Source organism: Nyctereutes procyonoides, unplaced genomic scaffold, assembly GCF_905146905.1.
Source record: "Nyctereutes procyonoides isolate TBG_1078 unplaced genomic scaffold, NYPRO_anot_genome, whole genome shotgun sequence".
Taxonomy (NCBI): Eukaryota; Metazoa; Chordata; class Mammalia; order Carnivora; family Canidae; genus Nyctereutes; species Nyctereutes procyonoides.
In genome coordinates this window covers 2,444,944-2,733,301 of record NW_026575132.1, presented here as the reverse complement: position 1 = coordinate 2,733,301, position 288,358 = coordinate 2,444,944, and the positions used below count along the sequence as shown (strand labels likewise).

At 37.3% G+C, this 288,358-nt stretch overlaps 1 protein-coding gene and 1 pseudogene across 1 annotated transcript; one reads left to right on the top strand and one right to left on the bottom strand.

Moving 5' to 3' along the window:
- The first annotated feature begins 63,196 nt into the window (after positions 1-63,196).
- Positions 63,197-283,902, top strand: TMEFF2 (transmembrane protein with EGF like and two follistatin like domains 2). Its single transcript, XM_055345631.1, has 10 exons — positions 63,197-63,674; positions 66,786-66,895; positions 74,325-74,454; positions 79,282-79,308; positions 191,157-191,253; positions 239,338-239,486; positions 240,207-240,266; positions 278,011-278,134; positions 280,039-280,197; positions 283,573-283,902. The coding sequence occupies exons 1-10, from the start codon at positions 63,503-63,505 to the stop codon at positions 283,667-283,669; spliced, it is 1,125 nt and encodes a 374-aa protein (XP_055201606.1). The 5' UTR covers positions 63,197-63,502; the 3' UTR covers positions 283,670-283,902.
- LOC129523071 (U2 spliceosomal RNA) lies at positions 93,257-93,375 on the bottom strand (annotated as a pseudogene).
- Positions 283,903-288,358: the final 4,456 nt, after the last annotated feature.

Genomic DNA, 288,358 nt, shown 5'->3' with positions numbered 1-288,358 from the left:
TGTCAACTGTAATTGGAGAGCTAACAAAATTGTGCCTAAACACCTGACTTCACTCATAAACTAGAAAGCTATATTTTTGTCTTCCTAGTGAACATCTTCACATGGATATTCAACTGATGACTCAGATCAGCACAAAATTAAAAAAAAAAAAGGTTTCCATCTCCACTCTCTTAAGCTCATCTTTAAAAAATTTTTTTAATGTATTTCACATATTTGTACTGGGCTAAATATTAAAAAGTAGATCATTTATTCAGCAAATATTTATCGAGGGCCAATAATAGAAAAGAAACTGTGCTGGAGGTGGGAACATACCAGTGACAAAACAGAAAAACCACCCTAGCCCAACTGAGTTTATATTCTACTTGATTGTGATAGAAAATAAACAAGTCAAACATATACTATGTCATAATGTAATAAAGTTATGGGGAAAATTAAGCAAATGAAAAGGCTCGGAGGTGAGCAAATGTTTGATATGTTTTACAAATAGCAAAGAAGCCTAATGGGACTGAAGCAGAATGAACCAGGAAAAGAAATTAGTTCAAAGATGTAGTGAGACCAGATCATGAGTTACAGTTGTTCTCAATCCAGGCTGTTTGTTAATATCTAAGAAAATATTTTTTCTAATACTACTTAAGGGGCACCTGGGTGGCTCAGTGGTTGAGTGTGTGCCTTTGGCTCAGGGCTGATGCCGGGGTCCTGGGATTGAGTTCCACATTGGGCTCCCTGCAGGGAGCCTGCTTCTGCCTCTGTCTGTATGTCTGCCTCTGTGTGTGTGTGTCTCATGAATAAACAAATAAAATCTTTTATAAATAAGTAAGTAAATAAATAAAAACTAATTAAGACTTGTTAATTTAGGATCTCTGACTATGAGGCCCAGATACTGGTCTTTTAGAATCTTCCAAAGTGATTTGAATATATAGTCTGTGTCAAGAACCACTGAACTATGGGCTTGCTGGCTATTGTAATGGCTTAATCTACTTGGGGTAAGAGAATGTTTTTATCAGAGAAGTGGCATTATCCTACTTACATTTTAAATTATGTCATATTTGTGGAAAATAAATTGTGGATAGCAGTGCTAAGGTCATAAGTAAGGAGACCATTTGTGGGCTTTGACAATAATTCAAGTGAGAGAAGATGGTGGCATGGACTAGAGGGGGAGTAGTGGAGATGAGAAGTGGTCATTTTCTGACTCTATATTCAGAAAAGAGAGTCAACAGGACTTGCTAGTGCATCAAATGTCTGTGACAGAAGAAGAGAATCAACAATAACTTCAAAATTTGAGTCTGGGAAGGTTGAAGTTGCCATAATGGAAATTGAGAAGGATGGGGAAGGAAGCTTAGAAAGGAATATTGTGAGATGCTTGTCAAATTGCTAAGTCTCTTATGTCTCTAAGAATAGCCAAGCATAGCGCTAAGTAAAAATATCCAGACTGTGAAGTAGGTAATCAGGTCTAGAACCCAGATTCTCTGGAGACATCTAAGCTGGAGACATACATCTGTAAGTCACCAAGAAATAAATGATTTTAAAACCAAGAGACTGTATGAGAGCACCTAAAGAGTGAGCACAATGAAAAAAAACGATGTGTGAGATCTGGCTGCCACTGAAATAGAAGGGATATGAGTGACCAATGAGGGAAGAAGGGAACTGGCTGGTAGAGTAATGGGAAAAAGGTCAAAGAAATATTTCCCAAAAAAATCTGCTTTTTCCAACACTGCTGCTAAGTCAAGTAAGATAAGGACTCAGTATTGGCTATTGGATTTAGCAATATGTATATATCATATTACTAAATATGATATTTATATTAATATATATATGCCATTGGTCGACTTGATAGGAGTAGTTTTGGGATTGTGTGGGCAAAAAAGAAAAACTAGGGTGAGATCAAGGAAGAAGTCAGAGTCAAACTGGAAACAAAATTGTTAATAAATTTTATAATAAAAGGGGCAGAGAAGCGTGCTGGCAGCAGAAGAGGAAATGGGGCTTAACAGAGTGTGTAAGACAGGGTAGTAAAAAGGGAGGTCATAGCACGCTTTGCTATAATACAAGAGTCAGCTAGAATAATTGCTGGAGATATGTCTTTGAGTAGAAGCAAGGGAATGAGATCTGATGCATAAGAGAAGGGTCTGAACATTACTAAGATCAACAGTTTTCCCAAAAAATATACTGGAAGACAGGGGTAAGGAAGGACGGTGGGATTACGTGGAATATTTTTCTGATTGTGTACCACTAAATTTTGGAACATTACTAAGTTCTCTTCTTTCATGATGGAGAAAAGTCTTGCCTTACAAAATGGCTTTCCAGTTCTTCTAGGTTCGGTGGATATACTTTTTAATATTGTGACATCTTGTTCTTTTAGTGCCAAAGTAACTTGTCTCTCCTTCCACTTGCTAAGTCATCCATATATCTCATAATTTGGCAATTTGCTACACAATTACCTTTCAAAAATAGATGATACATTATGAGAAGTAACATCCTGTGTGAGTTTACTATGAGAAAATCATGAGTCAGATGTAATGAGTTTTTCCTCAGGCCTAGGAGTCCTCACAACCACTCTGTCCCTCAGCTCCCCAGCTCCCAATTTCTCAAAAGAGCTTTATCATCTGATTCCAACACACTTCAAATCAAACTGAAGTAAATCTAAAACAATAAAAGAATCATGTCTCCTGCTTTAACACGTTAGACTAATCATATAATTTCCAAAGGATCTATTAATAATATCCAGATGGGACTGTCCCTCATGTAGAACATTTTATATTAGTTCATAGAAGGTGGAATTTATTAAACTTCTAAACTAAAACTAAATATTATTTATTAAATATATAAATATATATATCAGTCCACAGAATACTGATATTTGCAATTATGGAAACTTTCTCCCCTGTAATGACTAAAAATAATACTTACCTACTTTTTATACCATAAAACAACCTTTAGAAAATACTACAATGAAGATTTTGCTTATCATTTTATTTTGAAGGAAATTTTTTGAATGCTTACATCGGATCTTGTTATTCTTTTACTGTGTCTGGTGTTACGGGATCATATTGAGAAAGCCATGATAGAGATCTAGCTTTCACATTCCAGCAAGCATACAGAAGTGGAATACAAGAAGTGGACAAAAATCTAATGAGGTGAATGTAATTGAAATAGTCATTGATAAAAGTCAATCAATAAGAAATTTATCAATTGATAAAATGGCAAAAGCAAGATTTTATCTGATAAAATTTGGTAAAATATAAACCCCATGCGGGCAAGAGCTTTGAATTTTTTTTAGTGATTGTATTCTCGATCCCTAAGCAATACCTGGCCCATGGTTCAATATATATAGTTAAGTGCGTGCTGAATAGTGAACATGTGGGTAATCTTTCCTGCTTCCCTGCATTACTCTGTGGTTACTTTAGTTATGACATATATGCCAAAGGCTGAAAATTTTTTTATGCTAATTGGGAAAGCCATGCTTCCTTATCCCTCTCCTCTTTATTTAGTTTGGAATGATCGCTGGCTGCTTGTCTTCCAAGCCCACTTCTCTAGACCTCCGAGGGACTCTCTGAGCTGCCCAGTTCTTAAATTTGTCAGAGACACTTTTTGTTGTTGAAAAGTAAGAATTCCGACGGAAGATCCCTGTGCTCCTTGAAGCCCAGAGGAGGTTTCATCCCAGGGACGCAGCCAGACTTACCAGCTGGGACCCCTAACTGTTCTTTATTGGAACTTTCTTCTCTTAGGGCAGACAAAAGGATTTGGGAAGAGAATTGGAATAAATTGTGAATCTGATGCTAATAATAATTTGTACTTTCCTTGCAACTTTTGTTCCCCACAGAGCTGAAAATGTTTTACAAACCCAGCATTTTGTTCTGTGGCTATTATTCCCAAGGATATTACACTTGAGGAGAATACGTATTTCTAGAAAAATTGCCAATGAATTGTTACATGTGAATAGAAATGAAGAGATTCTTGCTTCTGACCCACAGCTAAAAGAACATTCTTTTGCTCACTTGATGATATTAATAATCATAAGGGTGATATTTTAATGCTACATGTATGTATTATAGAAGAAAAAGCTCTAGAATCAGACCTTTTGTTATTTCAACTACTTGGATCCTTATCTGAAGAGCCAGGGCAGGCCTATTTTTGCTATATGCTCTATTGTTTTGACATTGTGGACTGTTACTCGTCATTATTTCAGTTTTTCTGTCTTTGAGAGCATGCAGTCTCGTAATACACAGTGAAAATGGCCAGCTATTTTACGCCTCTGTATGCTTTTTAAAAAATAAGCATTTTTTTAAACAAAATAGAAGAAAAATCACATAAATGTAAGCTATAAGATTTGATCCATTTAGACAACTAAGTTAGAAAATTCACTTTGGCCTCCCCCTCCTGCCATCATGGTTTCCAAGTCTCCTAATTGTGTGATAAATCAGAGTGTTCATAAGTAACTAACAAATTATTCATTGAGTGATTTCAACGGTAGACAGCCTCCAAGAAGGTCCCCAGTGACTCCCTTCTCCTGTTACTCACATTCTTATGTCGATGCGCCCATGTGTAGGCTCACGCTCTAGTGTGGGCCCACTGTCTCCCGTACTGTGCTAGGCATAGCTTGTGTGATCAGTACAGTGTTATAATACACAGTATAAGTATTCTACTCCTCGGATTAGGCTATAAAGGACTGCCACTTCCTTTTCGGATATTCTACTCCCCCACCTTCATGTTGTAAAAAGTCTATGTGGCAAGGGCCTGACACTTCTGACCAACAAGCAGCACAGACCTGAGAAACTGAGGCATGCCAACAACAACATGAGTATTTTGAGCTTTGAGCTGACTGCAATTCTAGTTAACTGTTTGACCACAACCTTGTAGGCCAGAACCACCCAACTAAGCCAGGCTTGGGTTCCTGGTCCTCAGAAACCACGTGAGACAATATGCATTTGTTGTTTTCAGTTGCTAAGTTTTGCAATAACTTGTCACAAACAACAGAAAGCTAGTACCATTTCCATGGTGCTAATCTGATAGAAAGATTTTGTTGTGAAAATTAAAATTGTCCACATATACATTTGGTTTGCGTGCAGGGCATCAGAAAGGAGATGCTTAGTCACTATTATCAATGATCAGTACCTCTATCTTGAATTTCATCTATAATTCATGTTTAGCTATTGGTGATAATAACTAAAATCAAGGAGGATTAAGCAATTTTGAACATTTCTTAAACAAAGTCCTCCATGCATTTAGATAGATAGATAGATAGATAGATAGATAGATAGATAGATATAATTTATATGTTAAGGTATATATATATATATGTATATATATCACTGCTAAATATATATATTATATATAAATATATGTTAAGGTATATATATTTAAATACACACACACACACACACACACACACACACACACCTTAATAATATCTTTTGGTTTTAAAGTACAATCAAAATTATTTTGGTTTTCTATTGAAGTCTACGCTTATAAGCAAAGATATTGAGCATAATGGGGATATCTCAGGGAAATCTAAAAGATGTTCTATCAAAATCATCAGAGTCCTTTAATTCTTGAGATTCTTTATGGGACAAATTAGGTGTCTACCAAGAGGCAGATACTGTTCTAGGCAAAGAGAGTAAGACAGCAATAAACAAAACAAAACAAAGCCAATCCTGCCCTCAAGACGTTTACATTCTGGTAAATTCTACAAAGTATTCATGACAGATGGGTAACAGACTCTTTAGCCAATGTCAGGGTTATTACCCCATGTAAGTCATGTTTCTTCATAGGACAAAATATTTGTTTTTATTATGCAGATGTCTGCCTTCCTATGAGTGACATTTCTTAGTTTTAACTGTTTCCTCTAAATGACACACGGCGTGCCTGCACCCTCTTTGTTGGATTCAGCTGCCCTTCAAATATCTGAAAGATGGCTCTTACATTCTCTCACAGTATCTCACCTACTCCCCCATGTTTTTAACCAGGTTAAAACTTTAGTAACTTTAGATATGCTTTTGATAATCCAAATATCTGTAATTTAAAATACAGCAGTTGCTTCAGGCTAAGTGGATTTCTATGTCTGTGCATTTTTGCTCTATGATAAACTCTAAAATATCCTAACATCTCATGTGAAGGTGTTTCCCTTGTACATGTTAATATGGCATGAGCTATAAAGACAGTATCTACTTTTAAATGTTTCATTGTCGGAAAATGGAATTTTCAAGTTACATCCCTTTTAAAGATGCAGATAAGATGTCCTATTTTATCCTTGGTACACTCAAAGTTCAAGTGCGGTTCTCATGAACTTGTGAAGAGGTTGTTCCAAAATCTGGCACGGATGACCCAATGTAGTGAGAAGGACCCATTCCCTGTGCCATGAATACGTAGAATCAACAAAGAGCGCCCATCTGAATGCCTTGTCAGAGGTGATGGACTGTGCTTTGAGGATAGAAAAAGATGTTCAGCATATACAGTAAAAAATGGTTCGCAGTGAGAGATGAACAGGACAGAAAGAAAAAGGATGGCTTGTATTTAAAACATATTTATCACTGTGAATGGGATACCTGTTCTTGATGGCTGCATTCTTTGACAAGGAAGTAAAACCTTGACTATTTGGATGCTGTCGTCAGCGGAAAAAAGAGAGAGAGAGAGAGACTGATCACTATTCTTCAAAATGCAAAGTAGCTCTGAGTGCCTCATCTCGGAGCTTTCCATTGTCTGTGAGTGACTCATACTATATCCAACTGCAGCTTTGCATTTTCTCCAAATTGGAGAAGACGGTATATGACTCATTGACAGACAATAGCAAATTCTTCGCAAGATAGCAGGGGGGATGAGAAACAAACATCTGGGAGCTAAGTTGTAAAGAACTAATTCAAGAGTCAAGACGCTGCTGTCCACCTCCATCTGTACATTTCTTTTCCTGCAACATGATTATTTGTTCTTCTTTAAGTAGAGAGAGTAGATACCTAGTGCCACAATGGAAATAATAGCTTTAGAATGCTAGCACCGCTTCCTCAAGGACCTATCACTGGATTCACACATCTCCCTATTACAGGCAAAGTTGAAATACACCGATTTGTCATTATTGCTGTTTTTAAGTCATATATTTATATTATACATCTTTTTAAAGTTAGGGATAAAGTAGAACACTGGCAGAGAACTAAAATATAGTAGACATTAGGCCATATTAAAATACTGCTCTGTAACAAAACCAAATTTTGAATTTTATCTAAATCTTAAATATGTAGCCTTCTACTTCTTTTATGCAATTCTCTTTATGCTTATATGTTAGTGTTTATCTTAATATATGTTGCTTTCATTTGATCACAGTTGAAATCAAATATTAATATAGTCTGTTTCCCCTTAGGGCGTATTTTATACGTTTCTGAAAGTTCTTTTTTTCTCATCTAGTTGTTATTCGGGAGATAAAATGTGTGTGTGTGTGTGTGTGTGTGTATACACACATTATATATATACACATTACATATTGTGTAAATGTATATATTGTGTATTGTATATATTATATATATACACATACACATTACATATATATACACATTACATTATAATACACTATATATATATATATACACATTATCATATTGATAAATGCAATTAAGAAGTCCTAATTAGCTTAGTTCTTTTTAGAGAATATGAAGATAATCAGTATACATAATATTTCTTAGTTCTAAATAAATTATTTATTAAATGGTTAAAATATATTAAAAGTTTCATTTTAACTTAAAGTGACCTAGTTTATGTGTGTGTGTATGTGTGTGTGTACACACACATATTGCTCTCCACAAGTCTTTTACAGAAACACATTTTTTTCTTAGGCAGTACATAATTAGAATTTATTTCTATTTTGTAATGTATATTGATAGAGTAAAAAAAATATATCATTCATTGGTAAAGAAGTTGTTTCAATTCTTGAGACTTTCTGTTTTACCATACCAGTGAGTCAAGAGTGTCTAATGAAGAGTATTATCCATATCACACGATGCTTATCTTCTCTTTCAATGACTTTTCTCCACACACTAGGCAAAAAGCAGTTGTCTCCAGTGCAGATGACTTCATGAAAGTTGTTGATCCTAATGACACTCTATGGAAAGACCTTGTTGCTGGTGCTGTAATCGTGCATGTATGTTTATGTGTGTGTTTTGGGTATGATTTTCTGAAATTACTCTGAAAACATAAAATCTTCATGCTTTGCTGGTGTTCTCGGGAGATTCAACATCCAGACTCATGTAGATGAAGCTAATTCCTCTAAGATCCCTGAAAACCAACAACTACTTCTGGACAAACACTTCTATTTTTCATTAAAAAAAAAAATGTGGCATCAGCTATGCTCTAGGCATTGTCCTCTTGCCAGAATTATCAACACGAATACTGTGTGTGTTGGTTCCCAGAGAGCTTCCTTTTTCCTTGGAGAAATAAACCAGTAAGTGAATAACTAGATAATAGTTAATGGAATCAAATCAACGGAAGGAATCAAAATGGAGTCAAATCAATAGAAGGAAAAGGAAGACAATCTCTTCTTTGGAAAGTCAGAAAAGATTTTATAGAAGAAATAATATTTGGGATAGATTCTAAACAATTTTTGCCAAGTGATAGAAAAATAAAGGAGAGAATGTAGTCCACATAAGCACAGAAGTAGTAAATGTTTAGAAGTATGAACATGCATGACAATCCAAATAAATCAAGTTTCCAGAACTTAAATATTTTATTTATTTATTCATGAGAGACACACACACACAGAGAGAGAGAGAGAGAGAGAGAGAGAGGCAGAGACACAGGCAGAGAGAGAAGCAGGCTCCATGCAGGGAGCCCAATGCAGGACTCGATCCTGGGACTCCAGGATCACGCCCTGAGCTGAAGGCAGATGCTTAACCACTGAGGCACCTGGGCATCCCAAGTTCCCAGAACTTATATGCAGGATGCATGAAGTAATTGGCAGGATAAAAGAAGACATCTGAATTGTATTTCTCTCTGGATTGTTAAGGGTCTCAATGTATTTCAGGGTTTGAATGTTATCCTCTAAGAAAAGAAAACCATTGAAAATTTCCGAAGGGAAAGACATGTTCATATTTCTATTTCAGAAAATTCTTTTGACAGCAGAGTAAAAGATGAACATTCAAGTTGGCAAACATGAGGCATGGATATCAGCATCTGGGCATGGGGTGGCACAGTAGGTTGACCTACTGACTCTTGATTTTGGCTCAGATCTTGATCTCAGGGACCTGATCTCAATGTTGAGAAATGGAGCCCCAGGTAGGGCTTCATGCTCAGCAGGGAGTCTACCTGACATTCTCTCCCTCTCTCTCTGCCCCTCCCCTACTTGTACATGTGCTCTCAATCTCTCTCTGTCTCTCTAAAAAATAAATAAATCTATATTTTAAAAACAGAATAGACCAAGTGAGAAATAAATAGGGTCTGTCTTAAACCTGGAGTGAGGATGGAGGGAGGAGTGGGCAGTAGAAAGAGACATAAACAAATCAAAGAAGTAAAAGCAACTATTAAAACATCATATTTTATGAAGAGTCAAAATTGCTTCACTATATATTTAGTTATTCTGTGGTAGCTGTGATTTCTGCCCCGGGATTCTTACATAAAAATTACATACATATATATATATATATATATATATATATATATATATATATATTTGAAATATATATATCAATATGATTTTTTCTTTTAAATCTATAATTTTCCAGGCCAGATATATTTATTCTCTTTAATTATTTATCATATGTCATCATTTTTCCCTTATCATCTTGATGGCTGTCCTCCAGATATGGTCAATTTTTCAAGGTTCTTAAAATCTTATACTCAATTTTTTATAATTTTACTGATTCATGCATCCTATTTATAGTGATTTTTAAAATAATTTTTGATTCATGCATCCTATTTATAGTGATAATTTGATAATTTTATGATATGTATTTCAATATTCCATTGTAAGAAAATAATACCCCCTTTGCCTGTTTCTAACATACACATAATGGTAACTTGTCTATTTTTCTCTCTTCATCTTCCTCAGATTGTAAACCAGAGAATTAATATTACAAAAGCAATTATGAAAAGAGTAGTTGTAGCAAATGAAATAGTTATCTAAATGAAAGTTAACAGACCTCATCATATTGATAAAATGCAATTAAAGAGCCATAATTAATAATATTTTTTAAATCCATAATTAGTTCTTTTAGAGAATATGAAGATAACATGCACAATATTTCTGTAATTCTAAATAAATTATTTTGATTTTAGTAATTAAGTTTCTTAACCTATTCAGTTATACAGAGGCAGAAAATAGCTTGGAATTTAATGATTCAATGCTTTCAATTAATACTTTTAAAAGAAAAAAGTGAAGCTAATATATTAAATGTTTTTTTTTTAACTTAAAGCAACCCAGTTAAACTATCACAAAGTAGCATTTTTGCAGAGAACTGACTATGCGGCAATCGGATAAATTTTTAAAAATGAATTTTAACTAAATTCTCCTCTGTATTTACATTTTATCACCCTTCTTCCTAGGCCAAGACTATTCTACTTCGCATGTCTTTTTGCTGGTCAATGACTGAAGCTGTGTTTATTATATCTCCTCCTGACTTTTAAAAATTGATTCTTAGTTGGGAATATTGGCATGACTACTGATGAAATAATTAGCCAAGAGCACTGTTTCCTCTATATATGCATCTGTAGTCCCTCAGAAAGTGAGAAAATGTAGCTGTAACTTTCAGAGTTTCACTTAATATGGGCAGCTGACACTTTCCGGGAGAAAATATAATTGCTATCCTCATACATACTCATCATTAAACTAATAATACTGTTATCTCTCAATCTTTGTTGATAAAGATGACCCTACTAACATAGATGTGTAGTGTTTTGTCTTTGATTATGGCTGCGAGAAAGGCACAGAAGTTTTCATTTCAAGGGAGCAATTAGAGAAGTGCATGGAATCTTAATTTCTCAGTGTGCTCAATAGCAAAGGAGGACATCTGGCTGTAAGCAGACCAACATGCAATCAAATTAACATTATAAGAATACCACTGGTGATTCCTATTTTCTTCCCAACATAAACTATTTTTGAATTCTTTGTAGTTTAAAATATGATCATTTTATATAGATTCTCAGCCAAGAATGCATTTCCAAAGAGCAGTAAAGTCATAATGGTTTTGAAAAGTGACTATCTTTCTCTCTCTCAACAGGCAGAGGGCTTTGGCCTAATGAAGTGAAGTTATCCTGATGAGGCTGACACAGCACTCTCTGGTCCTGTTTTCTCCAGAGGGACCACAGCTTGCTTGTCATCAGGGTGGTAAAGAGCAAGTTTAGTCTTTCAGAAGGAGTGAGGCCTTTCACCTCCAATGAGTTAATGATGCTCTACAATATTTCTGGTATGTACTATCTTTGCGTGGGATTGAACAGCTGAATTTGAGGCTAGTCTCTGATGAGAGAAGATAATAGCCAATCAGAAATACAATCAACATTGGAAACAAATCTATACAATCACACTTCAAAGAGATTAGTAGATCTTTCTAAATAATGATCATTGATATCCATTATTCAGAATTTTGAGTAAATATTTTATATACACACACTATACATATGAAATCATATAACAATTTTCTAGCATATATTTGAACGATAAGTACAAATAAGTAAATATTTGAACAATAAGTGTGTGTGTGTGTGTGCACAATGTAAATACATCCTGGAGAATACAGTTTACTCATCAAACAAATATGTTTATGGCTATCTTGGTAGTTCTGTTATTGTTTAAGATGCAAATTTGTATTTTTCATGTCATGTGCTATTCAGTGATCTTTATCATTTATTACTCAAAAATAAAAACCAATTGCTTGCTTTATTATAGCCAAACCATTTAAATGAAACAATGAGGGGGATGCAATAATAAATCTCTGAGTCTAGACTCCAAGTCCCCTTCTCAAGAGAATAACATTCTTAATAGTTTATTGTTTATTCTTCCAGAAATATTCTATGCAGTTATAATTAGACATGGTATAGTATTTTTCTGTTTTCTAATTTTAATTATTAATAATGCATCTAACATTTTAAAGATATTTTACTTTTATTGTTAATATGATGAAAAAGTAGATTATTCCTATGGAAAATGATTACAATTATATTAGCCACATTTTGTTTTCACAAAGCATTGTTGGATACAGTACCAAGATATACAATGAGCATTAGGATTTCAAGGAAAAGGGGAGAATAAAATTAGATTAATTTAATCCTGATGACATGTTCTTGATATATAAAAATTCAAGTCTTATTTTAGAAAATTTTGTATTAGGAAACTCAAAATCAAAGTGAATGTTCCATCTTAAGGGTACATTTCCTACATGTAAAGAAATGCTAACAAAAATCAAGGGGAAAATCAATCTTTATATAAGTTTATCATTTCCCAAAGGGAAAAAAAATGAACTGTACCAAAAATATGTCAGAAATTTGGTGGTTACTACAAAGAACTGAATTTTAAGGGGTGCCTGGGTGGTTCAATCGGTTAAGCATCTGCCTTTGGCTCAGGTCATGACCTCAGAATCCTGGGACTGAGCCCTGTGTCAGGCTCACTGCTGAGGTGGGGGGTGGGGTTTACTTCTTCCTCCCCCCCTCCCCACTTCCTTTCATCTCTTTCTCTCTCTGGTGAATAAGTAAAATCTTTAAAAAAAGAACTGAATTTTAAGTATAAATGTTGTCACGTATAGAAACAGTCTTTTTGTTGGACAGGGGTAACTTTATAATCATTTGTGCCCAGATATTTTTTCAAACATTTATATTAATTACTTCTTAGAGAGTAAAAAGAGGTAGGTTCAGAGTTAAAAATATGAGATACTAAAAATGAAAGAGTGAGAGGTACAGAGGAAAGGTAAGAATAATAAAGTGCCTTTCTTCCATTGTCATACTCAAATAAAATTAGAAAATAAGTAAGGTCTCTTCACTGTTCACCTAAGGTCCAAAGGATGACAACCTTGTACCTTGACATTCTCACCCAGCCACTCTCGATCCTCTACTACCCTGAAAAGCCAACAATTATTCTCCATTATAACATTTTATCCACCCCACTCAATATAATAATAATAAACTGCACCAACAAAATGTAAATGATTTATATTCTAGCCTGTTACGGCTCTTGCATTAGACTGAAAATGTTCTTTAAAAGACTGATAGGACATTTGATAACAATTTCATGTTAACATGGTTTCATAATTGATTAACAGTTAAAATTACAGGTGTAGGGGCAAGACGGGGGAGGAGTAGGGTCCCCAGGTCACCTGTCCCCACCAAATTACCTAGATAACCTTCAAATCATCCTGAAAATCTATGAATTCGGCCTGAGATTTAAAGAGAGACCAGCTGGAACGCTACAGTGAGAAGAGTCCGCGCTTCTATCAAGGTAGGAAGACGGGGAAAAAGAAATAAAGAAACAAAAGGCCTCCGAGGGGGAGGGGCCCTGCGAGGAGCCGGGCTGAGGCCGGGGCGAGTGTCCCCAGGACAGGAGAGCCCCGTCCCGGAGAAGCAGGAGCTGCACCAACCTTCCCGGGCGGAAAGGGGCTCGCAGGGAGTTACAGCAGGACCCAGGAGGGCGGGGATGCCCTCGGGCTCCCTGGGACACTAACAGACACCTGCGCCCCGGGAGAGTGCGCCGAGCTCCCTAAGGGCTGCAGCACGCACGACGGGACCCGGAGCAGCTCAGAGGGACTCGGGCGGCGGCTCCGCGGAGGGGGCTGCGGGGCAGGAGCGCGAATCCAACAGTGCAGACCCCGGGGCACAGGGCGCCGGGACACAACCCAGGATCCGGCCTCCCCCGGGACAGGCAGAGGCCGGGAGGGCCCAGGACAGCAAGGACGCTCCTGTCCCAGCTGAGCAGATCAGCGGCCCGCCCCGGAGCCTCCAGGCCCTGCAGATGGAGAGCTCTGGAGCTACTGCGGGAGCTGACTCCAGGGCTGCAGAGCTGGCCCCGCCACTGCGGTTGTTCCTCCTGGGGCCTCACGGGGTAAACAACCCCCACTGAGCCCTGCACCAGGCAGGGGCAGAGCAGCTCCCCCAAGTGCTAACACCTGAAAATCAGCACAACAGGCCCCTCCCCCAGAAGACCAGCTAGACGGACCAGTTCCAGGGGGAGTCAAGGGACTTCCAGTATACAGAATCAGAGGATACTACCCTGTGTTTTGTTTTGTTGTTGTTGTTTTCTTGCTTTTTGATTTGTTTGCTTCCCCCACCTTTTTTTTCCTTTCTTTCTTTTTCTTTCTCTTTTTCTTCTCTTTTTTTTTCTTCCTTTTTTCTTTTTTCTTTTTCTCTTTTCTTTCCTTCTTTCTCTCCTCTCTTTTTCTCCTTTTCCCAGTACAACTTGTTTTTGGCCACTCTGCACTGAGCAAAATGACTAGAAGGGAAGCCTCACCTCAAAAGAAAGAATCAGAAACAGTCCTCTCTCCCACAGAGTTACAAAATCTGGATTACAATCCAATGTCAGAAAGCCAATTCAGAAGCACTATTATACAGCTACTGGTGGCTCTAGAAAAAAGCATAAAGGACTCAAGAGACTTCATGACTGCATAATTTAGATCTAATCAGGCAGAAATTAAAAATCAATTGAATGAGATGCAATCCAAACTAGAAGTCCTAACGATGAGGGTTAACGAGGTGGAAGAACGAGTGAGTGACATAGAAGACAAGTTGATGGCAAAGAGGGAAACTGAGGAAAAAAGAGACAAACAACTAAAAGACCATGAGGATAGATTAAGGGAAATAAACGACAGCCTGAGGAAGAAAAACCTACGTTTAACTGGGGTTCCCGAGGGCACCAAAAGGGCCAGAGGGCCAGAATATGTATTTGAACAAATCTTAGCTAAAAACTTTCCTAATCTGGGAAGGGAAACAGGCATTCAGATCCAGGAAATAGAGAGATCTCCCCCCCTAAAATCAATAAAAACCGTTCAACACCTCGACATCTAATAGTGAAGCTTGCAAATTCCAAAGATAAAGAGAAGATCCTTAAAGCAGCAAGAGACAAGAAGTCCCTGACTTTTATGGGGAGGAGTATTAGGGTAACAGCAGACCTCTCCACAGAGACGTGGCAGTCCAGAAAGGGCTGGCAGGATGTATTCAGGGTCCTAAATGAGAAGAACATGCAACCAAGAATACTTTATCCAGCAAGGCTCTCATTCAAAATGGAAGGAGAGATAAAGAGCTTCCAAGACAGGCAGGAACTGAAAGAATATGTGACCTCCAAACCAGCTCTGCAAGAAATTTTAAGGGGGACTCTTAAAATTCCCCTTTAAGAAGAAGTTCAGTGGAACAATCCACAAAAACAATGACTGAATAGATATCATGGTGACACTAAACTCATACCTTTCAATAGTAACTCTGAACGTGAACGGGCTTAATGACCCCATCAAAAGGCGCAGGGTTTCAGACTGGATAAAAAAGCAGGACCCATCTATTTGCTGTCTACAAGAGACTCATTTTAGATGGAAGGACACCTACAGCCTGAAAATAAAAGGTTGGAGAACCATTTACCATTCAAATGGTCCTGAAAAGAAAGCAGGGGTAGCCATCCTTATATCAGATAAACTAAAATTTACCCCGAAGACTGTAGTGAGAGATGAAGAGGGACACTATCTCATACTTAAAGGATCTATCCAACAAGAGGACTTAACAATCCTCAATATATATGCCCCGAATGTGGGAGTTACCAAATTTATCAATTAATAAACAAAGTGAAGAAATACTTAGATAATAATACACTTATACTTGGTGACTTCAATCTAGCACTTTCTACCCTCGATAGGTCTTCTAAGCACAACATCTCCAAAGAAACGAGAGCTTTAAATGATACACTGGACCAGATGGATTTCACAGATATCTATAGAACTTTACATCCAAACTCAACTGAATACACATTCTTCTCAAGTGCACATGGAACTTTCTCCAGAATAGACCACATACTGGGTCACAAATCGGGTCTGAACCGATACCAAAAGATTGGGATCGTCCCCTGCATATTCTCAGACCATAATGCCTTGAAATTAGAACTAAATCACAACAAGAAGTTTGGAAGGACCTCAAACACGTGGAGGTTAAGGACCATCCTGCTTAAAGATGAAAGGGTCAACCAGGAAATTAAGGAAGAATTAAAAAGATTCATGGAAACTAATGAGAATGAAGATACAACCATTCAAAATCTTTGGGTTACAGCAAAAGCAGTCCTGAGGGGGAAATACATCGCAATACAAGCATCCATTCAAAAACTGGAAAGAACTCAAATACAAAAGCTAACCTTACAAATAAAGGAGCTAGAGAAGAAGCAGCAAATCGACCCGATGCCCAGGAGAAGAAGAGAGTTAATAAAGATTCGAGCAGAACTCAATGAAATCGAGACCAGAAGAGCTGTGGAACAGGTCAACAGAACCAGGAGTTGGTTCTTTAAAAGAATTAATAAGATAGATAAACCGTTAGCCAGCCTTATTAAAAAGAAGAGAGAGAAGACTCAAATTAATAAAAACATGAATGAGAAAGGAGAGATCACTACCAACACCAAGGAAATACAAACGATTTTAAAAACATATTATGAACAGCTATATGCCAATAAATTAGGCAATCTAGAAGAAATGGACGCATTCCTGGAAAGCCACAAACTACCAAAACTGGAACAGGAAGCAATAGAAAACCTGAACAGGCCAATAACCAGGGAGGAAATTGAAGAAGTCATCAAAAACCTCCCAAGACACAAGAGTCCAGGGCCAGATGGCTTCCCAGGGGAATTCTATCAAACGTTTAAAGAAGAAACCATACCTATTCTACTAGAGCTGTTTGGAAAGACAGAAAGAAATGGAGTACTTCCGAATTTGTTCTATGAGGCCGGCATCACCTTAATTACAAAACCAGACAAAGACCCCACCAAAAAGGAGAATTATAGACCAATATCCCTGATGAACATGGATGTAAAAATTCTCAGCAAGATACTAGCCAATAGGATCCAACAGTACATTAAGAAAATTATTCACCATGACCAAGTAGGATTTATCCCCGGGACACAAGGCTGGTTCAATATTCGTAAAACAATCAGTGTGATTCATCATATCAGCAAGAGAAAAATCAAGAACCATATGATCCTCTCATTAGATGCAGAGAAAGCATTTGACAAAATACAGCATCCATTCCTGATCAAAACTCTTCAGAGTGTAGGGATAGAGGGAACTTTCCTCAACATCTTAAAAGCCATCTACAAAAAGCCCACAGCAAATATCATTCTCAATGGGGAAGCACTGGGAGCCTTTCCCCTAAGATCAGGAACAAGACAGGGATGTCCACTCTCCACACTGCTATTCAACATAGTACTGGAAGTCCTAGCCTCAGCAATTAGACATCAAAAAGACATTAAAGGCATTCAAACTGGCAAAGAAGAAGTCAAACTCTCCCTCTTCGCTGATGACATTATACTCTACGTAGAAAACCCAAAAGCCTCCACCCCAAGATTGCTAGAACTCATACAGCAATTTGGCAGTGTGGCAGGATACAAAATCAATGCCCAGAAGTCAGTGGCATTTCTATACACTAACAATGAGACTTAAGAAAGAGAAATTAAGGAGTCAATCCCATTTACAATTGCACCCAAAAGCATAAGATACCTCGGAATAAACCTAACCAAAGAGGTAAAGGATCTATACCCTAAAAACTATAGAACCCATCTGAAAGAAATTGAGGAAGACACAAAGAGATGGAAAAATATTCCATGCTCATGGATTGGCAGAATTAATATTGTGAAAATGTCAATGTTACCCAGGGCAATTTACACATTTAATGCAATCCCTATCAAAATACCATGGACTTTCTTCAGAGAGTTAGAACAAATTATTTGAAGATTTGTGTGGAATCAGAAAAGACCCCAAATAGCCAGGGGAATTTTAAAAAAGAAAACCATAGCTGGGGGCATCACAATGCCAGATTTCAGGTTGTACTACAAAGCTGTGGTCATCAAGACAGTGTGGTACTGGCACAAAAACAGACACATAGATCAATGGAACAGAATAGAGAACCCAGAAGTGGACCCTGAACTTTATGGCCAACTAATATTCGATAAAGGAGGAAAGACTATCCATTGGAAGAAAGACAGTCTCTTCAATAAATGGTGCTAGGAAAATTGGACATCCACATGCAGAAGAATGAAACTAGACCACTCTCTTGCACCATACACAAAGATAAACTCAAAATGGATGAAAGATCTAAATGTGAGACAAGATTCCATCAAAATCCTAGAGGAGAACACAGGCAACACCCTTTTGAACTTGGCCACAGTAACTTCTTGCAAGATACATCCACTAAGGCAAAAGAAACAAAAGCAAAAAGGAACTATTGGGACTTCATCAAGATAAGAAACTTTTGCACAGCAAAGGATACAGTCAACAAAACTAAAAGACAACCTACAGAATGGGAGAAGATATTTGCACATGACGTATCAGATAAAGGGCTACTTTCCAAGATCTATAAAGAACTTATTAAACTCAACACCAAAGAAACAAACAATCCAATCATGAAATGGACAAAAGGCATGAAGAGAAATCTCACAGAGGAAGACATAGACATGGCCAACACACACATTAGGAAATGCTCTGCATCACTTGCCATCAGGGAAATACAAATCAAAACCACAATGAGATCCCACCTCACACCAGTGAGAATGGGGAAAATTAACAAGGCAGGAAACTACAAATGTTGGAGAGGATGCGGAGAAAAGGGAACCCACTGCACTGTCGGTGGGAATGTGAACTGGTGCAGCCACTCTGGAAAACTGTGTGGAGGTTCCTCAAAGAGTTAAAAATAGACCTGCCCTACGACCCAGCAATTGCACTGTTGAGGATTTACCCCAAAGATACAGATGCAATGAAACGTCGGGACACCTGCACCCGATGTTTATAGCAACAATGTCCACAATAGCCAAACTGTGGAAGGAGCCTCGGTGTCCATCGAAAGATGAATGGATAAAGAAGATGTGGTTTATGTATACGATGGAATATTCCTCAGCCATTAGAAACGACAAATACCCACCATTTGCTTCAACCTGGATGGAACTGGAGGGTATTTTTTTTTTTTTTTTGGAACTGGAGGGTATTATGCTGAGATAATTATATATATATATATATATATATATATATATATAATTACTGTTCCACTGTAAGTCCATTGGAGAAGGACAAACATTATATGTTCTCATTCATTTGGGGAATATAAATAATAGTGAAAGGGAATATAAGGGAAGGGAGAAGAAATGTGTGGGAAATATCAGAAAGGGAGACAGAACATGAAGACTCCTAACTCTGGGAAACGAACTAGGGGTGGTGGAAGGGGAGGATGGCGGGGGGTGGGGGTGACTGGGTGACAGGCACTGAGGGGGGCACTTGACAGGATGAGCACTCGTGTTATTCTGTATGTTGGTAAATTGAACACTAATAAAAAATATTATTAAAAAATAAAAAACAAAAAAAAGAAATAAACATGTGACAAACAACAGGAAAAAAAAATGTTTCGTCTCACCTTAGCTGAGAAATCAGAAAGTCACCTGATTAAATAAAAGATTTCAAGTACTGTGGGAAAGAAAAAAGTTAAAATTACAGCCACTGAATTAGCCAGGAAAGGGAAGCATCCTTATAATATTTCACATATAATACCTGTTCAATTCTTAATCCATTAGGCATGTCAGGGCATAGGAATCCTGAAATGTCAAGCAGCATTCATTCATATTTGCAAGGGAGCGAAAGTATAAGAAAAATGTTGACAATTAAGGAGTTGTTAATAATAACAATGTGAAACTATAACTATAAAATGTTAAATATTTAAGGAATTAAAGCATAATTAAAATATCGAGTAATGTGTTTTATTTATTTACAGAGTATCTGTAAAGGGAAAAAGGAGTAGGTTCTCTGCTTGCAACTGAGGAAAAATCACGTTATATTCCATTTAGCATTGCCTTTTCCTTGTTCAAACTATTAGAATAAATATTTCAGATGATGGAAATAAACACACTCTTATACAGGACCGAGTGTCAAGGAAAATCAAGAGCCAATTTGAACAATAAAACACCAAAGAGTGAAATGAAAGAAAAAGAAGAAAGTTCCTTGTTAGGTTGGGAAGATTTTAAATTACAAAAAAACACTGAAAGCCAGATTGGTAAAAAGAAAGAGCCAAGGAAAATGAAATAACAGGATATAATGAGATAAGAAAGTGTTATGAGGAAGAGAAAGCATGACATTCTACCAAAAAAAAAAATCATAATATAACAAAAATTCACAGACAGATTTGCAATTTTACTCCTAAAAAATTGGAAGTATCTGCAAAGCTTAAGCAATCAATCAGTGTATGTCAATAATATCCAAACTTTTAAATGTCAACGGAAATAATGTGTTTTCATGTTTGCCCATTCTTGGCTAACGAGGTAATTGCATAAAGCTTGTATTTGGAATGAATTGAATACATGAAAATGCATTTCAATTAGAGTCTACTTCAACTGGTACCAATGTTACTGATTTAGAAGAAGCAATTTTAGCACATCTATTGTCACACTTTTCCCTGTTCATTTAAATGATGGTTGACTTGATAGATTTCAGTCTGAATATATTTGCTGTTTAGCAATAAAGCTTTTAAACTAAACAATCAAGAAAGTTCTTTTAGTGTTTCGTGCCCTCACAAAACATATGGGATATGTAATTAGGATTTACAAAATACCAAAGAAGTATAAAAACTAAAACAACTTGATTTTGATACTGTGTGTCATTTGCTAATTTTTTTTCTGAATTCCATATTTAAGGCACTGTGTTAAAGGTCAATAGTAATAGAAAAAGGTTAATTTAGAAGTGGCTCCTTCGGACAACTGCAATAAACATTTATTGAGTCCTTTGGCTTCAAGCAGAATGGCTGTTAAATTGCTTATGACACTGGTAGTTCTTAGTTGAAATAAATAAAGAAAAATCCACATCTGTTCATGCTTAAACTAAAAATAATGAGTGCATTGTTTAGTGATAGGGCCTCTGGAAGATGCTCAGCAATCTTCATTTTTTCTTTTCTTTTTTTCTAAAGCAAAATGTTAAATAGTCTCCTATATAAAGAATTTGACGAATTCACGAATCCTTTAGAGGATTGAAAAGAAAGAAGTAAAATGTATATGTTTAATGAAAAATCTTCATGTTTTAAAAAAATACTTTCAACTGGAGAGATCCCAGTTGATTTGCTGAAAAATGGAGCTCTAAGTACATAGGCACATTTTTGACTGCTGTTGACTATGAACAACAGCAAATTTTAAAATATGGAATAGGCCCATGAGATTCCGGTAATTCCTGAGGGGTCCAGTCTGGCAGTCAATGAATTCTTATTAGTATAGGGGATCCCTGGGTGGCTCAACGGTTTAGTGCCTGCCTTCAGCCCAGGGTGTGATCCTGAAGACCTGGGATCAAGTCCCGCATCGGGCTCCCTGCATGGAGCCTGCTTCTCCCTCTGCCTGTGTCTCTGCCTCTCTCTCTCTCTCTCTCTCTCTCTCTCTGTGTGTGTCTCTCATGAATAAATAAATACAATCTTTTTTAAAAAAAGAATTCTTATTAATATAAATGTGCACAATCTTTTTTTTTTCAAATGAAAATATAGTTATGGCTAAGTTTGATGCTTGGGAAAGCATACTTAGGTTGGGCCTACCACATGAAATAGCTGGACTTCAAGTTAGTAATTTTTTCATCTCTGTTGTAAACAAAACTACAATATTAAACATTGCTTAAGCAGGGTAAAAATACTTTAAGCAATGTTAGGGAGTTTGCAAACAGGTGAGTTATGGAAAAGTGAAATTTAGAGCCTCTCATGGCTTCACTGATCTTCATATCATTTCTGGATCATGACAAGCAGCTTTGGATCTGAGAATGTTCAGCCTTTTTTTTTTCCCCCTGATAGAAAGACTCTGAATCTTGACCAGGCTAATGCCTCCTCTTGTTGCCTCAGATCCCAATGCAAAAACTACTTCATTGGGTGGGGAAGAAAGAAATGCTACATGAACAAATCACTCTGTAGCATTTCTTCATGATCACACAATTATTAAGTGGCATTGCATGTATTTTGATCAAAAACCCCTCCTTCTTTTGCCATACACGTTGACTAAGGTTCTGCTAGCTTCATGACTATATAATAAATATATTCATAAGGTAAACAAGCCCCGGTTTTTGGTCCAGCATTTTGTTGTACATCACCTCATATTTACTTTATGGGTAATGTCAATTTTGCTAAACATAAACCTTCACCACTTTTAGAACTGCAGAAATGCCTCTTTATTTTTTAAGAATCGGTTTTAGGGGCACCTGGGTGGCTCAGGAACTAGGCCTCTGACTCTTGATTTCAGCTCAGGTCATGATCTCAGGGTACAGTGATCGAGCCCCGCAAAGGGCCCCATGTTGGGCCCCACATTGGGCATGAAGCACGCTTAAGATTCTCTCTCTCTGCTCCTCCCACCCTTCTCTCTATCCCTCTCTTAAAAAAAAAAATCAATTTTAGTGTCTGGTTGAATAATGCATTTATAGTAGTCCCGTGGAAAAACTAGCAATGGAAATTTACCTATCTGAACTACGTGTAAAACATTATTGCTATTTTATTAGGTTAATTCTTATCCCGATAGCATCTGCTGTTATCCTTAGTAATCTAATATTAGCCATTAATGATTGCCACTGTAAAGGGGTGTGGTTGTTGATAAGGACATTAACTAAAATGAAAGTGATTACCCATCTCATTTTTTTTATGATAAAGTATTTTTTTCTGAAGTAAATTTTTGTACTTAGCATTTTCAATTGCAATCCAGAACTCTTTTGGTTAGGAAATGACGATCTACATTCTCAAAAATGCATAAATTTTGTTTCATTAGAAGACATTGTGTTGATTCTAAGAAAACCAGTAAGCTTAAATTTAACTCTGAATATAACGGATCTCCTAACAAGAATAATGAATTATAACAATTGTACTAAAATAGGTGAAAATTGTCAGCATTCCAGAGCTTGGAGTGAAAATTACTCAAGAAATTGTGAAATTAAAAGACCTTGTGGAAGACATGCCTTGACAACACATAGTATGTTGCACATATCTACTCGTTTTTTAAAGCTGAATTCTTCAGTGTGCTTGTAGGGTCATCAAGCATAAGCTATTGACCACATCACAAAGGAATATATAATCTGAAAAAGTTAAGAAAACTATCCGGCGATATCAGTCATTCCCTAGAAAAAATACAAATTAAGTGAGAATTTGTAACTTATTACACCATATTCATAAGAGGGAAGAGAGAAGCACAAATACAAAGTAATGACTCTTTCTTCCAGAGCTTGTAGCCAGTCCTCCACATTCAATAATTTTTTCCAGACTAGACAAAATAGTTACCTGAGTCCAGTTACTACCCATTCTATATTTAAAAGCTCCAGGGTATTCATGATTTCACTACCTTTTTGTACAACTATCAGGAAGTAAAAGAAATTTGCTTCTGAAAAGCTAGAGAAGCAGTAGGATAACTGATGAAATAATAATTTTAAGAAAAATAGAGCCATAAACCTCGGAGGTAAGCATACAGGCACGAAAGGTGTGCATTCCTACACCATGTCAAGTCATTTTCTCAGGGCTTGAAAAAGAAAATAGCAATAAGTAAGGAAAATGCAGGAAATTGGGTATTCTAATCTATTTGCTAGGGTTTTCAAAGAACAACACAGGGGGAGACTTTAAAACATAGCAACCGAGTTATATACATAAACAGCCAGATCTCAGCAATTTACCCTGTAAGAGGGCAAAAAAGAAAAGGGGAAAAATTAAGGGAGAAAGGCAAATACTGGAAAGACTGCTTTTACCTACAGGTCTCTACAAATATCACTGAAATGGAGTCAGATGCGTGGCATCTCTGCTCATACTTGACTCCTCTCCAGTCCAGGACCTTTGGAGGACCCTGAACCCCGGGCAGGTGTGTGTGGCAGCCAGGCCTCCTCGTGGAGTGCTGTGCCCCTGCCCTGGGCCCACAGAGTCACCATCTATGAAAATGACTGCGAGGCTCATCAACCTAAAAGGAAGGCAAAGAACTGAGACAGAGTTCAGGGTAGAATGACAACAATAATGGAGACCTCTAAGGAAACATTAAATAGAGTCATTAGCCTGGAGAAATCTGAGAAGCTGCATATTTATCGATCTGTAAACAAATTATGGCTTATCCCTCAAAGGAAAGTAGTCTATACTTCTTACTCCATTGAGTATCACAAAAAGGAAATGAATTTAAATTGCACCATGAGATATTTAAGTTAGACGTAAAGAGATTTCCAGGTAGAGAGAGAGAGAGTGGTTTAAAAAATTAACTTTCTCTGGAGGTCATTAAATGTCTGCCATCATAATTGGGTTAAGCCTAATGCTGCCTCTGTAATTTTCTATCACGTTTCCTTCAGTGCTGTTAAATTGCTGCCCCTGTTATTTTGGCAATCTAACAAATTATATTTTTATTATGATGGCATCTATTCCTTTGACTGAATGACTTTCACTCTGTTTTTAATATGTGCAAAAGATACAAGGAATAAAATCAAAATGGCTTGTGCCAGCCCAGTGCCTTTCTCTTTGTTCTTTTCTGTAGAGATATTTTAGGGAATATTCTTATCTCCACATGGATTTCACTTTTAGAAAAGGTTAGGACAGCTTGTCTGCTTCTAGGAAGACTGAAATCTGGAAGAAAATAAAAATTATTCCAAGTATTCATTAAGCTAGTGCTATGTAGAGTTTCCAACTCTTCTTCTAGCTCCTGGTGGGTGGTATTGAGGGCAGTTGTGGAGAAGACACTGCACTGCGCCCTCCCATGACCAGTATGCCTGGGGTTTCTTTCCCTTAGGAGGGAGGCTACTTCTAGCAAGTCAGGACACCAAAGAAGCAGATATCTTTATTTATTTTTATTTATTTTATTTTATTTTTAGCAGGTATCTTTTTTTTTTAATTTATTTATGATAGTCACACACACACACAGAGAGAGAGGCAGAGACACAGGCAGAGGGAAAAGCAGGCTCCATGCACTGGGAGCCCGACGTGGGATTCAAACCCGGGTCTCCAGGATCATGCCCCCAGGGATCCCTTAGCAGGTATCTTTAGACTTAAGGAAGACTTTTGGGGGGGAGTAAAAAAGATTTTTTTTTTAAGTTTAAGAATTTTAAACTCCATTTTCAGGAACCTTTGTCCTGGTCTTGCTAGTACTGAGTCTAATCAGAGAATTCAGGGAGAAAATAGAAAGCCTTAGACCATTCAAACAATTCAATGAACTCTGTCCCCCGAAACGCTTCTAGTTCCAATGTTCTAAATCAAACTCATCCTTCATTTATTGAATCCTCAAGCAAGATTCTAGAAGGGAAATATAAAATGTGGGTCAAACTGTTGTTCCTACATGATTTCAGTCTTTAAAAGTGACTCATTTGTAGTTGGCTGTTATTTTAAAAATTAGTTTGGCAAATTATCAATGAATTTCTATAGACACACTAATATGAAAGCCAGTTGCCATACGTGGCTTAAATGAATTAATTAATTAAATTTAAATGAATTAATTAAAATTAGGTCAATTACATTTAAATTAAATTTAAAATCTAGTTACTGGGACGCCTGGGTGGCTCAGCAGTTGAGCATCTGCCCTCGGCCCAGGGCGTAATCCTAGGGTCCTGGGATCAAGTCCTACATCGGGCTCCCTGCGAGGAGCCTGCTTCTCTCTCTGCCTATGTTTCTGCCTCTCTCTCTGTGTCTTTCATGAATAAATAAATAAAATATTTTTTAAAAACATAAAATCTAGTTACTTAGTCACACTAGTCACATTTCAAGTGCTCCATAACTTCATGCGGCTGGTAGCTACCATACTATTGACGAGTACAGATACAGAACATTTTCATCACATAAATTTCTATTGGACAGTACTCACCTAGATAAATGAAGGCATAAAGGCATATTATATGAATATTTATGACATATGAAGTATTCTAACTTTAGCATCTCAGAAGTAAATCCTGAAGCAGTCTTTTATGACCTCCTTGAGATGGAGACATTAGCTTGCCTTGATAACAAACAGTGGTCAACTGTTACACCATCTTTTTTGTTTCCTCTCTCCACTCCTTGCCTCAGTTTCTCATCTTCTTTGTCTCTTTATCCTGCACTCCTGCATCCCTGGGATTGCACTCCCAAATTATAACATAACACATAAAGCTTTGTCTTAGGCTTTGCTGGGTGAGAAACCCAGGGAAAGTTCCAAGTGAAAGAGCCTGCAGGCAGGGGGAGGTTTTCAAGTCCTTGGGTTGGGAGCATGCCTGCATTGCTGAGCTATGGCTAGGTTCTTGAGTCTTGGCCTTCTTGTTTTTAAAATGTGCTGGTTGGGCAATTTATCACTATTTATAAAAATCTGAGACTCATATATGTTATTTGCACATATGAATCCTGTGTATTTATAAGATTACACCTAATGTTTATTGTCTTTTTCATTTATGCCAAGTTTCTTCTGCTTTTACAATTTTTTTAATGAGGGCATCTTATGGAGTTTCAGTGGAGTTTTTACGTAAAATGGTTGTAGTAAGTCTAGCTGGTTTACAGCTCTTATACAACTACTTTTGAAATTCAAGTGAGATTTTTTTTTCCTCTCTCTCTGATCTAATAGGCCAGAATTTTTGAAGTCTTTGTGAGCATCTACCTCCCCTGGAAACTCTCTTAAATGCCTATATTTTGCCCCCATCCAAGATATTGTTTCGATTGTTCTGAAGAGCAGCCCCACAATCTGTACTTTTCACCAGTATGAGAAGGTCCTCCCAATGACTACACTTTTGACATTGCATTTTGACATTGTATCAACTGCAAATGATAAGCCTCACAAAATTGGGGCACTTTGGTGGTTTAGAAAACTTGGTTAGAAGCCATCTCTTTCCATATGGGTGTGCAGTTCTGTGGCACAGGCAGGTATAATATGAATAGCTATAAACTTTCCATTTAGTACATTATTTATCCATAGAAACAATTCACACAATTTATAGAAAAGCAAACTTTAATTGACGTGTCAAGAATGAAAGCATTTTAGCCATTAATTGCATAGAGCTGCCTCTACTAAAGTTATTCTGAGTACTAGTATTCAACAATTTTTCATCATGGTAAATCATAAATCCATTAAAATAATGATTTTAAAAGATGGATGATGGCAAACCAAAACAGTAGAATCATTATTCTAGTAAAGTTTGGCATTCACTATACTCAAGAGATGCAAATTTTCTTATATGAAGATGGAGGCATTAAATGTTAGCAGAGGTTGTGATGTCTGAAAAATTATTGCTGAAAAATCTATAGTTATTATTAAATATTCAAGATACATGGGGTATATGGCATATTATATTTACCATATCACTTTCTTTTTCCAAAATCCTTCAAGAATTCTTTCCTATATTTGCGGAAATAAGTCCATTCTCCACAGCTTTTCCTCGTAAGCATTCTGTAATGTGCTGCTGATTTGGTATTTTGATTTTAACTCTTAAAAAATGTCCTAACAATCCCACTCATACGCTCTATGCTTGTTTCCAATAAGGTAGTGTTGCCCACAGGATTCCCTAAAAGCACTAATTTGAGGGGACTAACAGGTGTTGCATTTTAATTTTTAAAAAGTCTCCAAAAATGCATTTGGGCAGTTAATCAATTTTCTTTTCTATAATTTTCAGACTCTTTAGGATCCTAGAACCTAGAATTAAGAATGGTCAGGGATTGCATGTAGAGTGAAATATTTCCTAAATGCATTTTTTCAAAAAATATCTTTTTTATCAAGTACCTGTTGAGAACTGCATTGAAGGACATAGTTGAGGAAAAAAGCAGATGTTGAGAAGAGCACACAGTTTGAAATCTGATAGCCTTGGAGTCAAATCCTAACCCCAGTTCTCACCAATGATTTGACTATGGACAAGTAAAACTTTAGATTTGTGTTTCTTGCCAGAAAAATAGGGAGAATTGTGTTTAACTTAGACATCATTATAGTAATTAATAAGGAAACGTATATTAAACACCTAAAACTGATCTTTGTCATATATTATATGGTCAGTAAATATTAGTTTTGTTGTTTTTCTTCAATTTCTAGCCAAACTAAACTCTTCAGAGTTTCCTTGAATGCATGTAATTCTGATTCTGTAGGTGAAAGAACTCTTTGAGAATCGATTATTTCCATGCATTCCATCCTTTTAAAAAATTAATAATAAGTTAACACATATACTTGTTTCTTCATGTGATTTTTGGGCCTCTCTTCCTAACTGTTGTTATTCCCCTTTCCCTCAAATTTTTCTTCTGTGTGAAGCCTTTTCTTCAATCTTCACATTAAAATTAGAATCTCCCCTGTTTGCATTCTTATGGAAATTTTTCTTGCACCACCATTTTATACATCCTTAATTTTGTGGGAAATAGAATAATAAACTACTAAATTATAAGTTCTGTGTGTTTAGACATCAATTATTATTTGCCTAGCATAAAATATTTTAATTGAGATGAATGTATAATGTATAAATGATAGATAATATGTTTATTTCTTTTATTTCTAGAAAAATCACAAACAGTAAGACTGTCTCCTTACCTCATACAGAGATGAAGTTTAATGAGTGATTTCTGATATCAACAAGCTGCCTGTTGATGCCTGACTCAGATTTTTTAAAATTAATTTTTAAATTTTCTATTTCTTTCAGTGTTCATTGGATGATGAAAAACACAGTTTATGTATGCCTCTTAATAACATTTCATCACTGTTGGCTCAATAGTCTCCTGTAAAATTTTGGTAAAATGTTGAACATATTTTAGATATAATTATATTACATAAATGTAGTTTTAGGGTGCCTGGGTGACTCAGTGGTTGGGTATCTGCTTTTGGCTCAAGTCGTGATCCCGGGGTCCTGGGATCAAGTCCCACACTGGGCTCCCCACAGGGAGCCTGTTTCTCCCTCTGCCTGTGTCTCTGCCTTTCTCTGTGTATCTCTCATGAATAAATAAATTAAATCTTAGGAAAAAATGTAGTTTTATTAAAGTTTATAAAAACTTGTCTTGTTAATAAAATTTAATTTCGGTTCTCCAAAATACGTGTGATGCTATTTTAATATTCTTTACTTGCTTCAATATTTATCAACAAATAGGAAATTTGATGATTCCACAGATAGATTGAGAATGGCTGGGAGTCCAGGGTGTTCCTTCGTCTTCATCCTAGATATCACCCCCCCCAGACTCTCTTTAACAACCTTCTCACTAAATAGTAATTATGCACTAATTTACATTTCTCTGGAAATAGTCTTTGTTTACTCTTACTCTTGTTTCGGTAGAAAGTCCCAATGAATTGCACAGAAACCAAGAAAGAATAAATTCCACATCTGAAAGAGAAAGAAAGTTATGAGGACATAAGAAACGGTTAGGATGTAATTTGATGTGTGGCCTGATGTGATATTTCAACATATCAAGACACAGGGAGGCTGATGTAGCAAATGTGAATATTAGTGAACCTCAGATTTACCATAAGGACAGAGCCTGAGTCTAAAGTTACATAACCAGGCCTATTGGAAAACCGCACTGATTTCACACTACCCTTCCCATTCCAATTCTCTCAGCTGTAGTAGTGATTGCTTGTAAATTTTGATAAACTCATTCTTGATATTGGTTCTCTTTTGTTCTCTAAGTCACAAAAGAACCTGCAATTCCTGCCAATAAAAACAAATCTCTGGTTTTGATAGGCATTTCATTGGTCTTCAATTGGAAGGGAATTAATCAAGGAAAAGAGGGAAGCATAATAGTTAATACTTCAGAGGAAGAACGATGAAAGTGCTAGATAATCAAAGGATTATTCCTAAAAGACTAGAAAGACATATTTATTCTGGATTGAAAGAATAATTTTGATCGCAAAAGATAGTTTCTTATTGAAGATAATCAATTTGGGGCTATATTTCTGTTGCTGTTCTGCTCCTATCTCTGAGTAATGTGCTTTTATTTTACATAAAAGAAGTCAATGTTCTTAGAAAATATGAAATGAGGTCAAAAATAAAATAAAATAATCATCACAATGACTTGGCTTAAAATGTATATTTTAAACTAACCCAAACATGCAAATTTTCCCCTGACATTTAGGTTCCCTGGGTATCTAGTAGAGAAAGATGATTATTCCTATGTAAATAATTTTCCCCAGTGGAGAGTAAATGTTGTATTTATTCTATCAAGTCTAAGTTCTTTGTGTTTCACTAGAATTACCAGCAGACCACTGCTCTCTGCCTGATGCCTATAATAATCTTAAGCCTTCTTCTCTTCTGGCTCAGATCCTCTAAGTCGAGTACTCTTTTTCTTCTTACAAGCACCCCAAGCCTTTCTTATTAGATCAATTCTGTCTTCGCAGGTTATACTAATCCTGGTATCTTCTGAAAACAAGGATACGTGTTTCTTCGCAGGCATCATATCATTTATCACAAAGGAAAAGAGCAACCACACAGAAAGCTCTAAAGATAGAGAAATTGGCAATGTGCTCTGAAGTGGAAACATGAAGAGGGAATAAAATAATAGCGTTTCCAGAGGAACTGACCCTGCTTGATTGGATTTGTGCAGGGTTCCCACCAAACTAACCCACTCACCGTCCCCAGGCACATTTTCACCTGCTCTCCTCCATGCTGGTGCTCTTGGTCTTCTCCCAGTTTTGTGCTGTCGCCCAGCTGGATGGCATCCAGTCTTTAGCCATTGGATAATGCTCTGCTTGTTTGGGAACTGGAGCTGATCGTTTTATTCTCTGAATAAGCTTATTATCTATTTTTATTGGTAGCTATTTTTCAGTTTCCCAGGACAGTACTTCTTCTCTTCTAGTGCAAGCTCCTTCCTTGCTTGCTTCCTGCTGAACCTTGCTGTTCAACCTGGACCTGGCCTCTTTTCACAGCTCCCACTGTCATTTGGCCAATGTGGAGCAACCAGTGTCAGTCCCTGACCAACACCAGGCCAATCGTGTTATTACATTCCCGTACCTGGCCAGTTTGCTTCCTTCTTGGTGTTAGTTGGTGTGTTTCTTTTGTTTTTTAACTTGGGACAAGAAATATTATTGAATCCATCTATTATACTTAGTATAAGAAATGTGATCTTGGGACCCATCTTCTAGTACTTGTGTAGAAGCAGCTAATACCAGAGAATAAAACTGACACGCCATGAAGAGGGTGTGCACACAGGAAAAAGAGACAGAGAGACAGAGATTGAGAGTTTTGGAGTACAGTGATTATAATCTCAATTTTAATCATGGGTGAAGTCTGGCTATACCCTTGCACCCTTATGAGTTTTTCAAAGTAGATTTCTATACTAGAAATTAAAAGGTAGCAAATTAATATGATGATATCATTCTTTAAAATTATAGGATATCACACTTTTATCAGTCTCTCTATATATGGGGGATTTCAAATTTCTTGGGAGTAGCAACTATATTTTATGTGTTTTTTGCAACAAAAAGAATTCAATCATCACTTGTTGGTTATCTGAAAGGACACATTCTAGGGTTGCTTCCGATCTTTTGAAGTCATATCTTGTCATTCTAATCAGATTCTGGCACTAATATTAACAAGCTAAGGGGGAAAACATCATAAACTACCTCATATTAATTAAAAGCCATGTATTTGGTATTTGGAGAGAACAGTAACTTTTATACAAAGAGATCATAAAGGCCAACTCTCCCATCTTCCAAATATGGAATCTGAGACCCAAGAATATTAAGTAATTTGCTCAGGTACATGCAGAGATGATTGGAATAAGGATTAAAAAGCCAGGTCACCCAAACTAGGATTCCTCTGAATCACATCTTTATATTTCTTGTAATAGTTAAATGAGCCATTAAAATGAACTACTTGAAAGTTCTATCAAATGGATTTTTAGATAACTGTCTTCACCACTGACATATATTTAGGTGGGTCAAATATAGTGCCATAAATCAGATAACATAAGCAAGTGGATTTTTGTAACTTTTTACTTCCTACACAAAAAATTACTTTGGTGTCTAATGTATCTAAACGCTTACTTATTTTATTTCTTACAGGCCTTATAGAAAGCTTTATCTTCCTACCAGTAAAATAAAATAGAAAATGAGATATCAAATGAGACAAAGAGAACACTGATGATAGTAATAGACCTAGAAGCATAAAAATTAGTGACAACACAAATCCATTTGTTTAGATTTTTCTTATTGTGATTTCTTTGGAATGGAATCATATAGTCAAGTTCACTTTTATCAAGTTAAAATACTAAGTCATATTGATTACTATTACTAGGATAGAAAGCTTATCTCTGATTGCACACCTGGTCTTCTACAAAGTGTTATGACATTTCAGAATATATGAAGTATACACAAAATTGGCTGTTTGATATTCTAATTTGCATATCAAAATCATTGCTTTTCATTTGCTTCTTGATGGCAATTGTGTAGTCTGAGATCGGGAATAAAATTTTTGAGTTTGGGAGTGATTTTTATGATCTAAATTATTTTTTTTTTGCAAAGATAACAAAAAGTTGGAAAGCACTAGAAATTAAAAACTTTTATTGTCAGGTTTAAAATAAGAAAATCAACAAAACACTTAAGCTACTAGGTAGATAAGTGTCTGTTCTGTTATGTATTTCACCATCAGGAGGTCAATTACCCTTGGCTGTGTTTCCTCACAGGTGATTTTCAGATTTCTCCAGGAAATCTTTCTTTATTTGAATTTCACTCTTTCTTCTCAATATCCTATTCTGACCTACTTAAGATTTACGAATACTTAATAATCACTTGTTCGTTTCTTTGAAATCGAGTTTGAAATCATCACTGAAGCTCCAATTGACTTACCTATATATATGTGAACTTGTCACTTTCATGAGCATGACTAGCACTTCTTGAAAGTATATGTGAGGGGCGCCTGGGTGGCTTAGTTACTTAAGTCTGCCTTTGGCTCAGGTCATAATTTCAGGGTGGGATTGAGCCCCAGGGTCAGGCTCCCTACTCAGAGGGGAGTCTCCTCCTCTCTCTCGCTCTGCCCCTCCCTTGCCACTTGTGCACTCACTCTCTCTTTCAAATGAATAAATAAAATCTTTAAAAGAAAAAAAAAGTATGCATGAAATTTCATTAGATATGTTATTATTTTAATACTTCAGAATAATTCATGTATGTATAAACTTATATACATGTATATCTCTCCATTATTTTCTATCTTATGGTTGCATCAAACCCAGTCCTGTCATTCTTAACAGAATCCTAAAATAATGATTTCACTCCTAACAAAACCAATAGACAAAATCTACATGATAGATTCAATATATAAGTAAATAATTAGAAAAAAGAACACAACTAACCAGGCCAGATTAGCATTAGTATAATCTAATAGGACTGGATTTAGAAACAAAGTAATAAAGGAAACTGAGAAGAATCAGCTGGTGATATAGAGGAAAAACCAGGCACATTATAAATAACCAATGTCAGTTTTTCTTTTCTTCATAAATAATTGCTTTACAATATTTACCATTCATGTAGGATATAATAATCCCAAAGTAATGCTGTCAATCATTTCTCTTTGTAATTTTATAAATCCCTTTTGATATTGCAATGAGACATCTAAAATATATATAATATAGTATTAACTTTTCTACTATGATCCTTTGAGATTTGATTTTAAGTTTTTTAGGAACAATCTTTTAGAGTGGAAGGTATCACCATCAAGTTATAGAGACATATGTTTACGAGACAACCTATTATACCATTATTGTCTGGAATATTTATTCAGTGGAATATCCTGAAACTTTTAACAATTATACACCTACTTGGCATAACGGACTGGGATAAAAAATAAAGTATATTGGGGACAGTATTGAAGTCCTAGTTATTACAATTCAAGTATTGTTACATTTTTGAGACTGCCTGGCCCAAAGTATAAATTTAGCAAATAATAGTAGTGACCACACAGCTTTTTGTGAATGATTTTACTATTTATTGAGAGAAAGCTCTTCATTATATTATATTGCTTGCTTTTATCTGAAAAGTGTTCACAACATGTGGTATTTATATAAACTCTAGTGACAGTAAAATTATAGCTATTAATTTAATGATTGAATTCCCATTTTTTTTGAACTTTATTTATCTAAATAATCTCTACACCCAATGTGGGACTCAAACTCACAACCCAAAGGTCAAAAGTCACATACTCTGTCAAGTGAACCAGACAGGCACCCCTGAATTCCCACTTTTGACCTATTGATATTGAAGAAGCTTAAAACTTACATTTGGATTTGGTTTGCATTTTTCTGTTTCTTTGTTATCTAGTAATTTTTTATTATAGACATTATGTATTTATGTTGAGTGTTGTGTTTTTTTGGTATTCTTTTAAGTGATTAATTTTTTGGGGCAGGCACTAAAATTACTTGCAGTGTCCCATGACCTTTGGATCCTTTCTTTTATAATATTTTAGGGTAGATCTAGAGTGGCCTTTATTCTAGGGTTGAATAAACCTTGTGTGTAAGACCTGATCCTTCTAGGATAGCTACTGAATGTCCACATATTTAACAAGGTGAAAGGTAAAACAATACCCAACCCTGTGTGAGTTCTGACAATTTTCTAGCTTAAGTCCCAGCATAATTGTTGTTTCATCAGAAGTTGTGCTTAACTGGCCTCATGGAGTCTCTCCCTCTGCATGTAGATTGCTGTTCAGCGAAAGACTCAGGGAAACTTCTTTGTAGATTTCTATAACTGTCTTTCTCTTCTTTCCTTTTAGGTATTTCCCACTGCAAATTTGAGCTATTTTCACCTCCACAAACTCCAATCTCTGGCTTTTCAACTTTTAAGTACCACCAGATTCACACATGAGATTTCATTCTTTTAATTCATGAAGAGATTGAAATAGCAGATAACTAAATTATAAACATTAACTTAAAAAAAAACATTTACTTATTTTGATATCAATATTTTATTCATTATTAAGATTTCTTTATTTATTTGAGAGAGAGAGACAGTATGCACATGTGCATGTAATGGGGGTAGGGACAGAGGGAGAGAATCTTTAAGTAGACTCCCCACTGAGCACAGAGCCCCACACATGGCTTGATCTCATGACCTATGAGATCATGACCTGAGGCCAAATCATGAGTCCAATGCTCAACCAACTGAGCCACTCAGGTGTCCTATTTTAATCTCAATATTTTAAAATAAATACAATTTAATACATTAAAATTTTTAAAATAATACTTATGTAAAATATTTTTCTTAATATTAGGAGTAAACATTTCAAAGATATTAGAATAATTTTTAGCATGTTATTCCAGGAACAAAAAAGAACAGAATTTTTTTTTCAGGAAAACTGTGTTTCTGATGGTACTTAGAGATTAATAATTTTATCTTATTTATGATTTATAAAATAAGAGACTGTAAATGTGGTCAGTGACCAATAGTAAAATAAGATGTTTCTAAACTGGTAAGTAATATTTAAACCATTACTATACAAAAAAAATGCAAAATTATTTGCAATTTTGGAAGTCTGATAATTACAAACCTTTACATTATGTGATCTGGGTTTTATGGCACTGCTTATCATCCATACATATTTTTTCCTCCTATTTGAAGTTCCTGAAGCTTCTATTTAGTTATACAAGTACTACAATATTGATTTATTAAGTAATTTGTATTATTCATTATTTTAGTATCAGCAAAAATGTTAAGTGTCTGTTTTATTCCAGGCAATATGATGAATAGAAATATGATTGGGGTCCATCACTGAAGAGATCACAGATCAGATGAAATTTCAGAAAAGTAAGTAGACAATTATAATTGAGCATCTTGCTGGCAGGATACAGCAAAGAGAACAATTAAGTTGGCTTTGGAGAGGGGGCTGGACAATATTCTTCTTAAAAATAACATGTAGGTGGGGTTGCCTTGGTGGCTCAGTTGGTTAAGCATCTGCCCTCAGCTCAATTCATGATTCCAGAGTCCTGGGATTGAGCCCATCAGGCTCTCTGCTCAGCGGGGAGCCTCATTCTCCCTCTCCTCTCCCTTCTTGTGCTCTCTTTCACTCTCTCCCACACGTGCAAATAAATAAATAAAATATTTTTAAAAAAAGCATGCAGGTGGGATTTTGAAGCATGAATAGAGGTGACATACATTTGTATATGTGTTATATATACATATGTATATATTTGTATGCATTCATATGTATTTCTATATGTATAAATTATGTATGCATTTATACAAATATATGTATATCATGCATATTTGTGTGTATTTGTATACAAATACAGAGATGTATGTTATATATACACTATATATAATTCTATACTATATTATATACTATATATAATATATATAATAAATATCAGAGAGGAAGAGAGATCTATATGGACAGATATCTAGTTCTATGTAGATATGTGATAATATTTGCTGAACACACCTTGATAAAGTGGCAATACAAACATATTAGAATCCAGTGTTTCACCTTAAGTATCCCAGACTTCAAAATCCATTTACCACCTAGTATGCTGGTTCTACCCATTGCAACACTTTCATAGTGACAATAAAGAATGTATTATTTTCATAGAACTGAGACTTAAAAATTAAACTCTTTTTACCAAAACGTTTGGGTCAGTAACAACTTTGGAAGTAGCTTCCAGAATTAATAAATCTCATTAAGGTTAATTCACGTTTGTTTTACCTGTCATGTAAAGGAAATACAGAACTACATCAAAAAGTCTAGATAAGTGATTAAAACTATAAAGAACTAAGGACGACCTGGCAGTAAATAAAAACAATAACAAAACCTATTGACATCAAGTATTTTCAAGAATTTCATGGTATTTTCAAGAATCTTATAATTTTGGAGAAGCATTCTTTCTTGGTTTGAGAGGTACATGTGAGCCCTTAGCTCACAGGATCTGAAAGTTTTAATGTCTTTATTCATGAAACATAATAAAATTCATTGTCCAAAGTGTGCTTCAACCTTGGCATGTATGAATGGCTTTATTCTGCTTTCTTGCAATGGATGAATTGTAGTTTATATAATTAACATAACTAGAGTGTCAAACAATGAATAACAGTATATTACGGTGGAAAGCAACAACAAGGGATCACACCCACTGAAAACATTCATGAGATACCACAAAAACAGATTATACTGGCACCCAGAAACCTCACTTGGGCTTTGTCCCTGGGCCAGTATGTGACCTGCTGTCTATCACTTAACTTACCTGAAAAAGTGCTGCCTCTCTGAAAACCAAAGGGGTAGATCTACATCATCTCTATGTTTCCTTTGGGTTCTAAAATTCTGTGATGCAGCCATTTTTATTGCCTGATGAGCGAATATATGATCACCGTTCAGAAAAGTACTGTGTGAAGTAACACGGGCCATTTTTTAAATCTCTAATTAACACCCTAACTATCTTGAGATATACTCTGAAAGACTCTCAAAGTGTAAGAATATAAAATACATTTTTGGTAAATGAGAACCCAAGAGATTCTAAGTTATATCACACCTAATAGAAGAGACATTCTGAGACTTAATTATAATGATTTACCCAGTAAGGAAGGAAATAACAGAAATCTTTTACAACCCACTGGTCAACTGCAAGATAGAAGTTTACAAATAGTTGCCAATAAATATAATCATAAATTTAACAACACGTAATCTTTTTTTTTCTCCCTTCTTAGGGAAGTAAGAGATAACTGAGAATTAATTCAAGTTTAATTGCAAAATAGTTCATTGAAGTATGCCTGTTATTACTGATGCCAGCTTTCAGCAAATTCAGTTTTTTTTTTGTGTGTGTGGAAAGAGCATACGCAAATAAAAAGGGGGAAAAGCCCTAAACCGAAAAAGAGTGCCTATTAATTGCTTCCTAAAAAATACAACAAAGCCCAAGTTACTGAATCTACAGCTGCAGTTAACACTCCATCGTTGAGCTGTGATGGACAATACTGGCACTGTACAGATTCAGGCTACATTAATGCTGTGCATTTTGTTTCTGAATACAAAAAAAAAAGAAAGAAAAAAAGAAAGAAAAGAAAGAAAAGAAAAGAAAAGAAAAGAAAAAGTGTATGAAACAACTTCAGTTCTCACTAAGCCGAATCTGCGATCCCATCTGTTCAGATTTCATGCTTTCAGAAGAAAAAAGAAATCAACCTCAAAAACAAACCTCCTTCATCCTAATACTATTAAGATATTCAGCAGAATGACTAGATAAAATCCTTGGGTTTTTATTCAACTTGGGCAATTGTAAATAGTGAAGCTGCCATGGAATATCCAGGCCAACTTGCTCTTCTAAGGAAGCCTGTGGATGAAGCAGGGAGCTGGACCCGTAAAAAGCAACGTCACCTCCTCTCCCTGGCACAATCTGAGCAGTGAACTATACATTTTAAGGGTGATAGCTAAGAATTCCTGCGAAGTTCTTCCATTTTACTAAAGGCAGAGAGGTGATCTCTTTGAAACCATAAAATAGAAGCATTACATTAATTTTTTCCTTTTAATTTTTAAGTAAGCATTGAAAAGGATAAATAAATGCCCATCAAAAAATTTTAGTGTTTGTCCTTTGTTTCCTAGTAAGAAAGAAATTTGATACAAACACAAAATGCTATTGCCTAGCACAAATGAAATGCTTGCTAGAGAATAACTAATTGGCTAAAAATAGCTTAATTGTAGTCTTGATTAATTTTTTTGTTGTTGTTGTTAACATTTGTATTGGCTCCTGGGTGCAAATCAGTATTGCATTTCTTTAGGATTTATGATATTTGTGAATAATCTGCTCCATAATTTAAAACAGTCAATGACACATGGTTCAACTTTAGGAAAAAAGCTTTAGATTCTATAATTTCTCAGAATTAATGTCATTATTGATTATGATAATTTTACATGTTCCAGTAAAGTTTCAAAACAGATGATATATTGATGACTTTGCACTTTATTAAATACAGTTAATTTTATGATACTCTTTTTGTATTAAGCTGGGTATATGAACTTATATCTTAATGTTCCTCTTACCATGACTTAGATATATTTTCCTTTGCAAATAAAAATATGAAAAGAGACTGAAGGCCTGAAAGCTCTGTATTGGATACCAGGAATTGGGTAAAGGAGGAATGTGAAAACACCTGTCATGGATTAAGACAACCTATACAGACTCATTAAAAAATGTGCTAAGTACATTCATTTTCCACTCTTCATGCTAGTTAATAGAACAATTATGCCATTCTGTGATATGAATGAAATTAGAGAATTTCTTTTTTAAGATGTTCCTAAGTCTTTACCCTTTAGTATTTTCTTTATAATTAAGAATAGTAGATAACATTTAGTGAATATTTACTATGTGCCAGATACTGGGCAAAATTTTTTAGTGTCATGTATTATGTTATTCCGTGTGATTTTCTGTATAGTCTTCATTTTACCCCCATTTTTCATATGTGAGAAAATGAAAAATAGAGGGGTGAAGTAATCTGCACAGTCATACAGCTGCTAAGTGGTGAAACTTGAAATTCAAACCCAGTCTATATAGAATTTGATATCTATCCAAGGATAGTAAAGTGGTTAAAGATTTTTTTTTCAAAAGATTTTTCATTAAAGAGAGAGAAAAAATCAGAACACTTAAGTACATTGTATGTTATTTGTTCTTCAATTTACTGTTTAACTGATATTCAGATCATGTAGAGATTGGAGTCAATGCTCTTGATAATTCTCCAATTTAAAAAATCTGTATTTCAACAATTATGTTTGGGTAAGTTTCCTTGACTATAAAGGATCAATGAAAAATTGAAAACTAGCATTTGAAGACAGCTACTACAGAAGCCTTCTGTTTGGGGAAAAGCTCAATAAATTTGTTACTCATTAAATATTTATTTTTTTTCTCTAAGGCAATTTAATATGTAATAAATGTAAGCAGAGAAAAAGTTATGTACTTATGTTATGCATTATAATCCTTAAAATAGAACATGGGGTTGTTTGTAAAAGAGCAAAAATAAATAATTCAGGAAACAAAGCAAAAAGAAGAAACCAAATTTACCTATTGCCATAGATATTACCTATAGCAATAGTTTAACTTGGAATATTTGCAATTTCGCTGCCTCACCTTGGCAGCATTCTATGTGGGTTCAATAAGCTCAATGATAAGATATAAAAAGAATGATACAATATATAAAATATGTTTCAGCCTTTCTTCAGAATTTAGAGGCCTCTGCTGCATTGATGATCTCACTTGAGAAGATGAAATAATGACCATGCTCTCTTCTTTATCAGGCAAATGGGGTACCAGGTGGAGTTTCTCAGTACAGACCCTGGAGAAATCCTTTACTATAAAGTCTTTTTCAATCCCTTCCTGATGGTAGGGTCATGATAGGATTTATTTTTATGAAAGGTTAATAAGATGATACCACAAAAGACACAGTAGAAGAGTCACATTAGAAGAACACTTAGGAGAAAAATTGGAGACAATGACAGGGAATATTTTAAACATATTGAGATTGATAATTGTACACCCTCATCAGAATCCAAAATATTGTTAAAAATGCAAATTAGTATTTGAAAATGATAAAAATGATGCCATCTATGTAGATATAAGAATCATTCATTTGGTAGGAAGAATTTAATCTTGAAACTAGAAGAAAATAATAGCCTAGAGTACAGAATCAGAAGGAGACAGGAGAGTTAGAGGACAGGTCAAGGATTAAACCTTAAAGTTCAGGCATTATCTACCTTATACTTGTTATGTTTCCCAAATGCAACAGGTTATTTTACTTCTGTATTTCTAAGATTTACCTACTATACAGTACTATTTGCCAGGAAATAAAACCTTGACAAGCCAAACCAGAAGATGGTACCTTGCCTCATATCTGTGTGCCTTTTACAGATTTAGCTTCATCCCATTAAAAGAGTCCTTCTAATGGATAATTTTTATAACATCTCCTCATATGGAATTTCACTTCTTTTGTATCTCTAGTTCAAGGGTCCCTGTACTGAGGTCTTTAGTTTTAAATCTTAACCTTGTTATTTCCTTACTTTGTTACAACCTCAAAATTACACATTAGTACATTGAAATAGCTTGTATTATGGGAAACAAACTTATGATGGTGGAAAATTGGTATGTAAAGGAGTGGGCATTATTCTGCAACACATTTGGTATAATAAAAGCTACTCTCTACCATTCCCTTGGATAGATGAATATTTTGACCAAGACATACAGGCAACTTGGCGTTAGGGGCAAAGATATATTTATGGAGAGAGCTTAGGAGCCTAGATGTGTTCTCTTGAAATATAAAAGGCGCACTAAGAAGGACCACTATCCCAACAGATAGAACACTGAATTAAGAGAAGTACCTAAATCTTTGCCCAGACCCTGCTGCTATCAATATGGCAAGTAACTTGACCTCTTTGAGCTTAAATGTCTTCATCTTTTATGTTAAAAAATTAGATTAGATTACCTTTGTGGAAAATTCCATTTACTGCTAATAAGCTCTAACTGTTGTACATAGAGGCTAGAGTGTTAATTTTATTACAGGATAAAAAAATATAGTCTATGTAAATAGCCATCACCAAAATTCAGCTTAGGTAGAGAACTGTATTGTTTGGAAAAATATATTGATAAGCGTTTGATTATAGAAGATAAGAAACTAAGAGTTATTATTATGAGTGAAATGATTCTAAATAAGACATGAGAAAACAATGCGTATGGCTCCTTGAAAGACGAAAGATGAGAAAATGAGATTAAACAAGGAAGATGCCAAAGGGAACTTATTTTGAGATGAATCTCTTTGCAGTAACCTCTGAGAGCCATGGGAAAGCCCACTAGAGCCAGGAAATACTTACTTTGGAAATTACTTATGGAATCGATTCAGGGGTTGACTTGTAAATCCCTGCACTGGGAAGAGCAGATACAATCCACAAGCAGCCCAGAGCACAGAATCAGAGAGAAGCATAAAATAGTAAGCTTTTGAAATTCGCAGAAACCGTGGGGAAGGATCTGAATTCCATCACAGATGGAGGAATTGGAACTCAGGCCAAGCCAAACAAAATCTTCAAGAGCAAGAAACCATGATATGATATCTGGCTTACAATTTAAATTGTGAGTTGCATCTTTGCTCTGCTTGAAGCCTCTTTATTTACCCATTTTCCTGAAAATAACACCCACAGTCGTTGACATGAATTATAAGACTCCTTCATCTAGCCCTCGTCCATCAAAACATCATCATTGTTCACACCCTTCTAACGATTAAATTCCTTTTAGTAAGTCAGACTCTCTATTAATCCTGGACCCAATATTTCACCTTTTCTTTACCAAAAAGCTACCCCTACCGATTTCCATTTGACCCTTAACGACAGAGTCTCGGCTTAAAGTTTTTTCTCCAGTTGGGCTTTCCTGACCCTGTAGACTAGGTTTAGTCTCCATGTTTTATTCTGTCCCAAAACATCTTCTGGTTCTAACTCTTTCATACTGCTCCTCATACTTCGTTTTATTTTTTTAAAAATTTTTTAATTTTATTTATTTACTTATGAAAGAGAGAGACAGAGACAGAGAGAGAAGTAGGCTCCCTGTGGGGAGCCCGATGCAGGGTTCAATCCCAGACCCCAGGATCACGACCTGAGCTGAAACCAGACACTTTATCAACTGAGCCACTCAGGTGCCCCTCACACTTGATTTTAATTTCATCTTTGTCCTTCCTTCTAAACCATGGAGACCATGTCTCTCATTCTCTCTCTCTCTCTCTCTTTTTTTTTTTTTTTTTTTACTATTTTATCCACAATACTTAAAATACTGCTTAGAATATGGTAGGAGCTAAATAAATCAGTACAGAATTACTGATTTATGGAAATAGTGAATGATTTCACATTCTAGGACAAGTTTGGAACAGTCCTTGCAAGTTCAGAGTTATACTGTGGCAGTGCCATTCCTCACAGAGTGGTCATATTTGCTAAATGATAAAAGCATCAGGAATTATCCCCCCTGTAAATATTAGTAATCCAAAAAGTAGAGATTCCACATTCTATCCTTTTTTTGCATGATAATATCATTAATCTGGTCACTAGCCAAAACAGATTCAAACATACCACTTTCTAACCATCCTTTCTCAGGCCATTTGCCATAGATTTTGCATAGATGGCTTGATCTATCACTCCAGATTCTCTTTTTTCAAGATTCTTATAAACTGGCCTGCCTACTGCCATAAAATCCATTTTACACCAAGGAGCCTCATGGATCATTTTAGAACATAAATCCAGTCCGGCTAGGCTCTGAATTAAACCCTTGAAAGCATTATACTCTGAAATCAGCAAGCCAAAATCCTTAACATGATTTTCAAGACCATGTGTAATCTATACAATTTGACTCACACTTTAGCTCCATAACTTTGACAAATATTTATGACAACAGTATATGCTAGATATTGTTTTAGTTAGTTCTGTGGATGCAGATTTCCTGCCCTCACAGAGTTTGCTTTGCTGGTCGGATGAAGCTAAATCACACTCTTTATACCACCTCCCAACCCACCATCTCCTCTCTGGATTCCATCCCATTAATACTGTGCTTAATTAGTCACAATGAACATCACAATGAAAAATCAAGTGGGATATTTTTAACCCTCATCTTACTTAGCATCTCCCAAACCTATGGTAAAATTTCCCCTATAAACATTCTTGTGTCCTGGGTTTTTCCCTACCCAAACAGTGACACATTCTCCAGCTCCTGGACCAATTCACCCAAGGCAGAAGATGAGAAAAGTTTGGAGAGAGAATGAAGCCCCCAGAAGCTTTACTATTTAAATGAGTAGATTAAGAAAAGAATGAATCACTGCCTGAGCCCCCAGATCAGATCAATTGACTATTGTACACGTAGCCTACATACTCCTGTGCAGTAGGAGCCTGCACTAGTCCTCCATGGAAATTTTCAGTTTCTTATCTGTGTAATTACTTATTTCATCTTTATCTTCCCCACTAACCCTATTTCCCCATTAAACCCCCTAAAGTTGTCAATCTTGTTCCCTGTTGCATCCTCAGACGTAGCTTAAGATTTGATTCATAGCAAATGTTTAATATTGGGGAATAAATGAATGTACATCCTACCATGTTTGTACACTCATCTGCATACTTTTCAGTACATAGCTGTATGGCTGTGTGTGTGTGTGTGATACCCAGGGGGTAAAACAGGTAGCTTCATGGGGCACCTGGGTGGCTCAGCAGTTGGGCATCTGCCTTTGGTTCAGGGTGTGACCCCAGAGTCCCGGGATCGAGTCCCACGTCGGGCTCCCGGCAGAGAGCCTGCTTTTCCCTCTGCTTGTGTCTCTGCCTCTCTTTCTCTCTCTGTGTGTATCTCTAATTATAAATAAATAAAATTTTTATTTAAAAGAAAGGTAGCTTCATGCCCTTAAATTACTAACAATAAATCAATATCCTGACATTGGAAGAGGTCACTGAGAGGATGGTTGACCCTTGAGCTGGATCTGGGCAGTTAGAGGCTCCTCCTCCTTCCCCTGTCTTTGGAATATATGTTTTGCCCACTGCTCCTGAGGAACTGGTTTCAAGGATGCAGCCTTGAGAACGCTATGGGTTGTTGAGGCCACCTCAGTGTGACTGAACCCCATTAAAAGGACTCTCGATAAACTTTTAAGATTCTGGCATGTTGGGGTGGAGATTTTGGGTTTGCAGCTGCCCAAGACAAGCATCATATGTAAGTTTCCAGGCCAAAAGCTGCCACCCACCAATCTGGGGTGATTTGCCTATGTTAACTAGGCCTAACCTTGTCCTCCACATATGGGGTCCATTTTGGGGACCAACAATTGGTGAGCCAGCATGGAGACCAAAGAAGTAGACCTTAGGAAAGAAGCAACTGCAAGGGAGATCCTGAGTTGACCAATATCCTCCGTGTGAGGAGGGGCGGCCCAAGCTTTTGATGCTTGTAGGCCACCATACATACAGGGATGCCCCAAAAAGCTGGCTGGTTTGATGTGCATCGCCTCTACTGATCTGAGGGAAAGGGGCAGGTCTCAGGAATGGGTACGGGCTGTGGAAGAGGCTTAAGACAGAGAGTGAACTTAAGAAGTCAAAGGTTCCCCCAATCAGCTGTCAAGTGTCCAGTAAAAGTAACTTAGACATAGATGTGGTTTGACCTCATGGCTGCCAGGCCCCCGTTTCAAAAGATAAACTGGCGACTTGACACTGTGCTGGTCAGCCTGTGGAGAGCCTTACAACTTGAACATCAGTTCACATCTACCCTACCTGCCTCTACCATCCCCACTGCCCTGCTCCAGAAGAGGCCTCAGGGGCATTGTCCGATTCAGGGGCATTGTCCGATTCAGGGTAGGATGTCGGCCAAGATTGCCTCCAGATGAGCCCTGGAAGTCATCATAAGTCTCATGTTGACTTTAGTGTTCACTGGTCCCCAGAAATAAACACAAAGTGGTGGCTCTGGTTGATACTAGAGCAAATAGACTCTAACACGTGGTAACCTCAAAAGTTTTCTGGCCTCCTCAGTGCCTTCAATGGTTACAGAGGACAAATTGTTATGGCCAGGAGAGTCCCTCTGATGCTAAATTGAGAATATGAAGTTTTTATCCATGCAGTGCTGGAGGACATATTAGGTGCTGATACCCTACAAGGTCAAACTCTGCAAACATCTTTTTTTTTTTTTTAATTTAAATTTCAGTTAGCTAACATGCAGTGTAATGTTAGTTTCAGGTGTACAATAGTGATTTAACACTTCCATAGGACACCTGGTACTCATCACAACAAGTGCCCTCCTTAATCTCCATCATCTATTTTACCCATCCCCCCACTTCCCTTCTGGTAACCACCAGTTTGTTCTCTATAGTTAAGAGTCTGTTTCTTTTTTTTTTTTTTAAGATTTTATTTATTTATTCATGAGAGACAGAGAGAAAGAGTGAGAGAGAGAGGCAGAGACACAGGCAGAGGGAGAAGCAGGCTCCACACAGGGAGCCCAATGTAGGACTTGATCCTAGGACTCCAGGATCACGCCCTGGGCTGAAGGCAGATGCTCAACCACTGAGCCACCCAGGGATCCCCTAAGAGTCTGTTTCTTAGTTTGCCTCCCTTTCTCTCTTTTTCTTAAATTAAAAAAAAAAAAAAGATTTATTTATTTATTTGAGAAAGAGAGAGAGAGCTCACAAGTGGGGAGAAGAGCAGAGGGAAAGAGAGAGGGGAAGCAGACTCCTCCTGAACAAGGAGCCCAATCTGCAGCTCGGGACCCTGAGATCATGACCTGAGCTAATACCAAGAATCGGATGTTTAACTGACTGAGTGCCTCTCCCTCTCTATTTTCCCTATTTGTTCATTTGTTTCTTAAATTCTACATATGAGTGAAATCATATGGTATTTGTTTTTCTCTGAGTGACTTATTTTGGTTCGTTAGCATAATACTTACTCTCTACCTCCATCCATGTTGTTACAAATGCCAAGATTTCATTCTTTTTTGTGGATGCATAATATTCCATTGTATTTATATACCACATCTTCTTTATCCTTTCATCAGTCTATGGACACAGGCTGTTTCCATAATTTGGCTATTGTAGATAATGTTGCTATAAATATTAATATTAATATTAATATGCTATTAATATATTAGGGTGTGGGGCTGCCAGGTGGCTCAATGGTGGAGCATCTGCCTTTAGCTCAGGTCGTGATCCCGAGGTCCTGGGATCGAGTCCTGCATTAGGCTCCCTGCTTTTACCTCTTCCTATGTCTCTGCCTCTCTCTCTGTGTCTCTCATGAATAAATAAAATCTTTTAAAAAATCAGGGTGCATGTATCTCTTTGAATTAGCGTTTTTGCATTCTTTGTGTAAATACCTAGTAGTACAATTGCTAGATCATAGAGCAGCTCTATTTTTAACTTTTTGAGGAAACTCCATACTGTTTTCCAGAGTAGATATGCCAGTTTCCATTCCCACCAACAGTGCAAGAGGGTTCTATCAGTGAATTCTATCTCTGAGTTAGAGTAACCAAACCAGTGCTGAAAGGAACACCAACGGGGAACAAGTAAGTCTACTGGCCGCTCAAAGAGCTATAACCATCAAATAATACAAACTTCCTGGGAGCATGAAGAGAGGAGAAACTATCCAAGAATTGCACTGAGTGGGTATTATACACCCTGCACATAGTGCTTTCAACATCTCAGTATGGCCAGTAAAAAAGCCAGATGACTCACGGCAAATCACCATGGACTACTGAGGATTGAATAAAGAGGTATCCTCTCAACTATGCAGCCATGTCCAAAATTGTCACCATCTTAGATACTTTGCCCATGATCCGGGGAGTTGACTCTGCTGTATTGAACTGACCAATTTTTTTTTCTTTTTTCTTTTTTTTCAAGTATACCTCTGAGTATGGCCTCTGCGTCACAGGATCAATATGCCCTCACATGAGAAAGGCAAAAAATGGGTCTTTCGAATACTCCCCCAAAGCTACCTGCACAGGCCCACAATATGTCACGGGATGGTAGCCCAAGACCTGTTCCCGTTCCCTTTCTCCACATCAGTAAAATGGGCCCAGGGTTGATGCATAATGTTTACAGGTGAAGACTTGCCTCCATTGCAGAACATTCTGCAGACTTTACTGAACCATCTATGAGGAAGAAGATGAACAGTCAAGCACAGAAAATTTAAGGCCCAAGCAAGCACTGCTGCAAAGGTTTTAGGAGTTGTTTACTTGTGTGAAATAGCTGCAAGCTAGAAGTGTTGAAATGCACTACCTGAAATGGAACATGCACCATTGAAAGAAAGGAGAAGCTGAGGGTCCTAAGGATCAGAGCACATTTGTAATTTTCATGAAAAGGGGAATACTTCTCATACATGTTTCTATTAAATACCTGTCACTATGCTTTACAGATTTTTTAAGATTTTATTTATTTATTTATTTATTTATTTATTTATTTATTTATTTACTTGAGAGAGAGAGAGAGTACAAGCAGAGGGAGAGGGACAAGCAGACTCCTCACTGAGCAGGGAGCCTGACGTGAGACTTGATTCCAGGACCCTGGGAACATGACTCGAGCCAAAGGTAGATGCCCAGACAACTGAGCCACCCAGGCGCCCTTAGACCTTAAGCTTTTGTTGCATCTTATAGTACATATGGAGGCTCTTACTAAATTTACCCAGCAAGACTTAAATGATAGCAAATAAAATCTATGTTTAGCTAATACTGAAATACCTCTAATGAGAAAAGCTATCCTCCAAAATAGAACGGCCTTGAACATTAATATTCCCTTGCAGGAAGGTACCTGTGCTATTTTCCAAACAGAATGAGACTGCTGAGAGACTGCTAATTTATTATATTTATTAAATCACATGAAGGCACAGGTGAATGCCTTGTTTGACTTGGCCCTCAGCCTAGGGGGCTTAATAAATCAGCATTTCAGATCATAGGGTTCTTGATTAAAAAAAAATGTTACTTATTTTGGGAATCATTATCTTAATCTGTGTTTTCTCTTGCATGTGTTTTCTTCTGCATCTGCCTCCAGCACAGCCAAATAGCAACCAAACAACCCACCTCCATGCTAAACAAACAAACAAACAAACAAACCCTTGCAGGGCACATCATAGAAAAAGGGAGCATAGGATTGTAAGAGCCAGTCATGAGGAGCGAAGTGATGGAGGGGGTCATCAAGAGAATGCGACCACTGGTTGACCTTTTAGCGGGGCCCAAGCAGGCGGAGGGTCCTCACCTCCTTGCTAGTCCACAGGAAGTATGCTTTGCCCACTGTTCCCGAGGGGGATCTGGTCTCAAGGATTCAGTCTTGAGAGAGAGCAATATGTTATTGAGACCATGTGGATGGTGAAGGCCTCTACATAAACTTTTAAGTTAGTGATGGGCCACTGTGAAGATTCATTCTGAGGCCACCCAAGACAAACCAAAACAAGCCTTGTACGTAGGTTCCCTTGTCTTTTACCTCGAGTGGCCTGTTGCCTATTTTTCTGGTCTTCTGTCATTGTTTTCCATACAAAGGGCCAGTTTCAGATTTCACCCGGGGAACTCCCAAGGTGGGCACCCAACAAATGAAAATAAAAAGTATTTATAAGTTATGGTTACTCTGGCAGCAAAATAGTCTTTACTAATTTTACCCAAGATAATTGATAAGGGATTTAAGTATTTCTGTTATTTTACTGTTCTAATAATCTTTCCTAATTAAATCTTAACTTAGAAAGTAAAAACAGATAGTGATTAAACTATTGCAGATGAGAGTATATAAGAGAAACGAGGCCAAAAGCTGAGAATATTAAATACAAGACCCTGATAAGAGATCCAAAGTGCATTCTCACCTCCCTCTCGTTATAGGAGGTGTCTCTTTGTTTTGCTTATTTTGTCCTATCATAAATTCACTGGATGTTCTTATACAAGTAATGTGAATCAAGACAAAACATGCAGAATCATACACTAAACAACAATAAGAGCAAACTTTCGTGTGTGTACTTGTTAGTAATAACTATCTAATTCAAGATTCTAAGACGTAATTTATTCAAAGATACAGAGATATTTTTCAAAGTCATCTTAATTTTAAACATGGTCTACAAATCCTTTTGGTAATACTGATTTTTTGTTTTTATTAGAAATTTTACTTCAAAAGAAGGCACTGGATAGTGATAGAAGTGGGACGATGCTATCAATATATGTACTTTATAAGCTATACCAGTGTACATATATTTGAAATGTATTTGTCCTCTTACTTAAGTCTAGATTGACATATATACAAATATTGAAACAATCACAGACATATATACCAGTATGTTCTTTGGTATTAAGATATGCATTCAACATAGTATTTCCTCATATTTTATTTCACCTCCTATATTCCCCAATTTGAAATCTTATACAATTTAATATAATTGTCATACATACAATAGCTACATATTATATAATAATAAAATAATAATGATATCATGTAATGCTAACTAGTTCGTTAATCATATGCAATCAACTTCCTCAGTTGAACTTCTTAAAAGGGCTACTTTTTTTTTTAAATCAAAGAACAGTTCTATATCATAGAAATAGAAAGTGAACCAAGTAATATGGGAATGAACTATTATGTTTCCATACCAAATTGCCTTTTTTTGAAATGAAAATGAAAATGGTTTACATAATTTTGTGATGCTATTTTCCCCATAAGTAATAAAAAAATGACTAATATAAAATAGAATGTTTATCCTAAGGGTCATGAATGGATTTTGGAAGAGGTTTTGATTTCCTGAAACCACACTAAAAAATATTGTGGTATAAGTTCATGAGTATTTTTCTGGAAGACGGACCTTATTTTCTAAGCACTTTTCAGTTATGTGATTGTCTAAAATATAAGTACCAATAATATATAGAAAAAGATCTACAAGTCCACAGTGAAACAGTTAGTGAAATTAATGAGATTTCAGAAGACCTTTTATACACAGTTATCATCATAATAGTAAAATGGGAAAAACAATAAATTTAAGATTTATTTCATCTGTGAATTAACATTATTTAGACTTTCATGTGTTTAAAATTCATGATAAACGATTTTAAGGCCAGGAATCTATGACTGAAATAACTTTAGGTGTGTCTATAGAAGTCATATTTTAAAATGGTTGAAATGATTGATTGCTACCTCATGTGCACAATTTCAGAGATATCAAAATGACAAATCAACTGGCTTAAATTGTCTTAAATCTTCTTTGACAGAAAGTGGAGTAAAAATAAATAACATTTAAAAATTGGATTGAAATCTTAGATGTTATATGGAGATGACCTAGGTCTCCAGATAACTTAATGTTTCTTAAATGTGCATTTTCATGAAATGTAACTTTCTACAAAACGGATAATGCTCTTAACATGTTTACATGTAATACAAATATATACTGTATGCCCAGATGAGGGCATTTTGTTGCAAGTCAATAAGAGCAGCATCATCTAACCCTGTACCTTTCAATCAGATGACACTGGCAAGACAATATTTTATTAGAGAATAGAACTTGTTAGAGAAATAGGTTATTGTTATGGAATGTTAGTCTATTAATGCAGTAAATTTATCTTCACATATGTCATGTAAGATGCATTAGCACCCATTAGATGCAGGTATAAGCTAAACATTAATGGAGCTATTGTTGAATCTTTTTACCACAATATCCTCCCGGTCATGTGTGCACTGCCTCTGAACAGAGCTTTCTTCTAAATGGTAGACCATTCTAAGTGATATGCAATTAAGAAATGTGCTATTCTACTGCATTAAAGCACAAGCCAAATGCAAGTTATTAGCATCCATTTCCAGTACAGCTTGGCAAGTGAGAGAATGTGTGCAAGAAGGAAGTGATCACTTACCTCATAATAATAACAGTTTAAAAAACTGATACTTGCGACCCATGTAAGCTGGCTAGAGACGCTTTCTGCAAGTCCTTGGTAGGTATCCTGACAACCCAAAAAAGTAAGTTCAATATTAAAGAACATTGAATCTTAGGTTAGAAAACATTGGATTAAATCTTTTAGTATTAATTTCCAGTCCTCTAACATAGAAATAAAAAAAAATACCTATGTTGTAAGGATGGTGGGAATTATTTAAACACTATTGTAAGAAGCAAATGCTGTGTGGATATTGTTAACATTAGAACTAATATATAATTAAACAGTTGACCTACAAAAAATATATTTGATCATAAAATTGACATTGGCTTTCCCCACATTCTCTGATGACACTGTTTCTCTCCTCATCTCTTCATGGCATCCTATATCACAGATGTATTAGGGATGGAAAAGTCATATACGAAACTCTTACAAAGGTGTTTTTAAAAAACCTGTAAGTAATTAAGTTTCATTTATTTAAGGAAAAATCACAGATCAAACTTTCAAAACAATGAGGAATTTATGACAAAAACCCATCATTTTCTGCTTTAGACAAAATGACTTACTTGTGTTTAAAGCACATAAGTCTTATTTTATAAAATTTCTTAGTTTCCTGGAATTAATGGATTTAGTTCACATATAAAACTGGAAAATCTCATTTAAAAGATGATTTGCCACATACTCAAGCAACAGTTCCCAATATTTACATTCCATTCTATCTACCCTGCTCTTCAATTAGGAGTAATTTCTCAATGCAGAGTGCTAGGGGCTGAGATGTCAACAGTCATTGTCATGGTTTCTGACTCAGACTTCAGCAGCAAAGACCAAATCACATAAACTGCCTCTGTTTTATACACACTTCAGCAAATAATACCTGTCCTATTACAGAGAACCTTGCAGATTACAGATCTCATTTAATCCTTATATTGTAACTGTCAAGTTACATATATAAAAAGGGCATAAAGAGGATCAGTGAGATGAGGCTTCACATTGACTTTGAGGGTCAGAGCCAGAATTTGAAATCAGATTCCAACTTAAATTCAGAGTCCTACCCATCACCCTAAAGAGGTTTGTGTCATTGCTAATCCCTAGACAATTGTCTGTGCAAGAGGGAAAGGTGCCATTTTTAAAGATTCTGTAACCAGACAAAGATTTTGCTTTAGGAGAGGAAAGAGCTAATTCACTGTCTACCCTGGTGTATCATGTTAAACACTGTTCTTTGTATGTATAACAGATGCAACTATCTTTGTATGATATAATTAAACTTCCTTGGAAGGAGTTCAAGACCAACTTACATTACATTGAATTTCATAATATGGCAACTGATATTACATTAGATTTCAGCAGTGTCATTATGTACTACGACAGCAAAAGAAAGAAAATCAGCTTGTAAGAAATTACGTTCTAGCTGTAACATTTGTGTGCAAGAATATCAGAGTTAAATCAGAAAAATATTTCTAATATTTCCAATACTATACTCAGGCTACATACATTTCTTACTGCAAGTAGTTAAGAACCAAAATGGGAGGCTTTGTTTTTGTTAGCTACCTCAGTATTTCTCTCTAAAAACAGAGTTGTGCTGTTTTTCCTCTCTTCATTGGAAGAGTGGGGTAGATACCCTTATTGAAAAGACAGTGCAACATATAATACTGCTGCATTAATTTTTATTTGAGAGTAAAATAAGTTAAATGTCCATAATTAAGGCCCTGAATAAATTTTGAGACATTCATCATGCATTGCTACCAAGCTTCGTGGAGTAGAACTTCCTGTGTTTATTAAGTGAATAAAAGCAAGATAGAGAACAATGTGTATATATCCATTTGTAAATCAAAAAGATACATATTTATCTGTATTTTTATGTGTGTGTATCCCTTTGATTCCTCTCTTTCATGTATCTCTATGTCTATCCAGTTCTCTACCTATTCATGGCAGATCCATGTGCTCAGCACATTTTTAATTATGTCTCTCTATATTTTATCTATGGAAGATAGAGAAAATATGCCTGGACAAATCTAGAAGATTCTAAAAAGCTAGTGGCAGCAGTCAACTTTATATAATGAGAAGACCTGGAAGCTATAATGCTGGGACGGCTCTGTATAATTTGTTTATGATTTGAATTGTTTATCATGTGTAGAGGTGTGCACGCACACAAACATTCATACATATATGTTAATATGATAAACACGTAGGTATATATATACATATATATACACATGTACATATATATGGTATCTGTGTGAGAGAGAGGCCCCCAAAATACTACCTGTTGCCTACCATCTTCCTTTATTCATATCACTCAAATTTCACAACAAAATAATTATTATTTTTTTCACAGTCTGATGAACTGAGTGGTTGATCTCCTGACTTGAACAATGGGAAATTCAAAGCTGGTAAAAAATAAAAGCACAATTATAGGCTGGAATCAGAATAAAGTACTGCCCACTGGAGGCGCTGAGACCACATAGGGACTTAGTAGGCAACACTTGGGTGAAAGAAGGAGAAGAAGTTCAACACCACTGAGGTGCTCCTTGATGAGCTTTAAACATCACCTTCTCAGTACCGGCTTCTTACTCCAAAGTAAGTCTTGTCTTTTAAATGCAGGTTTTACTGAGAACTTCCAGGTTATTCCAAAGGGATTTTACTATCTTTCCTGGTAAAAGTGTAAATAGGTTCATTCTTTATGGAATGTGTTGATTTCTGTGCTCAGCTTTAGCATTTTAACTTAATTTAGTATCAGCTGTTGATTGCCAGCTATGTTTAAAGCATTTGGCCACATCCTTAGAAGAGACAAAAAATGATGTCCCTAAGCTGAAATTAAAGATCTTTGAAATTCAATATTATTTGACTAATAATTGTGCATGGAAAGTAAATCTTATATATGAAAGTCAGGATTTATAAAAAGTAAATAGGGAAGGTCGCTGTCTCACACCAGCGCCACCCCTAGCTCACCAAAGTCCAGCCTAAGGAGAAGGGGGCTAAGCAAGGAGGTCTCTAACATGGCTCCTACAAAGCCAAAACTGATGGTCAATCCACCTGTGGTACAGCACCCAGGAAGTGGGTTTCAAAACCCGTTCCCAAGAGTGGGTCCTCTCCTGGAGGCGTGGTACCGGCATGGGACTGTGGCTCGCTGTGAAGCCAGACCTTCTCCAAAGTTGACTGGGCTTCTGATTCGCTAGCTTCCTTTCTAGAGTTTGGTGTGAAAAATTGCCCAGGACTTCAAACAGATCTGCACTTCTGGGATGCAGCTGTTGATGCTTTGCAGGAGGCAACTGAGGCCTAATCGGTGGGCCTTTTTTGAAGACACCAACCTGTGTGCTAAATGTGTAACAATTATGCCAAAGACACCCAGAGAGCATGCTGCCTAGGTGGAGAATATGCTTACAAAACCACTATGATGGAAAACATTTCATTCTTTTTTTTATATATTTTAGGTATTTATTCATGAAAGATACAGAGAGAGACAGAGACATAGGCAGAGGAGGAAGCAGGCTACCTGTGGGGACCCCAATGTGGGACTCGATCCCAGGACTCCGGGGTCACGACCTGAGCCAAAGGCAGGCGCTCAACCACTGAGCCACCCAGGCATCCCAACATTTCATTCTCTAAACAAAATTTATTTTCTTACTGTTATTGGTAGTTCTGAACGTTAGATTTTTTTTTTTCTCTATGGGATCAAAAAGCACCTAAGTACATGATTGTAAGTGGAAAAATAGGGAACAGAAATCAGGTCTTGGCAGCTTTTCCATTTTCATTTGTGTGTGAATTTTTAATACAAAAGTGGGGACATAAAGTATTATTTAAAGTCAAAATGTTTCAGGGAACAAGTCTCAGCAGTTCAACTTTATAACAATTATAAACCCGTTAAATTTTCCTGGGCAATGTCAGCATTTGGATTTTTTTTAAAACAAGTAAATTTCTTATTTACAAAAACTAAGAAAGAAAGAAAGAAAATAAATAGGAGAATTTATATAAACTAAAAAATAAACTAGTTTTATAGTCATTAAATAAAGAAAATAGGAGAATTTATATAAACTAAAAAAATAAACTAGTCTTATTGTTATTAAATAAAGAAAATGAATTTATATAAACTAAAAAATAAACTAGTTTTATAGTTATTGAATAATTTAAATAATTTGCCAAGGAAACATCTTTACTTCGTTATCAGATGTACTAAAATTTCAAATATATACAATTTCACGATGATACGTGTCTAACGTTCAGCAGACATCTAATACAGTTAAATGCAATCTATAAACACATCTGAGATGGGGATGTTGGGATTGCAGAGAAAACTATAAGGAAAAAGAGCAATGGAAATAGCTAACAAAGTTAAAAAAAAAAAAAGGAAAAGAAAAAGAAAGAAAGATGCTGCTGCCCCAGAAAGATAAAATGAATGTCCACCTTAACTCTCTGGATGGCTTTCTATTTATAGACTTCAGTCTTTCCTGTAACTTGCCTTCCTCCTCCTCTGGAGCCCCCGATTCTCCATTCTATTACACCAGGCTAACTTTCTTGTTACTTAAGTAATAAAAATAACCCTGGACAAGAGAAAACTGAGACTCAAAGAAACTAATAACGTGTCCATGGATACCCGGCTTGGAAGTGTCAGGGCGAGGATGCCAAGCCACGCCTGTCCAGGCCCCCTGGCCTAGAGCTTTGCCTCCCTCGCCAAGATATAAGAAGCTCTAAAATGCTGTCCAGATTTATGCTGCAAAGAGGTAAGTATAGAAGTGTAAAGAAGTCAATCAAACTCTTTTCAAAATCTTGCAGAATTTTCTATTTGAACACTTGTAGCATGTTCACCAACGTAATACACCGCTTTTCAGAAAGCAGTGTTATTAGACACCATCTGTATCTGATCCTATGTTACAATCACTGGTATGTGAGATAAAATTGAGGAAAAAAATCGAAAGGTTGTAAATGTTTATACCGACAGGGAAAGTTGTATCAGAAGAGAGGGACTGAGGAACATTTACCCTACTGTGTACTGGCTCTACTACTGTTTCTGTGAAACAGAAGTCCGAGGAAATGACCAGCCTTATCTAACGTGCAGACAATATTTTTTTTTAGCGCCTCATTCCTTTAAACTATTGTTACTAATGGTGTAATAAATGAAAATCCATTGCCATAGTTTATTGCGGTGTTCTCTTGCTAAAAGAGATTCCATGATCAAATAATATTGTAAAACCTGAGTTCAATAAAGCTAAATAGGTGTTGAGTTTTATTTGATGTTTTGGTTTGATTTTACAGCAGGGCTCCTCAGAGCCTTTAATATGCAAATGTGCATTGTGAAGCTAAGTAGTCTGTCTTAAGTGTTTCCCAAATTTCTGTTAGGACAGAAGCCTCTCCACTTCCATTTTTCTTTCTCTTCTTGGAGGAGTAGGGGAGATGAGGAAGAAACACTTGGATAGCAGAGCATCAAAATAGCTCAGAAGGTTAGTTCCTAAGAGACTCTGCCAACTGACAAGCAAGATGGGCTAAAAACAAACAAAACAAAACGAAAACGAAAAACAAACCCTAAAAACTCCCACTCAACTGAAAAAGAGAGATATGAAGTTTCATTCCAAATTGATTCAAACTTCTGGTTCTAACAGCAAAAAATAAATAAAATAAAATAAATAAAATAAAATAATAAAATAAAAAATAAAATAAAAATTTCATAATGATTTGAAGAAAAGTCTTGAGCTCTAAGAAAGGCTATGATTAAATTAATGATTGAAAACTGAATTTGGGGATCCCTGGGTGGCGCAGTGGTTTGGCGCCTGCCTTTGGCCCAGGGCGCGATCCCGGAGATCCGGGATCCAATCCCACGTCGGGCTCCTGGTGCATGGAGCCTGCTTCTCCCTCTGCCTGTGTCTCTGCTTCTCTCTCTCTCTCTCTGTGACTATCATAAATAAAAAAAAAAAAAAAAAAGAAAACTGAATTTGTAAATAAAAAGACACTAAACTGTATTGAGATGCCTACTGCTTTTATTAGGTAGATTTTAGAAAATAACAGTGGGTCTTTTTTTTTCAAACTATTGCCAAGCTAGTGGCAAACATTAACTGCTGCATATTGCTTTGGTTAAAAATCAGACAACATCTTTTGCGAGATGTTTATTTTAAAGTTTTAAGGGAAAAACAATCACCCTTTTACTTGCTGAAACTTGGATGTTTGGGTAATGAGGAAACACCCACTCCTTTACGTTCCCCAGGGCAGTGGCTATCAACCAAGGCTATGCATTAGAGTCATCTTGAAACTTAAGAATCCAATGCCCCCACCTCACCTCCAGAGATTTAAGGCTTTGAAGTAAGACTCTGCATTTATTATTTTTAATCCCCCAGATGATTACAATGTACAGTCATGACTGGGGCCCACTACCATGGGAGGAAATATACTATTTCTCTAGCACTGAAATGATAAATCTACACGTAAACTATCAAAAAAACCTAAAGGTACAGGTTTCAATAAGGCATGGGAAAACTTACATTATAAGATAATTTCTTTAAATCATGGCTTGTTATTTATGCATCATTAAATAATTACAACGAAGGATGGAAAATTAGCAAATTTACCCTCAGTTAAAAAAAAAAAAATCAACCCGAAATGAAGATGACTTCTTGGAAACATTATCAATAGCATTTGAGCTATAAATTAAACACCTGATATACCAATATATTTGTTACTGATAATATAATATGTACTTTTTATATTGTTATAAATGAAAGCTAATGAAATAATGATTTGTGTCTACATATCTTAGGTAGGCTAGAAATTAAGAGATAAAATGTTAAGGTTTTGGGTTAGATATGAAAATGATACTATATCTCATTATTAACAATCAACATATACACTTTAATGCCACACATATATAACTTGCATAACCTTAATTATTTTTGATTATATATTTATATATGATTATATATATAAATACATAGCTGACTACATACATACGTATTTAGGTATTCATTCGTTCATTTATATAAGGATTCATCCCATATGTATATAAATATATATAATGAATGAACATATATATATATAATGAATATATATATATTCATCCCATTATCATTATATCACATGTTATATCTCCCTTAATCTTCAGAAAAACACTTGGAGGTAGGTTTTATTACCTCTATTTTACAAATGAGGCAACTGTCCATGGTCACAAAACTACTAAGTCAGACATAATAGATGCTTATTACATATTTGGTAAATATATGCATAAGGAAATTCAATAATTATAGCTATAGAGACAGATGTGTATAACAGCTCATCTACACACTGAGTATAAGACTTTATCTTTAACAAATTTTTTTTTTAAGTAATCTGTATGCCCAACATGGGGCTCAAACTCAAGACCTGGAGATCAAGAGTCTCATGCTCTACTGGACTGAGCCAGCCAGGCATCCTTCCCATCTTATTATTATTATTTTTTTTTTAGAATAAACCCTTGTCTTAGAAACTTCTCTACCAAAAGTTCTGTGAAAACTGGGCAAGAATCTAGATATCCTTTCATTTGTCATATAGGTGTAGAACTATATGTAGACCTCTGTTCTCAAACAAGGATGAGTATTAAAATATAGTTTCCATGGTCCAACTCCAAACTTTCTGAATTAACATCCCTGCTAGTGAGACCTGGAATTTGTCTATCTTTTAAAAGGCTTCATAAATAATTCGCATGAATTAATTCATAAGATTTGCAAGTATGGAAACCACTACATCTGATTGCTCAGGGTTGAGATTTAATGTTTGGGTCTTACTGGTACTCTGTAGACAGAGACTGCATGGACAGAATTAATACATTCCTGGTTGGTTCCCTTTTTCAGAGGCTGAAAGGTAATCGTGGTGCAGCAGACAATGGTGATACAGGTTTTGAGCTCTGACCTCAGACAAAACTGTGCTGAGTCCTAGCTGTGCCACTGGCCAGGTTTGTTACATTGGCCAAGTCCCCTGATGCTTTGAAAGCTATGTGTCTTTTCTATAAAATGGAGATAAGGAATTCCTTGTCTCATAGGGGTTTTGTGGGGATGAAAAACGTGTTCCCCCCTGCACGACACTTAAGAAGCACACTATGTGTCTTACCGTTATTGAAACATCCAAAAGTAGTAGAGATCAGAAAGGAGATAGAGAGGTCTGATCGGCAGGGTCTTATTTTTTCAGGTTCATTTATTTATCTTAAATTATTTTGGTTCTAGAAACACTTCCCCCCCTTCTCTCAACTGCACCCCCATTAACGCTCTGAGTAACCTCACGGTTCTTATCAATGACCTTTCCACAGAGGGGGGAAATCTTTTTGAAAAAGTTCCATGGAAAAAAATCTCTGGGCTACTTCTACTTAAAAATACGGGCGGAAAAAAAAAAAAAAATACGGGCGGCCCAGTGGCTCAGCGGTTGAGCACCGCCTTCAGCCCAGGGTGTGACCCCAGTGACCCGGGATCAAGTCCCATGTTGGGCTCCCTGCATGGAGCCTGCTTCTCCCTCTGCCTGTGTCTCTGCCTCTCTCTCTCTCTCTCTCTCTCTCTCTCTCTCCCCCTCTTTCTGTGTCTCTCATGAATAAATAAATAAAATCTTAAAAAAAAAAATATGACGACTTGACTCTACCCCCTCCAAGACGATTCTAGAGTGTGTATGTCTCAAACAAAACAAAACAAAACCAAACAAAAAAACCCAAAACTGTTCTAAGCTAAGAGATATTGAAAGCAAATATTCTGTACACTTTTAAAATGAGAAATTTTGCAAATGCATGAGCCGACTGGACTGTATGGCTGGTATTCATATAATGCACGGTGCAAAGTGCAATTTGTAGACCTAGTTTTTTGGGGTTGTTTTTTGTTTTTGTTTTGTAGACCTAGTTTTTAATTCAGTTCTAATGAGTAAACTGGTTGGACTCTGTCAGGGGCGGGGTGGGGGGAGTTGAAACCCTCATCCCATCACTAATCTGATCCTCACTGCCCCCAAAACACAACTCCTGTCTGTTTCTGTGGGGCTGATAATGAGGCTGAATAACGTATGTATTTCCACGACACTCTGCTGGTGAGTGATGTTCTTCTGCCACTTGGTGGTGCTTGCCAGCCTCGGAATGTGCTTCTGGGTGGCTCTCCAACACCGGAGCACAAAGCCAGCTGAACCGGGATCACAGCATTCCTGCCGGGAAAGGCTTCTGCTGGCAACTGTGTAATGATCTCAAGAACCTCTGTGGAGGTAACTGCATGTGTTAACCAGTCACAACCAGTCATTAACTTTCCTTTGGGGTTTTAAGTCACTTTGGGCAACATGTCTTCGGAAGAATACATAGTATTAGAAAGTAGGCCAGAGTTTCGTTAGCAGGGGCTTGAGGAGCACTCCCACCGCGCTAGGAGGGTCGGTGAGGGTTCCACTCGTGGGCCCAGCGCCCAATCCTATAGCAGGTCCCCTCGCAGGACCCTAATCGCTGCCTCAACACTAGAGCTCCTCCAACACGCCTCCCGTTTCCTTGGAGAATTCACCTGCGCCGTCTCCAAGCCGGTTTTCCGATGCTTCTTCCAGCGTCTGGTCTAATTGATCTGTCTTAATGGGGTCCTTGTCGGTGTGGGGGAGAGATGCCACGGACCACAACTGGGACCTGCTGCTTCATCGCAGGGAGGGAGACACGCGGGATCCGAAATAATCAGGAGCGGTTGGGGGGCGGGGGGGGCGGGGGGTGCAACCTAGGGGCGGAGGTGGAGATGCAAGATAAGGGATGGGTCTCACCTGGGGTGGGGGGGGCGGGAATGAGGTTTGTTTGAGGCTCTGAGGTGCTGCACATGGCATCTCTCAAAGGAGAAGTTAGAAAGCAAGGGAGTGGGAGGAGGTTGGAGGTTAAAGTACTTAAAAGGAGAGCTGGGGCGCAAGTCGTGCTTCTGGCGGGGCCTGCGGAAGACGGAGGGTCCCCACCGACCAAGGGCCCTCGGGGCCTCCTGGAAGTGACCCGGGGTGGACGCCGGTTGCCCGCGGGGGTCCATCAAGCATGCCCCCCCAAGTCCGGGGGACCCCAAGGAGGGAGGGGAAGACGAGGGGTGCAAAGGGCGAGACGGAGATGAGGCCTCCAGAAATAGAGAAAGAGAAGAAAAGAAAAGAAGAAGGAAGGATGGAGAGGGAGGAAGGATGGAGAGGGAGGAAGGATGGAAAGGGGTGGGGGAGTTAGGAGAAGGGAGGGAAGGAGGAGGAAGGAGGGAGCGAGGAAGGCAGGCTAGGAGGAAGGAAGGGGTGGGAGGGAAGAGGGAGGGACGGGGTGACTTACAAGGAGGGTGCCGGGGAAGGAAGGGAGAGAAAGAAGCCTTGAATCACTGAGCAATCGCCCCGGGAGGAGCTTTCTTCCCGTAGGTCAGCCCCACACCGCGGCCGCACCGGGGCGCCGGGTCCCCGGGGGATGCTGCTCCGCATCCGAGTCCCGGGAAGCTCCCGGGCGGGGCTGCGACTCCGCGGGGCGCTCCGGGGGCTGTGGCCGCGGCAGGAGGCGGCGTCCCCGAGCGCAGAGCCCGCGCCGGGGACATTCCGGCCCGCGGCCGCGCGCCTCTGCGGGCCGCCCCCCCCCCCGCCCGGGGCCCTAGGGCGCTGCCGAGCCCCAACGCCTCCTCGGAGCCGCTTCCCCAGGCTGCACCTGCCGCCGCCGCCGCCTCCCCCGCGGGGCCCGGCCCGGTCCCACCCCGATCCCACCCCGCGGCCCCGCCCGCAGGGTCCCCGCTGCACCGGGACCCGCCTGCCCGGGCACCAGACCTCGGCTCCCCCCGGGGCGGGGGTCGAGGCTACTCCAGGGAGGGAGGAGGAGGGAGGGGGAAGAGAAGGGGGGGGAGGGAGGGAGGGAGGGAGGGAGGGGGAGAGGGAGGGAGGGAGAGAAGGAGAGAGGGAGAGAGAGACAGGGACAGAGATAGAGGGAGGGAGAGAGGGGAGAGGGGGAGGGAGGGGAGGGAGAAGGAGGGAGGAGGAGAGGGGGAGGGAGGGAGGGGAAAGGGGAGGAAGGGAGGGAGGGAGAGCAGGAGAGAAGAAGGAGAGAGGGAGGGAGAGGAAGAGAGATAGAGGGAGAGAGAAGGAGAGAGACAGGGAGAGGGAGGGAGAGGGGGAGAGAAGGAGGGAGAGGGAGAAAGGTAGAGGGAGGGAGGGAGAGGGAGAGGGGGAGGGAGGGGGAGGGAGAGGGAGGGAGAGGGAGGGAGAGGGAGAGAGGGAAGGAGGGAGAGACAGGGAGAGTGAGGGAGAGAGAGAGAGAGAGGGGTAGAAGGAAGGAGGGAGGGAGAGGGAGAGAGGGAAGGAGGGAGATAAGGAGAGAGGGGGAGAGGGAGAGAGGGAGGGACAGGGAGAGGGAGGGACGGGGAGAGGGGGGAGAGGGGGAGAGAGGAAGAGGGGGGAGAGAGAGACAGTGAGACAGAGGGGGGAGAGGGGGGAAGCAGGGAGGGAGAGGAGAGCCCGGCGGGCGGCTGGGTCAGCGGGGCGGGCGGTCCAGGGTCGCGGGCTCCGGCGGTAAGTGCCGCCGCCTCCAGGCCGCCCGCCGCCCTCCCCCCGGCCACGGGGCCCGGTCCCCGCTCCCGCTGCGTCCGCCCGGCGCGAGCCCGGGTGCGCTCCGCCCCCCTCCCCCCCCCGGCCACGGCTCCAGCACAGGCGGCCCGGGGTCGCGCGCGGGAGCAGGGCAGGCGGCGGGGCGTGGGGTCCGCCCGACAGCCGCTCCCCCAGCCCCCCGCAGCTCCCCCCCGCCCCCCCGCCGCCCTCTGCGCCGCCGCCGCCGCCGCGCCCCGCCCCCGGCCCCGCCCCCCGGGCCGCATCCCGCTCGGCCAATCGGCGGCCGCCCGCCCCCGCCCACGTGACCCCGGGCGGGCTGAGGACCTGCTGCTTCCCGAGCGCCCGGGGATGCGGGCGGCAGAGCGCGAGCGGCGGCGGCGGGCCCGAGCGGCGCCCTGACGGTGCTCCCGGCCCGCGTCCCGGCTCGTCCGCGCCCGCGCCCCGCCCCGCGCCCCCCATGGCCGCAGCGCCCCGAGCCCCCGGCGCAGCCCGCCGGCCGACGACGCTCCCGCTGCCGGGCCAGGGCCGGGGCGCTGCATGTTTCTGAAACTCCGGCGGAGCCGCGCGGGTCCGGCCGCCGCGTCCCCGCCCGGTGCGCCCCCTCCCCCGCCGCCGCCGCCCGCGGGATGCCCAGGAGCCCGCCGCCCGGCCCCCGCGATCGCGCGTTGCCCGGAAGCCGCTGGCCGCTGCGGAGCCGCGCCGAGTAGCCATGGTGCTGGCGGAGCCCCCGCGGCCGGGCGGCGGCTGGACCCTGTGCGAGGGCTTCTGCTGGCTGCTGCTGCTGCCCGGCGCGCTGCTGCTCGTCGCCCGCCCCGCCAGGCTCGCGGCTTTCCCTACCTCCCTGAGCGACTGCCAGACGCCCACCGGCTGGAACTGCTCCGGTGAGTCCGGGCGCCCCAGCGCCGCCCCGCCCCGGCCCGCGGAGGAGCCGCGTCTGCAGCCCGGGCGCCTGCCAACGTGCGTCCGCTCGGGCCTCGGCATCCCTGAGCCGACCCCCGTCCACCCCGGGGAGCCCCGTTTGCAGCCGGGGCACCTGCCTCCGCGCGTCTGCTCGGCCCCCCGCATTCCTGAGCCGACCCCCGTCCACCCCGGGGAGCCCCGTTTGCAGCCGGGGCACCTGCCACCGTGCCTCTGCTCGGCCCCCCGCATCCCTGAGCCGACCCCCGTCCACCCCGGGGAGCCCCGTTTGCAGCCGGGGCACCTGCCTCCGTGCGTCTGCTCGGCCCCCCGCATTCCTTAGTCGACCCCCGTCCACCCCGAGGAGCCCCGTTTGCAGCCCGAGCACCTGCCTCGGCGCATCTGTTCGGCCCCCCGCATTCCTGAGCTGACCCCCGTCCACCCGGGGGAGCCCCATTTGCAGCCTCGAGCACCTGCCTCCGTGCATCTGCTCGGCCCCCACTGCCCCCCCCCATTCCTGAGCCGACCCCCGTCCACTACTTGGAGCCGCGTCTGCAGCCCGGGCACCTGCCTCCGTGCGTCTGCTCGGCTCCCCCATTCCTGAGTCGACCCCCGTCCACCCGGAGGAGCCCAGTTTGCAGCCCCCCCCACCTGCCTCCGTGCGTCTGCTCGGGGCCCCCCCACTGCCTCCCCCATTCCTGACCCGACCCCCGTCCACCCCTTGGAGCCGCGTCTGCAGCCCCGGGCACCTGCCTCCGTGCGTCTGCTCGGGGGCCCCCCATTCCTTAGCCGACCCCCGTGCACTCCGAGGAGCTCCGGGAGCCGTTGCAGGCCGCTACGGTGGGTGGGGGGGGTGGGCGGGGCTGGGAGGCCCGAAAGTGCAGGTGGACGGACCTTTGCATCCTTGCACTTAGGACTGCGGATGCTTTTTTTTTTTTTTTTCCTTTAAGAAAGAGTAAACGGGATGGTTCTGTGGATCCCCCCAAAAGAGCACTCGACCGACCTTTGTGGGAAAGCCTAAAAGCAGACCCTTTTCCTGTTATTAAAGAAAAAAGAAAGAAGGAAAAAAAAAAGTCTAGCTAGAAGGAGCGAGAAATAACTTTATGAGAGAGAACCAGCGAGAAAGCGATCAATCAAATAGGGCCCCTGCAGGGGATGCGCGGATCCCGGGTGCCAGCGAGGCGCCCTGCTCTGGCCCTCGAGCCCAGGTCACACGGATCCTGGAGCTTAGGTTTCGGGAGATTCCCATCCCTCCTCCCCCCTTGCTCCCTCTCTCACATCCTCCTCCTCCTCCTCCTCCTCCTCCTCCTCCTCCTCCTCCTCTCCTCCTCCTCCTCCTCCTCCTCCACTTGGCTGCAAACGACGTCGCGTCTGCAGCCCAGAGATGCTTCTCCCCGGCGTCCCCGAGCTGCTCCGGGGCGGAGGGAAGTTGAGGAAAGAGGCGGTTCGCGGGTCTCCCAGGCCCGGGGCGGGGGCGGGGGTGCGCACAGCCGGGCCTCACCCGGGGGCGCGGGGTGACTCGGCTCCAGGGACCAGGCGCCCTGCAGGCCCGCCCGGGCCCCTTCGGAGCTGGGAGCTGGGAGCTGGGCGGGCTCCGCGCCCCGAAGCCTCGGAGGGAAGCCGGGCCGGGGGGTTTGGGGCCGCTGCACCCCAAGTGGCCTTGGCCGTCCTTCCTGGAGCCGGCCCAGCGCGCAACCCCCGGCCGGGGTCGTGGTGCCATTTCTCTGGCTTTGCAAACGGCGTCAACCTGCCCGGGGCATTGTCCCCCAGGTCTGCTGTCTGCTTGTGCTCGCGAGTGTGCATGGAATTTTCTCATCTTCTGTAGATGGGATCCTGCTGTAGTTAAATCTGACTCTGAATAAAGTGGTTCCCAGGGATGCATGCGAGCTCAAGTGGCTGGAACTTCGGGGAGGTGGGAACGGCCAACTGTAACTCACAGAATGAAAAAACACGCAGTCCAAGGCTGCTAAGGGCTGTAAATTCCACCAGGAAAATGATTAGGCATCATCATAGTTGGTGCTTTCTAAAGACAGGTTGAGCTCTGCAGCCCTGTTAAATTTGGGTCAAAGAGATGGCCTTTGTTCTGTTTTTGGCAATTTCTAAATTTGGTTATTCTCTGTAAAATTGAACAGGTTTTCTTTAACTCCTTCCTGGTTCGTAGGTGCAAATATATATATACACACGTAGGTTCGTATATATATATTTGTGAGAAGCTAAGTTCCACTCTGCAGGTGTTGAATCCCTTCTCTGGTGCTTTATCATAGGCATGTTCAACAACCTGCAAAATCACTTGTTTGAAACGGTCACAGCTTTGTGGTCCAACGCGTACTTGGTCTGCTACCTCCCAAGCCGAGTATTGTTTTAGGAAATAACTAACCTAAGTGTGAAATTGAGTTTGACAATTAAGAAATGTATTATTGTGAGCCAGCTATCTTAAAGAGATCTGTAGAAACTAAAGAGAACAAACTTGTTTTCCTGGCCGATTTTTGAGAACCTGGCACACCTCTCCACCCCTGTTAACTTAGAGGTGATCAATCTTCATTTGAGCCAGACAGACCATCACGGCAAACACTGTGCCTGTTTATCTTTATTATTGGGGCTTTGTTTCCTCTTTGTCTGGAGAAATTCCATATAAGGGGCTGTTCCAGACCTTAAAGTAAAAGAATGATTAACAATGGAGAATTGGTAAAATGACATTCAGAGACCATCACCCGCTCATTTCTAAAATGTGGAGTGTGGGGGTCATAAACTACCGTCTACTTAATGAGAAAAAAATAATGAAGCTAGGAAGCAAGTGTGAAACCTTCATTTACTGCTGCCAGCATTAACCCTGGCTAAAATAAAATAGCAATATCAAAAAACAATATTAAAGGAGAATTGGCTAGAAAAGAACTGTGAAAAGAAAGAAATGAATATTGATCACTTAACTAGATTTTGGAGGTTATCAGTAGAGAATGACCTTGCAGTATAGCTGTGGTTATTGGAATTAAAATTTAGAGCAATCCTTTTAAAGCTTCAGGATAGTGCTTTTTCTTTTTTCCCCCCTAAGGTCTATAACATTTTTTAATGACTGGAGTATTCTCTTTAAATTTGAGGTTATGATGACAGAGAAAATGATCTCTTCCTCTGTGACACCAACACCTGTAAATTTGATGGGGAATGTTTAAGAATTGGAGACACTGTGACTTGCGTCTGTCAGTTCAAGGTAAGAAGTCTGATTTTGGCATCTTCGTATTCATTAACGAGACTACAAAGGAGGGATCTCCCTTTACAACCCATCACCTGGCAATTTATAGCTATGCAAGCTAAGAGGAAAGCTGGCACCAAGCAAGAGTACTGTACTGCAAAGAGAGCCAACGGATGTCAGAAAAGACAGAGCTTTTTGGAGAAATGTGTATGCCAGAGTTATGAATGCCACTGGCGGTAGAAAGCTTCAGGTTGTTCTTTTGATGTGTCAGAGCAAATTATGCTTATGCGTCCCGTCTAGCATGCATTTTATAAATCAGCTGCTGGGGCTAATAGCCAAAATAATCAATGGAAAAGAAGTGTGGATTTGTACTTTTGTTCTTTTTTCATTGGGGCTATCATTTTTTGATCCTGTTGCTCTGCCTAAATGGCTTTAGGTTTTATTATCCTGGCAAGCCGGTTAAGTATTTAAATAAACTCCTTTATTAATGTGACTTCAACACCACTGTGCTAGTTTTTGAAATCGTGGAACTTATTAATATATATCAACTTCTCATGGACCACATTCAATTTTAGCTGAATCTCCCAGGAATCCAAAAGAGTACAAATAGCTGCAAGTCATTTCATAAATGTTAGAAAAATGTACTTTGCCTCATGTTAAAAAAATAAATAAAAAATATTAAAAAAAAAGAGAGGAAGATTGCAGCACTGGTATCATCAAAACTGGGTTATGAGTATCTATAGAAGAGAGAGCTCTTCAGTCATCATTTAACAAATGCTTTACCCCATGTAAATTATAAACCTTCTTTTCTCTCAAAATGTGTATACAAGCATATATACCTTCAACTATCATAGGCGTACTAATGTCTTCTATTCACCTTTGAGTGTTGCTGAATTACTTTTTTAAACGCACATGAATTCTAACACAAGGTTCAACCAGGAAATATGCGAATAAACAAAACTACATAAGTGGGATCAGGGAAAACTTTTCCAAGATTGTAGGCAAAAGTAAAATTTAAAAAGGAAGAAAAGAAAAGAAGAATCGATACAGAATAAATGAAATGAAAATATTAAACCCAAATTCGGTCTAAACAATTGATACAGCATGTAGTATTTAGAATTGTTGATGAAATTAAATATTTTAAGTTGCATTCAACCTCCCGGCGAGAGAGATAAGGGAATTCATATTTAAATATAGTTTGAATGGTTTGTAGATAAGCTAAAAGCTGCTTGGACTTTATTTTCTTCTTTCTAAGAAAAGCAATAAAATGATATTTGCAAAGTGCACCACCTCCTGGTGGGTCAGTATTGTTGTGACCATACTACAGTCTTTCAGACCATACTAGAGTGTTAGAAACATATTTGTGCATATTTAATATGCATGTAACACCAACCTCTAAGGTCTCCAGCCACACTGAACAATGTAATTATGTTCTTTCAATGAACTACATGAGAGAGATGGAGCATGAAAACTCTCCAATTCGTACTTTCCCTAAATGCTAACTAAGGAGAAAATACAGGTGGATAAATCATTAATTAAAGACTCAAAGTATTTTGTGGATTTTCCCCCCATTTGGTTTGTGATTCCCATAAATTTGTCTTACTTTCATAACCAAGGGTAGAAATAAGAAGTGAATTCCTAAACGGTATAAAATGAACCAAAAAGAATGTTCTTCAAATGGAAAGCCATAATTCTAATACGATTTCAACAAGAGAAAAATAACAGAGTTCACAACATTCTAAATGGATGCATGCTACTAAAAGGGACGCATGGTTTTCTTATTAAAGAAATTATGTTCGGTTTTCAGGTTCTACAAAGGGTTTTGGTAAAACTTTTAACGACAAAAATCTTTATGTTTTTCGTGCTTTGGTCAGCCCGTTACGTTCATCACTAATTTAAATACCTTTTGAGTGGAGTGGATTTGGGAGTGGGCAATGAATGCAAGTTTGAATAAGAACCTACAATGTATTTTTTTTTCCTAATGCCTGTAACATTTAAATTTACTACGAGATTACTACTGCTATTAGCTTGTGCTTTGTGATGGTTGTCAGTCTGTCCAGAGAAAATAAACATTTCCTTCTGGAAAATTTAGACTCTACACATAGTAAGAATATAGAATGGCTGGATTAAGTTGAAGATCAAAGAAAATGCACAAATTGTGCAAAGGATAATAGGATATTTTAGGTTAAGAGTATCTTGATTCAGTCCTTTTCCGGTACATTCCACTGAGTTTGAGGTTGTTGTTATTTGTTTGTTTGTTTGTTTTTTTCCCCTTTATGATGAAAAGGGAGATGTCCTGATAATTTATTTTCCTAAATACTAAACTAGCTTAGATTGTCTACTCTCTGTTTATTCTGTTTACAGAAATTCTTTCATTCAAATAGGATGGAAATCCTGGTCATTCTGGCTGGAGAGAGAAATTTCAAAGTGTGTGTGTGTGTGTGTGTGTGTGTGTGTGTGCGTGTGATCTACAGTTTTCCAACTTGGAACATTAAAGTGAACATATATTTGCCTTAACTTCTCTTAGATGATTGAAAATAAACATATTCCCCCCTTTATTTGTCAGAACTGAGTGAGTGGTAATTATTTCCTCCTCCTTTTACAGATGAGGAAATTAAGGCCCAGAATATAAATAACCATCATTAAGTGGTGATCTTAAAGTAAGAACCTAAGTCCTTTGACACCAAATCTAATTTTTTCCCCAAATATTATTATACGTGCAAGTGAAAATATCAGCAACAGCAATACCAAGTTATCGTAGATCATTCAGTACCCAAGGTAGTACAGCTGTTTTTTAGGTGATGATGTGAGTTCCAGATACGGCCTGGAGCCATGTTCCTATCAGAATACCAGATGGCATGCTGGTCAATATGATATATCAATTGTGGAGAGGAAAATTTAGAGATAATTAGAGGGATGGATGGATAGATGAATGAAAGGAAGAAGGAAGGAAGAAAGGACGAAAGGAAGAAGCATAGTGGTTATCCATAGATAGCATAGGTCATACAATGACCAATTATCATTTATTTATTTATTTATTTATTTATTTATTTATTTATTTATTTATTTATTTAATCAGTTTGTAATTTAAAAATATGATGAAGCCTTCTGTCTTTCAGATATCCTTTATTTCAAGTATTCATTATTTGTATTTAATAAGCATGCTTTAGATCTATAATTGTTCCACTTACTAGAACTGCATAACAAATTGCCCAGAATTTAGTGGCCCCAAAATAATGAACAGTTCTTCTGCTCATGAATCTACAATAGGACAGGGCTTAAGGGAAACATCTCATCTCTGCTTCCCTTGGCATTAGCTGAGGGAGAGAGAGAATTCAAAGGCTTGGTTCTGCACTCTTCTCAGGGCTCCTACTCATATGTCTGTCAGCTGGACACCCTGGTCCTTAATGTGGATCTCTCTCTGTATGTGCTAGTTTGAGTTTCCTCAGACCACAATGGCTTGGTGTCAGGGGCAAGTGTCCAGAAAGAGAGAAAGAGCCAGATAGAAGCTGTATCCTTTAATGACCTAGCTTGAGAAGTCACACAGAGTCACTTTCACCATAGCCACAGGCTTGCCCACTCTTAAAGTCATATTTTCTTTCATTTAAAGAAATGTGGTTACAGAGAAGAAAAAGTTACTTATGGAACGATCAAAGGATTGGGACATGTGCAGGTTTTTTATCTTTTTCTTTTTTGGAAGAGAAACCTACCATATCCTAAGCCATTATTCTTAAGCCTTTGACAACTGGGAATATAACAAGAATTCACTTAACATCTGTGGAGTACCTTCTACATGCCAGACTCTATGGAGGGTGCCGACAATCTATAAAATATAAGTTCTACATAGCTTCTAGATGCTGAAATCTCAGCTAAAAGAAATCCTTATTAACCAAACAAGCAATAAATCATAGGAAAAAACTTCTCACATACATTTTTGTTCATTTGTAGTAAAATGAATCCCATATATTCTAGAGTGTCAAGTCATTGAATACACTAGTGTGATATGTAGCTACTTTCTTAAGCAATGTGGACACTTTGGAGCAAAATCATTCCACTGGAAAACACATATTTGGAAAATAAACTTAAGATTTTTATAACATCTTAAGAAAAATAGAATCACTCCTCCCCTGAGAGGGAGTTTGTACAACACATACATTTATGGGTCTAGCCATCTGGGCCTGAGTGTTGTTTTTTCTCTTACCAGCCAACTCTGTGGCCTTTAGCAAGTCACTTAACATCTGAATCCGTCCTTTCATCTGAAACTGAGCAGTATCATGATTGCCACTAAAAACTACTTCCAATAATTTGGCATATTTTAACAGCATACTTAGATTATTTTTATGTGTGGGGGTTATTCTGTTTTCCTTTATTTCTATAATTTTAGACGTGTGTTTAGTGTCAGTTTTAGATGGTGTGTCAACTATACTCAAACAACAAAAAAATGTTTAGCGTGAGACACAAATAATTTACATATCTTTTTATAAATGAGTATTCCAAAGTATTTTAAAGACATGACTCTGTTAATCCTCCCAAATGCCTTAGGTAACCATTTCAAATGGGAAAACTGAGCTACAAGCTTGTTAAATATTTAATAGTTGTGAGATACACACAAGGCCCTCCACCAGAGCAGTGAGAGAAATTGAGGAAACTAGGACCAGACTTCCACTCCTGAGCCGTAATGATTGAGAGTGTGCTTCCTCCTTGTATTTTTCATATTAATGAGTGCAAGGCATGGTATTAAAGGCCAAAAAAATTGCGCTGATAATCTACAGTTAAGCTCTTTTCAGCTCCATACAAATCTCCCTCTTGGCTTGTGCATGGAACTTGGCAGCTCTGTTTTTAGCACTGTTCACATTTGGCTTACTGCATCCCTCAGAAGTGGCATATGAGCACTTTATCAGTTTGTTCTGTCTTTTAAGATGCACATCAGCATTGTGTGTTAGCACTTGACAGAGATGGTAAATACCTACCTCCCCTTAGCCCCTGTCCACTCACTATATCTAAATACTTGGCAGAAGTAGATGAGAAAGATAAATAGAGAGGTTCCAGGGATTGGAGAGAAGAAAATGTGGGCCCAAATAATCTACACATTGTTGTAGGCAGGTCTGAAGATGGAGATTAAAAGGTAGCCAAAGACTAGAATTCTAGGACCTGAACAGGAGAAGCTAATAGTCCAGCCATCACACTAATTTTAACTATTTTCTGCCTACTGCAAGTGTCACCAGGTCCATTGACTGTGATAGGTTACAGTTGTTCCCTGCTTTCTGATCTCTCCTCCGTGTGCTCAGGTAATCACTGTGGTGTTAGTGGGTCTTCATAAATCCTCCCTGGTCCTGAACACGGCACATTTATCAAGCACCTGTCCATCCACCTGCCTCCCAGGCTATGGTTCTGACCATGGAGCAGAAGCCCCATGTAGTTGGTGTTCCCTCCGTACTGCTCACTGGAGAATTCGACTCCTTACTGACGTTTGGCCATTGCCTTTCTTCTTCACTAATGATAATGTTTTGGGTCCTGTGGTAGGGCAATTCTCAGATGTAAGCTAAAAAATACATATGTATTTAGAAAGCTTGTGGAAGGCAGCCCTTACACACATATTACCTGATCAGAAGTGAATGCCTATTGACTTAAAGATCCTCATTAGTGAAAGGTTCTAATCAAAACAGTTTTTATATTTATTTATTTATTTATTTATTTATTTATTTATTTATTTATCAAAACAGTTTTTAAATATAGTAACACAGGTAGACTGAGTTTGGGAGCCAAGAATGTAACTGTGGAAAGGAATTACTGCAGAGAGGGCTTCCAGAATATCTAAATTAGGAATAATAGAGAAGATTTCTAAAACATGTCATATTTAAAATATTTAAATCATTTTAATCACATGGAAGTGATTTCTAAGTAGTTATGATTTAATATCTAAATCATCATGTTAGCAGTTAATGGAGATCATAATATGAGTATCATACAATTTGGATTTACTATCACAAGAAAAAGTATATCGCTATTACTAAGCTATGTTTCAGTTTTTTAATAACAGATACAAAGACTCATAAAATAAGACTTTCATTGCAGACAACATTGGCTTATCCTATTTCATATATAAATTACTCGGATGATTAAGCCATTGTTACATAAAGGCAAAGAGCAAGAGTTAAATGATTGATAAAGAAGGAGAAAGTCCAGATATTCTAAGGAAATAGAGTAAAAAAATAAATACCAGGTTTTTATGATAAGTTTATACTTTTATTGGTAATTTGTACTTTTTTTGGTATAAATCTTTGAGTTGAATTTACCTTATGATAGAGTTTTAGGTTTATTATCGTATATGTTAAAAGTTTCCTAGCCATCTCACTAGATCATGGGTTTATTTTGTATGTGTTATAAATTTACAGCCATGAAAAATACAAGTATTTTAATAAGAACTAGAAAATAGGAAAGTGTTTTCACATGCATGTGTACGTATGATTTGCTTTACTTAGTTTCTGGCATATGTGTGTATTCATAAATAATCATCTTAGTTATTGCATTTGTTACAATTAAGCAATGAAACACATCAGTAGTAGTAATCATGAGATAATCACATCTCTAGTGTAATTAGCAGGTATAGGACACAGCCAAGGATCGCTAATGCCTTAGAGTGTGATTATATTATGATGAGTATACCCTGTAGGTTGCCTAATTTCCATTGTGAAATGTGTACTTTTTTTGTAATGAGGCTGTTTTAAAAATGAACTCTTCTCTTTATGAAATATATATTAATAGTCATGCTTTTCAATAATCAATACCACTTACATAGATTTCAACAGTTGTTGTTTTTTTCCTGTGTTCCATATTCTTTTGGTTTTTCTTGCAGTATATCTGTCAATATCTAAAGATATGTGACAGATTAATTAGTAACCCAAATGTCTTATCCAACTTATAGAAGTTTGTAAAGATTAAACTTCAACAGAGAAAAAAACCATACTAAAGAGTAACTGATTTCATTGGCATTTTGGCGATATACATCTGCTCTAAACACAGATAGGCATTACCTATTTTTAATAACTTGAATATTGTAGCATGTTTTGATTTTTTTCCCCCCGCCAAGCCAGATGGGTGTATATCTGAAAACCAGTATTAAAAAATGTTGATAACATTTGTTGCTATACCTTTTTAGTATTGCTAAAAGTATTTAGTATTTTAGTATTGCTTGCCAATCACTTTGTTGGAATCACCTGACCAATTTAAAAGCTCCCGCCCCTCAACAGAATCAAATGACTGATTGGCTGACTTAACATTACTTCTGTGTATCTTTGAATGATGCTCTTACAAGGTTAAAGACTTTAGTGGATACAATGGGATTGCTGAAAATGAAAACAAATGCCTTCTTTGGTAAATGATTATTTCTGTTCAAGGTGTCAGGGCCTCCAGTACTAACCTACGCTTCTCTCTGTGTGTCCCTCAGTGCAACAGTGACTACGTGCCTGTGTGTGGCTCCAATGGGGAGAGCTACCAGAATGAGTGCTACTTGCGGCAGGCTGCATGCAAACAGCAGAGCGAGATTCTTGTGGTGTCTGAAGGGTCATGCGCCACAGGTACGTGTGTGATCCCAAGGACTCCCTGAAACCTTGGGAAACTGTGTCTTGCTTTTTCTATTATCTCCAGATAAATAATTCAGACTATATACTGGCTGGATAAGCCTCATTCTTTTGTACAAAGCATACATTATCCTTATTTTGTCTTTTTTTTTACATTTCAAATCACTTCTGGAAGAAAAAGAAAATCTGCCATAAGGATGTTGATTTTAATGCATATGTTATTTAATGAAATGCAGACAGTTGAATAATATAATTAGAAGTCTAGATTTATTGCCCAAGTCCCAAATATAGAGAAACCTATCTACTCACAAAAAAGGTTGGTCGGTTTGTTTTGAACAACAGCATCGTCTGCTGGAGGGCAGTTTTGCAGATCTGGGTTTGAAAATAAAAATGTGGGTGACCTCCGCAGCACTATAAAATATTATTCTTAACCATTTAGATGATTATATTGAAGAATGTATTTGTGAGGGACATCTATCCTTTCTAACACAGTCAGCCTGGGATTCCACAAAGCTCTTTTAAGTTGTCTTTACCAAGAGTGCTCTGAAGGGAGTGAGGAAGAAGAGTGAGTTTCTCAGGTTTTCCTTTCGTGTGCAGTGATTGTTAGAGCTGAACAGTATTACAGGAAGAACAATAAACAAGGGCAACAAAGCCCAGCTTGAGAGAGTAATGCTTTAAAATAACAGCTGAGTTTACAGATTAGGCTTGACACATTAAAATCACATATATTACAGACTTTAGTGTCCGTGATAGCTGTCTTTAATGGCACACAAGCATCTTTCTAGAAAGTCATAATTTCCGAAGAATTGGATGGCATAAGCATGTCAGGGAAAATTATAATAACCCAAAGTAGGAACTTCCTTCAAAAGTGAAAAGACAAAATAGTGCCAAGAAAAAAAAATCTAATTTATTGGAAAGATAACAAGTGTTAGATAACACATATTTTTCGGATAACAGGTATTAGTGTTCCAGGGAACCATGTTAATAGTCACATGTAGATGAGGCGGGTTGGAAGACAAGCAAAGAGGAAGGCTTGTATTCTTTAAAGATTATCTTAAGCCTATTGATTATTAGTAATCGATAGTGTTCCAGATGTTACCAGTGATTAATTAAGTTCCTAAGAACTCGCAGAAAAGAATGGTATTATTATTCACAGATGATGATGTAGGCCTTTGTTTTGGTTTTGATTTTTAAGTAGTCTTTTATATGATTCTTTGCCTCGTGAACTAAATGTCCTTGCTGGTGCCCCACTTGCTTCTGATTTGCTAACGCAAAGGGATCACTGCCACTCCATTTGTCTGAAAAATAATGAATGAAAATGACAGTAACAGGGGAGAGTCAGTGGACTTGCTTCCCCGGTGGGGAGGGAGGAGGACCAGCATTCTGCTCTCAAAGTAAAAATGGGGGAAACAGAAAGAGAAGGAGCAAACTAGTTATAAAAAATCAATCTGCCATACCCTTGGAGAAGAACACTTAAAGTGAGATGTAAAGACAAATTGCATAGGGAAAAATAATGGAAACACTCTAAGAAACCAAGAATGATGGAGGCCAACTCCAGGGAGTACTGAGGAAAGGTTCGCCTATTCCAAGATCACATAGGATACCAGCCTGTCACTGACGTAGCCAAATTCTCCGCTGGCAGTTGTCATAATAAAGAGTTATGAAGTTATGGTAAGGCTAATAGTATTTGGTACCAAAATCTCTCTTTCTTACTTGCCAACTTCCAGGTTCTTGTAGGCTCAGGCACTCACATTCTCCTGATTTATTCAAGACTTTACATTCTAGTCCCTAATGTGTTATTTGCACTATGAAAATACATACATAGCCAACTAGAACATTGAACCACAATTGAGTGATCCATACCTAGCTGATTCACATACTTAGATTTCTGTAGGATTGATTTAGTAAAAGCCAGTTTTACTGAATGTGTGTCCTATTGACTTGTAAATCTAAAAGGATTTTGAGCTGAATAATGATAGAGGAACCAAAGTAATTTTGATTAGCTGGGTCCGACTGTAAATAAATTAGAGTTCTGACGTTTGAACCAAAAGAAATTCTCATTCTTTTCTTTGCAGATTTTTCCATTTATCTTTTAATGCTATTTGACACTGAATAAAGATGGCAAATTGTGATCTCTAGGAATAAAAGACAGTAGAAAATATAACTTTGTTATATTTCATTGAATTTACAAATCTTTTTTTTTTTGTTCCCAAATGGTTTCCGATTGGGCAGTCTGCTCAACAGCCTCAATGTCAACTTCACTTTTTTGTGTTATAAGAAATGCATTAACGAGGCGTTCAGACTCTTAGATTCAAAAGCATGACTTCTTTAGGTGTCTCACCAGTAAGACTTCAGTAGGCTACGTATTTATCTTATACTAAAGAAACCATTAAAGCTTCCCATCACTATCTCATAATGATGTGTTGGACTTGTGATTATTTTTTTTCACTATCACTTCTTTCTTTCCTACTTACTTAATTTGGGTCACATCAAACAAAATTGTCTTAAGAGCTATGCCCTTTGACTTTTTAGAAAGATACACGAGAAAGACAAGCCAGTATACTACTACCATTTTTTTTTTCTTTTCCCAAGCCATTATGTACTTATTAGAATATCCATAGATGAATAGGCTAAATGTTTATTCAGAATCTTAATTTTTATGTTCTAGACACAGTGATAAGCATTTAAAATATGCTATTGTGCTGTAAGCCTCAAAATAACCCAATGAGATAGACATCACTATATTCATTGAATAGAGGACAGATAAGCTTAGGAAGCTTATGTAACATTCCTTATGTTGTCAAATGAGTAACTTTCGGAGGTTTGAATCTGTAAGGTTTTATGTATTTCCTCTTACATGCATATAAGTATAAAAAGCTGAACAAGACATGGTTCTTGATTTACAGTCTTAGAAAGAAAAGAGAAACTATACACATTCAACTAAACCTTGTGGAATGTATTAGTGTTATCATAGTACGACCTGCTAGCCTCTGATGATTGTAAGTGATACTAAATTAAGCTTTCAAATTAATCAAAATAAATTTAGTTAAAATTTTAGCAGTGAAATTATACAAATATTGACCATTAATGCATTGTCCTGTCCAAAAGTGATGGTTCCATGAGTTAGGGTTACCAGTTCAGTTAACAGGACCATTCTTTTTTTTTTTTTTTAAAGATTTTATTTATTTTATTCATAGAGACAGAGAGAGAGAGAGAGAGAGAGAGAGAGAGAGAGAGAGAGGCAGAGACACAGGCAGAGGGAGAAGCAGGCATTATACAGAGAGCCCGATGTGGGACTCAATCCAGGGCCTCCAGGATCACGCCCTGGGCTGCAGGTGGTGCTAAACCGCTGCGCCACCGGGGCTGCCCTAACAGGACCATTCTATTAGGGTGACAAATGCTTCAGCTTCAGCCTTTCTTGATCTGTTATCATTAAACGGTGAAGGCATATGATCAACATCCTTCTTTGATTATACATTTACTAAGTAGGGTTTTTATTTTAACTTGTTTTACCAATTAGATTGCCTTAAGAAAAGAATCTGCTGGCCTGATCTGTTAGACCCTGTGAATTTAGTTAATATGAGTCTCCACGAAGACATATTATTTAAATTACTGCTCCGTCTTGACACTGCTAATGCCTAGCATGATGGCAAGCATGACTGTTGGGGAGGCAACCACTCTTCTATATGTCAGCCTTCTATGGATTTTCATATGCCCTATCATTTTTTATGCCATGCCTCTCATAAACTGTCATGGAGGCAAACAAGTAGAAGTAATGGGTTTTTGCTTTATTTTGTTTTTTAAATTGGACTAAAGCATCAAACACAAATTCATTGTGGTGGCATTTGGTATAGTTCTTGAATCCTGGTTGAGATTTTAGTGTGAGATGAGAGCATTTCAGACAGAAAATATCAATATTAGTCTGATTCCCCAATATTAACATTAAAAATACAGAACAAAATGTATTTAGAATGAAAAGAAGTGGAGAGGCAGAAAGAAGATGATGTCTACACTTAATAGGTGGAACCAGTTGGAAACTCAACGGTCTTGACTCCCAACTAGAAAACTGGGTGTCTCTGGGAACTAAGTTGTCTGAAACAGACAACTTTGACCGACTGCAATTACGTAGGAAGGAGGGGAGAGAAGAAATGAAGTAAGAGAATGCAGGAGGGTACTGGCTTTTTCTGCCAACATCACTTAGAGTTTATCCAATTTTAAGCACAAAAACAAAAATTAATCTCACTCTTCTATTGATTTCAAAAATGAAGTATGTTGGTGGTGGCAGATAAACTCCTCCACAATTGTGGTATTTGGAAAACATATTAGCAATCATATAAAAAGATAATCATCTATGAATTGTTTTTCTTTTTGTGTGTATGTGATTTACAATAATATAGGCCTTAATTATGAGTTTATTTGCCACATGTCTAAGCCTGTTTAATTTCTGAATCTCACTGTTATAAGCATTTCATTTTCAATTTTTTTTTTTTGTCAATGGCACAAAATTCATCCTGGTTAAAGTAAAAATATGAGAGATTTTACATAATCAATTTTAGAATATAATAATCAAAATAGGATATAATATCAGTTAGATAATAGTTTTTTTACAAAGTTTAAGAATGAAAATAATAATTTATTTTATAAGTTATATTATACAAATTAAATAAAATCGATGTGAATATGTATTTTCAGAATAAATAGTAATCATTTTCTCCATTATATTACTGTCTTAATAAAGGAAGTAAACATGAACTAAATAAAGTCATAAATAGTTTTTGAATATGTTTTTCAAACAAAACCAAAGTATTTCTTTTCTCCCCCTAGATGCAGGATCAGGATCTGGAGATGGAGGTAAGGTTTGCCTTTTTATATATTTGAAGAATTATTTGTGGATGTTATTTATGTATATTTACTTATGTATTTACCATTATAGATTTCTGAGACAAATTCATATTTTGCATTTTAGAAAAGAGGCAAATGAAAAAGTAGCATTCTACTTATTAAGTAAATGTATATACCATGAAAAGTAAAATATTTATGAATCTTACTTAAGAACTTTGTCATCTAATATTTTTTATTAGTTTATTTATTGTTTGTGCCCTACTTTTCTTTGAGATAGATATGCATGTCAAACTTCTTAACAGAAGCTTCCAAGATCATTTGGCAGAGCAGAAAGAATTCTTGAAGAAATCACTTAAATACAGAGATTTAAAGCATATAGCAGCGCCCTAAATTGCCAGGTACTGGTATTAACACATATCATGTAAACAAGGTCTTAATTACCAAATCAATAATTTGAAATGGAAAGCTTTCTTTTCATAAAAGAAAATAAGAATGATAAACAGAATTTAAGACAATGAAATTAATTCACTATATTACTTCTTTGATTAATTTATATTTATTTTTACTAAAGCAAAACATATTTTTAACATTAAATTGTGTGTTTAGGGAGACATAGAAGATAAAAGAGGCAGAAACTTTTAAAATTTGGTCTGAGGTACTGCCAAATAAGACTTTATTTATGAATTGAATCTTAATTGTAAATCCCAAAATGCTTTTTCAAATGAAATTCAAAGTTCCACCTTTATGCACAGCAAGAAAACAAAATTAGATAAAATTTCAACAAAAGTAATAAAAAGAATGAACGAAGACCTACATTCTTAAGGCCTTGCTTAAGTTGTATAAAATGATCAAATGTATGATTCTAAGTAAATTTTAGTTTTTAAAAGCAGAATTTTATAAAAGATAAAGAAAAGAAGGCCTTGGGTTCAGGAAAGATCTGACTTATCACACTTTATTATCTAGTTTGGACAATATTCCAAAGATTTACCAAGTTGCTTTATGTAATGAAAGGCTTAACTAGCTTAAATAAGCAATACCCAGAGAACACAATTACAGCAAAATATTGGAGCACAGTTTTTCCCATAAAGACTGAGACTGAACAGGAGTCAAGATTTAGTACCATGAGAGCATGAAATTTATTTCAATGTCACATGTCATGGGACAGTCATTTGATGTTAGGACAGTCATTCACACGTCTAAGAAACTGTTTTCCTGCCAACCCTCTGGCTGATTAATATAGTATTCTTAAGAAAGCTTCTCTAGCTGTTTGAAAAGAAGAGCTTAATAGAACAAATTAAATCTTAAAGAGAAAAAGAAAGGAAAAAAGAGAGTTGCTTGAGTAGCTGTTTCACCATTGGAATATTAAAGAATTCATCAATTTTAAAAGAGTTGCTTTTGGGGCGCCTGGTTAAGCATCTGTCTGCCTTCAGCTCTGTTCCCGATCCCAGGGTTCCCTGCTCAGCGGGGAGTCAGCTTCTCCCTCTCCCTCTGCCTACCACTCCCCCTGCTTGTGTGCCCGCGCTTGCTTGCACACACTCTATCTCTCTCTCTCTGTGAAATAAATAAATAAAATCTTTTTTTAAAAAAATGCTGATTTTGGAAGGAAGTAGTTACTATGCAAAACCCTGTTTATTTCCCAGATACATTTAATCTTTATATATAGATTACCTAATTTTGCATATATTATGTTGAGTTTCAACGTTTCACTATTCATGCAACAAGTCTTGTTAATTTTTTAGCATCTTCAAAAACAAAACAAGCTAGACGAGATCGGGTGGGTTCAGGGTGGTATGGCCGTAGACCAAAACAAGCTAGAACACAGAAAATCTTCATTGCTCTTTCTATTAAAATGTAATGATATACTGTTTTATGTTTGAGTCCCCTATCATATCATATATAATCTCTTCATTTTAATTTATTTTTTAAGAAGACATAGTTTATATCTCAGACACTGGCTTCCAGCTTTCATTCATTATAATTAGCTCATGCAAGTGAAAATGAAGTCAACTTCACTCTTCCTTGTTGCATTCTGTATTGAAATTTGGGGTTTATTAAGTTATCCAGGGATCTAAATAAGGTAATATTTTAGGAGATAATTTTGATGTCAAGGATATGTTTATAACTTGAACTTTATACGTAAGTTGGAAACCACTTTCCTTTTCTTATTCTCTTCTCCTGTTTGCTTTTTACCCTTCCTTTCAACTATAGGTACTTTATAGTAACTTCGAGGAAAAACAAAGCAACTTCTTAAAAATCATTGCTTTAGAAAAAGAGAAGAACATATAACCCACTTAATTTTGAGTTGTACTCTTTAAATAGTAGTTGTTCTGAAAGTTGTGATAATGAATATTTATTCCTACTACATAAACTATTTTTTTTAATCAGAGACAAAACAATTTTTTAACTAAATTCCTTTTTTTCTAGTCTTTGTCTTACATTGCTCTGAAATACTAACGATTTTAATTTTCGTTAATTTTTTAGTCTATTATCATAAGGTGCCAAAAAAGCTGAATAACTATAACCTAAAAACCTAGTTTAACCTGAAGAATTACAATTCACATATCCAGTGGATTGTACATAACCTATATTTGACTTACCACCTCTGTTGTACAGAGGATGAACTTGCCTCTGTATTTTGATAGTGCCTATTACCAAGGTATCAGAGGAGCCAGAATCAGTTTCCTTTGAATTAACCAGAAGTGATTAAATTACCTGTGATTGTTTGGTTAATCCATCAATCCTAGCTAGTGATTGTTCTAACTGGTCTCTGTAGGATATATTCTCAATAATGTGTATTTAGTTAATAATTGGGGCATCTTTGTAAGTACTTTGGGTGGTTAATTATTATTTTTCTAATTTCTTTTAACAAAAGTTAACATAATTCCCAAATGGAATGCATTGATCTGAATAGTGAAGTGAACAAATTTATTTACAAAACACATTGTATGTATGGCTATTGTAAATGATATCATTAAACCTCCAAATCTAAAATCACTTCAAAATACATTAATTTATTACTTTTTAAAAAACTGTCCAGTATTTTTCAAATTAATGAATTTTATATTAGCAATGAAGATTAGACCTGATTACTTTAAAATAAGTTTATCCCATTTGCACAAGGGCATATCCGTCATTTACTGCATTTGAGAGAACATTTTTACTACAATATGAAAGAGATTTAAAGGTTTCATGACGTTGGTTAGTTCACATTTTATAAGGAGTTTTAAAATTTTTATCTATTGATCTAAATAATTCAAGGGGCTAATGTAATTTAGATAAAATGCATTTAATGATCTACAAATGTATGTTCACTTATAAGGGTAGTCTGTAGTGTAGTAAGAAATATTGCATGCAAATCCTAAAGGTTGGCTTTTCCCATGTCAATGACTGTAACCTCTTCGTGTTTAAGGAAACTCTTTAATATAAAAAAATAATTTTGTATTATTAGTTTTGAACATCAGACTTGTTGTTTTCATACAAAAAGTTGGAAGGGCATCTACTTCAAAGACCCTTTCCTGATAGACTCGCACTTGAAAAAAAAAATCAGGATAAACTATACTTAACTATAAATGTGTCCTATAGGAAGGTAATGTGTGGTAACATGGGGACCAAATTCCAAAGAATTTCAGAACATAGTTGAAAGGAAAGAGTTGGTGTTTTAAGTACTTTTATATATGGAGATTTAATGTTGTAAATAAGAAAACGGGTCTGTGTAGGAGGGATAATAACATCTTATCCACCCACAGACTTCCTTAAGCAACAAATACTGCAGCAAGTAAGAAAGTATTAAAGAAACCTCCTCTCAAAATCCAGAGATGTGTGGGTGGTTAAAGGATAATTTTTAACCCCTGCTTTCCTCTCAAGGTCTTTTAATCATATTATGAAGACAACACTATGAATATTTTCCATTATTCTCTTTTTAAAATATTTCTGGACTGATTAGACTTTTGATAGGCTCCCAAAAACAAAAAATAAGTCCAGTAAAATGAAAATTATATTTTAATTATTAAAATAATTATGAATGTATTATCTTGCTATGGGTCTAAGAAAATCCACAATTAAATTTTAATAACATCTTATGGGAAGTTGTATGATAACATCTATAAAAATGAAATGTCTCTAAGGCATACAGCATAGGTACAATGGGTATATTTTCATCTCATGAGGTAAAAGGAAGCACTGGGCCTTATACAACTTATATAATCACATAGTTTTAAGAGAATTATTTAATAGATGAATATTAGATATGTACAGTGAGAAATCAAATTTATATCCATTATTAGTATAAAAACTGATTTTTTAATACCCAGGTAATTGTTGTGTTAACTTCACTATGTGAAACCAGTTATGATATATTTTTATTTAATGTAGAATTGCCCTATGGTATTACTCAGATGTCCATAATTAGGACACACACTTTATATACATTTTGGGTAGAGCAAGAGATGTTTACATTGCAATGAATTTTAGACCCTAGGATGCTGTTTCTGATTATGTGGATTGCTAAAAACTAGCAAACAGTATTGTAAGAAGTTTGAGAACTAAGAAATTATTTTTTAAAAATCCTTATGTTTCTTATCTGAACTTGATGATATTCAGGAATTTGGTTGAATTGAACAAGCCTAATAAAACATACGTATTGTATTGTGGTAAGGTTTCTGCAGCTGTAACAAGGACTACGACACATTTTTTTTTTTTTTTTTTTTTTTTTTTTTTTTTTTTACTCTCAAGAGGATTACATGTAAATTCTCTTCTCAGCACACAATGGGAAGAATTATGATTCTAATTATCAAAAGAAAAATAATCCCCTGCAGAAATAAAATGTTGAATATACTGTAAATAACAAAGAGCTGAATATTTATTTCATAAAACATTCTTATATAAGGCTAAGTAAATTTTCTCTTACTCATTGCTGTACACATTCCCTTTCCTGACCTCAGTTTGTACCTTCTCTACCTTACTGTCGTGGTAAAGTTCTAGCAAACGCGATATGCCTCACCATGCATTTTCTCCATGACAGCCAAAGCCTGACAGGCATCAGTTGTAAGCAGGTTCAGCTAAAATACTGACTCAATGAAGAAATTTTACCATGTAAAGTCTGAGAGTCTTCCAGGGCAATACATATGGGGAGAAAGTGGAAACTATCCTTGCTTTTGCAGTCCTACACCTGAGAGCTGCTCTTTTGCCTGGAAATGGGCGTATAGCCATCTGAACTGCACCTGAAACCTCATCCCAGCTTTTCCTGGGATTTTTACTTTGTCTTTACCTCAAAGAGATGCAATATTGCAATGGAGTAATGAAATAGAGGTTGAATGAATGAGGAACCATGTAATGGTGAATGAAATTGAAAAGAATACAAAAAGCAAACAGAAGAGGGGAGGGGAAACAGTGAGAAAAGGGAGGAGAAAGGAACCTTCATTACCAACCTGTCCGTACTTTGTTTTCACACATGACTACCATCTTGAAAATAAAAATAACTCCCTCCCTCTCCCGTAGAATAGTAATAGTTGTGTGAATTTCTAGAGAAGATTGCTTGAGAATGTCAAATGGATGATACAAACTTTTGTCTGAATCATCTATTTATGTTCTTTTTAAACCATATCTGGGGAAAGAAATGCAATCGTTGTGTGCAGTGTGATAGAAATGGCTTTGGATTATGAGTCAGAAGATATGTATTCTGAATTTTTAATTGGCTTAAAGGATGCCTATTTGATCTTTACTCTCAGTCTCCTTGGAGAGTCATTTATCTTATCAGTAAAACAGAATGATATCTACTTATAGGCAAGATGATTATAACAAACTAATGCAAGGAACTTTGAACTCCAAAAAATTAAAAATGAAATTAAAATAATTTATATTACCTTTGCTCTTTATTCCCATTTATCCTAAGAATATAATTTCTCTGAAGAGTTTAATTAGAAGTTCGAATCTTTTAATCAGTTATTTTTAAATCCGTCGTTTAAAGTATTGATGCTGAGATAATAAGAACTCTACAAATCCAATCATAGTTTTCACTATTTAGAGGAGACAGCTTACTCTGCATCTCTCAGGGAAGTGTAATCGGTGTTGATATCAGAGGAATTGCAGTTACACAAGATAGGCAAGAAATAAGGAATAATGTTTAAAATTTCAGAACAGTAAATAATTACTCTTGGAACTACAATGGCAGACATATTGCCTCCACATAAAACTAGAAAAGAAGAAATGGGATGCATTCACGGTATGAGGGGTTCAGTACACTTTTACAAGGAAGAAGTTCCATTAGGATTCTAAGCATTGCAAAGTTGCTTTTTTTGTTTTGTTTTTCTTTTTCTAAGGAGACTTGAGACTCTTAGAAATTCTTTGAAAATAGATGGAAAGATTTTATTATAGTCCCACTTGATGTCAGAGCATTAGGTAAATCTATTAGGATGCTATACTCATTTATAACTATTTGTAAAATATTCTGATTTATAAAAAGCACTATCATAACATTTATTTATACACAACCATAGCCTTTGAATGTGTGAATGATCACCATGAAGGATGAACAGTTTACCCACAAACCCAACAACAGGGAATATGATGACTAAATCAGTCCTTGAACTTCAAAAATGAAGGAAACTATAAGGCACAAGGTTACTTACTCTACCTTTTGCGGTAGCTGTTTGCACCAAGTCCACCAGACCCTATATTCTGTTTTTTATATAAATCATAAATCCTATCAACAATCATGAGATTTCATTGTTCCATCTCCTTGCCCTTTTCCCACTTTCTTTCTTTTTCTTTTTTTTTTTTTTGTATTTCTGAAATCATCTGGTCTATTCAACATAGTACTCAAACCACTCTTCAGTCCATGGCGCATAATGTTTGCCATTTATTCTCTTCTATTAATTTCCCCCTTCATCCTCTATCCCTAATCCCAATCCTAAATATTCACTCTTAGGTATTCAATATACTTTAAATTATTGATGGTGGGAGGGGGAAGTACAGTTGTGTGTGTAGCAGCAGGAAGTAATGACTAAAAACACAAGCTCTGTAGCTAGAATCTGTAGGTTCAATCCTGGCTCCACCACAGGCATGTTACTTTTACTTAGACTCTGTTTTTGGTTCCTTCATCTGTGATCCTGTGTCAGGGTTTCCTAGGAAGTAGACTTGGAGGTTGAAATTTGTGCAAAGTTTACTGAGTAGTGGTCTCAAGATAAGTGTCTGTGGAAGGATAGAAAGTAGGACTGGGCAGAGGGAGAAGCTGAACTGGTGCAATTAAAAAAGAAAAAGCCATGGCAGGGTGGGTGTAGTGCTCTCAAGATGGGAGGGCCCCTATTAGTTGTGTTGAATCAGAACAATGGGACTGGCCTTCACATCCCACCATTGATCACCACTGACGTGGGCAATCCTGAAAAGCGAGTGTTACCTTGGACCAGGTGGTTCTCTTCAGTTGCACACTAGCCCTCAAGAGAGATTCAGCTATGAGCTGTCTATATACAACACTCCTGGTAGCGGAGAAGAGGAAAATGTGAACATTGCACCATGACATCCTTTATAATCTGCAAAATTGAAAACAAGAAAAAAAAAGCAGACAGCATTTCTTCGTAGAGCTTATTTCTTGTGAAGAGACCGATACAGTAAACAAATAAGCAAGGGGAAATATAGATTGTCATATGATAATGACTTCTGTGTAGGAGGGAAAACGTGGGATAAGGAAAGGTTGTGTGTGGGGAGAGTGGGGGCAGGCTGCTAATTAGTTTGTGATGATCAAGAAGGCTTGGACAAAGATAAGGAGGAAATGAAGGAGCAAAACTTGCAGATAAGCTAAGAGAGGGCATTCCAGGATAATTGCAAATGCAAAAGCTTACCTGGGTGATCCAAGAAGATCCAAGAAGATCAAGATCTAAGGTTAGTTAGACTGAAGTGAGGGAGAGGGTGTTTGGACATGAAAAAGAGGTGGGGCTGACCCTGTAGACCTTCATGCAGGCTTTGGCTTTTCCTGTGAGTGAACTGGAAGCGTTCGAGGGCCTGGAGCAGAAGAGGATAATGTGATCTGACTGGTGATTTTACGAGATCTACGTTGAGAATGCGTTGTGTTGAAATAAGGGAGGAAGAGAGGAAGAAAAGAGAGTTTCTTTTGTCTGGTGGTTGTTGATTTTCCGGAGTTTGTGGTATATTCTTATCATAGATATATCAGCCTGCTAACCCTCTGAGGGACGTTGTGGTCCTTTATTGAACAGATATTTTAGATTCTGCCATAGTCTAATCCATTTTTTTCTCTTAAGGTACTTTTTATTTGAGGTTTTATTTAAAATGTCCTTCTGCTTTGATATTTTTAAGCAAGCAGAAAATTTCACTTGTTACCAATACATAGGAATTCCTCTGTAGGCTGCAGTGCATGCCAAATTGCGCTGAATTGGTTTCAAATTTGGATTTGAAAATATAGCTTTTTTTTTACTGTACTAAATGTACAATACATATTGTAGCATTTGATTTTCAATGTATACTTAACAAAGAGCAATTTCATTTTCTCTGCTAAATTACACAGTTGTTATGGCTTTAGAATTAAAAAAAAAATCCAGGGATAAATAGAAAACAACATTTAAATAATGTTAGCATCCTGGCTCAATGAGTCAAACCAAAAGAATTACTCCAGAGCCTATCGGTTAGTAAACTGGTTTTGAAACATCTTTCCGTTTTGTATTCCTTACTGATCTCTTTGAGGAGAATAAAAGGGGAACTAACTGGGTTTTAAATAACATCTGATGTTTACAAGAACTGTTCCTTAGATGAATCATTTAAACTGACTTTATTTCTAATTAAATATTTCTTATAATCTTAATCTTTCCTCCCATTTTCTCATTTTCCAGATGCTTTTCTGACTTCTTAATCTCATAATTTGGCTGAATAGGTGGCTGTTTTGTTATTACCTTTCTTTTTTGGGGGTGGGGGTAAAAGCCATAAATAGATCATTATTATGAAATCAGTTAAATAGGAATCCCATCTTTATGATGGTTTCTGTGTACAATAGATGTGCTCTACACGTACTTGTTCCTGGCAAAACTGAGAAATTTCTCATGATCGTCTAAGCACTAAATTAGGACCACAGTCATCCCAGATACACTGACCATCCTCTCCAGAGACCATAGCACTAACAGAAATACATGACATTTGGCAAGTAGAATTTCTGATGCATTGATTTAAAGGGTATTGGTTGGTGAAGACCTGTTGAACTAGAGAGCATCATCTTTCCTCAGCCTTTCAAGCTTCATGATGCTTTTTGAGATTTTAAGAGTTGGAGAGTGTACAATGTTGAGGACTTTATTCAGTTACTCAAAAGACAACCATAATAGCAGCTTGAATGTGGTTGTCTTTGAAAGTAGGTGTTATTTTTAAATATAATTAAAGAGAAACACAGCTGGCAGTTTAGAAAAAGAAGGGAATTAGTAGTAGAGTTATTATACTGCATCTTAAATGGTGAGATGACATGAAATGGTTGTACCCTGGAAGCTCACACTCTCACTGCTTTTGAGGTCCATGCTGTCCAATGTTCAGGCGTCGATTCAGGAAACTCCCTTGGCCTTTTCACTAAGAGAGAGCTCCCGTACGCCGCGCTGTGCTTTGAAATAGGATGTGGCAGAGAATAAAGCCAGGCCAATCCTGTAAATCAGCACGCTCTGGATTTTTCCATTGTGGATAGTTCTCAAATCTGTATCTCCAGACCATCCACCAATCCTCTATTTCAGTCCCTAGTCATCCCTCATCTGTAACATTGAAAAAAAAAAAAAAAGCCTCCTAACAGGTCTCCCTGCTTTCAGTCTCGTCATCCTAAAATTTTTCTTACTCACACAGAATGATTTATATAAAACACTTACCTGAGCATATCATTGCCCTGCTTACAATCCAACAATGCCTGTCCATCATCCTTGGAACTAAAGTCAGTTTTCCAGGAGGAGAAACAAAGACCTCTAGAATTAGTCCAGTACTTGCCTCTCCATCCTTATCATTATTCTTTTTCACCTCAGACTCCGCACTCCAGCATACTTTATCATTGACAGTAGTTCATTGGGATACAATGCAATTGATCTCATGCCTCTTTGCTTTGTTAATGCTCTTCCTTCTTCCTGAACACTTCCTGTGCTTTTGCTTAATTATTATTCATCTTCCAAGACTAAACCAGGGATCAATTCTACAGGATGGTTTCCTTCCATCTCCTCATTGTTCTAAATACCTCTTGTCAATTCCACTTTGTATCATCAACCTGATTCACTGAAATAACCTGTGTGTATATTTGCCTGGAGATAACTGTTAGCAATAACCCTATGCACAGGCCTGGTGCTTAGTAGGATCTCATTAAATATTTGCTCAGCTGAACTAAGACTGTGACACTAACAGCAAAAAAAGTGTGTTTGAATTTCAAAATGTTTCCATTCATGATTACAAATTGCAGCTTAAATTATTTGAAATCTGAAATAAAAGTTGAATGTGAAGGGCTTTGTGCACTAAAATAACTGTAAAATTATTTTTACAAGAGGACTGAAAAACAACAAACCAAAAAAATTACAGCATGACCCATCCCACCAAGAATAGGCAAGAAGATGATACTCAAAAATTTAAACCAGCTTCAAAAATAAGCACCCACTTATATATCCAAGACCCAAGGAAAATCAAGATAATCAAAGAGGAGTCTAGCAAAAATGGGCTGCAAGCTTACTTTGAAAGGCTTTTTCCTTTGTATTTTCATTATTTTTGAAGAGCATGATCTGATACTAGTATATCAACTTGTTCACTTGTGATTTACTTCATTCTCCTAAAAGTGATATTCAGAGAGAAAAAAATTGAAGTTATTTTAAGATTCTAGTTAGTTTGTAGGTAATTTAGGTAATTTTGCCCTATGTGAATACTTTACATCCAAATTACTTATTAAAATACCAAATTACTTTGGCCAGAGAATAGAATCATTTGGAAATCCATTTGATGCCTTCATTTATTTGACATTGAACCAGTGAAAAAAGCCTGTCTTTTCTGAGTTTTCAAGGAATTACAATGATTACCCCACATAAATTGTACTTTAGCATCAAAGAATATTACTTGCAAAATAAAACACTGGATATTAGTTCCTTCCATCTAGAAATTTTCTTAATCTAATGAAATAAGGGAGAACTCTGAACTTCAGCTGTTATGAAATATTCAACAACATGAAGAAGAGGAAGATGGACCCTACATGTGATGCCATGGGGATTCTAGGGCGGTGATTTTAGAGTATATCTATCACTTCACTGTTCAAGAAAAGATGCAACCAGCAGATTTCATAGAGCTGTGCCTCACAAGTAGTAGGTGCTTGATAAATATTGGATGAAATATAGGGCAGATAAATGTACTGACAGGGCAATGATATCAGCTCCCACAATAACAATTAATTGATATATGCATGAATATGGAGTCCAGGCTTCTACTTCTCAGTCACTGCTAACTATGCCCCTCAACTTACTTAGAGCAGTCATGAAAATACCGGAAGAGACATCATTCCTTAAGAAATGGGAGAGAGTGATTCTATTTCTTTTACCAACTCAGAGTCACAGCTCTCACCCATCCTTTTCTATCCCATCCATTTCCCTCATCAATGAAATTGGAGCAATGTGGTAATGCTTTGCTCAGATAGAAAAGAAGATATTTGTAGGAGATAAAAAAGAGGGTTTGGAGAAACAAGATAGAACAACCTGATGAGAGACAAAAGGATGTTTCCATGAAAAATGTCAGAAGAAGAAAGGAGAAAACAGTGGTATTTAATATTTTTCTAGAAATAGAATTTTAGTGTCCAAGTAAGAAACAAAACAGGTGGAATTGTAAGTAGCTTCGGCTTGGGTAGACTGTATTTTTGTGTGTGTTCCAACTCCTCACCTTTCTTCCCATGATGAGCCCATATAATATTTATTCACTTAGTGCACTTGCTCTCTCAATTGTTTCTATACCCCTAACGTGTTTGTTTTAAGAAAATCGAGAAAAATTGTGTCCCAGATGTAGATTTTCTTCCTAACTCTAGTACACACAGATTTTCCCCACTGTCTAAAATAGCATTTAATGCTGCCAGAACATATTTCATTAGGAAAAAATCGGTTTCATTCTTGCCAGACAAGACAAAGATTGAAATCAATGTTTAATACTGCTGAGTAAGGGAGCTGACAACCTTCCCCTCCCCTGGCACTTTTGAAAATGTGTTCTGTGGAACTTGAATGCTTCAGGATGCTATCCTGTCAGAGGGCACCCAGGTAAATGAGACTGGGAAATGCAGGATATTTTCACTCCTTTTGAAGAGTCACATATAGGATGAGCAACTTGTTTCCATTTGCCCAAGTCTTTTCCATTTTAGCATATTAAATTCAGCAAACTTCTCAGTTCGGCTGAAACTGAGGCCATGGGTCAGCTTAGTCACATGCAAAAGACTGAAAAATCTTTCAGTAAGAAGCATGTTGCATTTTTGTTTAAACTGTTTTCCAAGAATATCTGACCACGAAACATTTCTCTTAAACAAAGATACTAAAAATCAGGGGAGCCCGGGGGACTCAGTCAGTTAAGCGCCCAACTCTATTTTGGCTCAGATCATGATCTCAGGGTTGTGGGATCCAGCCCCCCGAGGGGTCTGTGCTGAGGGTGGAGCCTGCTTAAGATTCTCTCTCTCTCCCTCTGTTCCTCCCTGCTCCCAACCTTGCTCATGCACAATGAATGAATGAATGAATGAGTAACAAAAAGATATTAAAGATCAAAGGAGAGGCACCTGGGTGGCACAGTGCGCTAAGTGTCTTGATTTCGGTTCAGGTCATGATCTTGGGTCCTGGCATTGAGGCTCCCTGCTCAGCGGGGAGTCTGCTTATCCCACTCCCTCTCCCTCTGCCTCTCCCCCTGGCCATGCTTTCTCTTTCTCTCTCATAGATTAAAAAAAAAAAAAAACTTTTAAAAAACCAAAGGAGTTCACAATCTATGATGCATACTTTAAACTCCAAATGATTGGCTAAATGTGAATTTATGAAAGGAACTCTGTTATATTTAATGATGTATTTGATTCAACAAAGACTTCATTTTTTCTGAATTCAGAGATATTTTTCTCACTTTTTCTAGTAGTTTTCAGCTCTACATATCTGAGAATTAAAAAGTACTATTACTGACATTTCCAGGACACAGTATTTACTGATAATGCTGAGGGAGCATTTCTTTTGACAGAGTTTCTAATTTTTGTATGTCTGGGACAAGGCCAAACAGAAGAGAAATGCAATAGTTGCATACTACTCCCTGAGCTTACTGGGAATGATACAGAATAGATGGAAAAGGGCTTCAAGTAGAGTGTTACTTTGAGGTATGCTGCTTTCTAATTGAGTAATTACAGAAACACTGATAAAGACACATCACTGCTAATTTACAAATATATGTGTATATATAATTACATGAGCCACTAACATTCATATAACTAATCTTCTCTAGTAATTGATAAGCCCAGTGTAACACTCCAAAGACTAATTCATACTTCTATTCAGAGACTTGTAATGAATGCCTACTATGTGTCAGGTATTTTGTAGCCATACAGTAAATATTTACTATAACTCTTCAAGACCTATCACCTCTATTTTCCAATGAAGAGACATAAAGATTGAGTTCCTTGTCAAAGGACCATGTAGTTAGTGGCACAGCCAGAGTTTAGGCTCAAGACCCTATGGGTCCAATTTTTCCTGTTTATTTATTGTTTCATGTGCAGTCTGCCATAGTTTTAAAGTCGGGGATTTAAGCTTAAAAATTGCAATATTTTGGGATCCCTGGGTGGCTCAGTGGTTTGGTGCCTGCGTTTGGCCCAGGGTGTGATCCTGGAGTTCTGGGATCGAGTCCCATGTCAGGCTCCTTGCATGGAGCCTACTTCTCCCTCTGCCTGTGTCTCTGCCTCTCTCTCTCTCTCTCTCTCTCTGTGTGTGTGTGTGTATCATAAAAAATAAATAAATCTTTAAAAAATTGCAATATTTTATGTGAAAATATAATAAACTCATTTATGAATTTGAGTGAAAGTTGCTGTTAAGTAGGAATTTTGTACTACACTTGATCTTAGCCAAAAGGCCGAGAAGCGATGGAATTTTGTACTAATAAGAGAAAAATCTATGCTGTTTGTTTCGTGTGATTTGACCTTGGCTTATTAGTCCCCCACACACATAGATTTTTTTTATTTGAAGTATATATTTCATGTGTTTTCTTATAATATTCCTATGTTATACGGTATATTCTTTTGGTATTGATAATACAGCATAATCTATTATACTCTGTGCCAGCTGTGCTTTTAGATGCTTGAGATACAAAAAAAGTCCCTGTTAACATGAAGCGTAATGCTAAAGGGAAGAAACAGACATAAAGTAAGCATATAAACAGATAAGAATATTTCATCGAGTGATCATTTCTTTTAATAGAGTGAAATAAGGGGATGTAATACAAAGTGACTGGGTTTTGTGGGAAGAGAGAGCTTTACACTGAACTCCTGAATTATAGAAAAGAAAGGTGCTCTATGATCCAGAGGTAGGGCTTTTGGAGCAAAGAAAGAGCAAATGTCAATGCTCTAAGGGAGATCTTAGTCCAATCCAGAAACAGAAAGAAACGAAGTATAGTTTGAGCACAGTGATTAAGCAGGAAAATGGTAGAAGCAGAGAGTGGAGAAGTGATAAGAGACTGGATTTTACTCATACTGCCGGGAGGCCTTAGAAGGGGAGGGTTATAATCTGGCTTATATTTTTAAAAGACTACTCCCTTCTGTGTGGAAAATGAGTTGTAGATGAAATAAGGGAGGAAGCAAAGAAACCAATAAGAAGGACTATGGTGGTAGGACAAGTAAAGGTGACCTTGACCTGGCCCCATCTACTCAAGTCACTTTCCATTCCTTCCCATACTGACACTGGTATGAGCAAAAATGTTATATGCCATGTAAAGGAGGCTCTGGAAAGGAGAAGGAAAAAAAAAAAAAAGATAATCCCATCACCTCATTATGTAGTCCTCAATTTCTCCATTCACATTCAACATGAATGAATATAGAGCTTTGCTTTTAGGACAGGAAAATGTCTATCATTAAAAAATTAAAAAAAAAAAAAGCCCATGCATTGGGCCTATTATACTCATTTAAGGCCATTTTCTCAGACTTCAAGAGGGAAGCAGTTTGATGTCCTTTTGGGACTTCAACCAATGGCTTTTCTATAAAGCCTTCATATATTAATATTTCTGTTTTTCATTTACCGTTTTTAATTTATACCACTTAAGCATCACTACTGGTATGGCAGTAAAAGGTAAAATATAAAAATAGACAGCTCTATAATTTGGCCTTTAAATGGCTTTATGTATTTATATTCTATGTAGGATATGTAACAGATTGTGATAACAGAATCCAATATAATCAAATTGCAGCCTTACGAATATAGCAAATATCATGAAACAGCTCCCTTCTGCTGACTCAAAGAGTGGGAGTTCCACTTCTTTCATTATATATATATATTTTTTCTGTAACAGCTTATCACTAGCAACACCTTTGTAGCAGTTCTCCTGCCTGTCAGCGCGAATGTCCCCACAATAGCACTTTTACCTGTATTTGCCATGATTCTCACGTTGAATTTTTTTTCTCTGGAGACAGCTAATTTGAGTGGCTTGAAATATAAAACTTACACCTTCCACGTTTAGTTTCCCAGTGCAAAAAACCCAAGGCTCTCAGATAGACTTTGTTGAGCCTTCCTGGTGCTACCCTATTTTTCTCTAAAGCCCGTAGCCTCTCATACGTGCTGCTGGAGGGATCTATCAACACCATGGCAGGTAAACCTTGCTTGCTGATATTTTGGAAAGCAAATAAGGACACTAGAGCATCCTGAGAGTGACAGTCCTTTTAATTCACTCTCCATCCTCTCTCCAGTCTTGGGTGGAGACTCAGAAGGTGCTGTCAAGTATTTGTTAAGCTGCCTATTGCGTATTTCTTTCACAGAGATCTTTTTTTAGAATGAGCATAATTGTTTTCCTGTTTCGTTTTGTTTGGGGTTGTTATGTGGTTTTTAAAAACTCACTTAGCTCTTCCTCCTTTTTAACATCAGATGGCGATTCTCTTTTACCCTGGAACTCACAGGTGTGATCCCTGAACTGGGTTCATGAAGTGGGAATAGTATTGTACCAGCAGGGGGAGCTCATACCATGCCTATTTTGTGGGTTGTAGAAAAGTTAACTTTTGTAGGTTTGTTCACTTAGGGTGGAGCTATTTTGATTCTAAAGCCCACAGAGATTATGGATTGCAATAAAAGTTATTTCCTCCAGTTGAGAAGTTAAGATTTGCTAAAGCCGTAAATCTTATTTAACTACAGTAAAAGTTTAGGTGGCTTTGGTTGATGGAACTGCATGCTGTGGTTGAATTTTTTCAGATATCTGAAAAATGTGGCTTTAAAGCATGTTAAAACATTTCTTCCCTGGTGTGTATTATCAAACTACTTTCCTCCATAAATAACAGACGCAGCACCTGACTTAAAGTGCTTCTTAAAGGGCTTCTTTTTTGTTTGTTTGTTTATGACTGTAGGTCGATGTAAACATGGCAGGTCACGGATGAAGTGGCAATGGATGTAGGGTTGAACGGATAACTGCTTAAACTTACACTTGTTTTTCTCATAAATGTGTCTTAAATAAGTTTACTTTTGGGTTATTTGCCTTTCTTACTAAATTGGAGTCCAATATCATCTGACAGCCGCTGGGATCATTATTAGCTAAGTTTTACCCAAATCCGTAAGGACTCAGGGCCTAAAGTACCCTTCTCCCATTTTTTTTTTCTTCTTCCAAGTTGTCATGTTCTTCGAGTTGTCAGCATCCTTGAAAGTACTCTCTGCCATTCTACAATCTCTAATATGGTGGCCGTTGAGCATCTTGTGCTGAATGTAGTTTTTTCTTCTCTCCTGTGTGTGTTCTCTTAATGTGTTCACAGGAAATGCTCATTTCTTACACTTTACTGAGCACCCATTTAGTGCCAGGCACTGAACGAGACCCAAGATTAAAAAATAAAAATGAACAAGACTAGTTTCTTCCCATAGCAAGCTCGTGATCTAGGCAATTCACCACCCAGTGTGCTGGGGAAAGAATGGCTCCAAAGTAAAGTTCTCTTCATCAGAAGAAAAGGGCACAGCTGTCTCCACACTAGTCTGAATGTTTGATTTTCAAATCATTTCTCGCTCAAGCCACTTGACTAATTGCTTACACTGTGTATAACAAATTGAAAGTCTTTGAATTTGAAAGTGTACAACACCTGCATTTGTAAGGACTTCACCTACGCGATCACTTCCATCACAGAATTTTCATCCACAGGAATGGGCTATTTCTTAGGTAGAATCTGTGTGGAAATGCTGGTATGGAAGTGGCAAGACAGGAGAAAGAAGAGAGAAGAATGTGAGGTGAAATGGGAAGAAAGGACTGGAAGGTGGAAAACTGCCTAGGCATTGGCTCTTGTTTCCTCGGGGTGAGCTCTGCAGTTGTCCAGCAATTTTCTAGCGATAAAATAGCTGTCCTGTGGTTGATAAGCCTTTGGCATGACAGGGTGATGGCCCTACTCTGGATTCTCAGATTTAAATAGCTCTGTGGTTCTCAAAAAGCAAAGCTCTTTTCTCCTATCTCCCCTCAAAGCAGACTTTCTTCTGCTGTCAGCCTTACTGTGTATTGTTCCCCCTTCAGTGCTTAATGACATCATTGCTGCTACGATGCCTCTTTCTCTCTTTGTCCACAATTCTTTCTCCATGTATCTTACTTTTCCTGACTTGAATTTCCCTGGAAAAGCTGTTCTATAAATGCTCTCAGTCCCGCATGAGCAGAGTGACCATGGCAATGTGCAGAGGCTGTTACATCATGGAATGGATGCAGCTTCACCTTCTGGGCCCCTTCCAGGCCTCCATACATAACTGAGCATTTGTAGTATTGTTTGTTTTCTAAAGAAGTTCCATTAAATGGTATATGCTCAGGCTCTACAGAAACTTGGATCCGTCTCTGCCCATGAATGTTAATATTCAGATCTTTGGCTCACTTGTCAATTGCTTTGTTGTGGTGGTGGTGGTTGTTTTGTGGCTCCATAGGTAGCTTGCGGTAGTGCTGGCTCTTTTCTTAATGAATGTATTTAATTCATTTATTTTTCTTCCAAGCAGCTCCTTGGTCAAAAGTTGTGTCAGAAGCTGGGTTTTCTAATGAAATTCCATGGATTTTTCAACTATTCTTCTAAAATGTGGTATTTAAATTTCCAACAGATATTATAATATAGATTTTATATGAATGTGTTCAATAAAGTGCATAAGAGTTGAGCTAAGCCAAATGGTGACATACAACATTAATATGATTCCCTGGAGACTGAAATTTCAGGCTCTACGGTGACTTTGACACCAGACTCCTTGTGAAACCTACTGGATGTCCCCTCAGTTCCATCCACTTCTCCTTCTTCCCCCAAAACATACACACACACACGTTTCCACTACAGAGGTCAGAGGCTCTCAGAATTTCAGAAAACAGTCCCAACAGGTGCCCCCTTCCTAGACAGTAATATTACAGTGAGAAGTTTCTTCACAATGCTAAGCTTCTGGCGACCGTGAAGTCTGTCTAAGTCATTGCTAAAGCAAATGGTGACTCAGTAATTCTCACTGCCCCTGTTACTTTTTCATCATTAGCTCTGGTCTCCAATAAAACTGAAGTTCAAGTCCTTGGTTTAGACTTTCAGGTCTAGAACTGCTATGGCAAATGGTTTTATTCATCAATTCAACATTTTATGTATCAAGCACTTGTTCTGGGGATACAGATGTGGAAAACAGAGTAATCGTGTTAACACGGCAGCAATGTTTAGTGAAGCAGGGCAATGAGGTGGGAGATATTGAAGGATGGGGAATGACTTTTTAATTATCTAGAGCATTTCCTTGAGGCAGATCTACAAACTTTCAATACCAAGCAGTTAGAGTAGGCCATTGCTCAAAGGGACTGCTATGACAGTGCTTTGAATTACCAGGTTTTATTACATGTTGGGTCCATACAGAGGTTGAGCTATATAATGGCAGTAAACTGAATATCAAGTCATTAAAAATTAAGTTTTATGTTATTCTTTTGTGTGTCATGAGAGTAGCAGAATTAGCGCATTCAGTTCCCAGAATCACAGCTTCATCGTAAAGATGAGTCATGGTGAAAAAGGGACCATATTTTAATGAACCAATCTGGTTACTGTAGCTCATCTGTGCTCAGCAGCAGACTGCCTAGGGAACAGGAGACAATCTATTTTTCAAATGATGAATTAGTCCCCGATGCTATTCCTCTTTCTTGACTCCTCTCTCAAGACTATCTGCTCTGTTCCTCTTTGAACACACTCTTGCCTTGGGGGTTTTCCTTAACGACAAATAATAGTAGTACACAACGATCTCAATTATTGTGGTTGCAATTCCCCATTTGGCATTTGTTAACAAATAGGAACCACCAAATATTTATTATGTATTTACTGTGTTTGCAGCACAGTGGGGTTAGGAAGGAATCTTCATAAATAAACTCTTCTCCTTGAGGAGGAGCTCATAGTCCTTTAGGAGAGTGAAAACATACATATGTGAAATAATCAGACCAAAGGCGTGTTATGTAGTCATTTAGAAAGGAATGATTGATCAAATGGTAGGGAGAACCTCAGAAGGCAGGTAGGACATGAGTGAAACTTTGAAAAGGAGTTTAGGTTTTGAATAACTTGACTTTTTTTGGTCATTTTCCAATTTGCTTTTTTTTTTTTTTTAATTCACAAACTAATCATTTCTTATTGACAAATGGGTAGTGAAAAATTACTTTTATTCCTGGTTTCATCAGATCATTTTATGAATAGTTTAATTTTTTTTCCTTTTTTTAAAAAAATATTTCATTTATTTATTTTAGAGAGAGAGAGCGCAAATGGGGGCAGGGTCAGGGGCAGAGGGGGAGGAAGACGGAGACAATCTCAAGCATACTCCACACTAAGCAAGGAACCCAGCCTGAGGCTTGATCTCACAACCCTGACGTCATGACCTGAGCCAAAACGAAGAGTCGGATGCTTAACTGACTGAGCCACCCAGGTGCCCCAGTTTTAGTTATTTTTCTAACTCTAAGGGAAAATTCATACTAGAGGTAATAAACTCTAGTGTCAGGGAACCTTACTGGAGATAAAAAGAGAGGTAAACATTAATAATTTCCAGTCTCAACCATAGGTAACCATAGATAATTTTTATGACTTGTGATATTCTGATATAGATATTTTAAGGTAGACTTTGAATGTATTATCTTCCACTGAGTATCATGTAGTATCATTTTGAAACTATATTAATAGTGCCAACTATATGCCATGTTATATACTTTACTGATGGTTAAAATGCTTGGCTAGTTTCAGATCTGTCTAGTTTTCATGTTAAAAGTAGATTTAAAACTTATTGACATACAATATATTAGAAGTATGATCATCAAAACATATATGCAAATAAAGATTGTCCTTCGCGAAAATATAATTGCAGTTGAACAATAATAATTCCATCAGTCAACGGATTTCCTGTCTGTGTTTCTTTCTTTTGTAGAGATCCCATTTTACAACTCCACAAATAAATTCACTTATGTTATTAAGAAATCTAAACAAAAATGATATTGCCCTACTTGATCATTTTCCTCATTCATTCTTATGACATTTGCATGATCCTCATACCCTTTCTGTTGCAGACAATGTGCCAGAAAGGCATGGATGCTGCCTTTTAGGAGCTTTGTTTAGTACAAGAGGACAGGCAGGAGTTTGGCAAATGAACAAGAAGAAAAGGGCCACTTAAGAGAAAGGAGATGGTGTGTAAATATATGGAAGTATGGAACAGCATGGCATTTTCAGGGAACAACAGATGGCTTGGCATGACAAGAATGTAAAATGCAAGGAGGGGAAGGGTACATGTGATGTTAAAAACATTATTTTAAGCCAGACAATGAAATATTTTTTAAGCTTAGAAAGAGTTTGTATTATCAAAGATTTTATCTGTCCTCTTTGCCATAGTCTAGATGAAAGTTCTAGTAAGCTGCTCAGGGATACATTTAATACAATTTGAGAGATTTAGGACAGGAAGGACCAATGGTATAGGTAAGCCTAGAAGTGCAACATGTGGCATCAAAGTGATGTCTACTTTTTGTGAGCTAATTATTTCCCTTTTTTAACCACAGAAGGTACTGAAACGCGATTTCTGTGTGGTTTTTTGTTTTAGTGCTTAAAACTCATTGTCCTATTTAACTAATACAGCAACCTAAGTAATAGATATTCATCTCTCCATTTTACAGATGGGAAAATCAAGGCTCAGGAAAAATTGCCCAAGATTTCCAGGTTACTAAGGGACAAAATCGAGTTTCAAGCATAGTTCTGTTTGACACCAAATTTAGTAGTTCATACTGGGATGCCAATTTCCCTTGCTCAGGCCTCATCTATATTATTATATCTGAGTGTGAATGTTCTCTATTCTGAAGAAAACTTAAATCCTTCATTAAACAGTCCCAAGAGTCAGGAAATGTTGGCATTGACTTCCCTAAATCATAATATTCATATTAAACATTCTGGAAGTTGCCAGAGAGAGAATTTCATAGCTAGCTTATCTTCAGCTTTCTATGCAGACTTGTCCATTAATTCTCAAACTTGCTGATGGGGCCCCTGGGTGGCTCAGTGGTTGAGCACCTGCTTTTGGCTCAGGGCATGACCCCGGGGTCCTGGGATTGAGTCCTGCATCGGGGTTCCCGCAGGGAGCCTGCTTCTCCCTCTGCCTATGTCTCTGCCTCTCTCTGTGTGACTCTCATGAATAAATAAATAAAATATTTTAAAAAATAATAATAATTCTCAAATTTGTTTAAAGAAGAAGCGGGAAGTCTCCAAGTGAGATGAAGCTCTCATCTTAAGAAAACCTCTTCTGACCTGTTTCCCATCTCTGAAATGCAAGGTCTGGACTAACAATCCTAATGGATTGGCCTCAGGATTTGGCCTCAGGATTCTGCACATACTCCGAAATAAATGTCATTAATTCTATAGATACAATAAAAGCTGACTTAGAGGTGAGATAACACTTGAAGTGTAATTATTTATAAATGCCAAATTCAGACTCCGATTTGAGAACTGTGATTTTGTGTTTATTTTTAAGTACTCTTGTGGCCTGCATATATTTCTGGCATATGTAGGATTTGTTACTGGTGATATATGCAGTTTATAAACAGAAAATTATTCTTTAAAAACAAGGTCCCAGTGTGTTTAATATTTAAATCAATAGAAACAAAATAATCAGGAATACCTACTAATACCATTGCAGACCCTTTGTCATCATGAGAGGCAGTGGGATTGGAGAGGTTGAGGATGCGGGTTCATTCTGTGACCAGACTATGGCTCTAAATCTTGGTGCCACTTCCTAACTGTGGGATTTTAAGCAAGTAAATTCCATGCTCTGTGTCTTTCCTTCTCTGTAAAATAGTTTCTGCCTTGTAGGGTTGCTGTGAGGATTAAATGTGCCCATGTATGTACAGAACCTAGAACGGCGCCTGGCCCATATGAACATTCATGAAATGTTACCTGTTGCTAACATTTTGGATGAGATATCATTTATTTGAATTTTAAAAAATTGTAGAATTAGTGTATAAAATAAAAACACTGAAGATAAGGTCCAAGAGGACAGGGATCTATCTTTCTTTCTTTCTTTCTTTCTTTCTTTCTTTCTTTCTTTCTTTCTTTCTTTCTTTCTTTCTTTTCCTTTCCTTTTCTTTCTTTCTTTCTTTCTTTTTTCTTTCTTTCTTTCTCTCTCTCTCTTTCTTTCTTCTTTCTTTCTTTCTTTCTTTCTTTCTTTCTTTCTTTCTTTCTTTCTTTCTTTCTTTCTTTCTTTTTCTTCTTTCTTTTCTTTCTTTCTTCTTTCGTGTATCCTCAGTGCCAACCTAAGTGCCTGGCCCAGATTAGGTGTTCAGTAGTTATTTGTTGAAAGAAAGAATAGGTCAAGAGTAAATAGTGTTGAAGATTCTTTTTTTTAAGATTTTATTTATTTATTCATGAGAGACAGGGAGAGGCAAAGACACAGGCAGAGGGGGAAGCAGGTTCCCACCGGGGAGCCTGATGTGGGACTTGATCCCAGGACCCCGGGGTCACGCCCTGAGCTGAAGGCAGGTGCTCAACCACGGAGCCACCCAGGCATCCCCATTTTAATGTTTCTTATATTCAAATGCATTATCCTGTATATTATAAATCATATAACATAATGAGTGCTAATAGCTTTGGTCTCTAACTTAATGTCTGTTCTGGTTTCTTTGTGATATTGCAACTAGAGATATCTGAAAATCTCAGATATCATAGAAATAATTACTAGTCTTCATCTTTAAAACACACACACACACACACACACACACACATACAATCATCCTCTACTTATTTAGTCATTTCATGGGTCGTGGGCATCCTCTGTGTTACAACAGTAGCTTCTATGGTTCCAGCTGTTGCAGTTGCTACTTGGGCAGCTGCTGGGCAGCATGGCCAACTACCTCGAATGGCTTAAAACTGATATCAGAGAGAAAAATAACCTAGGAACTCCAGAAATCCTGATAAGCCTCCTCTCCCTTGTTCAGTTAGAAGCTATGACCGAGAATCATAGATTCCAAATTTAAGACTCCTGCCCTTCTGGAAACAAATCCATGCCTATTTTGAATCCTCTAAGTTTGATAAAAATCTTACACACAATCTCAGATTAGTAACAATATTTTAGAATTACAGTTATGGACCCAAGTGTTCATAGGATTTTCAAAACGTTTATATTATTTTATTTAACATGCTGTCAGGGCACCTGGGTGGCTTAGTCAGCTGAGCATCCGATTCTTGATCTCGGCACAGGTCATGATCTCAGGGTTGTGAGTTCAAGCCCTACATTGGGTTCCACACTGGGAGTGGAGCCTACTTTAAAAAAAAAAAAATGCTTTCTCCTCTTATTCTTTCCTACACAGACATTGTTCCCAAGTCACCGTTGATCTCCAGAGTGACAAGGGCGGCCACTTTAGTTAAGGAAACTAAATTACTTCTCCCAATAGGCTCAAAGTCACAAACATGCCGATATTTAAGGTGCCTTCCAGCTTTATACTATTTTAATATATTATTGTTGTCTAAATGATTTTATTGAAAACAAAGAGTTAATGTATAATACCAAAATCTAATGGTTGTCCTCCAGTGGGGTACATCGGCCAATGAGGAAACTTCACTTTTTGTTAACAGGAAGAGCTGTAGATACCCAATTTATTGTTTCTGGGAAGGCTATGGAAGATTTTGCATAAAGATCTCATGGGCTTTCTGGGAGGATAAAGAAAAAACAAACAAAAAAAACCCTCCAAAGTCATTCTTCTAATATGCAATATTAGAGAATCCTGTCAGATTGGAGGAGGATGCTTTCCAAAGATGAGGGTGTCAAGAGCGGGAGAGCCTTTGAAGCCAGCTGCATGCAGATGGTGGCTGCATGGTCCTCAGCCTTATGGGGACATCCCATGTTTCACGGGACTGTGGAGGTGGGATCCAAGCAGAGCCAACCCTCCAGAGGCTGCCTGAACAGTCTCCAGACGAAATATTGAAGGGAACATAACTGCTATTAGCACTATGGAGGCACATATAATTTAGACAGATTATTCAAGTATTAGCATCTATTTGAATTCATATAGTCATTGCTACAGAACAGTGAAGTACACAAAGAAACTAAAATGATGAAATTTATTAAAGTTGGTACAAAAGCTCTGTCTGCAGTTCTCATAGACATAGGCCTCCCAGTAGTTTCTAAGTAGAAACCCTCCACTCATCTTGATCTGTGGAATTTGAGGAGGGCCTATTAGTCGTATCCAAGCCGGCAATTTAAATTAGCGTGTTTATTGTGCTAACATGTGAAGTGTGCGCATTGCCATCATGCCCTCTTTTGCACAAAGCTCTGACCTCCCTGCCCTACCCATTAGAGAGAGCTGACACAGTGTCCTGTATTCTTTGGCTCTCGTTCACTCCCGCCCACACACACTACCGCTTCTCTGGGAGACAAGTCACTGAAGTGTGACACTGCCAAAGCCAGATCTCTGTCCCTTCTGGTGTTGTTAGACTTTTCTAATAAAAGGAACCCAGAAGAGCCCCTGGAAGTACCCAGAAAAATCTGCCCCATTTTCAAAAGCAACCATGTTTCTAACCAAAAACCAGCTAATGGAATTAGCATCGCCTTTCATCTCCTCTGCCTTCAAATTTAAGATACAAGCACTGTTTTTGTATTCACCCCCTCCCTCCGCCACCACGAAGGAATATAAGCTGGTTTTGATAAAATTGTATCTAAAAATGAAAAAGCTGTTTTGTGTTTATTTACTGATTGAACCAGTGCCAGCAGTTCTGGTGCATTCCCAAGTAGGCACCAGCCACCTCCCGCATAGCTGAGCAGCATCAGCACTTTTACCTCCAGTCGAGTGTACAGTATTTCAAGTATCACAATGTACATCGGTGTCTGTGGCAGATCAGCATCTTTCAAAACGGAAAACAAACCCTGTAGACAGTCCATAGTATGCATTTCTCAGATCACAGGTGTCGGTTTCTCCCCGAGGAAATAGAAGAAAGGTGAATCAACACATACTAGCCCTCAGGAGTATGAGCCGTCTCCTGAATGTCAACTTTAAATAGTCTAATTAGAACGTCATATGGTTGGCAGAATGCAAAGTACAGCCAGCCCGCTCAGTGGATGTCGGTCTGTCATGGGCAGGCCAGGAGTGGCCACTAGGGCCCGTCCCTGGCCCTTGTCAGTGGGTACACGCGAGTGGTGATGCATCAGCCTGTGACGCTTGGAGACACTGGCGGTGCATCCGTATGACGGCAGATCCGAAGTGAGTATCTGTCGGGGAAAAGTGTAGTGGAACAGTGGATGCAGAGCCATCTGAGAAAATTCTTTTTTTTTTTTTTTTAATTTTTAAATTTTTTTTTATTTTTATTTTTATTTTTATTTTTTTCTCTGAGAAAATTCTTAATTTTACTAAAACTTACCATGATCCAGGAATATCATGCTGTATACAATGCTTTCACATTACTTGTAAGTGTTAGCGTTAGTCGTACGAACACAGGAGCACCCGGGTGGCTCAGCTGGTTAAGCATCCGACTTTGGGTTCGGCTCAGGTCATGATGTCAGGGTCCTGAGGGTGGGCTCCACTTGAGATTCTTTCCCCCTCCCTATCTCCCCCCTGCTCCTCCCACCCCCTGCCCCACTCACACTCTCTCTGTTTCTGCAATAAATACTCCTTAAAAAATAAATATGAATACATAATTTGGTTTAGTCTCTATTTTTTCATATATGATATGAAAAAAGATATGATATCATATCTTTTATAAAGGCCTACTGTATCTCTTCTCTTGAACAAATAAACTAATTCTTAGACTTATTATAAAGAGTAATAATTTAAATATTTAAATGTAGGGTCTCTACTGAGTATTGAAGAATTTTCTTTAAAATAACCTAGTATATAGTTTAAATGAGACACTGGATTAATATTCATGAATAAGATTCTAAATTATAGGGTTCTAATGGGGACTGGCATATGACCAGTTCATTCTTACTGTGCATGTTAATTAATTCACTGAAATAAGATTTTGGATAACAGTATTCTAAGGATAGTTGTCTCTGCTTATAATAACAATTAGACAACAGTTTTCTGTACTTCTCAACTTTTTTTTAAAAAAGGTTTTATTTATTTACTTGACAGAGAGAAAGAACACAAACAGGGGCAGTGGCAGGCGGGGGGAGAGGGAGAAGCAGGCTCCTAATACAGGGCTCAATCCCAGGACCCCAAGATCATGACCTGAGCCAAAACCAGACACTTAACCCAACTCAGCCACCCTGGAGCCCTATGCATTTCTCAATTTTTAATATTAGTAGCTTGTAGGTTATTCTGACATAGTACTTTTGTGCATATCAGACAAATGCAATTGTTAAACTAATCAGGTATCATTAGTAGATCAAAAAATTCTAAGTTTCTTAAAATTTTTCTCTTTAATTTACACTTATTTCTAATAAGATATTTACTGTCTACTACGTGCAAGCACTATACTAGCTACCTTTACATATGTTCTATTTTGCAGTCTTTGTAACAACCCTCAAGTAAGAAATTTTGCAGTTGATAAGTGTGACTGTTCCCTGAGGGCATTCATTACTTTTATAGCAGCATCAAATCTTTTTTTGCATGACTCCTGTGTTATATGATGTCTTGGTCTCTTTCTTGCTTAACTACCTTCCAGAAGGTTAGAAATAATTCTAGCAGCAATGGCACCAAATAATTTAGTGCCTATACAACAGAATCAAAGGAGAACTCTGATTCTAGTGCCTACTTTAGTCCTTTAAAAATGGTACAGATATGGAAGGGAAGAGACCCTATGACCAAGTATCTTACTGCAAGCCTTGCATTAGTATTTAACAATACAAAAGGCAGCTCTTCACAGTCACTCATGGCCACCTCAGTGCCGTCCTGAGCTGGACAGTATGGATTACTGAGCCATGTATGAGACAAAAATTGGCAGACGTCCTAGCGCACTCAGTTCTTGATTATGCATGAATGCATTCATTATTCTTTTGCGGGTAACACATGTTTCTTTGGATTACCACCCCCCTAATTGCTATTATGGGACCTCCGGCCCTCTTCCTCCCTGAACAAATCTTTCCCAGCTACTCTAGTGTCCCCTAAGGACATGACTCACAAGATTCCTGAACAATTACCTTCACCCAATGTGGAAAATCTACCAGTTTTCATCTTCTTGTGCCCAACTCTCATTGGTCCTATTGCTCAGGGCACCAGCTGCAGGCCTGCTGGGAGTACAGCTTCAACCCACTAGTGTTGTCACTTGTTCATGCTACCCCAAGGTCAGACTTTGTAAAAAAACACATTACTAAAGTCCTTCTGCAGGAGTGGGGACAATAAGGAGGCCATGACATGATGGTCCCTAACAAGTGGCACTTCGAGCGTGAAAGTTTGTGTGAAAACAATTTACTCTAGTTTCTGCATATACCTCTAGCATAGAGGACTGATCTTTGAAATTAACCTCTAAACTCCAATCATCTCTTCCTTGATTTTCACTAAAACAGAAACTCATGTTTCACAGTTTTCCCCTACAGTTCCTTAATCAGTGTGTTTGCTTCTAGACTAGGGTTTCAGACATCCCACAATTAGCATGCAAACATAGAATGCTTGTTTTCTCTAAACAGTTCTCCATACTAGAGCCATTGTGATCATCTTAAAACACCACTTGGGTCAGTGGTTCTTAAATTTTACTGGACATTGGAATCACCTGTAGCACCTTTAAAAAATACTGATGCCGGTGTTCTTAACCCAGGTAATAAGACATTTTTAGAGAAGAAAAACTCAAAGGACATAATGAATGACCCACCCCATCTAGGACTTTCTAAAGAGAATTAAAATGTAAACTCAAAGGGTGAGCGGTGGGTGTTCTATATAAGTGATGAATCACTAAACCCTACACGTGGAACTAATAGTGCACTGTGGGTTAACTGACCAGAATTTAAATAAAAACTTGGAAGAAAAAAAAATTGAACTTATTAAATTCAGCATTTTCTCCAAGGCTGTGGGATAGTAACGAGGACCTGTACCTGAAGACGAAGGAGAGGCTGTTGAGGAGGGGCATGCTGAGTGGGAGTTATTTCCCTCAGCTCTACTTGTTCCCTAGGAAGTTATAATAGGAATGAATGTAAAAGGAAATTATGATGTATCTGCTGCTTGGACCATAGAATACGTGCCTAGGGATTACTCTCGATGGCTTGAGTGTGATACACATTTGGGGAAGTGACCCAAGTCAGAAGATCATGAGAATGGCACAAAGAACTTAGGATGCAACGTAAGGGTGGAATATACCCTTTGGGCATTTCTCTGGGGAATAATCTTGCATTGTAGGATATACCGGAATCACCCTGCAAATGATCACTTCGGTTTCTGTTACTTAGATTTGTTTCTTAAGCATTGCAAAGAGCCTTCACCTGGACAGTGTTGGGCTGAGCAAGTGAGAGTTTTTCCAAGATGCTGAATCAAACCTTAATTAAGATAAATGAAACTTCCCACAGTGGCCCTTACTCTCACGGGCATGGCTGACACCTGGCTACTCCTTCTATCCTTTGGTCAGTGTGGGTCTACATCTCATTGTCAATAACAACAATTCCTATGTGTCATTGCCCTTGTTTATTTATTATTTTTTTTTAGAGATACATTTTGGTAGCTGAATTTCCATTGAGCAAAAGACATAAATTTATAAAAATCAAAAAGTGTAGTTTGTTCATTTGCTCACTAATTTTTTTAAAGGTTTTATTTATTTATTTTAGAGAGAGAGAGAGTGCGTGAGGAGGGGTAGGGGCAGAGGGAGAGGGAGAGAATCCTAAGGAGACTCCACACTGAGTGCAGAGCATGATGAAGGGTTCTATCCCAGGACCCTGAGATCATGACCTGAGTCAAAATCAAGAGTTCCATGCTCAACTGACTGACCCACGCAGGTGCCCTACTAATTAATTTTTTTAAATGAATTTTGTGGCTATAGATAGATGAACAAGTTATGTCTCAAAATTCACACATGGAACTTACTAATATCAGCTATAAATACTGAATGGCAACAATATATTGGTTTCCAGAGCTTTATTGGGGGGGGCTTTTTAAGTTTTTATTTTAATTCCAGTTAGTTATCATACAATCTTATATTACTTTCAGATGTACAATATAGTGATTCAGTAATTTGGTTACTAGAGCTTTAAATGGGATTGTTCCCTAATGGGTCTTCTGGAGCAGCCAATATTAGGTAGAGGTTGTACTTTATAAAGGCAGCAAAATACTAGCCGTGTAGTTGTAGTTGAATGCTAGCCGTGAGGTTATATAATATTTTGTTTTCATTGGATTTTGTATTTAGTCATTTCCTTCACCAAAAAAATTGTATAAAAGCACATGATGATAAAATATACTTACTTTCTCTTTGGAATGTGTGATCACGACCCAATTCACTACAGGTTACTTACCAGGGTAAGAAGTACTTACTTCAGGGTATAGTAGTGTAACCACTACTATCATTACTGTTAAGCATTAATTTTGAGTCCAATTACATGGTACAAGTATAGAAAGAACTTTACCAACTAAGCTCTTACTCTGAAATTCATATCTGGACAGTTTTTCACCCATCAAAACAAATGAAATCTTGCCATTTGCGATGACATGGATGGAGCTAGAAGGTATTATGCAATGGGAAATAAGCCAGAGAACAACAAATACCATGTGATTTCACTGATATGTGGAATTTAAAAAACAAAACAGATGGACATCGAGGAGGGGGGAGAGAGAGAGAGAATAAAGCAAACCATAAAAGACCCTTAACTCTAAAAACCAAACTGAGGGTTGGTGGAGGGGTGCTGGGTGGGGGATGGGCTAATTGGGTGATTAGCATTAAGAAGGGCATTTGTGATGAGCGCTGGGTGATATATATAAGTGGATGAATCACTAAATTCTATTCTTGAAACCAATATAACCCTATATGTTAACTAATTAGAATTTATATAAAAACTTGAAACAAAAAAATAAAGAGAAATATGTAAAGAAAAAAAATAGATTTAATGTGCCTCGAATATTTCCTTCCCATCTTTTCAGTTCAAAGCTCCATTTCTTCAAATATTAAAAACTCCCAGGAGAGTCTTTAATAAGCACTGCTTTCTAATAAAGAAAAAGCCCAAATGAAGCTTGAAAGATGGAACAAGCATAATTTAAGCTTTTTCTTCAATTCCTCCTTCCTCTCCCTTCACTATGCTTGTCTCTCCCGCTCTTGTGTACACACCCACTCATACATATTTTTGGAGGCAGAAGATCACTGCTTGCTTTTTGTGCAAATTAAATTTCAAAAAGAAAAAAAAATGTTGATGTGAAGCTGAAATTCACTCATCAGACTAACAAGTATTTCTGGAAATGCTTTCACTGAATGCCAACCTGAGGAACGCAGCTCCCTTCCCCTCGAGTCCCTACATATGAGCCACAGGACCTCCCGATCCCCCCAAACCTGTTAGACAATAAATAGGACTTGAAGGCAAAATTAAAGGCCTGGAAATTGTAGTCACAACGCGATTGGTAGATTGTGATTGTGGGGAAATGGGAGGAAAAAATAAGCTATTCTTCTGTTCCTTGTCTCTTGTCTTTGTGGTTTTCTTGTCATTCTAAAAAAGCTGGAAATGCTGTGGGACTTAGGGACCTCCTGGACATAGAAGATAGTCTAAAAATACATTTGTTTAAAATAAAAAAAAAAGTCTGCTCTAGAATTTGTCTTCTTTTGAGGTAATCTGTTACAAAAGGCTGCCATAATTTGGCTCTCAACAGTAACGACTAGTTATGCCAAAAACGGATCATAAATAAAGTCTAGACAAATGCAGTGTTTTTATTCCAGAGGCAGCCAGCAGATGCTTTGTGTACCCTGCACTCTCTTGCCGATGAGATTAATTTTGCACCATGCTTTTACTCTGTAAAGCCTTGGAACAAAACAAATTTAAAATGTGTCCTTTGGCCATTTGGACTTACTCAGATCACTCACTGTAGCATTCTTCAATAATAATGAAAAGTAAACTGTCTTTTTAAAGGCTCCTCTGATAGTCAGTGACTTACTACACGGCTCCACGTAGGCGAGGAGATCACAGGCAGAGTAATCAGCACTCTGGAGATGTTCTTCAATTGTCAAAATTCTGTAACGTGTCAAGTTTGGGAAGAAGGACAAGGCAAGGAAACAGAAACCTAGGGGAACAGAAATCTCAAGTTTATCCATGGACTGTCTATCAAGTCTATGATTATAATTTCTGATAACCTCAGCCTCCCCTTCTATGACATTCATATTATAGTGGAAACTGAAACCTCTCAGATCTAGCACCTTCCCCTCAAAATACATGTTATATTTGGCCAAATAACGTGGCTGCTTTTTCCAGATGGACTAGTAACAGGATCTTAAAAATCAGGCTTTTTTTTGTTTTTATTTTTGACTGAACCAAAGTAATACTACTGATGAAAGCAACAAAAAGGTCGGTGGAACTTGTCCTTGAAATAAGCCCAGATTGATAACTCTGTGCATTGTAAGCATTAGCTGCAGTGATTTTGGGGAACATGATGGAGCTTTCCACTCATTACAAGCAATTCTCCTAAGCTCGATAGACAGACTTTCCTTAATTGAGGAACAGGCATTACCAATGAATTTTTATGAGTTTATTCATTCTGGAATTTTTTTTTCATAATGCAGTCAGTTTATTATATTAAAAATGTATATCACAACTGAAGCAGTTTCGTGAAACAGCATTAATACAGTACTGTATCTATTTATTCGCACCTTGGGGATGTAAGGCAAAAAAGGCAAACTGCTTACTGCTAGAAAAACATAGCCATTCAATAACTAATGGCTGTGGTGCTGGAAGTCTAAAAAAAAATGCTTCCATTGGACCTCAGTCAAGTGGTTGGAATTGGTTATAATGAGATAGAAGGATTAGTTGAAATGGAATCAAGATGTAAGCACAATTGGATATTAATTCTCTTTAATGTCTGTTGAAAACATGAAAGAAGAGAAATGCACTATTTGTCGTTATAAGCCTTCTAAACTACTGTATGCCACTTCTAGCCCACAGTGCACACCTGAACGTAGGTATACCCACTGTGGGTTAGTCTGTCCCATTCTCTTAGGTATCAGTGCATATTTTTAATACACATACAAGAGTTCCTACTTGTTTCTGTGACTATTGATATCAATGATACTAGAAAGAGAAATCTTAAAGCTATTTTAAAGATGAAGGGTGTTCCCCAAAAGCAGTAGTCTGAAGTGGAATCCAATAGTGATTTTAATATACCCATAGTATCTTAATAATGTCCCTTAATATATTACTCCGGTTAAAAATAAAACCTGCATGTTAGATCTTGAAAATTAAAATGGAAATGCTTATGTTTTCTTTATTGTGATTAAAGTTCTTACTTTGACCTTTCCAGACAAAAAAAAAAATTCCCACGCAGCCTCATAAAACATCAGCACTGCTTAGCTTTCACTAGCCCGTAAATAGGGACAGAGTAGTTCAAGGGTAATCATCGAACCATTAATAAGGCATTGGGTGCTCTTACACAAGTTTCTCTAGCCAGTATTACCCAACACTTTGTTGGAAGATTTTTTTGTTTGTTTGAAAGAGATGCTAGAAAATGTGCAATTGGAAAATAATTTACACAGACACACACAAAAATTACAGGCTGTCGCCATGGGGCTCTGTAAAGCTTACAAATTCAGAAAATAGGATATTCACATTCTCTTAATGAATCAGAAATGTAACAGTCCACATGACTAAGCAGACACTTGGGAGAAGAACTTGCAAATCAGGCTATAGGGAGAATGCTGTCATCAGACTCTAAAAATCTAACATAATTATCACTTAAGGAAAGTCAATGTGGAAAATTAATTAAAATATTTTTAGGTCATTAATTTTTCTAGTTCTCATCCTCATTCCCCCTTCCACACCTGCCCCCTGTGGTGTTGTAATCTAACCCAATACTATATATATATATATATATATATATAATCTCAAATGTCAGACTCTAAAAAACTGAAGATAAAGTTTCTGTTATTTTTTTTCTTCACAGTATTTTTATTGGCCAGTAGCCTACCTTCCGAGAATAGTCTAGTTTCTCCTGACAATAAAGATTTTTAAATCTTCTATAGTTGCTCTAAGGATGGCACCTTGTAAGACAGCAGGGTTTCAGTTATTTTGTCTGGTGTGATATTTACATTTTTACAAAGATCCTTTATGGTTATTTTTATATTTGCCTTAATGATCTCATTCTTCTGGATGTCTCAGGAGAGTAAACACAGAAGTAAACATACTTTATTTCACTCAATTGCTACCATTAGATGTGAGGCCTTTTCACTTCATCAGTTCACTTAAGCGACTGAGTCACTTTTCGGGTTTTTGCTTCTTCAAAAGAACTCCTATTTTTAGAAGTGCCGTATTGACATAATAGAACACATTTATATGATACTTGCTATATCCAGCTCTCTAAGTTCTTTAGCTAAAATCAAACATTTCATCATGGCAGCAACCCTAAAGCATGTAGATGAGAACTGAGGCACAGAGAAGTTTTCCAAGATCACATGTCTGGTAATTGGCCAAGTCAGGGTGTAAACTTAAGCAAGTTGTATTCAGAATCTAACTTTAGCTATTATGGTTCTTCCTCGTATAAAAAGTTACTTATGGCTCTTCATTTATATGGAAGGGATATCCCCAAAAAGGTTGCATAAGATGAGTAGATATACTACAAAAATATTCAGTTATTATTAATTGGAATTGTTCTGATTCCTAGCATAATATAAACTTCAAAAAATGCTACATATCAAGTTGATATAAAAAGAAATATCTTATGTTAAATAAAAATTATCTTAAAAGCTGGGACTATGGATTATCACATCCTCTATTGCTTCTCTTTTCAGCTAAATATTTTATAGTAAAAAATGCATATGTATTTAAAGGTTCATATGTACAATGATAATAGAAAAACATTCTTCAGGTATTTTATAGAATACAGAAGCAGAAACATAGATACATAATCACACATTTTCTACTAAAAATTGTAGGTTAAATTAAAATACAATGATAACTGGCAGAAAAATGCAAAATCAAATTCCTTGTATTAAATGATTTAATGTTAAATAATAATGTTAAATATTGTCAAATAATTTAATGCTCTATGTACTGTAGCTAGCGCTATATAACACGTACTTTTATATCCTTGGGAAATGGGTTTTGTTCTGTTAAAAATGTTTTTCCAGGGGTTTGTAGGTGGCACAGTTGGTTAAGCAATCAACTCTTGGTTTAGGCTCAGGTTGTGATTTCAGGTCCTGAGATAGAGCCCTGGGGGTTGGGCTCCAGGCTCAGCTTGGAGTAGGCTTAAGGTTCTTTCTCCCTTGCCCTCTGCCCTCCTCTACCAAACCCATCAAATAAATAAATAAATATTTTTAAAAAAGTTTTCAGGGCACTTAGGTGGCTCAGTTGGTTTAATATCTGCCGTCAGCTCAAGTCATGATCCCAGGGTCCTGGGATCGAGCCCCGTGTGGGACTCCTTGCTCAGTGCAGAGCTTGCTTCTCCCTCTCCCTCTGTCTCCCCTTCCCCTGCAACTAGTGCTCTAACAAATAAAATCTTTATAAAAAAAAGTTTTCCAATTTTCTTTAGAGAAAGGAAACTATCCTAGCGAATAATATCCATTTGTTTCTAGTATGTCAACTCATAATGATTACTTATGTATGTTATTGTTTTAACTCATTAAAATTTGTATTTTTTGAAACTTCCAGGAAACTTCCAAATCTTAAATTAGTCACTAGTTGGCCTTTAATTACTTTAATCTTTACACCAGGAGAGTTGACATTCACAAAATCAAGTTGGAAATACTCCACAAGTGTATATGATACTTAATAGAGAAACTATAGGTTAAACCACCTACTTTCATCATGTACAACAGCACCATTTTCTCTTTGAATAAGGTAACAAAAACTGAATGAAAGCAAAACAATTCTGCCTTTGACCCTACTACATTTAAATAAGCTGTTTAACCTCTTGTCATTCACTTTCTCTTACTCTGGAATGAAACTCAAAGTATTAAATCAACCTTGAAATACACACACACACACACACACACACACACACATTTATTTAGCCATCTAATGGTTGTTTACAAAACAAAGGTCGGAATCAAAATAAAGGAAATAATGGAAAACAGTTCAGTAAAAATATTGCTGGCCAAGGGATGGGTAAACTGAAGAGCTGAGAGTAGCCTTTGTCTTTGTCCCACTGATACTGAACTAAGAGAGCGGGATATGCAGAGAAAACAAAATGGAGTGGGAATAGAAAGATGGAAATGTGTAGGGTCAGTTTTTTAAAATTAATCTGCTTACTTATTCTCCGTTACATAAATATCATTATCTTATTATCATTCACCCTTGGCAATTAGGAAAAAATTAATTTTTTATACTAATCTTTCTTAAAATATTAAAAAAAAAAGGAGGAATGGGCTCCTGGATGGCTCAGTCAGTTAAACATCTGACTCTTGATTCGTCTCAGCTCATGATCTCAGGGTTGTGAGATCAAGTTAAGCTTCTTGCTCTCCTTCTGGCCCTCCCCTGCCATGTGTGTGTGTGTGAGTTAATATATAGAGAGTAAATATATATATGAGTAAATATACATGTGAATAAGTATATATATATATATATATGTAAATCTTTCTAAAAAATATAGAAAATAAAAATAAAATAAAATATAGAAAAAGGAGGGGAAGTTTTCCCAAATGATATTTAACAAATGAAATCAGACAGTGAGGAGAGTGATGATGACAATTACAATATGGGAAGGAATGCAAGCTTTGAATGTGTTTTCTTTGTTCACCTGTATACTTGAACAGAAGTTTAAAGCAAATAGGAATTCTATATTTTTCATACCAAATAACTCAAGATTTATGATTTTATAAGTGTTTTTATATCAGCTAAGGTTTTAAAATAACCCAGTAATCCAGGCAGTGTTATTTTTTTTTTTAATGTAACTGCTTTATAAACACGTACCTAACATTTCAATGGAATTCAGACTGGCTCAACTAAGAACAGGATATTATGAAGTAAAACTCAAAAGAAATAAACGGTTGTAATGCACATAATGATCATTCATTCTAGATTAAGGGTGACTATTAAAGAAATATCACTAAGAAGAGACTATAGATCTTATGTCTTTCAAGGAAACCACTTGATAAATGCAGAAAATACTATAGGAATATGCATCTACTACTCAGAAATTAGCAAAAAATTGTCATTGTCATGGAGATACTTAAATTGCAAAAAGAAATAAATCAGGAAATGATGAATGTAATTAATTTTTCTTGAAGTTCAACTGATGCAAGGTAAAAGCATATTTATTATGTGAATGTCTAGCCACCCGTGATATTAAAAAAATGAATAAATACCATATTTGCAATATATGTAAATTAGGCAAATTTTGTCATTGAAATTCACAGCAAATATAATAAAGTGTAGCTACTCACTTATGACTTTAATTTTCTCATGTGAGTTTGAATAAATAAATATATAAATGAACTTATAAAAACAAAAGTCTGAATTTTTGTTAGTTTTTGAACTTTTTAATGGGAACAAAATAAATCAAAGTGAATGTTAATAGCCACGTAGAACAGAAGTCATCTGATGTGTAAAAAAATTGCTATAATGCTGAGCTCTAGACCACCCCTTTAGATGGCATTCAAGCAGCTTTTAAATGCCCAATTTTGCTGCTCATGTAAGATAGAAAAACAACAGATCTGGATTAGATTAGAGAAGTAGATTAGGCAAGTCAGTAACTACTATGAGTGTTTTTAAGAAAAGCAAAGAAGCAATAGGGATTGGTGAAGCCCACAGTCAACTAAAGAGTTCATGCCATGTCTAAATGAGCAAGTTAGTTTCTCCAATTGTTGTTCTGTAGGAATTTGTACCCATACATGCTCGCTCTGATTTTTCATGGGAGTCTGGACACAGAGACCTGGGTTTTGTGCAAAACCTATTTTTTGATTTTTCATGGGAGTCTGGACACAGAGACCTGGGTTTTGTGCAAAACCTATTTTTTAAGTGTGGGCAAGTAACATAAAAAACATTGAAATCGGGATCCCTGGGTGGCGCAGCGGTTTGGCGCCTGCCTTTGGCCCAGAGCGTGATCCTGGAGACCTGGGATCGAATCCCACGTCAGGCTCCCGGTGCATGGAGCCTGCTTCTCCCTCTGCTTGTGTCTCTGCCTCTCTCTCTCTCTCTCTCTCTCTCTCTCTCTCTCTATCATAAATAAATTAAAAAAATTAAAAAAAAAAACATTGAAATCATCTAATGGGTCAAAAAAGAACAGCTGCCAGTAACTAGCTTGGCCCTTCTGAGAGGTCTTCATGGACAGTTGTCCTAAAAATAGGTTAAAATCACAGAATTTGTTGGTTGGAATCTGGAATCTTGTTGTATTTTTTTAGCCACAGGTTTATGAATATGAAATTGCCCACTGCATTTTATCAGTGGGGGCTTTTAATAAGTGATAAGTGTTTCAGTCTGTAGGTGTTAAGTCTGCATTTCATGAGGCCACTGGATCTCAGGTGCACACCCGATAAATCCTGTCTATTAGTTCTTGCATTCCAAACCATGGTTATTATTATTTTTTTTTTTAGTTATCGATCATTTGTGGTTCACAAAAGAAGTTTAAAAATGTTCCAGTCAAAGAATTTTTGCTAATTGCTACTTTTATTATTTGTCAATCTTCTGGCAGAATTTTTGCCTTCCTGACGGCAAGGAACCACTCTCTTTGTGATACAAATTAATGTAAACTCATTCATTCATGGCTTTAGAATAAAAAATAAATAAAGGTGCTATCTTCAATCAATGTTGTAAAGTATGTGTGATTTTAGACCTACCGTATTTGTTTAGTACCGTATTTGTTTAGTACCGTATTTGGCCCCCTGGGAAGTGACTCATTCCCTGGTGATCTCTACATGCCCAGTTAAGTTCATTGTTTGTAGGAGAGCCCGAGTTTCCCACCTACATGCAACAAACACGTGGTACCTAACATTTAGGTCTGTTTAAAACTTGAATGTGTAAACTTCCTTTCTCATATAAGATCCTAAATATAATATTTTGATCCTAGATACAATGAAAAAAACACATTATACCCTTCTGTTTCCCCTTTGGCTTCCCAGCCTGCGGCTGTTTATGGTTCATATTATCATCACACTGTGATAACATACACTTGATTCCATACCCATTTTTTTTCAGTTATAGTTCCTCATATAAGCTTTTGAGGATTAAGAGAGATGTTTTTTATGTAAAGGATCTTACTTAGTGACCCAACATATAGATAATATTTGATAAACACGAATATCTTTAGTTGCCTCTATTTTGGCCACCTTTTTTCCTAACGCACCCACTGTATCCAACTTATCCACAAATGCCAATTCCTAAAATAAAATTCCAATCATTCCAATGATTCCATAGTGCAACCTGTTAAGGAGTTGTTCTTCCCTCTAGAAGACGGACACAGCTTCCAAGGCCCTCCCCGAGCTTGTCTTTCATTCCTTCCCTTTTACCATCATATCTTTCCAAACGAAACAACTTACTCTTTAGCTTCTCTCTCCGGTTGATATCTTTACTAGAATTTTGCATCTACTTGAAATTATTTTATTACCTCTTTCTCTCACCAATTATAGCCTGTGAGAACCTTACACATCCTTGGGGCCCTGTTCAGTGGAATATCTCTACACCACTTCCCCTTCTCTACTTCCAGAGCACCGTGTGGTTTTAAAAATCACTTATCTCTAAGTATTTACACCCTTAAAATTAATGAAGTACACACCTCCGCTCTAGTACAAGATCACAGGTACGTTTAGGATAAAGTCTTTTTCCCATTCATTTTTGTATACTTCCAAAACGGGGAGGTTGCCTTCCACATAATAAATGTTCAATAAATATTTGTTGAATTGATTTGGTAGAAACCATGGGAGCCATGAAAACCAGCTTCCTAAACCAATTTAGAAATCCCTTCTACAATCTCCCCACTGCCCAGCCTTGGGCAGAAACACGTGGAATCTCAATACTTCATTACATAGTATTTTTCCTTGTTGGAAAATTGAAATCATTAGATAGTATTTCTTGTTTTGAACTGAAATATTTTTCTCTTTTCACTTTGTTTTCAGCTCTTCTTAGGAATTTAAATACTGAAAATTTCCCTCTTCCACTTGGCAACCCTTTAAATATTAATATTGTGCTTACCCTAGTCATCCTCTTCTGTTAAAGCTCACCCACAAAAAAAAAAAAAAAAAAAAACTCACCCACATCTTACCCCCCACATTTCTGCTTTCCTAATAGGATTATCGTTTCAGCCACCCTTTCTAAAATGTTACTTATTTTATCAGTTTGCTTCTTTTAATGAGGAGCTCAGAACTGGGCAAAATACTCTGTGAATGATTTGGCCAGTTCAGGATGCCACAGAAATATTATCTTCCTCAATGTGAACACCTCACTCTTGCAATTGAGCTGACAACTTCAGCAGCCAAATCGTGTCGTTGCCTTGTAGTGAGATTCAATGACAACAAAAAACCCCCGACAATTTAGTGAGTGCCTGCTATGTGCCAGGCATCATAAAGTCCTTCCACATATGTTGTCTCAGTAAATTTGTAGTTGATTAAACCTCTGAACTCATTGTTAGACGAATTACTGTTAAGATCTTCTGTCTTCAGCACGTTTGATTGCTATCCCAGCACAAATTGTCACACATTCCCTGCATAGTTACAGGGACATCATGAAATTTCTTTACGTGTCTTAATTAGACTGTGAAAGAAATCCATGAAATATGAAATTGGCTTGGTGTGCCTTAGTTTGAATGCACTCTTGCTGTTGTTTACTTACTTATTTATTCATTTGTTTATCCATTTGCATGTTCACCACCCATTAGAGGTTCTGAACTAATAGTTTGACAATATTTTGTGATTTTTTTTTTTTTTTAGTTTTAGTAATTCTCTGACAACTCTGAATTCCATACTTTGACTTCTATCCATTTTTGAAAATTGGATTATTTGCTCATCTCTAATCTTCTGGGATTTCCTCTATTTACCATCATTTCCTAGTGATTATGCAGAATGATTTGTTTCACAACCTTTCAAATGAAATTCATCGGTGTCTGGACTTGAACATTCATTTAAAGAGGCTAAATGCCCTCATAATCTTTGCTTTTATTTTGTGCTTCAATTACCTCTTTATGATGCTATCATTCCTAATGTGAAGATAATTCTCCCAGTGGAGGGAAATTGAAGCAAACCACCATTTTATCACATTTAACAGTATATCATTTTTCCTAAGTAGTGATTGCATCCATCATTTATAAAATATTTTTAGTTTGATACTGTATTTATCTCATATATACACATATTTTATGCACATTTAAGAGAAAACTTGTTAGTGTGCTTAGCATAGGTAAGAAAGATCAGATATTTTAGCGTCTTGGTTCTCTTCTTAAAGATTGTTTCTTCTCTTTTGTTTTCATCTTTGGTTATATGTTCTTCCCTTCATATTTTACACACGTCTCATTTAAATTGGAGCTCATCAGAAGAGAGCCCTAAGCAACCACACTGGTTTCCTTGGATACTGATTCTTTATTTTCCTCATCAGTATCATTTGTGATTGCATTATCAGATTTTCAATTTTTATTCTCTACCTCCTTTAAATTTTCTGGCCATGGAACCCCCAGGGGGACTATAATAGCTATTTCTTCTTAAATTGTTTTTTGATATAATTTCCTAAAAATTAGGATATGCTTTAGTAGCCTTTTCTCAACTACTAAAATATCATATATGCTTTCTCTAAAAGTTTCCATTATTTTAGATTCAGGACTAAGCTCTTTGTTGCTGGTAAAAATTGAATCAGGAATAGAAGCTATCTTCATTGTTTTGTTTTCAACCTGAGGAATGTTGTTTCAGCAAGGCAGCAAATTTTCTGATGTTCTTTATTAGGAGAAAGGGCTTTCTAGTAAATGTCCAGATGTTTTAATTTCCCATAGATGGCCTCTTTTAACACTTGTATGACCTTTCTAATGAAACATCAGCATCATTATTAGAAATATTATTAAAAATTATTACTGTGAATTCTGATCTTCAGCCTGTATCAGAAACCCTGAAATCCTTAGCAGTTTGCATTTCAACAAGCTCTTGGGCCCGCTAAAATTGTTAGGCAGCATCCATATTTTCTGACTAAGGAGCAATGCAGGGTACTATCCCTTAGCCACTTACACTGGCTCAGGTATTGTCTATTAACCTCACAGGTTTTAAGCAGAGGTACTTCTTATTACCACATAGTAGAATGTTCCTGCCTTTCCTATCGACCTACTTCTTTTGAACTAGGAGTCTTCTATATCACAGATATAATTGCATCACCCAAAATATTGTGATACTTGTAAGATTATTCAACTTTCTAATGTTAAATTGCCGTGTTTCCGAAATATGTCACCCATCAGACCTAGCGTACAAGCATGTAACTGAGGCCTTTCATTTAGTCTGACTCATTCAGGATTATTCCTTCTGAGAATTTCTTGGTCCCGTCTGCCCTCTTGGTCTTCCTCAGACTAGAACAGCCACTGTATAACTACTCTCTCTACTCCCAGACTCCCTTCCCTCTGATCTGTTCTTCTACGAATTGACCCAAAAGCACAGTCCTAATTATGTCATTTCCTTGCTGGAAATTCTGTTGATTTTGTACTCCTCAAACTGGCTTTTGAGGCTGTCTATAACATGACTTAAACCACTTTCTCCAGAATTTCATTTCATGAACCCCTTCTTTATAGCCAACACCCCAATTCAATGGGACTAGGTATTGTTCCCGGGACTTTCCTGCCCACAGGCCTTTGCTTATACTTGTCCTTCCTCTTGGCGTACCATTGCCATCACTCTCTTGTTTCATATCCCCTTGGGGACCCCAACCTCATGAATCCTTTGCTACTTAACTTGATCAGATGTCAACTTTTCTCTCCCTCTGGTGAACACCAATAGAACACAAAACGTCACAGTATATGTTCCTGATGAACATATAGTACAATACATGATTGGGGACTTACATACTTCTATTAAGAAGAGACTTCTGATGTATGCTTTCTCCTTAACTGTATTTATGGAATTGCAATAAATATCATGCTGTAGCAATACATTGTATCATTTTTTTCTATGCACCTTATTCTTTCCTTTGTATTCTCCTTCTAAAATTCTCTCAAGTGATAGAGTTAATTTCAAAGTACCTAAATGGGAAATCCAGGGATTTACTTCTAAATTATTTTAACTTAGTGATTCAAAACAATCATGTATTATCTTTTTGATGAAACAATAATGAGCACAGTGTTCTTTTGATAAGTCTAAAGTTAATTGTTCACCTTTAAATAACTTGCCTCTAATGGAAATAGGTGAAAAACATTAACTTTAAAAACTTCGTGTTAAGGGATCCCTGGGTGGCGCAGCGGTTTGGCGCCTGCCTTTGGCCCAGGGCGCGATCCTGGAGACCCGGGATCGAATCCCACGTCGGGCTCCCGGTGCCTGGAGCCTGCTTCTCCCTCTGCCTATGTCTCTGCGCCTCTCTCTCTGTGACTATCATAAATAAATAAAAAAAAAATTTAAAAAAAAAAAAAAAAACTTCGTGTTAAAAAAAATGACATAATAAATGTATATGTGGGGGGGTGGGGGAGAAGTAAGTGGAGGAGGAAGAAAGGAAGGGAGAGGAGAAGAGAGAGAAGAAAAAAGAAATAATTCACAAAGAATGAATTTGCCACAAAGGTCTTCAGTCTTTCTTTCCCCTCCTGTCAGTAGTATAACTATTACACACTTAACGTAAGTAGAAATTTAACCTATTGACCAGAACTATTTTATTACACATTTACATACAGGTAAGTGGTAGTTATATTGTCAGTTATAAAGTATAAAAAATTATTTGTTGAAAATACCATGCATTTGGACAGTATGTTATACTAGAGTTTAAAATTTAAAGATTTTATGAACCATAAGAAAAGCACAGATAAGAAAGTTGGCTTCATGAAAATAGAGAAAAAGGCTTAGCAATTAACCTTAGGATGAAGAATCTTTCCTTTCTTGCCATGATCAACTTACATTTAAGTCTTTAAATGGAAAATGACTTGTATTTAACCTTTTATGATTCAGAGAGCCATTTAATTGTAATTATAGCTAATCCAATTAAAGATGGATTATAATAACTGCTGAATTAATAGGTCATGAAATACTGAGCTTAATTAGTAGATTCCCATGTATTTTGAAAGAATGAAAAAATACTTTTTGAAACTTTAAAATTTTGGTATAAACTTAAAATTGTGGAGGTCGTATTATTTAAAAACAAAGAAATGGAGGAAGTCCACGAAAGAATGGCATAACATGAAATATGGGGAAAAATCTAAGTTCCTAATTTTATACTTATTGAATTTAAATTATTATTTTTCCCTCAATCTTGAAAGAAAAATACAGTAGTAATTTTTAATTTTTTCTTTCCTTGGATAAATTAAGATTATTACAATAAAAATTGAAAATAACAATAACAGCACCAGTAAATGTCTTTACTTTTAAGATTACAAATTACAATGCAACATAATCTTAGTTAAGTATAGACATTTTGTATGTTTGTTGCATATTTACCAAAAATCATGCAGTTCAGTTAAATTAGGCCAAGTGACCTATATTAGCATCTGATGTAATACCTTATTTAATGCTAATGCATTTTTTAGAAGGGTTGTGGGAACATATGAATAAAGAGATGTTTAAAAAAATTAATGACTCTTGGTATGGCAAATAATTATGCAACTAAAATTAAATGACTATTTTATTATGCACATAATGTATATTATACAGTGTGATGTGCCTTAATCTTTCCAGCTACTTCTACAAGCATACCAAAAAGGACTACCTTCCCATAGATGCCCCATTAAGGTCAAGTCCTGAGATAGTGCTGTTATGGAGCAATACAGGCAAATCCTTAATCATAAAATCATATTTCCTTTTTTATATTTTAACTTTTAAAATCAGGATGCATCTTAAAATTGAAATGTAAAAAATAAATATGAGGTCTTCCAACTTTTATTCCACCACACATGGGGGATGTTTCAGCGTAACATGAGCTAAAGTATTAAAATGTTTCTCTCTAAAACTGTCCTTTTTCCTTGAATAGCCCAAGGACTTCCTACTTCATGGCCAGAAAGCCCTGCTCTGAGGATAATACTATTTATGTGTTATATTTATTTATATATATAATATATATTTATATAATATGTATTATATATGTAATATATATTATAATAACAAGCTGGTAAAAAGTATCAAGATATTTCACTTTTTCCCCTTATAAATCTACCACTGCATTATATTTTCAAGATGACTAGAGGTATCCAAATGAGAGAATTAGTAGACTTAAAAAAAAACAAAATCCAGAATATACAATTGGTGAATTCTCAAAGAGTTGATTCTCGGCCTGCAGGAAGACTGCAGGAGTCCTGGTAGTTCGTTCACCCTTGCCCACCTAGACACGGAAACATAAACTGGCCCCAGTGTTAAGATGCCTAATTTAGGAGCCCCAGGCCAGAACAGGTTAAGGTTACTCTGTGCTTGACACACTTAAGGGGTGCCCAGGAATGTCCCAGAGGAAATATGTGGCTATTGAAAGATATAAAATGGCAAAATATGTCAGACACACAAGTTACCCGGAATGCACAGTCAGGGCCACACACTGGAGTCCCCTGCCCCCCCGGGGTTGCCAGTGTGCTGCTGCAGCACTTCAGTGAAGACACATTTTCTGTGAGCAGCAACCCTATGAAGAAACTGTCTTCTCCTTTAGCGTTTGGAAGCTACCAAGAAACCCATAATCAAGGTTTTTTTTTGGTTTTTTTGTTTTTGTTTTTTAAGGTTTTCTTAATGTTGTTTTAAACAGACCCATTATCAAAGCTACATCTCTCTGAAAGCTTCAGACTTCATTACACTCTTAGAAAAAATTTGACGTATTGTATCTGATAAGCTTTTGTCATATTCAAAATCCTGCAGCCTTGCTAATGCTGACTAACCCAGCACTTTCTTATTGTTAAGTGAGTTTCACAAGAGCTATAATATATGCTATCTACTTTTTTTCTTGAGATAAGGCAGCAACAGTTATTCTGAAGTTAATTTTCTACTTGTAAATTCAAATCTTCATCTTTAGCATATTCTTTCTTCTGTCAGAATATATCTGTGCAAGAATTTTAAAGGAAACTAATGTGGGCATATTTATAATAGGTGATATTAAAAGTAAATGTGAAGGTTAAAGTGATTTCGAATATTTGTCAGTTATCTAAATAAAGACTATCATCGTAGTATGCTTCACAATGGGTTGCGACTTCATAGGTCAGTTCTTAAATATTTTTTAAAATGGAGAGATTTGGGAAAAATGAAAAATATATGCATAGACATTGAGTAAAATAACATTTTTAGCTTTTTGAAAATAAGCTTTTTCAGAAATGCAAAATTTAAAAAAAATGTGATGGATGCAATATATTTGGACTTAAGTTTAATCAGTGAAAAGCTAACCTTATATAAAAGGTTAAAAATGGCAGCAATCTGCAGTCTAAAGTGGCAATGGCAAATCAAGGTTCCAAATAGGAATTGCATCACCATTCTGCACAGTAGGATTGTGCAATTTTGCACTAAGAAACTACAAAGTAGTCCAGACCTACATATCTCAAAACTTTAAAGTAATGCCTTATTAAAGATTGTATATGTGTGATATCATCATTAAAATTAAGTTTTAGTGGATGTAGAAGTGTAAGCTGTGCTGGGAAACTTTCCTTATACTTTGAAGGATTTTTGCCAAGTTTCTTTAGGAGAAAGAATAATATACAAATATAAAGAGATTATTACTTAAAATGCCCCAGATCTCAGACTAGCATATTTCAGATTTTTGAAGGATTGAGCTTTTCAATGACTGTAAAATAAAATTAAAATTATGAAGTTGAACTGCTGCCCCCCCTTTTTTATTTTACACATAGCTCTGTTCTTGTCACGCCTTAGCACCTGCTTCAACTTTTGCCCCAAATAACTGTTCCATGCCAGTAAGTCACCGATTTCTCCAAAACAAATAGAAGGACTTCTAATCTAGTTTAAAGCGAACAAACACTGCCTTTGATTTATCCAAAGTTCCCCCAAATGACTAATTTTTACATTTTGGATATAGGAAAGAAAGAGGTAGGAGAGAGAAGGCAAGAGGGGCAGCACTTAAAGACAGAACAGAAACTATTCTAACACCATCAAGAATTCACAGAGATAACAGCTGTGAATTAGGTGGCTCGTGATGTTTAATGAACCCTGTGTAATTTGCTCTATTGTGAGTCAATATGTGGCTTTCTGTAAGCATTTACAAAATTATTCCTTGATGAACAATAAGGTCTGGTAAATTTTTCTTTCTCCTTGCTGCTAGAGAAGCATTTAGAAATGATCGGAGGCCATCGGGATGCCCTTATGCACTGGATGCTCTCAGCACTGGGGGAGGAGCTGCAGGTTCATTGGCGGAGAGCCTGGTGGAGGGAAGAGTTGCTTGGAGATAATAACCTCATTCACATACTTGGCCTTATAGCTGTCAGAGGAAGGACGCTTTCCTGACATAATGTACGACTAAATACAGCAGTTCTAAATTATTTAGTGAAACAACAAAATTTAAAAACCCAAAGCAAGAATTACTCCTTATAAAAATGAATCCATAAATACTGTAGAAAAAAAAATGAATGAATGAGTTGCCTAAGTGATAAGAGGCATTCTTTTAAAGCAGCCCAAGCGTTTCTGTGTAATTGGGAGATAGCCCCACATAGTGAAAGAGGACAGATTTTAGGTCTAACCGACACGGGTTTTACTACCCTGTTGAGTTTACACAGCTTTCTGAGCCTCCGTTTCCGTGATATGACTAGGAGGAGAAGATACCAAGGTGCTAAGTGTAAAATACTAAATAATTAACTAAGTGTTCATTAGTTTCCCTTCCTTCTCGTTGCAAGTGTGCCTTTCCTTTATCTCAAATGCATTTTTAGCACAGCAGTATCTTGAGTGCATCAAGCTGTGACATGAGACCTGAAAGATGTAGTCAGTATCTTCAGTTCCCAACTGGCAGTTTTAGTTGTCACCTTTTGTCCTTATACAAATCCTGGTGACTTTTTTTCCTGAAATATATCAGATAGTATAATCATACAAATAATTGAATGTATTTGAGATACTTGAATAATTTATAGGATTTTCTCTGTTACCCAACCTGTCATATAGACTTGGCAAATGTATTCACAATGAGAATATTTCCATAGAAAAGAAACGATAAATTTATTCAGACTGTACTTTTTCTCCATCACCTAATTAATTAGCACAGCATATTAAGGACTTATTTTATGCATAAAGCAGTATCCAACTAGATGTAATGAATGAAGATAAAATGTTTCAGAAAGTGCTTTACAAATACTTCACCTTTTTTTGTTTGCTTCTTTCTCGAATATCTGAATAATAGACTTAATTTTTTAAATTTCCATCTGGATTTTTGGTAAGGATGCCTACATTTATTGGTATTTACTAAAACAAAAATTTTATTAAAATTTCTTTAAAATATTTTACTTTTGTCTGAACTTAAGTGAAATTAACAGCACACAGTAAGCCTATTCTTGGTGAGCTTAAAAATTAATCCTTTAGAATGATGTCTAAATGAAACATTCAGTAGAATATAATATTGATTATAACACGAGAACATTTATATTTCTATAGCATTTTTTAAGAAGTGCAAGGTATCTTTTAAATCAAATCTTTTAATTTTTTTAAAATATTTTTATTATTTGAGATAGAATGCCAAGAACACCAGTACAAGCTGGGGGGAGAGGCGGGGGGGGCAGGCTCTGCGCCACGCAGAGCTCCAGGACCCTGGGATCATGACCTGCTGAAGGCAGATGCTTAACCAACTGAGGCACCTCCAAGGTATACTTTTAAAATTGAATCTGTGGTGAATGATTTTTCTTCTTACAACCTAAGTGAACCTTCCTTATGTAATTGCTAGGGAATAATTTTATCTGTTTCACTTATTTGCTTATCTTCTCTCTGATGCATATATTTTAAGATCTGACTTCTATTTTAAGATGATATTCAGCTGGAGCTAAGTCAGGGAAGGTACTTTCACAAACCTTAGAGACATACTGGTTTCCAAATGTATTCCCTTCCAAATGAGAAAACTTAAAAAAATCTATATATGTATTTCTGTAGTGTATAATGTCATACAAGTGATGTTGTTTGGGACAATAAACGGTGATGGCTCTTTCATGGTATGCTTTTCCAAATAATTAATGCCTCTTCTGTGAGAAGTTTGGTAATAACAGCTTTTGAGAGACTATCAGGCCCCACGAGCTATTGGGAAAAAGTTAATTCTGGGTATATTATAAATTTTAAAAAATTGAGAGGTCACTATGCAAGAAGCAAAATAGTTCTAGAGTGACTGATATCTAGTCTTCAAAAGGGATGTGCTTGATGGGCAATGAGGATGGGTTATGGGAAATAAGCAGGCACCCATGACTCGTGACAAAACCTAAAATACTGGAAGAATATATTTGTGTTTCCTCTTAGTTTTACAATCAATATGAATTGCTCTCCTGTCCTTATATGTTTAAACTTCATTTGCCAGGTGTCAGCCAAGAAACCCATTTTCTACCTGCTTATTCATGTTTTCTGTCATCTGGAAAGTTTTATGTATTCAGTCTGGTTCTCTGAGGTTGGCTACATAAATTTGAAATACTCGCTGATCTTATCCATTCAGAAGATCATGACATTTCACAGTTGTGTGGGGGATCCAGATATTATTCTCAGGAGTCCTAATCTGACCCAGAGAAGGTGGAAAGCATCCAGATCCACAGCATCCATCATTTCTGCCAGCCTTTGTCAGGTGACCCACAGAGCCCCATTAGAATGTCTTCAATAGAGGAAAAAGTTGACTGCATTCTCGGGTTAAGGGAAGGGGATGCAGTTTATAACCGCTGAAACAAGGGAGATGAGAAAGAGGTAGATAAATCAGTGCAAATGAAGCCACAAAGAGCACGAGTATGAGTGCTTGCCCCTGTGCTGCTGTACCCCACAACCCTTCCAATTTGCAGACTAGACATTCATTTTCATAATGATTGTATTCATGCATGTTTCTCTTAAAGTGGTGGAAGTCAGGTGACTCCATTAATGCTGCTGGATGAGATTCATTACCCAGCAGTGCTGTGTGCTCAGACTGCTTCAGTTAGGAAAGAGTGAAAGGTGCACTTAGAGGAGCAGCTGATCCGATCTTGGCAGGCAGGGTACCGCTGAAGCAACAATTTGCAGTAGTTTTACACTCCTGTCAGTGCCAGTTGGCAAACTAATGGAGATGATGGAATGAAAGAACAAAATGTCACAACAGAGAGGAGTGAGTTGAAAATTCAAACATTTTCTTACTTCTCATAATCCTCCTGAATCAACATTAAATCAGTCTACAAATGAACCCACTCAATATTGAATAAAAGGCAGCTATCTGCACAGTTTTTTTCCAAGTAGGAAAATCGATCAACATTCTTGTGACCATTAGCTTGTTCAAAACATCATCATGATTTGTAATAACTCACAGAACTAGTTTATAAACAAGAATATTGATTTTAAGAGAATACGACTTAGTTGGGAATAGCAGTTGATACAGATTTTGAAACCTTACATTAAGGATTCCCATGTAGTAGTGTAGTAGAAAATCAGTGCCACAGGAGAAAGGTCAATTTTAAACTATTGTTTTCTTACAGCAGATATAATATGTCTCCTAGTTGTCATCCTAATAATGAGCATTGTGGATTTACCATATATTTGCCTGTCACTACAGACTACATGGGGAAAACCAATTCTGTATGCACACTTTGGTCCTGTTTCTAGACTTCAAAGATTTAATAAGCACTGTTGACTTCCCATGATTCACTCAATTTTAAGTGTCTTTGTAACCCAGAGAAATGACCTCAGTTTTTGACTCTAAGAAAAAAAAAAAACTGTACATTTACTTATCAAAAAAAGTAAGAGAAAATCAAATTAGTGCATCGTATCACAAGTTCAGCACAGGATAACTAAATGTGAAATAAAAAGCTGCCAAATATCAAGAATATTGCCTCAGTAAATACACTAAAGGACAAATCTTTACTTCAGAAGAACTACAAAATAGCAGCCATTAGCACATCAAGAATGAGCTACACGTAACTTGCCAAAGGTTGAAAAGTAATTTTCTCCCTGAATATAATTTTATAGTGAAGCTATATGGTAGCTTATTCACTTTCCTCCCATTTGGTATAAAAGAGAAATTGTTTTAACATTCACATGGAAAAATAGACAACTAGCTTTATCTGTTGCATGGCTGCTATAAAGCCCAGAGCCCAATCTGTGTGCTTTGTTATTATACATATATCTTAAAATAATAGGCATTCCTTAATTTCATTTCTGGATTCCAATCTGATTCTTATACCCTCCCTTTATATTTTTGCCATCCTGGTATGTTTTTCTGTATTTGTTAAATTGTTATTAAATCACATTGAATAAGGCAAGCATATAGTTCTACCTATTTATTAATACCTGATAGTATTCTTTTAAAAGGCCTATAAAATAAAGTGATTTTTTTTTATGTAGTGTTTACATGCATATTCATTCTGTAAGGGTAATCTTCTGATCTCATTATTCTTCACTAAATTAGTCTTTGGATCAAGCAAACGTATACAGTTAGTTTCATAAACAAACTTGATTTCATTGCCTATTGATCACTACAGAAGCCATACAGTGAAAGTACCAGGCAGTATGTTTAAAAGGACAGGGAAAATCACACAGTTCTTTGGCAGAACTAAGCCACTTCAAAAGGAGAAATGCCTGTCCCATTCTTAAGAAAATCCGCATAATTTACCATCTGAATTTTTTTCTGAAACCTTAAAATAAAGCTCCTACTTTGGCAGCGTCTAAGTTCTCTGACATCACTTTTAGCAGAGTGGAGGTTAGCTATTATATGCCAAAATATTTTTCTTGTATATATCCTGTTGGAATGAGTCCTGTTACTAAGTATTTTTTTTTAGCCCTGAGGAAACCAAATCCTGTTTTTGCTTTTTCACTGCAGAATAGAGGGGTTGGGATGGAGCGAGGCCAGACTTTATTATGGCTGCCTGATGAATATTTTTCAGGGAACACTGCTATTGCTACTTCACTATTTTTATCAAGCCATTCCACATAATTTGCATATTTACCTGTTGAATGTTTGTACAATTTGTATCATCATTATCACATTTTGCCGTGGGCTCCCAGAGTTTCTCTCCTGAACAAGTTTCTCTCAGCAGCTCTCTCCTATCCTCATTCTTTTCCAACATGTAGTCCATACTCCTTATAGCTACAGCTTTATCTTTGAAATTCCAGAGTTTGATTGTGTTACTTCCCTGCTTAAAATATCCACAGCATTGGATTCACTATCAGAAGAGGGAGGAGAGCTCAAACCTTAGTGTTGATAGAGTCTTGCTGTTCAAGTGTGGTGTGGTCCTCCAGCCAGCAGCATTCCCACTACCTGGGATCTTGTTGAGTGGAGGCCCCACCAACTGGATCAGAAATTACATTTTATCCAGGTTGTCCAGGTGATTTGTTTGCACATCAAAGCTTGTGAAGCCCTGGTTCCACAGGCCACCTCAGTGACCTCTCTTGCCTCTCCAGCTGCGTCTTTCCCCGACTCTCTTCCTTTCCTTCTACTTGACTTCCACTGGCTCTCATTTTTCTGACATCGTTTCATGCCTCCAGCCCTCTTTATACAAAGTGATCCCTTTGTCCAAAGTTCCCCTTCCTGACTTCTCAACTTAAGAAATCATTACAATTACCTTATGACTAAGACCTGATATCTTCTCATTTGGCATCTGATTTAAAATACAGTCTGATAAATCTGAATGATCACAATTAATTGGTTCTCTCCTCTTTGCTCCTACAGTGCATTTGCATATTTCTTTTTAACACTTACTATATTTTATGGGAATGCCTGCTGACATGTCTCCAACACTAGACTGTGTTTTTAATTCCCTGACACCTAGTAGACTTCAAATAACATGGTAGGCCCTTACCAAATGATTGTTCAAGAAATTCATGAAAGAATGGCCCTATAAGAGTTCTCTACATCTTGCTCAAGGCAAATAACAAACAATAATATTTATAGTACAACAATGAAAACCATTGCTGTTGGGTCTGAAACCTACAACCCAAGGCCAAGTATAGCCTTCCACCACTGTGATTTATGCCACGTTGGCTTTAGAAATTAGTGTTTGATGCAGATTTGATAAAGTTTCTTAATAAATTCATTCTAAAATTACAAAGCAAACAGTGTCTACATATGACACTTACATTGCAATAAAGTAATTTTGAGAACACTGATGTTATCTGAATCTCAAGTAATGTCAAGCTGCTTTAGCCACACTTGCTACAAAGTTAAATCAAGAAGTGAGATCTCCATTTCCACACAAATCTGTAGCACATATATTTTCTCAGCTCAAACTATAGTCCCACAGCACTTTTCAAGCCTCTGTGCAAGGGCAAGAGAAATTTGCATTTTTCAAAATGCTTTTTGCTGTGCAATTGAGGAGCTTCCACCTAACCTTCAACTGGAAGTCATTAATCTACAATTTAAAGACCAGCTAAAAGGCAAATATCAAGATGATCTAATAGAATTCTATAAATTCCTTCCAAGAGATAAATATACTCAATTAAAGCCGTGTGTTCATGCGTTTATATCAGCATTTGGCATTACCTATCTGAGTGAAAAAATATATTCAAAGAATTAATATATAAAGTCACATTGCAGAAGAACATTTACAATCAATTTTGATGATAGGGAACACTAACTTTGGGCCACAATTAAGCAAAATGTTATCTTCTTCCAAAAGAATTACGTTTTCTCAAGAGTAGATCTGTATTATGCAAAAGTGTACTCCATCTTTATTACATTTTTGAATTTAATCAATAAAAAATCACGGAACCTTAATTTCTGTCTTTTCATATAAGTACCTATGTAATGTCCTTGATTTTGCCTTGTGGTCCATGATTTTAAAGTATTTTTTTTTTTGGCACCTTACAGAAAAAAAATTACTGACTTCTGCTCTAGAACCAAAAACAAAGAGATTAGAAATTTAAAAGTGGGTAACATATTTAATAAGTCTGGGAATAGCATGTAGACATTCTCAGCAATTTAGAAGTTATATGATCATATATTCCCTAAATAATCTTGGTAAAGTATATAATGATAAAAATGATATGGTTTTGAAGATGTATTTGAATTCTTTTCTGGGAACAGTCATCAGCAGAAAGGGTCATAAAAACTGTATGGGAGGCAAAAATGGAAATAAACACAAAGAATCTCCATTACTGAATTGATCCAGGTCTAGATCAGACTGATTTCATAAACATTTTAAATCTGCTGTACAAGGAAAACTGTCTTCAGAGAATTTACCTTTTTCAGGCATAAATTGTTATAATTTTTTAAAAGCAGAAAACAGCCTTCATATTTAGGTGTGCTGAATAAGCTCTCAGTTCCTGAAACAACTTATATAATTAGACTCCGCGAGTATCTCCTCACTGTTTACTGAGCATCTCCTCATACAGAGGCTTCAGGGAACACACGCTGAGGGCTCTTCAGAGCTGGAGAAGGAGGAAAGGTGTTCGTTTCACTATAACTCGCGTGCGTCCCTTAAACACGAAGCAACTCTCTGTGTTGAAACTTTGGTTCTCTTAGAGCCATCGTAGTGGAGTAGTTATGTCGTTCCTGAAATTTCCCCCACAAAGTGGTTGCCCGTTAGACACGGGATTCTCAGAGAACTTGCTCAAAAGCCAGCAGTCACTCGAGGTAGTCAACTGAGGGGAGTCCAAGGCATCTGATGGCACATACTTCTGTTAAGAAGTGAGCTCTAGTCTAAAATTCTCGGTACACGCCCTCCATTTTGGTTAGAACATGGTCGAGTTTATAGAGTTGAGACTGAAAAGGTTCATCGTCTTTCACATGTAAATCACAAAGGCATAAAAGCAGACTCTTCTCTAGTAGATTAGATTTATTCCCATTCTGCCAATTTTTTCAGTAGAAACCAAGAGCCTTCCATTTACTTAAACACATTTAACCCATTTTTTCTTTCCGAATATTTTATTTGGATCTCTAGCTTTCTTAAAAAAAATTTCCATTCCTCTCCACTTCAAAAATCTAGCATTTCTACTTAGTAATTAACCTACTACCGCTGTTTTTTTCTTATGACAAGTTTCTCTGAGTATATGCCAATTTGATGTTAGATCATTTTCAAGTCTGCTTACCATTGAGTTTATTGTAGTTCTCAGAAATACATTGCATAACACCCATAGGTCATGAAAAATATTTTTAAATGTAGCTTTTCATAACTTTGAAAGAGTACCACACTTATATAAGATTTCTGAAACAAGTAATCTTTTTATCATTTTAGATTACAGCTATTCTCTGATAGCCCCCATCTATTGGTAATTATATTTTAAAGTTTTGTTTGTTATAAAAAAATAGTTGGTTAAAAAAGTCACAAATACCAGAGCTAAAAAAAGAATGACTGTTTTTAGCCAGAAGCCATCTATTGGGAAAATATATATATAATATATATATATATATGATATATATATATATTATATATATATATACACACATATCAGCACTTAGTAAAATGGAGCTGTTAGCGATGAAAGTAAGAAAAAATACGTATTCCTTCAATAAAAATAACTACATAAATAAAATGTTATTGTTCTGAATGATTATTGAGCTATATAAATGTTTGATCTTTGCTTAAAAGTCTTACAAATTTCTATCAGCAGTCGTAAATAACATGCTGCACTGAGATCTAACATCCTTCAGGATTCTGATCTTCAGGTGAGAACTGCTTCTTTCATTTCTAATGTCACAGTACTGGCAGTAATGTTAACTCATATCAAAATATTCCTGAAAGATGAGTCTCCCGCAGACGCAGATCACCTCTCAAGAAAAACTTTCTTAGACATAAGTTGTTCCATTTTGAATAAAATCATGCGTCTTTCTTGTCAATCTGTTCAGTCTGTTGACATCAACAACAAAAATCACAAAATTATTTCCTTTATGGCTATACCCAATGACTGATAATATCAACAAATAATATTCTTTTGGTAAAATATAGTAACTTCACTGTATGTGCATTGAATTGATTCACTCATTTACCTTCATTTTGCTTACTGAATAACAGTCAGACTTCTATCAGGCAAGTCTTGTGATTACCTTTATTAAACATATTTATTGAATTAGCTTATATGTATCATATTTTTAACTTTCATCTTACTCCAAATATATTTTCAGAATTCAGGGTTAAATATTACTCAATAATTTAAAATTGTCTTCTACAAAAATAGGTAATTGTATGTGAGTTTTATTTTCACATAACTCTTTTGGAATAAGGACGATGTTCATGTTCTCCAAATCTGAGCTCTTAGTTTGATACTTGCTTTTGTGTTTTTTGTTCTTTGATGAAAAACACCCTCAAACTTAGTATTGATTGCAAGGATTACATAACACACATACACACTCTCTAAGCTTGATCCTATATTGTTCTTGGGGAAAAGAGTTAATTTCAAGAAGAGGCTCTGTTGTATCAGTTTTGGTTGTGAATGTTACCAAAAGAGCCATGCTTTGAAGTCAGATCCAAGTCCAAATGCCTGCTCTACTGCTGACCAGTGACGTCCCCATCTCCAGGCTTCAGCTGCTGTCCATGTGGGGATAAGAATACTTACCTCATTAGGAAATTGTAGATAAACAATGAGATAAAGTATCTAGTGAAAACGAAGTACTCAGTAACTGTTAGCTACTATTAATGTCACTGACTTTTGGGAAACTGCCCATATTAAAATCACTATTTTATAACTTAGGGTTTTTTTATACGTTCGGTATTGTTGAAAAATGCCTCTCATTTTATTCTACGATTCTTAGAGATGCTAAATATATTTGCTATCATATATATTCAAAACAATCTAAAACCGCTTATTAGAATTAGGGTTTGTTTTGTTTTGTTTTAAAGATTTTTTTTGTTTATTCATGAGTGACACAGAGAGAGAGAGAGAGAGAGAGCAGAGACACAGGCAGAGAGAGAGAGAGAGAGAGAGAGAGAGAGGCAGAGACACAGGCAGAGGGAGAAGCAGGCTCCATGCACGGAGCCCGACGTGGGACTGGATCCCGGGTCTCCAGGATCACGTCCTGGGCTGAAGGTGGCGCTAAACCAGGCTGCCCTAGAATTAGTTTAATGTGGCTAAATGCGATATTTATTTTAATCATTTCTATTAAGAAAAAGAATGTTCTTAATGAAGAAATATTGAAAACAAAAATATGTTCTATGACCTGTGCATCCATTTACTTTCCATAATCATAAGACGTATTAATTCACGTATATTAGTTTTCTTGTTTCATGTTAACATATGATATATAATAATGAAGATATTCAAAAATATATGAAAACAGTTATATTTTCTATAGAACATTGTAATTTACTGAAAAATAGCAAGAGGAAGACTTCTTTGTCTATTCAAACTACCTAATGATTAATCTTTCATTATTAGCAATCACTGGTAGAAAAAAGAATACAACTTAAATAATCTAACTACTGCCATGCTGATATTTTTTCAATAATACATAAGCCTAAACATTTTAAAATTTAAAAATACCTTTAATAAATGGTAATATGAATTTTAAGTGCTTTTGTACAACTTTTAGCATTGGTGAAAACAAATGAAAACACATGACATTGTGAAATATATATTTAGAGTTATTATCCAAGAAAAGCCATTTGTATACAGAATAATAGATAAGGCATCTTTAAAAAAATTGATTCAGCTATGTTTGAAAGAAAAGGAGTAAGTTCTCAATGAATGAAAAAGTAATTCAAAGGGACGTACAAGAATTGCAACAAATCTTTTTTTTTTAATAATAAATTAGCGTGTAGTAAATACTTAATAAATGCTGTTTGTCCTGGGGAAGGTAGAAGGGTTGGGCAAGGGTTTAGTCTTGAAAGGGAGGAGAGATGTTGTTTAGACAGAAAAGAAGATATAAGTATAGTTTGATTTGGGGGGCACCTGAGTGGCTCAGTCCAGTAAACTGCCAACTCTTGACTTCAGGTCATGATCTTGGGGAATCTAGAGCTCTGAACTCTGCAACAGGCACCATGCCCAGCAGGGAGTCTGCTTAAGATGATCTCTCCTCTCCCTCTTCCCTCCCCCCTCCTTGCTCGCTCTCTCTCTCTCTCTCTCTCTCTCTCAAATAAATAAATAAATCTTTAAAAAAAAAAGTACAGTTAGATTTTTATTCTAAAGATGAAGGACACAAGCTAAAAACAACCACCAAGATCTCCTTCCACTTGTAGGTACCAACCCCCTCTTCTCTCCTTGTTGAGAAGTGCGCATACTCTCTAACTCAATTACTCCACTTCCTACTTACCGTTCCACCCACTTGAACTTAGTTTTCCACTCATCTTGCCGCATAATCAGCTCTCTATAACACCGCAGTGTTGTATGGGTTGTGAAATGCAAAGGAGGTTTTTCAGCCCTCAATTTGAGTGCTTACAAGGAGCGGACTCCACTGACCTCTTGTCTTGAAAACCCTCTGTTTCTTCAGTTTCCCTGGCTTGCCTGGCCAAGTTTCCTCTTATAGCTCCAATAGGACTTCTCTGTCTCTTATGCTGGCTCATCCTCATCATCCAGGCATTAAATATTAAAGTTCCTCAATGGAAGGTTGAAGATTGTCTACTGTTCTTTCCACTCTTTTTTTGTTTCATCTCCACATCTTGTTCTAAAATTTCCCCCTAAGCCATATCACCTATACCTATGACTTTAATTGTGATCTGTATGCTAATGTCTTCTTAATTTATGTCCATAATACAAAATTCTTTCAGTTTCAGACTTGTACATGTAACTGCTTACACAACATGGCCGTTAGGTATATCTCAAAATTTCTTTAAAAACACCTGCAACATATCCAAATTATCTTCCCACACACCATACATGCAAGCATTTTACACATATCAAAATCTGGTTCTCCAAAATTTCCTATATCAATTCAATTCTGTAAGCCAGAAACCAAGCAGTCATTATAATATCTGTCCTTCCGTCATACCTCCACACCATATACATTGTAACATTGCATAATATGGACCTGGCACTCAAAGTCTATCTTGAAGCTGTCTACTTTTTCCCTTCATCATCTATAATAGAAATAATAATATAAGGAGAAAAAATAATAACAATATAAGGAGAGTGTTCATTAAGTCCAGAGGCATCTTCAATAATTAGCCATTTATTATTGGTTAACAATTTAACATGACCTGTTCAAATAAAAGTGGTTAGAATTAAATGCAATGAGGATCAATGCACTAGAGAAAAAAAAATACTTTGAGGGGATAGAAAATTGGTAAAGAAGTGGCAACCAAAAAAAAAAAAAAGTGGCAACCAGCGATGTGTCAATATAGCAGAAAGAGATTTGCAGAGATTTAGCCTGCAGTAGATTATATATGAACCAACTATATGGCTCTATTGATTTTTTAAAAGTGCACTCTAGGATCCATAAATAAAAATATAGTGCATGGACTCATATTAATTGTTACACATAGCTTTCATTGATGCATTTATATAAAATGTAAACTATATGTAACATAAAATTTGCCAATTTAACCACTTTTAGGTGTACAATCAGTGGCATTAATTACATTCACAAAACTGTGCAGCCACCACCACTTTCTATTTCAAAAGCATTCCCATCACCCTAAACTCTAGAAACTCTATCCATTAACAATAATAACTCCCCACTGATTAACTATAATCTGCTTTGTGCTCTATGAGTTTGCCTAGATACTCTAGTTTTTCACAGAATTAGAATCTGATAACATTTAATCTTTTATATCTGGTTTATTTCACTTGGTATGTTTTCAGAGGTTCATCTATGCTTCGTTGCTTTTGTATAGTTGAATAATATTCTATCTGTGTATATATGCCACATTGTGTTTATCTGGTCATCAGTTGATGAATAATTGTATTGTTTACATCTTTTGACCTTTGAGGCTAATTTTGCAATGAACATGATATACAGGTGTCTGTTTGAGTCCCTATTTTCAGTTATTTCAGGGGTATACCAAGAAGTTGAAGTACTGGGACGTTTGATAATTAGGCTTAATTTTCTGAGAAAATGCCTATTTTTCACAGTAGCTGCACCATTTTACATTTGTACGTGTATTGTACAGTATCCTTCTCAGTGATGCTTTTTCAAGAATAGTAGTAGTCTAACGCTTAACAATTTAGGTTTGCCTTAGAGAATTTGTTGCAATGGATTAACAAAGATTATTAAAGAATTTAAAGATGAAAGTTATCAGGCATAGAATCATGACCTGGAAAAAGCTTTTAGTCTAGAGAAGGCTATGGAATTATCTAACATTCCTTTTTATTACATAAAGATTTATGTTTAAATAAAGTCCTGTCCTTCCTAGAAGTAGATTATACTAACGATCTTTAGGAGTATGGTATATAATTCAGATTGTTGCTAGGGTTATCAAAAAAATCGTTTTGTTTCAGCCACTTGTTTTATTTGTTGTATCCAAACTCTCTTTAACCAAAAGTACCCATTTTGAGTTTGCTGGCTAGATTAGTAACTTGTTTGTGGAAATGAGCAGTTAATCACCTGCCAGGAAAATCAATTTAAAAGGTTGACCTGCTTGAACTAACTAAGATAATGGATCACTTTTATTAGAAGACTGGCTAACGATTTGCATTTACTCACTCAATTCCAGAACAACAAAGTGAACTTATTTTATAACACATGGTCAGTATAACATTAGTTAACAGAAATTGTTTTATTTTCTTAAAATAGAGGTCACATGGTTTCTTTGGTAGAGAATCCAAGAAAGATATTGATAAGGCAAACAGGAGATGAGAAAGATGATCTGTTAATTTCCACTGTTGCCTTGTGATTCCTTGATTATCCAACGCTACTCATATATTGAGGAAATTCTTGAGATACAGATATATTTACTGTGGCATATGCACTCATAATGACAGATGTGGAGAAGTCACTTGACTTATTTTATTTGGGAAATTAACAGAGGTCTCAGTGTCTTATAAACATAGAATAAATATCCTGTGAATGCATGAACTTTTTCCAGGTCCACAAAAAAAACTTTGACCCTTGTTTTGATAGACTGTTTTATTAGCCCATAATATCATATCCTTTGAGCAGTGCTGCTGTAGAAAAGCCATTTTTTTCCTAATTATGATTCCTAATTATCCACAAATGATTGTAGCTAGCACGAGTATTTGCACTCATATTCATAGTAAAATTTAGAATATTGTTGTAGTCAATTTAAGAATCTTAAAAACAGTCTCTAGTAAGAGGACAGATTATTTTCTACATACTCTAATTTAAATAAAGAAATTCTGAAGTTTCTTCTCTTTTACTTTTGTATTGATCAAAAAAAATATCAAGATTCTTTATTTCATGTAATGCTGAAGCACTCAGAATCTATGGCTCAGTTGTTCTGTACATGATTTAATAGTCCCTTGACCTAAGTATATTTAACCTTAATATTATTTATACTTAACATAGATAATGCCATTTCTTTATTCAAAAAATTTTGATAGCTCCCTAATCAATAGATAATAAAGTCCAAACACCTTAGCCTTATTTTCCAGAATATTTAGAACTTATTTTAACCCCTCCCCCCAACAGTCTTATGTTTCACTTTTACTTATCAAATACTTGCTATACAAAACAAACCATGCTGTTTACCCTGATTCCTCCAAAGGGTTTCTCATGTAACTCCCACCCTCTGGAAATGCTGACTTCCTCCATAAAAGTCCAATCCTTTCCCCAGGTCCTTCATCTCCATTAAACTTCTCTTGGTTCAATGATTGGAAAATATTTTCCATCTCTCTGCTACTGTAAGACTTTTAATCACTATTGACATACTTCTTATGTTTTGTCTGAAATTATACTTAGGTTTTATGTGTTTTATTTCTTCTTCTATCTGTGAGCTCCATAGGGGCTGGGGCCATATACACTTCTGGAATCTCTCAAAGCACTAAAAAATTGTCATGTAGACAGGAAGTACTTAAAATAAAGTTTACTATTTTGAATGAATGGATTTCACATTTTCAAGTATAGATGATTTTTAAAAAGTCATTTTAAAAAATTTATTTTTCATTGAGTAGAATAACAAAGAAATGAGTAAATCATGGACCTCCTTTGAAAATGATGTACACTGAGCAGTGGCAATGTTTCAGGAAATGAAGATGCATGAAATGGTGGCATTCTTAAAATAGCTATTTGGTTTTATTGTCATTATCTGTATATTGTATAAAATAATGAGAAACAAAAAATCCACAATAATAAAATTACTTTCACCTTCATTACCAAGGATAACCCCCAAACATAACAAGATATTTAAATCCCCAAAGAGGAACATCGCTTATATATTTTTCCATAGTTTGTGGTTTCCTAATAATGATTTGTTGTAACCTTATTTCTGTATCAGTAAATATTATTCTTAAACATTGTATTTAGTGAATGCCTGGCATTCCTTTATTGTTTATATAACCTCTGTTCTTAGACATTTCAGATCCTAGTTTTCCACTGTATCTAAGTCACATTACCCTTCATACATGGGATTTATTTATTTATTTTTAATAATAAATTTATTTTTTATTGGTGTTCAATTTGCCAACATACAGAATAACACCCAGTGCTCATCCCGTCAAGTGCCCCCCTCAGTGCCCGCCACCCAGTCACCTCCACCTCCCTCCACCTCCCTCCTCCCCTTCCACCACCCCTAGTTCGTTTCCCAGAGTTAGGAGTCTTCCATGTTCCATACATGGGATTTAATCTTTATGCTCATCTTCATTACTTGGGATAAATTCCAAGAAATAGAATTGTTCTACTCAGGATATACACATAATGTTAAAGCTATTCATATGCATTAATAGCTTGCCCTTCAAGCTTTTTTTTTTCTTGTTTGCCAGTTTCTATCCTAAGCAAGAATATTTTAGAATGCCCATTAGTGACTTTCTTCAACTTCCTTTTTCTGACTCAAACTGCATTTTCTAAAATATTCCTCAAAATTGGGACAGTTTATAATTCCTATCTGCTTGGAAGACATTAGTTGAAGTCCTTAATGAAGAAAAAGCAATGGGATTAAGAATGTAATAATGCAGATTATCTTTTATATTTCCTACATATCTGAAAATACATGTTTTGTAGTTGCATCATGACACAGTACTGGCAGATAGTATATGGTGACTCGATATTGCAAGTTCAGAAATGCCAACTGAATTAAAGGAGCATGCCATTGTATTTGGTATTTAGTATTCCAGTTCTGGAGTTATACTGCCTAAACTGCTACCTACCACTTACCATTGTGTGATGTTGGGCTGCACACCTAATAGCCCTTAGCTCCCATTTCTGTATTCACAAGATGGAAATAACAAAGGCACCTTCTTTGAAGGGTACTGTGAAATCTGGGTGGGATAGTGATAGAAAGTACATTTCCCAGTGCCTGCTACCTAGAAAATCTCTGTAAAATACTGGCTGTTATTATTTTTATCTACAATATTTGGAAAATAACTGCCTAAAATACAGGTCCAGTACTGCATAGATATGTTCAATAAATGATCATATTTATTATGTTTATTGTAAAATGGATTATACTACTTAAGGAAGAGAGGGATGTGCAAAAACAATATTAAACTTTAGGTTTACTTTTGTAACACTTCATGAAATACATATATAATCAACTTCTATCTCATGAACATTGAAATAATTTGGTAAAAAAAATTGTGTCATTTTGAAATAGGTCAAATGAAAAGAGCGTGTGTTGCTCGACATTACAACATCAATTAGACTTCTTATGAATATTTAAAGCATTCTGGTAATAATTCATGTGGTAAAATCCAAAGGCAGCCTTTTCTTTTCTTTTCTTTTTTTTTTTTTTTGACAGCCTTTTCAATAAATGGAAAGTTTGCAGGTCAAATCTCTTCATGATATTTATACATATTTTCTTGTCTTGAGTTAACATAAGTTAACAGTCAGGGTTACGATTTCACCTATAACTAACTTAAAGAAATAAAGAAATAAGACAGGTAAAAAGAAAAAAACTGCCTTTCATAACACAAATATAGAATTAAACTGTCAAGACTTGAAATGTTCGATAAACTACATGTAGAATAAGGTTTTTTAATTCAAATAATTTTCTTTGAATATGATAGGAAATGAATGTATTGGCCAGAAAATTGTGACAATTAATTGTAGAATGGCTGAATTTTAATGAAAGGCTCTAAGAAAAAAAATGATAAAATGAATGTGCTGTTTGCTTTTAAATCATTTACAGTTGAATAATTTATGTTATCTTTAATTCATCCAGTTAAATTATCCAAGATGAATACAATATGAATAGAAGAAGTTTAAAATTGTCAGATTTTTGCATTAAAGTGTTTGCCAATAACCACTTTCTGCTTTTGATTACTATTTTAATGGCTTCATATATTGCAATAAGAATTAGAAGTACACAACGTAATGAATTGGCGGGATTACAAATATTTGACCTGTATCTTCAGACATTAAAATAAAATCTCATATAAGTAGGTTTATGTTCCCTCAAAGAAAAATAACTTAGCTGGAAATTGTGCTGATAATCTCCCCCAAATCTGACCTACCTTATTCTCCCAATTTCTGTGCCTTAGGGCATTCTCCAGTTGTTCGTACTAAAAAGTTTCAGCATTTTGCCCAAAACTCTCAACTTCTTTTGTTCTCTCAAAATCCACATCTTGTCTATCGGGAAATCCTATCAGAATATATACAGGATTCTCACAAATGCCTACAGCTACCAGCCTCGCTAAGCCACCATGTCTGTCTGACCACCCCCGACTCAGCCTTGCTCTTTCTGTCTCTGCATCAGACTCTTTCTGAAAGCAATCTTGTAACATTTCTTCCTGTTTTGATGGTAACTTTCCTAGAGCCTCTTTCCAATGGACCAGTCAGAATAAAAAATACATTTTATAAATAAATATGATAAATGTAAAAATAAAAATTTACAAATAAAAGTCAGAATAGGTCACTCCTCTGCTCAAAACTTCCCATGGCTTTCCATCTCCTACGGAGTAAAATCCAAAAGTCATGTAGTGAACTTCACAACAATATAATGATCTAGACTCTGCTACATCTCTGGTATTATCTACTGCTCCTTTTTGTCTTTCTTCAGCTCTTCAAACATACCAAGAATGCCTCATCTCAAAGTTACAGCAGCTCTGCACATAAAGCATAGGCATACAATTTCATTTTCATTCTCCGTCTACTAATGACCTCACCATTGATTTGATTTTCACCATGAGAACCTTGGAATCCAACTCTAACTGCTGACAGACTGACTGACTGCCTGACTCAATATGCATAATAATATATGATTTATATAACACTCTGCAAGATGTTTTATTTGCAGAATTGAAAGCAAGGCTACCTTCTTAAAAGCTTCTATTAAGAATTAGATACTGAGTCACCATTAGGGCTTTGTTAATATATAGTTGGAAAAAGAACCAGACGAGATACAAAGGTTAGATCTGACTCCTCATGAAACTAAAAAATTGCTACAGTTCTGAAACGGAAGCAAAATAAAGACCAATTGTTCTAAGGACAAATACACAAATACATGACACGTGTGAAGATGAACCCCCAAACCAAAAGGTCCATATATTGGCCAAGATCCAAGCATAGGTGTGATAGGATATGGGAGGAAATCTAATAATTGTGTCATTGATCAGTTGACACTAGCAAATGTACATAAGGAAACGAAATGCAGACAGCAACTGTACCCAGTTTGGTATACTGTTCAAGAAAAGGATATCCTAGGGAATCAGGAATAACAGAATTTTAGGAAAAGATAATATCCAGAAAGACTATATTCAATGAGAAATTGAGTCATAGGGCAACAACCGTGGTTCGCAGAATAATAAAATTCAGTTTCTGAGTTTCCAGGCAACCAGCTGTAATTCTAAATTAGTAGACTATCACTATTCCCATTACTTAGGTCCCACAGTGATCCTAGAGTTTTGGGGAAAACTCAAGGAGACCCAGCTTTAGTATTTCACACCACAGAATGCTCATGGAGGAAAAAAAAATGATCTTCAATTTAGGAATACACTAAAGATTGCAATTTCCCATGGGATGATTAGAAGAGCCTTACTGAAAAGTAACATTAAAATGAAAACTTAAAGATGTGAGGAAGAATGAGCCATGGAGATCTCTGGGGGGCAGAGCTTCTGGGTCCTGTCTGAAGAATTATAAGACTGGTGTAGCTAGAGGAGAGTGAAGAAGGAGACAAACGTGGAAAATGAGGTTGGGGTTGGGGCACATTATGGGAGCCTTATACACCATTATTGTGTGGACTTTGTTATTTATTGTGAGTGAGATAGAATGCCATTAAGTGGCTTTTAACGGAAGAATACATAATCTATACAATAATGGTAGGCTCAAAGCATGACTTCATTCTTGGACTAACCATTGCAAAATGACTAACTAAAAGCTAAAGGAGAAGCAAATGACTTTGATTTTGTTTGCTCTTATTTTTAATGTGATAATAGTGTCTTATTATATAAACTTCAGTAATTCGTGTGTGCTGTGTTTTATACACATCTCCCTGACATGCTTTACTACTTAACATTTCAGTTCCTTCTGAGTTTTTAGATCAGTTGATCTAAAGCTAAAATAAATTATATTTATTGAGTCTTTGTATGTACCAGGTACTGTGCTATATGACTTACATGCAGAATCTGATTTATTCCTCCAACAATTTGGAACAATCATTATCTCCATTATGTTGATAAGGAAACTGTAATGCAAAAACTTTGGAATTTCATAGCATGTGCTTTGCCTAAAGTTGGCATAATACCTGTATTTAGACTGACTAATATTTAATTAGGAGAAAATGCATTTACCACGTTGTACTAGATTTCTAAGCAAGAAGACAGAACCTGCTTCCTCAGAAGCTTGTTACAGCCTGAGGTACTGTCTAGGATGCAGTATAGTGTAGTGATTCAGCACATGTGCATTTGAATTAGAACATAGGAGTTCCTCTTCCCACCCCTCCGTTTACCAGCTGCATGATTTCCCTGTGTTTTATTTTGATTCTTCTGTAAAATGATCATACTTAAAATAGGCTGAAGTATAATTGACATAGAATATTATATTAGTTTCAGGTGTACTGATAGTGATTCAATATTTTTATACATTATCAAATTGTCCTCAACAAAATATTAGTAAACCAAATTCAAATTCAACTTAATACATTAAAAGGATCATACACCAAAATAAAAAATAAAAATAAATTTAAGAATTAAAATAAAACAAATAAAATATAAATAAATAAATAAGTAGACAGATAGATAGATTGATTAATAGTATACTATGACCAAGTGGTATTCATTCCAGGGATGCAAGGATGGTTTAATATCGACAAATCAATCAATGTGATATGCCGCATTAACAACATGAAGGATAAAGATCATATGATCATCTTGATAGATGCAGAAAAAGAATTTAACAAAATTTAACATCTCTTTATGATTAAAACTCCCAAAAAATGTATATAGGAGGCACATACCTCAACATAATAAGGGCCATATATGAGGAACCCACAGCTAACATCATATTCAATGCTGAATAGCTGAAAGCTTTTCTCTAGGATCAGGTACAAAATAAGGATATACACTCTTGCAACTTTTTTTTTGAAAGATTTTATTCATTTATTAATGAGAGACACAGAAAGAGAGGCAGAGACACAGGCAGAGAGAGACACAGGCTCCATGCAGGGAGCCCGACACGGGACTCAATCCCAGGACCCTGGGGGTCACGCCCTGGGCCAAAGGCAGGCGCCAAACGGCTGAGCCACCCAGGGATCCCCGGCTCTTGCAAATTTTATTCAATATGGTATTGGAGGTTCTAGCCAGAGCAATTAATAGGAAAAATAAATAAATAAAAGGCATACACATTGGAAAGAAAGAAATAAAACTGTCACTATTTGTAGATGACATGGTACTATATATAGAAACCCTATAATCTCTGCCAAAAAAAACTGTTAAAATTAATAAATTAATTCAGTAAAGTTGCAGAATATAAAGTTAATATACAGATATCTGTTCACTATCAGAAAGAGAAATTAAGAGAACAATCCCATTTACAATCACATCAAAAAAGAATACTTAGAATAAATTTAACCAGGAAGATGAAAGACCCGTATTCTGAAAACTATAAGACATTGATAAAAGAAATTGAAATGGAAAGATACACTGTACTCATGGGTTGGAAGAATTAATATTGTTAAAATTTCCATACTACCCAAAGCAATTTACGGATTTAGTGCAATCCCTATGAAGCCCATAAGATTTTGAGCTCACTTTTTAAAGGAAAGCATACAAAATTAGGTATAAAAGTGAATATTTTGGGGGGCACCTGGGTGGCTCAGTCATTTAAGAATCTGCCTTTGGCTCGGATCATGATCTCAGGGTCCTGGGATTGAGCCCTGCATTGGGCTCTCTGCTCAGCAGGGAGTCTGTTGTCCCTCTGCCCCCTGACCCCCACTTATTTCATCTCTATCTCTCTGAAACATAGAAAGAAATAATCTTTTTTAAAAAAAATGGATATTTATTTAGACAGATAAAAGAAAACACAGCAAAATGTAAATTTAAAATACCATAAACATTATAAACTCCAGAAGAAATAAGCCTATGTCTTATGCCTTTTAGTCAAAGTGACAACTAAGGATTGTTAGAAAATAACTGGAGTCAGACGCTCCTAGAAGCCCAGGGTCTTTCTGGACAAAGGTTTCCAGTAGGCCACTATTCCAAAAGAACGTCATGAACAAGATCAGTTCTTTAGCCTCCAAACCAGTCGAGAAATACCTTGAAGTGTGCATGGCATACATTTTAAGTAAAACTTGTCTGCTATAGGCATTTCCTCTCTATCGATTGAGTTAAACTTGAATTAAGTTGGGTAAGACAGGTTCCTTGGTATAAAATATGCAGAAGCTTGTTGAATTTAAAACTTTTGCAGAGGGGTGCATGGCTGGCTTAGTTGGTTAAGCCTCCAACTCTTGATTTTGGCTCAGGTCATGATTTCACAGTTGTGAGATTGAGCTCCACCTGGAGCTCTGCACTCAGCATGGAGTCTGCTTGAGATTCTCTCTTCTTTCTCTCCCTCTGCCTCTTCTCCTCTATGCCCCCCCTAAAATAAATAAATAAATCTTTAAAAAAATAAAACTTCTTTTTTGCTATTTTGCTAACTTTGATAATAAAAATGTGAACAGAACCATAACCCATTATTAGGATAACACTTATCCTTCTGTGAATGTTTACCAGAAACTTGTCTATGACATAGATTAGTATATAAATTTATGATACACTTGAATATGAGTAACACTTATAAAAACATTTTGAAAAACTAAAAGATGTCTACATTTTTTCTGTTAATTAACCTATTTTTATTCAGCAGCTCTGTGCAACCAAAATATACTGTTACTTCTAAGGCATAAAAAAAGTGATTCAGTTTGTTACCACATGGTAGGGGAAGGCATAGGCATGGAAACAAGACCCTACCTTCTTACCGGAGCTTGATTTGATTTGTACTTGCCAATGTGATTTTGAACAATTCATTAAATGTTTTATGACATAGATTCCGTAGACATAAAAGGAGCCAATGGGATTAGGTCTACCTAAAGAAGTTGGGAAAAATAAATCTTGAAATGAACATACATGTCTATGTGCTTTTAGTGCCTGAATCTGTTGGGTAGCAGCATAGTCTGAGGCATATGATGCAACTCTGCATGCCAAACTGAGAAAATTGAGTAGAAAACCCTTTTTCCTTTAAACAGCCTTTGAAGCTGCCAGTAATTAATTTGACATAGTTGTTAAAAAACTGAAGCCAATCTCTCTAAGTTGTGGGGATCTGTATATGAGCCATCTGGAACTATCAGAGAATTGGGACAATTCGAGTTATGCTTACATAATTGTGAATAAGGAAACTCATTCTGGTCTTAGTTCAAGGGTTTAGGGAAACTGAACATTACCAATCCAAGTGGAACACAATAGTAACGAGATATTCACACAAAAATTCTTGGTTCGAGGGGAGTCTGGGTGGTGTAGTCAGTTGAACACTGGACTCTTTCTTGGTTTCAGCTCAGATCATGATCTTGGGGTCATGAGATTGAGCCCCATGTCTGGCTCTAGGCTCCAAGTGGAGTCTGCTTGAGATTCTCTCTCTCTCCCCCCTGCCACTCCTGTTCGTGCTCTCTCTCTCTCTCTAAGATAAATGAAGAAATCTTAAAAAAAATACTTGGTTTGAATGAAAATATGTGTCTGAAAGTTGTCAGCCTAATGTCCCAAGCTACCCAAAGAATAAATTCATGGACCTCCCTTCAAGGAGTGAAACCTAATTCAATATTACTCAGATACTAAATACACAAATCAATAATCAAATAAATACAACAGGCATGTTGGCTACTAAAGAATGCAATTTAACTATGAATATTGCTCAAGTTCCTTCAGTTCCTATTTCTACTGAAAAGAAAACACTACTATTTGTTTAAAGATTGAAATAGAAACAACTGAAATAGATGGAAGAAGGAGAGGAAAAAGAAGGAAGGAGGTCTATATTTGATTTTTCCTCAATTCAAAATGTGTATGCCCTGGGGCTACTACCTGACTGTCTTTTGAGAATATTAACCAAGTGCTAATGTAGTTTTGGAAAGTTGACATTTTTGGAAATTTCAAAAATATAATACATCTAGTTTTAAAAACCAACTCTAAACAGAATTTCATGCCTGTTTTCTATCACTGAAATACTCTAAAAAAATTTATGTCAATTCCTTTTTAATAACTAAACTGACTAGTATTTTACCAAAGTCTTTCTCAGTTCTTTCTCTAAGAAAAAATCTGCAATACTCAGTGAGATCTATGTAATGCATTATGATGATCAGCTGGTAGATGATATGCTTTTAGGGATCCTACTCAGCTGCCCTTCGGAGGATTGCCATTTACCCAGAAGAAAAAATCTTCAGGAATTACAGTTGTACTGAAGTGTCAATTTAGCTAATTTGTCCTTATTTTTCAAACTTTACTTTTATCTTCCAATAGAGAGAAGAGCAGCAAAGTGTTTCTACCTCTTAGCTCAGCTGCCCTGCCATACGTGATGTTGGGAAACATGGTGGAAACTTGGTACACTCTTGCTTCTAAAACTCTCCTAGCTAATCAGGAAGCTAATCAGGGAAACTATGTTTAAGCCTTGATTTCTTAATACATTGCTTACTGTGACTTTAGTACTTTTGGAGCAAATTATTTCTGAATGGCATGAAAATTAATTAATTTGAAAACCTTGATTTTATATTGACTGAAAAGTTTTAAAGTTACACATAAATAAATTTTAAAAAATAAATTTTTTGCAAAGGGAAGTCAGGGGTCCATTCAAATAAGATTTGGACTGAGTGTTTTTTTCTTAGTCGAATAGGACCTTACATTTCATACTACTCGCTGGGTAAAAAGTCACTTTGTTTTTAAAGAGTATATATGTTAGTGTTTTATTTTACCCTGCTACTGTGGTTAAATTCAAGTTAGATATTATTATTTGGGGGAGCCACTTCCTACACTAAAGCAATATTAAATGATACTATATGCTATTAAATGGCAACCACAGAATTATCCGTATTTCACTCTTGTATTTGGTTAATTGAGATGCGGATGCTTGTGACCTTTCTTTCCTTCATCTTTCTTTTCTTCTAAGCTGTTGTTTAAACAGAGTGTTATTACCGCTTTGATGAAGTCTAAAGGTGATAATGTGAAATGTACCTATAATCATAGCCTTACACCTTCTTCACTTCATTTAAAAGATTTTTCAGGCTAACGGGAGCTCTAAATGGGAATATATTTTTGTCGGTGATAGATTTCCATAACCCAATTAAATATAGAAACATGAGGACCAAAAAGATAGTAATAATGGAGGTCAAAGAGCACAGTGAAGTACTCTTGAAATATGATGACCTATAATTGTCTTACTCCTTTTGCTACACCACAAGAACAAAAGGAACTACTTAGAAATGCAATGAAAATTTATTCCATTTTGGTTAGATTAAAAATGAACAGTCAAATGCTTATTTCTCAGAGAGAAGAGTGTATGGTAGGTCAACTGAAGGTATTTGTTGTATCTTAAAATCTATTTGAAATGTTTAAGTGAATTATTGCCTAAATTGACAGGTGATTGCTATCCAAGCTAACAATATATTTCTGTTAGCATAGATCAGAAAGGACTATGTAAAAAAATATATGCGCTTTGTAAGCTTTGGCTGTAGATAAGATGATAAGATACATGAATTAGGAAATGAATAAACTGGAATTACAGTTAAATCCACACAATTCTATTGTGAAATGTCCTTAACTTGCAATTTTTTGCAAAGCATGCTGTGCACAGTGTGGTAAGTGTGCTTGTAATTAACAATTAAGGCAGCTTCTCACATGGAGAAATGTACAAGCAATTTTTTAAAAAAATCATTTCAATAAATACCTGAGGTGAGGTCAACATGATTTTAAGTTGTTTAAAAAAGTGTATGCTTATAACTATTCTGTCTGCAAAATTTAGTGTATACACAAATTTGATAATTTAATTCCTTATTAAATATTATGTTTTTATATGCAAATACTAAAAACTAATAGTAAAAATGATGTAAAAATTTATTTGTGTTTTTAAAACACTTTTAGAAGACTCAAACTTAAAGATGCATCCAAATTTTAAAACATATCTTCTTTTTATAATTTTGGAAATCATGAGTACACTTGTAGCCTTAAATTAAGTCTATAAACCTAGAAGACTAATTTGAAAGAAATCAGTCATGCAAGAAACATTCTTTTATATGCAGAATGTGTATCTGATTTTTAAATGGCGACGAATAAGCTTTGGAATAATACTCTTTAAATCATTAAAAAATTCACCTGTCTAATAAATATAGTCACATTTCTGTTGTTTTATATTAATGCTTTATCTACATTTATGTATATAAAATTTTCAATTTTAGTTGAAAATCTCTTCATGTAAAATATTCCAAGTGTCCTTTGGAACAAGGCCCAATTAATATTCCATTGATTTCATTGTTAATGGATGACCAGGTCAAAGCCCAAGCAGAGGAGAAAGTTAAGTAATGTCAGCCACTTCCTCTTTCAAAAAAGCCATAGGACATCATCCAAATTCTATTTTCTATGTTCTGTGTAGCAATGTCTCCAAATACCATAATAACCCTTCTTCTCTTTATGAAAACCTCTTTGCAGTTTACAGGGTAAGAACAGAAGACTAAGCCATGACAAATGTCCAAAGCAGTTTTTAAGGTAGTCATATGACCTGTGAATATAACTTAACCTCAAAGTATGGATTATGTCAAAAACTATGAAGCCTATTTATATTATATATATTTCATTTGTTGGTTGTGGCTTCTAAATATTTTGACAGTTTATTTTATTTATTTTGTGTTTAAAGTAGGTTACAGAAGACTTTTATTCCCAGAGTGCAGGAAGCACTAGGCTTGAGGAGAAGCCCTAATTAAATACTCTGATAATATCTAGCTTTGCCATTAGCTTATCCCAGGATCATTATGGAAAGTCTTCTGGTCTTTGCCTCTAAAGTGAATTAGTGACAAGATTCTCTATATCATAAAGATTTTTGTTGTTATTATCATTTCTTTATTTTTTTAAATGTTTTCGATATTTTTCTTCAAGAAAGTTGTCGGTTTTAGTGAGTTGTCTGACAAATTTATAATTTTAATATTACTATGAACACTTTTGAAAATAAATTTAGAATAGTTTGTGACCTAATTTGTCATTTTAAAGCATGTCATTTTATTTTTAGAATTTATTTTCAAGGCAAGAAGGATAACTGCATTTTTCCCTACTGGATTCCATGACGTTATTTCAAAACTTCCTCAAGGACTTCCTTAAGAATTCTCTACCATGCCATGCCTATAATACATGGGAGGACCCTGACAAAAGCATATATCTAGTTGGAAAAGTATATTTCTATCCATCTCTGTCCTTCATTTGGATCAATTTTTACTTCCTCCATTTATATTTATAAACTTTTTCACTGTCTGCAATAAATATGCTGCTGAAAGGAATTGAATTATATTCTTCTTTAAGCTGTTATTTAAAAGCTATAGTTGATCATTGAGGATTTGGCTCAGTGGCAAAATAAGCAGCAACTTCTGAACCTAAATAGTAGACTGTGTATAATCAATTCTACTGCTATCTAGGATTTTAGGATTTGTTGTAAAATATCATTAGGCTCAAAACATGGAACTCTTTATGTCTTCAGCTCTGTCCTCTCACTCAAGTTACCTTTCAAGCTCCTGTCTTTGTAAAATCTGAAATAGAGAAGCTCAAGAGGACTTTCCCATCTACGGGGAAATGAAAGCTGGCAATGGATGAATCAGAACCACATGGCAAAAATAATAATTATTATTATTACGATATATGTACACACACACACAATGAAGGGAGACTAATAAAACAATACCACACATACCAAGGACATAACAAATGCGAGAAAGAAATGATAAGGAAATAATTTAAGTTGGTAGACCATCAGTCACTATAGGGAGCCATGCGCATTTGAGGAAAGTTCAACTCTGATGTTCAAATTCAACTTTTGATCATTTGCTATGCTTAATTTAAATGTGAAAACTGTCTTACTTAAATTATTGAAAAGCAGCATAGACTGAGTTTCGAAACAGGTATAAACAGTTAATCTGGTAAAACACAAAGGAATATGTTGACTCATTTTTTAAGAGCATCATTGTATTTAGAAAGGCATTGGGTTTTATGAAAAAGTACCGCATACCCGTTCTGTTGCTAGTGGGATGCTAGAATACTAATTTTCAAATATTCTTTATCTAAAGCAAAAAAATGTTATTAATAAAAGTGAATATGAACCTTGATTGTTGGCACCTTAATTTCCCCCTCTCCAATATATGCGTTAACTAACTCCAACTGATGTCAACACAAATTATGAGCATGCAAGAAAAACTAATTGTTCCACATTATTTTACAGTTATTATTGATTACCATGCCCTTTGCAAGTCAAGACAGAAATAGAAAGTGTAATAATTCTTATGGATGAATTTAACAGTAGAGGAGAGGGAGGATGTTTCCAAATACTTTCTTAATTACATATTAAAATTATAGGATATATTTGAAGGGCTTCAGTTGACTATCAGTAAAATGTGACTAAATGTTAGAATATGATGTCTAATCAAATATATACCAATATACATTATGAAGAGACTTTTCTTTTTAAGTTTGAATATTGTTTCTTCATTCTATCAGAGTGATACATCCTCTTCAGCCACAGAGAGATTAAAAGCAACATAAAAATTGAGATGGACATATCAACTATACTCACAACACACACACAATTAATGACTAAGAATGTTTCCCCCCTTAGGTATGTGGTAAACTTTTATCTCAAATCGTGGATGTTCAAATACCACTTTAAATGTGTTTAATTCAGTGTCTATGGAACTTAGCCTTTTGTTCTATGGAACAAAAGGTGGGCAGAGAGGCTTCATTATACATTAAAATGAGAACAAGAACAAGCAAAGTAACATGAAGAGCAGTATAATAGAATTCATATGATATGAATCTTTTATCTGTGTCCTGGGCCCCAACTTTACTTGACCCTCTCAGTCTCCATAGACCTCATAAACAACAACTAGAATACAGTCTATAAGTACCTCTCCTTTTCCGAAGGTCATTTAATAAAACAGATAAGCTTGATTTAACTCAAATTAATAGTAAGTACATTCAAAAGTAACTGCCTGAATATCAGAGTTCAAGACGTATGAATGTACCATGTAGAGAATCACCATGCCCTACTGCTAATACCATGTGTCTAAAAACAATCCTGAAATTTAGAAAATAAAACAAACCAAAAACCTAGTCTTGGGCATAATACTTCTGTCGTTAAGAGCAGCCCCAACATGTATGAAAACCTATGACTTCCTTTCCTTATCTTTTCCTTTTCTTCTTCCCTTTATTTTTGTGTTTGTTCTGTTTATTCTTTCTAACACTAGAGCTGTCAGGGTTTAAATACAATTTCAAAGGTTCTCACCTTGGTTTTCCACTTTGAAATCACTGCAGTTGACCTAAAGGTGACCAATAAGATCTGATTGAACCTAGATTTGTGTCATGAAGTGGAAAATTTTACCTGGAGATTCCTGGCACAGGCTCTTCTTGTCTGGTTTCCATGTTGCCACTGCTAAGGAAGAGAATCAAATGTTTATATGCTCTTGCATTTGAGGCCTTGAAATTCAGATTTGGAACTTGCATCCAAATGATTTCTTGTACTGTTTTCCATGTGTCTAGTTATGGCTAGCTCTTACTGCTGGGGTACACCTAGCTTCCCAATATGTGAAAAGCCAGTGAGACACTGTTTAAGAAAAGGAAGGAGGAGTCTTTTTAGGAGTATCAAATGAATACTTCGCCATGGACAGATAACTGATAATAACATAGGAACAGGATTTGAAATGCATTCTAGAAAAAAAAAGTTATTTAACCGGATCAAATACTCCCTCCAAAATAAATAACTAGGACTAAGACATTGCTCTCCATCTCCTTGTTTGATTTTTTTTTTTGCCATCTACTGTATCCTGTACCTATTCACCCATTTACATAGCAGCCGTTTCTTCCCCATAAAAGCTCCATGAGAACAGGATCACACAGATCAGGAAAACTGCCTTTTAAAATGATCCCTAGCCCATGAATAAAGCCATAGAAGGAAGAACAGCTCAACAAGTGGCAGTGACATGTATCTGCCCACGAAAGGGGCAGCTAGAGAAAATATCAAAAGAGGTTTTCCTAAGTAAACCCTTTGTTTTTTGGATTTCTATCAGGTTTCTATTTCTGCTATAACAAAATACCACAAACTTAGTGGCTTAAAAATAACACGGATGTTTTTATCTTACAGATCTAGAGGTCAGAAGTCCAAAATGAATCTTATAGGGGCTAAAGTATGAGAAGGGCTGTTTCTTACTGACGCTCTAGTGAAGAATCTGTTTTCTTGCCTTTTCCAACTTCGAAGGCCACCCACCTTTCCTGGTTCATGGCCCTGCAACACATTGACTTTTCACTCCATTCTCATTGTCACATTGCCTTCTGCTCATTTGTTCTGCTTCCTGTTTCTTGTAAGCATCCTTGCGATTACATTGGGCCCGCCTGGATGATCAAGAGGATCTTCCCACCAAAGTCCTTAACCACATCTGCAAAGACCCTTTGCTATGCAAGATAATGTTCATAGGTTCTGAAGAATAGGATGTGACCATCTTTTTTTTGGGGGGGGGGGGGCGTTATTCTGTTTTTCTGTCCCAGGCTTCCATACAAACCTCTTTCCCAGTGGTCCCCAATCAATGACAAGAATGTTTGTCCTTGGGAACACTGAAGGCTTCCCTGAAACTTTCTGAAACATTCTGATTGCCCATTTATAAAGTCCCCAGATTCTTTTTAACCAGATAAATAATCCTCTATCTTAAATACCACACATTTGATAAATGTCAATTACCATATGGGAATATAAAAGAATATTACATACTTGAAAATAATACATAGAACCCCACCTGTTTGGAAATGAATGAAGAATATTGAAGAGAATTTCTGAGCAGTACAGTCAAACTTTATCATGATTCCACTTTGTTTACAACGATTCAATCAGAAAAAAGGAGCCATCATCACACAGAATACAACAGGAATTATCATGACCAGTAAACAACTAGACAACAATCCGGGAATATTATTTCTTGTAACTGAGCTTTAATAAGACAGGAAGAGCTGGGAGCTGAAGGCTCAAAGACTGGGCAAATACCTACACTTCAGATGTTTAAGTTTCTGACAAAGAAAGCAATCCTTGTGTTTTTAAAACAAACTTTTAAGAGAAAATAGTCACAACATCATAAACAATAAATCATTCTCAAGAAGTAACACACACCTGTTGGAGAGAGAGCAGAGTAGTAGGACATAGGTATTACTGGACTGTAGAAATGTTACCCCCATCTTTTTCTCTTTTTTTTCCAGTTTTTGAATACTTGTGCATGAAATGCACATTTCATTTCATGGTTTTTAATGAGTTGGAGATCTACATTGAAATTCAGTACTGTGATAATAACCTCCAAATTAGTATTTTCCGTCAGATAAATTGCATTTGATAAAAAACCTAATCTTATTGCCCATAAAGTCACATAATAAAACCAGAATGCCAACTACAGCATGGAAAACTCTCCCAGCAAATGTTACAGAGACAGTCCACTTTCCAAATGTTTGTTCTTTGTATTTGGTTATTAAAATAAGAGTTTAATTTAAAATGTGTGAATAAACTTACTCGATTACAGATAGGCAAAGGAAGTCATTTTTCTCTCTTTTAGAGAGCGAGTACTCCATCCTTCTGTTTTATGAATTTACAAATTCTGTAGGTGCTGCAGGGGCGAGAAGGTAGGGGTAGGGCAGAGGAAGAGTACGTTGAGTGTAACTGCTCAGTTAACTACTCCACTGCCCCAACAATCTCCATGATTTTCCTGACATTGCTGCTACTGTGTGACTTTTGCTTTGGCTGGGATTTATAGTTCCGTCATTCAGGAATAGGTCTTAGAAAGGGGCCATTAAACAACTACCAAAGCATTAAACAGCTACACACATGGGGGCCTACCACAAGTACTGCCATGAGCTGGCTGTGGAGGATCCCTAAGCCTTGCAGCAGGTGTGATACTACTTAGAGTAAGAGTCTTGGGAGCTGGGTGTTGACAACATTGTCCAAAGGACTGGAGGCGAAAAAGCATGCGGCTTGAGTGTTCAAGACAGATGCTGCTTCCTTGCTGCATTCACCATCTCCCACGTGTGATATTCCAACACATTAACAGAGCATTAGAGTTCGTGGCATGCTTAGTGACAGGAATAGAACCATGAAATTGGTAATGTCTTGCCAGTTTTAAAATGTAGATGAATAACTTCTCGTCAGAACAATGAAGTCTTTCTTATCCTATAAAAAATTTGTGTATAACTAATGAGACTCCTGAGCCATCATACCTGTTCAATTCAATTTCTTATACTAGTTTGGCTGTTCAACTACCTGTGGCACCTGAACTATGAAGGTAGGCATTTTCAGAACTGAGTAACACTCTAATAAATTAATAGACAAATTCCCGCCTCTAAGTTGCATCCCGGATGTAATGGGCAAATTTGATGTTACCATTTTTAAGCTATTCCTGTTATTTCTGTCAATTATCAGATTTCCTTGATTCTCCTTTATTTAGAAAATATGTAAATTATCTTATGTCACACATTGTGGAGGGGAGAGCCTGGAGATGGCAAGGTGTCAGAGAACTGCCATCTTGACGGATTGTACTCCTGGCAACTTATTATGATAATAGATTGCTTTTTATTATATCACTGCATTTGGCTGTGATGATATTTAACTACAGAAGATTAAAGACATGTCACGATGCCAGAGAATTTTATGAATGGGCTAGTGCATTTTTGTCATGTTTAAAATTAGCAAGCCAGAACAGTAATAAACAATCTTGGGAAACCACAGTCATTCCACTAAAGAATGCACAATTTTTGTCTTTCGGCATTTCTTTCGATTGTCGATAAAGAAATGTTTGTTACTGTACTGTTTGTGTGCCAGCACTGCGCTTAGCCCATGTCGAACCCTTGACCACACACGTGACCCTGTCCTTAAAGATCCTGTAGTCACATTTATATAAGGCAACGTGAAAGAAGGCAAGATAATGCATACTATTTCTAATTTACATAGTACAGAAGATAAGTGATGCTTACAGAAGAGAGAAGCAGATCAGTAAGGGTAGAATTATATAGGACAGTCTGACAGTTAAGTGGTGGATGAATAGGATTTTGTTAAGGAAAAGGAGAAAGGAAGACAACTTAAGGAGATCAATGCATGGAAGAAGAAAAGAACGTGCCTGTGCAGGGAACAGGTGACACCATTTCTTAAGCATGAAGGTGACCATTTTCTAAGCATTGTGCCACCTGATTTACATACCTTTTCTTGTTTAATACTCTCACAGAGCAGACATTATCATTCCCATTTTATAGATAAGGAAACAAAACCTTAAGAAGTGTTCCACAAAGTGTTCCCACAGCTGGGAAACAATAGAAGTTGAACTCAAGCCCAGTCTACGCATGCACCCTGAGAGGAGCACGGGGCACATAGTGGGTGCCTGCAGGCTCAGTCTAGGGTGGGAGCTGTGAGAACCCAGAGGAGGACCCAGAACACAGATGCTTTCTTGGGAAGATATTCAGAGCTATCTAGAGATGAAGGAAGGCAAGGGGATCGTCAAAGAGGACTCTAAAGATTTTAACCTGCGAGGTTAATGTTGACCTTAAGCCTCAAAGGGAGAGGAGAGTCTCTTCTCTAAAACCCCACACTCTTTGGAGTTGTCGAGGAACTTCAACAGCAGGATTCTTTGCCACTTAGAGACAAATATTCAGCCATCTTCACCTTTGGGAGAAAAAAGGCTGAGATGATTGGTCCCTAGACTGCTGACCTAGTTCTTCTATCAGTGCAACTAGGTCAAGCAGGAAGAAGAACAGCTAAGTGGGAGTGGGGAGAAAGACCTTATGTGAGCCTAGAGAGATTTGAAAAGAAAAGGAAAGGAGGTTAGGGAAGACTGTACTGGAGCACAGGGAGCTGAGGTTTTGTCTAGATACCATAAACTCGGTGACAAATTGCAGCAATTAGTTGATTCAACCCCCAAATGTCAGTTTTGTCTTGATTTTCAATATACGTGTTTGTTAAACAAATCGAGTGCCTACTATGATGGTAAGTGGCTTAAGAGCTACAAATATGATCTAGACATGGATCCTACTCTCAGAGTTCACTGAGAATTATGAGACCACATACCTATAATTAACCCTCACAGCCAAGGTGAACATGGTGACAGCAAAGTAGGGACCATGTCTCCAGATTTCAGAAGAGGAAGACCTACTTCAGGAAAACGGGGACAAGGACTGGAGGAAGCCTAAGCACAGCACAAAAGCTGTTTCGGAGGTGATATTTGAAATATGTGTAATGGACTTTGGGCATTTGGAGAAGGGGAATGAAAGAAAGCCAGTTTTTGGCAAAAGGAATAGCATGAGTTAAAAGACTAAAAGGTAAAGGAGCATGAAATATGAATAAGAAACAATATGAGGGCCTGCCTAGACAGCAAAAGATACATGAATATTTCAGAAAATATCAGGATAATTGATTCAATTTTGTGCTATATTTTGCATGTCTGTTGTTTCATTCAAAGCAGCTGATGCTGACACCACTAGTGATGTTAGCAGGGTCAACTTGCCCCGACCCAAATATCACTCACTGCTTCTGCCGATCAGGCGGGATGGGATCCCTCTCTCATTATGAATTCTACAGCCAATGGTGGTGTGGGAAAATGCAAGGATTCCATCAGCTAAAAATACATTAACCTCATATTTCTATAGTTGGGGGGCAGATAGACCTTGTAAATGGCATTAGTAAAACTATGAGCCTTTCCTTTTCCAGTACCCTTCAATCTTCCATGGCTCTTCCTGGACTCAGTCCTTTCCTCAATATAGGCACAATTCAGCTTCCTTGCATGTGTTAAATAAATTTTATTTGTTTTGAATAGAAAGTTTCTGGATACAGTGAAAGGAATTGAAGTCCCAATACCCATATTGCCTTGCAGAGCCTGTCAAAGGAACGCATTTTCTCACTGTTAAGCTACAGAGAAAAAAAATCCAACACTGAAACACTATAGTTTCCTAGTGAATCAGGTTAGCCATAGGGATTGGAACCATCCTGGAGGGACTTTGTCATTTCTAAATCAAGGTTTGGCTCAAGTGGAATGACAGGAACTAATGTACTAAATTTTGCCTCCCAACATTACTTCTTTATAAACAAGTTTTTTTTTAATTTTTTTCTTTTTTTATTTATGATAGTCATACATAGAGAGAGAGAGAGAGAGAGAGAGAGACAGGCAGAGACAGAAACAGGCTCCATGCACCGGGAGCCTGACGTGGGATTCGATCCCGGGTCTCCAGGATCGCGCCCTGAGCCAAAGGCAGGCGCCCAACCGCTGCGCCACTCAGGGATCCCTATAAATAAGTTTATTTTTGGTTTAATAAGCAAGATATCTCTTCTTTCGTATTCAAACATACAACTGAAATATGCAATGTAGAAATATAATGAATGATTAAAAATATAGTCTTTAGATGTTCATAGAGGAAGTCAACAGACATAGTACAGGGACCTGAGTCTATGGAGGGATGATGCAAAGAACTTCCTCAGAAATATTATTTGTCAGCATCACATTACTGGACATTAAACAGAAAAGTTTGTAATATCATCTGTAGTCTCTTTCGTTGCATCTACTTGTAATGGATCAGTTCCCTTTCGTTTCTCTTTTAATTTCACTGTGGTAACATGCTTGAGTGGGCACAGACATGGTACATTTAACCAATTTGGCACTATGCCTTAGGTTTATTAAACAAACAAAGATTTGATGGGCTGTCTCTAAACCCTAGCCCCTCAGGTAGTTCTTGCAGCTATAATATTACCCATAAGGTGACTTTTCACTCCGCTGGTACTGAGACTCCAGACACTGAGAAAGTGGAATTCACATGCTTTGGGACTAATATTTATTCCTTAGATTCTCCTCTTTCTAACCTGGATAATGTCTCCTTTCTATCTAATAACTTCCACAACCCTGAGATTGTATGGATTAGGCTGTTTTCTCTAAAGGTGTTTCTCCTTAGAGTCATCATGTGGATTAAATATTTTGTGGTTAGGAAATAAATAAACGAAGCACTATTTGGTTTTCCCCAGTGAACAGTAAAGTCCTCCTCATTGATTACATAGTTAGACTTTTTTCCCTCATGTTCTTGCCCAGAGTAGGGTATAAATATCTACCTATGAGCTCCCAGATTGAGTGTTGTGTATAGTGTGAATTTTTTTAATGTCGAAAAGATATGCATTCCAGTTCTTTCCTTCTGAAGTCCAATCTAGCAAATGAGGCCTAATTGTTTTTTTTTTTTTTGAGGCCTAATTGTTATTACACATGTCATATTAAAAGAGAAAATTGGTTTCTAATATGTTTTTTTTCTGCCATGTATAACAATGAGGTAATAAACTGCAGCACTATATGTTAACAAAATAAAAATATTTCGAGGCAGGTGTCTTCAGAGGTTGCATATAGGCCAAACACAATGGGAGGTATAGTCCCCAGGGAATAAGGCATGGGAACGTATTCCCTTGGTAGATTTGTCTAATTCTTTATTAGTTTGGCACCTACCAAGATATAGAAGGATCACAAAATTTGATTGTTACTATGAACATTTTATCTCATCAGCTAACAGCCCTCTTCCTTTTTTGGAGTGTTACCAGGGTGGTACATACTACAGAGCGTGCATTACTAAAAAAAGAATTGTAGTAGGAATTTTTCATGGGCAACCAGATTGCAAGCAGTTTCCATAATCAGTAATTCGAAATAGTCTACATCAACTTTTACTCAAGCAAAATCTTGTCAGAAGCCTATTTAAAAAAAAAAAAAAAGGATAAATTACAGGATAATTGAAATTACCTTTACTCATGTATGATTTTTGAAGAAAAAAAGCACTTTAAACATACTTTTATACAGTTTTCATGGCAGCTCACTGATATTGCATAGCAATTTTGAAGGCAAAAACAAACCAACAAATAAGTGAATGTACCACAACCTTTAAATGCTCTTCGTTGTGGAGAGATGTCAATGAATTCAACAACCAATTACTTATTAAGTCTTTCTTTTTCTTTTCTAATAGTGCTGATGATTTATGTTGGATAAAGAAGCAAACATTGCATTTGTCATATGCTAAGGCCTTTAATCTTTACAATGGCCTGTGGAATTTGATAGGGTCCCTTTTCCTGGTGAGAGAAAGAATACACAGAAGAGGTAAAGCAACCCACTGGGATGCCTGAGTGACTCGGGTTGAGCATCTGCCTTCAGTTCAGGTTGTGATCCTGGGGACCTGCGGGTCCTGCATCAGGCTCCCCGCATGGAGCCTGCTTCTCCCTCTGCCTGTGTCTCTGCCTCTCTCTCTCTCTCTCCCTCTCCCTCTCTGTCTCTCGTGAATAAATAAATAAAAATCTTAAAAAAAAAAAAAAAGCAACCAACTAAAGCCCATGATAGCCATTTGAGAGTGGCTCCCCTTCACACTTGGGAAATGGCTCCTGCCCATGAGCGGATCCTCTGAAACACAGAGCTCTTGGGAGTGCTGATTGCACGATGAGGCAATGCTGGGAGGTGATGGTAAAAGTCTCTCTTAAAAGCTTTGCAACCAGAATTACACCTTTGCATACTTACCTTTTCTGATCCAACTAGTTTACTGAATCCTGAAATTACCTCCTTAGCAGGTTTGTTTTTCCTGCTTCTGTGAGTTACCTGTCTCCATAGATCTGGATTTCCCTTTCATATTTCTCTTCGAAATGATTATTGGCTACAAACTGCTGAAGATTCCACAGCAAGAGAGAGAGAGATGGAGCAAAACATACTGTTTCGAGGTCTGAATCATCCCATTTACCTCTTCATGGACTGTCTGCGATGGGATCACGTCCCTCAACCTCTACGAGAAAAGCCTTTCACCTGCTGCTGTCCATTTCACTTAAAGACCCCGCAGTGAATGGTGCCTGGCTGCTCAGTGCGGTTTGTGTGCACAGAATCCCGGGGTGCATACAGAAAGGACAGCCCTGATGCCTTGTTTACCTCATTTTGGCCTCATGGAGTTGGTTTTCAGCGATGTGCTGCCTCTCCCCCGCACTCCATCTCAATTTACTGAGCAACTGTGAGCTCAAGTAACTTATCCAGAGTCACACATGAGTGGCTTACCAGAATTCATACCCCAGAACTGTCATGGTTCCTAAATCCTTTATTATGAGCATTATACTATACCATCTTCCAGGTCTCAGTATTAACATCATGTAAATTTATTCTCCAGCATGATTCATTAAAATGAAAATGGGCCATTTTCTCTGATTCTCCAAGCACTTCAGAAGAAGCGTTACATCCTGAATACAGATTTCATTTCTGAGAAGCAGACAAGAAAAGAAGTTAAACCTTTACTTGTATTGGAGCCTGGTTCATCTTAAAAGGACTTTTATTCCAGTTTCAGTTTAAAATATTAAAAGGAAAACCAAGCAGTATTAGGTTAAGAATAGCTATAACTGCATTTTTTAGCAGCAGATAAAGCAAGGAAACTAAAAAGTGCCTGTAATTCAGTGGCAAAAACCTAATGAATCTCCTCCAGATTAAACGTTAATGTAAAACTAAAAAAAAAAAAGAAAAGAAAAAAGAAAAAGAAAAAGAAAAAAAAATCAACCTAGTGGGTGCTAGACACCCACTCACACATTTTTAAATACTTACTGCCATCAAAAAATACATAGCATCAATTTTCTTTTTTGGTGGAATCTCATTTTCCAGTTAAACAGAGAATCAAAATGATAATAGAGAGTAGAGAGTAGCTACTAGTAGCTACTAATAGAGTAGCTCACATATAGAGCTCCAGTACAAAATAATATCACAAGAAATAAAGACTCAGTATTTAAGTGTGTTTAAGATTACAGTCGAGAGGTAGAAAGGTGAAAATAAAAGTGGAGAAATTATAAAATGTGACTTTTGTCCTTTTCGTCTTTTTCAATAAGAGAATTCTCAATCCATTCTTCTTTTATTTTTTAAATATAAAAAGATTCCATTTTCTTTCCCACAGATACTTAGATTAACAATTACCCTCAGTAAGATTCACTTATTAAGCACCCTCTTATGTATAAGGCACTATCTGGGTAATAAATATCACCTCCCCACTCAGGAATGTTAACAGTTCGGTTGTGGAGCAGAGCATACATTTAATGATCCAAGCATACATCTCTGATGCCAGGAAGGGAATGCCAAAGAAGTGGCACACGCAGTAAATAATACACATGTTTAGATAGGAAATAACTAATGTCCTAGCAAAAAGCGAACATTTCAGATCAGAGCAGAGGCACAGGAAATAATGAAGGGCAGTAAGAAGAAGAGCCTGACTTTAGGATCATAATGGACCCCTTTGCAAATCCTTTCTCTACTGCTACCAGCTGTGTGCCTTTAAGCAGGACTTTAACTGCTCTGGTTCTACGTGGATAGGTAGGCATGATTATGTCTACCCCATGGAGGTGTTTTGAGTACTAAATTAGGTGTACAGAGGCACCTGGGGGGCTTAGCTGGTAAAGCATCTGCCTTTGGCTCAGGTCATGATCCCAGGGTCCTGGGATCAAGCCCTATTCTGGGCTCCCTGCTCAGGGGGGAGTCTGCTTCTCCCTCTGCCTGTGCTCTCTCGCTCACTCTCTGTCAAATAAATAAATAAAAGCTTTAAAAAAGGAGGTGTACCTAACTACATACTCCAGGGTTTATCTCTAGGTAAGTGCAATTCAGTGGTACAACGGTTCTAAGTGGTGATAGTATTAAGGGCATTTTTTTAAATACCCGGGACCAGAATCTGTTAGAAAAGCATCCAAATAAAATTGAGTTCCCTTCCCTAAGCCCTCTCTTCATCTACAATACAGTTTAATTCTCTAATTGCTTGAGTTGAACCTAAAGTCAAAATAAATCTTAGAAGTTTAGAAATGGAGATGGACGGGGGTGCCTGGGTGGCTCAGTTGGTTATAAGCATCTGCCTTTGGCTCAGGTTGTGATTTCGGGGTCCTGGGATCAGCCCCGCTCCAGGCTCCCTGCTCAGTGGGGATTCCATGTCTCCTTCTCCTCCTTCTGCACCCCCCTCTGCTCATGCTCTCTCTCTCTCACAAATAAATAAAATCTTAAAAAAAAAAAAAAGAAATGGGGATGGACATTTCAGATGTGAATAAAGAGTGAACAAAGTCTGCAATTTGCCAGTGTTAACTGGAGCATTCAAGAAACAATACTGGATTTTTATTTACTATTTTTGTATGTGTGGGGGAGGGAGGTGGTTAAGTGTTGATTGTGTGGAGCAATCCTTCTGAGTATTCCTTTTCATATCCATCTTGAGAGATAATGATACTACCTAAATACCACATGTGGTAACTGTTAGGTAAGGGATTTTTCCTCTACTATTTGATTTCAAATAGAATAATAACATCTTTTCTCCTACAGCTCTAAAAATTTTGCTAGTGTAGACATATTCTAAAATTCAAGAAATGTAACTGATACCATGCAATGTCCTGCTTAGCATTTTGACACCTTTTACTGCCTTCTATTTGTATTTAATTGAAAACATATTTTACAGTTAAAAATAAATCATGTTACTCAAAGTGATAAAAATGGTTTTTAGGGATAACCTTTTGGGGAAGTACACCAAAATAAATACCAGATGGAGAAAAGACGATATAAATCTTCACTATCAAGGAAGATCATTCATCTATAGAGTCCCAATAAGTAGGCAAGATAATTTTTTTTTTTTTGTGGGAGGGCAGAGGGAGAGAATCTCAAGCATGCTCCATGCCCAGTGCGGAGCCCAACGCAAGACTGGATCTTACAAGCCTAGGATCATGACCTGAGCTGAAATCAAGAGTCTGACCCTCAACCAACTGAGCCACCCAGGAGCCCCAGGCAAAACAATTTTAATAAAATTTATTTCAGAGTAACGGTGATTAGCAAGCATACATATGCAAGAAAGTTCATCCTCACACACTGTGTAGGGAATACAAATGCAATAGCTTTATGATAAAAGTGATATAAAGTTTAAAAATGATAAAAAGTGATGAAATGTTAGCAAAGTTTCGATGATGTTGCTAAATTCATTTATTTTCAGTAGCATTGAAATTTGGAAGATCGTTTTAGAAAATCACAGGAGAGGGCAGCCCCGGTGGCTCAGCGGTTTACCGTCGCCTTCGGCCCAGGGCGTGATCCTGGAGATCCGGGATCGGGTCCCATGTCAGGCTCCCTTCATGGAGCCTGCTTCTCCCTCTGCCCGTCTCTGCTTCTCTCTCCCTGTCTCTCTCATGAATAAATAAATAAAATCTTTTTTTAAAAAAAAAAAAAGAAAAATCACAGGAGAAGTATAACAGGTAATACTCAACATGCTAACTCTGACTTTCTATATAACTACAGTGGCTATTTGGAACACAATGCTCCAAGAATTCTAAACCACATGGGGTCTTAGAAGGAAAGAGCACTAGACCTGACAAGAAGTGGGAAGGGCATAAAAATAAATAAAGATAGAAGATCTTCAAATTCTTTGATTAAAAAATCTCCCCTCCTATGCACGTCTTTCAACACAAGACAAAACAACTATGCAGGTGCTCATCACAGAATTAACTATAAGGACCAAAAAAAGAACAACTTCCAAAACAAGTAAAATTGGTTAGTAAACTATGAGCCTTATCATTGAGTTTTATGCATTAAGAAATACAGTTTTACAGGCCACATAGGAAACTCTTTAAGACTTCCTCCATTATATTTTCTCCCTATAACATGCCCGTGGTAGGCAAACACAATAATAATTGAATTAATTCAAAAGCACTGAGACTTGTTTGCCACTGTGATCAGTTTTGTATCATTCTCCTCCCCCTTGGCATTTTTTTGATAATAGTTATGATTTCCTGATTCTTTGGAAAAGAATGCTTGATATTTTATTACAATTAATTCAGTAGAAATTAAATTTCAGGTATATGAATTTAATAAATTGGAATATCATCCAGCTGATTGTTCTATCTTTATTAAACTAAAATTAATAAGACTAGAAAGAAATGACTTCCATCTTATGCCTCTTTAGGGTGAAGTTTGCTAATTAAACAAAACCTCAGACTACTTAGGAGCAAAACATATTTTTATGCCCTGTCTTTATAGGCTTAGTATTAGAGTAGACAAGGTTCTTTGCAAAGACATTTTTCAGAGAAAGCTGCAAGACTAAATTAGGAAGTATACTGCATTTTCTGCAGATTTGTGGTAAACCAATAAGCTATGCACAAGAGACTGCTAGAGCAGAGTTCCACTTTACTGTTCCAGTACTTTAGATGTTTTGAATTAGCTCCCAGTATTGCATCTGAAAATACCCATCACAAGAAGCTTTTTTTGCATTCTTCATCGGCTGTCATAACAAAATTTGCTTGTTCTCACAACATTCCTTTATCATCTTTCTAAATATCACTGCAATGACTGGTGATTTAAAAAAATATATATATATATATATATATATATATATATATATATATATATATTTTATTTAGGTAGCACAAGTAAAATTATAAAATATAGGATTTTTAAAAAAGATTTGCTTGTAAATATCATACCTATTTGATGAAATATTTTGCAAGGCATTTTGTGGAATGGGAAGCAGATAATAATTTGGCAAGCAAGTAAGCTTTTGAGTATATAAAACAGTACCCTAAATGAGGACACATTTAGAGTTTGGCAAAGAGATTATATAGTTCAATTCTTTATTGCTATCCAAAAAGAAAATTAGGGAGCAGCAAAAATGGTCATTTAAATTGATACATATAAAATTTGTGCAGTTCCTATATATCTGGAAAAAAACAAAATGAGTTACTTTCTCTACCTCAATACAAGATTCCTAAAAGTGTACAAAAAATGTTTGCTGCATAAGCTCCTGAACAACTGACTGTAGAAAACCTATATGATGCTAAATGATTTTGTCATAATATAGTCTAATTGATGTGAGTTAATAGACCCTATGTTTATAATAAATAACCCTGTTGCATATGCAATCATTGTTTAGCCATTTGTAAAATTATCTTTGTTTCCCCAACCTCAATTACATCACTATCATCACCTTGTTTTTTTGTAAGGTAAAGGCCAGTTCTAGAAATAATGGTAAGACATTTTGAATTAAAGGAAGTTAGTAACATTAGACTTTATACTTATTATGACATCTCAAGTTTACATATTTTTCTGTCTTCGTAGGTGGTATTTGTGCAACATGATATATAAGTAACAAGCATTATAGAAATACTTTAGGCTTTTAAAAACTACTGAACAACTGAAGAATTCATTTTTTAAAAGATTTTATTTATTTGACGGGAGAAGAGAGAAAGTGTGTGCTCAGGAGTGGGGGAGGAGGGTCAGAGGGAGAGGCAGTCTCCCCACTGAGCAAGGAGCCTGATATGCGGCTCCATCCCAGGACCCCTGGGTCATGACCTGAGCCTAAGGCAGAAGCTTAACCAACTGAGCCACCCAGGTGCTCCAAGAAATTATTTTTTAAAAAAACTGGTCAAAGCTCAGAGGAAGAAGTGGCTGAGTTATATAAAATTTGGGGAGAAAAGGAAAGTCATTTTAATCTTTAACCTTTTATTTATTTGTACGTGTATTAGCTAGGATCTATTGCCATCAGAGCAAGATACCATAATACAGTGGCTCAGAAGACAAAGATGCTTATTTTGCTCTAACAGGACAGCCTGGGTCTGCAGGACAGATAGGCAGCTTTGCTCCACATGGTCATTCAGAGACCCGGTTTTTCCCTAACTTGCTCATCTGCAGTCCTCCAAACCAGAGGTCAGCAATCTTTTCCCATAAAGGGTCAGATGGTAACTATTTTAGGGTGGTCGGCTCTCTATGGTCTCTGTCATATAGACCTGCTCCTTTTTATTCTTTTAGCAATGCTTTAACAATGTGAAAACCATTTTTAGCTTACAGATCGTACAAAACAGTCCACAGGGCAGCTTTTGCCTGTGGGCAGCAGTTTGCTGAGCCCTACCTTAAGGAAATATCCTGCATATTAGAAGCTTGATCAATGCGCATCAATGTACCAACTTTCAGGGAAAGGAAAACAACAGAAGTAGAAGGCAAGCAATTTCCTCTTAAGGAATTAAAGCAGTAGTTCTGTACATCAGTTTCAGCCGTATTCCGTTGCCAAGAATTTAGCCATATGGCCATATCTAGGCATAAGACGGGCTGGCAAATGAAGTCTCTACGTAGATTTCCACATGCCCTGCTAAAACTCTAGTACCATATGTGTCAGTTTGGTCCTCTGGGAAGTAGACACCAAGACGAATTTAGGAGTGCAAAAAGTTTATTGGAGAAGTGAAAGATAAAATGCAGAGGAAGCAGGATAGGGCTGGGAGAGTCCTCAAACCATAGTAGATTATAGAGTGCACTTTGTTGTCAAGTTTGTGATGTTTTCTTTATTTATAAGCTGACACTACATAGAATATAATTGTCAGTTTGTAGGAGGTGAGATTGAGCCGAAACAGTGTGAAAGATCTAGTGAAGGCCCTATTCCTGAAGTCACCACAAATAATTTGCAATATAGACATAGAGAATCTGCAGTGATAAATTGCAAATTTTCCTGATTTATATCAAAAGCACTACTGCAGTATATCTTTAACATCCATGGTAAAATGGTGTTTTTAAGGATTCTTACTCTCCATTCATGTCCAAATCCAACAACTGGAATTATTTCGGATGACAGGAAACACAAAAGACTAGATTTGAATATAAATATCTTTGTCCAGATCCAGTAAATTAATTCAGTAAAGAAATAGCTCCCCATTCAGAAGGGTAAAGGATAAGATTTTCTACCACTTATTGAAAGTCTGAGTATATATCAGGATCTGTAGGTATGTTGCATCCAATCTTGTAACATCCCTGCAATAATTGCTGTTATCCCCACTTTGCAGGTGATAGAACAAAGGCTCAGAGAGCTTCAGTGACTGCACAAAGGCCTATGTAGTACAGAGTTTACCTGGAGTTGAGCTTAGAACCCATGATACCAGTGCCCATCATTCCTCAGTAATTCCATTGTCTTTCTAAAATCAACCACCCTTGTGGAATAATCATTCTTTTCTTATGAGTGTTTACATGTAGTCATAATTGGAACGTATTGCTATTCCTAAAAGACTTTAGTTCAGTACAAATTAAGGTGAGAGAACTTTGTGTGTACCTGTTAAATAGAGGCTGTTTACTTGCGACTGTATTTTCTGGAGCTCACACACATGGGACCAGATAAAGTTTAGGGAAAAATACTTGAATCATATTTTAAAATATATGTTTTGTTGGGGTGCCTGGGTAGCTCACCTGGTTAAGCATCTGTCTTCAGCTTCGGTCATGATCCCAGGGTCCTGGGATGGAACTCCCTGCTGATCAGTAATCCCGCTTCTCCCTCTCCCTCTGTCTGCCACTCCCCTGCTTCTGCTTTCTCTCCATCAAATAAATAAATAAATAAATAAATATATAAATAATAATAAACAATCTCTTTCTTATTAGAAGTCAGCAAGTTGTGCTTGTGTGTGTGTGTTTATACATGAATGTAGCCAAACTTGAAACCTAAGTCTGAATATCCAGGATACCTTTCTGCATCTCCTCACATATCATTATATAATTGGCATTCCTCATTCTTGCCCTAATTATTGCCTGATCTAATGATCAAGAAATAGAATAAAGACATCCTTGGAAGGTTAATAAGCCATCCAGAAAATTAGATTAGCATGATCAAACCTTAATGATTATTATTCCTCATTATATTAGATCACCTGAAAAGTTTGAGAAAGGAAAAAATAAATTGGCATCACTGGGCAATTATACTTGTAGTTTTCTGCAGTAGGTTTTACAGATGATCACCAGTTATGAATTCTTTTCATATCTAAAACCAGAGATTTTTAATAAATTATTCTACCATTATTATAGTAATCAAAGTCCGTTTATTTGATCATCATCATAATGGAGTACTTGAGGCATTTTCTCCTTTGCTAAATTGACAGTTGGTCAGTTAAGAGGTGCTTTTCACAAAGTCTTCCATAACCCTCCTCCGAGTTTGAATTAGCTTCTAATAAATGCCTGAGAAGCTCCTCTAGATTCTTAAGTGCATTTGCTAAAACTCCCAACTGCTATTTTCCATCTTCTGGTCAAGAAATGCCTTTGATCTGCCATCTAGCTGCCTTTCTTGCTTGTGTCTATCTGTCTCAAGCATTGTAACCCTACTCATCAGCACAATGACACATTATCATTTAGATATCATTTTCTGAAACCAAATTTCTCTAAGACAGAAAAAGAGTGGGAAAAGGGTCAAACTGAAGCTTGGATTGCCCTTTTTGGACAATCGTGAGGGATGGCGTGTGGTCAGAAGACTGAGCCTTGAGCTTGATGCTCACTCCTACCCTATCTATACACCGAGGCCTTTTCTGTGCACTTTTTGGCTCACCGGCTGCTCCCTGCTCACCCACATGCCATTTCACCATCTGTGGGGGGGCCATCCAGAGCCCAGATTCCACAATATCAATGTTCCGTTCTGCAAAACTGGCTCCTTTGGTTTCACTCTCTTGTGAAAGTGGTTGTAGTAGTGAGGTAAGGGAGATGAGTTGGACTAACTGAGCAAATGAACTCACTCATTTCCAGAAGAGAATGTGTGCAGTCCTAAATTATTCAAAAATGTTTTAAAAAGTCCTCACAATAGTTTAATTTCCACGATGACAGGAACATTAGTTAGCTCACTACTCTACCCCCATTACTACCAGATAGAAGGTGTTCAGTAAAAAGCTGGTGGAATAAATGACTAGAGAAATGGGTGATATCATTAAATTAAAAATTCAATATCTGGTTTTGGCTTAATTTCTCAATGTCATCATATTTTTAAGTAAATAAACATGAAGAAGATATTTTTGTGGTTCAGTCTTTCACGATCGGGAGGGAATGTGATTGATTATCTAAAACTCCCATTGACAATAGAAGAGGAAGAGAAGGACTTGGGGAGAGAGAGAAGGAAGGGAGGGTGTGTGGGAGGGACAGTGATACACCCTTATTTTCTCAAATGTAAGAAAGTAATATGTAGATATATATTTGAGCAAAGAAATGTTATAACTATAAATACCTACCTGTAAATAGTAAGCTTAAAAATTGAACTTTTTTCTTGTCTCAGCCAAACCTATTTCTTCTTCTGTTCATAAATATTTCCTAAGTGCCTCACCATGTGAGTAGTAGGGCACAGAGCAAAATAAAACAGTTCTTACCCACAGAGAAAGCATAGAAGTAGTTCCTTCCTTCCTCACATACAGAATACAAAGTGAAAAGTATAAAGGATAAAATGACATCCTTGGTATCTCTCACACTGAATTAATTTAGAAAACTTAGCAATTGAAAATCTCCTCTTTACCAGCTGAGGTTAGCTTCCTCAGTGTGTTTTCTAGTGTTTAAAAGAACTATTTTGCAATTAGGGTGAGATATGTTAGTGGCAGCTGCAGAAACCAGAGGCTTCTATTTATTCAGATACCCATTTATCTCTAAAATATCAAGGTAATGGCAGATCCACAGCTTATCACTGCTTCTAGATGTGAACACAGAATTAAATCTCTATATGCTTTCATTTTGCTTTAATCTCCCTCCTCAAACTGCTGGTAATGAAAAGCCTGTTGATGTCAGTTGGGAAGATAATTCTTCTGTAGGAAGTTTTTAGCCAACAAAAATCAAGCCTGTCCTATTACAAATAATATACTGCTCAAGGCTCCCATGTTGTCTTGGTTTAAACTCACATGGCTAAGTTTATATATGGAAGAATTAGGTCCCCATGAAAAAGAAACATTTTTTCCAAGGATCTATGCTAAGCAGTGTGTATATACCGGTGCTGTACTCCAGGCACGATAATGAATCTCAGTGTATGAGGTAGGCACACTAATCCAAATTATAAATATAATTGCAAGTTGGTGGGCAGAGCCTTGGACAGAGGAACAAAACATACCCATTAAAACCACATGCGCTCAATCGTGCTAGTTCTAATCTGTTGAGCTTGACACCAGTGATACTGATGCCCCTCATCAGCATGTTCAGAGACTAAACTAGAAAATAGCTACGTTTTGAGCGCTTGAGATACGGTAAGAAAACAAAGCTTTGTTCATTAAGAATTTCTATTGTGTTTATTTACCGAGGGACATACATCAAAAGTGACACACATAGTCATACCACACACGTATGCATCAGGGTAAGATGTGGTCTTCAGCCCATGGGAAGACGAAAATGGCAGTAGTGCCATTTCCTATTTTATTACATAGGTTGAAAGGCTCTAAAACAAAACATTCATGGATACAATCATCTGCTGTATCTGAGTACATCTTTTTGGGCAGCACTGTCCAGGAGAACTTTCTGTGTTGCTAGAAATGTTTTGCATCTGTCCTGTCCAGTAGAAGTCATCACTAGCCACATGTTGCACTTATTTCTTGAAACAGAGCAAGTGCAACTGAGACGCTGGATTTTTTGTTTATTTTATTTCGTTTGAATTTACCATAAATTTAAGCAGCTACGGGGCTGCTGGCTACCATATTGAACGATAGGATCCTACAGCACCTGATTTCTAGTTTTTTTAAAGACTCCTCTTTACTGTAGTAATGTAAAATGCTGCTTTTAGTCAAATGTTAACCAAAAAGTTACATAAAACACGATTTTATTATCATTCAATAAATGTTTATAGAATATTTTAAGATCACCCCCCTGAAGTGGATTTTCTGTGTTTCAGTAAGATTCCTTCAAGGTGTTTAGAGATGAAACAAAGTACATTTCCAGCCTTCTCGCCACCACCTTTTCCTTCCACATAGCAAGGATTCGGGATTTGTGGTTTGAAATGTTAACACCAGATATAGTTGTTGCCTAAGTCGGTCTCAGAATTAGCAGCAGCAACGTGAGGCAGGTCGATATTCGGGGTTGGGTACGCCAAAGAACTGTTAACTTCTCTACTGACTTAGTAGGGGAAAGATCTGATGTCTGAAAGCAAAGGATTACTATAGGCTCCCACTCTTGTAGCCAGCCAACTATTTGATTTATTTGGTGAGTGATCTCAGCCCACTCTTTCAGGCACTGAACCATCAGAGAGTTATGTTGCTGGGTGTAAGAAACCTTCAGAGATACGTAAATCTTTCACCACTGGGAGGTTCATCTGTTCTGGAATAAGGAACATTTCTATGTATGATGTTTCTATCTAGATGGCTATACTAATATTCAGAAAATTCCCAGACTTAGTCAAATTCATACTGACAAGGACCTTAAAACAGTGCAATAATTACCAAGAAGATGTCAGACAACATTTTTGTTTAATTTTTATTTTGCTTCCCAAAGGTTTGAAGGGGTAATGTATTATACATTGAGAAGCCCATTTATCTTTTGATTAGCATTTGTTTTCCTGTATTTTCCTTAGAGACCAACCAACAAATGAGGAATGTTCTTAATTTGATCTCTGGAGTAATCATAGATATGGATATTGTATCATTTAACAGATGCACTAAAAACTCATCGTTTTTTTTTTGTTGTTTTTTTTTCTCATCTTTTTTTTTAATGTACATTTCTATGCACAAAGAATGCAACAACTGGCTTCTTAATTTTACTTCCAATCTAATGTGGCTGTTTAACATATATAGTCTTGGGCTTTTTAAGAGGAGAAAAAGCCAAGTAATTTGTCTTTAAAAAAAAAATGTTGAAATCTTTCCCAGTTGCATTAAAACTGATGTGAAACCTGCTTTTAAGAACATATACTATAAAATTGACAGTCTTGGCTGTTGTATCCGACCCACAGATGTCTCTTCACTAAGAAGACTGCGTGGCTTACGGTCCACTCACCTTGCTCTGTGTCTCTGGCAGGTGTGGCTCATAAGTGATAGAGGCTGGCTTTCAAAGACACCTTCCGCATTTAGAAATTCTTCACCTGCATATTTTTCCATCCCTTTGCACCAACTCATCTGTACACAAACAAATCACTGCCTCAACCATCTGACCCTCTTAAGAGTAAAGCTAAAGTACATTTTTTTTTTTTTTTGAAATCACTTTTTAGGCAAAAGAATGTGGTTTACAACCTTCCCTGTGACCTGCTTGTCAGGCAGTTTGGGAGCCGAGGAGGTATGAAGCTGTTGTCATGAAAGACAGTCCATGTTTCTGACACGGAATTTTACAACGCAGGAGGAGTCCTCTTCATTTGATACCTGCATTTGATTTGTGTTGGTGGAAAGGATTTCTATCTGGAGGTGTTTTTTCTTAAAAATGAATATAATGCAGTAAAGATAGGATAAGCCCCTGAGTTCTAACTCATATTTAGGCGTATTTTGAAAGAGGTGGTGTTTAGTACATTTAAATCCCTCCTCCATCCCCCTTCTTTTGCATTTAAAAATGCTGTCAATACCGGTGCTTGCACAGCTACATAATTCCATAAGAACGGTGCTTCAGATGCACAAAGGGAAAGCAGTTGAGTATAGAGACAAAATTAGTTGCTACATGTCAATATTTCACAAGACTTTAAGTATTTCGTTTAATTAACATTTTCTTTGAATCAAACTCCATATTTTTCAGGGAAAGAAACTTCTATTCATTTTATCTGATCTAAAAATACGAATATGCATGAAGAAATCCAAGCAGCATTGGGGAAAATGAAAGCAACAGTACAGAATGTTTTGTGGGTATGAAATTTGGGCAGCAAGCAGAATGCATTTTGAGATAGAGGGAAAAAAAATGTTTTCCATTTGGGGATACCTCGAATCAGCCGCAATCTGACCTTTACGTCAAAGGGTTTTAAGGCATTAGAAGCATGCATGTAAGCATAGCTTTTAAAATGCCAGTAATTGGTAGGAAATATTTCCTATATACCTGGTGAAAATAAAATGGGGCCTGTTCAAGGATATAGGAACTTAGTATATCCTTGCCCCCCCCCCCGCTTTTTTGGTAACTATTATCAATATTAGCTCTAGTGAAAGAGTAAGGCTAAGTTGTCTTAAGTGTTTCAATAATTTTTTGTATATTCTCCCCAGTGACAGCATAATAACCCCCCAAACCTTATTTACTTCCCTACCTTCCCATATAAATCTAGGAAGCGGCCATATATTTCTGTCTTCATACTTTCATCTTCAAACCATCATCAAGGAAAGCTGGCATTGTCACTCAATAAACTGCTGCTTCTTCGGAACTCGTGCTTTTTGCCGATACCACCCTTTCCCATACTTTAGGAATGAGCTGCTGAACCCCACATCACTGCCATTGTCCTCAATGAATCAGTGCTAGGCTCACTTTCATATAGTCTGTTCCAGGGTAACTGGGAGTTGGTGAAACCAACACAATGGAACAGATTGCACTCGTGTTTCTTCACCTCATCTTCTGACACGTTCAAGTTATGCTGACTTATGCAAGGGTATGCAGTAGAAATAAACATCTCCTAGAACTTACTGGCTTAAAAGAACCAAGGTTTATTTTTTTATTCTCAATACGTGTTTACTACAGGTTAACTGGGTGAGGTGCTGGGAGAGGACTTTGCCCATGGCAGTCACTCAAGAACCTGACAGATGGAGCAGCAATCTTGAATGTTGATTTCATGCTTGCACCTAACCCATCAGTAGATCTTTTCCACTCTCTCTCCAAATTCTGTGCCACATCTATCAGTTTTTTGCTGTCCTTGTGCCATGGCCTCCTCATTGGGCCTCCATTCCTGCCCCTCTCGGCGCTCTTCAATGGTAGATAAGATCCTCAACCAGCAGTCACTGCCACTCAACAAGTCATTAGCCAGAACTGGTTCCAGGGCCTACTAACACCTGAGGAAAGGTCATCTTGCCCTGTACCAAACATTTTTTGGACATGTAACTACCACAGAGTCTGTCTTCTATTTCTTCTCAATATTGGCCCCATAGTTCCTCAGACTGCTCAACTTCCTTTGAGCTGACTGGAAGTATGGTCACACCTTGTCATTGCCCGGGACTGCTACAACACAAAGGCCTCAAATTCTGGACTTCTGCCCCCCTCTGACCACTGCTTCTTATCATCTCCCAAGTCCTGTGCTAAAAATAGACATAAAAGCAAATAAGGTATATGACTTGACCTTGAAAAACTCCCAGGACTACTGGGAGAATCAGGAAAGTAACTCTACTTCCACAATGTGATAAGGACAAAGAAGGTGTCGGGAGCATAAACCAAGAGCTTGGGGTAAAGAACACAGCCTGGGGGTAAAGAACAAGGGAGGAGAGTGAGGGCATCTTTCCTGAACAGTGTGGTGCTACAGCTGAGTCTTCCAAGTTCGAATCAGAATCAACCATTAGACAGTGGAAACTGCATGTGTAAATTCCAGCCAATTGGCAGGTACAGCTATAGCATGAGGAGCGAGCCAGGAACTTAGAGATGAAGCTGGAGTGATAGGCTGGTGGTAATTCATAAAAGACTTTAAATATAGTGGTAAGGACTGGGTTTTTATCCTAAAGGTAAAGGAAACCTTTAAACTAAACAGAGTTGTAACATAATCAAGATTTATATTTTTAAGGGCACCCGATTGGTTCAGTGGTTGAGCATCTCCCTTTGGCTCAGGTTGTGACCCTGGGGTGCTGGGATCAAGTCCCGCATCAGGATCCCTGCAGGAGCCTGCTTCTCCCTCTGCCTATGTCTCTGCCTCTCTCTGTGTCTCTCATGAATAAATAAATAAAATCCTAAAAAGAAAAAAGATTCATATTTTTAAATATAATATGTATCATTGAGGTTTGCTTATTGATCAGTATTTCATAGTCATTAGAAACGCTTCATTGAAAAAAAAAGTTTCATTGACTTCTAAACTGAAACTACAATCTTAAGTGAACAATAGTAAAGCTCTGCAAAAATATGGCTTAAAAACAAAATTTTGTTATTAATTCCACCTCAGTGTGACTCTTGATATTATAATACAAATGGGTTGCCCTTCTAACATGTTTCCTTCTTGGGTCTATTATATTTACCAATGTATTTTTGTTTATTCACAAAGTTAAATCATATTTTTATACCTGATAATTTTAACATACATGTTTGTGATACTATAATTATGAAAACAAAAATTAAAAGTAATAAGCTGCAGTCCTTATTAAACCTAAATCTTCATGGTTTAGACAAACAGCAAATTTTCCTAAAACAAGATATTTTCCCCAAATCTGCAAAAACAAGGAAGCTAATTTAGTTTCAATTATCTTACAATAGAGGTGTGGGGTGTTCAAAAATAAAAAAGTTCGTGAATCTTGATGAAACTATAAATGAAAGTAGTCTGAGTTTAAAAACCTGGAGTTGAGAAAATTGGTCTCATGAAATCCTGAATAGAATATTGTTAATTTTAAAATTTTTATCGTTTTCCATTTATCTCTGGATATCTCTGGCAATCTAATGGCAGTAAAATTTCCTCTAAATTCCACGCAATTTTTTTAAAAAGTCTAGTTGTCCTTTCCACATTTATTCATTCTTTCCACTTGGCAGATTCAGACTGAGCTAATGGTTCCGTAAGTAGACATATTGATTGGTTTGAAGTCAATTTCTAACCTATTCCAGCATTTAGCTTTCTTAGACCATTTTGTGGGTTTTATTTTGTTTTGTGTTTTTTTTTTTCCATTTTGTTGAAGACGTTCATGTCTTCTTTCACACCTCGAATTGGATGATTCAGACCTTTTTAACCTTACACTTTTGAGGATATATTTTTTTCTTGTTTTCATTTGTTTATGTTGACTTGAAATAAAGTATGTGAAAGTACTTTTGCTGGGAGGGAGTGAAACAGGATAGTGAGGTCTGCCTTACCTGGCTGCCACCAGGGGCTGATTCCAAAATAGAGCATCACAAGAGAGGTCTTCAAGATGACTAGGGAGTCAGCAATAAGCTACAGATTTGAAATGAGAACTTGAAAGACAGCTGTCAACTGGATAAAGAAATCTCAAGAGTAACCAGACTCCACCAACTAGAGCCCATAGGAAGAAGGGAAATTGTAGAAACGAAACAAGGACTCTCAGTATAGAACAAATGAGTGTGGTGGAAGACGTGTTGCTAGATCCAGTTCAAGACCGACCTAATCACAAGCTAATCACAAACACTGAATTCCAGCCTGACATTTTCCTATTATTTTAGTGTTTGTGATTCCCAAAATTAAAGGCTGGACCTTAGATGGCAAAACTAGGCTGGAAAATATTACGGGCAATTCAGAAAAATTATTGCTTTATTGCTTTAACTACCAACTTTATGAAATGCTGTGACCTCTTAGAACTGGCTCTATTATTACTGCTGCTCTTTTATTTCACTGGCCTATTTATATCAATATGTTATATATTTAAACAAGTCTTGATCTTTATAAATTTCATTTTTAAGTCTCATTTGGACTTGGAAGTCAGAACCAGATGGAATATGTTTTTCAGGCTTTCAGTGAAAACTAAGGCCCATTGTAGATTAGGTGGGGAAAAATAGATAAAGCCCTATTGAAGTCTTATGTTTATCAATATAAAAAAGAAAGAAAATATCACTTTAGTGCTTTCTTTGTTCTAAGATCTCTGTTTCTAAGGACAGAAAGCCCTGGAGCTCTGGTATTTTCAGAGCATATCTTTCAGGGACTTCCCTTCCACTTGTCACCTGCACTTTCTTCCATCCTTTTTACTCCTTAATAGAAGAAACTGAATGAGGATGTTTTGGTGCAAGACTTCCTCTCTAATTTTCTCAATATTCTTATTTCTCTATTTTGCTATTTGTTTGAGATTCTTCTTTCCCCACTCCCACAAAGACTCCTACTTTGACATCAGTCCAGGTCCACTTACAATGGCCAAAACTTCGTGTTGGTGATGTTAGGCCTTAAACATCCTTCAAAGAACCTTCTTACCTAGAATAACAAAGCTAATGACCTTTTCACCTGTAACACTTTCTTAATGTCAACCCCTTAGGGTGGCAGAGCAAGTTAGAGGGTGAAAAATGCTTTCACACACCCTCCCATTTCATCTTCACCCTGACCTGTAAACTCAACGGGGCAGGCTTCTCCTTTAACAAATAAGCAACCTGGGGATCAGGAAAGGATCCAGGCAAACCAAATCCAGCTGTCTCAGCCCTAGGCCTGGATTCCATATACCATGCAACTGCCTTTTAGGTTCCTTCAAGTCATTTTCAGTGTTGTTAAATGGTATAATCAGATTTGCATTTCAAAAAGATACGTGGGAGATCTATTTAAGAGAGGCAAGTTTGCAAGTACGGAGGTCCTGTAGTTAGAAGTCTCAGCGTGGCATGATGCAGATCTCAACTAGCTCAGTGGTGACGCAAAGAGAAAATATTTGGGGAGTAGACATGGCATGTAAAACGCTACCAAACTGTGAAGCCCCTTTACCAAAACAAACATTAATTAGGTTAGAGCTAACCCTGTTGCCCAGTTAACCTTTATCTGATGATGCAAAGGAAACTTTCAACATCACAAAATGCCTTTAAGTTATCAATACCAAATGTCATGTACTAAAGACATACAGAAGTGAAAGTTAATAAAGATATATCTTTATTCATCAGAGATTTGCTAATTGGAAGAATTGAGCACAGAATTGGAAAGCAACAAATTAGTATAAGAAAGACTTAAAAAGCCTTGGTCTTCATTTGCATTCACTCTCCTACAGTATTTCACCTTCTCTCCTTTCTTCCTTTTTTTAAATTTAAAGATTATTTATTTATTCATGGGAGACACAGAGAGACAGAGAGGCAGAGACACAGGCAGAGGGAGAAGCAGGCTCCACGCAGGGAGCCCGACATGGGACTGGATCCCAGGACCCCCAAGGACAGAGGCTCAACCACTGAGCCACCCTGGGGCCCCCACCTTTTCTCCTTTCTTAACACGTCCTGTCAACCGCTGGCCTTTCTTTTAAGTAAAGACACAGTGGAGGCCATGAAGACAACCAGAGGAGATCTGCTTCATCTTTCCCTTTCCAGGGTCCCTCGTCCGTACATCTGCACCCACATACTCTGCTATCCCTCCTGGAGGGGAAGACGTGTCCCCACCTCTGAGACCAACCACTACACCTGCATGAAAATCCATCCCTTCTCAGGACTGTTGTCTGATTGTCCTCCTTCTCTCACACATACACTTGCTCCTCTCCATCCGTCATTCCTGTCAGCACACAGTGATGCCTCGACTACAGAAAAATCCCTTTCTTGACTCTACATCCTTATCCCACAGATGCCCCGCTCTGTGTTGCCTCATCAGCAGCTCTGTACAAGACTGTCCCCAGCGTTTGCCGTTTCCACTCACCTCCTAATCTGTTCTCAGTCTCCTCTCATGGGATTTAGTATTCACCATGCTCCACAGTAGCTCATTTAGCCCAAGCCAGTGTTTCTAATTTACAGGTGAGAAATAAATTTCTCATCTTTTAGGCATTTAATAAGAAACAAGTTTAAATTATTTATGTGAATTTGCATAAAATAATTAAAATTAAATATATTGAGAAGAATAAAAGTATTTTTGTTTATAACTATGGGATGATTGATCTGATAGAAGATAGAAGTTTCCTGAAGTCTGGCATAGTAACTTGCCCCTATCAGTTCTGGCATGCATGATACCAAACTAAATAAGCATTTTTCCTTTTCATTTTTCTTCTTTTCTTCCTCTTATCCTCCCTTCTCTCATTTCTTCTTTCCTTATTGTATTTCCCTGTTGCTTCTTTTTCCTAATCAACCAGTATCTTTGGTTCTAGGTCAGGAGGGACTGAATAAAATCAGTCAGATTTCAATGATGGCCATAGAATTGTGCCTCAACATAGTAGCATCATATTAATCTCTTAAATTATTTTTTAGTTGTGCAGCACATAAATTACGTGTGACTTCTAAAGAAGCTTTGTCAAGCTTTAGCAAACCAGTTTAATTATGAAAAATTAAATTTTCTGTAATGATCTCTTCTCTGGAGTGCTTAATGTAAAATTACATTTACTCAGTCATGAACTTGGTTCTTAGATTTTCATGTGTTTTTTAGAATTTTAAATCATTATGTGTAAGTGTAATTTCAGCCTTCCTTTAGTTTTTGGCATCTAAATCACTTAAAAATTCAAAATTATCAGTAGAATTGTACCTCTTTTAATTAAAATGAAACAAAAATAATGGATTTCCTCCCTAAAATCTGAACACATCTTACTGCATTGTGGCACTGATACATATACACAATCTGTGTTAGTTTTATAAACAGCAGACCAGAATGCTACTTCTTTTGCTCTAGCATTTCCATAATATGATGTAATGGTGTAATTATTATTCATATAACAAATATCCTCACATTATAATATGAATAAAAGGAAAATATTTCTTATTCTTATTTTTCTTTAAAATCCTACTGAGGTTTCTAGGGAAATATTGGAAAGTGTAAAAGAGAACATGACTATGGCTCAGAAAACCACAGCTTGGAACTGTCTGAGTCTCTAGGAACTGTTAGCAACTCCCATCATTTAAATTCAACTTATATGTGGGAAAGGCACAGGAGAGGTAAACTGGCATATAAAAGGCAAAATAGACAAGTTGTACCAATCAAAGTACATGGAGAGTTTTGATTTAAAAATTCTTTCTACTAAGGGGAATGTTTCCTTCATTGGAAAATAAAGTTCAGCCTTTTGGTGATAATGAAATAGTAAGCTATGCAAATTACTCAGAATAAAAAAAATGTTTATATTTGAAAAAAAATTACTGTTTATAATTTGATGATTGGGGTGCCTGGGTGGCTCAGTCAGTTAAGCATCTGCCTTCAACTCAGGTCATGATCCCAGGGTCCTGGGATGAAGCCCCACGAGAAGCCTGCTGCAGGGAGGCTGCTGCTCCCTCTCCCTCTGCCTGCCACTCCCCTTGTTTGTGCTCCTTCTCTCTCTGTCAAATAAATAAATAAAATCTTTATAATTTGGTGATCAAAATAATTTTAGTTACAGTAAATATATTGAATGTTATCACCGATAAGTCTTTTTCCTATGTAAACAAAGTGGAAAAAAATTAATCTCCCAAGAATTACTTTGTCATTCTACCCATTTAGAAAAGAAAGAACAAAAGAAAAGAAAAGAAAGAACACTGAATACTAGATTGATACTAGCTATAAAATAGAAAAAAAATGCATTCAAGATTTTGAAAAAAAATCAGATTAAGTTCTACATAAAATTTGTGTATTATTTTTCAATTTTAGAATAATTTAAGGTTAGAACCAGTATATATATATATATATGGGTCATATTTAAGCTTAGAAGTTTCCTTCTTTTTGTTGATACAATCTGGTGTTTTAGGGACTGCATATTTTATTTCAGATTTGATGCATGTGGAGGTTTCTATTCATACATGTTTATATTATATTTAATGTTTATGCTACACTTAAATGAGTCACTCTATATATCTGTCAAAGAAATATACTAGAGAGCTACATGGTGAGGACACTGGGAATCATGCATAGACTGGGATAGGTACTGCTATGTTGTGGAAAAAATGAAAGAAAGAAACCCACCTTAACAATTGCAGAATATATGCTAATATAGAAAAAAATAGTAAAAAGTTTGAAGGCAGATTTGGGGAGAATTAAAAGTAGATCTAGGGATCCCTGGGTGGCGCAGCGGTTTGGCGCCTGCCTTTGGCCCAGGGCGCAATTCTGGAGACCCCGGATCGAATCCCACGTCGGGCTCCCGGTGCATGGAGCCTGCTTCTCCCTCTGCCTATGTCTCTGCCTCTTTCTCTCTCTCCCTGTGTGACTATCATAAAATAAATTAAAAAAAAAAGTAGATCTAGGGTTGTTTAGTAATACAACCAAAATCTGAGATGTAGAAAATTATGTGAAAAAAAATTATCTTAGAATTTATTAATAGCATTATTGACATCTTAGTAGTCATCTTTCCGTAGGTAAAGCTATGGTTACAAATGACTTGAAAATCTCAGAGGCTTATAGCATCAGTGGCATAATTCTTGCTCTCATGTCTTACTCTCAGCTGTGGTTCTGCTCAGAATATCATTTCATTCTGGGCTTGGTTAAAGGAACCACTTCTATTCTGAAATATGATTTTTTTCTCATGCAAAGGGAAAGAGCAAGAAAGTAGAAATCCACATGATGACTTTTATATAGCTTCTAATTTCCATTCACATTTCAATGGCAAAAGCAAGTCACAAGACCAACAATGATATTATGGAACTCAATGAAAACATGGCTATGGAAAGGAATATATGGTCCTTTTCTTGGACAGGGTAGAAAAATAATGGGAAAAAATTAAACAGTCTATGATAAGTTTCATAACCCAATACTGTCTTCCATGGAGAATGTGAGACTATAAGTAAGTTTGAAAAGTTAGGGCAAATGCATGTCAGAGGTCAGTCATTTAACAATGACAGGCATGAGTCTTTATTAGTACTAAAATCTCTGGCTTTTGCCATAGAAATTAACCAAACCGAGTAGGACAGCAGTGTAAAGTCAAACTAATTTTAAAAAGGAATGTGAATTTGGCAGCATAGGTAGAAGCATGATATATGACAATAAAAATGTAAAATATGACCAGTAATAGTCAAAAATATATTTTAATAAAGTTCCTAAACTGTTCATGAAGCAATAAAGATGGGTATTGTCATTCTTAAAGCAATCACCAAAATAATAACATAAAAAGTATAACCAAAAAAATAAGAGAAATAAAATCAAATGAATTAAATAGAATATTTGACTCACCAAAGCAAAACAAAACAGAAAGAAAAGAGAGGAACCCAAAAAGACTGGCCAAATATGAATCAAGCACCAAGATGGTAGACTTACAACCAAACATATCACTAATTGCATTAAAGTGAATGGACTAAATGCCCTGATTAAACGCAGACGTATTCAGGTTGGATAAAAAAAAAAAAAAGATCAAGATCCATCTCTATATTGTTTTCAAGAAATGCTCTTTAAACATGTTAACACATTGGGTATAAGTGGATAGAAACAATAAGCAAATAAAAAGCTGATGTGGCTAAAGATCTGAACAAAGTTGACTTCAAGATGAATAGTGTTACCAGAGATTAAAAGGGGCATTTCATAATGATAAAAGGGTCACTTCTTTAAGAAGACACTAGACTACTAAATGTTTATACATCTAATAGCAAAGCTTCTAAATACAGGACAAAACAAAAGAACAAAAGCAAAAGAGAACTGGAAACAATTTTACAGTCATTGAGAGAGATTTTAACACTCCTTTCTCCGGAGAAGATAGAACAATTAAACAAAAGCTCAGTATAGTTATGGATGATGTGCACAATACTAACCATCAACTTAAACTCATTAACATTTATAGAAACTCACTCCTCAAAAGAGGTTACAACTCCAAAGATGCATATGAAATATTCAAAAAGATAGACCAGGTTCTGAGCCATAAAACAATTCTCAATAAATTTCAAAGGATTTAAATTAAACAGAATATGTTCTTCATCCACGATAGAGTTATTAAACATAAATAAAGTAATATAACTTGGAAAACCCTCAAATAGTTGGAAGTTAAAAACCTACTTACTAAACTATCAATGGATCAGGGAAACAAAACCTCAAAGGGTATTAAGGGTATTATAATGTGTATTTTGAACATGAACACATGGAAACACAATTTATCCATATTTGTGGGTTGCAGCTAAAATGGTCTTTAGAAGAAAGTTTTTAGATTTAAATGACTATCTTAGAAATGAGAAAGGCATAAAATCAAGCTTTCATTTTAAGAAACTAGAAAAGTAATAAATTAAACTTTAGGTATATGGCACAAAGGAAATTATAAAAATCAATAAAATAGAAAAAATCAATAAAATAGAAAATTTAAACAGCCTTAAATAAAGAAATCAAATCATACTATCATACTCAAACTCTTTCATAAAATAAAGGAAATGGGCACACTTCCAGCTCATATCATGAGACAATTTTAAGTCTGATACTAAGACCAAACAAAAACAATATAAGGAAAAGAAAATTACAGCCAGTCTATCTTATGAACATAGATTTTTAAAAATTGAACAAAATATTGTCAAATGCAATTCGGCGTTACATAAAAGGATTATATGCCATGATTAAGTTTGACTTATCCCAAGAATGAGAGGTTGACTTAACATAGGAAAATCAATCAACATATTTCACTACATTCATAGGTCAAGGGAGAAAAATCATGTTCATAGGGGAAAAACAGAGACAGAACCTCAACCTCTACTTCACATAATCTGACAGCTTTCACATCTGACAGAAATTGATACCCAACATACATTAAAAATTCCTACAACTCGAGAATAAAAAGAGAAACAAGTATATTTTTACCTTAAAAAACCCAGTTATACCATATTTGTCCAAGAGATATAAAAACTAATATGCACAAAAAGTTTCCTACAAGAATGTTTATGGATGCTTTATTAATAAATACACAGTTATTGTTTCTGGCTAATAACTAAAAACAATCATGCCTTTCAACAAGAAAATGAATAAACAGGCTGTGACATATTCATTCCTTTGAATATCAAGCAGTTAAGAGAAATAAACTACTGATACGCACAACCACTTGAGTTCATCTCAAAAACCATTGGGCACAATAACTCAATATTGTGGGATTCCATTGATGTGATTTCTAAAATAATGAAAACAAATCGGTGGTGACAAAAAATAAGACCACTGATCTATGTAAAGAGAGAATGTAGCAAGAGGGTAATGGCTGGGACGGAGCACAGAGGAGCCCTCTGGGAGGTAGACTTGTTCCTTGTCCTGAAATGCATTCTTCCAAATTGAAAAATAGACTTTAAGATCTGAGCATTTCAAATACAAATTCTACTGCAATTTTTAGCAAAGTAAGTGGCGTTGACCCTTCTGTACATTATATTTCACTGTGTTTTCGCAAATAACCTAACACAGGTTAGGATGTCCTAAGAGACCCCGGAGCCACTCTGGTGGGTCAGGGAGAGAACAGGGCACACGTTCTTCACGCTGGCACGTCCAGTGTGAACACCCAGATGGGTCCAGAATAAGGTGAAAGTAAAAGAACTTTGGTGACCTCCTGATGAAACCAGTGGGGCAAAGAGCATTGAGAGGGAAGTAATTTGATTATCTCTTAGAATCTCCCAATCCAGAATCCTAAAGGATTAAATCCGTCCTAACCATCGGGCAGCACAGTTGATAAAATAGGCTTTCAGGAGCTCTCCGTCCTTCACCCGTCACATTTCCCTCAGTCACCTGCTGAAATCTAAGTTTCTATAAGATAAAGGGAAATAATGATTTTACTTCCCAAAATGAAAGGATTCAAATGCAAACACGTAGCAGAAATACTGCTTTAGGATAAATGAATTTTATTCCCGGATAATCAGTGGGTGAACACAAGTGATTAAGAACTGACCCTTCTCATTTCTGGTAATATAGAAAGAACGAGAAGAAAACACAGTCCGATTCAATACGCACTGGCTGAGCATCTTCCGTGGGCTACATCAGTGGTTTTCAAGCTTTTATGACTGTGACCTTTAGTAAGAAATGGAATTTATGTCGCAGCTCTGTGTAGATGGACATACGGGTAGCTAAAGCGGTGTCATGAAAGAAGGCCTGTACTTGCTAAATGAGATGCACTCGGTGTTTTCTGTTCTAGTATATTGTTTCGTGTCTACAGAAACTCTGGTGAGGGACCCACTAACTCTGCTTCTCGATCCACTAATAAGTGGCCACTTGTGGTTTGCAGACCGCGGTCGCTCCTTGCTCCCCCGAATGTGGTCTGCGGACCTGCTGCTCCTGGAGCGGTGTGACCTCGGGCACCCCTGACCCCAACTGGATCAGAATCTGCCTTCTGATCACACGCCCAGGTGCTCGGCACCTGGAAGCCGTCCCCGGGCCTGCATAGAGATGCCGGAGGCCGCCGGGGCCTTCCAGGGCTCCTTAGGGCCGAGAGGGGATGAGACCTAAGGGCTCCTTAGGTCTTACACAGGGATGGTCCCTTTTTTAAGAATATACATATCCAAGCATCAAAGTTACAAATTCAGTATCTCCGAGGATATCCCAGAGCAGTTATACCAAAAAAAGAAAAAAAAAACTATAAATAAATGAACAAACAAAATTCACCAGAGTTACTGAGCCCCATTAAGAACCACTAGTCAACTTGGTGAGATGAAAATGGCCTGATTTGTTTATCTCGAAGGTGCAAGCCTGGAATCGGGGGGTGGCTCAGTGGGTTAAGTGTCTGCCTTCAGCTTGGGTCCTGCTCCCAGGTCCTGGGATCAAGCCCCACTGAGCGGGGAGCCTGCTGCTCTCCTCACCTGCTCCGCCTGCCGCTCCCCCTGCTGTGCTCGCTCCCTCTCTCTCTGTCTGGCAAATTAATAACATCTTTAAACAAAAACAAACAAAAAAGGGGCAAGCCTGTGCTTCAGGTTCATGGAAGGACTTGATTTTGGTTTTCATCGTGGATGACTTCCCAGGATGTGTACTGATGGAGGCCCTGCTGCTGCTGCTACTTCTGAATTTGCTGCTTTTCCCCCTTATGGGAGAATTTGCAAACATCTTCATTCTGCCAATAACTGTCCATCTACAGAAATGTACTGTGACTTCCGGTGGAAATGGATTCGTTGTGCTGGGGGAGCACGACCCCCCCACCTCCAGGGTGCTCCCAGCAGGTTCCTGACCAAGGATCTCCTGCAGGAGAGCAGGGGGCGGCCTTTAAGGGACTAGGGGGACTCATTAAGGACCTTGGCGTGGCGTAGGTCATACTTCCTGAGTGGTGGCCAGTTTCAGTCTGGAAGCTGCTAATCTTGCTCACACTAAAAGGCTCTCTCCCATTAGCAGCTTCTGTGTTGCATTAATAATAAGAAAGTAATAAAGAGGCCGCAGCTGCTCCATGTCCCCCGAGGAGAGGCCGAGCTTCCTTCTCGTCCCCGTGGCCCACTCTAACCATCCTGCCTGTGTTAAAGTCATAGAGTGCGTAATAAGTGCTGTCTGTTCCTTCAAAGGCTGAAACGCCTTCTTCGTTCTGGGGAGGTGCGCCTTTTTCTGAAGACTTCCAAATCTAAAACTAGACCATCTATACTTTTGCAATTGAGGTTGATCTGTTTAAATCGTGACTTTTTTGAAATGGAAGTGCAAACCATCAAGAACAGGGAGAAAAGAATTGCTTCAGAAAAAACTCTTTCTTTCTTTCCTTGAAAAACTATAAAACAGAGAACTCTCCTAGATGTCTTTCTGCCTTTGTGTGTGTGTGTGTGTGTGTGTGTGTGTATCAAATTGCTTGTCTGCATAGCAGTAAATTAAAGAAAACCAAAGAGTAAGACCTCTGCTTTTGTAGGTAATAAAAACTCTCTTGCTAATAGACAAAGAAGCAATGAGGGAAATATCATATTTAGACAAAGTAAGTAGGATTGGATTTGTTAGTTTCAGGGTGCATGTTAATGCATGTGTCCTTATTAAAGATGTTTTTAGGGTTCATAAAGATTGGAGCCAATGTCATATTTAATTGCTTATGTTCTCTTTCTATTGAAAATACCTAGCCTTTGGCAGAAGTACACTTTTTAAAGATCGTCTTGATTTAAACATCTGTTTTTAAGTATATGATCTGTCCACAGAATAAAATTATCTATATAGTAGTTAGGTTGCTGCAATTTTTCATCAATAACCAAAACTGTTTTTACTTTCAACTGCTTATTTCTTAGTTGGGTAAATAGTAATCTATCCTCTCAAAAGTGGTGCTCAGATTTTCATTCCTTGGGGTGAAAATACTTGAGTTCAACTTACACTATTACGTCCTGATTTTGAAAACTTAATTTTATAATCAAGTTATGTATTGCTTATTTCCATACTTGTAATTTACGGGAGAAAAAAAGACCAATATCCATAATCATCATCAGTGAGATAGCGTATTTTTAAAATAAAATATATGTTCACAACTGTCCTAGAGGATATCACTATGATAGGCTCTGTGCAATAGTTATATAAAATACAAGAAATTATAAACCAACTGAAAGCTGTTTTCTAAAAACTTAACATCAATATATTTTCCTTTTAAGTACTAAACACCTTGAGGAAAAACAAAGAAGACATATCTGACAAGTCGGTACTGCCCATCTAAATTTCTTTTAATTAAAAAAAAAAGCTTTTGAATGAAAAAAATCTATAACTTAGGAAAGAGAAAATGCTAAATATTGTTTATAAAGTAAGCACTAGATGTTTCCTCTAGGCAAGTAACAGTCTAAATCCCTTTTAATTAATAACCCTTTCATATGGTCTATTCATTAACCAAGCTTTTTTGATAAATCCAGTAAACCCTCTTGTTCGTTGTTTCATTCTGCTTGTAAAAAGCTGAAGTGTTTACTACATCCTAATAGGCGGCATATTATTGCCAGTGTTTTCCTTAAATTGAGGGAAGAGAGGAGGTGAATGAGACGTTCTTTGAAGACCTAAAAGCAAACAGGTCTGTTAGAAAAGAGGCAGCTTTGGTACAGAATAGTCTTAGAGTGCTGGTATTGAGCATACTTACCTGAATGCTTCTGGTTTACTTTCTTCCTTATTCCAGTTCATGAAGGCTCAGGAGAAACCAGTCAGAAGGAGACTTCAACCTGTGACATTTGCCAATTTGGTGCAGAATGTGATGAAGATGCCGAGGATGTCTGGTAACGTGTTCTTCTTATTCTTTAAACAAATGGTATAGCAATAACTAACCTCTTTTTACTCCACCAACCATCTCTTAAAAGACGTTTTCAGCATTTTGTCTTATCCAGTTCCTAAGGGGGGAAAAGGAGGGCCATAATAACAGTAAGTAATTTCTGAAGCTGAATTAAGAGCTGGACTAACCATGCAACTGCTAAGAGCATTACTTGATGAGATACATTTAAGATACCACTTAGACCCCCAAATACTGTCGATTAAGTGATGGAAACATACGCATCAGAGATCTCTCAACAACCGTGCTCAATAAACAATGGATGGTTGCTATCTGCTTTCTAAGATGGTGACTCTGGGTCCCTGCAGAGGATTTATTTAAGAGTGTATGCCGATGCACACCCATAGCTGATTTGGGAAGGTGGTAAAGGAAGGAATGACTTCTGGGCTTATTTCTAGGATCAGCTTCTTCCTTCATGTGAGCCATACTCAGCGTCTGTAAAGGTATTCTGAACAAATAATGAATAACATTTATTATTGTGCATGAGTCCCAAAATGTTAGTGTTCTGGGCATCGCTGGGTATTGGTTCTGCCCTCATCATACCCAAAGGGAACAACCCAGAGTTCAGACTGAGGTCTTTGTGGGCATGATGGTGGAAAGAGGCTGCATTCCCCTTCATTTACACACCTCACTTTACACACATATCTTTCAGGAAAACAGCCAAGTGCCCTTTGCTTTCTTCATTATGCAGACTATGTTTGTCTAGAGGAGAGTTTTTTTTTAAGATTTATTTATTCATTTATTTATGATAGAGAGAGAGAGAGAGGCAGAGACACAGGAGGAGGGAGAAGCAGGCTCCATGCAGGGAGCCTGACCTGGGACTCGATCCCAGGACTCCAGAATCACTCCCTGGGCCAAAGGCAGGCATTAAACCACTAAGCCACCCAGGGATCCCCGTCTAGACTTAATGATCATTTTGATCAAGTTGACTAAGATTAAATCCTAAATGTTCTCCCCACACACACAAAAAAAAGAAATAGTAATTATGTGATGTGTTGGGATTGTTAGTTAGCACTATGGTGGTAATACTATTGCGATATATAAGCACATTAAATCAACACGTTGTACACCTCAAATTCATACAGTTATGTGTCAATTATGTTTCAGTAGAGTTTGAGGGAGAAAAAAATAATTTTAATCAAACTTTTGTGAGTGGAGGGAACAATTCATCTAAGGGACAAGCAGAAAAAGCTGAAAGCAAGATAATTTTGGCAAGAGTGAAACAGTCTGCACTTAAAACATTTTAGGGATTTTTAAGGATTCCAAGGGAGCAACTGGAGTTCTTAGGGTAAATTAATCAGGTACTTACAGGTAAAGATCATAGCCCTGTAAAATAGCCACCCTTTAACCAAGGCAGACATCAGTGGCATTTCTGTACCTGTCAAATATTTCTCACCAATGGGCAGCTAGCAGCCAGTTGAGAGTTTACGTACTGGTTTAACCATCCTGAGGTAAATCCATATTTTCCTAAGAACATCTTGGACATCTTAATGGCTAATGAACATATGGTTCCCAAACCCAGCTGATCATCAGAATCACTTTGGAAATTTTTTAAACACACTAATTTTTTAGTTCCACTCCAAAATCAATGGGTCGGAATTTCAGAGAAGTAGGGCTTAAATTTTTACTTATCTAAAACTCCCCAAATGGCCATGAAACAGTACTCTAAAATAATCGACTGACTCAAAGAATCATTTTGCTCCCTAAATGCTTTAGGGCTCCATTTTATCATAGTCATTATATATTAAAACACATATATAGGAAAGGTATCCTTTAAATATCCCACTTTTAATGTTTGCTGGTGACCACATCTGTGGCTAACAGTTTTGTTAATTATCTTGTGTCAATTATTTTACTTTTAAAAAATTCACATGGGTTCCTAATTCTCTTAAGAATTTCCATTCCCCTAGTCTCTCTTCAGTGATCATCCTTAGGTAGCATGGTTCACTTTGCAAATGCAAAGATTTAAGAAATGAGATAAATAGTACCTAAAAACTGACTATGGGTTTGGTCCATCTGTATACTTTTTCTTCTCGGTTACCATCAAAATAACCCTAGGATAGATTCCACCATTATTTCACTTTGCAAAGAGGAAACTGAGTTTTGAAGAGTTTGATTGGCAGGGTCACAGTGAAGATCTGAGGTGAAGGTAACCACAAGGTGTTAACATTAGCAACTCAACCAAAGATGCAATTAAAATCATATTTCTTTCCCGCCATGCCTGGAATAATAAGAGAGCCAGATTGCGGGCAGCTTAGACGTAGTGATGCAAAACCTGCAGGGTTAGAGCTGGTGACAAGGGAGGTGCCTACAGCAGGCAGTGGGAAAATGTCCAGGTAGGCAGCATCACTCCAGGTATCCTAGCAAAAGCTCAGATCTAAGGCGTGAGGGCAGGTGGAATGAGGAGATGGAGACAAAGCTGGCAGCATCGGAAAGATTCAATGGTAGGTCATAAGTCCCAGTCTTCAGATAAAAAGAACCTCCCTTAAAAAGGGAACAAGGACAAGGGCAAAGCAGAACGTCGGTTATCGGGGAACCTGGTTATCAGGAAAACAGAGACAGATACGGGCAAGAGACTGGGTAGATACCCGCTTGCCGGAACCGGTGTAGAAAGCCAAGCCCTGGTTACAAGGGGCCGAGACAAGCGTCTAGATCTCAGAAATAAATTACAAGGTCAGAATGAAACCAGCAGCAAGGCTGACTGGATGCTGAATCAGTTGGCTTTTGGCTAGGACATCTTGTACGCCCCCGGCCTAGAGACAAGATTAGTTCCAAAATACGGAATAAAGCTGAACCTCCAGATGGGGCTAAGTGGCTATAGCTGTGAAGATTAGAGGGATGCAGGGGGCAGGGAGCCAAGAAGATCATTATACTTCCCAGGCAAGAATGAAAAGTTGTTAGCATTTAAATAAAATGTACTTAAAATGTCCAATGTAAGCAAGAAGGGATGGTGCTGAAAATGGTAAGTGTATTGATTTTCATTTACATAAATACCTTTGTATGTTCACATATTGTATTTAGTTATGACCATGAAGGGCAGATTGGAACAGCTGAAGGACACAAGAATAAAGCAATAAATGAAATTAAGTAGGCGTGGAATGAAAGAGGCTATAAAGTCCGATAGGAAGCAGTTGGGGAGTGATCTGACTGTAGGACTGGTCAGCTGAAGCAGGGGAGCTTCCATGTGCTGTTGTTTTGGGATGAAACCATGACCAGGTCCTCTTGCAAACATAAAACATTGTATATGCTGGGTGACAACAAAGAGTACAACTCAGTGTCTAGTTTTATTTTTTCCTTTGATTAAAGTACGATTTTATGTATACAGATTTCCTCAGTCCTGCATGATGATATAAAATACTATTTATGTTATTATGGTATCTGCAATATGGAAACAAAGATAAAAAAAATTAATGCCCGATCTTCCTTTCACTCTGGCTGAAAAAATTACTATTTTACATTTCACCAGAAAAATTAAATCTAGTTATTCAAAACTGCTTAGGCACTTTCTGGATGAAGATAAATCATTTTTAGGATTAAAAAAGCCAGTTGATCAATTATGGTCAATCGTAATCAGTTGATCTTTTCATAGATGAGTTTTTGAGTTGCACAAGTCACACTGGACTTGGAGGAGAAAGACAGATGATTGGTAGGTGGTAGAGGGTTAAGGAAAATGAGGAAAAGGAGAAAAAAAATAATAATTAGAGGATGGCATTGGTAAACCATAGTCCTCAACACATTACATTTTAATGCTTTTGAAAGAACAGATGGTTTATAAGCTCATATAAACCCCTCACGTATATTCTCGGATTTCATTTCAAGGTTTTCCTCTCACCTTTTTCTTCTTATGGAGAACATCAAGGCTGTAGAAATCAGAAGAGGGTCGGGTTTTCTCAGTAGCAGAGAAAAACCCTTGCCATAGAGGATTCTTCCGTTACAGTTATTGACCCTTAGGTCAGGGAAAGGGAAAGAATTAAGTTTCCAAAAGAGAGAATTAAAAGTCCGCGTGGGAAGTGGCTCACAACACAGATATATCCACTGTTATATGGAGGCATCCTTTATTTAGGATAGACTTCAAACAAATGGAACACCTGTGCAAAGAGATGTGCAAGCTTGTGTATAGGGAAGGGGTTAAGAGGGGAAGGAAAGAAGGGCTTAAAAGATTGTCTCTCTTTATATCTAGGCGGAAAAAAAAAGTCAAAACTAATATGTTTATACATCAAAGAGACTTTCAAATACATCCTGCCAAATATAATTTATAAAGAAAAAGAATGGCTTATAAATAAGTCAAACATAATAAAATTGACTCAATGCAAAGTAATGCCCCCAACGGATAGCACTGGGAATACCAACTTATGATTTCGACAAATACTTCTGATACTTGGTTAGTTTTAGAAACAGCTTTATACTCCCTTAATTATCTTACCTGATAAATTATTTCAGTAAGTCCAAAGTAGGTCATTGGTAACTTCTCTTTGCACTGGGAACTACTCCTAAGAAGTAATTAGCCTAGAACTTTCTGTTGGTCCTGTCAGTCAGAAGTAGTTCAGAGCCCGGGGGTTGATACTTGATTTTATAAGAAAGAAGCAAGCTGATAGCTAGTCTGATCATAGGAATGACTGGGTAAGAAATTGGCTGCATGCCTAACATTTCCAGGGTGTCAAGATAGATCAAGAAAGGGAGTGCAGGTGTAAAGGCAGATGTGCCTTGTGACAAATGATATAAAGGGGCAATTTAAATTACATGTATTTGCTTCATGTGTAGGCTTGATGGCTCCTAGTCCCATTTTAACTTTGCCTTCGTATCATTCCCTACATGCTACTCAGGCTCCATTAGCAGAATCATATTGGCTAAAATGCTATTAATTCCTCAGTAGTCATTCATTTTGTCTCTGAAAGCATTAATAATGTTTTACTGCATAACATCCTTGAGTTTGACGGCAAGGGAAAGGAAGGAGAAAAGCAAAGGAGTTGCAGCAAAATGAGTTCAGAAAAACTGAATGAGCACCTGTGTTTTTCTTTATTTCGTTGACGCTCCATAACTGAGGCAGGGTGTGGGCTTTGGCATCCCTTTTGTGAGTGTCTCCTACAGAGACAGTTTAGTTTGAAGTCTTTAACATCTTGCTTCTTTGATCTGAGAAGGCTCCTTGTCCCTAGGAAGGCTGTGTGTTGCTGGCATCATTCCCACCCTTAATGCATTTTGGACTGCGGAGAATCATGAATATTTGAAGCAGGGCAATGGCCGTGGATGATCGCCGGCACTAGATCTCACCATACATAGAAGCAAATTAGGCATTAGGTCCTGCTGACTTTAGTGCTTTGGGATTATGAGTTTGATAGGAAAATTAAGACACCTCTGAGGAGAATACAGAGAATGATTTCTTTTAAAACTACTACCAGTCAACAGTTGAACCAAAGGATCGTGTTGCATTTGGAAAGTTTCCAGTTGTTTTCTACTAAGTGAAAAGAAGATTGGTCAGGGTCGTATGTGGAATATCTAAAGAGGAGGATGCCGATTAGTCACAAAGTCCTAGTGATCCAAGAGCCCATTCATTCTCCCCCTCAGGATGCTTTTCCTTTTATGAATTTTCTTTGCTCTCTTGCCCCAGAACTGGAAATGTGCTGACCATAATTAGGAATGACTTCTAACAGGAGTTTACTCATGGAGAGAATAAAACACACACACACGCACGCGCACACACACAACAATAAAAATAGGACTGTTCTTGAAAATCCAAGATTTCTGTTGATTGTAAATGTGACTTTATGATAAAACCTTCTTGATTTCAAGATTCCTATGGATGGGAGATTGACTCCTTCAAATTGCCTCTTCTCCACCATGAAGACAATACACTCACCTCTGAAAGCTGCCATAACAGTTTCGGGTTGTATAGAAGGGTGGGGAGTTGACGGGTAAAGATAAACTTCTTTCCTCTTCCATGCCTCCAGTCGCCCAGAACATTTTTCCAGAGACTGAAATATGTAGCTGTTGATTTGAGGTCACACACATACTTCCATTTCCACAATTTCAAGGGAAAAATGCTAATATTTTTAGCTAATCTATAACCAAATGTAAAAGTTTGACTTTCTTTTATGGATTCTTCTACTTCTCTGAATCAAGAAAAAAAAATTGTGTATTTTTTTTTATTCCACACAATGAAATAAAATTCAGAATGCAATTAGAATTCAGAATGCAATTAGAGTTAAATAGGACTAGTACTTGTTATGTGGTCTGGATAAAGGTCTGCCGACAAATACCTTATCTGTGACCCAGACTTCCTTCTACAATAGCTGCCAGTAAACACACAAACCTGCAAGTGGAATGCGACCACACGAAGTGTCACTTTGAAAGTTAAATGCATAACCACTCAAGTGCACAAGAGGCAGTCTCAAAAAACAAACAGCAGGTAAACCACCAACCCACCCTCCAAAAATGGAGCATTATACTTTGTGAAAAGTAAAACTAAAAAAAAAAAATTGAAATTTGAAAACCATTCAAATTTGGGCTTTAAAACAAAGGCTTAGCTCAGGTCTTCTGTGATGCTGGGCTCCTTCAAAAAAGATTGGATTTTCACATCAGTTCTGAAGGCTTTTGAATTTTTCTCGGTAACTATGCCACAACTGTGCGATCACACAGTGATTAATGAAACTTAATTAGGACATATCAGATAACAAACATAATCTGAGGTGGACTGCTCAGAAACATGGAATAAAGTATTCTCAATTTACAGATGTTGTATATGTTTTTATGGTTTTTATTTAGCTCATGCGGCATAAATCGTGTAACTTACATTTTATATAGAAATAATGAAATACCACGTGTAGGCAGAACAAAGGAAACAAGACTCCTAAGTACATAATCATGTTTCTACCACTAACTTAACTGTGTTTGTTGTTTCTCTTTTTACTTGCTTTTTCAGTCTTGTTTTGGACTGTACCCTGCTAACTGGGCTGTTGACTGACTTCTGGTGCTCATTCCCAAACACTTAGCCTCAATTTCCTCTTGATTTTTTCTGAGTCTCGGTTTCCTGGATACTCTGAGTCAAAGATTCCTGTCCCTCAGAATCGGAGGACACCCGTCCCATGTACCAGCATCCCAGTGTAATGCTCCAGTCTCAGAAATAAAAATATGAACCTCATGGTTACTAAAATATCAGAAACTTCAGAATTTGGTTTCCCATGTGACAGGCACCATTGCAATGTTTACATACATGGAGCTAATTAATCCTTTTAATATAAATCTCATGAAGTTAAACACACTAATAATTCCCATTTTATAAGAAAGGAAACTGAGGCACAGTATAGTTAAGCAAAGTGGTTTGCCCAGAGCCAAACAATAAGTGGAAGTCTAGGATTTGAACCCCATCAGATTGATTCCAGAGACCACCACTCACTGTTTTCTCAGATATTTAATGATGTAAATTGTGTGTGTGTGTGTGTGTGTGTTGCATGTATACACATACATACACTGAATTTCACATTTTTTCCCTTGAAATAGAGAAATAGAATATGAAAACAAAGCCGTGAGTGATGAAATCCACTACTAACAGGTCCACATTGCTTATGATGGCCTTAACGTATTTTCTTTCTCACTAGGTATATATACTTTATTTCCTTAGAAACTGTGTGGGTTTTGTTTCTTGTTGTTTTCTTTTTTTTTTTTCTTTTTTTTTAATTTATTTACGATAGTCATACAGAGAGAGAGAGGCAGAGACACAGGCAGAGGGAGAAGCAGGCTCCATGCACTGGGAGCCTGACGTGGGATTCGATCCCGGGTCTCCAGGATCTCGCCCTGGGCCAAAGGCAGGCGCCAAACTGCTGTGCCACCCAGGGATCCCTGTTGTTTTCTTTTTTATGGAAGCATCAAATCATCTGTGGAGATTATCCTTAGGACAATATGTATGCCCAATTAGATGAGGTTATTAGGCATAAGGTGGCTAAGAACAGATACACCTTCACCAAAACCTTCTTATTTTGAGCTGATTTAACTTCCATTAGCTGATTTTGAAGTGACAGCAGCAACCCTATTTGCTGAGTTATGGACCAAAGTGAACACTATTTATACAGTAACTACCAGTAGGTTGCAGATTTTTTTTTTCAGACCAGAGTCATGTGACACAGCTTTTAGATACTGGCCAATATAATACTCCTCCTTCCTCTGATGCTGGTGTCCCACTATCAGCGATATTTCAAAAGGCTATGCAAGAGGCAGAGAGCACTGAGGAGTCTGAGGAGCAAGGACCTTGTTCAGTAAGCCACCTGCTAAGTAAGGTTGTCCCCAGTATCTCTGGGAATAGCTGATGGGCTCCATGCCCCTTTCCAAGTAGCAAAAGAGAGTATGTTACAAATAATATTCTTGCACCCATTAAGACGTCATCCTCATCCCACCATTCCAAGATAACCACTGTAAAACTTGAAGGTATAGTCCCCTCAACGCCTGTGTTTCTTTTTTTTTAATATATTTTTTAATCTTTATTTATTTATGATAGTCACACAGAGAGAGAGAGAGAGAGGCAGAGACACAGGCAGAGGGAGAAGCAGGCTCCATGCACCGAGAGCCCAACGTGGGATTCGATCCCGGGTCTCCAGGATCGCACCCTGGGCCAAAGGCAGGCGCCAAACCGCTGCGCCACCCAGGGATCCCAACACCTGTGTTTCTGTATGTGTGCATACTCGTGTCTATATAGGTTTTCAGTGAAAATCGAATCATACTGTATACATCCACAGAGCCTCTCTCTTAAAAATCTTACTTAACATTAAGGCTGAGTTTGGAGATTTTGGGGGAATGCTAAACAAATTTATGATGAATATATTTAGACTCGAACATAATTGCTGTGGCCCATAGTCTGATTATCCTTTTAAAATTTGTACACTTCTCAAGACAAACGGATTTTGGAGCACTGTCCTAACATTTGTGACCTAAAAAATTTACCAAAGCCTAAATCCCTTCTAAGTCTACATTAGACATTTTTCTTGGTTAACTCCAAGAGATTGGATGGTATGTATACTGAAAACATTTCATTGTATCCAGAGCACTCATAATAAATAGCTTTCTGAGATATAAGCATTATTTACAGAGAAGCTGTCCTCCCAAAGGTGTTTTAAATTGGCTAGAAACTGTTGCTAGTCTTCAGTATCTACTTCCAAATAGTAATATATTGTATGTGTTGGTTCATCTAAGCAACAAATCAGTAAGCCATCCTCGGCAGCCAACATCAGTCTGTCCCAGACACATTCCCCTACAAACAGGATGTGTACTATCTAATGGTGATCAAACAAATTGCAAAATTACATGCAACACCCAACCTAACAGTCAATATCACTGAAGATCTAAATGCTTATTATAGTTAGAAAAGAAAAGAAGGAAAGGGATATCTGATCTTTCTGGCCCCCCACTCAATGCCAAATAAAATTAATTAGGAGTGGATCCATTCATGCCCTTATCATATGCTACAAATGAAATATAAGAAATCAGGATGATGCACTTGGGATGGATGATCTTCTAAAGATGTTATTTATTTATTCATGAGAGACAGAGAGAGAGAGAGAGAGAGGCAGAGACACAGGCAGAGGGAGAAGCAGGGAGCCTGATGTGGGATTCGATCCCGGGTCTCCAGGATCACGCCCTGAACCAAAAGCTGGTGCTAAACTGCTGAGCTACCCAGGGATCGCCAGGACGGATGATCTTCTAAAGGTTGTTTATCATAGCTTTTTTTTTTTTCATTCATTTCAGTCTTTTCAAAGTCTTTGACATAGTAGTTTACTCTGTTCTCCGAGCTTATTCTAAAAGGAACTTTGTACAGTCAAAATTGTACTACCCAGGATAATAAAAGTAATGCTAGACCCACAACTAGCTATAGTGTCTGTAATCAGCAACTAGTCAAAGAAGTGTAGTATGTAAAAGTTGGGGAAAATGCAAAAACAATAAAATGCTAGCTTCACATTAGCAAAAAATTAGTGATATATTTCTGTAATAAACATAGATATCTACATAAACATAGTACTTTATTTATTTTTTTTAAGATTTATATATTTATGAAAGAGAGTGGGGGCAGAAGCAGAGGGAGAGAACCCTCAAGCAGACTCCCTACTGAGCACAGAACCCAATGTGGGGCTTGATCCCACAACCCTGAGATCATGACCTGAGCCAAAACCAAGGGCCTGACACTCAACCGACTGAGCCACCCACGAGCCCCTCAAACATAGTACTGTAAAACATTCAAATATAACATTGAACTGTGAATTATGACAAAGAAATAAAATAATATATTTTATTGAGATGTGCACTTTGATTTTAATTGATTATATTTTCCTTGGAAAATAATAACTAAGCAATAGTGAGCACTTACTTTGTGCCCTGCACTCTTCTAAGGGCTTTGTGTTTATTAACTGATGTAATCTCCATAAACCTAAAAGTTGGATATTATTACCATTCCAATTCTAAATATGAGGAAGTTGAAGCACAAAGGTGCCAAGTAACTGATCCTAAATTTACTTAGCTATTAAGGTTCAAGGTCAAGATTTGAACCCAGAGGACACACTCTGATCTAGTCTGTAAACATGGTGTCCCAGAAAATTGAGGAGTTTTACATTTTCTTGAGGACACAGAGAAAGAAACATATTTAATTAGGCTGGAAGTCCAGTGCACCTTCTATGGAAGTCAAGTGGGTCATCTGATTGAATCCTTCACAAAGATGTGGTAAGTTAGGTCCTAATTTTCCTCCACTTCGAGAAAGGAGGAAACCAAGTTTGGGGGACATCAGTAAACATGGCAAATATATGTTGCTAGGTAGGGGCAGTTGTGGAGTTCAACCTCAGATTTTTTTAACATAATAATAGGTTATGTCTGAGTTTGTGTGTAGTAACTGAAAAGTACCCATAGCCAAATGATGGAAAACTTAATTGTCAAATATATTAGTTAGGGTAACACTGTTCCTGGTCAGAGAGTCTGCATTGTATTAGTGGAGGTCTCGGTCCTTGGATTCCCCACAAGAAGATTTACATGGGGATCCAGGCTGGAATAAAGACAGCCAGAAGGAAAGTAGCAAGCATAAAGCAGTTTATTAAACCAAAAAGTACACTCTCGAGGTGGGAGAGGGGGCAGGTTCCACAGAGTGGAGCTGGCCCGTAGGTAGTTTTGGGATTGGATATTCCTGGGTCTCTCTGGGTGAGAGAAGCAGGGATGTACAGTGAGGTGCTCTCTAATGAAGGCTGCTTCTGATCATTTGGGGAACTCCTCCCACAGGTTTGGAGGGAGAGTCCTTGATCCTACAAGGTCTGTACCAGAATGCTCATGGCAGCCTTTCTCCCTCTGGTGGGGCTGTTCCTGCAAGGCAAGTGCTTTAAAATAAGCCTACGGGTTACCATGGGACAGAGGTGAAAGAGGAGAGCCCTTAATCTGCACCGTGGCTCTTGATCTGTCAGCCTCAAGGTCTTCAAAGCCACCAGGTCAGGATGTTGTGTCCCTGGGCTTTTAATGTGTAGCTTATTTATTACCATCCTTGCTTCCACCTCCTGTCTCTATCATTCCCCTTGAGGACTTGGGGCTATGCCTCGGAACATTCCTTCCAGTGCTTAAGTCCAGCTTCTACCTAACAATACTAAATGTTATAATAGATAAATGTCAAATTCTCAGAGGTGTAACCCCCACCAGCACCCCCACACACAAACACCTATTTCTTCCTCTTACCACTGTTGAAGCAAATGTTCTTATTCAGAGAATCTTCACATGGTCTTTTAGGAACTGTGTCTCTTTCCATATCATGGGCCTGCCCTTCCCTAAATCATTGAGGTTCTATTCATTCATTTAATAGAAAGCAAAAGAGAAGAAAAGCTCATACATGGGAATTTTTATCAGCCAGTCTTGGAAATAGCATTTCTCACTTCCACATCTATCCCTCTGGCCAGAACATTTGCCACATAGTAAAAGTATCATTAAGGAGAAAGAACCCAGTAATAAAGTTTGGTAGTGGGCCTACAAGAGAGAGATTGGAATCAAGGAGGCCGTACAGTAGGAGTAGGTATTTATTTAGCATGCGTGCTGGGTCATCCTCTGTCTGAGCCCTGGCAATACCGTGCATGACAAAGACGAAGCTCCAGCCAGTAAAAAACTTACATTTTGGGGAGTTTCTCATCCAAGATGGTGACACAGACATACAAAGAAGAGGAGAGATGGGGGAAGAGTCATAAGCGATAAAGAATTAAAATAGTCAACAAGCAAGATACTTTCAAATAATAAGAGTTCGGAAAATCCGGGTCCTGGGAGAAGGAGATGCCGCTTAAGGTTGGGTACATAGGGAATGTGTCTCTGATTGCTGTTGACCCAAATAAGAGGCAATAGCCAGCCCCCAAAAAATCTGTGGAAGTTCTAGAAGTCTGAGCCCAAAGGCACAAGAGTGCGGTGAGCTTGGTGCCCTGACCGAGCTGATTGAAGCTTAGTGCAGCTGGAGCCAGAAAACTAAAAAGGTCTTAGATGGATTGACTTCCTCCTGAACTTTACTAGGCCGCTCCAGAATGTCGTCATTGCCCCCTTCTCCCAGATCGTACAGCACTTTCCCTCCTTTCCATCTTGTCATTACTCCTTACGTGGAAGTGTAGATATGGGATTTTCTCAACTGAAATGCAACCTCCTGGAGAGCAGAGAATTGTATATGATTTGGGGCTTCCTCAGTAATAAGCACAGTTCCGAGAAAGCACTTAGGGCCTGAGTAAGTATATGAATACATGAATGATGAATAAATAAATGAAGGAAAGAAAAACAGTTAGAGGGATAAAGAGCAACATTTCCTTGTATTTGGAGTTTGCAACGTGCTTTTCCCTTTTGCTATGTTTTTGATCCACATGAGCACAGTGGGTGCATGCAGAAGAGTTTGGTAATGGCACAATTATGAGAAGCAAATAAGATTTTGAGGCTGAGCACTGGGGGAGAATAATGGAAATAGGGATTAGGAGGTAGAGTCGATTTGGAGCATGAGAGGAGGGTGATGAGAAAAAATTACGTTCTGATTCAGCTGATAAAAGGCTGAGACATGGGGAATCCCCAGTTGGCAAATGATTAAAGGTTAAGTTGTGTGGTGCAGACAGAAAGAGCTGCAGGAGTGCAGAGACATCTAATAAAGAAAGTGGACTCGGGAATAAGCAATGAAAATAAACACTGGAGTAGAAAGACGTTAGACTGCTAGGCAAAAGGACACAAGATGTTTATGGAAAATAATGTGATATTGGGAAGAAAGGACAAAATTAAGTAAAAGAAAATAGAATGATATCAGTATGTTTTAATTAAGAGACAAGAAATTAGAAATACACCAAAGGAAAAAAACCAAGAAGCTGCTGTCCTCCATTTGTTAATTTAAAGATAAAATTACCACCCTCTTGCTCACTAAATATTTCTGATTGCCCAGCTCCAGAGTAGAGACAATAGGACTGAGTTACAGGGTTGTACTTCCCGGCACCCTTAGGGTTGGGATAATTTATGTGTCTAGTTCAATACCTTGACCAGGGAGTGAGTATTGGATTGCCAGTACAAAACTCTGCCAAGCTCTTTCCTTTTTCTGGCATAGTAACTGGCGGTGTTCACGTAGGTGACTGCTTTGTCATCCCAGACCCTTGGGTGAAATGTAACGTGAAAAAGAAATAGATCTTTGTTGCTTTAAGCCCCTGAGATGTTGAGGTAGGATGTTCATTACTGAAGTGTAACATCTTATCCTAATGAGATTGACTCTTGAGGTAGGAAACAATGGAGAAGTTAAGGGTCATTAAAGAAGACCGGAGACTCAAAGTTGGCAAATGACACTTTGTGCTGTGGTCTGAACATCTGTTTCCTCCTAAAATCATATCTTGAAACGTAACCTCCAAGGTGATGGTAATAGGACGCGGAGCCTCTGGGAGGTAATTAGGTCATGAGAGTGGAGCCTTAATGAATGAGATTAGTGTCCTTATAAAAAAAGAACTTAGAATGCTAGTGCACTCCTTCTGTCTTGTGATGCTATAGCAAAAAGACAGTCATCTGTGCGGAAGTGGGCACCACTGGACACGGGTGCCATGATCTTGGACTTCTCAGGAACAGTAAGAAATTAATTTCTGTTTTTATAAGCCTCTTAGTTTATAGTATTTTTGTTATAACAGCCCAAATGGATCAAAACATTGGCCACGTTTCCAATGTGGTTATCCCCAAAGGCCTTGCATAGGGTGTCCCTGAAAACATAACTGCAGATGTATCCACCTGCCCGTCCATGCTCTACCCAGTGAGAAATTGACTAAGCCATCTGCTTCAGGGAGACTGGTGAAGTCCTCCAGCTGGCCGGCTGTGTCATCCTCCCTACCTCCTAACATGGATTAGGGTTGACTTGCCTGAGGATCAGGAAGTTGAGAGGACAGCTTCTAGATCTCCAGCACCAAAATACCTATGAAAAAGGAGGGAAAAAAGCAACAGAGATAATCTGAATCAGAAGCATAAAGTAGGACAACAATTTATAAATAGGGGCAAAATGCTTGTTTGACTTCTGATAAGAAGGATATATTTAGAAAGATAGAACCAAGCTTATAAGAATAAAGCAGAAATTAATTTTCCGTATGAGGTCTACAAATAGACTAGTAAAAGGAAAAAAAGAACAAAAAAGAAGTAAACTTATTTTTCTTTCAATAATGTACACAATATTAGTGATTTTTTTTTTCCATTCAAGGAGGGATGAGGAAGAGGAAGGAAAAGGAAGGAAATGAATATCTTTTTTTAGCCCAATCTTTTGATTGCTTGTACTGACCTAATTTTAAATTTGAGGATTTATACTTAAAATACATCTGAGAAAACGATATCCATTGACCATGAACCAAGAAATCAATCCATATTTTAATAGACAAAAACATGCTTTGATGGATGGGTGGGTGGATAAATGGATGGATGATTGTATCAATAGATAGATACCGAATAGATAGGTAGATGTATAATAAGGCAAATCAGTGTCTCGAAGGACCATAGATGTTGTGTAAAACAAACCGAAGGCACAAGGTTGAATGAGCAGAGGACTTTTAAGCTAAAATTAGTTTAATTAGGAGTTCAGATGCTGAAGTCAGACTCTGTGAGCTTAAATTTTGGTGTTGCCACTTACTTGTGTTGTAGCTTTAGCAAGCTCCTTAACCTTCCCGAGTCTCCGTGTTTTCATCCATGTAAAGCAAATTAGAACATTTATTTTATAAGGGTGCTAGGAAGGTGCCTAAGAATATAATTCATTAACTTGAGTTTTCTTTGAATTTTTTATCCATAAACATATATCTCAAAAATGTTTCTCTTTGCCTATATCCTAATACCTTATTGTTCAGACTCTGATTGAAGAAATATTCTTTATACTGTCATTATCGGTGACCTGTATGGTGGTGTCCTAGCTTATCTCAGAAACTTCTAAGTCTCCAAGGCAGCCTTTTAAATTGGCCTTGAATGCTAGCACTTTTTCTACTGAGGTGGGGGTGAGGAGAGAGTGAAAACAATCAGACTGATTATTTGAAATTGAATAAATGAAATGAATGCTTTGAATTATTTTTAATACTTCAAAAAATAGCGTGGGTGTTAAGTAGATTAAAGAATCTAAACCATGAAAAATCACACCATCCCAAATTCTTAGGAAAGTCATTTGTTGTGGTGGTTAAGAGGGGGAAAAAAGAGTTTAATTTACAATATAAAGTAAATAGCAATTGTTCACACTACTGTTTATTGATTTCATATTAAATCCAATTCTAAATAGTTTACAAAGGTGATTAATGTTTAATATGCAATAGGATCCTATGAGTCTTGTTATCCTCACTTCACCAGTGAGGAAACTGAGGCTTATAGGGCCACGATTAACCCTGTGCTGTATATTATTGCTAATACGGGGAATGAAGCAGAATCTAAATGTAGGCAATCTGGTTCCAGAGCCCCGGCTCCTCACTACCACACTAAATTGCTTCTCAAATAATCATAGTGCATTAAATCTGGCTGGATGGGACCTTGGAGATCATATAATCCTGTCTCTTTGTATTACTGCCTGTAAATGTAAAGCAGAGAGAAGTTAAACGATCTGCCCAAGGTTATACACTTCCATTCTTTTCCTCAACATAATAACACAGTCTCGTTTAAAACTCATTTCTAGGATTTATACAAACTAATGGTGAAGTCATGACACTTTTTAATTGAATGTTCAATAAAAGAATCATTTTCATCTTGTTTTTCCATCTTATGCCCATGAACAAAATGTAAAAACAAGCCAAGAGTCCTCATCTCCACTAATAGCCTGCTTTTTCATAGAAGGAGGAAAACCATCCTTGCACTGAGTCTGTTCTGGATGAAATAAGCATGAAGTCATTTTCTTTGTGAAGAATACCTCTGAGACATTAAGGGAAAGGATGTCAGGACTGACCTTCCAAGTCAGGGAACTTCAACTTAGAGCCAACACTTGGCTTGGAGGGCAGTGTGATCTCTCCTACGCTGCTAGTAGTATTCATTCTGTAAGGCGCTCCAGGTCACTTCACTACAGTGCCAGGTAGAAACCAATGGGCTACAGGTGCTTTGCCTCTTCGATAGACCGACTAATTTTATTTCTGAATGTTAATTTTTTATTTGATCAATCTTGACCATTGCTTTATTCAGGCTTCAGGAGAGATGTGGACAAGTATGTATAGTTATCTGAATACTCTTCTGATGTCAAAGTTAGGCACTATTTTTCCTGAAAGTATACCAAGGGGTCACTTCTACCTGTTACAAAGCCAGAAAGCAGGAACAAACAACTCCAGATCATTTTCTTTGAGAACTACACACCACAGTTGAATACGATTTAAAATTGTATCTGTTAGAGGTGAAGTTTCTGTGAAAGTTTCTCCAAAAGAGCTTATTCTGGTCTTTTACGTGAAGGCCCTGCTTTGTGATGTGAGTTGAGTTGCCTAAACTTTCTGATCTGTAAAGTGGGAGAGCTGTCTACACACAGGATGTTTTTGAGTGTTAATGCTAAGACATAGGGACGCCTGGGTAGCTCAGTGGTTGAGCATCTGCCTTTGGCTGAGGCCATGATCCCAGGGTCCTAGGATGGAGACCAGCATCAGGATCCCAGCAGGGAGCCTGCTTTTCCCTCTATGTCTCTACCTCTCTCTGTGTGTCTCTCATGAATAAATAAATAAAATCTTTTAAAAATAGTATATATATATATACATATATATATATGCTAAGACACTATACTATATATAGAATATATATTTATATATATAAATACTATATATATACACACTATACTATACTACTATTTATATATATAAATACTATATATACTATATAAATACTATATATTTTATATATATAAATACTATATATACTATATAATATATCCATTTATAGTACATTCATCTAGTCCCAAGGTTTCAGTTGCACCTTTAGGTACATCATGGACAAATATTTTACAGCTCTGACTCTCATGGTCTGAGCATTCGTTTATTCATTTAACAGATATTTATAATCTACTATGTGTCAGGTGTTGGACTAGGTGCTAGAGTCACAGAAGTGAATAAAACAAATAAGTTTCATTATTGAGCTTCAATTAGGAAAACATGGTAAATAAATAAACATATGTAGTTTATTCAAATTAAGTGCACAGGTTAAAAAAAAGCATAAAAGATAAAAGTAACATGGAACTTATAAGGACATATAGGACACATGTTAAGGATGTGGAGAGTGAATATTGTAACTGTAGGTAGAGTGTTCAAGGAAGGCTTTAGTAAGAAGGCAACACATCAGTAAAAGGATGAAGGATATGAGGAAACGAACCCTATAGATATCAGATCAATTCCGTCCTATAGCATGACAAACATTTATTGAGCGCCAACCATGTGCCGTGTATTTTAGGTACCTCCTGCACTCTATCTGTCCAAATTTAATTCATCATCTTCCCCCCCAAACCTGTTACACCTGCAGTGTTTCTGGCAGTACTGTTCTTCTAGGTATGCTTACTATTTTGCAGGCAAGCAAAAACTTCCTTTCCATTCTCCTTTCACACACACCAATCAATGTCCATCTACTCATCTGCCAAGTCCTACAGATTTCACTGCCACCATTCTTTCACATCTGTTCTAGTCTCTTTTGTTTCTCTTAATACCAGTATATTTCAGACGTGTATTACCTTTACTTGGACTATGTTAGTAGCCACCTAGTTGGTGCCTCAAATCCAATCCATGGTGATCAATATTCATAAACATCAATGGGCTTGTCAATTATAGTTTCAGAATCGCCAACAATTCACTGGCTTAACAATATCCAGACCCTGAGTCCACGCTCTCAGATCCCCTTGGCCTTCTTCATCATTAAACAGGATGGTCACAGCAAGCTCAGGCATCATAGTTTTACAGCGCAGCATCCAAGGGCAGAAAGGAGCAAGCTTCTGTCTGAAAGAAACTTCCACATTGCTATCACCATCTGCAATGGCCAACTTCTTTTCACTGCCACTTTGTGTCACATATTTGGGCTTCTAACAATCATGGGAAAGGGAGACCAATCAACATGCACCCCCTCCCAAAATGTGAGTTTCCAAAATCCGATTAGAATCAAGAATTCCTTAATAAGAAGGAGAACAGGAGTAGCTTTTGGATTAACAACAAAGAATCTCTGCCAAACCTTCTAGTGAATAAAATATTGAGTTGATACTCAAGCCTCCTGAGATGTATCTTCGTGAGATTTTTTTTTCCTTTTATAGCATACTTGAACCAATAAGTACTCTCAACTCCCCTATCTCCATGCCTTAGATCAGTTGTTCCTAAGGTGTGGTCCAGGGACGAGGATAGTATTTGCCTCTTTCATTTTCATTTTCACACACAGGCACAGTGGGGTTTTCTACAGGCTACTTAATATGTACTATTCAACAGATTCAATTAGAATCTAGCTTTCTTTTGTTAAGTTAAACACTGAAGGATTTTCAATAATGAGCACATTGCCATTCTTCTCACGAAAGTTATTCTTAGAAAATATATCGTTTTATTAAAATGTTATTTATGCTAACATGCAATAAGTCTATGATTGTTTTTAAATGAATTATTAAATACAAATTTTGAAATGCCTCACCTTTAGTTTCTATTATGGTAAATATTGATAGCTATCATTTCCCTAAATAAAAATTCTTTGAGGCCCTCAAAAATTTTTAAGACTCTAAAGGTCTTATGATCAAAAGATTTGAGAAATGTCACCCTAGCCTAGATTACATAGACTCTTCTACCTGCAATGCCACGTCCTCCATCACTAAAGCCAGAATATTTCAATAACCTTATTTTAGAAGTGATAGGCTATCATCATGTCTGCCCTTCGCAAGGCCCGATGCAAAAAGAAAATGCAACGTCCCTGGTTGAAAAAGCAGAGAAAAGTTCTATTGAAAGCATTCTTCCTTTCTTCCATTAGTCTCTCTTTCTTGAGTTGTCATAGTAATTTTTATTTGCTATGTCATTCTGCATAGAAAAGGATTAAAATCTTAAATTATTAGTATGTGTTTTACAGTTAATTTTTTTAAATTGTACAAATCCAAGTTTAAACACAAATATAAGGGATCCCTGGGTGGCGCAGCGGTTTAGCGCCTGCCTTTGGCCCAGGGTGCGATCCTGGAGACCCGGAATCGAATCCCACGTCGGGCTCCCGGTGCATGGAGCCTGCTTCTCCCTCTGCCTGTGTCTCTGCCTCTCTCTCTCTCTCACTGTGTGCCTATCATAAATAAATAAAATTTAAAAAAAAATAAAATTAAAAAAAAATAAACACAAATATAAGAGCTCTTAATTTGTATATAGAGTCACTAAATTATACAACCATACCTTGTAGCTCATATATGCACATTGATTTCATTCGTACCAGGACAGTGGAAACAGCTGCACGAAACTAACTCAACCATTTTTAATACATTTACAACCGTTCACACAGTTTACCAAGACTCCCTGCCTTTGATTCCTTGTAAGTAAGAAGGACCAAAGGGACAAGGAACTATGGGTTGTCCTTTCTTTTTCCTGCTAAGTCATAATTTTTAGTGCAAGTGGTCAGTTAATTGAGAGAAATAAAGTGAAAAAATATATATGAAAAATATGTATGACTGAGTTCCTTGGTCATTCATGCTTTTTAAGATGCTATTGCCTTCTTCTGGACTCTAAGCCAGTTCTTGTTTGAACGGAAAGGACGTCATGTCAGGCTGTCAGGACCCCATTTACTCAATTGTAGAAGTAAGCTGCTTACTTTGTCCTTGCTTTGAGGCTCACTGAACTCCCATGAATCAAGGCTTCAAAGGAATCCCATGTTCATAGAGCATCGTGAACAGGTGCATGGGAATAGGATGGCCAGAAAAGGAGAAGACACACACACATACTCAATCCCACTCTTCTGCTCACGTACAAGTTCCACTGTGTCACTGAATTTCACTTATGAAATTCAAAGATAGAACTTCAAGTCCATGACAACAGAACATTAAACCAAGGGCAGGGCCCTGTGTGGACAGGTCATATATCCATGAAACCAGCCCTGCCCATCACTTTTGCTAAGAGGAGTTACCAGGTCCAGCCCCACACTCAAAGGGAGAGGATCACACAAGGAAATAAATACCAGGTGGCTGGGGGCATCAAGGACCTTGTTAGGGGCTGCCAACCATATCATTCATATCATTTTTCTCTTTTGGCTTGCTCCTTTCTCCCTCATATTCTATAGTGATTTCTGTGCATATTATCTTCAGCATTGTACCAGATGGTAATCTCCTCAAGGACAGGGCTCCTTCCTGATACATACTCTGGTACTCCTTTGTCCTATGTAATATGCCACACAGAGCAAGCTTGAGTGAACGGATGAATGAATAAATGATGTGGCAGCTTGATTTATATTCTCATGAGTGGTCTTTGTGAAAAGCAATCAATAAGAGAAATTGACCTTAATGTATTCCTCAAATGTTGCAAGATCTTATGACTGACTGCCTTTGTGATTTCAGATGCTTATCTTTCCACAAACCACAAACACTGCTTTCTTTTTTTACCCCCTTGTCATGGACTGTCTTCCCATCTATGCATGGGTCCTTTCTGACCTCTAAAAAGTCTTATTTAGGTAATTGTCATGAATGAATCATTGTACTTGAAAAGAGAATTAATGATACAAAGGACAGCTGGAGCATATCTGGAGAAACTTGTTCCATTAGCATTTACATTTTTATTTTGGACTACATCAAATGGCGGGGGGAACGACGCCCTTTTAATGGTTCGCACATGTGGTCAGGCATTGTGTGAGCAAATAATGCTCCCAAGAGCTTGTATTCAATTTTCAGAAAAAGGAAATAAAAATGAGCAGAAGCCTTTGTAGATCTAAGCATTTTCTTCAGTTTTCTTCATTGGTCTGTCCCATAATGCATAAGCTTTCACTTCCAGATCTGTTTCAAGGGTCTTTTATAATGACAGAAGCTAAGTCTTTGTTTCCACAGAGCAGACTACAAAATGCATCAGTGTGCCATTTAAGAAAAACTATTTTGTCAGTCTTGTTTATGCACTCAAGATAATACAGTGTTTTTTAAAAAAGGCTGGACCCAGCCTCTGCCTGTTTATTCAGTATAAACAGAAGCATCCCTTTTGACGTTGCAAGAACAGGATGTGTGCTGATTTCACCAAGTAAAAGCCACTGCGCTTGGTTATATAAATCCTCGTCTAGAGCAACCGGCTCCCTCACAATGTTGTGAAAGTCCACATGACGGATAATACGCTGATGCACATCAGATATTAATGCCCGTCGACACATGGTCATCTGTTAGAGCAGTGAAGTGCCCACCCGGAGCCATTGTAGGGCTAGGCCTTTCTTCACCTTTGTCTCCACACTTGAGCCTTCCCTTCTCCTCTGACACCCAAACAGAATAAAGTATGGTGTTTCCTAACCATCAACTCCAAGGAAAATTCTGGCCGCAACGTGACTGGGGTCCTCCTAGCAGTCTACTTCCTTACAATAGAATGTCTAGTGGCTGATGTGTGATCAAGACAGGAGTGGTATTTATTGTTTCAGATTTAGGATAATGTGAACCAAGCAAAAGTGCGAGCCATGCAGGGGCTCGGGGGGAGGAGGCGGGGGGCAGAAGTTTGCAAACTGTGTTTATTTCTCTTAAACCAGAATTTCTTAACCAGCGTTTTAGCGATAAATGCACTGTATTTTCATCACGTTTCATGTGAGAATGTATGAAAAACCAAGCAACAGTTCAACTCTGCAGCGTAGAAATAGAAGTGTTGGTTAAATAGTTCAGCCGAGTGTGTGTTTTTAATTTTTGTACAAAGCTACGAAAAGCAGCCGAGATGCATCGGTGCATTGCACTCAGACATTCCACCTCCCACTGCGCATCCCGCCCCCACGAGCCAGCACCCATCCCACATCCTGCTTTGTTTCAGACTACTACCACACCTAGATAGGAAGGAAGTCCTGGGAAATCTGTTTATGCATTTCTAAATCTCCCAATTTAAAAAGACATATGCCAGAAATCAAAGTATTGCTTCCAGACAGAATTTCTATTACTGTGGTACGTCTTGAGATCTTTTCCAATAGAAAGCACAAGTACTGAATTTTATACCATGCTAATATGCTGAAGCAGAAATTTTGCTTTTCATTACACAAAAAAACACATTTCTACCCTTTATAACCGATGGCTAAGAGTTTCACCAACTTCTTAGATTTGAACTGTGCTGTTTTCTATATCTTCCTCATCCAGCATGCTTTTTTTCTTTTTTCTATTATTTATTTATTTATTTATTTATTTATTTATTTGAGAGAGAGAAGGAAAGGGGGAGGGGCAGAGGAAGAGGGAAAGAGAGAGAATTTCCAGCAGACTCCTCACTGAGGACTGAGCCCTTTGCAGGACTCCTGTCTCACCACCCTGAGACCATAACCTAAGCCAAAGTCAAGAGTTGGAGGCTTAACCAACTGACTACTCAAGTGTCCCAAGCATGCTTTTTTTTTTTTTCCAACAAAAATCCTATATTACAGTGAAAGGCTTTCCTATATGTTGCATTTCTTCTTCAGATAAGAGGTTTCCCAGCACCAACTTAACCAGTAAGTTCACAACTTGATTGTGGGCCTATCATTATCCCCTACTCAATAATTCAAAAGCTCAATAGAAATGCTTTAAATTAAAACTGAGCCACCATTAACAGCCCTAGAAAAGGGAACATCATTCAAGCAAAACAACCGTAGGCACTTTCTTAGTCACCAACACAGCACCCGATGTAGCTTAAAGTATGGATTTCTCACTCACTGCCAGTGCATTTTCTCCAGATCAATTATTTAGTCCTGACTGAGTAAACTTCTGATCACCTCCCTACATGGAGACATTAGTCTATCTCCTTTACATTAGGCAATGGTATACCTCATTCCTTCCCTCTTTGTGTGTGCCTTTCCTCATTAATTTTCACCCAGTTGACCAGTCAGCTCTAGCCCCCCCACCCCACCCCGCGGTTATAGGAAATTACTCGTGCAATGAGCTTCATTTAGAAAACTGCGCACAAAAAGGTGGCAACATTCTTCTTCTCAAGTCCAGTATCTGCTTATTTTTCATGCTGCAGCCTCTCAATGGTCACTGACAGAGAGGTAGACACTGAATTTAAGATGTGTTTGTAGAAGACATTAGACAACTGTTAAATAAAGCTGAGGCTAAACTCTAAATTAAGTGCTTGGAAAAGTAAACTCTGGCATCCGTCTTTCTTATCCTTAAGGTAAAAAAAAAAAAAAAAAAAAAAAAAAAAACGAAAACACACAGGAAACATTGGCCCTATGTTTAGAGCAAGTATTTTAAAACGTGTCTTCGGTATTGGAAAATATGTCTGCTATACGCAATTTACTACAATTTAATTCTACCTCAAATTTTAAAAATTTTATTGTAGAATAGCTTTTAGAATTCCACTCAAGAACTACCAGTGTTCTACATGCCTGACCCAGCTCTATGGCATATGACACTAACGGGAGAAAGCATTCCATTTAATTTGATAAATTTCATAGCTTCTTTTTATTTTACTTGTAAAAAGACAAGAGTCTATAAATTTAAAAAACAAAACAAAAATAACAAAACACTGAAGGGCACTCATGAATTTTTTACAGACTACAATGTTATGCTATATTTAAATTGAAATAATGTGTTGGCTTAATACAGCTTGTGTTGACTTAATGCAACTTGTAACAAAATGAGCAGAAAGTATCCATAAAATATAATTCCCTTTCAATATTTATGACAAATCAACTATGAAAAAACCCTCATGTACGGAAAATACATTCAAAATTATTTCATGAATAAAGAAATATAGGACTGTTGGGCTTTCACAATAATAAATAAGTGCATAGGGAGATTTGTCGCAAATACATCTGTGAACTGGTCCAGCTGTGGTCCCAACCCCCCACCCCCAGTGTTCTTACACAGAATTTCAGAGAAAAGACTCTAGTGTTAATCTTTCTTTAACATAACTTTTAGTCACTTTGAAACTTGTGATTATCTTTAATCAATGTGAGTTGCTAAACCTTCCTTCAACAAGTCTGTCTCAAATTCAGGTAATCTAAGGATAACAGAAACATTTCTAAAAAGCAGATTAGGGGTATGGTGAAGGGAAAGATCTCCCAGTTTAATACTGAGTCTGGCTAGCAAACCTAATGAAACTTTTTCCTAGAAAAAAACAACTAGAAATATAAGTGATAGATGATTGATAGATAGATAGATAGATAGATAGATAGATAGATAGATAGATAATATTTAAAAAACAACAACAAAGCAAACAAACAAAAAACTACCAAAACCTGCAGGTATTTTACAAACTATAAGGCCAAAAAAAACCTGGATTTAAAGATGTAGTCGGCACCCACTAATTCTTTGCCTGCAGAAACAAAGACTGCCTGTTTCTACCTCCAGTCTGAAACCAGTCAGAAACCTGGGCAGCCTTTCCTATATAGATAATGCTACTTTTGAAGAAAGCCAGAAATGCTGCTGTTCCCCTCCTCTTTCTCGTTATCACTTCTCTCGCTTGAAGTGAAAGCAGAAACTACAGTTCCTAGAATATAGTTAGGCAGAAGTACCTGGTGTTGGTCCCCCATCCCTGAGCACACAAATGCTACAAGTGGTATAGAGAGATGCTGGGCATATCCGTGATTGTCGACTTTTGTGTACTCAATCTATTCAAAGTGTCTTAAAAGTGGAAAGACTGGTCATTTTAGATAAAAAGCCTGAGCGTTGGACATTGGAATAGGATATATAGTCATCAGTTTACCAGTCAGATGTACAAGGGGAAAAGGGCAGGGAATACCAAAAAAAAAAAAAAAAAAAAGTCCCCAACGTCTTCTTTGTTTTTCATCATCATGACATTGGGAAATTCAGCATAAGTTAGTTACCATAAAATCAGTACCTAAAAAATCTTCAGGGTCATCCAAATCCTTACTTATTAACAAAATTCCAGGCCCTCTTGAGTAACTGCCTCTTTGATCCCAATTCCCGCCATGCTTCTCTTCGTGTGGTTCCTAAACTTTGCTTCCCAGTTGCAGTCACCAAATTCAGCCCACAAATTATAGGTACTCTGGAATATATGTTTGCTTTGTTTTTGTTTGTGTCCTCCTTAAATCGGTTAACTTAATATATAAGTAAAATACTGAATTTTAGGGGGGAAAGAGCTAGCAGTGTCATTAAAATCAATTAATTAAAATCAATGGCATACATAGGCAAAATGCCATTAATTAAATCTTCCCTTTAAAAAAAAACAACAAAAAGGAAAATAGAGTATGAATCAATTTGATATGATTCTTGTTGTGACATGAACTTTTATTTGTATAATACAAGGGCTTTGCCCTTTCTTTGGGTGTTACTCTAGAGTTATATTGAAGCTCTTTTCACCAGATTCAAATGGTTTAGATGGTCCACTGATAATAAATGAGAAACTCAGTTTCAAGTTAAATTAAAAAAAATATTCCTGGCACAGTGATATCCTCCAGGCAAACTATCCCAGCCGAGCCGTCTGGAGTCCCCATGCCTCATTGCCATTGCTTCTAAGGGGGCAGACCCTGCCCACTTGCATCAAACTCCCAGAGGCCCTCATTTCTTTCTCTTTGCAGACCAGGCTTTGAGGAACAGTATTGTGAAAGCAGATTGATGGTATATTTGTTCACTGATCAACAGAGGATAGGAACTGCTGAGTCTGGTTTTAAAGATGATAGTTCTGTGGGTACCAGAAGTGTTTCATCTGTTTTATCCTTCAGCTTTTCCTATATATTTTCATTTTCCTTTCTTTTCAAATTTTACTCTGTTTCCTTAATTTCTACACTCCTTCAAAGGGATGTCAGAGTCTGGGACTTTAAATAATCAAAATTCCTTCTTCTTTCTTTGACATTCTGCTTCAGCCTATTTCTTCTAAGAGTCCTGTGATCAGCCCTCCTAAGCCAGTGACTGGTAAAATAAAAGGAAATTCACTAAGCAACTATTCCAATCCCAGAATAGTATTAGTGTGATAAGTTAAAAAGAAAAGACAACACCTGTGTTTGGAGAGATGCAATCTCCCTGTAAGATGTGAATTAGGAACACATATTCTGAAACTTTTAAAAATACTTTTTAACTATTCAAAAAGCTTGGAAAATAAGAAAGAAGACAAATGCCTATAAATACTACTTAATAGATACAGTTGAATGTTACGCTTTGGAGAGGTCAGTTTAAAATGGAACAAAAGTTAAAAAGTAAAACAAGACATTTTCTTTGCCCTTAAAGTGTTCACATACAATTTAATATGCTGTTGAGAGCACAGGGATGGTTGCAAGTCAAATGAAGGTTATGTTATAATTGATACTCTGAATTGTTAAGGGGAAGCAAAGGTGAAATGGAATGCTTTTTATTATTATTTTTTGTTGGAATCTTATTAAAAACTTTTAATGGAATGCAAACCAGAGACCATCTTCAAGGTCTTGAGTTAGATTAGATGTGCAGCCATTAACGGTGTCACTTAACATAAAGCTTTTGAAAATAACTTCCCCATCACAGACATGAGTTACTGTGTTTCGTAACTTCTTTGTGTTTTCTTTGCTATTTGAGAGAAAATGTTGAGCCCAAACAATATAAAGTACTATCATCATACTTCATGATTCTCAAATATAGCTGAGGAATCTCTGGATTACAATTCACAGAGTTTAAAAAAAATAAAATAAAAAATAAATTTAGCATTTTAATTCAGTGTTCTCAGTTGTGTAAGTGCTTAAGCACCTGGACCTTATGACACTCTGCAGATTTCCATGAAATAATGGTATTTTAATTGAATTGAGAGAATGAAAGAATGAAGAGGAAATACACCTGTGGAAACGTGACTCTTTTCAGATGTATGCGAGTCTCCACATATAAAGAATAATGATTCATAACATATATCTAAGAATTAACACATACAAGATTTGTTTCCTTTCTATGTGTTCTTGGTTCATTCATTTCATCATCATATAACAAACAACACATGCCAATTACAAATTGAAGAACCAATGAAATTAAAAAAAATGGAGGAGAAAAACTTACAAATCAGAAAAAAAATGTTCTGTTTTTCTCAGAGAATTGGAAAAAAAACTGTTATTATTTTATTTTAGTGACAAGTGACAAAACATCTTGGTTGAGCTCCCAACAGAGTCGTTTCCTAGAAGCATAGATGAAACCTACTATTTTAGTGTGTATCAGCTCAGACACATTTCCAAAACAGAACACTTTCTCTATGTGAGCAAACAAAAATAGTATTACAGTTAGTTTCTTCATATCATGAAACCTGAAGGCCTTTAAAATAATTCTCATCATGCAAAACCAATTCTCCATGCGGTGTTCTCATCATTTTGAGCATATTTATTGATGTATTATTCTAATTACTTGACTAACCTTTTCTGTCCTCTTGAATTGCCATCTAGCAACTTCTAAATGCTTTGTATTCCCAGTAAAGAAAATGTGCAAACTTTAGTATAGATAAACCATCATGAAAAGCCAATACAAAATACAAGAACCCTAAAGATAAAAAAAGACAATATTTATAAATGCAATATCTTGTGCATGTTATAATCATCATTTCAGAGGAAGGAAGCAATTCTGAAAACAAATTTTGAAAGCTATTTTTACACTAACACTATTTTTTTTTCTAAATGCACAGCCATTATTGTAGAGTTCTCTTTTCCTTCCTTAAGCTCAGAATTGTCAAAGCTAATTTCCTGGTATGCAATGTGCTTTTATTTTTTGTTATTTAAATTGTTTAGCGAAAGTTAGATCAGAGTACCCATTATTTCAACATCTGAGGGCACTGTGAACTGAAAAGACAAATTCTACACAGCATATCTAGGTGAAGATATTCCTAATACTTCTCAGTGATTCTGTGTTCAGTAATCTATTAATACCTTTTACGTTTAAGAGTTCCAGTAATAAATGTAAAAAAAAATGGCATCATCCACTTTAACGGCTCTCATTTTATTGAAATCAAACAGTGACAAGTAGTAAAATATTAGACTTCTTGATATTTATTTACTTCTTTACATTTATAACAATAAATGTTGTTATAAATAAAATAAATGTTAGCATAATAATTTCACCAGATATTCCCTTCCAGAAGAATTATTTTCTAGAATGTTTTGCCTTAAAATAAATAGCAAGAATTATGGTAGATGTTATGTGAGGATGTTTAGTAGAGAGTAATAATATTATGTAATGATATTGTTGTTGCTGTGGTTAGAAGGAACTGGTTTGATGCCATAGGTGCGGTGAATTAAGATCTCACATATCCTGGCTACTTTATACATGTAGCAAAGTTAATTTTGCTACCTTGAAAGAATACTGCAAATAAACCAAAAATATAATTTGTCTAATTTAATGGAAAAACCGTAACTGTAATTGGATCAAAGTTTCACAGAGAAAAATCATCAGGGGACTTGAGTGAGGGAGGGCAAGAGAGGGAGAAAGGAAAGAGAGGATCTAATGTCATTCGCAGCTAATCCCCCTCTGACATTGACATGTTCAGGATGCCAATGCAGTTGGACAAAGACAATCAAATCCCCTTTTAAATAATGATTGAATAAAATAAAATGAGAGAAAGACAAATACACTAGATTAAATGCTCAGAGTGTGAATAAACAAAAACTGTTTGCAAAACGGAGAAGATAGGAGAATCAGGAAGAGGTTATTTATGATATCTTAATCTGTGAGGTTAAAAAAAAACTGTAATAAGGAGAAGCTAAAGCTTATAAGCAAACGGAAAATGTTGACCCGCTTTCATTTTTTTTTCAGAGTAAAAAAAATTTAAGATACGTAGAATTTTTTTCTGGCTATTTTTAATGACTTTACCAAATAGAAAGAATATCTGTTTATTGACAGAGAGTAGTGATCTGAGGCCCCAAAATTGCCTCTTAACAGGGCTTCTGTTTTTTCAGACTTCAACAGAACCTATCGTCTTCACAGAATCTAAGAGTGAAGCACCACCACCACCCCCGCGCCCCCCTACTCCCTTGCTTTCTGCCAACAAGCAGAGGTTTGTTATCTCAGATAAGCTGCCGGTTTAGGGAGCAGTGGGGAGAGTGAGGAGTAGATCTGCTGAGAGGTAAGAGAGAGAGGAAGCACCAACCCTGCCTCCTTGGCTCTGGCTTGCCCACGTGGTTGATGGAGGTGGGAAAACTGAAGTAGAAGCAAATTTCTGGAAAAAGAACAAAAGTCTAATTTTTAATATTAGTTGATGGTGCCTGTGAGACGCCTACATGGGAATATCAAGCAGGTGGCTGGATTTCGGGGCTTGGATTCTAGTGGATTCCGGGCTGGAAAAATAAATTTGAACTTGTCAGGTGGTGACCAAAAGAGATTTCCTAGACAAACACTATAAAAAAGAGAAGGAAGGGGAAGATAGGACGGAGCTTTTAAGAACACCCCCCTGCAGGGTGTGAGAGAGAAAAGGAGAAGTGAAACAGGCTGGGAAGGGGGGGCGGGGCAAGAAGTATGAGAAAACCAGGAAAGAACAGTAACATGCAAAGTGAAAAGAAGAAAAGAAGGGTGAGCTGCTACCAGGGGTCATCAGGTCATTCAGGCCTCACCACTTGTCCTCTATATGGATGCATGGCTTTTGCTCCCGGCCGCATCTTTCCAACCCACTCCCATTCCCCCTGTTACTTTTCTGCTTCCGTTCTGCAAAGCTCTGTGAGCCTTCCCCATGAACTTCAAAGTCCCCAGCCAGTCATGGATCTGCCCACCTCTTCAGCGTCACTCTACTTCTTACCTGGCACCCAGGACCTCCAGGTCTACCAAGCCACCTGCAGCTCCTTGAGCAGAGGCTTAAGGCCTCTGTCCCTGGGCACAAGATCTTCCCTCCAGTTTGCAGATGTGTCTTCCACTGCTGTGCCCAACTAAGTGCTCCTCAACTTCCATTCCTCTTCGAAGAAGTCTTGATGCTCCACATCCAAGCTTAGTTCCTCTCTCAACCTTTCCTATACCTCTCGAACGTCACTCTCTTATTAATTTTTTGTCCCTTGCTCTTAACTGTAGGTAGAGAAATGTTTACCTTTGTATCAAAAAAAAACAAAAAAAAAAAACAAAAAACAAGAACACAACAAAATTTTTAAAAATGCTGCCACAAGTTAGATGTTCAGCACAAATCTATTGAGTAAATGACTAAACAAATGAGTCTATCAAAAGTCTGCCTTTTGTCATTTTTCTTTTATAGCTTTCTGCCATGCTGCCTTATTATTACCCAGCGGAAGACGCAATATTTGGTAATGTTAATGTTAAAAAAATATATAACCTAGTTTATTTTTTTTTCTTTCCTTCAGTTGAGGGAAGCAACTTTTAGATTCTGAATCCCACTCGCTGGGTGAACTAGAGAAACGTCCAATTTTACTGAACCTCTAGTAACCAGCTGGTAAAAGAACAAAAGTGCAAAAAGTGTGAAAGGCTGTGAGGCGGACCCACAGGGTCCTAGGTACATTTCCCCAACTGAGAGCAGGCTCCAGCTGGGAGGATCAGTGATTCACACACAGTTCATGTTCCAGTCGATAAAGCATGGGATTAAAACCCTATTACTTATTTGATTGAGTTCTTTATGCAGATAGTTGTCAAAGCGTTTTGGGTTACTGTGGGCAAACTGTAGTGTTCAAAAGGATTGAAAGAATAAATGGCCTTTGACCAAATCTAATCTAATTATGAATTGTTAATAAACAAAGGCAGACGTATATTCACTAATTAGATTATGTGGAATGGAAGTGAGAATCGTCCCATGCAGTTCCCTATAGTCTAATACCTCGTTGCTTATTTCTAATAATTTGTTAACAGAGTTAAGTTAATCATACCTCTCGATTTAAAGGATTTTATCCGGGATCCCTGGGTGGCTCAGCGGTTTAGTGCCTGCCTTTGGCCCAGGGCACAATCCTGGAGACCCGGGATTAAGTCCCGCGTCGGGCTCCCTGCATGGAGCCTGCTACTCCCTCCTCCTGTGTCTCTGCCTCTCTCTCTCTCTCTCTCTCTCTCTCTCTCTCTCTCTATCACAAATAAATAATAAATAAATAATAAATCCTTTTAAAAAATAAAAAATAAAGGATTCTATCATCGTTGGTCCATATGCAAGTTCTTCTTTTTTTTTTTTTTTTTTTTTTTTATGATAGGGCCACCGCTCCAAAACTTGGGACCATCATCATCCTCCGTTTAAATTCTCCGTTTAGAACTTCTAGGTTAAAAAGTGGTTCTCCTCCTGTGTGACTCGGGACATGGCGTAGATACGTTGGTTCGTCTCTGTATCGACCCTCCACACTGCCAACATTCATTTTCAGTGCCTTGTCCTGTGAAGCTTTTCATCATCTATGCCTGCAAGTGTACACTGCCTTTGGGTTAGGCTGACACAGTGATTGCTTGAACTATGACACTGTGTGTGATATAGTGAGACAACACCAACACTTGGTGACACTGGCATTATGCTTCAAGGGAAAGAGGACGGACCCCAGTCTCTCAAGCTACCTGACAGCTCTCGTATCACTTCCTGAAAGTGATACCAAGTTAAATACTGTGTACCTTCCACGGAAAGGAGCGGCCTTCTAAATGCCACACTTACTGTTCATATGTTTGGATCTGCTTATTAAATGACCATTGTTTCCTGCATTTAGATTATTCTTTTAAAAATACAGCAGGCGGCATTTTATTCGGGATAGGTTGCTTAGGTAAGATTCCTACAAGGCGTATTTAATAGGCTTGTGTTTCCTGCGATTTAAGAACGTTTTATCAAAAACACGATCATCCTTTAGCCTTTAAAGAAATAGACTATAAATTGTGCAATTTTGCCACAGCTTCAGCCTTTGACATATATTCTGTCAAAAGGACGCCCATGTTGCAGAATATGTAGCCAAATGAACTACCTTCAGAATTAATATCTGAAACCTGTAACCAGTTTTTAGTCCTTCCCAGCCTGGCAAGAAAACTCTGATGACAGCCTCTGGAACGCCATTCAAGCATATTTCATGTCCCTCTGTCAACAATCCTATTCCAACAAGTCACAGTTATAATTTTCGGATTTAACTTTAAAATTTTTTTCTTTATTTTGAGAGACAGAGCACGAGCAGGGGGCAGGGAGAGGGAGAAGCAGGCTCCCCGCTCAGCAGGGAGCCCCGTGCGAGGTTCGATCCCAGGACCCCGGGATCACGACCTGAGCCGAGGGCAGATTCATAACCGGCTGAACCACCCAGGCTCCCGTGGATTTAACTTTTTAAATCATTTTTGTAAATGTAACTTTAGATAGCAACATATAGTCCAATCCCTAATATTAACTAAAAACCACCCTAGCACTGTGCTGTCTGTCTAGGCAGAGCATGTGGATCCGGAAAGTAGACCATTGCTGTTGCTTAAGAAATCTTGCTAAGCAAAGGGAAGAATTATCTGCTTTGCATTTGCTTGCTTATTACCCACGTTTACTGCAAAGTAGACCCTCTAACTAGTAGTCTCTAGAAACCGTAGTCAAAAAAAAAAAAATGTCTGTGAAATGCAGTCTTTCAATCCAAGATATTTATGCAGCATTTAACACCCCTCCTGACTCCTATTCATGATTTAGTAATAGTTGCATATAACATAAGCAATATGTTAATACATATTTTTCTCCTTGTTCTATCTAAATTTTTGAACCTACAGAGAGCATTTTCAACCAGTACAGACCCATGTCTATTTAGTTTTCAGTAGTTGCTGCAGTATCTTTAAAATGAAATAGATCTGTTGGTAGAAGTATAATTGTGATTCAGATCAGAATGATCAAATGACCAAATTACTGAAATTAGACAAATGAATCCAATCACTTCAAGGTGAAGAAACTGCTTGATGGTCAAAGCCTTATAGCAGACAGTAGCCTTCAATCATTCTCTACCACGGCAGTAAACACTGACTCCTACTGTAAAGGGTAGGTGCTGTTAAGGATAGTAACAACAAAAGTTGGCACAAATTAAATAATCATTTAAAAAAGGAAGGTTGATTTGAATTTTTGTTCAGAATAAGAAAATTCTGACAGATGGGGAGTCCACACCATTTTAAGCATTGCAATAAAAAAAATATTGAAATCATATAAAATGGATTTCATTGCCAAAAATATACATAGGTAATGAAAAAACTAATTGTATGCACTGCATGAAGTGTAAGGCTGTCAAACTGTGGGGACCTTTACCCCACTGAAGAATGATCCTTGGGACATGAAATCCATCAACATGTTAAAAATAACTTAATCCACCTAACAGGGATGTTTGGCCTTTTTAAAAAAAATAGTTAAATGCCAATGCCTAATAATAACTTGTACATAGTGGCACTCTATTTGTTTAGCAAATATTTACTGCTATCCACTAAGAGCTTAATCTTTAATAGAAATTAATAAATATTGTGTATAAGAATGAGAACTACTTTTCTTGATAATTGATGCAAAATAATATGCATTGATCTAATTAATCATATAATTCAAATCAAAATTTTGTCTAGATCACTAAGGTATAAACATATTTTAAAGTCAGAAGTGTTTTTTTTTATTTATTCATGTATTCAACAGTATTTACTGAGTGCCTCTTGTGTGTCAGATATTGTTCTAGGCCTGAAAAAATACCGGTAGACAAATCAGATAGAGTCACTTTTTACACATAATATGCAACAAAGTGGAGAAAACAATTTAAATATGCAATATAATGTCAGGATTCAGAGATGGAAGTGTGCTGATTTTGATAGGTAGCTGAAGAAGGCTTCTCTGAAAAGGTCATGTTTAGAACATGCCAAGCAGAGGGAACAGCAAGTGAAATATCCTGGTGGCAGAAACACATATAGTGTGTTTAGGAAGCAGTTAAAATCCATTGTGGTTGGAGCATGAAAAGGGTGGAGAAAATTGACAAGAAGGGAAATTGGAGAGGTAGCCAAAGGCAGATTATGCAGGGCCTCATCAACCATGGTAAAAAACCATAGGTTTTGGGATCCCTGGGTGGCGCAGCGGTTTGGCGCCTGCCTTTGGCCCAGGGCACGATCCTGGAGACCCGGGATCGAATCCCATGTCGGGCTTCCGGTGCATGGAGCCTGCTTCTCCCTCTGCCTGTGTCTCTGCCTCTCTCTCTCTCTCTCTCTCTCTCTCTCTCTCTCTCTCTCTGTGACTATCATAAATAAATTTAAAAAAATTAAAAAAAAAAACCATAGGTTTTATTCTAAGGTTGATGGGAAGGCTTTGCTGGGTTTTGAGCAAGGAAATGATTTGATCTCATTTGCATTTTAAAAGTATCACCTGCGCTGTGCTGTGAAGGGACTCAAGGGAGGCAGAGGAGAAATAGAGCAATGGAGAGGCCCTTGCATTTCCCTAGTGACTTACAGTGCAGAGTACATATCTTTAGCTGTTTTTTGATTCTGAGCATCTTAATGTCCTAATTCTGAATTAGCCCCTAATTTTTTATCTATGTTCAGAAAAGAGAATTTTTCATTTGTATATACTCTTACTAATTTTAGTATTAAACTTTAGTATTCCAGTTTATATACTCATCATTTTTCTCAGTACAATATTTTGAACTTTGTATGATCCAAGTTACTCTCTGATCTATGTATGAATATAAAAGCTAAAATCATCCCATTTCTTTCTAGAAGTTTTATGTATTTTTAATTATATTGTGTTACCTTGATTAGAACTTCATATTTTAAAAATGTTTTTTTGATATTAGAAAAATTCCAAATTAGAGAACAGAACAGTTCATTTATTTAGGGTGAAAAATTTATCAAGGAAAATATAAGCTTGAACTCCAGCTCATGTTGAAGGGGCCCCTGACTGATATAACATCTGGAAGAGTAATGAGAGCATCCTATATGGACTGTTGGCACTGGTCCCATTGATGCCTTGATATATATCTGATAACAGTCTCAGCAAGCCTCAGGTTACCTGCCTGACAACTGTCAAATCTCGGTAGATCATTTGTAAGTGAAAAAGGCATAGAATACATTTATTCAATGATTTTAAGCTATAATCAACTATAGGCTGAATTATTTAAATAGAAATGATTGTGTTTTATGATATCCTGTTATAGTGTGGCACTTCAAGGTACTTGTTTTGAAAAAAATAAAAGATATTATGTGATAAGAGGAAGTATTGTTCTGAATTCAAAGAGATTGTAATATAACTTGCTTACAGTGGAAGATTGACAATTTATGAAATGGATATATAGCACGGGTAAGGATAAATCAAATCCCTAATATATGTTATATGTAATACATAGTCACAACAAAGTTAAAATAATCTATTTCCAAGTTTCAGTAATTACACTTATGATAACTCTAGTGCTTGTTATAGCCAATAGCTTATTGGGTTTCATTAAAAGAATTTCTCCTCTTAGAAGTAATTCAAAATCCTCTTTTAAGAAATATATTGTGTTCCTGTAGTGGCCATTTGCTAGTGCTCAAAGAAAGACCACATTTAATTATGCAGCTTAAAAAGCCTTCCAAGATGAAACCAAGAACAGGACCATTTTGCACACCCGTGCTTAAGAACAGAAATGCAGACATTATAATTAGAATAAAAAGAATATCACCATTAGCAAATAACTCCAGCATGGAAAAAAAAATGAATGAAAGCAAAAGAATTCAATGTGAATTTTTGCCTGTTGCTCTGTATATTTATCTAAAATCTATAAATTGAGTTTGTTTCTAAAAGCAAGTAGATTTAGCTCTCTTCCATTTCATTTATTTTGTCTTTGCAAATAAATACATTTACATCATCTTAATAGATAACATATTTTTAAAAATGTTTCCCTACATTATTAGCAGGAATTTTTAACCTTTCCATGTTTTGAACAGTAAGCTTCTCTGTTAGATGGTAAGCTCCATCAATGGCAGGATATGTTTTCCTAAGTACTTAGAAGTACACTTTGGAGAGAGCAAGCAGTAAAGAGAGAAAGTAAAGAAGAACAGGACAGAGATAACAAGGTCTAGAGAAAAAGTAGGAGTGAAACAAACTTATTTTTAACATTCTTCAATATAATGGTATTCTAAAATTTTATGAGTATTTATAATATTTCTGGAAATTCAGATAAGTTTAAAATATTTAGATAAGTTTCTACTTTTTGAAAGCTACATAAAATTTAAAGATATTAAAAATCAAGAGGACAAGGCCAAGTATCTCATCTTTAAAATAAAATACATTAAGGGCTCCTGGGTGTCTCGATTAAGCATCTGATTCTAGATTTCGGCTTAGGTCACGATCTTGAGGTCTTGAGATCGAGCCCTGTGTCAGACTCTGTGCTAAGCATGGAGACTGCTTAAGATTGCTTGTCCTCTCTCTCTCTCGTTCTCTCTCCCTGTCTCTCTCACCCCATCCCCCGAAAATAAAATAAAATAAAGTGCATTAGAAATGCTATTAATAGCTTCTTTCTTTTTTAACCAAAAAAAAAAAAGAGAGAGAGAGAGAGAGAAACATAGAGAGATTAATCTTTTTAGTACTTCCAAATATGACAGAAAAAAAGCTTCAATTTATAGAGTGTAGATAAATATGTGTGGCAAATAGTTCTTTCATCCACATCAGGTCAAAGCTTATCTGCAGTTGATCAATTAAGTATAAGTGGAAAAATATTGTAGTTTGGTGGTCAGCCTGGCAAGGACTAGACCAATTTAACACAAAATGGAGAATGAACTCTCCATGAGCAAGGGAAGCTACAGAATCTGCTATGCAACAAATATCCCGTGAAGTTGCTTCCATTTTTTTCTGATTTATACTTTCAGAGAAACCTTTTGAAGTAGGTATTATTATAAGACAGGAGTTATTTTCCACCTTTTATGGATGTGTCAAGCAACTTGCAGAATTAAGATTTTAATTCAAGTCTATCATTTATTCATCAAGCATTTCTTAGATACAAACAGTGGGCGGAGGCTCTAATTACATGATTCATGAGTCCATGTTCTTCCCACTCAGCTGCAGAGATGTGGAACACAGGACAGGCTGGAGGGCAAGTGAGTAAGGCTGTAGATGATGAAAGAGTAAACAACCCAGCATCGGGAGCATCAGCCCTAGGAAAGAAGCATGAATGTCAAACTCATTCAGTAGAGGATTTAGCAGAGACTAGGAAGCAGCGAAGACTGTAGGATGATGGGAAGGCAAGAATGTGCTAGATAAATAGAAATAATTAAAAATATGAGTATCAAGAAACAAAGGGTCAGAATTTTAGAGCTGACCACCCTGGACATCATCTTACTGGGTCAGCTTGTCCTTCAGGATCCTGCAGCCAGAGTTCCAGCATCTGGAGAATGAGAATCTCCAAACCAAGACCGTGGAGCCCTGATTCCTGAGTTGGGTTCTTTCAATGGCCTGGTCTGACTTCCAGAAGCCTCTGTGACTATGGACCCATAAATAGGACACACTTTCTGTCATTTCTGATACGGAATGTGACACAAGAGTTTTAGGGAAGAAGAAAAATGTTCTGCTATATCGCTTGCCATATAAATGAACACGCAGGAGAGGAATCAAACGAGGGATGAGAATGAGAAATGAATTGCTAGGGAGGTATCCTCAGTGGAGTAATGGATTTCAAACTCCTTTTGCTATGAGTCATCATGGAAACCACTTGCAGGAATTCTACTCCCCCTTAAACTTCCAGTTCGAGTCACATTCTCTATGAAGCTTCTCTAGCGCCTCTAGGAAGAAGTCATTATTCCTCCTCAGTGCTCTCAAATCATGTTGTTCACTCCAACAAAGTCTAGCTCCGATGACACCATTTTATAGATACTTGTTTTTCTCCTTTAGTTGTGATCTCTGCTACCATTAGGGATCACCTGAGCCATCTTGGTGTCTCTGACGTGTAGCCCAGTACCTAGCACCAAGTAGGTGCTCAACTGCACTGATGGGATTAGACTGAATGAAATGAAATGTGTGATAAATGAAAATGAATGTGCCCAAGAGGGGGAAAAAATAAAACAGAAATGAAAAAAAAAGAGTGACAGTAATGGCTACAGCCCTCCCAGCACCTTCAACAACAGGACCTCTCTCTCCCCCCAGGAGTTGGCAGCAGGGAGGTGGTCACACCTCCTTCTCCTTCCTACCTTTTAAGCGTAATATTTTTTGAGAAACTAAAGCATGCTTATTTCAAGGCAAAATGTTCAAACATTTCTAACTTAGAATCCCTTCATCCCCAAAGGTTTCAGAATAGCTCATGACTATTCCTGGCCGACAACACTGCCATACAGCCCTGCTTCAGAGCAATCAAAACTCACCGGCAGTGCTGCAGGAAGTCAATGAAGAATGCTGGCTTGGGTCTGTTAACGAAAATGCCACCATGTGTTCACGAGTTTAACATTTCAGTGGGCGAACAAGCAAGATGAGAGAGAGGAAGAAACACAGAGATGAGTCCCTTCATGGAATAAACTCCTCTTGAAAGTCATTTTTATACGAACAGAAAATCAATTTTAAATAGTTATTTACAAAGAAGTGTGATTTTGTTCCGCTGGGAATTCTCTATACTCGCGCACAAACACACACACATATATATTTTTAATTTTGTTTAAACAATTTAGAAATGAATTATCCAGATCAAATCAATGCCAAAAAAATATTCACCAAGCTTGGTAATTTAATCAAGCTCAGTCAGTTTAACCAAAATGTCGAATCTAATATTTTTATTTATTATATTTTGAGACTATCAAAAATAATATAACACTTGGACATCCACCACCTAGTTTCAACAAATACAAACATTTTATCATATTAGCTTTTGGTTGTTTCTTAAGAACCTTAACATTATATATAAAGTTAGAGCATCCTCCTTCCTCAGTCCTATTTTCCACCTTCCCTTTGTAGGGTTATAGCATAGCATCCCTATGAATAATTTTTTAAAGATTTTACTTATTTATTTGAGAGAGAAAGAGAGACAGGGCATGAGCCAGGGGAAGGGGCAGAGGAAGAGGGAGAAGCAGACTCCCCACCGAGCAGAGAGCCCTACTCTCAGCTTAATCCCAGGACCCGAGATCATGACCTAAGCCAAAGGCAGACACTTAATAATCAACTGAGCCACCCAGATGCCCCATTATGAATATTCTTATTGTATTTTTTCATTATTTAAATAATGAAATTTTTGCTATCATGGCATAATATCCATTTAATGTTATTTTAAAAGCAAATTTAAATTATATGGACTCTAATAAATGAAAAATAAAGGATGACGTAAGCATAAGGGGGATCATTTAATGCAAATTTTAATTATAAACAGAATGAGTTCATACTAGCACATGAAACCATCACCATGAAAACCACCTGAACAAAGTGTTGGATAATATTTTCAAACTAGCAGTTTTATCACAGTGCAGAGCAGTTATTCATCGACTTCTTTTTATATCTCATGGATGGAATCCAAGGGTATTATATTAAATTGTAGTTTTGTGGAAAAATCTAGTCTGTAATGATATTCATACATATTATTCCTGAAAGTCCTTGGTCGGATGAAAGCCTACCAGAGGGCCAGTGTGCAAAATATAAACATGTTGCTAGTGGAAGTGAGCATAGGAATCCCACAGCTGGGCCTGCAGGAAAGTGCCAGAACATGCAATATGATCCTGCCCAAAAGGGACGAGCAGGAATTCAGTACATCTCCTCTAATCAAATACCGGGTTCATTGTATTGTTTTAACTTCCAACCTCTTATTCTGGGATTTCCATGCTTTCTGGCTTTGCTGTGCAGTGAGAGCTGTCCGGTCAGAGCGACCGCACTTCTTAGCAGTCATAGAGTCACCCTTGGTTATTGAATACGTTTTCCAGCTTAACGAGCAAGAGCATACACCACGTAATGCTTTTAATGGGATTTTTGCTTCAAGATACTTTTAAAAATGTATATGAAAAAAAATAAAATAAAAAATAAAAATGTATATGAGTAAGAAGAATTGTTTACTTTGATTATTTTAAACTGTAAATGCAGCTGCTTCAAAAAGAGAAAAATAATCCTGAGAGAAATGCAAGCAAGGATACATGGAAATGGAGCTCCAGTTAACCCCGGCTTCAACTGTAGTGTCCACGTCAGAAAGGGGCGAGGGCCCACTCGCTGCCTTGGAGGGGGCCTTGCTGGCTGGCAGGGTGGCAGGCGTTAGTAGATGCCTGCTGCCTGCGTTGTTGCGGTCGCCTAGTCAGTCCTGGAGTCAGGCGGTATGCACATTCAGAGCAAGAATCCTTCTCCTTCCCCTGCAGGTGAGGGTGCCTACACCCACCGTGCAGCTCCCCAGTGGACCCCTGCCCTGGGTCCAACCACAGAAACACTCCCACCAGGAAATCGTGTCTTCCTGAGTCCCACGCAGCTGCTCTAGTTTCCTCTCTGGAACACAGCGCAGGTCAGGAAAAAGGCAGGAAAGGGTAGAGCAGGAAGGGCACGGTGGTGACGTGTGTGCTTGGAGCCTCACCACGCCGGGCCTTAACTAGGGAGCCACTAAGCGCCCTTTCCCTCGTGGGCATGAGCACCCCGCCGGCCCGGGTTTCCCTGCAAGCCCCTGAGCTTACAGTGCTGGCCTGGTGCTTAGTCCCTCTTCCTGCACCCCCTGTGAGTGCAGTCGCCCCCAAACAGCCCTTCCGTCCTGTTGACCTTCTCATCACCCTGTGCTCAAAGACCTTTCAGAGCTCTGCATTGGGTAGAAGATAAAGACCTCTCCTTCGATGGCCTTGAGCCCCTTTAAACCTGTCCAGAGGGTCGCATCCTGCCCATTTGGTTGGAAGAATCCATTCCGGCCAGACCCACGTATCTGCAGCTCCCCAGCCCCTGTGTGGGCCTGCCTCCGCACTGCCCCACTTCGTCTGCCCCATCACAGATCTGTTGAACCCCACTCACCTTTGGAGATTGTTCAGTTTCCTCCTTTCGCGCCCCATGTCATGAGCATTATTACAGCCTAGGTGTGTTGTGAAAGTTGGAGCTCCGCGCCGGGCACAAGGGAGCCTCTCCATAGCGTCACGTCCTTTCCCACCACCCTTCCTTGGTTTTGCTTGGTGAGTCACTCCTGCTGACTGCTGCACGAATGCTGGTTTTGTAGCAGTGCATTTAAGCACCTGTCCCTGTCACCTGACCCCACGCGTGGATCACCCGTAGCATGTGGAGGAAAGCCTTTTAATACAGGTCACTCAATCATGTATGTTAAACAAGAGTATTAAGTTCCTTCTGATGGAATGAAGGGGAGAGAGAAAAGGGTGTTTGGGAGCCAAAATAGTTGGGGTTTCTCAATAGGCTCTGCAAGCTATTTGCCTTAGAAAGAGCTAAGGAAGTTGCTAAAAATGCTGATTTCTGAGTCTTACCTCAGACCCAGTGCATCAGCATTTCTCACGGGAATGCTACGTACACTAAATTAGAAAAATCTCTTCATCTTAGAGGGTGAGAAAGAGTATTTTCTGTGATTGCAGCTCTTCACATCTGCACATCAGAATCCCCTGCTGCATCTTTGACAACTCTAGTTAGTTACTGCAGCCTCACCCGAGACCTCCCTGGGTTGCAGGCCAAGATTGAAATATTCCACAGAAGACTTTTCTTTGCATCCAAGATTAGAAACCATTAAGCCAAGAGTTAATGATGACCAATATGTATTAGGTAATTACAACTTCTCAGAAACTTTATTAAGGAATTTATGTGCATTATTCCACTTAATCCCCACAATCCGGAGTTAGTATCTCCATTTTCACAGGCTCAGGGAAGTTAAATAACGAGATCAATGCCGTACAGCTAGTAAAGGATCAAGCCCCAGTTAAACACAGGTCTATCCGATACTGAATTCCAGGTTCTAGTCACGTTCCCCATCTACCTCTATTGTATTAGACGTTATTTCCATACATGGTCATCAGCCTTTTACCTAGAAATTGTTCCACTTTTTCAGTATATGATTCTGTTTTTGAAAGTCCTGACACCACCCCAGGGAGGGGTCTCTCAGCTTAGTTTTTCTTCATTCACACACTCATTGGTTGGCTCTTTATTGCCCGAGGCTTTTTCCCAATATTCCCAAGACTTTCCATCTAATAGAACAACTTCTATACCTTATCGCCTTATAAAGAGATAGATATTGTTGGCAACTAAGCTTTTTCCTTGTACAAAATAATCCTGGTCACCCTTGGAAAACTTAACTGTAGACCTTGGTAGTATGTCTGGAGAAGAGCATTATCCCTTCCTCCTAGATTTCAGAGCTAAAAGTTAGCCCTTCTCAAATTTAAAAACAGAAACAAACAAATAACATGACAATAATGTATGGGCCCAAATTCACATATGTCGATGGAGTAACAACATGGTAGACTGAGTAGTTTTACTTCCCAGTCAATGCTTTTCCAGACTCTGTCGAGAGAGTTTTTGTTTTCAATGGATGTTCATGTCTCTTATTTCACTTTTTCCCTCACAGCCCTGTCATTCCTGAATTGTAGTTTCTTTATAGACAAAATAATTATAATCAGGCTCCATCAAGAGGAGTTCCACGAGAGTTAATGAGTAAATAGGCTGAAAGTATCTCAAGAGTCTTGAATGAAAAATGTGCACTGTTTTCGCTGTTATTAGTATAATGCAGCTCCTCCATTACAGTTCTGATGGAGAGAGCACAGACAGTAGCTCTGACCTCATTTTCTGGCCGGGCCAGAGAGGGTCTGCATAACGGCCCCAGCGACAGACGGGCTCGAGGGAAACAAACCAGTCAAGGTTCAAAACAACCCAGAAAGCCATCCTCGCTGCAGTACAGTTGGGTGCTTTAAAACTGATTAGAGATGTTGTATGGACAAAATTTGGAATAGACAAGTTAAGGACCCTGGGAGAGGAACAAGTGACAGGCATGTTTAATAGATGAAACAAAATCTAGTGAGATTCGAGGGCAGCCACCAACCAGCCACATGAATAAGTAATTTGCTACCTGGCAGCTTTTGCATCCTCACACTCTGGAGGACAATGAGGCATTCCTAAATATAAGGGAAAGGTTTCCTTCACTCACTGCAGAACCCCTTAGGAAGAGCCATTTCAAGAGAGGCAGGGAACTAAATTAATGTCAAGCCCCCCCAAAAAAATATTCATATAATTATAAATGCATGTGAGCCATCATGGATACCGCCTCTTACTTCCTATAATTTCGGTTCACTCCATCAAGTGGTCTTTTTAAATTATTGGACGCCTCTCTTCTTTATTACAATTCAGAGAACTAAGGTTTTCAGTCAATGTTCATTTTCTCTGACGGATTTCAGAGAGTAGTATTTCCCACATAGAGACCCCTAAAATTATTATTTTCAAGTAGGGCTGATTCTTTTTCTTTCTAGCCTAGAAGAAAAGAGATCTATATAATCGCAGTGTCAAAATGTCAAAAGACAGATAGGTTGGAAAAAAGAAGAAAAGGGAAGAAAACACACACACAAAACCCTTAAAGGCATCCATGCAGCCCTCAGCCTTACAAATCCTCAGCTCACATAAAGTATTTGTGACATGCTGTAATTAACTAGTTACTCCTCTCAGAATGAATAATAATGCAATTATTCGCCAAAAGCAGTGAATAAGGGATAGTTTCTGTTTTTAAAAATATCTGCTTTTCATTTCTGTAGAAAGAAAACCCGTGGATTAATTTACATAAGCTGCTAAAGCACAGAGTGACCTGCAATTTCACCATTACACCGGCTGATATTTCTGTCACCTTTTTATTGGTGCCCTGTATTTTTCAATGGTTTAAAACAGCAATAAACTGACAAGTCACTACCATGTTTAAATTATATTGGCTCTTAAAAACTGCACCCAAATACCACAAAGTGTAAGGAGCCACCTGCATGGTGAAACATGTCCCTTTCACAACTACTCTGATGCCGTTGAGGTAGCTAAGGGCTCGTGCTATGTCTCCTTTGTGGGACGCAAAGTAGAGGAGGAAGGTGGCCTTCTTGAGGTGCCAAGTAACACAGAGTTAGGGGAGGGTTTAGATGAGCATATCCCAGTTCTTTCTCCAATTATCAATTATTTATTGATGACTTGCTATGGTGCCCTCTACTAGTCTCCAGGAATTCAACGGTAAAAAAGACATATTGCCTTAAGAAGGTTGCGGAAAGTGAAGGTATGAACTAATGAATAGGCACATTAAGAATGCAGTAAATGCCACCCCAGAGCCCATTGTCCACAAACACACACGCAAATTTATTTACTCAGAATACACAAAAATCTCTCTGCCCCATGAATCTGAAATTTCAAAAATTCCAGGCTCTTTAAAAGGTTCGAAGGAGCAACTTGCAAAAGATTTGGTGCTAAGCTTAGAGTCAGTTGGAGTGTGTGTGTGTGTGTGTGTGTGTGTGTGTGTGTGTGTGTGTCTAAACATGTATTTTTATAGAAAATAGAAACAACTTGATACAGAATTTTGTTAAGGATACAATAGTCTAAACAATTGATGTCTTAAGTAGCCTGATTAGCTTACTACATGTCAATTTGTTATTCATTCTAATAATCAGGTGTTAGTTCAGAATGTCTTCAAATGAATGTTCACTGATACATCCCAATCTTGCTAAAAAGGTCTGGATCACTTGCCTGGGAAGACAGAGACTAAGAGTCACTGTGACTTAGATTCATAAAATCATGCTAAATACAAGAGTAGACATAGTCTTATTTTTTCAAGTCCTATTCATCCAAGGTATTCCTTTAATTAATGGTAGGAATGTGCATCTGTCTTGTTTTTCATTGTACTGAACAGTATGTAGAACAGCACAGGTTCTGGTATCAAATTGCCTATATAGGAATTTAGGTTCTTCCCCACACAAGCTTTGTGACTTCTCCAAGCTTCAATTTTCTCATCTGTAAGGTGGAGATAATAATAGTAGATACCTCATAGAGACAGAATCACGAAAGGAGTAATGGCATATAAAGCATAAAGCTACTAGCAGTAGAGTCTGAGACTACGGTCCTGGAATCCTGCATGGTTTCCTACCTAATGAAGTTTAATAAACTCAGATACGAAAAATAATTTGAAGATACCTGCAGAGCCCTAGTATCATATATAATTTACTCTTTAGATAGATGAGAAAACACAACTTTTTCTGTGTTCTGCTGCTAGTAACAGATAATTATGTTGGTATCTTGCAAGGAGATAATCCCCAGAGTCTCTAACACAACAACAGTAAACTGGCTTGAAGGTACATAGAACCAACTTTTAAAAAAACATACAACGTCAGTCCCCTCATCTCGTTTTTTACTACAAATGGTTAAGGAGAACAAGACTGATCTACAAAGTCACTTCCCCAAATGCACGGTGAAAAGGACTATAAGCTTTTGAACATGTAGGCGGCTTGCAACTTCAGATCTTTCAGATGCCAAGGATCAGCCCAGGTAGCAACAGTTGGGAGCTCAGTAGCCACACATGGGCTGAGGTTAGGAACCACCACTCCTCGATGACTTAAGCATTTGGACATGGTTACCATCTGTCCGAGCTATTTGTTCCTAAGTATGTAAAAGTAAAAATAACCAAGTGTTCCCAAAGCAATTCTCTTACCCCCGCCCTCTCAAAATTAAGTGCATTGGCACAATTTCTGCCAGCACTTTTAACAGAGACCTAGGTGATTCTGATACAGCTGGTGTGAGGACTGCAGTCGGGGAATCACAGGTGTGTACACAAACCCTCTCACTTAATCGACAAATGGATCAAGCAGTGATTCCCAGGAAGTGAATCTAGTGCCAGGCTGGCTGCCTAAGAAGGCAGCATGTTAGGCCCTACCCCCAGAGTCACTGGGGCCCAGAAACCTGCTAGTAAATTGCTATATTTAAAAGTTTTCGAGGAAACTCTAATGCCTACGGTATTAGCCTAGGTAGAGAGGAAAGGGGCTGTATGTTACTTTAACACATCCGTAGGTGGTCCTTGCTCCACAATTTACTAGCTCTCTGACCTTATAATTGCTCTATCATTGGTCTATAAAATGGCTATTATAAAGATTAAATAAAGCAATGCATGGGAAGAACCCAGCATGTAGTACGCTAGTTATTATTGTAATCATTATATTATATGCCCAGCTCTAAGTAAGATCTACAGAAGTAAAATGTGTGCTTCACCACTTTTGAGAAGCGTATAATCTATTTAGAAAAATAATGTAAATATTAATAGAAATTTAAAATATGGGTTTATATTCTAAGGCAATAACATATTTACACACATAAAAAATATTCTGAGTAACAAAGTAGATTATAAAATACAGAGAATTATAAGAACATAGGAAAAGTCATCTAAAGCTTGCTTTAAGATGTCTAATTCTTCTACTTCAGGTAACCTAATTCTAATTAATTCACATTTTTTTACGTATATTAAAGAAAAAAATTATGAGGCTAATCAACTGTATTTATTATTTAAGGCCAGAATTAGAAAAAATAGTATGCATCTGGGAAAGGGGTCCACAGGACAGACATCAAGGGGCCCACAAGCACTCTGAAATTTTATGCAAAAACTGGTTTTGTGGGTGCCTAAGTGGCTCAGCTCGTTGGGCATCTGCCTTTGGCCCAGCTCATGATCTCCAAGTCCTGAGGTGGAGTCCCCACATCGAGCTCCCTGCTCAAAGGCAAGTTTACTTCTCAGGCAAGTTTACTTCTCCTTCTGCCCCTCCTCCCCCCAACACTCATGCGCTCTCTCTCTCAAATAAATAAAAAACATCTTAAAAAGGAAAGTTGTTCTGTGTGAGTATGAGTATTTCTGAGGAGAGAGCCATACCTTTCATTTGATTCTCAAACCCCGCCCCTCCCAAAATGTTAAGGACCAAAGATTCCTGCTTAGCACATATCCTGGGCATCCTCGTGCAGCTGAAGAAATAGAACTCCTGATTCCACTCCAAATAATCTCTTTGCTTACTTTCTTATAAATGTCCTCTGAATCATTTTCCTCATGCTTTCACCGTTCAAATATCCTGAGAAAAGAAGTAACACAGTAAGGGCCCATTTGAGGAAATTGTAAAGCAGACTCTTTCATGGCCACCTCAGTCTGTTCAAATTCTGCGGGCATCAGCAATGCAAGCGTATGTACATGTTTTAAAAGTTCCAATGGCAGAGATTTATTGATGATTATTTTCTGAGTTTTTCCTTTTCCGTTTTTTGTTTAACCCATTTCTCAATCTTTTGAATTATTTTCAATTAGTTCTGTGCTTCTTTTCATCTCAGGTAGAAAAGTAAAGGAACTTCCCTGGAAAGATGCAATTCAGTTTTGCCAACTTGTATACTGCCAACCTAGCAAATCTTCCACTTTGTGTTTTAGGTATAATGTGATAGCAATGCTATTGATGTTACATTTTTTTTAAAGATTTTTGTTTATTTATTCATGAAAGACACAGAGAGAGAGGCAGGGACAGGCAGAGGGAGAAGCAGGCTGCATGCAGGGAGCCCAACATAGGACTCGATCCCAGGACCCCAGGATCACGCATGCCCTGGGCCAAAGGCGGGTGCTCAACCGCCGAGCTACCCAGGCATCCCGATGTTACTTTTTTTTTTTAATTGAAGTAAATTGGTATATAACATTACATAAGTTTCAGGTCTATGACATTATAAATCGATATTTGTATACACTTCAAAGTGATCACCATCATAAGTCTAGTCAGTATCCATCACCATATAATTAAACCCCTTCAACCATTTTTATTTCTCTCTTCCTTTAGGTGTGTGTGCAACATCGACTGTTCTCAAACCAACTTCAATCCCCTCTGTGCTTCTGATGGGAAATCTTATGATAATGCATGTCAAATCAAAGAAGCATCATGTCAGAAACAGGAGAAAATTGAAGTCATGTCGTTGGGTCGATGTCAAGGTAATGTTTGTACCAAAATTCATTTCAAAGAATGTTTTTAGTCTTAGTATAGAAATGAAAAGTGAAGATAACTCCTTATTAGGCAAGCTGTTTCATTTCTGGAGACAGTTCTTATTTATAATGGATAGTAGAGTCTACTGTGGCATTTATGGTGATTGTAGACGTTTGAGGGCCTATCGGCAACAGCCCATATCTTTTTCTACATAAAGGGACTGTATCTTCACAATGCTGTAACACAGAAGCCAATATTCAGCAGCCATTTCCTTGCATAGGAAAAAAAAAGTCAAAATCATCTTTAGCAAGGAGTCTGAGGATTTATTAGAAAACCCTAAAATTAAAAACAAATCACATCATGTTTATGTATTGATTCAATAGAAATATTTCAAGTACATTTTTTAAAGCAGGATGTACTGAGATGTTCTGTTTCATTTCTTATTTAGAAACAAACATTTACTTGGTTTTTGACTTGTTATTCTTTTATCCACCTTATCTCAGTTATAATTGTGAACCTTCTCTTTGTCCCAAACTCTAGAAAGCTGATATCATTCTATTTTTCGCTCTCAAAAAATTGATGTAAATCTGTCTTTGTGTAAAGGTAGGTTAGAACTATAGTTGTAAAACTTTCTTAATCAATGTGAAGGTACTATTGGAGGAATAATATAAATTTGACGTTAGGTGCTTAGGAGGTAATTAATCAATCTTGTTATTTTTTTAACACAGATAACACAACTACAACTACTAAATCTGAAGATGGGCATTTTGCAAGAACAGATTATGCAGGTACATATAATACTTTCTACTATAGAGTGTGAGCACTTCCATAAAAGAGTCCTGGGGGAATCATTTTTTTACCATTAATCCTCAGTTGAATCTTGCAAGATTTCTGACATGTGCTAATCTCCTCTTGCTTTCTTCAAACTTTCAATAAGCAATGATGAATTTTTGTTGAAGCAAATAAAATACTTTTTTTTTTTGCCAGAGTTAAAGCAATTGTCAAAAATGTCAGTAAGATATAACTAACTTGTTTTGACAGAGCAAATGGTACAAATGACAAAACATTTATCAAATTAATGGGCATCAATGGAAATTAATGCAGTTTTGGCAGTATATTGTAATGAATGCAAACGTTCTTTGAATTTTCATTAAAGTCAACAATAAAAAAGTTTGTTGGTTTCTAAAAGAGCTGGAAAGGACAGCTACAAATAATAATATAGGCTATCTCTGTAAGTGGAAAGTTTAAAAGGTATGTGTAACTTATTCTTAAAATAATAATTTATTTTACAAGTACAGTGTAGTTTCTGTCTTTTGCAGAATTTTATCAAGCATTTATACAAAAATGTAAATTTTAGGGGTGTCTGAGTGGCTCAGTCAGTTAACCATCTGCCTTTGGCTCAGGTCATGATCCAGGGTCATGGGATTGAGCAGGCTCCTGGCTAAGCAGGGGCCTCCTTCTCCCTCGCCTTGTGCTCTCTGTCTCTCTCAAATAAATAAATAAAATCTTTTTAAAGAAGCAAATTTTATTTAGCAACTATAGAATATTATTTTGAGAACTAATTATATCTAATATAATGCTTCTAGGGTGAGAAATTATGGGTATGCAAATATGACTTTAATAAATTACTAAATTTTACTAAAATCTAGTATTATAAAGATAAAATTATTGATGTTGATAATGATATGTAGAGCTTTTGTTTTTGTTTTTTAAAGGAATGTTTTTGACTGTTAAACAGTTATAAATGTTTTCATTGACATTCATATTACCTATTTACGGTTTGCCCATTACAATGTTTGGAAATTGAGTTTTTATTCCAAAACAATTTGTATCTGAATTTTGTTTCAAACATAATTTCTGACCTTCAGGGTCAATGCTTTTAGTTGCCATTATTTCCTGTCTTATTACTTTATTGAACATGAGAAGGAAAGAGAATGTGTTTTTAAATCAATGCAAGTGAACTGTTCAGACCCTCAGTGTTGTCCTAAGTCTACTAGTTTGACATTAGATCTATCCAGTAAACTCCATAGAAAAACTTTTAAGATAAAAGTAAAGTTTAGGGCAGCTCGGGTGGCTCAGCGGTTTAGCGCCGCCTTCAGCCCGGGGTGTGATCCTGGAAACCCGGGCTCGAGTCCCACGTCGGGCCCCCTGCATGGAGCCTGCTTCTCCTCTGTCTGTGTCTCTGTCTCTGTCTCTGCCTCTGCGTGTGTGTGTGTGTGTGTGTGTGTGTGTGTGTGTCTCATGAATAAATGAATGGAATCTTTGAAAAAAAAAAGTAAAGTTTAAAAATACGTGTTTGTTGAAATCCAAACTTAAGAGAGGAAAAGGTAATGTCAGTTGAAGCTTGCAATTTGTCATTAAGCACTGATTACATACTTTAAAACTCCATGGAAGTTAATTTAGATGTCTTTATCTTCATTGGTAATCTTATGAAAATACAAAGTATACCCCTCATTAGACATTATTTAAATACTAGCCACATACCTCAATATTTCCAGGCTCTCAATAGTATTTGCATTATGATAAATTTTGGGATACAAACTTTGGAAACATAAAAGGAACCAAATGGAGACTCAGTATGTCACTGTCCTCTTAATTTCTGTTTCACATTTTCAAACCTCCCTAAGGAGGTAAAATAGAAACTGTGTGACTCACATTCCTAGAAGTTTGCTATGTGCTCACAAGCTCATTTAATGTCACAGTCACTTCCCTTGTTAGACAAACATCCATGGATGCTTCCACTGGAGGGAAGTACTGGTCTTAACACACTCTCATTTTTTTCTTAGATGTTGTTAATACTAGAGTTAAAAAACCTTTAATGACACCCTCATGTTTCCCCTTTGAGCCTACCTTAAAGCTGTTAGTACAAAAACACACATTTCTGATTACAAAAAAATGAGAATTAATTTAAAGAGGGCCCAAATCTAAAAATAAATATGCTGCGTCTCATATTCAATATCATTTATAAAATAGAGACCTCAGGAAGGGCAAGCAAGGGCCGATTCACACAAAAGCAAAACCAAAGAGAGCCATGCCCCAGCCAGACTAAGGGGAGGTAGACTGCAGGGTGCCTGGACTTGTGCAGAGCCATGAGTTCCAAGATACACCTGAAATGGACTCTAGGAAACCAAGGAATTTCCCAGATCATGCCAGCCAGCATTACTTTCTGTTGTGCCTGACTTGGGTCTCTCTTTGGCCCTCTCTCCTTTAATGAGACCCAAGGCGTTAGTGAGCCTGAGTGGAGAGCTTCGGATCTCTGTTTCAAGGCTGATTGACAGACTTTCTGTCTGATAAGCTGAACAGGCTACTTAATGTCATCCTGCCTTCATCAAAGACTCGAGCTTAGATGTAGGTCTTTCTCTTCACTTGCATAAAGGCTCAGAGAACAAAATTTTATAAAAACCACAGAGCTGGAGCTTTCAGGGATTTCCATTGTTTCAAAATGCTAATATTAAACTTCCCTTCTGGAAGTTTTTGTAAGTAGCATATTTTATAAATAGCAAATGTTTTACGCCTCTTGAAATCTGCAACATTTTCTTTTTTAAAAAAAGTTCCCCTCATGTCTTGGAATGAAAAAAAATGAAGTTCAACCTTTTTTTTTTTTTCATCTGGTATGTGTATTTTCTGATTATGTTGTGTTTTTTTTTGTCTAAAAGTCTGATCATGCTTCAGAAAAAGTAGCTACGTATTTTTCCCAATGAAAATTTACTTAATTTTATAAAATGTTAGATGTAAAATATACACATGCACATAAACACACACACGAAAAGCAAAACAAACCATGAATTTAAATGATTTTGTCTTTTATCATCTAGAAAATAAATGATTTTCTTTTATGACATTTTGCACCAGTTTCCAAAAGGATTTGTGGTGGCTTATAATTAAAATATATTCAAAGAGATTGTTTAAAGAGAGAGTGTAAACATAAAGCAGAACTGTAGAGGAGAATAAATATATCAGCAACAGGGACTATTATAGCTACTGCATTTAGCCCTAAGCTTCCTTGCAACCAATGTAAAAAGAGAAAATATGATTGGATCAATTCATTCAGCAAATATTTAGAGTGCCTTCTATATGCACTCCACTGGGCTTTGCAAATGTAAATACATCATTCTAGGTCTCTATCAAAATGGAGTTTAGGTTTTCATTGCCTGCCTGATTAAAAATAAATAAATAATTAGTTCAGAAACCAAACACATAATTTCTCTAATGCTAAACTCTAAAAAGAAATTTTTGGCATAGATCTTCTCATCGCTGGAAAACACAGAATGGATAAATATCTTCAATAGTGATTTTATAAAATATGCCAAGGGGCTTTTCACATGGCTGGGGATTTTTCATAACATTTTTTATAAGATTCCAGAGCATCGCATTAGAATACGTATAAGTCAATGGTAGTCTTTCTGTGGCAGATTACATAATGAGTTATATTTATGTATATTTCCAAATTGGAAAAAAAATAAAAACCACAGAGTACTAAGGGAAATGGCTATGAGAGAGAATGTGTTCAGTTTATCTTTCTCATGTATCTACAGGTTTAACAGGAACTGGATTAATAGAACAGTCAGAAAGCCGGAATAAAGATAAAAAATTTGTTAAATTATAGTATGTTTATGGGGAAAAGAAATTTCCCCTGCTTTTATTAGCAGTTAATGAGGAAAGTTAGCCCTGAGTGGTCTCCAGCCTTGAGAGGGAGCCAGAGTCAGCTCTGAGTCTACGTACAAGCGTGCTTGGAGTCTATGTGTCTTCTTATTTGCATTATACTGTGGCCATTTGCCATTTTTTGTAACATTTAGGGAGTCTTAAATTTTTAGGAAATTTTCTCTTTAGAAACCTATTCCTTATCTTTGAGCAATAATTTAGATAATTAAGCTCAAGTCTAAAAGATGAAAGAGAGAAACTGAAAATATACATTTAAACCAAATTCCATACATTCCATTATCCGTTGATTCATTTGTTCACACTAAGAGGAAACTGACATCTTGAAAGGGTATCTAGTCTAAGTGAATTGTCATAATAACCTGTTCTCTGTAGAAGCCTTCGCAATTTACAAAGGCTTTTCACATATATTGTCTCCTTCAGTCTCGGTGACAGAAATGTGAGGAAGATATTATATGCATTTGACAGGTGAGAAATGGAGGTTCAAGGAGATTAACTAAAAAAGGAGTATGTGATAGAGCTAAGGTTCAAACCATCATCACTAATTCCAGAACCCAGCAGAGTGCGAATGGTATAGGACCAGGGGAGAAGTGTCACTGCCTAACATTCTTTGAGACCTTGAGCCCCACTCTGCACCTTAGAGGTTAACCCCTTGAGAGTTCCAGACTCAAAAATGTTTCACCAAATCGTCTGCATTGCTGTAAAGTGCTCCAAAGAGTTACTCCTCTCTTTGATTTGTCTATCTCTCCCAAGCATCCTACAAGTGCTCTTTGAATCTTAGATTTTACTGTTCTGTTTTCTGTTTCCCCATGCAGACAAGAGAAACCAAAGAGAACGAACAGTGTTTGCTACCAAGTAATCCTACATTAATAGAAAACGTATGTGTGATATTTTCTAGGTTTACAAAGATCCACTACATTACCTTATTTGCTCTCATGTCAATCCAATAAAACAGGGTCACAAATACTAGGGGAAGTAAAATTGGAGCTCCGAAAAGCCAAGTGCTTAACCCAGAACCGGACGCGGTATTTTGGCACACTGACCACCACCCATGCAAATACAGCACTTGCTTGATTTGTCTACTGCTTGCCTTGATTGCTCTTCCACTATATATGTATCAACATGAATATCAAGTGGTTACATATCATATTTATAACATGAATTAATTCAGTCATGTGGAAAAAAATCTGCATTTAAAATGGAAGCTTTTTCCCATTTGCTCATGAACACAAGGAACACTTCACCAGAAAGCATGTTATGTCTAGGCCAATAATTTGATCTGTAGGAAAGAAATAAATAGCAGCAAATGTAGGCAGCAGCTTGTAGCACAAATATTGGTATCAACAGTGAAATAAATAAAAATGTTTGCCCAGGCTATTACAGTGCCACCGGACTAGCCTAGAATATTTAAGCTCAGGAAATGAATTAAGATGTCAAGATTTTCTCAAGATTTCTGAGGGAAAGCGTCTCAATTCAAGTATTTTCCCCTCTGGGATTTACATTAGAGTACTGCAAAATTCATAAAGCTTTCTATGAACTCTAACTCACAGTTTTTCCTGCTCTCTTGAACTTCTGTGCTTTCATTGTTTTCCCCATAAAATCATGTAGCCAGTCATCTGTAATATTATGTTATGTTCATGGTTATAGATAAACACAGAAATAGTATTTGCAATACAGATGAAGGTTTCCTACTGAAGGGTTGCCTTGGGCCCTGGTACACTCTGGAAAACTTTGTGTTTATGCCCCAGTTCATAAATGCATCCTGCATCATTTATGTGCACTTTTTCCTATTGGAAATGCTCCTTCCTGCAACAAATTGTTCACCTTGAAGTATTACTCATCTACCTTTCTCTCTCATGAAGATGTGGCAGCCAGTTTAGTGGTTAAGGTCAGTAAAAATCAGACAGGGCTGAGTTTAAACACTGGCCATGCTGTTGATTATCTAACCTTGAACCAATTAATTGACCTTTCTGAGCCTCATTTCTTCATGTGTTCAGTAGACATAATAAGCCTACTTCCCCAGGGTTAGAGTTTGAATTAAAAGACATTATGTAAGATATTAGCAAGAAACTTGTAAGCCAGCTGTTGTAATTATTTTCCTTTTGGTCTGACAATTGAAAATTTATGGGAAATATAGCTCATTGTATAGGCTACGGTCTGTCCAACTCTTATACTTATTCAGAGTTTTTGTACAAATATTTTCATTTATGAACTCCTACAATTACAAGAGGTTTATTTTTCTTTCCAACTCAAGACATAGAAGAACTTGCTTCAGGAGATTCTGGTTGACTTTTTAATTCATCTATAAAGAAGTATTTACTGAGAACTTACCATTTATAAGTCTTCAGCACACTGATGTGTCTAAGTTTTCACATAGCTAACTTGTCAGTTTTCCTCCAGTTGACATGATTTTATGTACAGTACAGTTTGATCACTTTAAAATAACAGAATAAATAAATAAATAAATAAATAAATAAATAAATAAATATTAAATATTTAAAGATAAAAATTAAATAAATAAATAAACTAAAATAACACGACTACCAGATTATGAAAATATGAGATTCAAATAGAAATTTAGTAGGAGGATATAAGATTTGAAAGGACTTCCAAAAAAAAGAAGAAAGAAAAAGAAAAAGAAAGAAGAAAGAAAGAAAGAAAGAAAGAAAGAGAAAGAAAGAAAGAAAAAGAAAGAAAGAAAGAAAGAAAGAAAGAAAGAAAGAAAGAAAGAAAGAAAGGACTTCCAGATCATGGTATCACTTAGATTTGTTTTCCACTTCACCTGTAAAATTGGTCATTTATATCCCAGTGTATGTGTATGAAGGACCTACACATTCATTTTTTAAAAGAAACCTGCATAATCCATGATCAGAGTGATGGGAAGGCATCAAGCAAAAATAACAGGAATGTGGCATATAAGAATTAATATCTGGGGATCCCTGGGTGGCGCAGCGGTTTAGCGCCTGCCTTTGGCCCAGGGCGCGATCCTGGAGACCCGGGATCGAATCCCACGTCGGGCTCCCGGTGCATGGAGCCTGCTTCTCCCTCTGCCTGTGTCTCTGCCTCTCTCTCTCTCTCTGTGACTATCATAAATAAATAAAAGAAAATTTAAAAAAAGGATTAATATCTGTTATACAAAACATTGTTCCACTCAGAAAACTTAGTGTTTATGAAACATCAGTCTGCACACGTGCACACACGTACACTATGAAGAGTCAGAGCATCAAGGTCAGGACAGATGCTTACAGCAGAAACTAATCATCAAGGAAGAATTGTCTTTCCTTGATTAGATTTGTTGTTTTGTTTAGTACAGAAGGCAAAGAGGAAAAACTGGTGGAACTCAAATGTCTGACTATCACTAGTGAAAGTGACATAATTCTCCACCTTAATTTACCTTTTTCCCCTCAAGCTTGTTATTTCCATTCCTAGGAGAAGTGGTATAAGCATGGGCAGAGTGAGAAGTTCAAAGAAGAGTAGCTTATGTCCAAATGCTCTCTATAATCTCAAGACACACTGTTTTCCATAAAACTAATAAATAGAATTCAAGCAGTTAAAAAAAAAAGGAGATATCCATAGCACTTTGATTGCTGCTTTTGTTAATGAGTCTGATATGCTTCAAATATATGAACCCACATTATCGAGCACATTAAAAATTCAGTTCTCACATCTTGATGATTTGAGACTGTGTACAAATATAATCAACTAAAAATATTTTTAAGTATCTGTGAAACTAAAATCTCTCGGAAAAATTGTGTTTCTAAACACTGACTGTTACTTGTTTCATGGGTCACAGCTTGTTCTAACTGTTCATTTAGAAATTGCTTAGACTTTTAGTGTGAACTCAGATGTAATCAAGAGAATCTGACTTGTGAGCCAAACTCCAGGCATAACAATGTATGGAAATTGGTGATAAGGCTTGAGGGGAGAGGTGGCCCAGGAACCTGAAAACAGTAATAAGGACCAAGAAGGTCAACACCTATCCTCACCTCTGAGTCCTGAGATACAGGAGAGGAGGATGCTGCATATGGCCACCTTGTGAGAAGACTCGAGGGATGTGGTATTTTAGGAGAAAGCTGGTACTTCAGGATGTTAAGAAGAGAGATGAGAATTTCAGTGAAACTTCTGAAGATGGGAGGAGGAATTTGCTGACCGTAGAGCAGAGTTCCTGGTGAGCTTTGGGAAGTGGTTGGAAATTGGGGGCAGAAAGATAAGCTAGTCAAGGATAGATAACCAACAATGGCAGCATGTCATGGACTTGGTGATTCAGTGGAGAGAGACAACTGGGACAGGACAGGGCAGGAATTGGACATCGACTGAATTCATTATAAAGCTCTTGGACTTGTAGACTTAGAAATCTAAATTTTCAGCACAGCAAGAGTAAGCTGTGGTTCAGCGGTGAACTCAACCAAACTCAGCGTCTGTGTCTTGATTTGCCATGGGAAGGCAAGGCAGAGGACTTGGGTCCCCTGAACAATGCGTTCTCTTCCTAGAGTTGAATTCTCTGAGAAGTCCAATCATAATGAGGTCACTTAGGGAGCCTGAATAGAAGATCTATTTTTCAAATGTTTAAGGTATCAAGCTAAGATGCAAATGTCTACACAATAAAGATACCCCTACCCTCAAATCAGGAGACGTACCTTCGGCCAGCACATCCTCTCCCAGGATCAGATCTTACCTAACACTGTCGCCCTTTGTTATTCTTCTTTGTCTGAGTTTCTATTTCTGGCTAATGCTTGTCTAATCTACCTCTTTTCCAGGTGCAATAAGTTTAATCAGGATCAAGTTAGGCCTGTTCTCTCAGAAGCATTTCATGACTTTAAGGCGTTCTGGTGCTCTGGAAAAGTACAGAGCAATCTTGTTCTCCTTACTTCTGAATCCTCTGGGATCTCCCTCAATAACCCTAGAAATGATAATATTAGTACAGAGTATCAGCATTAGCCATATTGGATTGGTAGGTCCTTCTTCACTGTAAAACATACAAAAGTTTTTACACAAAGTTAACTTTTAAGCCCATTCTTTAACATATTAATCCAGAGACATCTGACCAATAAATCTTAGAAAACGAAGTTTGATATTTTGGGGGTTTACTATGATAATCTGTAGCATTTATGCTAACAAATGTCATTTATGGTGCTTTATGTTTAATTTCATAAAACAAATAGGATGGATTTATTAATTATCCAACACAGAATGAGATGGAGAGTTCTGCAAAGAGTGGTGGATGCATTATCAGTGTTTGATACTGTTACATAATAATTCCTGTAAAATATATTCCAGGACACTAAAAAAAAAAAAAAATCCACCGCTTCTCCACTTTCTTTTACATTTTCTAAGATTCAGAGCTGTGTGTGCCATACATCAAAAACTACTCCCAAAGAGTATTTCGTTTAAAAAATTCATTTAATAATGGAAATAAATGTCTAACTAAAATTTTTTTAAAGAAATGTTTAGAAATCACTCAGAAAATGAGGCTTAAAAAACAAGCTCCATTTGTCCTCCAGAAATTAAGTATTCCAGAAAGAGCATGTTATTAGTCTACAGAGTTTAAACCAACAAGCAATTAGTGTTTTGTCAGGCAGTACACATCCAAATTCACTTCTGCAGATTGACTGTTCATGTTCTGTCACAATTATTTTACAAATCTTGCACCACTGGGTTTTTTTCCTATTTATTTTTCTGTTATTTAAAGAGCTCCAGGGAAGTTGGAGGTTTCCAGTTGTCTGAAATAATCTCTGAGCAAATCCCACTCCCGTCCCCACATCCCTAGCAGCTCATCCTTCCCCACAGTTGGCACATGTACCTTCGGTGTGGTTTCTGATTTTTTAATGAAACATAGCTTGAAAGCATGAGGAGGACCTAACAGGTAGGCCAGAGGAGCTTGCCTCTGTGGTCGATTTAGGAAAGTATCCCCGTTGTCATCCATTAGTGGGACAATCAATAGTAGCTGAAACGCCCCATCAGCAGTGATAAGCAATGGTTAACTCTCAGTTATCTCCGTAGATTATCAAGTATTCTCACTTTCAAGCTGGTTGCCTTCTACAATTTAGCATGTTTCTTAGCTGTTCACTTTGGCCTTGAATTGGTACATGCTTTGGAAACACAGCTAATTGTGATGCTACCCTAAGAAAACCATTGTCATCCTCATGTATAATCATTATATATTATTACAGTCATGATTATCATCATCAGGAAAATGATCCCACTGGAATAAGATTACTTTGTTTTTTTTATTCCAGAATCGACTAGAAATTATGTTTGTTATCTACTGTTTTGAATGCTCCACAAAACTATGCTCCAAGGATATGAGTAATCATATTTATTTCTTAATTCCAATTGAATTTCAGAGCACATGACTTACAAATATCATTTTATGGAAGAAAGAGACTGGAATAGCAATGCAGAAACTTTTGGCTTAGTCTCATCTCTCGCTCAAGAGAACTTGAAACTTAAATAGGTATTTAGCCTCTCGGAACCTAAATTTTCCCATGAGTAAAACTTGATGATAATATTTTTTTTTCTGGATTTCAGATTCTACAACCAAGTATATAGCTTTAGTTCAGAAATCATGAACTTGAGGGAAAGTTGTTGACCATTACCTTATGACAGAGGTTCTCAAAAAGGGCGACATATGACAATGTCTGGAGACATTTTTGTCTGGGAGAGAGGAGGTACTGTTTGCATCTAGTGGGTGGAGGCTAGCGGTGCTGCTAAACATCCCACCATGAGAGAGGACAGGGCTCCACAGCAAAGAATTATCTAGCCAAAATGCCAATAGTGCACACGTTTGAAAACCCTGCTTTATGGTGTTAGAAATTATGGTAAAGCACATATGACATGGGTTCGAGAAACTAAATGACACTATGAAGTCCAGAGCATTTTTCAGTTCTCCTCCAAAAAGAGATAAAATCCCAGACCAAGGATCATTGGCTTAGTACAAACTTTTATCTCACTGCTTCAAACACACACGTTCTTTTTTTTCTAAAATAACAGTTATTCCATTAATAGAAAAGTTTCACAAATAAGCATGAATTATCTATCTCTGAAAAGACCTATCGGAATAATAAAAGTTCGTCTAGCTAAAAAGGAAGTCATATTCTTAGTTATCAGAAGTGACTGAGGAAAGTCTCAGCCATAAGTGGGCCCCTCATCTTATATTCACTATTCTTAACTAATATTCTAACAACCTGGGTCCCTGCTCTGCTGTTCAAAGCTGTGTCACCTTTTAGTTCACATTAGCTGTTCCTTACAGATTTTGACTAAATTGCTGACTTGTCTGAAAGCTCTTTAATGAGGCACCTGAGTGGCTCAGTGGTTGAGCGTCTGCCTTTGGCGTAAGTTGTGATTATAGGGTCCTGAGATCGAGTGCCATGTCGGGCTCCCCACAGGGAGCCTTGCTTCTGCCTCTCCCTGTGTCTCGTATGAATAAATAAATAAAATCTTAAAAAAAAAAAGAAAGATCTTTAATGATATTCTCTGAGAAGCAAAAAGCAACTATTTCCAAGCTTTTTATTATCAGGCATTTTCACAGAATAAATATCTGTGAACCTTGGTTCATAAGAATCTGTTTAAAAGCAACTGGCTAAAATCTCTTAAAAGTTTCCAGCAGCAGTTCTTAAGACTAAAATTGTGCTGTTGGCAGAACAAAATGCGTGGTATGACATGAGATGGCAGGTGTGCATGCAAACCTCCGTCCCTGAAACGGTGAGGGGACCTGAAGCTGCCTCTCCCATGTCACCCAGTGGGCAGCCCGACGGTGCCGCACCCCTCAGGGAAGGACACTAAGGGGCAGCACGGTTTAGAAGCTCCCGGGCACAGACCTTCCTTGGAATGGGGAGGAAACCCCACCACATCCCATTTGCTGTCTCCCTAGTTAAATAAAGTTATTGGTTTTGTAACAAGGACAATGAGGATATTTGTTTAAAAAGACAACTTGAAAAAATAGCAGAGACAACAGGAAATGATAAATGAGCAAATCCTTGCTACAGTAATTACTTTAGTATTGAAACAAATGAATAACTTTCAGAGCAATGTTATTTTCTGTCTTAGATTATCCTACTACCAATCCATATAGTATGTGCACCATTGGCCTTTATACCAGCACAGAACCCTACCTAAGGAAGAGGAGTTAGTAAGTAAATTGACTGAGAGATTTGTGTTAATGTTTTTTAAGAATGTATGATGTTCTTTTGGGAAACAGACTCTCTCTGAAAGATGGAACAGTTTGGGGTTTTTTTTTTTTCATCTATACTCGCTTTATGCCAAAAGTTAATCATTAAAAGAAAGAGAGGTGAAGAAAATCTTTCTAGAATGGACGAACAAAATAACCTAGAAGTATCCATTTATTGAAATCAATTTATTAGAAGTGATTCGGTTAATAATTCCCTACTGAAGTTATTCCCTATTGGAAGTTATTCGGTTAATAATTCCCTACTGAAATGTTTTTATTTTGTGGAAAACACCCTGGACAGAATATCAGAAGACCTAAATTCTAAACCCAGCTGCTCAATTCACAAATGTTATGTAATCTGGGAGAGTCTTCTAGCCTCTCTGAGAATCTCTAAAGTGAAGATTGTGTATTTCCTGCCTTTTTCGCATGTTTTAGATAAGAAAGCCCTTTTGTGAGATGTGACTCACTATGCAGTTATAAAAAATTATCATTGGAATATGAAAACCTATTCTAACATGTTTTTCATATTGTCATCAAAGTTTTAATTATTTTTCGGGTTGAAATAATTGTTTAATTTGGATAACATGATCTGATCTAATTTTAACAAAATTTAAACAGAAGGTTTTTAGCTTCTAGATTTCCCAGTTTTTTCTATTTCTGCATATGGATCTATTAATTGAGTGATATAAAAAAATAACAAGGCTGTTTGACTCAATCTTCTTTTGACTATGTCTAGAGCTTTGAATTATGCCCCAGGTAGTTCTGTTCCCGGCTGATTGGCTTACGCCTTATTCCAACTCCCATTTTCCAAATGCACAAGGGCTATTTGGAGCAACCATTCATATTGTTACAATGATTTTTTTTTTCCGAGAACACTTGATGTGTGCCTAGGTAATGGAAGAGTTCATTGTACTCAATATGTATAGAATGTTTCAGAATTTGAGTAAAAATTGTACTATTCTAAGGTAATGTTATTTAGCCCTATTAAGAGAACTCTATTACAGAATTTGAATGTAGAAGTATGCCAATTAAAATCATGAGTTAGAAATGTTAAGGGCCTATTCCAGATAAGACACGCTCCATCATTCTCACGTTTTGACTATGAGTTTCACCTACTAAGAGTCTCATCAATAAATACATAAATATTTCTAGAAAGGCAAAGGAGGGGTTTTAAGTTGTAATTCTTGCCATTTCTCTGTATAAACAAAAAATAAACCATCCAGTCCACTGTGTTCATGAAGAATAAATTCTCACCCTTTCCCTTCCTCTCATATAAATGAGCCTCTATTCTGTATTTAAATTTCTTTGTAGATATAAACTGCCTTCTTTCTTAATCACGTTAATCTATTAGCTAATAACTCTCAGTAGAAAAAAAAATGCTTTCTTTTAATAAACAAGTCGCCCCCCCCCACCGCGTTGGGTCTTGATTCCCATGGTTGCCCTTTTCCCTTTAAAAAGATAAAGAAAAAAAGCTTTCATAGTTTGCCTCCGTCGTTTATATTTACCATTACTTACCATGATATTTTTAGTAGATAGGCTACTGAGGGTTTAGCAGAATGCATCTACAAACTATTATAAGACTTTGTATTTAATTTTGAGGCTTGAAATAGCATAGTTCATTCACTGTTCTATGTGACATTTTAAAAACCTGAGCAAACAGTATTATTCTTGGAAAAGAAAAGCTCTTTCTCACTGGGTTCAGGATTTAGGAACAATATTGAATTGATCTGGATCAGAAAATTGTCTCCGAAAACCTGAAATGAATTCAAACATTCGGAAGATGATCTCCCCTCTTACTTCCTGCCTCGGCCTTCGGCTGTGTTCTTTGAGTGGTCCTGGATCCTCACTCGCGCTGCATGTGATCGGATGCATCCCAGAGCCACAGCTCACTTCCAGAGCTTTTGCCAGAGCCCAGGCTTACCCACACTCCACATTCCACAGCTGTGCGAGGCTTCTCTGCCCTGAGGTAGAGCCCTGTCCGTGAGAAGCGCCTTGTGATCATCCCACCAGGAACCGTCATCTCAGATGCCAAGATCACTCGTCTATCTTACTGTCTTCACTCCCCCAACAAATAAATTGGTGCTTTTAGGTGAATGAAGCTCTCCTGCCTTACCCTTCAGGCAAAATTCTTACATCCCTTGGGGTGACAATAGTTCATATCCCTTTCTGCCCCTAGAAGCAAAAAAAAAAAAAAAAAAAAAAAAAAAAGACTAAGATGCATCATTAATCATGCAAACTGTCTACTGCAACAGTGCCAAGAAAATGATCATTCCCATACCAGCCATCAATATCCCTGACACCTGTCTGAAAATGCAGGTCATGCATATCCATCTGCCTTTAAAGAAGTGTCGATGTGCAAACATCCCTTCACTATTTTTAGGGTCATGTTAAAATTATTCATCACCCACCTGTCAGTTCATCCAATTTGTCATATTATCCCGACTACCAATGTCTATTACTGGTCATTTCCCTTTCGCATTGTGTTTTTAGAGCATTAGGGTAGAGGATGTTTTTGAAACTGTCAGATATATAAGAGGCAGTGAAATATTGCTATAGGGCCAGAGTTCTCACCAGCAAATTAGCAATGCTCAGTGTCTCCCCAAGCTTAATGGAAAATGTGTACATCTGGGGTTTTTGTGTCTGGTGCAAGTTCTACTACCATCTAACTTGCAGTAAATAACTTTCATTAAAAACACCACAATATTCCTGTCTTGGGACATGATTTCCAAGAGGTTAAAAACAAACCTTTTTAAATTAAGAAGTTAATGCAAAACTTTTCTTATAAAACCGTCAAAATGCAACCATTATGTTCTTTGAAAAAAATTACAATTAAAATTTTGATAGGAAAATAGGATTCAGCATCAGAAACTTAAACCCTATGATGGTACATCTCATCCTTTATTCTTAATATGAAAGTCATAATCCTTAAAATGGGCAAGTCAGATTTTTTACTGATCTTAAGTAGTTTTAACATTTCTTTTCTTTCACATCTAATATAATTTTAAAGCTAGTATAACTCACCCTTTTTTCCCCTCTTTTATCTGTGTCCTCTGCTAACACCCGTAAAATGGATTATGGTATCTTTGAATAAGGGAGGCATTTCCACCAATTTTCCAGGTGGGAAAATTGCAGGATTGAGATTTACTGCATCCTTGATTCTAGTCATTGCCATTATAGGGCCCAGGGAGACCTGTGGCAGCTCCTGCATCTGATCATAACCTCCCTGGGCCTTAGTGTTCTTTTTGTTGTTGTTGTTTGTCTTTATTATTGAATTCAATTAATTAACAGACAGTGTGTTATTAGTTTCAGAGGTAGAGGTCAGTGATTCATCAGTTGCATGTAACCCCCATTGCTCATCCCGCCATGTGCCCTCCTTAGTGCCCGTCACCCAGTTACTCCATCCCCCCATCCTCTCCTAGAGTTCAGAGTCTCTTATGGTTTGTCTCTCTTTGATTTTGTCTTATTTTATTCTTCCCTGCCTTTGGCTGTGATCCTCTGTCTTGTTCCTTAACTTCCACATATGAGTGAAATAACTGATAACTGTCTTCCTTTGACTGACTAATTTTGCCTAGCATAATACCTTCTAGTTCCATCCACTTTGTTGCAAGTGGTTAGATTTCTTTTCTTTTCTTTCTTTTCTTTTCTTTTCTTTCTTTCTTTTTCTTTCTTTCTTTTTCTTTTTCTTTTTTCTTTTCTTTTTTGACAGCTAGCCTTAGTGTTCTTACATGAAAATCACAGGTCTTATATAGGTGATCTCAATGTCTCCCAGGTAAGAGTCTCATCTATAACCTAGACAGTGATGACATATAAAAAAGCCACAGACTGAAGTGTTCAGTCCTTGCTCAACAATGACTTCCCCCCGAATTTGCATAAATAGGATGAAATCCTGAAAATGATTAGCAGATTAGTACAGTGTCTCTTCAGAATCCTCCTGCTACAGTCAACAACAGTGCCCCAAGTTCATCAAAATAAATTCTTTTTTTTCATCAAAATAAATTCTAAGCTTAGAACAGTGCCAGTTATTTGCAGATTTGTAGACACTATCAAGTGACATAAGTTTAACCGTGACACCCTTGAAGTAAAGTGCCCTGGTTCTCTGGATGGTGGTACCCAGGACTTCAGAGAGGAGTTACAACAAAACAACGTGAGACCCACGAAAACTGCTCACGTGGAAGATGCAGTGTCTTAAGGAGATTGTTATTAGTCAATTATTTGGATTCAGAATTTTAATTGGTGAGCCTCGTATGAGGGGCGATCTGTTCCTCACTGGTACTGGTAATGTTTTCTTCTTTCTTTCTTTCCTTCTTTTCTTCTTTTTGGAAACAAGGACTCAGAGGCAGACTACACCCAAGTCTCTCTCTAACATTAAATTCAGAGATGCTCTTACTCTAATAAGCACTCTTATACTAAATGATGACTGTTCAAATAACTTTTTCTACAACAAATAGAAAATAAAGCATTAGGAGTATTAAAGTAGAAACAAAATAACAGAAAATCATATTCATTTTTTTTACCTTGTGTCATCTATTATATATATACAACACACTGACTTATCTCCTCACAACCTGCCTGGGGAAGAGGTATAATTAGTCCTTTCTAGAAATAAGTATAGCCTGGAGATGCGTCTGTAATAGAGTAGACGTTCAAGCTGATGGAGTAACGATGACTGGCAATACAAGTCAGGGGTGTCACGGAGAAGGTGGTTGCATTGGGTTCACCTGGCAGAGGAGACAAAAGATGATTATAAACTTACGGAACAGCACTGATAAAGGCAAAAAGGCTTTGATAAGCAGGCATTTTTAGGGAACGCAAATAGTTTGGGGTGACTAAAGCATAGATAAGAAGGAGTAATAAATGGACTAAAATTGGAATAGTGGTTTGGAGCTTCAAACAAGTCTCTTTTCTCATTAGCAAGGAAAGGAAAAAGTTGTCCTCTGTTCAATAGAGGTACAGTGAGGTATCTTAAATGATGTCATATTCTTTATTAAAAAAAATACTGGCAGCAAAGTGAGGAATAAGCTAGAGAGGAAGAATCTTAGGCAAGATGATATTGGATATGGAATATGGTATTATGGAATATGGACTGTGGTAATATGGATATGGAATATGGTATGAACCAAACAGAGGACAGTGAGGTTTGAATGTTGCAGATGGTGACTGCAATAGAGAAGAAACAGACTTCGTGTGGATTCAGGAGATGAAAGGTCACCAAATTTGTGAACTGATCAGATATGAATGCCAAAAGAAGGGGAGAACTGATGGGAAGTTTCCTCAGTATGAGGAAGAGGAGACTAGTTCATTGGTTTTTCCCCTGCTTTGCTCAAGGGCATCAACATCTAAGTAAGCATATGAGGCTGGAGGTCTGGAGAGAAATAGAATTTAAAATAATGAAGCAATAATCCTCAAGGAGAAGTTGAGTCTGAGGGTGCCAGGGAACTCAGATACTGTGAAAAGCAAAGACGACCAAGAATCAATCCCCAGGGAGCAGTGGGGCCTGAAACAGGGAGCTCTGGAGAAACCGTGGAAACATTCACTAGACTCTCTCCTTTGTTTCCTTTCTTCCTTCTTCACATTTCTTAAAACTTGAAAGTCAAATAAATGATCATTTCACTCTGAGAGTTGTATTTAAAAACCCCCTTCTTATTGGAAAACTTGTCTTTTGTTTTGTTTTGTTTTGTTTTGTTTTGTTCTGGACAGTTATGTCTAACCTAGCTTTTTCTATGCTCTGGGAGATGCCTTTCCCTCGTATCTTCCCTTAGCAGGACCCTTCATGCCATTCAGGAGAAAGACTGCTTGACCACCCTACTTGATGTCCACCTGCACCCTATGCATTCTCTCTGCCAATATTATGTTTGCTTTTCTTCACGGTGTTGAGGGAGAACAGAATTGTGTATGTGTTTTTACCTTTTTGTTTTCTGTCTTCTTTTGGAACAATATAAACTCCATGAAGGCAGAGAATTTTTCTTGTTCTGTAAAAACAGTGTCTGGAACAAATGCCTGGTGTATAGTAGACACTAAATAATTATTTGTTGAATAAAATAAGACTGACAGTCATCTTTCTAGAAACAAAACTATGTGAATTTTTAAAGGAAGCTCCATATCAAATTAATGTCACTTTTGTTCTTGGGAGATTTTGACCATATTAATATTTTTATCATTTTATACGACTTTTAGTGTAAAACTGCAGAAACAGAAGTTGCTAAAAGATATATATATAAATTTTCACCCCTAAAAATGTATTTCAGCTTGAGGGTTTATTTTTTTATCTCTACTGGGCATTTAAAAAACATTTTAAGGAAGGACCTGTATAGAAAATATAATTCTAAACATTGCTTTGGAAGTAATAGCAAAGACTGTTTACTAAAAGGGGAAGAAAGAGACCTTCATATGCAAATGTATGGCATTTGAAAATGTCATATAGCTACATCTACATATAAATAAGCTGCTCTCTGAATTTCCAGGGAAGGCAGACTTTGTAGAGTATCAGCTAATTTCTATATCAAAATAAAATAAACTGATAGAGTAGCAATGAGTCAAGACATGGCGAAACGCATCTTCACTACCTCTTCATCCGTTTGTGGCACTTCAGGTCATAGACCACCTGGCCAAATTCAAACCAAAATGAAATCAAATCCCACAATACTTGATGAGTAGTAGAAATGAACAAGCTAGAAGAAAAGGGATTCACAGATGAAAAAAAAAAAAAGAATGAAAAAAGAGAGACAACTTCCTATCAAGTATTTGCTTCCTTTTAAATATTGACAAAGAAATAAAGGGCCTCGTGACATCTTCTCCACTTAACCTCTATGCCAGGGATTGTTTTTCATGTGAAATCTTAAAGGTTGTGCCAGAAAAGCAAAGACTTCTAATTTTTACCTCTTTCCTATTTCATATTTGTTCCATTGCCTTAGTACAAAATAGTTTACTTCGGAAAAATCCCTCTGGTAAACCAGAGTATGTAAACTACCAGATGGGGATAAGTGACTCCTTTATATTAAATGAATTATCCTTCCAGGACACCAGGGTACCACTCTACAAAGCATATTTTTTTCTGCACTGTTTGGGGGCTCCTTGCTTCTGGAAAAGTTAACTAGCCTCATCCATCCAAACAGGCAGCCCGTTCACGGGCACTAGGTACCCAGGTGTGATTTTTACAGTAGGTCATTTGTCCCTTTCCAAGTTAAGGCTATAGAATTCATCACAGGGAAAAAAACTCAGTAAATTATCTTATGCAACTTTTACTGGCCATTTTATGGAGTCCACCTGGGAATTGTGTTTCCCTAACAGGAGGAGCGACCTGCTATGTGTCAGGTCGCGCCTGCATCACAATTGCATCTTGGGTGCTAAAAAGTTTAACAAAGCCTGCCCTCATCCTCGCCCGGCATATTTACAGGGGCGCTGGGGCTAAGGAAATAAGCTTCTAGAATGATTACTGAAGGGAAATACTAGGGGGAAAAAAAAGAAGTTTTAATAAGTGTAAGGTGTCAATGTGGAAGAAAAGGGAAAATGCAATAGTCAAAGGAACCCAAGAAATCAGAATGGTCTTCAAATGGATAATATAATCGCTACCTTTTATTGAATATGGCTGATTGCTTGGCATTTCATTAGTGCTTCTCTGAAAGGACTCTCCAATGAAGGAATTATTATCACCATTGTAAAGACAAAGAAATTTAGGCTCAGAAAGTTTAAGCGATTTCCCCCAAGGTCACCTCACCAGTAAGAAGTAAAAAAAAAAACGTGTAAACTGATCCTGCAAAGCTGGCTAATCTCTTCTCATTATACCAGCCTGCCTCTTGGCATATAGAGTAACAGGGAAAAGGGTAGCAGGATGCATGTTGGCTACATTTGAACTATGCAGTCAGTCTCTTGCGGCAGATATTAAGGAAATCAAAAGCAAATCCTTTATGAGGATTAAAAATATCAAATCAAAGAACATGTTCAGAAAACTAAAAAAGGAAAAAGAAGTAGACAAAATTTTGTTGACTTTTTGCTGAAATGTGCTGACATTTGGAGATATTTATGTTTTTCTGAACATCTGGTGGATATTAGTATGTTTTTATTCACAATCTTCCATTATTAATGATAAAAAGCTGAGTAATTATGATATACTGCCACAATGAATGAATATTATGCATGTTTTTTTCCAGCGTATTACAGAGTCTCATCATTCCATCAAATATAAAAACATAAAGTTATTTTTAAAAAGTGGAACATGGATGTTATCTTCTTGTAACAAGCTTGTTTCCATCAGAATAGATCATATTGAGTCAGCAACTCTTGTATCTAAGACATAAGAATACATTTCAAGTCATAAGATCTGTTATTAATAAGCGATTCAAATTACACTATTAATACTGCCTTTAGTTTGAAAAATGACCTAAATCTCATATTTTTTTTTTGTTTTGCCAAGAGATAATTCCATTTCTTTTATAGAACTTCATGGAAGAGAGATTATTTTATTAGACTTAGAGACACCATGGCTTTGTCTCCTTTGTAGATTGTCAAGATGAAGTATACCTTTACTGACTCTATAATCCTACTCCCTGGCTTTTATCGAGGGTTCCTTCATCTACTCAGAGCTCTTACAAGTATCTACTACTGAATATAATTGAATCGCCTCCATAAAACACCAGGAACAGCATATCCCCAAAGGCTGGCAAAGACCACCATGACAGTGGAACTACAGTTCCTGACGGAGAGGCAGCCTCTCTATGAGTGGGAACACTACACATATTTGCATGTGCCGGTAGGTGGGTGTCTAGTTTATAGCGGGATGGGATAGTAGCTTTTATGGCATGTTCTGCACTCCTCAGACCATACCCTCTACCCTCATTTCCTTCCCCTATGCTCCAGAAACTGCCAGTCTCCCTACTAATAACCGTGCTCTATCTGCCATCTGCATTTTTGTATATATTGTTCCAACATCGGACACTCACATGCTTCTCTCATTTGTCTGATTCTTATTTATTCTTCATGTTTCAGCTTTGATAATCTTCCTCTGGGGATGGTGATGATTATGACAGTCACTTTCATTTATTGAGGACTTACTATGTGTCAGGCGCTGTGCTTAATTAAGGACTTACTATGTGCCAGGTGCTATGCTTAATTAATAAATCCTTCTTTACATTTAAAAGCTCATTTACTCATTACACATATTGGTTAAAAATACCTATAATCCACTAGGTACTTACTATGTGTTAGGTGTTGCTTTAAATGTTTCACAGCCATGCATAACGGTTAAATAACTTGGTTGTGGTCACAGAGTTGGGGAGTGTGGTGCAGGGAACCAAAATTGAACTATTAAGTCAATCTCCCAAGCCCATGATCTTATTGCCCCACAAGTGTTCATAGGTAGGACCATCATTTCAATTGTTTTGAAAATGAAGAAGTAGAGGCCCTTCACTCCCCACCTTCACCCTGGGTCTCGACATAAGTTCTTCCACATGCTGTTTGGCCTTTCTCCTTACCCGGCATCATATCGTGTTGTGTCTGCCATTTTGCTTTTCCATTTCCTTCTTGCTTGATCAGGAAACAGAAGCCTTGAGGAGTGAAATCACTTGCCAAAAGACAATTAATGATACTAAATGTCCATGCTGAGATTTGGGCTCTCTCTGCTCCAATGTCTCCATTTTTCCCTCTGCTGAATAATCTCTTATAAATGTGAGCCAGGGAGTTTCTCCACAGATGTGCATGCCAGTGAAAATGAAAGCAAAGTGACTTGCAAGGATACAGAAAATATCTCTAGGTCTATTGCCTCATTCTTGTTTGGATTACTGCTTCATTCTTGTTTGGTCCCTTTAGATACGTTTTAAAACATGACTATGAGGACATGTGAGGACAATCACTAATAATAACTAAAATGTTTATTAAGTGCTTATTGTTTGCCAGCTATTGTTCAGAGGATTTTATGTGGATATTCCCATTCATTCTTCCCAATAACCCCATAAACGCTATTATCACCCCCATTTTACAGACGAGGAAACTGATCCACAGAGGGGTATGTGACTTGCTTTAAATCCACAACTGGTAGGTGCAGGAATCAGATTTTGAACTTACTTTGACACGACTCTTCACTTGTATGAGAAATGACATTATTTTCATTGTTACCAAAAATTCACTGTCAATTACCAAAACTATTTGACTCATATAACATATCAATTGGGTATTATGGACTAATAGCAAACGTGACTTATGTTCAATACCCTTCAGAGAATACTTACAAATACTTAGCGAATTAAGAGAGAAATGAGTGTGCCTAAAGCACTTCATGCTCGTACTTTGCTCCTAATTTCTTTGGAATGACCTAGCTTGAAAAGATGATAAAGGGTTTGTATGGGCCCAGCTTTGCTTAGCACAAAGACAGATGGGATCTTGAGACTGCAAAGCTGTTCCTTCATCTTCGCTGTATAAACTGATCTTTAATTGGTGTGGAAGATTCATTATTCTGATTCTCAAAGATTCCCACACTGTATGTGTTTAAGCTGGGCCAGGCTCTGAAAAGACAGTCTTATCATGTCTGAGCACAGTAGGGACACCATGGTAGTGCTTCCAGTGACCTGAGACCAATCAAAAATAGAGATATGAAAGAAGTTCTGACCCTCAAAAACAATTAGTTCATCCCTGGCGCTGGCAACTATGATCGAAAAGATTGTGGAGCTCCAAGAGCATGGAGTGTATACTCAGTCAAGTTTGGGAACTAGAGAATCTGTTTTTTTAAAAACAGTATGAGAGCATGAAGACCGTCAGTATTGAAGCTTTAATAAGCTAAGGGAAGTATGATTTCACATTTCTACTAGGAGAGGTTGTTAGTAAGTAATAAAAAGTTTTAAATCTAAGCTAATTGACTAGAGTAAATTATATATATATATATATATATATATGCATGTGTGTACATAGAGAGAGATAGATTTTATTTATTTGAAAGAGAGACAGCACAAGTGGAGGGAGGAGCAAAGGGAGACAGAGACAAGCAGACTGCCTGCTTGAAGGGTAAACTTATGTGGGGCTCAATCCCAGGACTCTGAGATCATGGCCTGAGCTAAAGTCAACTAACACAAGCTGTGGGCTTTTAATTAGTACAATTCTTGTTCAGATAGTCTGAAGGGCCTACTTAGCAGTTACCATACTGAATAAATGAGCTGTCCTGCTTATTTGCTATCAGCTTTTAGACACAGCCTGATATAAAGCTTAAAATAAAAGGAATATCCCATGTATCATCTAATCCAAGTAAAGAGACCCAAACTCTATGTATAGTAAAAAGACTAGAAGGAAATAAATGTTGACAGTGTTTTTCTTTAGGTTGTCAACAATGAGGACTTTCTATCCTTCTTTTACTTTCTATATTTCCTACTATTCTTAAATCAATGCGAATTGCTTTTATAATGAAAAATACCCAATATACTTGATTTATAAGAAAAAAAATATAGAAACTAAGCAAGTTAGCCCTCTCAAAAACACCCCACAATCTTCACATTAAATGATACACAGGTTCCTATTAGTAAGTGAACACCTATAGTCATAGCTATACCTACAAATTCAAGTGGAGGAGGAAGGCAATCATAGGGATCTCTCCAGGCCAAAGAAACATTTCTGTCTCAATTATCTATATCTTTCAGACAAAATTGTTTTCAGGCCTGGAATTATCCAGATGACTGCCTCTTTCATTTTTTCTCCTAACTCTACATGTACAACTCTAAGACAATCCTTTACTATTGAAAAATTGTAAAGAAAACACCAGATTAAAAAGGGAAACATACAGAAATATGGGGTTATGGGTATATGAGAATTCTTTGTACATCTTTGTAACTCTTCTATAAATGTAAACTATTCTAAAAAAAAAAAGTTCATTTAAAAAAATGAAAACACATGGCCTCTGCTAGTTTTCTGCCTTTGAGCTACTATACATTAGGGAATAATTGACTATCTCTGGGTTCTACTTCCTAATATATTAAGGAAAAAAATACACATGCACACACACATTCATGTCCATTACCTAATGTTTAAGGGTGAGCTACAAAAAAACTTTAAGAAATGTAAATCATTAAACAAAATGAAATAATAATTCAATAATCTTTTGGCCAAAATAGAACCTATTTTATATAATGGAAATTGAAGACAGCAAATCTACAAACTTCTCATCTTTAAATAATTTATGTTTTCTTGTGATGATTTTTTTCAAAAAGAGAGAAAAGTAGAAAAGTGCTTTGCTTAAAAGCATGCCTCAGTGATGTTTTTTCACAGTCTAATTTTTCCCTTTCATGTCATGATATTTTTTATCTTGCCTTTAAATTTACATCTTCAGGTCCCCTGTAGACCATTATAAATGTCCTTCCTCCTACTTTAGATGTCCTTTCTCCTACTAAAGATTTCTATTTAATAATCATAAATTTGCTTAATATTATTAATAGGCATTTCACCGTTTCACCCCTTAATAATTTTCTTACTAAACTATGAATTTATTCCAGTTAACATCAGTTGTATTGCTATACATACCCAAACATAAACATAGAATTTTCAAAAATCATAATCAGAGATCGATCCTGTTTATACATCAGAGCTTAACTGATTCTCCTCCAGTCTTCCCCATTACACAAAAAAACACTACCCAGATTTTCAAGCCAAAGCCGAGGCATCCTTGATTCATTCCTCCCATGTTACAACACACAAACAAGTCATATTAAGTCTACCTTTAAGATTTATGTGCAATAGAAATTCTGTTGTTTCGTTTTCTCCCTTCATTGCTGCTACCCAAGTCCAAGACTTGAACATTCTCTTTCACCCACACTACTGCAATGGTATCCTATTTGTTCTCTCTCCTTTCCCTTTTCCCTCTATGATACATTATTTTTATCGGTCAGATCTGCTCAAAACTATCCAAATGGTTGTCCGTTGCACTTTAAGTTGGTACTCCTTAACATGACCTACAAAGTTTCACATAAAAAGGAACTCACCTATTCTCTGATTCATCCTGGCCCTCTGTCTACTCCACCTGACACCCCCTACTCTAGCCACAATGTGGTTCCTGGAACACTTCTTTCCTACATTAGAGTCTTTTTCCATTTGTGTCATTCTCTCAGGCCAGAGAGTCTTCCCATGGCTCTTCTCCTAGCAGGCTCTTATTCATCCGTCCTTCTTCAATATGCCTTCCCTCACTCTCTAAAGTAGATCTTCCACCCTAGTCTGCTATATCTAAATACTCTATTTTTCCCTGTAACATTTCTAATGGAGATGTTGGGTATTTGTTTGTTTTTCATTGTGCAGACTGCCCATCTCTCTCTACTATATATGCCCTTCAGGAGACAAATTTTGTCTATTTACCTCACCACTGTATATCCTATACTTGTAGTAATTGGCATATAGGAGGAGATCAGTCAATATTTTTAATTGAATAAATAAACTGGTGAATTAATTAGACATAGACAGGACCGAGGTCTAGTAAATTTCAAAACATCATAAGAGAAAAATATGTTTCTCATCTACTGTGGATCCAAAGGTCTACGTAATCATATTAACAGCCAAAGGTTGTAGGTTGATACTGACGGCAATCATTGCAGAAAAAGTGAGGTGCTTTGTTTGAATTATCTATGCTATACTCCACTCCCATATCTGGACGTAGTCATCTTGTGCTTATTCTATTTCAAAATAAATGGTTCCTTATAAGCTCTAATTCTAAATGTCAGCTGTTTTATTTCTAATGGGTAGAATAAGTGTTTGACTTTCTCCAAATTCAAATTTGTACATGTTTTATAACCCCTATTGATTTCTTGAGTGGTTAACCGTGTACTTGGAGAGTGCAAATTATACACTGGGAGTGTGTTAGACCTGTTAAAAGGTAAACTAACACTTAAGACCACAAAGTACCATTTAGTTAATAACTAATTTTAAGCCCTAAATGCTGTCCAAGTGGAAAGAAAACCAAGATCCACACCTCATCCTTAACTATTTCTAGAGCGGTTTCTTATACTCAAAGTTATCACTGACGAGAAATTAAGGAAGTATCAGAAGCAAATCAGTTATTCAAAATTGGAAAGAAGAGAGAGAGAGAGAAGGCTTGAACCCATAGCTGTTTAGAATATTTGAGGAATGAATTGTCCTAGATTTAAAAGATTTGCATTTTACTGAGGGATAACACTTCAAAAAACATTTAATGTTCAAATTTTCTTAATGGTGTACTATAAACTCCCATCCTTCCTGCTAAATAAACTAGCATTTTCTTAATGAGTAAATTCCATAAAGCATTACCTATTCAGGCATCCTGAAAATGCAAACAGAGGTAGTGTGGGAGATCATACACCGCATGTGACCTGGAATCATTTTGTTGAAAGGTCATTGGTGTCAGTTTGATTCTTGGTCATTTGTTGTATGGCAATACAACATGATTTGTTGCATGACAAACTGATTATGCAAAATAACTGCCTTTCTTACAAGATGAATTAATCAGAACCAAAAGTAGCCCCTTCTATGAAGTTCTACTTTCCTCTCAAAAATTCTTCTTTAAAAAAAAAAAAAATTCTTCTTTACTGAGGTTATTAGCATCCTATGACATATCAGCACCTTTAAAACATAGTTTTTTGTGCTGTGAATTCAATGAACCACAGATATTTCAACATAAACTTAAACTAAGGTAACCATATGATTTATTACATAAACTCAAAAACTTTTGAGAGTAAAATTATGCTGAAAAAATAAACATAAACTGAGACTGTCCAAGTCATGTAGGAGCTGCAACCAATCTTTCAGCTCATTTTCACTGATTCTGTATAGGTTATTAGAAAAATATATTTCATTAGTGTAAGGGTTTGATTGCTAAACTGTAACTGTATTAGTTTGCTAGGGCTGTCAGAATAAATTACCCCCAACTGGGTGACTTAAAACAACAGAAGTTTTTCATCTCATAGTTCTGGAGACTAAAAGTCCGAAATAAAGGTGTTGGCAGAGCCACACTCCCTCCAGAGGCTCAAAGAGAAGAGAAATTCTTCCTTGACCCTTCCAGCTCCTGGTGGCTCCTGTATTCCCTGGCTTGTCGTGGTATTACTCCGATCTCTGCTTCCATCTTCACATGACTCCACTATGTGCTTTCGTGTAGCCTTCTTATAAGAACAGTCATTGGATTCAGGGTTCGGTGTGATCTAATTCAGTATGAACTCATCTGAACTAATTATTTCCAAATAAGATCACATTCTGAAGTTCCAGCTGGGTGTGAGTTTGGGGGGGGGTACATTATTCAATGCAGTGCAGTAACTAATAAAATATGTGGCTTCTGTATTACCAAAAAATCATTAGATGAAAAGTTTTACTGAGGGTAAAAATTATATATATATATATATAAAATACTGGGCATGAGGAATACTTGTTCATTTGTATTATGTCTCTATTTTAGCAAGCTAAATGGAGAAACTACATGGAAATCTATGATGGATTATCGCATCATTAAAAGTTTTATTTTAGGAAACAATACCACTTTGATTAGCTGTCTTAGTCTGCTTAAACACAAAGATACTTGATTTGAAGATATATACCAAGATATAATTGAGAAAACTATCAAAACAGAATAACTTTTTAATGCCATTAACCTGTTCAGGGGCTATATGCTATGTTCAGAAATTACTTCTTGGAAAAACTGTAAAGTTCTGCTTGGAATTGACTCCATGACTTTTTTATTGTCAGTTTTATTTAGAATATTAATTTGAAATGTTAAGCCAACTTTCAAAAATACTCATAACACAATAAGCTACCTTTTTTGTTTCTTAAAATTATTTTGTTTCATCACTGCATATTAGAAAAGATGGTGTACCTTCTAACCCTTTCAATGAGAATCACTTACATTAATTTGGTCAGATACTAACATATGGCAGTACTCCAACTTTGTAAATGAATCCAAATCTACACTATAAATTTTCTAATTGCCCTTTTTGGGCCATGACATCATACCAGAGAAATGTGCAAACTCATCAACCCATCTATATTCGAGTTATTTATAGGTGTCTTTCTTGTCTTTTATGGTTAGCAACACATTTTTGCTCTCCAACCTTTTGCTTTTCACTGAGAAAGACTGAAGACGCACAGCAAATACAGCTTTTATTTGTGCATCTACTCCTGACATACTGAATACATACATTCTAGTGAGTATTCTAGAGTTCTCCACCATATTGAACCTCACAGCTCATTTTTTAAAGGTTGATTGATTGATTGAGGGAGGACAGAGGAAGAGGGTGAGTGTGAGACAACCTCAAGCAGACTCCTCACCAAGCATGGAGCCAGACGCAAGGCTCAACCCTAAGTCCCTGACATCATGACCGGAGCCAAAGAGTCAGATGCTCAACTGACTGTACCACCCAAGTGCCCCCATTTTTTTAAGTAGGCTCCATGTCCAGCCCAGTGCAGGGCTTAACTTCACAACCCTGAGATCAAGACCTGAGCTGAGATCAAGAGTCAGATATTTAATTGATCGAGCCACCCAGGCACCCCCTTACCCTTGTCATTTAGAATAGGGATTGTCTGTGACTTTAAGGACACATTACCTAGGTGCAACTGGCTCTTTGGTGCACACAACTAAGAGGCACGAATCTTTTGAAAGTGGCCACACCAAGGTACCTGTAGCTTCCACATATGTTGTCCATGCCTATATTTTTTCATTTGTTCATACTAACTGTTGAATATTCACTTTGTGCCAGTCCTTGTTCTATATCCTGAAGATGTTACAGTAAACAGTACAGTCTTTACCCTAAGAGAAAGTATAGTCTAATGCAAAGCTTTCTCAGGTGCCCTGAATGAGTAACAGGTATGTTAGCTCATCAGTCCACCTTAGCTTTTGGGGAGCTTGGGTGGCTAGAGCCCCCAGGCTGGTGGTCTTCTTTTACCTAAAACCAAATGTTATCATTTTCTATGTGTGTCGTTATGTGAAAAATCTAAAGATGCCATTGTCCAATGCAACGTTTCCCAGAATGGAGTCTGCTGGGACAGTCCCACAAAATGTTCCTATAAAAGAGAGTTCCCTTAAATAGGAACATCCCATAATGTTTGTCCTTTCTTGTCCTCTCACAATACAGGTTAGCCTTTTAAGTACTCAGAAAAGGTGATCTAGGCTGACTAATCAGAATTTGGAAATCAGAGGCATTTAGGTGATAACAGAAGCCCTAAATTCATAGGGATCCCTTCAGGGAGAATGATTAAAGTATAAAAAGAGAAGAACTTTAGGAAGGCATCAACACTTGAAGAATCAGTTGGAAAAGAGAAGCCTACAAAATACTCTAGGAAAAAAATAACCAAAAAAAAAAAAAAAAAAAAAAAAACAAGAGGTACACAGTACAGAAGTCTAGGGAGGAGAAAGCTTCAAAAAAGTGGAAGTGGTCACATGTATCAAATTACTGAGAGATTGGGACATTTGAAGTCAGAGAAGAGACTACTAGTTTTATCAGTAAAGATGTTGTGGGTTGACCATGATTACAGCAGTTTCTCTGAAGGGATTACCAGAGAGCAGTGGGTAAATAGTGAACGGGAGTTAGTGCAGGAAGTAAAGAATAGGAATAGAGATAACACTTTTATGAAGTTTAGCTTCTTATGAAAAAAAGGGAGACAAAAGGCCTACGAAAGGACATGCATTAAGAGAAGTTTATAAATTTTTATTTTAAGAAGGAAAACATTCAAAAATGTTTAAATGCTAGTGGCAAGGAGCAAGGAGTGAAGGAGAATTGAAGATAAAGGAAAGGAAGGAGATCACTGATGGGGAGAGCCTTTGAGGAGGACGGAAAGGTTGGGATTCATGATGGTTTGGCCTCGGAAAAAGTATCTCTCCAAGGATAGAAGGACAAAAAGAGAAAACTGGTTTTCAGAGCAACAGTAGGATCCATGTGGGATAAAGAGTCAGGAATTACAAAAAGCAAATAATAAATAAGATATGGAGGCAGATATTGTCTTCTGTCTTCATGAGTTCTTAACTGCATGATCTGTGCATTATACTGGCAAGAACTGGCTTTGACCCCCGGTTCTGGTTATCGATTATGCAAATTTATAAGATAAAAAAATCAACCTATTTGAGCTCACATTTCTTCATTTATACAAAATGGGATTTTTAGAAATCTACCCTAAAGAGCCATAATAAGGAATACATTTTTATTATATAAAGTATTAACACAATGTTGGGCATGTTGTAGATTCTCCAGTAAATGTAGATATATTTATCATCAGCTTGTCTTGCAAATCTATTTTCTTGGCTATGTTTAGAAGACAACAAAATCATAGGGAGACAACCAATAGATACAGTATATAGCACAGTGCCAGACACATAGTAGGTACGCAAGAAATATTCATATAACAAATTACCAAAAGCCATTTTTTGTCCTATTTACATGGTTAAAACCTTTATTTCTGCTGCATTTAAGTGAATGTTCCAACCTAAATCCTCCTTACTCTCTGTTGGAAAATAACTTCAGAGTCATAGAGGAAAACAAATGTGTCACCTGGGAAGGTTAATCTGAACTATTTAACCATTTCTGCAAATGTAGTCCATGAAGGGAAAAAATAGCTTGACTCACATAGCCCAGAAGGCAGAAGTGGACAGGAGCTGAACCCTCTGTCACTTGCTCTGTGATTTTCCCCCTTGTCACCAAACAGGCTCACTAAGAAAGGATGCCCAGTTAGCCACTGAGCAAATAAATTTGTCCAGAAATGCATAGATTTAGTTTAAGACCAAAGAAAGAAGGGTATTATTGACATAAAATGGCTTCCCATACTTTTTTTTCTTTCTCTAAAGTTTGTAGTAAACTTTGTCTCCGAAGAGCAGCTTGGAAGTAAGGAGCGTTGCTGCAGCCAAAGCTCAGTGGGGAGAGCTCTAGCAAATTGCCCCAGATAAGCTTACAGCAACTCCAGCTCTGGACTCCTGAGAGGTTAATGATCCCTACCTCTTCTCAAGGCCTGATATTTATGAAGTGTTGTCAAAGACATCTAAAGTTCCCTAAAATACTATATTTTTAAAAGATCTTCAAGCTAAATCTTCTAAACCTATAGGAGTTACCCACTTGCTGAGAGTTAATAGGCTCTTGACTGAATGGTGAAGTTTGAAAATGCCCATTAGAGGCTGAGTACAATTTCTCCCAGTAGCCTGCTCCCTTCACACTTTGGAGGGTGCTGCCATCCAAAGCCAGGAAGGGCATTTCGGGGCAAAAGATAGAGCAAATGGCTAAAAATCTGCTTATTTTTCTTTTAATAATAAACAGATATATACATATATATATATATATTCATTTTATATTTTACATATATATATAGTATATATATATATATATGGTCCAGAATTTACAGCTAAATCTGTGATTTAGCCTTATGATGCCAAGTCCTGGAGTTATAATAACTGTATTTGGATATCATAAGTTAAAATGTTTACATACAAGTTTCTTTCCCAAGATTGTACAGATTTCTCAGCTTTTATCTATGTGAATATATTACCAGTAGAAACTGAGATAATAAAACCTCATGCAAATAATCGTGCAATATTGTTGCATTTCAATCACTCCAGTCCCCAAATTACTATTTCTATTTCAGATGCTAGTACTTTTTCCAATTTAAATTCAAGCAATTCTTGAATAATGTAATTAAGGCCTTGCCTGAGAATGTATAACATGAAAATTAGTTTTCTTCAGCTTTATTTTAATTTTTATGTCCAATAGGAATATTTATATACACAAGTGGTAATATGGATAATCACATTCCACATCTTATATTTGTGCCTGGTCAATTGTCGGGTAAGAAAGAATTTCTCTCTATCTCTACCCATCCTCCTCCCAACCCAGACCACTGCCTAACTGGCAAAATTTTGGATACAAATAGTTTCAATGACTCTTCTGGGGAAAAAAAAAAATTAAACTGGTAGGAGAAACGTTGAATTTGTAGCAAAACTTTCTGTTTTGAAGTTATTTTTTCCAAATCTATAACAGAGATTAAATAACAAGGGACATTGTGACTGAGTCTCTGCTCTTTATAAAACTTGAGAATTGATTGTGTCCTTAAATGCCTTTGTGTCCCTTCCACTAGCCTGACACTGTTAGCTAGCATTCTCATTTGAATCTTTGTCATGGAGGCTTGAAAAAAGGGAAGACTCTTCTCATCTACTCATCTGTGCCTTCAAAAAACTATGACAGCAGGTGAAGCTATTATGGAATTTTTTAATTTTCAAGAACTCCTATTGCATTATATTCAGAAACTGTTCAATAGAAACACTTTTCTAGTCTTTAAAAAACTTCTATTGCAATTTGCTACAAATACAAGGCTTGACTGCCACCTCATATGTTTATTCCTAATAAGATGAGGAGAGAAAATCCTAAGAATTATATATCCTCTCTGAAACCAACTCTCATCAACAACGGGGACAATCATGATTTCACTTCTAAATTCATAATATGCTAGGTACAATATAAATATAATAGAAAGATGATTTTTCTTTGTCAGTTAAACTTTTTTCAAATGGCCTTGGAGCTATGGCAGTAAGTAGGGGACAGATCAATGAGTAATCACAACAGGTGTGCAAATACATGAGTACTTCAGTGCTGGGGTTTCCTTGTGCCATTATTAAATGTGAAAAAGAATAGAAGTATTATATAAACATATTCAAAATGGAAGATTTTAGTTTTCTGGAAAAGTATGGCACATTTTTGTGTGCTCACAGGAAAAGCTTGTTAAAAATATAATAAACAAAATGGTACTACTCATGTGCCTGTGCTTGTCAAAGATAATTAGCAATGTTAAAGCATGATGTTAAAAACTGAATTTAATCCACAAACATATTTTCCGCCAAAGGGAAATAATGCATAAAAGAGCTCGCTTTATACTAGAATGCCTAAATTATTATAACCATTGTAAATATTGAAGATATTTTATACCCTTTGATAAAGTAAAATGTCCCCATAATTAAGGCAAAGTGATTTTCTTTATTTATTATACCTAAATAATGTTCCTATTTGTCTAATTCTTTTTCCCATCATATCAAAAACAATATTTTACAATAAATATTGGTAAATATTTGTTGGTAATTTATTTTAAGTAAATATTAGCAGTAAAGATAAATATTACTCTCAAAGTGCAAAGAACCTAGAGATCTCAAACAATCAAATCTACCACACAGTAACACTCTACAAAATCCGAGCAATAGTAAGAAGGGTTTTTTTTAACACCACCAGAAACTCACTACTTCACTATGCTACTCACTCTCTTACTAAACAGCTCTAGTTGCTTAAAAATGTGCACTAGAAATCTGGCTCCCTAAAACATCCACTGAATCCTCCACATTACCTCTAGTTTAGAATCTTTCCAACCTACTCTGAAATCTGCGCAGAAGCAGGCCACTCCTCTGAAATCAGTGGCACAAGAGATAGGTAAATATTCCAAAGAAAGGCCTGATTAAAGCAAAGTAGGATCATCTTCAGCGAAATATCATCTGACGATAGCCCCCTGACAGGCCTCCAGGACCGCAGGGCATCATGGGCCGGGCAGGTCCACTAGCCTGTAGGTGCAGGAATTTCATCTTACAAAACACCAGAACCCAGTGGACTGAAGAAAGCTAACTTATGGGGGAAAAAAAAACCACCCACAGAAAGTCAGAACCAATCAATTCAACTCATATGACATATGTAACTGTCAAATGGATGAGAAATCCAGGTGGTACTACAGATAGTGCCACGTAGGCTACATAGAAGTCAAATTATTTGAAGACTGTTCAGAGAATAGAACATCAAAACAAGAGAAATGGGTTGACTGAGTATTTAGTAGCAATAAACACAAAAAGTTTTGTGCATCCATTTCTGCAACTGGGGAGTTTAGATTTGTAAGTTCAGGTTGGCTTCTCAGGGCAACACCACTCCGGAGAGCACTTGAATAGAGAACATGACTTTTAGAACCTTCTTTTGCAAGTGCTAACCCTTGACCAAGGAAACATTCTTTCTTTGAATGCATGGGTAATTTTAGTCAAGTTTTGCACTGTCGTATTTCTGCTTCAATCCATAATGTGTTGCTTTGATAGATTAATTCTTTGAACAACATCTTATTCCCAGCTTTCGGGGAAGAATAAGGCAGGGATAATGGTAAACACACATGCACACACTCTGCACTATATTAAGTCTCTGAATTGCTCTGCCCCTTTTTTACCCTCCTCCCTTACTTGACTTATAGTAAGGTAAAACCTTGCCATTCATCATTCCCTCTGTTTCTTGCCCCGCTCCCCCGATACACAAACACACACACACACACACACACACACACACACACACACCCACACACACACAATACATGTAGCTGTGCTTTCGAGAAACCCGCTGCTATAGCCCTTCTCTGGAGCGTTGACTAGCAGTGGACAACCATGTTAGCTTTGCTGCAATTAACTCAGATTATATCAGAAATCACTGGGGATCCCTGGGTGGCTCAGCAGTTTAGCACCTGCCTTCAGCCCAGTGGGTGATCCTGGGGTCCCAGGATCAAGTCCCACATCAGGCTCCCTCTGTCTGGGTCTCTGTCTCTCTCTCTCTGTCTCTCTCTCTCTCTCTCTCTCATAAATAAATAAAGTCTTTAAAGAAATGGTTCCTTAAAAGGGTCAGGATCTCTTTCAGAATAAATCATTTGTGAACTTTAAGTAGGAAACTGGTTGAAGATTTTAAACAAAAACATGAGAAGTTTCTACCATTGTCACTGTCTCTTTTAGTAAAAGGAGCACGACCCTTACATTAAACCTCTTTTTCAGTGGAGGACAAAGAAATCGATGTCTAAATCATCAGCCACTATAGGAAACATACAAAGTTCCAAAGTATCATTTTTAGATGATTTTAAATCTTTAAATGCTTCAGGATTGCTTGAATACCTAGGCATAAACATCAGGGTTACAAATACTGTTGTCCATACACATATTTGGTTGGAATATTAGATTTCTGTGTCTCTATTCTTCTTAATATACTCAAATCTCATTTCTAAAATATGTCTATTGCATTACTAGAAGTGGTTATATATTCAGGTTTTCAATCAACTGGTTTACTTGGTTGGATTGACTATAAATTTGTTGACATATATTGATGATTCCTCATTTTCTTGCTCAGGGATCATTTCTTCTACTCATTTATTTTCAATCTCTCTAACTTTCTTATTTGACAGTATCCTGTGAACAGCATAACAGAGCACTCCAAGCTCATAAGGAATGGTGTAAACTAATTAGCAGATTTTATGACGGAAACTATTCCCCTCACACGTGATCATCCTGTCCGGATAATGAACTTTGTGAAAATATCTGGTTATTACCACACTAAGGCAACAGCCTCCCTCAAACAAGCTCTCACTTTGTCCTTAGACTTTGGTTCATAGTCGTGAATACGGTACAAAAAGAATATGGGGTGAGAGATGGAGTTAAAAATACAGTGGCCTAAAAATGGATTTTGAGTCAAGGAAATTCTTTGATCTTCTTCTGCAACTGACAAAAAGAAAAATAGTCCTAATAGGATGTGTTTGAAAAATACTATGCCTGAGATCACAATGCATAACTGAATGCAGGGAAGTTACAGAAAACTCTCCTGCATGCAGGTGTGCAGAAGCCCTGGAGGGTTACTAACAAACACTAAGTAGAAGTGTTGAATAGTTTGTTATGAGGAGAAGATCCAGAAATAAGAGTGAGAATCCGTGCTGGTTCATTACATCAGCAGTGCGGCTGGCAAACGCCACTGTCAAAGTCGTCTTTTTTTTTTTTTTTTTTTTTTTTTTTTTTTTTTTTTTTTTTTTTTTTGTCAAAGTCGTCTTTAAGCAGCAGGTGCGCGGTTTGACCACGCTAGTTTGTGGCCTCCTGGCAGCAGCAACAGATGAGCCAGGTCTTCTCCGTGGATTCACGAATGACCACACGCCATCCCAGGGTGCATCAAAAAGGCAGGGTTGTCCTGCTTCTATTTTGGTCACATATTTCCCAAGTTGGAAATTTCACCCAACATTATTTATCTCAGTTTATGCGTGTTTGCTCCCTACAGCTGTAATTTGTTACCAAAAACACCGTGACATGAAAATTCCAGAGTAGCTTGGAGGAATGGGAGAAGCCAAAAGAGAAAATTTTGTACAGTGTTAGTCTTTTCCATGGAAGTGGTTTGTTCATTTTAATGATAATTCATCAAAGTAGAAATATAATATGACAATGTATAAAAAATATAAAATAAACAAAATATCACCTAAATAGGTACAGAGACAGAAATACAGAACAGATGAATGATTTAAATGCCATCTCCAGTCTCTCTAGCATACTTATGATAAATCCTTTATTAATTTGAGTCGTGGTTTGAAATATTACACATCATACAAATGTGCATAAATATCCCTACACAGGAAAGCACTTAACATATTTTTTTCACTTAACATATTTAACAATATACTTCAAATTTTAAAGTTCTGCAGATGACTAACTAGATCTTAAAAGGTATGGATATTTTACAGCTCTGCTTAAACATAAATAATGCATTTGTCCGATTCACCCATATTAAAAAGTATTTTTTCTCCTGAGGAAGATACTCATCATCCATGACTGCCAGTACAAAACTATAAGGGCGCACTGTAATAAAAGCTATACCTGTATGTGAAATAATAGGAAATGATCTATTTCACAAAAACAGTAATGCATTTTTAATCTTCCACTACTGATGCTTCCATTACTTCTATTACTGTGGGATTGAAAAGTATCTCAGATTGAAGTCAAGAAAATGAAGTTTTTCAGGTGCTTAGGCAAGAATTTTTTTTTTTTTAAGGCAAGAATTTTAAAGTCTGGTCAGGTCACAGATTATGGAAAAGACTCAAAAAAGGAAAACTTTATATTATAAAATGAACATCATCAAAAGACTATTTAGAGACAGCATGACAAACGTGAAGCCAACGTATTTGGGCTAAAGGTCAGAAAAAAAAGAGTTTAATGTCTTTGTAGAAACATAAGGAAACAAAACTTGTTAATGACGGAGGAAGGAGTTCACTTTAGAAGGCAAACTCTCTCTTCATCCTAAGTTTAACTTTCACATCCCATCGTTCACACAGGCCAGCTCCCAGGCCCTGGCGTAACTTAGGGCATGCAGTACGTACTGTGTTAGTATCTACACAAATGGTTCTGAAATAACGTTTGCTCTTTCAATAGCTTTATTTTGGCAATAAGAAAATGTATGGGTGCTAGTAGAATTCCTGTTCACAGTAAATGAAAAAAGCCTGAAAGAGTACATTTGTTGCAATTTGCATTTAGTTTTGGAAAACGTCTGTTTAACAACTGAACACAGCCATATTTTAACTTTTAAGCTCCCACACTGAGAAAGTATCAAGGTATTACAGCAATTTACTCTCAGGGACATTATGCTGGCCTTTGAAATTCAAAAAATAAGATAGTTCTTCTTGAATTATTTTATGATCAATGCACAGTCCCTACACAAGGAAAATTAAAGCTGTCTAACAACTCACAGACACATCACTGGCTATTAAAGATGGGAGAAATTGCATAAAAGCATGAAAAGCACTGGGTAATTTTGCAGTTTCATCTCTAAACACAATTGTAAAGATGTCTGTCTTTCAATTCTTCTTCCCTCTTTCTTCTGAACCAGAGCCTTTTAGTTCTTACCCTTTTAAATATCTTTGCCTGCTATAGCTTTGCTTCTTAATGTACTGGTTGATCTTACTGGGCTGAGGAAGTATTTACAAGGGGTGCCTGCTTTTATCTGTATCCACAGAGAATGCTAACAAGCTAGAAGAAAGTGCAAGAGAGCACCACATCCCCTGCCCAGAACATTACAATGGTTTCTGCATGCATGGGAAGTGCGAACATTCTATCAGCATGCAGGAGCCGTCTTGCAGGTAACGTTTTCGCTCTTTAACTCTTAAAATGTATGCAGTGAAAACAGAGGACCAAATTCTGGGTGTTTGTAAAGAATTGGATGGCATTCCCCCGCAGTGATCGGCAGCAAGGCGTTTCACTGCCTCTCCTGCACACACACACACACGCACACACGAAGACCATGAAATGTGTGCTTTACACGCCCGAGTACTAAGTAACACATCGTTATGTGTACTCCTCTTGTAGAATTTTAAATTGTACCTTGGGCATTACCAGCTTCGTAAAGGCTCAGACCCCTGTTTCATTCCCCACTCTTTCCCATGGACATAGAGCAGCTCTTGGCACAGGACAGGCGCTCATTAAGTCCTTCTGAGATGAATGGATGAGGACTTACTGTCCCTAAGAGGACATTATTGCTTTGGTGAGGTCATCTTTTCCAAAGTCCTTCTAATAAGCATTATCAGTCTTGGTTTTGCTGGGCACATACCTGTTATCCACAGGCCTCGTATAGTGAGATTGTTAGCCGTACCTCCCCAGATTCCAACTCAGTTGAGACACAAAGAAATTGCTTGTCTGGACTTAGTTAATAAATATAAATATCTGCTGAGTATTCATGAATAGAACATAATTATTGAGTTGGCAAAAAGATGGTAAAGCCAAGGTGAAAAACCAAATTTATTTTTTATTAAAGGAATATACAAGTATCCTATGATGAAATAGGTTGTCTATTACACAGCGAAGAGTTTCTCTCTCTCTCTTCCTCCTCCCCCTCCTCCTTCTCTCTGTCTCTCTCTCCCTTTCTCTCAAGAACTGTCTTCCTTTTATATTTTCCTTCACTGAATACACTAGCACGTTCCAGTGAAACCAGCTAGAGTGAACAAAACCAAGAGGTTGTTTCTGCTGCCCTGTCATCCTTAGCAGGGCCCCCATTATTGAACCCTCCGAGGCAAAAGGAAAGGCCCCAGGATGCAGAAATTCCAAGTGAAATACTGAAATAATTGCACAAAGCCAAAGACAAGCTGATCCTTGCTGGTATTGTTATGTGAACAGTTTCTTCATTTCATTGTCAAATGCTAATTTTAACACGCAGATGGTCTCCTGGAGCTTTCTGATGAGGGTTGAGTAAGTGAGAAGTGGCCTTCATTCTCAGATGAATAGCACACGGGTTTATTATGCGGAACTCTATCGCCTACACCATGATTATTATTTTTCCTCCTGAAATTTAGCTCTCTAACATAAGTAGGCAACTTTATGATCAATGAATTAAAGAAATTACTTATTATAGTCCTGGTCTAAATACTTTTCAACATTTGTCCTCACAGTAGCATAGAGAACGCTTTATCCAAAGATAAATAAATAGCTCCATTTTACCCCCACATCCTCAGAAACAAACCTTCTGTCAAGTAATCATGTCAGCTTAGGTCGATTAAAGAACAAGTTAAATAAAATGTGAAACTTGCCTGAAAAAAAAAAAAACAGTAAAAAGAACGATGGTTTCTGGACATCCATTGCTTCTCTATATCATCATCATCACAAACTATGTGGCAATCCTCCTGTCTTCAAAATCTTATTTTAAGTGTAAAAGAAACACCTCATATCTTTGAAACCCAACACACAAAGGGATCTTGTTGAAAATAGAGAGTTGCTTGATGGGATGAGCACTGGATGTTATTCTATATGTTGGCAAATTGAACACCAATAAAAAATAAATTAAAAAAAAAAGAAAAGAAAAGAGAGAGTTGTAACCTGTATCTACAGAGTAACATTAAAAAAAAAAAAGAAAAGAAAGAAAGAAAGAAACCAACAGCCCGGATTTCACAATGAAGATACAAGTGGTCTAGCCAGCTATAAAAATGAGCACCCCCCCCCAAAAAAAAAATAAGCCCAGCAGCTACAGGTAACTGGATACTCTCATTTCTTCCAGGTGTGATGCTGGTTATACTGGACAACACTGTGAAAAAAAGGACTACAGTGTATTGTACGTTGTTCCCGGCCCCGTGCGATTTCAGTATGTCTTAATCGCAGCTGTGATTGGAACCATTCAGATTGCCGTCATCTGTGTGGTGGTCCTCTGCATCACCAGGTCAGTAACAGTGCTCAGTCGGCCACCCCGATGCCGGAGTGTGCTGTTCCTCCTCGCCTTACTTAGATTACTCTTCTCCTGAGGCCCTTTGTGGGCTCTGCAGCCATCCGTTCTCTGGAGTCCTATTTCCTCCTCCTAACAGCCTGTGAATAGCATCGATTTTTCATGCTGGAGTGGTACAAATTATTTTCCTTATTGTTGCATTTTGATGATTATTTAGTTTTGAAGCAAAGATCTTTTTTCTCTACTCTGTGATGCCAATCTTTGTTTAAATAAGCTCTTCTCTTTTAGCTATAGAAAGTCCGTCTTCGTTCGAACTACTAACAGACTATTTAGATGACAGCGTGACCTTATTTACCCAGACCCAGATCAGTGTGCTGAAAGAGGTCAGAAGGGATGGTGTAGACGGCCTAGAAAGTGTCAAAAGTAGAGCTTTCATTTACGGTACTTGGATTTCCAAGTATCACTCTCCGATATAATCATTTTGAACATATTTGGCGTAAACGACAGGTACATTTTTATCTTAAGTTAACGATATAGCTTTTAATCACAAAATTCAAAGAAAATAGCTTTAATAAAAAAGATTGTGTTGTAGTACATGAAAACCTTTGATATATGGAAACATGCGACAAACATGACAACGAGCGTGTATATCAACCAAATGGCAATTGTTTCCTGGAGAGCTAGGTTGAGAGGGATCCAGGCACCTCATCCAGTTTCAACAGGATAGAAAAATCATGGCTAATTAGCGATGTCTGACATGGTGCTTGGAGCAAAGGAGTAGGGCCAGGTATTTACTTGCTTAGCCTCCTCAGTGTATAAGTTCATGACAACCAAATATGTTATTATTTACGCCCTGTCTAACCAGAAATCTTATTGAAGACACTCCTCTCTGACCTTATTTCACTCTCCTTGAGAAAAAAATTCTGAGAAAGTTTTTCAAGGCTTTTGCCAAATTCACAAGACATTTAAACTTTCATTCATCTGCACAGCTCTACAGTAAATCAGAATGTTTCCTCCAAAATTATTTTTCTAAAGACAAGAAAATAAAAGAAAGTATCATATCTTTAGAAAATAAAGGCCATGATACATCTCTGTAGCTGTATGGCACTATCTTCTTTGAGGACAAGTGTGGCATTTGCTCTTGAAAAAGACAAAATATGGTTCATAAATCCTTGCCGGGCCTAAAAGCTTAAGGGAATATCATCGACTGGAGCTTTGTGCTGCTCAAAGCCAAGTTGAGCTCATCAACTAGACTCTCACGTTTAGATGCCAAGTGAGTCAATGGATTATATTAAAATAGATTCTAGGGAACATAAAGATAACTCAGGAAACCAAAAATACTGAGTTTAAAGGAAAGATAGAAAAGAATCTAAAACACAAGAAGTGGTGCCATATTACCATAGGGGTCTTGAGCCTTCTGATATGTACACGCGGTCAGCACATGAAAAACCAAGTTCCTATTTAAGACCTCTAATCTCCTAACGACTGGATTTGCTACTTCATGTACTGACAAAAATGCAGGACTTTTGACATTTTAGCAGATGTTTTCAAGTTTGTTATTAATCACAGTTCTGTTCCCATACATTCCAAGAACACTGGGCTCTGACCTCACCAAGCACTGTGTGCATATATGTTATGTGTGTGTGTGTCATACATGTGTGTACACACAGACGCATACGCATTTAATAACATATGAAGAGAGAACAGTTATCCTCACTTGAAAAATAGAAACTCTGAGGTATGAGAAGTTAGCAAATCGCTAAGTGTACACAGCCGAGCAATAAGGGCAGCTACGGAGTCCGGGCTGCCTGGCGTCAGAGCCTGTCCACTGCTCTAGTCCTGCCCCTCGACCGGTCATCATGCTGTGTGTTCTAAAGCTCAAGATGACCTAAACTGAGCTCCAAAGTAGAAGTAAGCCATTTTTTTAAGGCATATGGCCGTTTTCATTTTCACGTAAAAAAAGGAACGAAACCTATTCTCTATTTCCTTTTGAGGAGGAGTCCATGAGTCTAAATTAGCATTATTGTAACACATTTTATAAATCTATCTTGGGACGTCCAGGTCTTCCAAAGTATTTCCAGGAGTCATGCTAGTCAATAAGCCACACTTTCCCCAGTGTGGATTCATTCTATTCACTTGAGAATGTTCTACTCAAAAACCAGATTTTCCACCCAGGCCATCTGCCCCTCACCAAACCTTCCCCTTTCCCAACCACCTTGACCACACTTGCCCATGAAGACCTATTCCAATATATCCCGTTGCTAAAAGAATTACAAATTGTACCAAGCAGAAGTCCCTTCATTCTCTTCAATTTTCTTTTCATTTCTCCATCACCTGGTCTCTCCTCTTTTCTCTCTCCTCCTCCTCCCACTTTCTTTTTTTTTTTCTAATTGCTTCCCCTTGTTTTTATGATTTGTCAAACATCTGCCCTCCTTCTAAATACAGCATGTGTCACATAAATATAGATATCTAGAGACCTGCTCTAGAATGAAAAAGAGTTGCCCTGTTGAAAAGATGGGTTTTCTATCTTTTTTGTCTCCAAGAGCTCCCACTTGCTGGGAATGGGACTTTCAGCTCCATGTTTATTTTGACCTCTTTAAAAAAAAATAGATACATAAATAACATATGTATTTATTCATATGTGAAGATATATATGAATATATAATCTCTGAAACCCATCAACAATAAGATTTTATGTGAACTTTGAATTGTAGTTCTTATTTGCATCATCAAAGTATTCTTTTATTACAAGAGAAAAGACACCAGAGGAGAGCTTTTCAGATAATTTGACTGAATTTAGCTTTTTATAGAAGCTAAATAGTTGGTACCAATTTATGTCTCTAGCTTATGGGGTTAATATATAAAAATGATATCTGGCTGAACCAAAACAGTATCCCTTTTCATTACATATCAGATATTAACAGTTGGCTCATCCTCTGGTTGGAAAGGATTTAAACTTGTAGCACTGAAATGTCAATATAACATTCATCCTGAGGACATTTAGAATATAAAATTGTTGAAGACATTTAAAGTGAGATTGGATGAGCTCACAACTTGCTTGATTGCCTTGTGCTGAGTCATTCTTGTGCCTTATTGAGTAAGTGGTTGAAGACCAGGTAAATGTATTCCTCTTCAACGTCTGCCTCTGTTCATCAGTGCACCCCAAAAGACGCTTAAAGACACGGCCAGGAGATGAAAAAAAAAAATATGTATATATATCTTCCAAAATAATCCCAGCCTCTACTGATAATAAATTCTTTTGTCTGAAATATTTTAACAGTTTGCTTAATCCACAACTTCACTCTGTAATTGTAGGACCAAACTTTAGGTAACAGCACTGGACTAAGATTTGTAAACTTTCCAACCTTCTAGGAAATGCCCCAGAAGCAACAGAATTCACAGACAGAAGCAAAATACAGGGCACTACAGTTCAGACAACACAACAAGAGCATCCACGAGGTTAATCTAAAGGGAGCATGTTGCACAGTGGCTGGACTACCAAGATCTGGGACTACACAATACAGTATTATAGACAAAAGAATAAGACAAGAGATCTACACATGTTGCCTTGCATTTGTGGTAATCTACACCAATGAAAACATGTACTACAGCTATATTTGATTATGTATGGATATATTTGAAATAGTATACATTGTCTTGATGTTTTTTCTGTAATGTAAATAAACTATTTATATCACACAATATAGTTTTTTCTTTCCCATGTATTTGTTATATATAATAAATACTCAGTGATGAGAAAAAAATGGCATTCTTAAATTTGCGATATCTCATAAGTGTAAATATAATCAAGCTGGTACAATCTGTGCAGGCACCAGTATTTCATCTCTCCCCATATCTTGAGACAGAGCATTAGTTTATATAGGACTCGGTGGCTAGGTTTTGAGTGATTCCAAGATCAAGGGAAATGATGGTTATTGGAAAAGAGAAAAAATAATTTACTTTATATCGAGTGAGGATAAAATATTTCAGATCTTTGAATCATCTCTATTTCATCAACTTTCTTCCCTGGTCTTCCATTTTCATCCCCAGAGCTGAAAAATCTCTGGCATATAAATTAAATCAAAGAAGAAGGGTAGGGAAAGTGTTTTATAACTCATAAACGAGAGAGAAAGAAGATATTGGTTTTTATTGGGAAAGTATCTTAGAATCTCGCTGTCAAGTGCATATATCTGAAGGGTCCAGAACAAGCTACATCTCAGGAATACACAGAGCACAAAATCTATTCCGTTTAGGTGAGTGGAATTAAGAACTTGTGGAAAAATGTAATAACATCATTAAAAGTGAAACACCAGCACCACAGATTCTCAGAAGCACGGTGCTACATTTTATAGCATAGAGTTCTTTAAAAAGGAGTTAGAATTGCCACCACATTCCTTAGGAATGGCTTTATGGTTAATGCTACGCCATTATTTGAAGTGAAATATGGTGATGATGATATTTCATAAGGACAGAGAAATACATTGGAAGCCTATTTATATGCTGAGATAAGAAAAGCAAATTAACCCCATAGCCTCTGAAAGAATTTAGTGGAAAGTTGATAGGGATTTTTGAGCATATAAATAGATATGATCACTTTGGGAAGAAATAAAATATGAGAACTCTCAAAAAATAAGAGGTAAATAACAAATCAAAAAATCGCCTTATGATCGCTTAGTTCTCCCCAGCTTTCTGTGGCTAATATAGTAAATCTAGAACTTTCTTTGCCTCCTTTCGATCACTTCCGCATGGACTAAAAGGAATGACACTCCTGTGTCCAAAAAAAACCCACATAAATATCAAATCAACACATTCCAGGTATAAAATATTCAGTGAAAAATAAGTTTCCTGAACTGATATTTAAGATATTTATTAAAAAGGTGACAAAATAAATAGGATTTAGGACTCTGAAAAACCTGGTCTCCTAGGTTAGTCACCCTGAAAAGTGTGAATCTATTGGCGTAACCATTGCGCAAATGTCTCCATAAATCTGTCTTCTGGTCCTTGTACAAAACAAACTCCATTTAAAATTGTGCATGGAGCTTTAGTTTCATCACCACGTGCAGAGATGTACTAGCAGTGATCTCCTTCGTAAGACAGTAGTCAATGGCAAACAAATCCTTCCTCCCAAAGGGAGAGCTGCAATGCAACACTAGAGCTTCGCAGAGTTTAAAAGAAACAGCAACTCCACTGACCTTTCCCTGATCAGGGTATGAAATGACTTGCTTTGCTAAATATTTGGTATGCTATCTTGCAGGATTTTTTTAAATCAAAGAATCATAAACCTAAGTGTTGGAAAAGTCCTTGGAGTTAATAATACAGTGCATTCCTAGTCACCTCTGTGCTCATCTACCCCATAAAGGAATTCCTTTTAAAAGATACATAGTGAATCATAAATGAGCATATTCTATGTGCCCAGCAGCATTCAAAGTCTTAGGGAAATACAAATAGAACATGGTCTTTAAAGGAACTCCCAGTCTAGTGACAGGTGAGCATCCCGCCTCTACTTGAATAGTCCTTATAATTAGGAATTTCGTTCTTGGTCAATTCTAATGGTGAGACATTATTTTTCCTCTCAGATTGAGTTGAAATTTATTTCCCTGTGATTTTTACCCATGGCTCTTATTTTTCCTTTCTGGAGCAAAGGAGTGATGACATGTATTTAAAAATATTAGAAGAGATATGATTTTTCCACTCACCCCACAGCCCCTTTGCAAGTACTTCCTTCTTCAGGTGAAACATCCTTCATGTTCTCATCTGATGCTCATCTGATACCAGTTTCCACTTTGCCTTAAGCATCTGCGTCATCCTCGTCCATCCTCTTGGACAAAGTATACTTTGTCTATACATGTCTTTGAGCGTCGAGCTCAGAATCGCACCGATGTAGTCTGCCCAGAGGAGAACAGAGTTGAACTCGTGAAAAGTCAGATTTAACTGGGAGCTGTGATCTCTAAATCCAAGTTCCTACTCTCAACACAAATTTGTTGTGGAACCATGAACAAGTCATTTCACATTGCCGATCCTATCTCTCTTACCGTTTCTATCTCTAGTTCCAAGATTGTAGATACTCAGAAACCAGACGTTGCCACCAGAGACCACGTGAACTATTTCTGCTGCTTGTCCTCACCTTAGATTTAAAACACTTTTTTCATTAAACTGCTATTAAGCCCTATCATTCACCCATTCATTCATGGCACATTGATTTTACCTTCTACACGTACCGCGGGCCACCAATTAGCAGCACGGTGCTGAACAATGGGAATACAGAGATAAATAGGGCAGGGTCCCTGCCCGTAAGGAGCTCACTAGCAGATCGTCCTGGTTCCTCACCTCAGGGATCTCACCCCTAGCAGGAGACTGAGAGTAAATGAACCATGATAAGAACCACGATCAAAGACCAAAGGCTAGGGATCCCTGGGTGGCTCAGCGGTTTAGTGCCTGCCTTTGGCCCAGGGCATGATCCTGGAGACCCGGAATCGAGTCCCACATCGGGCTCCCCGTGAATGAAGCCTGCTTCTCCCTCTGCCTGTGTCTCTACCTCTCTCTCTCTCTCTCTCTCTCTCTGTGTCTATCATAAACAAGTAAAATCTTAAAAAGAAAAAAAAAAAGAGACCAAACGCTATGCCAGTGGTCGGTGCAGAGCACTCGGCGACCCTGCAGGCCTGGTAGATGCGCGTCTTCACAGTAAGACAGTCAAGATGACTTCCTCATCCCCCGTACGAGTTCTGACTTCTTGCTTCTGACATTTTATCCACTTCTCGCTGCTCTCCGTATACCCTTCCTTTCCCCACAATACGCAGAGCAAATACCAGCTTACCAGTGAAGCGTCCACGACTCCCTAGGCAGTCTTCCTAATTCCATCTTAGCATTTTCTGGGTTATTCCTTAGTGGTCTGCACAATTATCCTGGGAGCAACAAAAAGAAAAGAAAGTTAGCGCCTTGCCAATTGTTTCCATTTATTCAACAATCATTTACGGGGTGCCCACACCACGGCAGGTGTCATTCTAGCCGCTGTTACGTGGCCATGAAGTCACTAACAGATCTGTGCTCTCAAGCTCACGCTCTAGCAAAAGGAGATAGAGGTGATGAATAATTAAACACGATTCAAAAAACAACAGCACAACTGTAAAGTTATAAGTTTGATTCAAAGAATTAAAGAGAGAACAAGATGATTCAGGGTGGCTGGGTGGTGAGCGGGGACTGGATTCCCTCCAAGGAGCATGGGTACTTGGCCTCTGAAGCAAGACAGAAGTGGGTCCCGGTCTAAGCCCCACTTCACTAACTACTCAGCCTTGGACAAGTTGCCTAATTTCGGTATCCATCATATTTTAAGTGGAGAGAAAGACGTCTTCCTATGCTGCGTATCACCGCATGAGAAGTAAACAAGACCATCCACGTTGCAATTTAGAACGATGGCCTGCTCAGAGTATACTTTCAGTACATGGAAATCTTTTTCAGGGATGCAATAAACTATTTGTTGAACAAATAATTGAGAAGAAAAAAATGTATTTCATCAGTTGAGTGAAATATGAATGGAAACCTATGGCTAGATTTGGGAGGCATCAAGCTCTCACTCTGACGATTGTCTCTTGGGGAGACAAGAAAGCTGGTTCTGGAAAAATGAGGCAAGAGGGAGTTAAGAACGCGGTTCCTCTAATTCTTTTTTTTTTTTTCAAATGGGTTCACTGGCATCGTGTCTGAACAAGAGGAGGGATCATTCTTTCATTTCAAAAGAGGGTCTAGCCTGATAGCGCACGTACTGCTAAACCTCCTGTGTGTGTTTCCAGGCCCAGAATGAGTGAGTCAATATTGCAGGGACTTTGCAGGACTGAAGTCTTCCCTTTCACGAATCCTTGAGGAGAAGTCAGTGGGGACTATCAAGATTCGACAGAGATTATCTCAGAGTCGTATTAGACTCTCTGCTAATGTTTATCTTCAGGTCCCCCGCCCTTCCCCATGACCGCAGCTCCTGCACCCACTGTCCCCGCTCCCCAGTCACAGCAGACATCTCACCTACATGCTTACTCATCCGGGGATTGATGACCAGAGTTTTTCGTGTAATTAATTGCTATCTCTACCTGAGCATTCACACGATGTGCAGGAGGAGGGATGATGTACCGTGAGGCTACTTGACGTACGCACAGATATACAAAGGAATAGG

Bases quoted from the DNA above. Each gene is read 5' to 3' on its own strand.
- TMEFF2 (XM_055345631.1), top strand. From the start codon at position 63,503: ATGGTGCTGGCGGAGCCCCCGCGGCCGGGCGGCGGCTGGACCCTGTGC. The intron at 66,896-74,324 runs GTAAGAAGTCTG...TGTGTCCCTCAG, and splicing joins CTTGCGTCTGTCAGTTCAAG to TGCAACAGTGACTACGTGCC. The intron at 239,487-240,206 runs GTAATGTTTGTA...TTTTTAACACAG, and splicing joins GTCGTTGGGTCGATGTCAAG to ATAACACAACTACAACTACT.